Source organism: Telmatherina bonti (genome assembly GCF_933228915.1).
Source record: "Telmatherina bonti genome assembly, chromosome: 16".
Classification (NCBI taxonomy): domain Eukaryota; kingdom Metazoa; phylum Chordata; class Actinopteri; order Atheriniformes; family Telmatherinidae; genus Telmatherina; species Telmatherina bonti.
Genome location: NC_136614.1, coordinates 26,530,575 through 26,818,932, shown reverse-complemented (window position 1 = coordinate 26,818,932; position 288,358 = coordinate 26,530,575). Strand labels below are relative to the sequence as shown.

The window sequence follows — 288,358 nt, the reverse complement described above, 5'->3', positions numbered from 1 at the left end:
CTCACACAGGCTTATAAACAAGGACATATTTATTAGCAAACGGGCACACACCCATGTACTCAAACTTCTAACAGAAATAAAATCACTTAAAATAATGGCAACGAGTTATCATTTAATATCTCTTCCTGCATGTGTGTGTACAAATGACAAAAAAACAGGCTACTCTGTAGATGTGCGGCAAAATAATTACAACAGTCCCAGCTTGAAACCAAATAATTTCCATTCAAAAACCATGTTTTTTTCTGCTTTCATGCCCTGCAGCATCATTGCAGTCTGTTAGCTGACAAGGCTCACCAAGCGCTAGAAGTGGTGCCCTGCTCTTCGCCTGCAGTGCTCCTCTGCAGAGCTGCTCCAATGTTAAGACAAGCTCATCCAAACGCTGACATTTATGATGGATTTCCAGCAACTCACTGGGTGACTTTACCCTAAAAAGCTCTTACAGTCAGTAACACCATCATCCCAGATCCCACCCTTCCTCAAACCCTTGATTTCCATTAAATCTTTCGGTAATTTGCCTCATGAAATGATGAGAAATTCAATTTGATTGAACAGTTTGTCTGTTAGTTGTAATAGTTGAGGAGATGATGCTAACATCTGACTTTCATTTGAGTTTTTCAAATGTCAGATTCACTTTATTACCATTACACAGCAATTATTGTAACAGACAGAAAAAAAACTATATAGCATTTACAGACTAATGCACAAAAGATGGTTATCCTGAATAATAGTGCAGATAAAAGTTACTGGGTGGTGAGTGACTCTCCAGGTTTGATGAATAAGCTAGATAAGGAGATGTCAATGCTAGTTTTCAAGTATTTTTCCTACAAAAATTAACACAAAAACCTTTTGGGGTTTCTTTCTAGATGTTTTTTTTTTAATCTCGTACAATCTGGAAAAATACCTCAAATTTCAGAGCCTTGAATATCATTTAGATCAGAATGATCAGAATAACTATTTAGAATTGATACATTATTGGTTTAAAATACAGGTGTCAAATGTGTCCTTTAACAGACAGCACATGGTTTTCATCAAAGATCTGCTTGATGTTTTCTGGTTGGCAAAGGTGTAGCTTCAGTTCCTATCATTTCGTCTTGGGTTAATTTGTCCCTTTCCACACATTTCTCTACATTCTTGAGATAAACGGCAATGACCGTGATGAGATAAGCAGAAATGCACATTTCCGCTTTAACCAGGCTCTTCAGATCATCGACCTAGCTCTTCTGGAGTGGCATATGTGTTGGTAGTTAGGTCATCATTTATCATTTATGTTGACATTTCCTTTGATCTGATGTCCCCGCATGTACGTTCAGTAGCACAAACAACTGTATTCAGTATGTGTGTGTCTCGATCTGAGCTTGAATGGATGGGGTTTTACACTTGTGGATGTGCAACTGCTTGTCAAAGCTGGCACACGTGTGGTTGCAGACAGGTACTGCGCGGAAGGTTTAATGACCTGAGGTGGGGCTGACTTCATTTTGCCAATCTGAATACCTTCCTTGTGCCACCGAGTGCATGGCTGGTGACAGGTGGAGCACTGTGACAAACTAATGCAGGCAGAGAAAGCCTGTGTATTTCCTCAGGCTGCAGCTTCACCTGAATGTTAAGTGTCTAAGAGGAGTTCACATGTTGACACACTGCAGCTGCTAACATGCACCATGAAAGCCTGACTAATCACATTTTCACAGGCATGAATACTCAGATACACACTAAGGTTTTTACAGTACTCTGGAAATACAAGACATTGAATGGTTCTTTCGTATGTTTTCAAAAACTCTTAAAGGGAAGCTTGTTGTGATACAGAACTATCCTTTACTCTCATCCACACCATTACCCCAGATCGTACCCTTCCTCCTAACCTTGGCCTGGTTTGCCTCTAAATCCCCCATCTTTGTGGTGGGACCTCAGGCATGCCTCTAATGGCTCCCATAATGCACCAGTACAAATTACATTTCACTCGCATGGCTAAGCCCAATTTTTCTTTTTTACTTTATTTCTATTTATGGCTTTATTTCTACTTCTTTATTTCTCCCACCATCCTCCTTTTTCATCTGCTCCTGTCCAGTAGGGACTCTCCAAATCTTCCCATCACAGCTGCTGATGTCTCTCCAGCCGGTGTGCCGCCGTAAGTGCTCGCAGCTCCCATCCTGATCAGAGCTATGCTGAATGTATACAAGGAGATAAGCTGCATGTTTAGCTAATGGCTACATGTAGCATCAAAACTGTATCAAATTGTATTGACTTTCAAGCGCTGCAATAAATGAAATATGCATCTTACTGTCATCTTGTTGGTTCTCAAAAGCCTTTCATCTTTGACTGTCAGCCAGGGCATTTCTCAAAGGGTGTTTGGTATTGTATGCTTTTGCAAATTGCAAGTGGCTTTTATACTCTGACATGCAGCCTGCGGCTTTCAGCATACATAAGTGGACATTGATGGATTCCCATTCCCGTCAGCACGTGTGTAAGTTGACTGGTTGAACCAAGTAGTTTCAACCATGTGAAGGAAACACAGCACCAAAATCTTTTATTTTTATATTTTTCCAGTATGTTAAGGTTATTTTAGGATTCTCACTTGACCATGTAAAACTGGAAATGCTCATACGGCATGAGGGCAGACTGTGGAAAGAAAGATATTCTTCAACATGGAAATTTTCTGGCCTTAAATGGTCCACATGATAATAACAATGAGCGCCACTAAGCCTCACAATTTGATTTGGGGGCGTGAGGGACGTGTAGAGGACATTTATCAGCATGACACAGGACACAATGCTCTTTTTTTGATTGGTTAAATTAGTGGAAGCTCATTTGCTTTCACTGCAAAATCCTTTACAGGGCTTTTTGTTGTGTTAATTAAGCTAGAGCAACCATTTTGTATGCTACTTGCATACAAAGCTGCAAAGGAGAGAGGGATGCTCTTTTGCACCACTAAGGCGTTATAGTTTGTTTTTTGTGATTTGCACCGAAGATGAGCTGCTTAAATGAATATTTGCTAAAGAAAAATGGGTTTGTATTAGTCTTCCCTGGATGATTGCCTCAAAAGAGTACAAATGCTTGAAAAGACTTTTCTGCTTTGACTGGAACACTGCCAGCATCTCTTCTCTTCACCGCTGGAAGTGACTTAATACATACAACTCGTTGAATTTGTCTGTTGATAAGGTGCCAATGAAAAAAAGTCTGGAAATTGCTTTTCTTAAAGTGGAGGCAGTCTATGCTCAGGAATTTTTTTGTCTTTGTCAGCATTTTAAACTGTAATGTATGGGGTGAAAAACTGCATCCAATGAACGAACAAACGAATCCATTTATGATTTTTTTAATGACCTGTGTGATATGGCTAGTAAAAAAGAATTGCCAGGGCTGCTCTTTTAAGCACCATCCATCACAGTGAAACTAAAAATCTGACGAGACACGAAGATGTTTTCCAAACTATAAAGAAGCCAGAAATTAAGGTTTTAAAACCACCAAGCTTCAAGATTTTAGCTGTCTGACGGTCTTTAGTATGTAATAAATGACACCACAAATCCCCTGCACACATTTTGTGTACTTTAGCCCTTTGAAGCATTTAAAGGTTACATATGGTTCCCATAAGTACACCCATCATTCTCTTGATATCCATTCAACACTTCCAGCGCCATTAATTAGTCTACAAATAAAACACCTTGTGTAATAGTGTATCTTAACCCACTTCATTTGCTGCTTTTATGGCCTGTAATGTAGTCAGACTAAAATTTACTGGGGGTGTAGCTTCCCACCTCCCTCCTCACACTGTCCCTGACCTCTCATTAATCAGCTAAATCAGCTGTCGGACACTCTGAAATGCTAACTTGCTTCAGTTCAGTGCATTTAGACAGCAGCTTTTGTTCCAAAAGCCAAAATCTCATGACACAGAGCAGCACTGCCTCTCACTTCCTCAGAAAAACATTCCTTGTCTTTTTCCATGGTCTGTTTTACGTCATCCATTTTCCCCTGCAGGTTTGTTTAGCCTTCAGCGTTTAGTTTTCGGATGCAGGTCTGGCTGATTTACATGCATGATGCTGGTGATAGAAGCTATGACTATGAAAACCCACCAGCGTAGCTTCTTCAATTTGTTATGCCTAACAACTCCTTTTTTGTCTTTTCTGCATTGCATTTGTGTTTCGTTTTTTAAGGATGCAAAGCTGCGTGAGCTGCTGGATGTCAGCACGCTGGCTGGAAAGATGGAAAACAGGATGCTGACAGTGGTGAGCGGCACAGACATGGTCAACATCACGTACCTGAACTTCATGGCCTTTCAAGAAGAAATAGCAAAGGTGAAAACTCTGCAAATACAATACAACCATATACAAATTCATATTTATTGTTTGTTCACTTAATCTGACAGCAATCACTGCAACAGTCTTTGTTCTAGACAGGGCACAGCAGTGCTAAACCACAATGAGACTAAACACATGATTCTCACATGGCCCCGTGTATGTGTTTATTTATTACAGGAATGGGCAGAAGAGCTGTTCAACCTATCATCTAATCTCTTGGTACAAAACATGTCCAGAGAGGCCTGCCTTGAAAAAGCGTAAGTTATCCTCACTCACAAGCACAAACACACATGCAGGAAGCTTTGCACAAAATGTAAATCAACAATCTCAGAGAAAAACATCAAAATCAGGTCTTCCAGTGCCAGAAGCATGCCACTGATCGCACAGGTCACAGCAGGTATGTGCTGGATATTGCATAAGCAGGGACAGCAGGAAAAACAAACAACACATCTCATATAGAAGACACTGTTTTCTGTTTAGTCTAGATGCAAGCTGGGATTCCTCACCAGTACATGAAGCATCTTATGAAACTAATTTATTTTGGCTACATGTTCAAGCTCACAGCTCCTTTTGGTCCCATCTAAAACTTCAAACAGCTAACGGCATCACATTTTTCTGACTGGGAGGAACAAACTCATCAAAAATCTACAACTGATTTGTTTGGGTAGCAAGTGACAGAGTAAAGTGCATGTGGCTCAAATATGAATCAGAGATATTGCTTTTAAAGAATACCCAAGGCTGTGCGCACTGACAACTCCCAGCTGCCTGATGTTTATCAGCAAAGAGCAGCCATTAACTCGCACCCCTGAGGAGACTAATTGACTTATGAGACAATAAAAGTGTCCATCGACCACATAGCACGGGGAGAGTTGAATAAAATTGAAGAGAGCAGCTTTCGCAGTCACGTCGGTTGCTCACAGCAGTAGCTGCTGTGCACTGCTTGCTTACAAATAAGGCAGTGCTCCTCCCTACAACCACTGCAGCATGAGGAGGCTTGATCCCAGAGGTGATGTTGATGTTTCTCCGGATTTGGTTGATTTTCTCTAACTCTTAAGGCGGTGACATGTTTTGGGGTGAGGGGGGATGTTCCGAGCAACAGGAAGCTAATTCCAACCCAGCATGTTTTCAAATAGTACCCGGCTATGAGATGTTCTTTTTACCTCAGTGCAGAAGCACACACAACATGCCTTTGTTTTACATCACTCAATAATCAAACTGCTAATCAGAGTAAAATGTTTGCCAATGGATCGGATGTAAAAATTATAAATAATTTAACCTCAACCCTTTAACTTGTGCCTCTGCACACATTTTTGAGAAAAAAAAAGTGCTTGAGACAAAAGCCTGTGTGCCCCTGTTAACTATTAAAGTTATCTGTGACTTCGCCTGTGGCAGTCAGCCTGCCCTATGAAGTGGACACTGTAATGGATATTAATTATTAGCCAGCAGCCACTTAAAGCCCAGCCTGTAATGATAGCTCCTGTTGCAGCTAAGCTATTTATAGCCCAGGTTTCTGCATGGCTCCGCACTGCCAACGCCTGAGACTTCCAGGGATTAACAACCACTCTAACCTGTTGTGTAAACACAGATGGGCATTCATGGTATGTATGCGAAGGCGTGTGTATATCATCCAGAGATCAATAGTTTTAAGTCACACATGTAAACTTAAGCAAGCACCCCTATAAAATGCTAAATTTCAGCAAGAGTGTTACACAGAAAAACTGCTAATACATTTTGTTTAAGGCATTTTTCCATTCAATCCAGATACACTCGACTGAAGCTGCAGCTCAACCCTGAGGGACGAATCCCTGTCAAGAAGTAAGTCTTTCTGACTCATCTTTCGCTTCCTCTCCACCCCATCCACTCTTTTGATCAATGCATAAAGTGGCATGCTCTGCTGTTTCTCTTTACTTTCAGCATTTGTGAGCTTCGGCAAACACACTCTTTGTGTATTACAGTAAAATAAAGTATCCCTACATTTATCATCACAATATTTCTCATCATTATTATTTTTCTCCAATGTGTAAAATTCCATCAGCTTTTTTACGTTAAGTCTTCTTCCTCAATATTGTTTTGGTGTGTGTTTGTCATTACCCCATTGAAAATCCAACTCTCTCCTTCTCCATTACTCAAGTTGAGCTTTCAGGCAGGCAACAGTGAACTTCTGTGATAACCTCCCTCAGAGGACGCAAGCAGTGGGTGTCAAAACAGCGAGGCAGAGATACGCTCCTCACCGTTTAGGGAATCAACCTCCTAGCTGGGAGGACATGTCAGTTTGACTAATGTCAGCTTGACACTACTCTCCCACTGCGCATACAGTATGCGCTCATAGACTAGCACACACATACCTCAGCAAATAATTAAAGTAGGCTATAGAAGATTAAAACAGACCTAAACAATCCTGCAGTAGCTGTAATGAACCAGAGTTCATTGCAGTAAATCATGTTTAATGTCTATATAAACAAGAATAAAACTGAAGGCAAGGGTCCATCCACACAGATAAAGCTACCTCATACTGTATCAGGGCTTTTCAAAATGCAACTCCAGAGCCAAATAAACAGGGACACAACCTACACAATAGAATTATTTGGAATTATTTACATGCTTGCACGCTTTATGAAAAAATACTATTTATTTGATTTGTGTATGCAAGATGAAAGATTAATCTGCCACTGCTGAAACAGGATATGTCGTCTTACAAGCTCATCACTGTCATTTGATAGGAGTAATGATGATGGCATTGATAAAAGAAGTAGCATTACAGATGTAGCTTTATGTGTTCATATGTTTTGGGTTTGTATGATCTATTTAAACAGTTGACAGCATCATTATTCTGCACATTTTGTTCTAACAATTCATTAGATATTTATGATAAATCCTGATGCTTATGTAGCAGAAAAATGCTCACATTCGGTTCAGCTTTTCTGTTCATTCAGTCATTGAACACACAGTTTGATACATTAGCATCAGAAACTCAAGTTTTCCAATACTTAAAAGAGGTGGATTGATAATAGCAGAGAGTTAATTATTAATTGTGACATTCTTAGAGTGCTTTAGTTTAAGCTGGTTGTGCTTTCCTCTCCTCTAACTCGGCATATTTCAATGTCCTCACAAGACAAGAAGACACTGTGATAGGATATCCTTAATAAGTGTCAATTTTTCAAGCTTTGGTGAATTCATGAGTTAGACACATGGAGATTCAGAGGGAAGACTTTTTTCTGTGCATTTTCTGTTCTTACTGATGAGGGTGTGTTTTTGTCCTCCTCCAGTATCTTCAGGATGTTCTCAGCAGACAGGAAGCGAGTGGAGACAGCGTTGGAAAACTGTAACCTCCCTTCTGGCAGAGTAAGCCAACATAATACTGAAGCCACCTCCTTTTATTCTTTGATATTACATCTCTTCTTATTTCCTCTGAGCCTGAACTTGTTTCCATGTGGGTATAAAATTCTCTATCTCATTCTGTCTTCCTTATCTTAGTCTACTAGCTCTTTCATCTTCTACCCTATCCATCAGTCTGTCCGTTTGCCATTTAGCTCATCATCTATTCTCCTGAAACAGCAACTGGTTGCTTTTTTGCTCATTTATTTGGAGTCATACTCTCTGAGCATCTGCATGACTTCCCACTCAGAACTGATTTAGTCTTGGTTGTGATGAAACAAGCAGACCCAATGGGAGCAATAAAGATGACAAAAGCTGTTTTATCTTTACCTCTTTTAGATATCACCTAAGAGACGCTGCCTCCTGATGCATACAAGTGCAAACAGTCTCTCAGCCCCCTCTCTGTATCCTAACAGTACAATTCCAAGCAATTTGCATCCCCAGAAGTTGCAAAATGCTGTTTAATTAAGTTCTGAACACATGCTGAAACATATGGACACTGAGGTGGGCAGACACTATGAGTGGCTTCCAAATACAAACAGAATAAACATGAACGCACAATACAAATGCACATAGAAAAAGCTATACATAATTAGCACCTGAAAGACTGTGAGAGGAAAAAACATGTTGTTCTACGAAGGTCTGGTGGGATTTGCTGTTATTTCATTGCACGAGTAATTAGAGCTAAATGGTATCGCTGCTAATCCCTCAACACACACATGCACACACACGTAAAAGTACATTCACAACATGGTTCACACCAAGGTCTTTTAAATGACTCAGTGAGTTTCAGCAGGGCTTGACCTGCATCCCCCTCCCTCACTGCATCTGTCTTTACCTCCCATTCTCTCACTGCTTTCTAATAGTTTTTGGTTCCGCTCTGTTTCTTACTGGCACATTGCTGTTGCAGTGTCTTTATCACAGCAGTTTGGCTCTAATGGCTCACTCTGCAAGTACAAACTGCAACAACTTTTTTTTATTTGCATTTTAAATTATGTAATCATGTGTACAAGGTCTGCAGTAAAATATCTCTTTAATGAAGACCTCAGTAAGTTTGCTACATATGTTTTCTAGATACACAGTTTGTAATGTTATGACCCCTGTGGTGTGTAGGGGTAAAAAGAGTGTGGTAACTAAATAAAACAGGAACTAAAGTAAAAGTTCCACAATGAATTTATTTAGAAGATAATTCACTTCAAAAGGAAACAATTCAGGTTTGATCTCAACTAATTCTGTGAAAGGAGATCAAAAAATGTCTACTAAGATAAGCAAGCAATATTCAACCAAAACCAGTATGCACTGGATAAGTACAACTTAAAGGCAAAACATAAAAGAAAACAAAACTAAAATCTGTAAATCGACTTAAAAAACACCACAAAGACAAACATAATCTGTAATTCTACAGTCAGACAGAAAAAGGCTCTGTAAGTCTACAGCCAGTCCTTACACAAGCAGGGTAAGGTGGCAAACCGTGTCACCACAGACACAGCTGTCCTGGATGATAGCGCTGATTGTCGTTTAATAGGAGAATGGCAGGGAAGGTAGCCAATGATTGAGACTCCAGGAAGACTGTCCACCAATCCGGAGGCGTGATAGTAGAGGCGGAGACCAGGAAGGGTGGCCAATCATCCAAGTGCGCTGGAAGCATCCTTATTTACATTCCAGCTGACAGTCCTGTTGAGATTTGATTTTAGAGAAAGATGTACTTGGCTCTGATCCTGATCCTCAGGGTAGTGACAAACCCTGGAAGGGACTTGGGCCTCTTCTAGGATCTCAAGGTGTGGAATCTGGGCTACAACTAGCTCTTGTGCTTTCACACAGTGTTACAACCAAGGACATGGCTGTAAAATAAAATAAAGATGCCCAAAAGAAAATGTGGAGTAATATAGGAAATATATTGTTCCAAGTGGCGCATGGACAGAGACAAAATTAACAGAAGGGATTGCCTATTTCAATCAATGAAAAAATAAATAAATAAAAGAGAATACATGAATATAAAGTAACAACCGGTTCAACTAACTAACATTTCAACAACAACAAAAAAACTTAACTGACTGCACTACCAACAAAACAAAACACAAGCAGAACCGCTAAATAATAAAATAACAGAAAACTACTGAGGAGGTAGAGAACTCTTTGGCACAATCTCCTCTGTATTTCTGAATAAAGTGGTCTTACAAAATACAAAAATTACCAAAAAGCCTTAGGAGCTCCACACAAAAACCCAGAATCTCTAAAGTACGTGGCAAAGTTGACAACTTGTGCACAGAACACAGCTGGCACTGAATGAAGGACTGCCATCCTCTTTTTCCTGGGGAGGAGACATCTGCAGCAGCCATTGGTCCAGAGGGCAGTGAATCAGGGAGCACGTGAAGCAGGTGTGTTGAAGTGGAGCCAACCCCAGCTAGGTGATGAAACAGAGGGGTAATCCGAAGATTTTTTTTTTTTTTTACAGCCATAACACACAGGCTTAGGCAAAGACTTGGCAGTGGGCTTTGGTTGGGCTTTTGTCTAGGAGTGAGACTTGGACAGGTGCTGGGGAATCGGCTGGAGCTTGGGCATTGTATCATCATACATAAGTACGCTGACATCAAGAAAATATTCATTAATATTCACAATTGTTCAAACTGGGTGATGAGGGGTTCAGCTTGAAGCTGCCTTACTTGTATTTTGTCCCATGAATTTGCAGACTGAGATGCATTCGGTGGTCACACAAAACAAATTAGCTGATGTTATACAACACAGATGCAAGGCATCCAAGCATTTTCAAAAATATTGACACAACTTTATACACTAAATACATTTAATAAAAAGCTAAGGTATGTGAAAGCATAGATCCTTATATCTTATCCAGAAAAAAATATTAGTTAATTTGTTTTCCCAACATCTCTAATTATCTGTTGCTTCACAAGCGCCTATATGGACAAATAGATAAAAGTATGGAAAAGCTTGGAAGCTTGGAACTAGTTAATGAAATCCTGCATTGTCTCTGTTTCTCTAAAAATTCTATTTGGTGTTTTTATACTGTTGTTGCTTTGTATGTTCGGTGTAAACAGACTGTGCTATGGCCTAGATTATGAATGAGACTCCAGTTCATCTTGTTCTCATCATAAAGCAGCTCTAACTAACTCATCCCATTAACTTTAATTTACCCACAAAACAGCAAAAACTGGCAGAGAATCCTTAATGAGGTGAAGCGGTTTATAAACCTTTAATTAGGCATGTTACTTAGATGAAAAGTAGAGATATAACAGACACTCAAAAGTCAAACATTACAAAATGTTGTGTGTCATGAAGGTTCGACAGGTGGTCCAAAATGTCATTAAGGAGAAAAGGCACAAATGCTCTTCAGAAGACTAGAGACAAATTAAATGTCAACTACTGGGAACTCATTACCCTCCAGTGCCATCATGTTGCAGCACAAAGTGTCAGTAGGACTGAAATTCAGCTGAGAACTCATGCGTCTTTCTCAACCGCAAACTTTCTTTAAAAGTTAATAAATCAAGAGAGTAGTAAAAACATAATTAAGTTTTTAAAAAAAGTAATAATGTCATGAAGCTTCCTTCACATTCTGCAAACATAAATATATCTTAAAAAAAAAAAAAAGAAAAAAAAAAGAAAATAACTGACTCATCTTTGTTAAATATTCATGTCTGGGGTTAAATAACATTTTGGATTGAATAAGGACACTGCTTATTTATTGTGAACATTGTGCACAGTGTAGGATCTGTGTGTCACACATCTAAAGGCAAAGTCATATATTTTTAAGGTCATTTGATGACTCGCCTGGAAATTTATACATTGCCGTTCCTGCACAGTGTGGTAATCCTTCCTGCAGCCCCGTATCTTCTATCCATGTATTTGCATGCATGTATGATTCATGTGATCATATTGATGTTGTCGTCTGCAGAATGACTCCATCCCCCAGGAGGACTTCACTCCAGAGGTTTACAGCATGTTCCTGAGCAACATCTGCCCCAGATCTGAGCTGGACCACATCTTCTCTGACATGTGAGAGCCTTATAAATGACTATTTCTGGTTTAGTAGAATAAATGTTTTTAAAAATTTGTGTGCTGGAGTGATAAGTTATCAATCATCTGGCACTTATTTCAGTCTAACAGCCACATAGAGGACGCTAGCCTTGCTGGTATAAGTTTGTAGGTGCAAAACCAGCTTTTAATCCATTAAAGGCATCATAAAAAGTTAATTAATACATGAAAGTGTGTTGTAATGGCCCAGGTTGGGACTCTTTTTGCCCTGTTGTTTTGCCCCTTGTGCTGCAGAAGTAGAGTTGCCCTTTGGCCCTTACCGACTGAGACCATCAGCTCAGGCAGTGCGCCAACATGACTGATGTCAGTCTAGGCCATAAATCTAGATTTTAATCACAGTTAAGTGAGATGGCATGAGAGCCAGGAGGATAAGCAGAAGATATATTACTGACACAGTCTTAGATATGAAAGGCATTTTAATCAAATCTTTTAATTTACTGAACGCAGCATTCAATCATCTGGTCTTTTTCATGTCTGTTCCTCTCTCTTTGAAGATTTTTTTTTCCTTTTTCGCTTTAATTAGAGCTCATCCCCTACATAATCTTCTGCTTGTTTTATTTTCTTTTTGATTTTTGATCTTAGGTCCGCATCTTTTTTATTACACGTTTTCTCTGATCTTCCTTTGTTATTTTGTCTTTTTCTCGCCTCATCTCAGCGGGGCGAAGAGTCGACCATACCTGACCGTGGAGCAGATGACAGAATTCATTAACAGCAAGCAGCGAGACCCTCGTCTGAATGAGATACTCTACCCTCCACTTAAACCAGAACAGGTTCAACTGCTGGTGGACAAATATGAACCTAATGCTTCACTGGCACAGAAAGGTCAGCAGCTCAAATGTCTTTCACAGACATGCTCATATGTACACAGAAACACCCATAATACCTTTTAAGCATTTCAGGTAATTAAGTTCTGTGAGAAAAAAAAATAAAATAAATCTGTGCTTGGCATTTTCATATCTTTATCTGCTTCTAACCAAACTACAACTATTGACCTGCAATTTTCCATTGCTTCGCAAATACATTTGGCAGGGATGTTCCCATAGCGACTGCTGCGGGGTGTCCAGAGCTTTGGAAGTGATGGGACACAGAGAACTGCCAAGAAAAACATTAGTAGCATCTGAATGCAGCACAGTCACAGGCAAATACTCACATTTATTACCACAGCCAAAATGGTTTATCCTAAAAGTGCTAAATTTAACATACTGGATATTTCCTGGCAAAGCATTGAATGCATGAGTGTAAATCGACAACCCCTTCTATAGTGCTTTAAGTCAAACGCCAAGGTTTGGTTTGATATTGTTCTTAAATCTCTATTTTTTTTTTCTTGAAAAAAATAAATACAACTGAGCTAAGCCCCAGTTGGATGGAGTGTAGCAGACTATCCTGATGTAAATGCACCCTGAAGCTATCCCAAATTTTGCCAAGCAACAAGATAATTATTCCAAGCACAGCAGTGGAAAAAGAAAGAAATCAAGGTTTGCAACAGCCCAGACCTTGGGCAAATAGAAATGTTGCATGGGACCTTAAAAAGGCCTTGCATAAACAAGTATTTGACACCCTTAATGAACTAAAACAATGTTATGAAGATTGACAGACCAAAAGAAACTGATTAACTTAGAGAGGGAGTACTTCATTTGTTACATACGTTTTTCTTCAATTTGACATAGTTCTTGTCAAAGAGATGATGAAACTGCTTATGTCGTGTGTTTTTCAACACATTTATATAATGTAAAGATATGTTCAAGCTCACATGATTCCAGACTATGCCTTGATATGTCAAATCTAAAAGATGCAATACTTTCATCTGTTTTTTGATTGTAAAGACATAAAGAAGTACCACCAAAACCAAAAAAAAGAACTAGTACGGAAATCTAACCATCCTCAATGTCAGATCTGGGAAGCCATTCCCCCTAATCCCTCCCTGCCCTTCCAGCTTACTCCATCTCGTCCCAGTGCCTTGAACTCCCCCAGGAAAACAATAGAATCCACAGGTGGTACCCCCTCCGGAAAACCATCTTGAGATGCAAACAATGAAAATTGCACAATATTCCCTGCAGGCCACCCTTTGATTCACTGGGGAGAACTCCAATACAGAGGCACTCAGCCAAGGCTTGTCAGTGTCACCACATCTGCCCCAGTGCTTATAGGCCCAAAGCAACTCCAGAGTATGATGGAGTCTAACCTCTCTCTAGGAGTTGGATTCCAGAGCCCAAGTACAATTTTGTTCGATTCAAAACACAGTTTATTTCTAAAGGGTTATTTAAAGGGACAGAAAGAGTGCTATATTGGACACAAACATTAGACAGTCATATATACATTTTAAAAAATATTATGAAAACAAGTAAAACTCGAGTGAATAAATAAATGACTAACTGTTGAATGTGTTCCACCCCTGTAAAGGAGAATAATGCAGAATAAACACAAGACATGATGTTACTGCTGGTACTGTAAGCGCTGTACTGGAGCAACATGTTTCCTCTACACTAACGCATCATGTATTTAGACACGATCAGCGGGTTAAACTCTCAAAATAAACTTTGAAGAGAACACTCCATGAAGACAATGTACAGTCAAAAATGAGTAAAATAACACCCAGCTATTGGCCTTTTTAACATATTATTGTTCTAATAATGCACAGTGGTGCACTGTGGCCTCACAGCAAGAAGGTCGAAGTTCGAGCCTCAGCTGGAGGGTAGGTTTGAACGGCGGCCTTTCTGTGTGGAGTTTGCATGTTCTTCCCATGTGCGCTTGAATTGCCCTGGACAGGCGACTTGTTCAGGGTGTACCCTGCCTTTTGCCTGATGATTGCTGGGATGGGCTTCAGCTTCCCTGCGACCCTTAATAGGACTAAGCAGTATAGAAAATAAGTTAATGTTTATGTCATGATTTGGGTTTTTCGGTGCTTTGTTTTTGGGCTTCCTGTTTTATTTTGTAGTTTTTCCTGTTTAGTTCCTCGGTTCTTGTTTAGCTTCATTGATTTCCCGTTATTGAGTTCACCTGGGTTCATTTAGTTAATTTGTTTCACCTGTGTCTCGTTTTGTTCTGTGTATTTATACTCCTCAGTTTTCATTCCTTGTTGCTGGATCATTGGTTGTAGTTAGTCCCTTGAGTGTCCTTTGTTGCGTGCCTTTGTAAAATAAAGCCACTAGCATCTACATCCCTGTTCCCCTCATCTCTGCGTTTGGGTCCACACCTCCGCTGCCACCTTAACAGAATGATCCAGCCAAACGAGGACCCAGCGGAGATGATCACGCTGTTCGAAAAAATTCGAACAGCGTGAGGCCTCGGGACCTACGAGCCTCTGGACCTGGACCCTTACCGGACCTCATCCAGGAGAAACAGGCGCAGACGGCATAAACGACTGGCTTGCCCGGTGGAGAGCCCGGGCCAGTCCCCTTTTCTGGGAACTAGGCTCGCGCTCCGCCCATCCGGACCACTACCACCGCCAGCGCCCAGGTCCACGTCTCCGGCGCTGCAGGCTCCCACGCCAGCGCCCAGGTCCACGTCTCCGGCGCTGCAGGCTCCCACGCCAGCGCCCAGGTCCACGTCTCCGGCGCTGCAGGCTCCCACGCCAAAATCAATGAAGCTAAACAAGAACCGAGGAACTAAACAGGAAAAACTACAAAATAAAACAGGAAGCCCAAAAACAAAGCACCGAAAAACCCAAATCATGACAGTACCCCCCCCCACAAGGGCCGGCCACCGGACGGCCCAAAAAGATCAGAGTCCAGACACGGGTGGGAGGAGGGGGCCCGGAGGAGGGACCAAGGGAAAAAAAAACAAAGTGCAGGGGCACAGGGCCGGGGGAAGAATCCAAACGGCCCAGCTCAGGAAACAGTCTGGGGGCAGCCTCGGCTCTGGAGGACGGCCGGGAGGCCCAGACGACGGGGGCAGGCCTGGCTTAGGATCCCTCACGTTGGACACTGGAGGCGGAGGAGAAGGGGCGACCTCCTCGCCGGACACTGGAGACGGAGGAGAAGGGGCGACCTCCTCGCCGGACACTGGAGACGGAGGAGAAGGGGCGACCTCCTCGCCGGACACTGGAGACGGAGGAGAAGGGGCGACCTCCTCGCCGGACACCGGGGCTGGCGCTGGGGCCAGTGGGGGAGAATCCCAACCTGGGACCCCCTCGGGAACTGGGGACAGAGGGGGAGCGTCCCGACCTGGGACCCCCTCGGGAACTGGGGACAGAGGGGGAGCGTCCCGACCTGGGACCCCCTCGGGAACTGGGGACAGAGGGGGAGCGTCCCGACCTGGGACCCCCTCGGGAACTGGGGACAGAGGGGGAGCGTCCCGACCTGGGACCCCCTCGGGAACTGGGGACAGAGGGGGAGCGTCCCGACCTGGGACCCCCTCGGGAACTGGGGACAGAGGGGGAGCGTCCCGACCTGGGACCCCCTCGGGAACTGGGGACAGAGGGGGAGCGTCCCGACCTGGGACCCCCTCGGGAACTGGGGACAGAGGAGGAGCGTCCCGACCTGGGACCCCCTCGGGAACTGGGGACAGAGGAGGAGCGTCCCGACCTGGGACCCCCTCGGGAACATGGAGCAAGGGAGGAGCGTCCCGTCCCGGGACCCCCTCGGGAACATGGAGCAAGGGAGGAGCGTCCCGTCCCGGGACCCCCTCGGGAACATGGAGCAAGGGAGGAGCGTCCCGTCCCGGGACCCCCTCGGGAACATGGAGCAAGGGAGGAGCGTCCCGTCCCGGGACCCCCTCGGGAATATGGAGCAAGGAATGTGGACGAGCTCTGGGCGCTGGCGTGGGAGCCTGCAGCGCCGGAGACGTGGACCTGGGCGCTGGCGTGGGAGCCTGCAGCGCCGGAGACGTGGACCTTAACAGTTTAAGCAAATTCTTCCATTGCTTTTTAACTTCAAGACCAGAGTAGTCAATCAGAGATCACTCGATCAGTAATTCTCTGTGCAATTACTCGAACAAACTTCTGTTACAAAGGAATTACTAACCGTAGGTATTCTTTTTCCGTTTTACCTACTATTATGGATGCAAGCAAGTTACTTTTTTACCATATAGAATGACAATATTATATTCTTTGGTGTGTTTTAATAATAATAAGCATTTTTAACCATTTAATGTGCAGGTCAGTTAATGTAAACATCCACCTCATGTACCAACTCAGGCTCCTCTCAGTTACATTCCCAGATCCAGTAGGCAGTTTGGGAATTGTCATGCTCATGCCTCCATCTTTACCTGTCACCCAGCTCAAACTGTACCCACGGTTAATTTTCCTTGCTGCAGGTGGTAAGCCCACATGGGGCTTGTGTCTTGTCACTTTTCTGGACTGAACCTGGTTGAGTCCCAGGAGCCTTGATTCTACAACCAGGCGATTGCCGCTGATCTCCGTCCTCAGAGTGTGGCGAGGGAGATACCTTGATTTCCCTCTTCCAGGAAAAGTGCTCCTTGCACTCTGGAACTATTCCATTGAGGCCTATGAGTCACTTTCAGTGTGAACCCTCTCTGAACTTACCCTTGGAAGATCCAGCCAGGCACTAATGCCCCTGACATCACATCCTCAGGATCATAAGGGAGCTGACTGACAGTCTGCCATCAAGATAAGATGGCTTTTCTGTTGAAGTTCATGCTGCTGTCGTGACGTGTATTTTCCAAAAGGAATGATGCAAAGAAAAGAAATGAATGGAGCATACATGCCTGTTTTAGTTGTTTTTGTTTTTTTTTGTTTTTTGTTTTTACAGGAATCAACCACAGTTTTATCCACTACACAGCCTTCACAAAGGAGGGGAACATTAGTCATCTTTACTAGATTATAAACCTGCCCTTGCCAAGAAAATCAGTAGAGACACAACACAGAAGAAAACTAATTAAGGCTAAACCAACTTTTAGTTGTTCCTTACCCACAGAAATCATTAAAAACAAAGTGATCATCGGTCTTGAATTTCATTTGTGTCTCTCATGAGCAGAAGAGGCCAATCTGATGTTTATTCTAGTTTTCTGTCTTGGTTGCATACCTTTCATTTTCCATCATTTCTCCTGATAGTGTTGTCCTGCGTCTTTGTTTTATGTCTCACAGTGTAGGGTTTTTGTGTTTTTTTGTGTTTTTTTTTCAGCATTTCTATGGCACAACTAACTTTTGTTGTTTTTTTAAAGGGAAAAACTTTATTCCTTATGGTGAAAGTATGTTATTGTAGCTGTCGGTGCGGGATGTTGTTCAGTAAAATGATTCAGAATGGTCAAGAGTTTAAGACCAAAGTTATGATCTGTGGTTTTTACAACCCCTTGGGTGCTCCAGGGCAGTTTCAGTCCCTGGAGTGTGAATAATTAATGGACGTCAGTATATTTCAAAACTAGTCAGAAGCACATACTTGCAAGGTTCACACACTTCTCCAGAATTGCTTTAAAACAAGCTGCAAGCACTTCCCAGAGTTTGTGATGTCAATACTATACAGTCACCACTCTCAACCATCTCCACGACTAATGCCACCCATTTCTTCTTTTTTTTCCCTCATGTTTACTGGGGGTTTCTTGGCACTGGCAACAAAACACAGCAGCTGTCTGGCAACAACTCATTTTATTTAAAGCTACATCACTGAAACAGGCTGTTTGGAACAAGGCTAAACACCCAGAGCTGCACACGAAGGATCGCACTCAAAAGACATGGGAGCAGTGTTATATAATAACTCAACAAAATTTGTGAAATCAGTCACCAACTTCACAAAACTTAATACACAAAAAGGAATTTGAGGTGTATAATCCAAGCATCAACAGTCACAGAGAATGATTCATAAAGAACTGAGATGGATGACTGGACATGCAATGCTTTAATGTGTTGATGTGTCAGTAGACCAAAAGCTGCCTGGACTGGAGAACATCCCAACCTAGATACCAGGCAGCTAAGTTGGGAATATGCCAGGACAAATGATATCTGTGCTGGAAGGCATTTTATACAAGTGTGCCAAATAGAGCCAACATATTTTGTACAACGCCTCGTTTATTGCTTAGTACATCAGCAAACCACTGTACTGCTTCTGAAAAGAACATTTAACACGATAAATGAGAATAATTCATCTTAATTTTATCCAGCTATATGAGGAAACAATGTGGATTTCAGGTTACATTTATTTTTATTAAAAGTTTAAAATGTTAAAAAATGTTGATGACCTCCAGCTCTAAAAACAGTTTAGTTCACTGTATCATCATATTTTTCACATCAACATGTTCAATCGCAAATATAAATAAGCATTTACTGAATAAATCAGTTAAAACTTTACTTTTTTGCTCCATGTGCAACAAAATAAACCATGTGTACTAAATTGAGCTGAATCCACATTTTGAAGCACCAGTTTGACAATCCAGTTTGACTGCCCAGTATCCAACACAGATCACAGCGATGCACTCCCACTGTGATGTTGTGTGTTCATCCTGTTCCAGGCGCTCTGGAAGCTTGCCCTTCCCTGTCCCAGAGACACATTTTCGCCATGTGAAGTATTTATCTAGCCTGGAGGAAGTGTTGCCATCTGCTCTCCAGAGGGGTCTGCAGCACCACGTGCTACCTCCACACACACATTTATACACTCATACACAGCTTCACCACTGTCAAGGACACTTGTATAAATAAAAATGGTTCCAGACTTTGATAAGAGGAAATATTTGGGTGTGCATACCAAACATTTAGATGGCACCAGAACGCATCCAATAGATACATGTGGAATATGGCGTCAATGCAAAGAGCTGTGAGCTTCAAAATCACCCGTAAAGTGTGGGAAATAGATCATTTACTCTTGTCTGTTCATTCTTTATTTTACATTTTCTCAGTTCTCTTTCTTGGAACTTTTGAATATTATACATTTGATTCATCTCTGTGCTCTCATTGTCTGTGACTTCTTTCATCTGTGCTTGCTCAAATGTAGCAACACTGTTTAAAGGCAGGTGAATAAAATGCTGGATGAAAGAAGACACTTAACTTCTTTTGTTCGATTTTACCCACTTTTGTGTTAGAATTTTTATATTTTTTGCACAATGTAGCCTTTCATAGAACTTCATCTTCCAAGTCTCACCTGTGTGAATCATACCTGTAGGCTTTCTCTCTGGTGCATCTGTAATCCCGACCATGTTAACATCATCTTCTTGCCGTGACCTACTGATGTCTTGAGAACTGGGAAAACTCTGTGTCTTTGTGAGTGTGTGGTGTGTTCAGGTTAGACCTCGGCCTAAGAAAGAGAGATCCTGGAAGTCAGCTGGGAGGAAGACATTGAGTGTGACTGAGCTCAGATGTCACACAGCAGCTAGCATTAATTAGTCCAGCAACTCTGCAGAGGGCGGCCCCGCATTAATTAGCATAAAGTGGCAAGAGGGACCTGCTGCACCCGTCAAGCTTGCATCACTTAGCATATTTAGCATAATGTCAAATAAGCATGTGTAGGTGGGTGGAGGAGTTGCTTTGCCTAAACTGTAGTGTCCACTATGAATTCCAGATCTGATCTATGCAGGTGTATGTGATGTGTTTGGTAAGCTTTTTGTGCCTGGATGGCTCAGTCTTTTCATCGACGGCTTTATTACTTATTTATTCTTCAATATTCTCTTCCTGAGAGAATTCATTGAAGATATGAACTCACAAAACGGCATGACTTGACACGAGTGACCATGACAAAGAACCAGAACATGGAACAAATAGCTTCAAGGGCATCTAAGCTTTGTCACACCACTAAAATACTTATAATGAACACCAGCAGGGCTTGTTGATACAAGTGTAGCCTGAATAGTAAAGAAGTACATTTATATTGTGACATGAAGGAGTCTTTCATACATGTAAGCTAAGCATTTTACAATAACGCAATGATAACTGTCAGATAGATTAAAAATAACACAACTTGGACCTAATGTAGCATAATGAACATTTCTTGGTATTTCCAACGTTAAAAAATCCTTGAACTCCATCAATAGTGCCTGAACAATCAGATTTTTTTGTTACACATCTCTTCATTGCAATATAATTGCAAAGAAGAAAAATAGATAAATCTAAGATAAATAGTCCATCATATAGCATACATCTTATTCTGTTTCGAATAATTAAAAAGACTAGGCGGATCACAAAAGGCTTAAATGATGCTGTGATTGTAAATAGACACAGATGTTCTCAGCAAATCCTACTATCCAGACTAAATACAACATTCATTAAGAACGTTTCACTAAAATAGTTTTATAGTACACTATTTAATATTTAATATTTGTGACATATAACTTAAAAATAATTGCAATGCCCAAATTCACCCCAGAAAAAAAAATTGTTTCATGCCTTTTTTTCCAATGATTTTTTTTTTTTTTTTTTTTGGAAAAGAATTATAATGATTCTGAAAAGAATTATATGATTCTGGCGTTTTAAAGACATTGTGTTATCTAAAAAAATAAATGAAAGTATAACTAGGAGCTTAGGTTTGTAGATAGATGTCACATATTTGCTCTTTTTTAAGGTAAAATTATGAATGCTATACTATATTTATTTAAAGTGGTAAACTGCTCAGAGGAAAGGAACTTTACTAATGGGATCATCATGGGAAATATGTCATTAGAGATTTTGAAGCTCTGGTGTTTAGGCTTCTGTCTGGAACAAAAACATAATGAGTTCTGAAACGTGTGGTCCATGATGTTGTGTTCATGCAGGTCAGATATCGGTGGAAGGCTTTGCCAGGTATCTAAATGGGGACGAGAACACCATTATTCCCCCTGAGAAGCTGGACCAGAGTGAAGACATGACCCTTCCCCTTTCCCACTATTTCATCAACTCCTCACACAACACATACCTCACAGGTACGCACACACAGCACATCTGTGATAAGTCAAAAGTCTGTTTTGTTCGCAGGGAGCTCTGTCTGTTTTCCTCTAGTTAATTTTGATCTTGACTGATCACAGAGATTCATCTATTATTCTTCTACAAATGAGCAGATCAGCCATTGATTAGAAATACACTGATGGTTCCACAATTGAAAACACTCAACTTTATACACCACGGGTCAGTCAAATGCATCATTCCATATCAGGCTTCTTTTCATGTGTGACCTCTCAGGAGGTTATCTAATCTCTTCATGCCATGAGACACATTTAACTGATATTCATGAGTTAAATATTTCTTTGACTGGTAGTCACAGTAACTGGTTCCCAGCAGTGTGCAAGCAAGGCAGTCACAATACAGAGGCAATTTTCTCTTCAATGGATATTAGAATTCATCTATTCAAATCTATTCTGGGTGGAAACTGGAGAGCATTGAATCTTTCAAGTGGATCAGATTTCTCCTGTGATGGAAAAAATGGGATTTCTGTAATATCCCAGCCTCATAGCCTGCAATATAGAGAAATGAGAAAAACAAACAAGAAGTCATTGGTTTTCGACTCACTAATACATAGTCTTCTTTAGATATTTCAAAGTGACACACATTTTTTTATTCTACTAATTCTAATAGAGACAGAGACATGCAGCCAAGTAGGATACATTCTTGCATTGTTGTTTTCCACAACTTTATAAAATCTTTCTTAAAGGTCTTTTTGAAATAATAATACGAAGAACAGCTTGTGCAGTTGGTTCATCCACTTAGATTTTTTATTTTTGTTTACTGACAACTTCATGATGTATAAAAGACATTTCTGGCAGAAATAATGTCATAGAAAAATTGAGTTCAAAAGTGACAATGTAGATTAACTTTTCACTTTGACATAGTTTACATATTGCAAAAAAGCACTATGGAGTATGTTTGTTTCTGCACGTTCACAACTAAAAGACTTAATAAGCTTTTGTGAAATGAAACATTTTTCTGTGGGTGCTTTCAGCATCATTGTAGCAGCTTCCTGAGCTGCTGTCCATGTGTCTCCTTGCATGTGGTGTACAGCGGGTCAGCTCGCGGGCAACTCTTCAGTTGAGATGTACAAACAGGTCCTCCTTTCCGGATGCCGCTGCATTGAGCTGGACTGCTGGAAGGGTCGCACCACAGAAGAAGAGCCTGTGATCACTCATGGCTTCACCATGACAAGTGAAATCTCTTTTAAGGTAACATTGAAATACAATTCCCTCAAGTTCCATTGCAACATAAATTTAATTCATATTTGGATTAACTAATTACTTGGCTTTAGCTATGGTGGCTTTTTAGACACAATCGATTCTGGGTAAAAAGAAAAATCTGAACTGAAGAGAAACACTAAAACCTTGAGTGTGTAGACTCTCATTCATTTAGGTACTTGTCATCTTAAGTATTTGAAGAAAAAAAAGCAACCTTTTCTTTAAGTTCTTAAGATTTTAAACAGCTGTACTTCCTGTTTCAGTAAGTGACCAGTTTGAGTTTGGAGCAGGCCATCGACTTTAAGACTGCATTCGCATCTGAAACTTTCTTTGGTTTTGGCATTGTTCAGATGAAATCATACTTTTCTGTTAAAAAAATGGGGGTCAGTATATGTAGTCACTAAACCCAGTTAAGCAATACTGTAGTGTTCATTATTAATGGTCCCCTAACATATGAGCAAATGCACCCTTGATTTTTAACTGTTCAGTGATAAAAAGCTATATGGTTTATAGTTTTCAGAAGTGTTTCTGAGCCCCTGCAGGCATTCTCACTATAGAATCATGTATGTTTTAAGTGTTGCCTGAAGGCATGACGATCACAGCCATTCAGTGTTGCTTTCCAGTCATGTATAGAGAGCTTTCTTCTTTCTTTTTATGTCTTTGCATGATCTTTCATACTGGAGATGATAAAATGGTCCAATTCTTTGCATGTGAAATCTGCTTTTCAAATAAACTCTTAAAAATCTGAGTGGGAGACAGTAAAGAGTAATAAAAACTTATCTGTTTTTTCGCTGTTTAAGTAAAATCTCTATGGCTGCTTATGGAGGCTCTTCTTCTATTAGCAGTTACTCATTGCATCGTTGACAATTATAACCGTGAACACTGAGGCTTTTATCAGTAAAGCAATGTTTTGCTTGATGAAGTTTGTGTAATGTGTTCTAAAATACTTACACATTAAGATTTGAAATGCAGAGTAGACGTGGTTGAAAGCAGCACTAGCAATTTAATTACTGTGGTAATGGAAACATAAATTATTTATGACATAATGTTTATTAAATGCATAAACTTCCATCGCTTTGAAAATATATTCATTGTTAATTACTGTCTTTATGATTATGTACATGTAGCAAAAAGCAAACTTTGACAGAAAAGCAGACAGATATGGAGTAAGATAAGAAGATGCAAGATAAAAAGAAAGACGTTTTTTTGAAAAAGAGGAAAAACAAAAAGTGGGGCATGCATGCAGCAGATGGCAAATTGTAAGAGACAAGCCTGCACTTCATAGCCCTGAAGAGGAGTGCTGTGGGGCGATCAATCGAAGTCTCAGAGGAGGAGAACACAAAAAGAAAAATATATTTTACTGAAAAAGGAGGACATGAAAGTCTAGGGCGCACCGTAGGTGTGTTTAATAGATGAATGAAGGAAATTTGTATCTAATGATAGTAAGTACCAGCAAAATGAGCTTGATTAAATTAATACAAGAGCAAAACACAAAAACAGAAGTGGTGCCAAAGAAGGAGCACCATAGACAGAAAAGGTTGTATTACGGACAAAGATTTTTATTGAAGGAGATGGTTCAAATGGAAAAAAAAAGGCCTTAAAAGGAGTGAGACTGTTAGTTATGATGGTATAATTGACTCAGACAATTGTTGGATTTAAAATCTGATCATAGTTGTTAAACTGTCTTTGCTGGCATTGATCTGTGACACCATTGTTTGGATTAATTCATAGCTGTAAACATATCTATGCTGTAATTAGCTAGTAATAAATGAATGATAAAACATGCTATAAAAGGTTTATGTTTATATTATTGTCTTATAAACCTCAGCAATTTTTACTATCATCATTTTGAAGTTATCTTCTGCAGCAAATGATAATAATTCTGTGTACAAATAAACAACAAAATACAATGTTTTTAAGTTTTTTCAGATGTTTACCTCTTTTTAGCTTCTGCCCATTTATTCAGCTTATTGAATCATTTGTTGCTTGGTTTGCTGTTTAGGAAGTGATCGAGGCTATTGCAGAGTGTGCCTTCAAGACTTCACCTTTTCCTATCATCCTTTCTTTTGAGAACCATGTGGACTCGTAAGTCAGCAATTTGTTTTGAATCAGAAGCTATAAATGTTGAACCTTTTTGATGGTACAGTACTGTCTGTCACTATGCAGCTGTCAGCTGTCAGTTTTCATTGTTTTTTTTTTTTTTATATCTTTAATAGCTCTGAGGAATTTGAAAAGGGAACATACATATTCATTATATTGACATTTAGTACTAAAATCTCTCTGTGTGTGTGTGTGTGTGTGTGTGTGTGTGTGTGTGTGTGTGTGTGTGTGTGTGTGTGTGTGTGTGTGTGTGTGTGTGTGTGATTATTCCCAGGCCAAAGCAGCAGGCGAAGATGGCAGAGTACTGCCGGTCAATATTTGGAGACGCATTACTGACAGAACCTCTGGAGAAATATCCCGTGAGTACATAAGTTGCCTAAACACACACTACATATGCATGCACTCACATTAACATTCACACTTTTCTGTACTCTGCCTCCTTTTTAACACACACATACATAAAACATGGCTTTGCACGGAGGGATTCAGAAGGAATTAACACACAGATGAGTGCACTAAAGGCCCATCCTTGAATCCTTCTGCAACGCTTCTGCTCAACATGCTGCACTCTTAAATGGTCTTTGAGAATATTTAAGTGATGCATGAATGTTTTTTAACCTTTTCAGAGGATCTGTTTTCATTCAGAAGTATGGATAAAGAGAACCTATTTAAAAGACTAAAATGTTGTGGTTGCCCTGTTAATTGTTGAGGAAAATGATCCATTAGCAAATCCATTAGTTGACCACAGAACTAAATGTGTTTGGTATAGGGAAATTACTGCATTATGGGATATAAACCTCATCCCATTTGTGTAGCATGGTAGTGGTAACATTATGATACTTTGCTGCACTGTATTCCGGATGGTTTTTATTTAAATGTAACAATAAATGCTGAATTATTCCAGTGAAGTTGTAGATAAGTCTGTCGATCAAGTCAGTCCCAAGCGGGGGTCACTTATTGCAAAAAAAAAAAAAAAGTTTCTACTGGTTTATTCATGAAAATTGCATGGAGAAAGCCAGGAACAGCCCTAATTTTCATCAGTTTTGTATGAAGGAATGAGCTAAAAAAAAAACTGATGTGTAGGATTTTTAAACATTTACCAGAAACATTGCAGCACCAAGATATAACCTTAGAGACTGCTCTTTGATATTTTACATTACTAAACAAAAACTGTCTCATTCATGACTATGAATATCTGTTTTAAAGGTCATATTAATATTGAAACATAAAAAAAGAAAATCTCATACTTTACAACGCCATTGTTTCTTCTCTTGTGTACATATTCCTATGATTATATCAACGCAACACTGCAGGACTTTACAATATTTGACCTCCCAAAAGGCTTCTGTCTGATTTTGTTGGGACATTGACATTCACTATATTCATTCTTGGAGTTTGGGATGCTCAACTTTTTTTTTCTTTTCTTGTCCCAAAGCATTACTTTTGCATTATTATTCTACTTTACGGCACCATGTTATCACCAGAGAAAGCAAAGTAAAGCAAAGAAACTGGCAGAGTAAGAGATAAGGCAATAGTCAACACCACTGACTTCTACTGGCTGGAGAGGGCTCAGAAGGGAGACATGAATTAGCTCTTATTATGGCTGTTCAGTAGTGAGGCTTTAAAGCCACTGAAGCAAACGTTTGATGATTCATCCCACAGTCTTTCTTATTCCTCTGCATCACCTCTCTATCATCATGGCAAAGACTGGAAATGACAAGCGTTTAAGATAAAATGGAAGTTTTTTCATGCTGTAATCTAAACATGACTTTCCTTGCAAGCCCTTTATCTGGCATTTCTCTGTTTCCATGGCTACTAGTCAAAAGCTTGCATTGTTCCTTTGTGACCAAACTCTTATTCCCACACCCACCAAAGGCATCTTTGTGTGTAATGACGCAGCCACTTGTGGGAGGAAAATATAAATACCTGTCCTATAAACTCTCACATGCAGGCTTGGATCCCTGTCTTTTGCAATCATGAAAATGCCACCTAAACTATTCCACATGTACAAAATATAATCTTTTACTTTGTCCTTACTGCTTTTGCTTTTTTCACCAGGGATTTTTCTTATCCCTGTGTTGGTATAACATTGTAGAACAGTCGAAGTTCCCACCAGCCTGATGCAGCATTATCTCGCACTCGCAGGGAGCTCCTCCAGCTCCGCCTGCCAAAACCCACTGAGAGTAACAGTCCTCTGACTGAATTTGACATTGAAGTATTATCGGGGAAAAGCCTTTTGAATGGAGTGGCAGAGGGAAAGAGGAGGGGAGGGACATTAGGAGACAAACACCAAGGGAGAAGTTGGAGCGACAGAGAGAGAAAGTGCCATTGAGGAATTAAATTTATACCACAGAGCTTGGAATGAGTGAGAAAGGTGAGAGCAATGACAACCACTCCCCTCTAGCTGTGAGACAGCCGTGTGTACAGCCTATCGAATGAAACATCAGCTCCATAAGTCCATGGAAGTTGGGGCAGGTAATGCAGCTTCGTTAGTTCCAGCTCAGCCAAGGGTTATAATAAAGGGGATTATGGTTGTTTTTTGGGGTTTTTTTTTTTTTTTTTTTTTTTGGTTGAGAAACTTGAATTCCTCTTTCATCTTCACTTCACAAAAACTTTTTTGACTGCAGACATCTTGTGTTTGTTTTGTTTTATCTGTAATAACTCTGCAATATATGAAATATAATCTAAAATATATTTTGCCATTAGGGAAGTCTCTAAAGCTGCATACAAACCAGTCAGAAATCAGGTGGGATTGAAATTAAAATGTACATTTATTCATTTTCTGAACTGCTTAGTCCAATTAAGGGTCACAGGACAGCTGGAGCCTATCCCAACAATCATCAGGTGAGAGGCAGGGTTAGGGTTGGACCCTGGACAGGTCGGCAGTCCATTGCTGTCAAATTGTACAAATATGAGCTATTCACTAAAGGAAATACTCTAAACTGTCTTTTCCAGATATTACAGTTAATCCAACTTAAAGTACAAACAGCAACACCCCATCCATGTCATTTCCCCTCCACACATGTTTACAAATAAACAAAGGAATTGACAGAAATCTTCTAGAAATGTCTGTTCCTTTCTTTTCCAAAGTAATCTAAAAGGCACCTTTCACAATTTCAAACTTTAGGCCTGAATGAATGTGAGAAAATGTTTGTAAAATTTATTAAAACTACACCTTTTGAAGCAAAGGTTTTATTGACAATAAGCACATAATTCAAGCAAAAGTGAGATTAAAAAATGTTGCAAAAAATAGGTGTGTGTTTTACATATGTGCACAATGGTATGGCGACCTACCACTACGTCACGATACCATGTAGTGTTTTAACTCACTACCAGTGAGTTAAAACAGGCACCTGACATGATAAACAAGACACTCATCATAACTGCTTTGTTTGCACTTTGTTGAATAATAACATTGTAAAGCATATATAATGTAACATAATATTATTTATAATACAGGGGTTGGGATATTGTCCATTTTTTTACTCAAATAATGTCAATGACAAAGCAGGTATTAACCAATATATTCCTACATTATCTTTTACTATTTTTAAGTAAAAAGCTAATGGAATGTTTGAAGTTGCAAAAATTTCCCCCTTTTTTCCTTTTTTTTTTTTTTTTTTTTTAACAATCTTTATGGTTTAATTGTGCACAAAAAAAAATCACATTTAAAAAGTCACAGAAAAATCAATAAATGATCTTATTGACAACAACCGTTAACATCTTTGCTTTTAGGAAAATGTGTATTATTTGCTGAATGTTCGTTTTGAGTTTTTGTTGTTTTTCTACATCACGCATCACAGCCAGTTTCTTTTGACAACATGTACATATTAGAACTAGTCACTGATTGTTACTAATTAAGTTTATAAGACTAAATGTTGTACAGTAGACGGGCGACTTTTTACAAATCTAAAACAAAGTCAATTTAAAAACTACAATTACTTTCCACAACTGGCTAGAAATTAATGAGGAGAAATAGTAAAAACAGCTTTTTAGGAACATTTTCAGAGTATTTCTGCCACTACTAGATCTTTTAAACTGCATTTTACCCTTTTTTTTTATAAGCAGCTAACCAAAATGTTTGAGACATTTGGGGTGCAAAGCCTAATTGAATTCATCCAGTTAACTTGTAGTTTAATTCAGCAGGTTTGCAGTACATTTGAGTACAGCCAGGATTACATGTCACATCTAATCATGCATTTAATTGGGAGTGTTGGGAGCCAATTTAAACAGGACGTCTAATCTTTATTGCATCACTTTCTAAAAACAGCAGTCAAGCAGGGTAGAGTCTTTATCTCCTTGGAAAACAGGTTATAAGATGAAAAACAGTCGTGATGTCTGGATGAACCTCTCTTTCCTTCTTCTTGAGAAAGACCATGTAAAAGTAAAAAATGCTGAGGAAAATGGAGGTTATGTTTGCTGCTGATAACTTGTAAACACCAAAACTGTGCATGCATGTGTGTTTATACAACATCACAGGAAACTTTTTTTTAAAATAATAAATTATTGATACTCCTAAACACAGTGATCTCTAAGCAGTGTACCCAATAAATAAATCAGAGATCTTCCTACTTCTGGGCCGCTCTCAGGACAGGATGATGTTGATATTTATTTCTCAGTTTCCTCCCAAGGGTGCAAATGTAGTTGTTGAAAGTGTAAACCTTTCTTGATAAATCAACAAAGGGTTTTTTTTGTTTTTTTTTTTTAAATTTCAGTTCTGTTTTTTTTTTATTACTTCTAACCAGATCTGCTTAGCAGAATCCCTCAAAGTTCATTTTGAAACCAGTTATGGCTTTAATTTACATTTTAGGTGAAATTCCAGTAAAATTAATTAAAATGTTCTAATTTTCCAAAAGGTTGTTTAGCTATCCAAACAACCTTTATGTTTATGTTATTCAGTTATTAACAGAAAAGCAATTATATGGTGTTTTTCAGTATGTTTCCATGCCTGATTCCTCCCATCTGTTTATTTTTCGTTCCATGCAGCTGGAGTCTGGTGTGCCACTGCCCAGCCCAATGGAACTGATGGGGAAGATCTTAGTGAAGAATAAAAAGAAACACACAAAAGCAGATGGAAGCACTAAGAAAAAACTCTCTGAGCAGGTCTCCAACACCTACAGCGATTCCTCCAGTGTGTGTGAGCCCTCCTCCCCTAGTGCAGGTATGGCACCTCATGAACCTATATCCCACAGACGGTGCTATCAGTAGGCATCAGATCTTATTCATTACTATGTAAATGTAGCTAAACAATCAGGGTCCATCTGTGCCGTTGACCAAAACTTTCCAGGAGTTGCTGGAACAAACCCATGGTATTGTTTAGGTATTCATAATTTCCATAGCACTCAACCAGAAGTGGATATTATTAGCTGTTGCTTTTTTACCTGTTTTTACTTTTTTCGTAACATTACTTGTAATCCATCACACTGATTACTGATTCAAGCTTCATTTTAGCACACACTGCCACCTAGTGTAAGAAAATAGGCAGCACCACCAGAAATCCCTTTCAACCAATACACACATCTGGGGTGCAAGGGAGAATATATATGCATATGAGATGCATAAATTCAAGTTAAGAAAAAAATAAAGAAATTGCTTCCATTGCAGGTTCAACTAAAGAGGAGATGGCGGATTCCTTACAGCCCTCGGAGGGTGCGGAGCTCAGCCTGAGGCCACAGGGCAGAAAGTCTATTGGTGAGTCATGACCACAAACTTTAATCCTTAGCAGAAAGCTCATTAGACTCCAGTTACAGGTCAGTCTGATCATTATTTAAAATTAATTTCCTGCATCAGTGTGATTTTAGGTCCGTCCCTTAATCTGCAGGTGGAGAAGCTGGCTCAGCGCCACCAAACTTATGTCAAATCCTCATAAGCTCCGCAAGTTTCAACCTGTCAACATAAACCTAGAGTGTCTTTAAGCTTTAAATGCGACAAGATTAAGAGGCTATCAGCCTCTAAACGTTTGTCATTTTCATTGATTTTGTGGAAATGTTGATTAAACTTACACAGTAATTTATGTTTGGTTATATTTTATGCCTCAGGTGAGGTGGAGGCTGAAAGCGAGGATGAGGACGACGATGATGATGATTGTAAAAAGGGCTCAATGGATGAGGTGTGTATTTTCTAAGTCAATTAATTATCTTTCGGTCAGTTTAAATGTAATGAACATTGACTGTAGCGATGTGGCCATCTTCCCTCACATATGTGACATCTTCCAGTAATGCTTCTGTATTTTCAGTACCCGGAATAATGAGGCCTTTGAGAGTATTTTGGACCTGTAACATTCATTGTCCCTTTGTGAGACATTATGCTGCTTTATGTTGTAATAATTTCTTTTTAATGTTTGTCTTTGGACAGGGCACAGCAGGAAGTGAGGCCTTTGCCACAGAGGAAATGTCCAACTTGGTCATCTATATCCAGCCTGTCAAGTTTAACAGCTTCGAGGGCTCCAAAAGTATGTAATGTCACCACTCTTTGGATATGTATGACAAATAAATTCATATATTTTGCTTTTTTCTTTAAGATAGAAGTAGTTGACTGAAAAACAACCCACATTACAGTGCATCTGTTTCCAGGATGCTTTAGTCTGCAATACTTACAAGCACACTATGTTCCCTGATAGTGCCTACAGGAAGTCTGTTCACTATATTAAACTGTTGTACAAGCATTTGTTTATAGACAAAGAATAATAGACCCTGATTGGGTTTGTCTCTTACCATTTGATTGCTTTGATCAATATCCCCATTTTTACCCACAGAGATCAATCGCAGCTACCAGATGTCATCTTTTGTAGAGACCAAAGCTTTGGAGCAACTGACCAAATCTCCTGTAGAGTTTGTGGAGTATCCTTGTGCATCTCCCTGATGCTTCTGCTTTTTAACACACAGTAGCTCGCAGTGTTTACATCCAATTTATTCCCGTCTTTGTGTACTATTGCTCTATCAGCCTCATTTCCTACTTTATGGTAATTACGGTACACTGAGGCTATTTGTGATTGCTTTTCTGCATTTTCGTCGCTTTGCCTCAGTGGATAAACACGTTTGATGATAATAATAAGATAACATGCAGATTATTGTGTGAGATTTAAATGCAGTCATTATGAAGCAGTAATACGAGATGTTTTTGCAGAGTGAGTTGTAGTTTTCTCCTGCAGATCCCTTTGGCCCTGTCCTTAACCAGCTCTGTTCAGATACAACAAGCTGCAGCTGAGCAGGATCTACCCTAAAGGCACTCGAGTAGATTCATCCAACTATAACCCTCAGCTCTTCTGGAACGCCGGCTGTCAGCTGGTTGCGCTCAACTTCCAGACCATCGGTAAGGAAGGATCAAAAGAAGCATTTCTATTAAAAAGAAAATCATTTCCAAGAAATCTGCTTTACATTTATGTTTAATCTCGCTCAAATTTGGAAAAACTTGGCTCTATTATGCAGGTTAGTTTTTAGGTTTGGGTTAAAAGAAAAACAAAACACCATTGTCATTTACAGATTTATCAATGCAGCTGAACCTGGGCATGTATGAGTATAATGGGAAATGTGGCTACAGACTGAAGCCAGAGTTTATGAGACGGCCAGACAAGCACTTTGATCCTTTTACTGAGAGCACAGTCGATGGGATAGTTGCCAACACTCTGTCGGTTAAGGTGGGTGTACGTTTGTTTATCCGTTTGTGCTGTGTGCGTGTTTGATTACCTTGACGTTATCTGATTGACATGGTTTACTTGGAAAAAGAAGTGAAAGGATTTGCATGGACACTTTTTTCAGAATTGGATGGCCAAACTTAAAAAATAAAAAACCGTTGATGCCAATCTGGATATATTTTTTCCTTCAGCTTTGTCATTACAATGTGATGTTGGTCTTTTTTTAATGTTTTATTTCTCTCTTCATCTCTAACTTTCTGTAATAATTGTCCTTCCAGATCATCTCAGGCCAGTTCCTGACAGATAAGAAAGTTGGCACATATGTTGAGATTGACATGTTTGGCCTACCAGTAGACACCAAGAGGAAAGCATTCAAGACCAAGACATCACAGGGAAATGCCATCAACCCGGTTTGGGAAGAGGAGGCCATTGTTTTCAAGAAGGTGAAAAGGATGGTGTTGCATTAATCCAGTTTAACAAATTTCATGAATGTGCATACTACTGAATTAATAATAGAAACTGAGTCCAGCTCTCATATGCCTGCAAATACTATAACTGATATTCATGTGTTAGAAAATCTCAAACCTTCTTCTTTTTATGTTTTTTTCTTTTTACATTGTTCACACTTCAGTGTAACAGGTAACTGGGGTTGTTTCAGGGGGCATGTTTGTTAATTTACTGGCTGCCAGGCATTGTTGTAACAGAAAGCCTGGTGTGATTTAGAGCATTTTGGCTAATTTGAGGGGACTGTGGAATATGGAGGGCAGATTTGGCCAGGTGTATGCATTGGGGAGTCTTCAGGATGCGCATTCAGGCTTGGGGAGGCGCATTTTGGAAACATTTTGATGCACGCCTGGCTAAATTGGCTTTCCATAAACAGAAACCGAAAAACAAGTCAAAAGACATATTTTACAGCCAGTGACTTAATTAAAAAATCCTTACAGATGTCTCTCCTTTACAACTTCATAAAAATCTTTGTAATTTGTTTTAATATAAAGAAAAAAAACTGCCTCTTTTGTTATGAAACATCTGAGATAGCTGCAGGATTTAGATTCATCACCTTGAAAGACAATGAACACAATAAAATGGTTGTTAATTGTGGTGAGCTGACATACTTATAAGTGCACTTTATACCTGTTATCTATAGGTTGTCTTACCTACACTTGCCTCGATAAGGATAGCAGTGTTTGAAGAGGGAGGGAAGTTTATCGGCCACCGCATCATACCTGTGTCAGCCATTCGCCCAGGTGACAAACCTTTATTTTTATCCACTAAATTATTACACCACAGTATACTTTTAACTCAAAACAGATTAAATATCTGTTGATGGATATACAGTCTATTATTGTCTTAAAATGTGCCATAGAAAGCATCAAAGTATTAAATGGCACAAACAAAGACCAAGCAGTCATGTAAGAATTTGTAGATTACTGCAGCCATGTTTGTTGGCTAAATAAGCTGTACAGTTTGTTTACCATTGTTTTATAACTAACAGACCTCAAATATGACTCAACCCTGCAGGTTATCACTATATCAATCTTAGGAATGAGAAAAACCAGTCGCTGACGTTACCCGCCCTGTTCGTTTACGTTGAGGTAAAGGATTACGTCCCTGACACGTTTGCAGGTGAGACAGAAAAACTAAATGTTTCACAATGATGCCTGACTTGTGATCAGTGGTACAGATACTTTTTTTTCACTTCTCCTTAGATGTCATCGAAGCCTTGTCAAATCCCATCCGCTACGTAAACCTGATGGAGCAGAGAGCCAATCAACTGGCTGCTCTCACTTTAGAGGAGGGAGGAGAGGAGGAAGGGGACAAAGAGGTGTGTGAATGTTTTGTTTATACCACTCTTTCTATTTTGCATGCAGGTCAGCCCACATGGGTGTCTGCTCAGTCTTTGTGTTTATGTGTCATGGATTGGTTGCCAATGAAACCGATCCGTGACACAAGAGGTGAAAGTGGAAGCTGTTCCAGAAAACAGATTTCACTAACTGGATCGAATCCTGAAATCAGAGTCTTGTTTCTGAGATGTCAGGTTAACAGAAAGCAGGCTGGAGAAGGTAAAGATGTGAATACGGCTAAAAGTGTGCAGTTTCAACCCTGGAAATGTTTACATAACGTCCAGCATGATATATGAGCTAGCTTAAAAATGTTTAACCAGGTCGGTGATTGTTTGATGACCTGTGCCTCATTTGACTGAAACGTAATACAGATTTGTCATATTTTAAGAGCGATTACTGAAGTAGTCTGTTCTTTGCATAGAAGCTGTTTTGGACACATCTGCTTAAAAGCCAAACAGGAAAATTTTGTACAAGCGAGCTGTCTGACAACCTGGCAGCTGACCACACTCAGAGCTAAAGTAACTTATCTTGCGAAAATGAGTAACAGGTTTTCCAAAGGGGGATACCCTGGAGGTGGGCACAGTCCCATGATATGTACTGTTTGAGTCCATTAACATAACATCCTCTGGCCTCCAAGGTACAATACAATTCATTTTTATTCATCTTTAGTTGGAAGAGGATTTCATGATGGAATTGACAATTCAACATGATATTTTGTTCATTTATTAAGAAAAGGTGGAGAAAAATTTGAGTATCCTAAACTGTATAAAGCATTTACCGACATTTACTGAGACACGAGTTTGACATGAGAACCGATGAGCCAATCAGCATCATAAGTGGTACTGAAGGTGCTATCATCCTGTTGGAAAGTGTTGGAAAGCTGCTATGTATTTCATGTTTTTTCCCCTACAAGTCACAAAGAAGTATGCTAAAATGTCTTATTAAAACAGACCCCCCCTTATTGTAAAACACAATCTGGCCTAATGATCAAAATACATTATTAAAGAGAATAATAGGAAGTATATATAATGTTACTTTTAAAAAAATGGATTTGGGGACAGGCATAGAAATTATTTATTAACAAAAGAAGGGTTTAAAAGGCCCAGAGAGGCAACAGCATGAAATAACTTGTTTTCATCACAGATCCCAAATGTTAGATACTTAAACCATCTCATTCTCTTCAGATCTGGTTATTTAGGACTTCAGGTGTTTTTATGAGTGGCTTTTTGGATTTTGAACACAAACTCTATGCATAAGTATATCCATGTGTTTTAAGGTGAAACCCAGAATTTTAGTTGTGGTTTTATACCGAACAGCTCAATCCTAACCCAGACCGATAACATAACTACATGCCTCAGTTGTAACAGAACATTTTAGCAACGGAGACGGAGAAGAGTTTAAACAAAAAATATGATTTTCTGCCCTGATTTCCTTCCCTCTGACATGATATGTACTACTCTTATCAATTTTTAAAGTATTTTAAAAAATCCTATATTACAAACATACAGGACAGAAACACTTTGAATTATGTATGTTTGTGTTTCATGTGTGCATATAGATACATGTACATGCATGTATGTGTGTATGTATGTCATGTGTATACATTTATGTACATGTAAATGTGAGCATGTTTATAATTATATGTATGTACAGTTTAATTTGTGGAAATCATTACAAACTGTGTTAAAATGTGGAAAATAGTCCATCTATAAAGTGAATGACTTATGAATGTATGGCGGCTACTATGTAGATTGATAATACCTTTTTTTGCCATTATGTATTGTAAAGAAAATTGACAGACCTTTGCTGGTGTGTTGTTTTTTATAAAAGAAGAAGTCATTATAAGATCTTATCTTCTTCCTACTCCTTTTCAAGCATGGTGATGCATTGTGCTTTGTTTTGTTTTGTACTGTACCATTTTGGTTTCCTTCTGCATGACCATGTGAGAAATAAACTATCAAACTTCAAACAAAAGGTACAACTCCATCAGAGCACACACCACAAGATTAATGAAGAGTTGTATTCCTTTGCCATTAAACACTGCACTGAAGATACACTTTATGCAAATTTAACTGTGCAATGTTTATTCATACTATTTATTATTCTTTAGTGCCTGTGCGATGATACTTGACTAATTTCTGCATTTTTTTCTCAAATGTATCAGACAGTATTATGGGGTGTGAAGTTAAGGGACTGTTGAGTGTGTGTTTTGTAATTTTATCCTTTTTTAAAATGAAGCTTTGGTTTCAGTTTGCACACTAGAATTTTGTTGTTTGCAGTGTTCAAGACAAATAATTGTACTTTGTTTCAATGCAGTAGGTAAAATATTTCTTTGGAAACAGCTCCCACCAATGGCCATCCACAGTATAGCAATAGCAGTCAGTAAAAATGAAGATGATGGGATAGAGTATGACATTTAGTATAAAATATACAGGTATTTTAAATGATTTAATACTGTCAAAATTTCTTCAGATGTTGGCGCAATGCAACAGTGAAAAGAAAAAAAGGGTTGCTGTCTGAGCTGTGATGTGAGCCGAGGCAGGATAGGGCTGTGTTGGGTTTTTAGTAAAGGAGAAAGGAGGTTTGTCCCTCAGGGTCCTCTTTTATCTGCTTTGCCGGTTGATATGATTACCCACAAGGACTGCTGACAGAGAGATGTTTCATGTTGTGACCATGGCAACAGTAACCAAAAGAGGTAAAGAAAAGGCAGGGCTTCGTGCGGGGAGATAAAAGTAGAGACTGCAGACAGAAAGAAAAGGAACAATCTGGCTAGCATGATGAGAACAGAGATTGTTTGAAATTGTATTAACCTTTACAAAATGATAGTGTGATGTATGTGAGCTAACGGGAAATTAGGATCTGCTGAACCTCAGCACATGAAGCCATGCTGAGAGTGGGTTACCATAGCTATGTCTACAAGCTGTCTTGCAGGACGCGAGTTCAAGTGAGTTTGAGAGGAGATACAGCAGCTAAAATTTCCAATTCAAATCAAAGATAAAAAACTTCTCATATATAGGAAATGTCGGTAAAACAGAAACAGCTTCTCCGCTGTCTTTACATCTAATGGACTGATATGTTTGTGGGTACAGGTGGAGGCAGGAAGTGATGTGCCCTCGGAATCTAAAGTGGATCAGAGGACGGCGTTGCCGGCAGAGAATGGACTGAGCCACACACCCATTATCGCCCCAAAACCCCCTTCACTGGTTGGGCACCAGCCTCAGTCTGCAGGTACTATATTGTAAACAGAAACAAAATGCGTACTTGTCAATATGAACTAGAGCCATATCAGTATATTTTGAAGGTGTTTCATCATTTACACACACAATATTATTCAATCTGTGAACTTTTGGGGGGAACAGGCTCATTGAAACCGTCAGTGAAGACTGAAGACATCATACAGAGTGTTCTCACTGGTAATAAACTTTTCTAAACACTTACACTGGTCTTTCATCTTTGGTTAACAATTTTATTAGTTTTTTTATGTTTTTAATTTGAAGTCACTTGAGCTTTTGACGCCCAGACTGATTCATTTTAGATGTCGGGTACAGAGTTTTCTTGGGAACATCTTGAATCTTTGTATCTGCAATGTTCAGTAAATTATCCATGCAGCCATTAATCTTTTGTTCTAAATCTTTCTATTTTATTAAAACTTACTTAGACTGAAGAATCTCACTAAGTAAATACACTGAAATTGATGTTTTGCAAAATATTTTTATAGCACACATTTTTTATGCAGACTTTTTCTGTGGTCTTCCATCCTTTCTCTTAAGAACTAGAGGCTCAGACACTGGAGGAGTTGAAACAACAGAAGGGCTTTGTTCGAGAACAGAGAAAACAGTACAAGGAAATGAAGGAGCTGGTTCGCAAGCACCACCGCAAGACCAGCGAGATGATTAAAGAGCACACAGCTCGTGTATCTGAACTACAGAGCCAGCATCAGCGTCGGCGCTCATCCTTGCAAAAGAGCCACAAGCGAGATGGTAAGAAAAGGTAGGTACACCCTCCACTTCTGCTCTTCAGTCCAATTTTTGTTTGTCCTTTTCCATCATCTGTTTTTTAAAAAGAATCAACATGAAAACAAGCCAAGACAGCTGAGAAAAAGTTGTTTTTTGACTGTTTTACAAGAGGTTTTTTGGAAATGTAGACAGTGTCCATGATGATGTATCCTCAAGAGGTTACGGTTGCCACAGTTAGCATTTTCAAAGAAAGGAGGTTTAGGGCATCGGAGACGGAAGAGAACATCTCATGTACGAGCACTTATGAGAATAATAACCACTATTTTCTACACACATCAAAGAGAAAGGCATGCAACACTCTAAAGTTAGAGGCATGCCACTCACTCTTCCTTCACACAAAGAAAGACCACTTCTATGTGGACATTTTTTCCAGTTCAATAGTCTGTTCTTCCACTGCAATCTCTATTTGCACCATCTGAGGCAGAAATCCAGCTGTGGGAATGCTGTAATAAGAAAACAACAGTGTCACACCAAAAGGGATTCATACTCAATCTTGATACTTACACAGTATACTGCGATTTATTCAGATTACTGCATAATCCACTCCACAAGCAAATATTCCTGTCTTCAGGAAGAAATAAAGAATTATGTATAGACTTTGCAGCAGACTTGTTCCAAGCCTCTGTGGCTTGTTTAGTGTTAACTTATAAATCTGTTTTCAGATCGCAATGAGCTAGCTAGTGTCATCCTCAGAGGGGTACCACACAATTCAAAGATGTTACTTTTAGAATAGGGTTCCTTCCTTTGCTAACATGCACATGCATTTAAAGAAAGTTGTCAGCAGACATAAAATATGCAGGAATACATTTTGAAATCTTAAGTTATTAAAGCTCTGATGATACCTGTTTCATTTATAGACACATATAGATTGCCTTTATTTATTGACATATATTGTGTGTGTGTGCGTGTGTGTGTGTGTGTGTGCATGTGCATGTGTTTCGGACACATATTTATATGTGTGTCTCCAGTCGTTCTGAACACTCCTTGTCAAAACTGGACCAAGAACTGTTTGAGCTGGACCAAGAGTGCAACCAGAGACTGGCGGAGCTAAAGGAGCAGCAGCAGGAGCAGCTCCTCACACTTCGCCAGGAGCAATATTACAGTGAAAAATACCAGAAGCGAGAACACATAAAGCAGGTACTCACTCAGAAATACATGCATATATAGATGTTAGAGCAGCTGCGCTGGCTTGTGGTTTGGTAAATAGTAGGAACAAAAATGCTCTTGTGCTGTCTATTGCTTATTTTCAAGACTACTTTTTTTTTTAAACTTCTTTTATAACTATGTTAGAAGGTCTTTTCTTTAATATATGCATACAGGACTTCAGGACACTACACTTGTTGTGTCAACATGCTCTCTCACATGATAAAGGCATACATATTGCTGTTTATTAGCTAATAGTTTGCTGTAATGTCTTTTAAATTAATCAGTAGGTAAACTTATTGTTTGATGTCATTACCCTCTCATGAACTGAGGGATTTATTATGATAGGACGATATAATTTCCTTAATGTCATGCTGGAGCTCCAAATTTATGTGTTTTGTTTTTTTTTAGTTGCTAACACTCCTTTTGGAAATCAGTGTACCCACATGAGCATTACATGTGAACATACATAATATAGAGTATAGAGTTAAACAGACACCACACACTGACAGTAGCTTCCCCTGACTTGTTTTGGATGTGCAATATACTGATAGTTTCCTACAGTTCTAAAGATCCCAGAAGCCAGCACAAATATGTCAAATGAATCTTGCAAAAACTCCAGGTCATCCCCCTGTAGAATATTACAGACATAATTTTGCTGCCTGTGCTAATGTTCTGTTGTATGGGGTGGAAAATAAACGTGTTCTGCTCTAGTGCATCTGCACAGTGAACACAGCTGAGGTATCAGACAGGCTTAGCCAAGCGAAAGGCAACAAGCACAGTGGACTGAGTTGCTTACCAATCTGAATGTATAATTATAAGCAGAATCACAACAAGCCTTGCTTCAGCTGAAAGAAGTGTTAACTGAAGTAAACCCTGAATAAAAGTGGATGTTTTCTGTCTTTCTTTACTCTGTTTTGGTTTTACTCTCCCTTATTTTCTCTGTTTGATGCTCTCCAGCTGGTTGAGAAGCTAACAAGCATAGCGGAGGAGTGCCAGAGTGCTCAACTCAAAAAGCTCAGAGACATATGTGAAAAGTAAGGTTGCACGTTGCAAACGATTTGCACAAACACATTCATACAATCATAGCAAACTCCCTTTGCTGACATTTCTCCCACCATCGGTAGAGAAAAGAAGGATCTGAAGAAGAAAATGGACAAGAAAAGGCAAGAGAAGATAAACGAAGCCAAGTCTAAAGACAAGAATGTGACAGAGGAGTAAGTGTGTATGTGCCACACAAGTAATCAGTGTTTACCTTGTGTGGAGTTGGATTGTTTTAATCACCACTAGATGTCGCCACAGACTGATGATGTTGCTTATTTGTGATTGGTTGCACCACACAGAGAGAAGTTGGAAATCAACAGATCATTTGTCAACGAGGTGGTGCAGTATATCAAACGGGTAAGCATTGTTATGGTTGCTGTGTGCTTTTATACAGAACTCATATTAAATTAGTTAATTGCATTTAAAATTGTGCACTTGCTTCATATTCACATTTTGACTAATTTTCCACTTAGAGGCATCTCCTTATATGAGAGTATAGTTACATCATAGATTACATGCAAGCATTGTGTTTATGTGTGTGCAGTTGGAGGATGCGCAGAGTAAACGACAGGAGAGACTACTGGAGAAGCACAAGGTCATCCGGCAGCAGATTTTGGATGAAAAGCCAAAGGTGAGATTGGATTTAAAAAAAAAAAAAAACAGATATGTTTGTCATTTGTTTGCAGACATGCACAAGTGGGATCATGATGAATCAAATCTTTCCATTTGGTGGGGCATGAAACATAATCTGGATGCTCGGTGTGAAGGCTGGTTCTTGCACACAATGCAGTTCTTGCTCATGTAAATACAGCTGACACAATTTCCTGAGGTCTGATTGAAATACTTGTCAGATAATTTGTCCAGAACACAACAGAGAGATGCTCGTCTTTTTTTTTTTCTTTATATCAGTTGTTCTCAATAATCCTTAAAACACTTTATTACCATATATCTAAACACAGTGTCATAGTTAGGTGGAAGTGTGGACCCAAATGCAGGGATGGGAGCCAGGATGCTGAAACAAGATGCTTTAATCAAAAAAAAAAAAAAAGTTCAAATCCAAAGAACAGGGAAAACAGGTTTGAACAGACAACTAACAAACACATGAAGCAAAAACCAACGATAAAACAACAATGAAAAGAAACCAAGTAGTATATATACACAGAACAAGACATATCTAAAGATAATTTCTACATAAATCAGCAAATCATATATAGGCTGTATATATATATATATATATATATATATATATATATATATATATATATATATATATATATATATATATATATATATATATATATATATATAACATATATATAACACCAAACAATATCAATGCAAGCTGTGGCAAGAAGGCTTGCTGTGTCTGTCAGCGTAGTGTGTGGAGGCAGGAGACAGGCCAGTACATCAGGAGACGTGGAGGAGGCCGTGGGAGGGCAACAGGATCGTTACCTCCTTTTTTGTACGGAGGAACAGGAGAAGCACTGCCAGAACCCTGCAAAATGAGCTCCAGCAGACTACAAATATGCATGTGTCTGCTCAAACAGTCAGAAACAGACTCCATGAGGCTGGTATGAGGGCCTGACATTCACAGGTGGAGACACCGTGGAGAACGTTCTGCTGTTTAGCAGTGGGTCAGTAATGGTGTGGGGTGGCATTTCTTTGGAGGGCCACACAGCCCTCCATGTGCTCGCCAGAGGTAGCCTGACTGCCATTAGGTACCGAGATGAGATCCTCAGACCCCTTGTAGGACCATATGCCGGTGCGGTTGGCCCTGGGTTCGTCCTAATGCAAGACAATGCTAGACCTCATGTGGCTGGAGTGTGTCAGCAGTTCCTGCAACACGAAGGCATTGATGTTATGGACTGACCCGCCCGTTCCCAAGACCTGAATCTAATTGAGCACATCTGGGACATCATGTCTCGCTCCATCCACCAACGCCAAGTTGCACCACAGACTGTCCAGGAGTTGGCGGATGCTTTAGTCCAGGTCTGGGAGGAATTCCTCAGAAGAATATCCACCGCCTCATCAGGAGCATGCCCAGGCTTTGTAGGGAGGTCATACAGGCACATGGAGGCCACACACACTACTGAGCCTCATTTTGACTAGTTTAAAGGAGTGTATCCTGTAGTGTGTTTTTTCACTTTAATTTTGATTAAACCTCCAAATCCAGAACTCCATGGGTTGACACATTTGATTTTCATTGATAATTTTTGTGCGATTTTATTGTCAGCACATTCAACTATGGAAAGAAGAAAGTATTTCATAAAAATTTTTCATTCATTCAGACCCACAACGTCTAACTTTAGTGACTTTAGTGTTCCCTTTATTTTTTGTGAGCATACATATATATATATATATATATATATATATATATATATATATACATATATATATATATATATATATATATATATATATATATATATATATATATATATATATATATATATATATATATATATATATATATATATATATATATATATATATATATATAAGACTCTACAATATGTTTTAATTTTAAGTTAATTTTAGCTGAACTTTAAGTTTAATTTGAACTTTATAAATGTTTTCATCCACACTCTTCACTAACAGACATTAATATCTGACAGTAAACCAGGACAAATTAAGCAGCGTCTACTGCAGTCTGATCATGCAGAAAAGAGGTGATCCCGTCCTGCTCTGACAGCAGCGTGGAGCTGCATGAAAACCGATCTATGTGTGTTCTTTAGGACGGCGGGGGGGGGGGGGGGGGGGGGGGGGGGGGGGGAGTGAGAGAGGAGGGTTTGTTGCTGATGGAGAAGGGAAAACTACACTTTCTTTTATTGTTACTCACCAGGGATATTTCATATCACCAGAAAAAGACACTAGACTTGTTGATGCTTGTTTTGTCTTTAAATAAACTCACTGAAGGGTCACATTTTTATGTTGTCCTTTAACAGTTTATGTGTAACTCAGGGGCTTCTTACACTAATTAACCACAAGGTGGCGACCTGCACCAGGCTTATTGGGATGCCGCATCACCTGTAACTTGGTTTATACAGACATCAGGGAACAAACAGATTAGATTGGCCTCTGACCCCAGAATAAGTTCTGGCTGATGTAGATTGTTATGCTAATATCACATTTGAAATGCAGCATTTAGCTGTTAACTGCTGCTGTGCTGTGTATGTTTGGTTCAGGATAAAGTGTATGAATATGTCAAAGAATAGTTTAAATTTGAATTATTGTTTTATATCATAGATTTATCTTGTGGTTGCTGCATCAGTCCTTCGCCTATGTCAAAAATACACCTTGGAATCCACTTGTGTTGACAACAAAATATGCTTTAAAGTATATTAAATATTTTTTTGTTGTTAACTGGATACTTAAGTGATACTTAAGCTGGTACAGGGTTTAGCATATCTGCTCTTTCCTTTTCGTTCCCAACCATCTCACTGTCATTGTAGGATGATATTGCTGCCACGGACCTGGGTAAGAAAATGATTGCATCCCAGTGTTAAGCACTAACGCAAAGGTATAGTCTATGAGCATGCAAGCTAACACAGTTGTGTAGCTAAGTGAACAGTTAGGTTGACTGACCCCGGTCAAACCTTGCCGTAATGCAAGATATTCGATTACTTACTGCAGATATGTTAATATTGTAACATTGAGGTGTGAGCTGTACAGCATGTGGCATTATTACATCAGAAGGGGGAGCAGATTGGCCTGCGTATTGTGCGATCACACCCCAGCTGTGTGCTTGGCTTCAGTACCGCCTGTTGATGTTTCCTTTGGCAAGATCCTCCATACTAACAGCGATTTGGCACATAGAATCATTTTTGCAGACCAGTCTATTTATATTATCTTTAAACTAGACTTGTCCCAGTTAGTTATAAGACTTGAATCCTTTCTGAACCCTGTTAGGATGTATTGTTTTTTGTTGTAGGACACCATTTTGCTGACATGACTGATGTTGTCACATAAAGGGCAAAGTGTGCATTTACAGTATGAACCTGATGGGTTTAGATGATTTTTTTTTCTTTATGTTTTTTTTTTTGTTTTATTTTTTATTTTAAAGACACACACAGATCGTATGTCTTCTGTTAGAGACTGCTCCATATCCACCCACACTAAAAGTGACAGATCTTTGTACCTTTGAAATAACTTGGAGTTGAGTGTGGGTGGTGCAGCACAGGCATCCAGCCCAACAACTCACATCCATTAGGTCTTCCACATTTTTCCTCAAGCTGCAGTAGGTAGAAGTATTGCGACAAGGAGCTGGCCAGCAGCTTCTTTAAAGAGAAGAAAACTGCAAGGTGAAATCACTGATGGATGTTTTTCCTATTGTTGTTTAAATTAATGAAGGTATAAAACTGCAGTATTTTTCATTTGTCCAGCTTCTTATCAGCAATATAATGTTTCTAATTCAAATAGTAAACACTGACTTGGTGCATAAACTCAGTGGATAAGTGCACATCAGAGTCAAATCAACAAACAACAGCAGTAGGTTTCCTTAGAAGGAGGAATTTCATTGTTTTAGTAATTATTCACAGGCATCATTTAGCAAACTGTCACGGACACTTTCTAAATGAAAATCTGGACAATAGAAAATTTAATTAGCTTGAACAAGGCTATTACATGCTAATCAACCATCTCTGCAATATCTGTTCTCATGGAATGACTATCATCTGTATGCATAATAAGCTGATGTCAAAGGACACAACTCTGGACACAGTTAGTAGTAGATACCCCAAGGTTATGTGTATTAACAAAAAAATACAACTAAAGATGCTGCTCGCAATACTAGAATCATAACAGTAAATGATGCACCTCTGTTACAAAAAAAATATACAAAGCATATCATGTCTCAAATGCCCTTATGAATTAATTTAAAGACTTGAATCACTGAGAGCCTGACTGTTTTTCAGTCAAAACAGTTTTCACACAGCTGCTCCCAGACTTTCACTGGCAGCCCCTGGTAGCATGTTTTCATTCTGTTACTTCTTAGCTACTCTTATTCCATGCTTCACTTTCTCACGTTGTTTAGATGAATGCCGGTTGCATTCAGCTGCATTCAATCTATTTCCAGTGTTGCTTAATAGCATGTGAATGTGTCCTTTAGCCAGTTGCTGAACCCAAAACTGCTCCCACTGAGCAGGTCATTGGCCTTTCATTGGAGCTCCATCAGTGTATATGGAGAATTGTCAAAAGATTTTATTATTGACTAAATAGTTACAGTCACATCACTGTGGTTAAACCTTACCCAAGTACGAGATGTAATCAAACCCTACAGTTAATTCAGTAAGTTTACATTTTGTCATTAGATTAACATAAACATCAGCAGAGACAGATAACCAGAAAACACACACAAAAAATTAACGAAACAGGATGCTATGTGCTCCAGTATGGGTTAATGGATAAGAGCATTTCACTACAATATATGAAAATATTGTGGAGTATATTATTCTTTTTTAATCTAAAAGAGAAAGATCATACAGACTCTTGCATGCAGTTCTGACCCAGTTTCTTCTCTAGGCTCAAAGCAGCCGCTAATGGACATCTATAACCATCCCTGGTGAAAACCGGAGTGCTGCATGGCCCATTACAATGGTGTTTGTGTGTGCACATGTATGTACTCACACACACGTGATATATCAACCTAAAAAAAAACCTGCTGCACTCCAATTAACTCATGCTTATTCCTCAATAGGCACAACTTCTAAACAATGTAAAGCCGAGTAGATGTGTCAAGTCAGAAAGTTGTCACCCACGCTCCGACTTGGTCGGAGGATTGTGTACTGGACTGAACCAGAGAGATGGGAGCAAAAGAGACATGACATGGTGTGTTGTCACTCCCAGGATGTGCACTCAGGTGTCGCTGTCCTGTTAATGAGCCAATCAAAATGCACTCTAGGAATCTGCAGCTCAGGGATGAAAGCAGTTTTCACACACCTCCTGACCCTTTATCTTGGCATGGGGCTTCTTCTTTTAAAGGTCACACTGCCATATGTCAAAATAAACACAAACATCATGAATACAAAAATATGATGTGCCAAAAATTTTTCTTGTATTGAACCTTTATTGAAAGGACCTGTAGAATTTGTGCATGCAGCGTCATAGATAATTCTCTGATCAATGATAGATTTCAGGGTATTTAAGATTCTAACCATGCTGGTATTACTGAGTTGTAGCTATTCTTTCTACACAAATTTCGGCTGAGAAAGAGTATTCATTACCGCGGTGACATGGCATTATGCTTCACATTACAGTGTGTAGGTATCAATGTGTGTTGTGTGTACACACGCTGTCATGTAGAAAACACACCAGTAGTTTCTTGCGTAAATGAAAAGGGGGGGGGGGGGGGAGAGTCATGGTGTCTCCCTACTGTGAAATCCTCAAATAAACATACTGTCACACATATAGGTGTGCACATACGCCTTCGTTCGTCAAGCAGGAGTCCTGTGCAGTCGTCATGGAAACTCGGATCCCCCACTCTCCTCCCCACCTCTCATATCCTCGTCTATCCTTCATGACTCTCTGCAATCTGTTAATTTGGAACTGAGTCTTCATGTCGCCATCCTGGAGATGATTACTGGAGGAGGAGAAAACTAGCAACAACGGGAAGAAGAGGAAGAGGAGAAAGGATGGAGAAAGAGGGAGCTAACATGTCAGAAGACACGTGGAGATCTTGAACTGAATAGGAACCAAACAAGCCTTTTTTAATGTCCCCCTTTCTGTGGCTGGTGTAGGGGTGGCCACCATGTTCCCTCATCACCGACTTTGATCTGCATCATCACTCCCTGGCGTGATTGCATCAATAATGCACTTGTGTGCGCAGGCATGTGCGCACACACACACACACACACACACACACAGACACACAATACCCAGAGGGAACACTGAGTACAAACCAGAGGCAGTGAAGTAAAATCTATTGTCCATGTGTGAGTGTATGTACACGTTACACGCTTGGTTACTCTTCTGCTCTGTTGTGCTAGCTGCTATTTTAGATCAGTGCACAAGTGTTCATTATGAATTCCCACATGTGCTAATGAAGCTCTAAGGGGTTGTGCTCTCGCTAAGGAACATTCACTGCTGAACTCTGAAAAAATGTTCCTGGTTCAGTTCAGTTTGGAGGATTGCGGCATCAACTTTATGACATTTCTTTATTTGTTCATTTAATGCATAATGCAAATACGCACTAGCAAGAAATTAAGCAAGAAAAGAATTTAGCAAGAAAAGGTAAACAGAAGAAAGACTCTGGTGCTTTGTAAGTAGAAGGAATAAGCAGTGAATGGAGATGAATAAGTGATCTAAATGGTAGATGTTGTGCTACACACTGCAATACAACGGCGTATGGTTTGTTAAAAAACCTTACGCACAAAAGTAAGGAAATTGAGTTTGATTATTTCTCCCCTTATTTAAACCAAGTAGTGTTTTATTACATGTTACTAGAAAGCCCAATATTGTTTTGTTTGTTTCTCCTGTTGTTGTTGACTCTTAGTTTAAGATTCAAGTGCTGCCAGTGTGTCTGTCTGTCACTGATAAATGACTGACACCTGACTGGCACCTGACTTGTAGACAGACATATCAGAATACCAGAGATGATTCCAGAAAGTGAGACTTAACTTTATCCTCCAGGATGACAACACTCTTCCCAGCAGTGCCAGTATCAACACAAAGTATCCTCAGAATATGGGAATGGAGAGGAAGGAATGGTCTGGAACACCAGCGAGCTGCAGGATTTCAGTTCTTGTCAATTATTTTAAATTTACAATTACTCTGTTGACTGTGCTTGAATTTAGTTATTGCTTTATAAAAATGCCTCAGAGAATAACTCCATTTTCCTCATGTATAATTGAGGAAAAGCTAACTGTCCATTTAATGTTGGGCGTACTAATGGACATAGTATGATATAGATATGACATCGATATATGTATCAAACCATTTTCAGTCCACACTGTTCATCACATCTCTTCTAGCAGCAGCATCTAGCCACAAACAGTTTTATATATAAAAAAAGAAAAACGTTGCACATGGCTGGTTCCCATGGACACTGACCAAGGAGGCCTCCTGAACAGACACAATACCTCGCTTTGCCTTTTTAAAAACATAGCCTTGACAAAAGTTTTGTTGATGTTGTTCATTTTTGTGTGAAAACGGCTTCGAATAACCTCATCCACATACACTAGTATGTTGGTGGAACTGCGATACTTCTGGGTTTTTACGTTAGCCTGCATGGGAGCCAGATGTTTTCCACAGGAATCAGGAACAACTAAAAACACTTAAATAGAGTGTGAACATTGGATGTGCTGTTAGTTATGAGATTCATCAGAAAATATCATCTTAGTATTTAGTCTTATCAGTTGCAATACGTGATGTTTTACAGATAGATTTCACATCTGAATTTAAAGGATTGAAATACTGTTTGGAACCAATCCTTTCAGGGAAATCACTTGTTATTACACAAACATAGAAAGGCTACGCGGGACGTTTCCTTTCTTTTTCTTCTTTTTTTTTTTTTTTTACTGTTGGACCTGAAAAGAGAAGTAAAAGAAAAATTCCTGCAAAGCACTTGATAAATAGTCTGAATAGAGTCAGGGAAGGCTACTGTACACACACACACACACACACACATATTTAGATCGCAATGTTCACCTAAATACTTCATCTTCAAAAGCTTATGAAATGAGACGTCTTTGTCAGCATTATATATAATGCTGACAAGGTTGTGATGAGGTCTCATTTCTTGGACATGAGTTTAACCTGATTAGACTCCGTATGGATATGTGCTACTCAATACATCACTCAGAGAACAGTAAGTCTGTACTTTACAACGTTTTAATGTGTTTACATCGATCTTCACTGAAACAGCCTGAACATAAACTAATTGAAGTTTGCATTCAAAAGAGAGAAAAGAAAATATTTACCCCAGACAAGGCATAACAAAGCTGCGCACTGTACATGTACTGCAGCACTTCGCTGGCTGGAGAATAATTTTGCGACGCTGCAGCAGGCGTTATGTCACAGCTCAAAGCAAAGAATTAATTTGGCTCTTTGGAGGCCTTTTCAGCTTCCCTCGATAGCTTCTCAAAATGAGGACAGCTGGTGAAGAAGGTCACTCAGTGCTGTATTTTAAGAAGTGCAGAAATGTGTGTGTGCACGTGTATGTGTGTGTATATATGGTTTGTTGACAGATGACGAGTCTCCAGAGTTGAGAAACACATTTGAAAGTTGGCTGGAGAATTGCTGGTGGTGGTCGGTATCCAAACAGAAACTGGATTGAAAACACTCGCAGTGAAATACAGTCAGCAGATGTTTCTGCACACTTGGTTGGAATTTCTTATTATGAACGGTTAATTCAGTTAAAGATTATATTATTCCTCAAACAATAAAGTTTAAATTATTTAATTAATATTTCAGGCAAGATTATAGTCTAAGAACCCCCCCTGCCCCCACAGTCCCCTGTTTTTTGTTTTCTTTTTTTCCAAAAAAAAGAAAACAAAAAAAAAAAGGGAAAAAGTCTAAAGGGAAGATTTATGGCACGGTACACTGTCAGTAATATTCACCTGGGGAATTATCACAGCTTGCAAACTCTTTTTAACTGAGCATCTCAGGGGATCTTTGCTCAATCTGTCTGCAAAAGGTTTTCAAGACACACTACAGAACTTTTCCCATTTTCCCATCATGCTACCCATATTGACGACTAATTCGGCATCCATCTTGCATCCTACCTGACCTGTTAGTTGCCCTCTCTGTGGCAGCAGGCACTGAGGTTTCAGTTTTCACAGTAAAGTGCACACCTCACCCTGGAGGTATCTATATCCGAAATACAAGAAATATACCACTACTGACTCAAAAGCACAAAAACATTTGTCTCCAATTAGCTCAGCACTACAAAAATTAGGTTTTGGGATGCTGTTCTGTGGAGCGATGAAACAGAACTGGCACTTTTTGAGCTTATTGATCAGCAGTATGTACAAAGGAGGAAGAGTGAATCATTTGCTGAAAAAAAAAACCCTTACCTCCAGTGAATCATGGTGGTGGATCAGTGATGCCCCAATGCTGCCATGCTTCCTTTGGCACTGGAAACCTGCAGCATGTGGAGAGTAACATGGATTCAATCAAGTGTCAGGAAATCCTGAGAGAAAATGTGATGTTGTCTGAGAGAAAACTGAAGCTTTTAACCGGACAATAATCCCAAGCAGAACTCAAAGTCCATCAAAAGTCTGGTCTCAAAAGAAGTCCTGGAAGATGTTAGAGTGGCCATCACAGTTGCCTGGCTTGAACCCTTTTGAAAATCTTTGGTGGGATTTGCAAAATGCAGTCGCAGCACATAAACACAAAAAAAATAGGTGAACTGGAAACCTTGCCCATGAAGAATGGACTAAGATTCCACGGGAATCCTTGTGTTCTCAGGCTGTGAATACAGACCCCACTTGTGGATGTTGAACTCTACTCTAATCTATCACCCTCACAGAGTCTGTTTGGGTAGAAACATACACATTGGGGTTCTGCTGGAGGTCATTTTTTTAGTGGTCTGGCAGTGCTACTAATGTTAACAAAGGAGCACATAACAGTCCTGCCGCTGGGTTGTCGTCCTCCTAGGGCTGCCTCCCTATAAATTTACCATCCTGAATCTGCTGAACTACCTGAGCAACTTCTGTAGGGCACAAACACCGCCTCATGTCACATCTAGTGATGTCAAAATGCAAATGTGACCAGAAATGATGAAGACAGGGAAACGGTCTATGGCCATCACCTAAAGAACCATTCCTTTGTCTTGCTGATTGCCTCCGATATCCAGTTGTGGTCTGTTCCACTTGTACAACAGCAGGTACCTTTATTTTAACTTGCTGGTCACTGAGGTTTCCCTCATTTACAGGACCAGCGAGTTCACAGCAACACAGTCAAAAACATACAACAATAAAATCAGAGCAAATTTAGTATAATAAAACATTCATAGGATATAACATTAGTGGAATACAATTAACAATTAAATGTTTAAAATGAACAAAAACAATTGCATGATGAATTAAAAGAATCACATTAGACATGAAAGATTCATAGGTGAAATTGATAACTGGATAGACTTTGATTACTTAATGATTATGTTTTTGAGCCGTGTACAATACCAGTAAAAAGTTTAGACACACTTTCCCATTGGATTTAATGGAAAAGTGTGTCCAAACTTTGACTGGTGTACATATAAGGAGGTATTTTCAATGTAGCAACAGCTTTCAACTGTTGTAGCAAGGATCCACGTCACTCAGGCTTCAAGGATTAAATGCTTAGAGGTCAGGACTTTGGAAAGGTTTACCTTTAAAAACTCTTCCTTGAGGGTTTTTTTTTTTTTTTTTTTTACAGTCAAACAGAAAGGATATTTGTGGGCGCACAAAAGAACATTCCAGAGCATGATGAATTCTCCTGAAAATCTTTTGCCGTCAGACATTTTGATTTAGCTCTCTAGCGATGCTATAAGTTGCTCTGAAAGCGTTCCAGGTACTCCAGACCTTAACTTGAACTTTACCATTCCTTTTTGCTTTTTAATCATTCTTTTCAGAAGCAAACACTACATGAAAAATACCATTTCCAGTCAAGTTTCTCCAGTATGATATCCGTCAGATATTCTTAAATGTCCATGTTGTGGCTGATTAGAGGAGCTCATGGCTGCTGATTGCAGGGACAAGGTTGGAGCATTTGAGGAGTCATTTGTCTTATAAAGTCTTGAGTTCATATCAAACAGCCTTTTTTTTTTTTTTTTAAAAGATTAATTTATTCCATAGACCTGACAAGTTGGTCAAGGCCAGAACAGAAAATTCCATTTGTTTTGTGTGTCTGGTTTATCCACTTTTTTTGTGTCTTTAAAAGCAAACTTAAAATGAAATCGCTTTAAATGAAAGAACAAAGAAAAAAAAAAAATCTTTAATTTGATCTCTTTTGGGGATCAGGTCAGCTGTAGCCATTTGACATATTTGAAACTTTTCTGCTACAAGTTGTTTATTTCGACGAACTGACTGCATGTTACTGCAAAACCCTCTCCCAACTCTGTGGACGTCATCCTTTCAACTTCACAAGAACGATACATTTCTGTATCTTTCAACCAGACCTTGAGCTGAATTTTTAATGTTTTTTGGGTTTTTTATTTGCTTGCTTGTTTCTTTCTTTCTTTCAAGTTGTCCAAAAAAAGTAACTCTTTCTGTCCCAAGTTGAAATTGGATTCAAACCATTTTATCACAACAAAAACTAGACACAAATGTCAGAAGTATGGTTCCTTAATGCCTTCCCTGTATTCCTTCTGCTCCTGTGATGTCTTAACTGTCAGACTTCTGATATGACAAATAGAAGCCATTGATGGGGGGGTGGGTCTCAAAATATTGCAGCTCTAGCTGACTGTTTCTTAATACAGCCGTCTCTGTCATTCACTGAGACTGTTTATAACCCAAGTTGTCCCTCTGGTGAAAAGAAAGTGCTGTCTTCATCACTCAGCACCCCAGCACTAACAGAAGGCTGTCTCTGTTTGCTACCAAGCTGTTGATTGCATGGAGAGCACACACCATCACACACACACACACACACACACACACACACACACACACACACACACACACACACACACACACACATGATTTGAAAGGTGCCTGCCACCCCTCAGTCTTTTCTGCCCTCCGCTCCCACCACCCTCTCCTGAGCCAGGGTGGCATCAGATGGGAGAAAGATGACAGCTTTAATCAGAGGGTGTTTGTTCCTCAGCAGGCCAGGGGAAGGCAGGCTGCACATGCACAAACACACAACCGTGCACACAGAAGGTGTATGCAGAATGTCCCACCCTCAAATAGGTCATGCGCAATGCAGAGCAAGGAGGCGAGGTAGAGCTGCGGTGCACCTTTAGCCTTCTGGTTTTGACGTGCTGGATGTCCATTCTGTTAGATGCAGAGAGAGAGTGTGAAAGAAAGACAGACAGACGGAATAATGAAAAGGGCAAAGGAGAGAAATGTGAAAGGAGAAAGGTGTGTTTCACGAAGGTGACCTTGAAATGCAAAGCTTGGTGGGGGTTTGAGCGGGCGCTGCTATAGGCTGCTGCTCCAAAACAACCGGGAGACACAAGTCAAGAGCTGCTTCCTTTCATACAGAAACAAGCTGTATCACATGCTGTAGCTGCAGGAGCCGTCTGTCTGATAGAATCTGCAGTTTCACTTCTCAGAATATGAAAGCTTCGCATGTAGTATTGACAACATGTCATGTTTGATACACAGATAGCAACAGTGTTAAATAGAGTGCAAAACGGAGATACGAGCTGCGGGTTCCTGTGCAGTTGCATGAACTTTAAGATATCATGACAAGTGAAAATGCTTCTCTGAAATTGGATCATTTTAAATGTCTATAATGCATGAAACAACAAAACTGAGCTTTACTATCAACAGCTCAGGTCACATCAGCAGAAGTTTATGAACCTGTTGCTCTATTTGACCTCTCTTCTCACTAACTAGAGATATCCTTTTGGATTTGGTTTGTTTTGACTGCTCATTCTTACTCTGTTCCAAATTCAATTACACTGTCTTTAGATGCAGTTTAGCTGGACAGGGTTTCTCCTAAAACCTTTAAGAGTTCCACGATAAGTTTAAACTATAAGCACAATTTTCAGTGATTATCTTATAATTCAACCTTCTTCTTCTTTTTCTTCTTCTTTATTATTATTAATAATAATAATAATAATAATAATAATAATAATAATAATAATAATAATAATCCCTGTGATGGACTGGCGAGCTGTCCAGGGTGTACCCTGCCTTTTGTCCAAAGATGGCTGGGATAGGTTCCAGCTTCTCCGCGACCCTGAATTGCATTAAGCGGTTTGGAAAATGAATGAATGAATAATAATAATGATTTAACCTTTTTGAAACACAGTAAAAGTAAGGGCTCAATTCAATTCAACTTTATTTATATAGCGTCAAATCATGGCAATGCCATCTCTAGACGCTTTACAGATGGGCTCACATATACATGTAGATTAGATGGTCAGACAACAATTTAATAGTAATTTTCTAGTTACTATCGAAGCAATGCATCAAATCGCTGTGAAAGCAAGTGCTTCAAAACAGTTGTTTACATATATGCAATGCTTTCAAATTAAATGGATGTGCCATCTTAGAAACTAAAGTGTGTGGGGCTTCAAAGTTGAGTTTAGAATTCCAGTCATTGACACCTTCTGTCAGTCTTGTCAATTCTTATAATTCATTCACTCATTCATTCACTTTCTTAGCTGCTTAGTCCAAATAAGGGTTGTGAGATAATTCTTATTAGTTTGTTAATATTTTATTCTTTTCTTAAAGATTCAGGTTTTCCCCTTGCATGCTGTAAAGTCAGTCCTCACCATATTAACAGTCCTAGTCCAAACATCCTGCAGCGGTATAATTTGTGAAGTTAAAGCATACGTTTTTGCTTTGACTTTGTCCATCAAGCAGTTCAGACTGTGTTCATTGTTTAGATTGTGGATCTGAGTCATTTCAGTGGCTTCTCAGAGAAGACGTGGATCACTTAGAAATACTGTAAAACTCACAGGTATTTTTGATCCCTAATAATGCTGACGTGAGCTGTGAAACGCTGACACCATTCATCTTAGCAGCTTTTCTTTTTAATTACTGCCCTCCCCTGGGAGCTAGTCGAGTAGTTAAACAGAAATCAGCATTACAGCAATTATTGGCTCACAATGAAATGAATACAATCTTGTCATCTGTAATCATTGGGGGCGTCTTTGCCTCGGAGAAAACAGCTTCTCCTTCCCATTTCTCAGTTATGGGAGGGACTATGTACTCCATGAGTAGAAAAGAAATCCTAGTCTTCTTAAATACACCAAACTTAAGCACTTAAGTCTGTGAAGATCACCATATTAGAATGCCGCTCTCTCCTAACATTGATCTCATCTTTATGGTCCCTCCAATGTCATTTTAGGGAATAATAAAAATACTTTGAAATCTAATGTTTCGATAAGAGGACAAAAGCAGCAATAACTACCTTATCTTGCATTCAGAAGAGTGTTAGCATTGACATTTAATGTTGCTGCAAATGTGGATGTCTTTAAAGCAGCTCTAATGGGGTCGTTCCTACTGATAAGCCCACTGAGAGTTATTATGCAACTCCAGAGTTTCCATCAGCGCTTTCAGCTCACTGTTTGAGTTGGAAGACCCTCAGTGTTACTCTGTGGTTCATACTCACAGCTGCAGTATCATAATACATACCCAACTGTCCAAATCTTCATCTATCTAATTGTCTATGTACAACTTCTCTCCATATATAGTATGTCTCCGCCGATATTGGTTAAATTACGGCTTCCATTCACAAGAGTAATGTAGTTATATTGTAAATAGATTGGCTCAGAAATGAAAACAGAGTTGCTTATACAAGCTTTGCTGTCTTGAAAGAAAAATCATTAGAAAATATTCACCTCTTTCTAAGAAAAAGACCAATACATATGTGTATATATATATATATATATATATATATATATATATATATATATATATATATATATATATATATATATATATATATATATATATATATATATATATATATATATATATACACATATATATATGTGGTTGTTATACATGCTGGTTCCTGTATGTGTCAAACTGAGGTTTTTTTTCCCTTTCCGAGCTGTCAAAGCAGAAGAGGAATTTTTAAAAAAAAGGCTAACCTTTATGTGTATGAAATAGTAAAGACATTGCGTTTCATGCACAGGCCATTGCTTCAGTTCTGATGTTGTAAAAAAAGACTGCAGGACTATTGAGGCAGAGTATCAAATACATTACATACTAAGCAATGCATTTGGGAGAGATTAAATCTTTTGGTCGTTTTATTTTTCCTTGCATAGGAAACTTATACATGTTTTATTGTCTCCACAGCTGCAGAGCGATCTGGACCAGGAGTACCAGGACAAGTTTCGACGGTTACCTGTGGAAATCCAGGAGTTTGTTCAGGACAGCAGCAAGACCAAGCTTAGCGATGACTCCACCCAGGGACACCTTGTTGCATCCTCAACAGCCGAGAATCTCAACCACAGGGCATCACAGTCTGAGGATGACATGGAGGAGGGCTCATCGGAACGAGTCTACAACACGGCCCTTTAGGGATTTAACCTTTGCTTCACACTGGGACACTATTTGGTCAACGTGGTTGTAACCAGAGATCTAAGATGAAACTACCCCAACTTTGGTCCATGTTTAAACCAATGGGAGGATTAGATCAAATCTGAGCCTGAATTGGTGAGTAGAGGTCCTCTCTACGTAGAGTGGATTCTTGTTCAGAGAACTGTTTCATGTAAAAAGTACTTTTTGTGTGTTTGTATGTTACCTGTATGTTGTCGTCTCTTTCGGTACAGCCACAGGATGTGTTTCATAACACTAACCGTTTGCAGGAAATAACTTACTTGAACTATTGCACAGAGAGAATAGTTTGTTTTTATTATTTTTTATCATGAAGTCGCAGTGGTTAGAGAGATGTGCTGTGCCAAGGTCTGAATTGTATCACATTGGCTTGTCAGTAGAGTCAACTTGCACTGTAAAGAAACATTTATATTCAGCCTTTAAAGCTTCCAATTTAACAAGTTTTACTTCACTCTTACATGTTTGCACTGAAGACTCACTCTATACATGACTGTGTAACTCTTTTAACCGAGAGGCACTGGTGGCTTCCTGGTTCTCCATTTTGTTCTCACAGAACTAAACCTATGTCTTGCTGCTATATTTTGTAAACCCATCATGTTGTTTATTGTCATATTTAGCATGGTGATGTGATGCAGTGCTCTTTTTTTTCTTTCTTTTGGCCAGTTTTTAACACATTTGCAACCCTGTCCTGAGAGGAAGAGAAGGGAAAGTTTGTTGTACAGTGTCTGCATGTATTTTAACAACTGTAAATGTTACTGTAACTCTGGAGCAGAGATGTTTATTAATGTAAATCTATTTTCGCTGGTACATTTTGACTGAACCTGCTAAACAGCTGACCTATTGTGGCTTGATACATCACTGTGGAATAAGTGGAATGGAACTGCTAAACAACACCCTCTGTGTGTTTAGATCTACTGGTAGCTTCTTCAAGTGAACAGGTTGTTCATTGTATTGTTTTACCTTTGCCCCTTTAAACTCAAACAGTCAAACCAGGAAATTGAAAAAAAAAAAAGAGGATCCTGCAGTAGTTTTATAAAAGTGACCTTCCTCTTTGCTGATTCCTTTTGTGCACCTGCTGGAGAGCAGGTTCCCCAGATCACAAAAAAGTCTCCACCTGACTTTGTCTGGAATATTCCCCCACCACTAGAAGCTTTGTTGAAGTGGGGAAATTATGGGGAAATAGTTCATTTATGATGCAACAGACCCCAGACATTCAGTTTACAGCTACCTGACACCAGCAATGACTGGATTTCTTCCCCTTAAACATGTGAAATGTGCCCATTCAGTTATTATAAGGAAGTGTTTTTGACTTCCTAACTGTTCAGTGCCATTTGATTCACGAGAAATTGTGCTTCAATTAAACAAGCTGAAAGTGAAACATGACCTGACATATTAGTACAGACTACATTTCAAAAAGATGACATTGATGTGAGAGTCCCGTGCCTTTGACTGGGTTTGCCATGTTTGATGTTGAATGTGTGAAACGCACCTCTGTTTAAATGGACTTTTTTATTATATGATATTATATTATATTATATGAAGCTGTCTGGTATAGAGTAGACCGTGTGCACTTTTTAGTACAGTACCACTACTGAGTAATACTGAGCTTGTGGCGAGCAGTATTGGACAAGTGTCTCATGAGAAAAGGGAGGCATTTTATTTTATGTCTTGAACCACTTTATTTAACAGACTGCCCCTCATCAATTTAAGTGTATGCACTCTGGAAATGTAAATGTATGTATGACATAAAGGAAAAATCATGAAGTCAAGTAAAAAAATATAGTGTAAAGGGAACATGCTTGCAATTACAATAAATGTGGCTATTATTGTACTTTGCTGGAGTGCCGTTGTTTGTCTTCTGTTATATCATTTGTTAATTTAATATTTTCTTCTATGTATGTGATATATTTCTATAATAACATACATAAGTTAATAGTTTTTAAGTTCCTCTTGGTATCAAATATGAAACAGTTCTCAAATTTGCACTGTGTTAAAATGTGTTGTTGCTGTCTTGTGCCTTCTTATGTGTCTTGTGTAAACTGAGTTTACAATGTTAACCCACAGTCTTTGTAATCCTACAAAGGCTGGTTGAAAGCGGTTCTGTAAAATGTGTTGGAAATAATAAAACAGTGTAACTACATTTCAAGAAAGCAGGTCGCTCATGAAGCAGTGAGTAACCCAGTTACTGAGTGTTTGGTAGCATCCATGTGGGGCAAGTGGACATTTAGATGCAGCATGTAAGTAGGTTGGGTGATATATGTGCCACATTCAAGGGCAAGGGGAAGCAGGGGAAAGCCTTAATGGCCCACTTTCATATCATCACCAAGGTTAAAATATGTTTTTTGTAAAAAAAACAAACAATAACTCATAAGCAGCATCTCTATTTTTTAAGAACTGACCACTGCTACAGGGACTTAAAAACCAGCATGTGCACATGAAACCTGTTTGGCTTCTCGCTGCCTAAAACGTTAGCATTCAACATTAAAAAGGATTAGACTGAGGAAATAGCTATTACTGTTTGCACTTGGCAGACTGCCACTTTAGCACATTTCTCATCTACGGGATATAAAAAACTTGTTACACATTGTGTGAGTGATGGCGGCATGTGCCTGGAGTCTGCCATGTTGCAGCTGGCCTGCAGCATGTGTCCATGAACTTGTGAGGGTGATTTTTTTTTTTTTTTTTTAACAATGTTGGAGCGTGTCCTGCAGCTGTGTGGGTTTCCCTGACTTCATAAACACTGTATCCCTCTCAGCCACAGCTCCTCAGCAGAATCCCAACAGGCAGGAGGAGATAAGGCAAACCTAGTTGGCCATAACAACCATTGTGACCATTCGGAGGCCTCTGTGCAACTAGGAAGTGAGCTAATTAACCCTGGGTTCAGGACAGAAGGCGAGTGGCTTTTTAATAAGATTCTCTGGGTTATATGAACAGCGCTGCCCCTCCAAACTCCCTGGAATATTATTGCCCTGTGTCCATCTGCTGTGGAGATGGAGAGGAGGAGGTATCCTGTAACTGGGCTTTAATGAGGCACACCAGGACGGCAGAAAAGAAGAGGACCGCCGGATGCTACTTGGCAGGTACATTGTGCTTACACACATACTTAGAGACACTAACAGAAATGCTGTGTACTTTTAGTCTTTGGTCCCTGAATCTAATCCCAACCCCTCCTCTATGCTCCAACTAATGTAAACCTAATCCAACCTTAATCCTAAACCCAAGAATGTAACATTAACGCCGGACCAAACCTTAATCTGGGTTGGATGACATTCTGATTGTAATTCTAATATTATTCCTGCTCATGTTTGACCATTTGATCACATCCTAAAAGCTGAAAAGGTCCCCTCAGAGAGATTGACTGCACAGTGCCCTTGCTTTGTAGTGTTGTCCTTCAAAGTTTTTAATCAGATTGTTTCCTTTTGTTTCTATTACAATTTTGCAGATTTTCTTTTCCTGTATTTCATTACATTCGCCCTTGATAAGAAACAGCTTCTTCATGGAATTCCTTAAAGAAGATCGAACAACTCCCTGGGTTTACAACTCATCTTAAAATAGTTTCTTTGCGTGAAGAAAACCCCAGTGAAGACGTTATTGTTGTGCATGTATGTGTCACTCTGCATCATAAACAATGAGAATGGAGCCTGAAGTAGGCAGATGTTGGAATCATCCTGTCAGACTTGTAAATGACCCACTATTTTGCAAGCTTTTGCAGCTTATGCAATATTTTAAATGTACTTCTTGTACGTGAAAGAAACATAGTATTAAATTTCAACCAGAAAGTATCACAAAGAACCAACTGGAAACATTTAGAAATATTGTCAAACCATCTGAGGTTGTAAAAGCTGGAAAGAAAATGAAAAACCCTCTTGTTCAACAAATAGTGACGGTAGTGGTGGAATAAAAATAAATAAAAAAGGGAAATAAAAGTGTAAAAATGTGCTGGCGTGTGCTGCAGTCAGTCAAACTGAGGAGCATAATACTGTGACTTTACAAAGGGGGGAGAGGGGGGAGGGGGGTGGGCATGCACTGTTTGTCTTTATCAACGCATGGCGGCTACAGTAGTCAGCTGTTAGGAAAAGGGGGGAGGAGCTGGATGTGGTTCTGGTGGATGACTCACTCCTCTGTCAAACCAAGGCGCACTCATTCACTCGTTTGTGCGCACGCTCATACAAACACACAGAACCGCGCGCGCACGAACACGACCAATTCACGCGCAGGCACGCCGGGCGCTGGTGGTAGAGGTTGTGGGGAGAGGGAGGAGAAGAAAGGGGAGGAGGAGGAGGGGGCCGCGCTGCCTATCTGAAGAGGGGCTCCTAATCAAACCGCATCAGGGCCGCTCATTCTCCACTGGAGGGCGAGTGGTACAAGAGCACCGGGACACTCCGGCAGGCGGGAGACGGGACGGAGCAGCAGCTGGAAGACACGCAGGCAGGGAGAACTCCCGACCGGGACTCTGCTCGGCATCATCTCCCTCTCTCTCTCTCTCTCCTCCGTCGGATTAAACCTCGTCCTCACAAACAGCCAAAATCACGTAAGAAACCAGCGTGAATCTTTGTGAAATTTCTCTCATAGCTGCTAGTGGGATATTTCTGGAGTTGGAAGGGGAGTCGCTTGCTTTGTTTTTACTGTGCTGAATTTTAACATGTCCCTTTAACATTCACCTCCATTTAAACTCCATCACTCTGGCTTTGAGAGGCTCACTCCAAATCCTCCTCGCATCATTCAGACATCACACAACCTCCGTCTGCCTCACTCCGTCTCTCTCTGTCACTCACTCACTCACACACACACACACACACACACACACACACACATACACAGCTGGAGACAGTAGCATTTGCTAGCTAGCTAACCAGACGCATTAAAATGGACATTTAACAAATTGATATCGAATTTACTATGGCATTGCTCGGCGCTTTGGCTTCTCTTCCAGGTAAATACCACATGTCAGAGAGCCGCTGGGGCTTAAAAACAAGATGAAATGCCGGGTTTATTGATGTTTCCACCGGCTGGGAGGCTGACTAGCCAGGGAAGCTAGCTGTAGCGGGACAGCAGAAGCCGATGACAGGCACGGCGCTCTCTGCACGGTGGCTTTAATGGTCAAATGACTAACAGGCTTTCCCGCCTGCTTCTCCCCATCCTTCATTTACACAAATATACAAGTTCCCTTTTACCACCATATTTGCCATGCAATGACCTGCAACTGTGTAATTAAATGTCAATATGTTGTGTAGAATAGGGGGAATCCAGGGACTGCTTCTTTTAGTCGGGTAGCTGCAGCTGGTTTGCATGCATCCCTCTCTGCAAAATGTTTAGTTGCTGCAAGCAGGGAGCACAAGTTTCTTACTGTATTCTGAGTATATTTTAGTGTTTAAATGTCAAATCAGGGAAGTGTTTCTGAAATTATATGGTCAAATTAGCAGGGAAGGAATTATTAAAACATAGTTTCTTAATGTTAATTTTCTTTAAAAACACTAAATAGTGCCAGGACTTGAGATTTGTTTATTTTCTTATAATAACTTGCAGTCTTATTTATAGAATAATATGTGATTGAGACTGCAGTGGAGGGCATGAACACAAAGGTATGGGTTGCAAACATCAATACACTGCTGGAAACTACTGTTTGCAGGTCAAATCATTAACAGATAAAGCACCATGAACCTCTTACAGCTATTTACATTAAGATTATTATTTTTTATTAGATTTTTTAAATTATTTGCTACATATGTAAATTAAGGAAAATCTAATAAACTATGCTGTGATGTTTATATTTTCGTATTTGGCAGTGGGAAGCAAAATAAGCTCCTTTATTTATTTTTTCCACTGTCCTGTTAAGTTTGTAATTTTCTGATCAGTCTGTACATTCAGGCACTGCCATCAGTTTTCATGGCTGTACCCTAATAAATATAAGTTTATTATTGGGGAATTTCTGTCCCATTTTTAACCATATTAAGGTGAGCAGGTGACACTGCTGTTGGATTTGCATAGTATCTGCTGCAGGTTTCTATTTTCAAAACCTGTTTTTTTATCGCACGCACACAGGCGGTGGTGTGATATTTGTTCAGGGATAACTCGCAGGTAACTCCATAAGCCTATTTGCGCTGCAGATAGGCCATAATCCATCTTCTTTTTTTTTTTTTTACCTTGCTTGGCAGCCTCTAAAATTAATTGATGAACGGGTGCAGACGGTGCCTTAACGCCTGCTCCCCGTTGTTCTGTCCAATTTGCTCTGTCCACTTATATATTATGAGGCATGAGCCGTATTTGTACAGGGAACCCATTTTCCTCTCGTATAAATTGCAGCACAGGTCGTAAATGCTGTTATCTCAACATGCTTTTAGTCAAGGACCACAGAGTGTCTCTGTGCATGTAACGGTGAAATTGCAGAAAGCTGTCTCCCACTCCTCCTAACAAACTGTGTCCTTTGCAGCCAGTGAAAGATCATCACCATTATGCAAAAGAAAACAAATCCTGCTTATTGACATTGCCACATAAACGTTCCACCCGTGATAATAGAGACAAACATTACACTCTCACATGCAATAACAATCCCTTACCTGTGGCTTAAACTCAGACTGGGAGGCATTTTGATGAATAGATGTGGAATAAGAAGCTTAAAGGCTAACTGGATGGGCAGGTGTTTTATTATTTGTTTTGTTTTATTTGGACCAGATGAGATCATAATTGTTTGTATTCTCCGTGTTTATTGCCTTAGATTTTTTTATTTTTAACGTCCTGCTGTCGGTTTGTTTGTTGTATGATCAGGGATCAGGGCTTTAATCCCTGTTATTATGACAAACAATGTATTGCAATGGAGATTATTCACTGCTGTTATTATTCATTTGCATAACTCGAAGAACTGGAAGAAGATTCCTTTTTTTTCCCACCTTGTAGTAATTTCCAACCATGCCTTTTGTCATTTGATCAGTTAACTTCCAAGTTTCTGGTCTAGCCCGATATACCGTCGGTGTAGATATTCCTGATACTCGCCTGTTCTCATCTGGCCCCATATATACAATTTTCAAATTTACACTAAACAGAGAGAAATTGCCCATGTGTGTCGTGCTTTCAGGTGGACCCGGATGTGGTGCAGTGCAGGAGGAACTCAGATTTGAGAAGATTGAACGTTTTATTGAAGTGTGTTGTTTGATATTGCTGTTCATTTAGCCAGACACAATATATCTGCTTTGACTGAAAGGCAAACAGTAAGACTGAATATCACACTGTAGTTTACTTTTAGGTTGTTTATTGTCTTTACTGGTGAAAATTTTAAAATCGTCTGCATGAGTTCTCAGAGTGGTAAACTTGCCAACATTGTATTGATTTGCTTGAAGGTTGGACGTTTCTTCTAATGGGAAGTAAATTGGAATCCACTTCATGCCAGTTTAACTGTGTGAGATGCTGATGTCCTTCATCGCTCATTTCTTCTTACATTTGTGTTGCATTGTAACCTGTGAGTTGAAAAGTCCAAATTAGCTTACCTCTCTTAAACTTTGTTTAATGTTGCTGGCAGTTTTTTTTTATAGTGTTTTTTTTGTTAGTGAATCTAACAATATAAGTATTACAGTACAGGAGGGGCTTAATGATCTCTAATTATTTAGGCTCAAACTGATGTCCCTGTACAGTGCCCTGAAATAACATTGTTGTGAAGTGGCGCGATAAAAATAAAGTTGAAAGCTGAATTTCTGCAGTATAACAGGAAAAAAAAAACGTGTTCATCGATCAGCGGGTGGCCACAATAAGTTGGAAAATAAAAGCAAAAAGCCCAACTTGTGCATCCTTGGTATTGTTTCTTTTCAGAGCTGTCTCGACAAACTTGCCAGTCGCCCCGATGGATAGTTTAACACCTCGCCAAAAGATCTGTGAATGTGGAAGCTTCAGCAGGCAGATGGAGTAAAAGGCCAACAGACGAGCAGCCTGGCTAACCAACTGACAAGCCCAGTGTTGTTGTAGTATGTCAAAAACATGTTGGATCACAGCCCTTGATGCGTCTGCCCTTTGTGTTTTCTTTGGCAAGGGGAACAGCGGGATGTGGTATGCAGACATCTCTCTTAGGTTCAGTCCCAGCTCAGGATCTTCCACTGTATAACAAGGTTTTAGGCCTCAGCCAAATAAGTCCAGATTCTGGCGTTTGTGATTTATGAAATTCTCTTCCCTTCTCACCGTCTGTCCTTTTTTGTCTCTGCAGGCCGAGATATGAGCCTCTCCAGCTGAATGTTATTGATGCTGAACTGGTGAGTTCTTGTGTTGTTTTCTTTCAGTCCTGGTCAGGGTCTGCCTAACAGCAATACTGGCGAATAACCATCTGGTAGCAATTGATGATAAGGCTCTTTTCCCAGAATGTAGTATAACACAAGCTACCTCTTCAATATTAGTTTCTTCTTTCCGGACCATCTGGCTCATGATTGCATATTAATAACCCAGGCTCCATGAAATAAGTTGATTAAGATGAATACATAATGTATATGAAGCATTAGCGCTCATCCTGCCTTTAGGCCTAACCTGATAAGTTATGTAATATTTTGTCTCATTGTTTTAAGTGTTTCTGGATGTTAAAAACAATTAGGAAACAGAACGAGGAATCAGTCTTGCTCTTCTCAACAGATCACCTGCCTTTAGTTTGAACTTTCTTTGTGTTTGATCTGGGCTTACTAAAGAATGCAGATGCCTTTTGCTCATGGGCATTTAACATTGCAAGCAAGTTTCACCCAGATCGGTACCCAACACACATTTTATTAGATTTGTGCTGACTGATGAAAGCGACAGAACAAATTTTTCACAGCATCATTCATATGAGTGTGATGTGATGCGGAGGTCGATCCAGTGCCAGACATCACTCACTGATAAGTACATTTAGCGACTGTTTGCTGCTGTTTGCTCTCTCGTGCCAAGCCTGACAGAGTAATGAAGTTGAGATGTGATTGCTCCCTGTAATGTGTTCTGTATTAATGATGCAATATGCATTAACATTGAATGCTATGTCTGATTAATTTTCATGCGCTGCAAGCTTTTTACATTCTCATCATCAAATTATATCTGTTCAATGCCAAACAGAGTGTTATTATAATGCAACAATAAATAATATCAAAACAATCCTATATTATTGCAGGGCTGTTGCTGAAGTACAGTAGTTGATCTTTTGTTTGAAAATAAAGGCTATTATTGGAAAATTACTGTGTAATAGTTTTAAAGTGCTCAGTTCAAAATTCAGGACTTGAAATTAGTCATTCGTGCATTGAGCTAAACATCAGCGATGGTAAAGCAGCACACACAGTGGGAGACCTGAACCCTGTATGATAGATGAAGTTTTGGGACATTTTTTAAATATAAATTTTTTTTTCTTTTCACAATGTTTTTTACATATTGTAAAATAAATGGAAATTGCACTTAAATGTCATACTTGTGTCTCCATAGAAAAAAAAAAGAGATTCGTTCCCTTCAAACTTTATGACTCCATTACAGAAATGTTAGAACTGGATTAAACTAGATCCTGTGATGGACTGGTGATCTGGTCCGGCCAGGGGCGCCCAAACCCAGTCCTCCAGACCTGCTACTGTGCATCTTTTAGGTGCATCCCTATTCCAACCCACCAGAATGATATGAATAGCTCTTTACCAGGCGTCTGCAGAGCTGAGTGACTTGTGAATGAGGAAATTCAGCCATTTTTTTCCCCGGTGTGTTAAAGAAGGGATGCATCTAAAAGTTGCAGGACAGTTGCCTGATTTACCGGTTTACATGTTTTTGTCATTTAGAGTTCTTGTTTTAATCCAAATCTCCCGTCTCTGCTGACAGGAGACTCAGATGCAGAGACTCTTGTGATTAATGGCTTGTCTGTAGCTTGTTAGAAGGCATTTGTGGGTTCCTCAGTTTGCACTTTATGATGTCACATCGTTACTTAAAATCCCTCTGTGATTTGGAAGCTTGATGGAAATTTTGAAGTTGATGTCACATGTCTGCTCGGTGGTGCCAAATTGTTTTCCTGCTCGCTCAGAAGTTATCCTTTATGTGCACAGTCTGACTTTATCATCATGTTTTTAAACATAGGTCGGCCTATAAAATAATTTCTCAGTCAATTCCTGATCCTCATAATAAGATGTTATAAATATTGTTCTACTTCATGATGAAAAAGCCACATTTTATTTAGTTTTTAGTGTTAAAACACATATTATCACTATAGTGAGCCAGAAAATCAACAATATGACTCCATAAAGTAAACAAACTGCTGAATAACACAATAGCAGCTTGTTAATTAACAGATATATTTAATGGGGTAATTTAATTACTCCCTCTGAGGTACATCCCCTATCTTCTTTTTTTTCTTGCCCATCTCTTTCCTTCTGAGCCAAACAAAACAAAATCTAATCAGGCAACAGTGGTTGTAAATGGATGTAATGGGGAGCAATCCTCACAAGATGCAGCTTCATTCCCTGCTTGCAATAAACCTTTCTACTTCGTAGTGGAAGCATTAGACTATGGTTGGTAGTTACAATATGGTGGCATATGTTGAGTTTTTGTGGATATTCTCTGATATGTCTGAATTTATTCTTATAATCAGTGACACCTCTGTCCATCATTTGTAATGGAAAAAGCTCAACAGTGGTCAGTCTTTTGTTTATAAAGAATAAGTGATAAAATAAACATCATCCTTGCAGTGAAGATGCCAGTGCTATCAGTAGCAGCACTCAAGCCTCCGCATGGGCTGGAGTAGAGGAAAGGTCAACACACCAAAATTCTTATTTGAAATATTTGCACAGATCTCTGACACACTGCTGTATTTTCACATGTCACACAAAATATGGATGCAACAGTCACTTGAGACTGAACTTAGGTGGTGGAGATGTCACTTTCACAGGATTACAGGTTCATCTCAGAAACTTAGAATATCATGAAAAAGTTCAATATTTTTTTCACTCATTTCCAAACGTGAAACCCATATATTATCTAGATTCATTACACATAGAGTGAAACAATTCATACATTTTTTTCTTGAAATTTTGATTATTGTGGCTTATAGATAATGAAAACCCAAAATGCAGTGTCTCAGAAAATTAGAATATCACTTGAGATTAATGAAAAAAAAAAAAAAGATATTTTAAACAGTAAAGTCAGACTTCTGAAAAGTGTTCATTTCCATTCACTCAATACTTGGTTGGGTCTCCTTTTGCATGAACTACAGCATCAATGCAGCGTGGCAATGGAAGCGATCAGCGTGTGGCACTGCTCAGGTGTAATGGAAGCCCAGGTCGCTTTGATAGCAGCCTTCAGGTCATCTACATAGTTGGGTCTGGTGTCTCGCATCTTCCTCTTGACAACACCCCACAGATTCTCTATGGGGTTCAGATCAGGTGAGTTTGTTGGCCAATTAAGTACAGTAACATCATGGTCATTGAAGCAGCTTTTGGTACCTTTGGCAGTGTAGGCAGGTGCCAAATCCTGCTGGAAAATGAAATCGGCATCTCCATAAAGCTTGTCAGCAGAAGGAAGCATGAAGTGCTCTAAATTTTCCTGATAGATGGCTGTGTTGACTGTGGACTTCAGAAAACACAGTGGTCCAACACCAGCAGATGACATGGCTCCCCAAATCATCACTGAAACTTCACACTGGACTTCCAGCAACATGGATTCTGTGCCTCTCCACTCTTCCTCCAGACTCTGGGACCTTGATTTCCAAATGAAATGCTAAATTTGTTTTCATCTGAAAAACAGTCCAGTCATTTTTCTCCTTAGCCCAGCTGAGACTCTTCTGACGTTGTCTCTGGTTCAGGAGTGGCTCGACACAAGAAATGTGACACTTGTAGCCCAGGATGCGTCTGAGTAGTGGCTCTTGATGCGCTGAGTCCGGCTTCAGTCCACTCCTTCTGATGCTCCCCAAATTCTTGAATGGATTTTGCTTGACAATCCTCTCAAGGCTGCGGTTCTGCCTTTTGCTGGTGCACCTTTTCCTACCTCTCAACTTTCCATTAATATGCTTGGATTCACAGCACTCTGTGAACCACCAGCTTCTTTAGAAATTACCTTTTGTGGCTTTCCCTCCTTGTGGAGGGTCAATGATCCTCTTCTGGACATCAGTCAAGTCAGTATTCTTCCCCATGATTGTGTAGCCATCTGACCCACAATGAGAGACCATTTAAAGGCTCAGGATACCTTTGCAGGTGTTTTGAGTTAACTAGTTGATTAGGGTGTGACACCATGACTTTCTAAGATTGAAGTTTTTCTCAATTTTCTAATTTTCTGAGACACTGCATTTTGGGTTTTCATTATCTATAAGCCACAGTTATCACAATTTTAAGAAATGAATGTTTGAATCTGTTTAATAAATGGGTTTCACATTCAAAAATAAGTGGAAAAAAAAGAAATTTTTCACAATAATGTAATTTTTTGAGATGTACCTGTATATTTTCATATTCAATCCACTTGTAATCAGACAATGGTCTGACATGTTTACGCCACGATCATTTTAAACATAATCAAGCAGCTTATTTTCTTCCCTATGCAAAGAAACATCAGGCGTTACTAACAGGGTCATTCAGCTTGTGAACTTGCGCTGACAAGTTTTTAAGATGCAAACACTGTCTCATCATGCATGTTTAGTTTCACTGGCCTGTGACACTGCTAAAAGCCTCAGTATTACTCTCTGCTCTTTGCACTGACACGTCTCTTGACTCAGCTCTACTTAGCAGTCACAGCTCCAAACATGGCCGCTCCAAACTTTTGCCTCAGCCGTCTCCAGTTCAGATTCTGTAGATTGTAACGATATTCAGTGGCACCAGTCGCTGCTCAAAGATGGAGAGATCAATGATGAGAGCGTGTGTCTTCACTACAAGGGTAAGTGTGGCTGGAGGCTGGATACAATGACGAAGGGGGTTGGGTGGGTAGTGTGTGTGTGTCGGGGTATTCTCTACAGACTCGCAACCCTGCCAGCAGCAGAGACAGAGAGAACAGGCGATAGATGGGGAGGGAAAAAGACAGTAGACAGAAAAAGAGGGAAATACTTGCTGCTAAATCACAGATGGGGGCTGGGGGGCTACAGTCGTCAAGTCAGTGTTTACTATTTCTTTTAAAAAAAAAAAAAAAAAAAGGAAAAAAAGGTGACAGCATCAGCTGATTCAGTAGCAGACAGCAGGAGTATCCCAGCTTGTGTGAAAAAGGCTTGGAGGAGTAAAAACAACACTTTAGTGGTGAAGATTGGAGCTTGGCTACACGTGTGGGTCTAAAAATACTCCAGAATCCCCCCCCTCTCTCTCTCTCACTCATTTTGTTAAATGCACACACTCTTGCAATGTGCACATTCACTTTACCCATGGCTCAATCCACTTTGGGATTACATGTGAACGTAATTTGCACTTCCAATTAAACTGTTGACCTTTGCTCCAGAATGCAAAACTTGATTTTGTACCATTCTCTCCTGGATAGCTATTATTACACAGCCAGGCCAACAATGGAGAGAAATATGCTTCAATACACACAAGTTTATCATAGAAGTCAGCAAAATTATTAGTTGTTGAACTGTCAATATTTGAGGGAGGAAATTAAGAGAACGACTCGTGGATAATGGCTGTTTTCTGAACTGGTTTATTTGTTTTGTGTGATAATTAACCAATCAAGTCAGACTTTATCAGGACATACCGTCTGTTAAATAGACAAGAAAAGTCCCGGTTATGTAAATTTAAAAGGAAAAAGAAACTGCAGTGGTACTGGTGCTGCACTAAAAACCCAGAGTGCCCTTTAAGTGCCAATGAAAGTGGTCTAAGTCATTGTTCTCAGTGTTTCTAAGAAAAGAACGCAGCAGCTGTGTGTATCTAAGTGGACAAGACTCATTCACAATTAAAAAAAAAAAAAAAGAAGAGCACAGTTAAAGATAAAGTTAAGATGCTGAAAACAAAACGTAATATATTAGGTTAGGGTTAGCCTAAAGCATCCTGCCAAGACTCTTACATAGCTCCAACACATGACTTGCTGGTCAGATCAGATGACTAGATAAACAGCAGGAATGTTGCTTCTTCCTATTTCTGCAGCATTGCTCTTGTGTGTTTGGGAAAAGACAGAGAGTGATGTTGTGTGATTGTATTGACTATATTGTGTGGGATATAGGTTACGATTAGTGCAAGGGTTAAGGAAAGGCTACCTCTAGGTATAGTTCTGGTAATTTTTAGAAAAAATAGTCATTGTAATTTCCTGGCAAGGGGTGGAAATATGAATATGTGTGTCAATTGAGCATCTTTAATCATCACACTACTGTACAAGATAATAATTATGTAACATTTAACAGCTGAGCTTATCACTGAAATGCAAAGCATCAAGTATGGCACAGTTGTCTTTATTTTATTATTGGCTTCCATAATCTAATGGCCACAAGGACAGAATAACTGCTTCATGTTCTTAAGTGGAATGTTATCAAATGTCTAATGTGGACAATTTATGTTTTTATTTGTTTTGTCTTAGAAAAATTGTAACAGTTTTGTTAGACATTCTTTATAGCGTATAATTCATGCAATTGTTAGGGGAGCATAAATACACAGCATTAGAGTAAAAGATTTCCACTCACTGCCAGAACCTTGTCATAGGACCCCATCCATATTTCATAAGCCACTTCTTGCATGTCATTAAAGAAACCTCTGGGCTGCAGACAGAAATCCATTAAATGGCTATTATAACAAACTTTGGAAGTATCTTTAACTTAAAAAAGTGTCACAATCAAAGTAAATCATGAATGAAGTGCTGTTAATCTTTTGGCAAATGCTGGAAGATATTTTTTTTACAGTGACTTGAAATGATGCTGATATACTGCTATGTTTACAGTATTTCCCTGCTATGTTTATGTGATTCTGAGGGCAGTCATGTGCTTTGTTTCCAAGTCCCACTACTGACACCTTTTCATTTTCATCTTCTACATGAAAATGTTGTGCTTGGGAAAGGAAAGCCATAAATAAAACCAAAGAAATGAATGAAATGTATCTATTATACAATGAAAATGTTCCAATAGCAGCTACTTTGCCCCATATACCAGAGCATAACAGTTGGTGTGACAATCCACATGTCATTGTAATCAAACAATGATTCAAAAATAATTGCAATCACAATCTGATTTCATGCTGAATGTAGCATGAAGATTTTCTGCACAATACCAGAATACAGACTGGTTACCTTGTGGAATAGTTGGAATTACAAAAAAGCAAATCTTTATCTAATACAATGGTTCCCACATCTTTTGAACCACTATCTCCAACATAACATATCTCTTTGTACGTGTCATCCTGCAGCCATCCTCTAAATGTAACGCTTATAAGCAGTCAGATTCTTCATAAATAAGGACAAGAAATTGCTTTTTTGTGGATTACATGAACAGTCTTTAAACTACATGTCCAATATCCGCCTCTCCCGCCGAGATAAGGGCAATTTGAGTTTTTAATGTGGCAGGACTAATATGCTTTCTTTTTTAAGTATTAATGTTTAAAAATTGAATGCATTCATTTCACAAATTAATCTCTTTGAATTAATGTGTTGTTTTTTTTTGCTTTTTACAAAAATCCCAAATTTATCTGATAAATGTAGGCTCTATTTTTTTTTTTTTCATCTGACGGCTCTCTGAAACTATTTTAGGACCCCCTAGTTTGGGTGACACTGATATAATGCATGATTATATATCCTCCTTAATGCTGTCTTGTCATGTAGATATGTTTTTATTGTGTTACTGCAGTCTGGTTAAATGTTCATCTTTCCAAAAAGTTTGGATGCTTTTTAGCTGTAAAAAAAAAAAAAAAAAAAAAAAAAAAAAGAGAAATAATGATTTGCATGTCATAAACCAGCAGTTAAATATCTACTGAAATATGCAAACTATAAAATACAATGATTCTTCATTTGACTAAATTGGAAGACTCAATCTGTCCCCAGTCCCTTAAAGGTCGGAGCTCTTTCTCATCTTTTCACCTCAACACCACTCTGCAGCAGTGCAGTGCCGTCTGTCACGCACCACTTGCTATATGGAGAGTAAATTACAGCTCTATCTGCTAAGGTCATGTCATGTTTGGAGCTGCATTATAATGGAATTTTTATGTAACAAACAGCCAAAATAAAATTTACTTAGATAGATGAATCCAGTGTTACAGATTAAAGGCCTGAAATGGGCTTAAGAACCACTAAAGTGGTGTGCGTTTGCAGCTTTGTGCGCAGATTTCATCCCTGCAGTATTCCATGTCATACCAGCACAAATTATGCTGTATAATGGCTGCAAGTATTAGCTGGGGTTGAATGGTTTCCTGTTATTGGTCCCCGCTAATGTAATCCACTAATTAGCCAGCATAATGGTGGAAAGGGAGAATTTCTCTCCCTGTGTGTATGTGTCTAATTGTGTCCTTGTTAAAGACAGTCGTCCATCGCTCTCTAAGGCAAAAAGAATGATGTTCTTTCTGTGTTGTTTCTATATGACTCACTAAGCAGAAAAAAAAATCTCCCTCTCACCTTTTCTCTCTGCCTGCCTGCTTGTCTCTCTCTTTGGCCCACGGGGAGCTGGCTCCTGACAGCATCACACAGAAAAGATAAAATTGAAAAGTCAAAGTGTATGTGAAATGTTTTATTGCCTGTGCATCTCTCTCTCTTTGTCTGACTGCCTTCCTCTCTTCCTCCCTTGTTCTCTGCCAGTCTCAGGATACCTCTGCTTTTGTCTCTACCTTCTATTTCAATTTCACCCACGTTCCGCTGTCTCAAGCTTTTCCCTCCATTCAAGCCAGCGAGGTAGCTCCATGCTCGCAAGATTTATAAGATCCTGATCACAAATCCACATTTGCTAGGATTCACATGTGGCACGTGTGGCCAAGGCACTGCAAATAGGAACAATCAGAGTTTCTGTGCTGATCACTATGATAGAGTTTGTGGTCCAATGAGGTTAACCCACTGAGAATAAAAAAAATTATGTGTGATTATTTGCAAGAATTCAGCTCAGAGCATGATGTGACTCACTTTGTTTATACCAGTGTGTTGGCATGTACAATGTGAGAATTAATGGCTCTTTTTCATTTCATACTTCAAAATTAATCTCATACTTTAATGGTAAAGAAAATATATTGACCAAATTGTACCTCAGACTGAAGTTTAGATGGGCACCATGTATAATCATTTGCTACAGGAAGCCAGTGAAATAATGCACTTTACACCTAAATCTTCTGTCAGTATTTTGCATTGTATGCACAGTTTTATTAAATGTAACAGGAATGTGTGTCAGACTGGTACTGCACATAAATAAAAAAATGTCCATCAGCTACAGTCAGATTTAGATTGAGATATATTTTATTACTACAATGAGTCATAACAGAGAAATTTTACTTCACAGCAAATGTCAGAAATAATTACCTTTGAATGTTAGATTTATTATGTTTTACAGTGATGATTGTGTCTTGGATTTTTTATTTTTTTGCCTTTTATAAGGGTTAAGAATAAATAAATAATAATAATTATAATTGTTCTTTTATATGGCAAAATTGCAGTATTAGCCAAATAATACAATTTTATTGAACCGTTATAAAGAAAAATACCCATTTAAGGACAATAAATACTAGCCTGGCACGCCAGACTGGAGTGCTCTATATGTTCAATACAAAGCGACTCAGTCTGGAAACCCTCCCCTTCATGAAGATTTGCATCGGTCTTAAACAAACCGGCCACTCTGATTGGTTGATCTGAGGAGACTCTTGCCACCATGTATTCTTCAAAACATTTAAGATGGTGCACGAACGTAGCGGGAGTTAGTTTCTTCTATGATTTCTATGATTAGGTTAAAAAAGCAACACCAAGTTGCCAATAATGTCATGTAGCTTCAGGTTTTTACAACAAAAATGACACAGGTAATTTATGTCATTCTGTACTGCACCCCATGTTTATTTTCTTCTGAGATAATCATGATTACACAATTATAAACAGCTATGTTCACAAATAGCTGCGAGTGTCCCAATCCCAACAGGGCACGTAACCAACCAACATGTAACCAACAGTGAAATATATTAATATGAATAAAAAGTGGTTGCTTGTATGCTTTGATTGTATCCAGATTATCCAGGGGTGGAAATGTTTGAATGTGTTGGCTAATGAGATGCTCATAGAAATAATTCTGACTGGTGAACTGGTGTCGTTCGCCAGTCTCAGTCGGACTGCCAGCTCCAGGAAGCTGCAGCACAGACACAAGAGTTGGAACAGTTTACATGCTTGTCGAATCATGTTGTAGTCCACTACTTAGTACACATCATATTTCATTCATGTATTTTATCCTTTTAGTACTCCTGCTTGTTTCCATTTCCATCCCTCAGTTTTCGGTCTGGTTACCTTATGAGCCCTTTGGGACACAGCTGCATGATGAAGAGGGAGGAGGGGTTTTCTCATAGCTTTCCTCCAGTCACACAGTTGATGTTCGATGTCCCTTTGCAGAGACTCTCAAAAGAGCAATATTGAAGATGAACACAGCTGACATTGGGGATAAAATGAGCGTGTCCTTTTGGTGCCCTGACAGGTGCTGTTTGTGGCAGCAACGCAGCCAACAGAGTCCCACAGAGAGCTGCATGTCAGGCTTTGGGTTGGGTCGATTTCCTGAGGAGGGAACATATGCTGTTAGCACTTGAAGTGTCATTCTTTTCACTTCTGAAGCAACTTAAAAAGAGACATTTTGCTTGTCTGTCACCAACCCATGAAATATATGCAGGTTTGTTTTGGATTGTAGCTACTTAAGTGTCACTACAGCTACTTTTTAAAAATAGATATTTTTGTTTCTCTTATATTTGTGGTATATGCTATTTTCAAATTAGGCTGTTTTGGGGAAACATGTCTAATATTATTTCCCCTGGCATATATCTTGTGATACCTGTGGAACTGTGTGGTTGGCTGAACGAACAGTGCTTTCCTTTTAATCAGCACCCCTGTCTGTTTCCCCAGCTGAGCTGTCATTTGTTGAGTGATGATGGCAGACCTGCCACTGTTTTCAGCATTTAAATCCTGTGACAAGCAGGAGGGAGATTACCAGCCTCTTACCTGTTGCCCTAATCAAAGGAATTATTGCAGCACGGCTGGATGTTACTTGGAATAACAACTTCTAAAAATACAGTCATACTTTAGCATGCGCACACATTCACATAGAGGGGAGGAAATATTCAGGTGGATAATTACATTAATAGTTTTATGATATGGTGCAATTGTCACTAAACTGGTAGCAATTCTGATTGGCAGCCATACATTATAATAAAGAAAGATGTAGACTGTGATATCAACTTTTGGTTTTGTTGGACTGATTTTTAGAAATATGTCATTTTGTCACTGACGTCTTTTTGATTTTGAAGCCGTGATGTGACCTGTGAGGGCTGATGCTTAATTTCACAGCACTCACACAGTGACGCCCTTCAACATTTCCGTCCAATTCTAAAAGGTGATATGTCTGAAGATTCATGTCCTGCGCTGTTTATATTTGGATTTTTTTTCATGGTATAGTATTTCAAGGTAATTTAACATCCATGATAGTGGGGGTTGACTTGCTTTTGGAGTCAATGTCCATTTGAGGAGCCATAAAGACCATTTTATACCTTCATATGCAGCTCATACTGGTGTAGTCACTCATACTGTAAAAAAGAAAAAGTTGGGTGAACTTAAAATTTCAAGGCAACAAACTTCGATAAAATTTTAAGTTGAACAGCTAAACTAAATATTTTAAGTTTTGCTTTTGAGGTTGCTCAACTCTAAATTAGGATTTTTTACAACTCAATTGTAAGTTCCGCTAAATTATAATTTTATATTGTAATAACTTTTCCTCTTTACTTCTGGTAACTGTTCCACAAGTTGTACTAATTTAAAATACTACATGGTTATAATTTTTAATCCTTACTTGCTCTAACTCTTTCATAAGTTGTAATAATGTATCATTTTACACTGTAATAACTCAAAATCTTTCATAAAATCCACTTGAATTTTATTAAATTAGTATAGCAGAATAATTTAAGAGTAATTTTAAATTGCACACTGCTAATATAACTCAACTTCATAATTTAATTTCAATCACTTCTAATCAAATGCATAAATAATTACAGATGCAACATACATCCTCAAAACCTTAGTTTTGATTTAAACTAGCAGCATTGAATCAAATAAAAAGGCAAATAAAAAAAAAACCAGCTTGTGCTTTTATCAGTTTAAGAAAAATGAAAGACAACTTGTGCTCATAAAAAAAGAACAGTTGGACAGTCCTATGCAATCGTGAAAGATGTGATTTCAAAGCACTGATGGTTCTGAAAGGTCAGCAGTCCCTGTGTTTGCAAAGCCGTGTTGAACCTCTGTGATGTGGCCGATAATGTTTCAGCTGAACACCTTCCATGGCGTTGGTAAACTTGCAGAACTTGAACTGCATTCATTCAATCTGAAAAACAAAGATGACAATTTGCAGGGAATTAGTAAGGCTGTCAGCTGAAATGTTATACATTACACATAACATTTTATAAATTTAGTGACAATGCAAAGACTAAACTAGACCCTTGAGGTGAAAAGAGTACACATTCAATGTTTTTATTTTTAATAAATTTTGCTGCAGTAAATATTAATTACAAATAACATATATTTAAGGTTATCAACCTATCTGTATACCTAAACCCAACGCCTACATCAGTTTAGGTTAAGAAAGTCAGCAGTCAGTATAAAACAGGTCAGTCAATTAAAAGTATTTCAATGTTGTCAAACAGAAGGACAATATATCCAAGCCTGGGAGCCCACAGTGGGTCATAGTATAAATATTTAAACCTTTTTTAATCAAAAGCAATGTAGTAAATTCAGGGCAGGCCTATATTATAACCAACACAATATTTTAAATAGGTAGATTGGCCTTTCCTACCATTACACGATAATAATTTTATCAACTCTGACATGCCTTACATCTTATCATTTTAATATGTAAATGGTAGCAGCATGAAGTGTTTTATTTAACTCGGCATTATGTAAATGTTACTACAAAAAAGTGTTACACAAACTGCTCCATGTTGTCCTGATACTTAGTACATCAAATATCAGCTAATGTGTTAGCATTAAAACCCTAATGGCTACTCCTTTAGCTGCAGCAAGTAGGCGAGCATGAATTAACTGAATACTAACCAGTAGAAGCTAATATGTCTTGTCCTGTTTGAACGGTACTAACCAGTAGAAGCTAACATGTCTTGTCCTGTTTGAATGGTATCAGTCCAGTTAAGCTAGCTGCTAACTCATGCAGCAGCTCTGCTAACAGCTGCTGAGTGAAAAGTTGTTTGTGTTTAAATGTGTCGGTTTGTGAAAATGTGTAGGTTGCCTCCTCCATAAATCTACAACATAATACACAACACTAGTCAACAATTCCCATACCATTTAAACTTAATTTAGATAAAAACTTACCTGCGTGGAGTCCAGTTCGAGGCAGCACAGCCAGGTGAGACTTCAAGTAAAAATTGCAAACTCAAAAAGTTGGTTTTCCCGCATTTTACAACAAAGAAATTAAAGTTAGCAGAACTGTTGTCCCTTGTATTTAACTCCAACTTAAAAATATAATTTTTAACGACTCACCTAATTGTTTTAGGGCAAACAACTTGCTTGTTTTGTTGTGATTACTAACATTATTGCTTTAAATGCTATTAATACATATTTTCAAGTTTTACCTACTTAAATGACTGTTTCAGGCCAACCAATACAAGTTGGACTTTTTTGCAGTGCAGTAGCATCTCAAAAAATATTTTATCACTTTAAAAACAAATCTTTGCTTTATTTTCTAATTTTCATTGTATAAGTTAACTTTTTTTTTTTTTTTTTTTTTTTAAATATTTAACAAAGCAAAACATTAGCCTTTTTTTGTTTCTGGCTTCCCTTTTTTGGTCCAGAGTGCACCCATCCATCCTGTGCTGTGGCTGAAGAGGCATGTGAACAGCTCTCGTCCAGTGGGGCCACTTGACATGTAGCTTATTTATTCCACATAAGCTGCCACTGTGGAAGAGGCCCATCCACATGAGAGGAAATGGAGAGAGATATCAGGCAGAGGACACTAAACACAGAACAGATGGAACATTATAGAACATACTTAAATATTCCTTTCTAAAATCACTTCTTGACCATCAGCTTGTTGTTTTTATTTACTCTTTCATGAAGTATTGGCTTCAAAGAATATCTGTAATCCCAAAAGGATGTATCGTTTCATTTTCCAGAACAAGTCCTAGTTGTCTTGTTTGTGGATGTTGTGTTTGCGTGGGTTACTCACAGAGAGCCTTTCATTCATATTGCTTCTTATTATGAGATTATTTGTAACCTGATTAAAAGCAAGGATCTCTCCTATGTATTACATAACAGTTTCAGAGTTTCCTCTCATCACTTAGCCTCAATTATAGGCTTTATATTAAAGTTGCAGGCCTGTCTGATTATGGCAAAAGTCATAAACATGATTATGTTGGTTGTTACTAAGGTAATGTTTTGTTTGTTTTTTTCTCTCTAACATAACTATTCGCCGATTTTAGAAACATTGTGCTAAACTTCCTCTGTGCAGAAACTTTCTTTCCATTACGTTATCATCTTGGTTGGAGATTAATTCAACGTGCCACACCCTGGCAGGAATTTAGTGTCTTTTTAAGAGGGGCCAAATGTGTATACTTGATATACAGATAATTAAATAGTGTATTTGATTATGCCTCCCTTAAAACAAAAGCAGCACAAGTCACTAAAAGTCCCTAGAAGAGAGCCTGTTCAAATGACCAAATGACAGAGGCAATTTATTCAAAAGGGCGTTTTGATAAAGGCATTTGTTGTAGCTTGGAGTGTAATCCCAGACAACTTTAAATATATAATAATTAAAGCATGCTCTGTACTCAGTCATTGAGCATATACAGCAGCTTTGTTCTGCTCAATGGATCAGTGTGGAGTATTTTTGTAAAATAACTGATGAATCATATTCACTTTTATTCATTTAAAAAAAAGCTCTGTATAATAAGTCCTCTTCCAAACAGAACAAAGGACAGGGCAGTCGAAAGGTCCATGTTTTATTGGGCTGTCTAAAAAATTCTGCTGTTATAAACAATCATAATCCCAGACATAAAGGCAGTCAGCACTTACGGCAGCTTTTCCTCACTGAGTTGTTGAAATCTTCCTGTGCTGTCTGTGCTGTTCTGATAAAGTTTATCTTGCAAAGTGTGTGTATACAGAAACCATTACTGCCCTGTTCCTGTCTGCCTCTGGGCAAATCCAGACCAAGCTGTGATGAAGAGTTGAGGAGAGACACAATGTAGAATAACAGTCTCTGAAAACTGCAGGAAACGTTCAGGAATTTGTCTCGTCTTCAGACCTTAGGGGTAAAAGATGTCTCTCCAAGAGGATTCATGGATGATATCCTCCTTCTTATACTTTTCCTCCTATTTTGCCTCCTCTCACTATTTGTCTGGAATTTTCTTTGACCCAGTCTGTCCTTTATGTGTAAATGTGAGGCTCTTAGCAGACTCTTCAATACTCACTCGCATACCTGCCACTCAAAGTCTACAGCAGCGAACATGCGGAGGTGTGTGCAGTTTGTCTAATTTGCCAGCTCATTTCCACTGCTCTGTTTGATGAGGGCTGCCTTTCTTAAGGGGAGCAGCTTCCTATTAAAAGTTTGTTTAGCAGAAGCCAGAGGAATGATTAAAATACTGCGCTCGCCAAATAGGATGAGGAATATGACTAGAAGCGAGTGATTACACCCCAGCAAGTGTTTATCCTGTGTGCTTGTGTAGGGACGTGTTTGTGTGTCAAGAGTTTTCCCTGAGGGCATCACAAGCATTTGTAATAATGCTAAAACTGTAAGAGATGGGCATTGATTACAAAGTTAGCAGATCAGATGCCTGCAAATTATACTTAAATGTTCTTTCTCTATTTCTTTTTGTTTTCTCCTCTCACTAGAGTGGACCTGTGCTATCTTCCAGTGTTTCCCCTCCCCTCAGTATTCTGTCGCTCTGTCTGTTACCTGGTAAGTACACTCAGATTCACCTCCCACATCCAGCACAGGGGCTTTCAGTGTGTTTTAGTCCTTTATATAATCACCAGCTCAGTGCCTGGCTTGAGCTGCAAATTGCCGTCATCTTTACAAAATACAGCAGAATGTCTAGTTAATGTATACAGAAGGACATTGTGTCATATACTAGCCATATATACATGTCTGTGTAGAGTGTGTTAGCCTTTTTCCCATCTGGAACGGATCCAATAGACAAATCTAATAACAAACACCTGGTCTTTACCAGATCTTAAATTTGGTTACTGAAACCTCAAGAACAACACATGACATGTTACACTGTGTCATTATTTAGTCAACACAAAACAAAACCAAAATAGACAAGGTGCGTCTTAAAAACTAGGTACATTGTTACTGCTTCCACATGAACAGGAAGTTCCAGACAGGAGCTGATTTAGTAATCAAATGTGCTTGATGAATTGACATTGTTAGTGTGACCACTTCTATAAAAGTAACGTTTTTGGCAGTATACTGGTTTGCAGCATTCAGGTAGGTGCTAACACAATGCCAAGGAAGCGATTCATTAGCTATTAAACCCTGGGAAGAGTTTTAATGTAAGTTTTTAATGTAATGTTTAAAGCATTTTTAGTCAGTTATTCTACATTTAGAAAGACTTGCTGCTAATCTCTTCCCCAGCATCAAAGTCAAACCACTGAAAAAAAAAAAAGAAAGTCAACTCAAAAGCTACTTCTCAAACTCTACAGACCTCATTTAGCATGTTGAATGTTGAAGTCATTGATGGTACAATTATAACAAGCCTAAAGAGGTTTGACTTTTTTGGAAGAGTTTTTAGAAGAAAGTCTATTTATTCTAAAATAAGCATGGCAGCACAGATACGGTTTGTTTCAATGCTGTTTTTGCAAACCTAAAGGTTTCTGTAAAAATGTCTTTTAAATGGATATGGCCAAAGCAAAGATATTTTTTATAGTATAGTGTTGGGTGGATGATGCTTTTTTTTGCAGCCACAAAACCTCAACACATGCAATCATTGAATCAACTAATGACCACCTTTGTATCCTAAACTATTCTAGAGTCATATATGAGGCCATCTGTCTGACAGTTATAGCTTGGCTTAAACTGGGTCATACAGCAGAACAATGATCCCAAACACAGCAGCAAATCTACAGCAGAATAGATGAAAAGAAAAGAATCAAGGTGTTGCCCTGATCCAATCAAAGTCCGGAACCGAACCTGATGGGACCTTTAGAGAGCTGTGAATAAATGAATGCCAGCAAAACCCACTAAACTGAGGCAATTCTGTGTAGAAGAGTGGGCCATGTGAGAGACTGATAATTGTTCAAAAGAAAACGATTACTTCAAGTTATGGCTGCTGAAGGTGATCTGACAAGCTGTTAAGCCCTGGGTTTAATAAGTTGTGCTCACTCTGCTTCTCTATGTTGGCTTAACTTTTGAAAAAAAGACCTAGTATGATGCATCATTTGTTATAAGTAATCTGAGATGCATTTAAGACCGGTAAGGAAAACTTTGTCTTTTTTATGACTGTGATTCCTTTCGATTATACACATTCTTTTTAAATTCTAGATTGAATTAGATACTTCCAGATGATAATAATGGAGCTTCACAGGTTACATTAAAGTCACAGTAAAGTATAAAGTCAATTTAAAGTATATGTGAACTCATGATTAATTGAGTAAATAGGAGATAACGTTCCTAAAACAGCAGCTGGCTTTTAAGCAGGATCTTATCTCTAGACGTTTGGCTCAAAACTATTAGATTATTACATGTAATTATTCAAAAATACAGTTGCTAAGTTCTTTAGGTGATGAAATATCAAGTTGGGAGTACTCCTGAGCAACACATGATTAATAGAATAAGACCAAAAAAAAGGCTTTTGTCACCCACCAGGTGCTTATAATGCTAATAGTACACTTTCTTTTGTATTAGTTGCCTAGATTAATTGAGAAAAATATTAAAATTGATTTATATCACAGTTCTAATCAGACTCTTCAGTCAGTGAAAGAAACAGCACAAGCCAGCTTAATGTACAATTGCCACTATCTGTCATCACCAATTACAGGACTTGCTTACTGGAATTGAGGGACTTGGTGGATCTGTTTTGAAGGATGTTTGTGTGTGTTTGCATGTGTGTGTGTGGGAGTATCTGTGTGTTTGTGGCTTTTAATGACGGGGGTCGATGGTCTGTGTTTATAGATGTGTGCTATTTGGTAATGCCTGGGGTGGGTCCGCGTTAGTCTATGTGTCACTATAAATACATGCTGGGATCCCATTCAGAAGGCTTAATTTTGTGTGTGCGTCTTTTGTGACGCCGCTGCAGCCAGGCGAGCTAGAGGCTATTACTAGCCAGCAGGGTTGCTATAGAAACCAGTGGTGTCAGAGAGGAGCACAACATCTGTGGGGCGTTTTGTTTGTCAAGACAGGTTTTCCTCTTCTGTCTCTTTGTCTTGGTACTCTGCCAATCCACTGCTCTAAAACTTACAGGCTCCTAATGACTGGGTTATAATTTGATGTGATTTGTGTTTTAAATGTTTATAAACACAGAACTGTAGTCAAATCTACATTTTTGGGAGCAATATTTCCCTTGCTTTTACTCAGTCATTCTCAGAGTAGACCCTCAGGGTGTCAGTCAGCAGGGATTCGGGGACTCTTGACTGGGTTTACGCCAATGGAAAGCTCACATTCTGGGGAAGCATTTAACCCCTGGCCCTTCCTGCTCCCTCTCTACACAGCTCCCCTCTCTATATGGACATGTTCTATTTTCCGCAGCTCCTTTTCTGCTGGCTGCCTTATCCACAGCTCAGCAGGGCACAGATTCTCTTTTAAAAGGTACTTATTTGGGCAATGGGAGAACTCTCAGAATTTCAAGCAAATCCCACTCCCCTCTTATGTCCTTCTACTGTCCAGTTTTCTTGTCTCAAACCCCTCTTTATTACACATTTTCACTTGGAAGGTTATCTCCCTGAGGAGTCCTTTCAGATAGAGTGTAGCAAGGAGAGTGGTTGTAGAGGTATATCCATTGCAAGCATTTTAGATGTGGCACAGCTGAATTGAAGCCTGTCTTCTGTGTATCCATTAATTTGGAGCATTTTAATCCCCTTAAGATATTGGCTGTGACTCCATATGGGGCTGTTTTGCAGTAGCCAGCACAAACTGGTTTTCATGTTTACTAAGAAGTTGAAAAGCCTTGAGTTTATCTGTGAAAAATGATCCTCTCCTTCGCGTATGTAGATTGATTTCTGTAGAAGTTTAAATACAGGTCGGCAAGCATACTTTCTGCATATGTGTAGCTTCAGTATTTAATACCATATTTGGCGACACCTGGCCTTGAAGAGCCCTCTGCAGTGCATGTGTAACTGGGCAAAGCAGACCTTTGACCTCCTAATCCGGTCTAAATGAGAATGTCATAGCACAGTGGTTGCACAGTGCAGCGCAGCTGAGTCTGTGATGTAACATAGTCATTTTGGAATAATTTGGTATTTTCACTCTGCAGGCATCCCTTTACAAATGCCAGTTACCTAACTTCATCCAGAAATTACCAGGCTTCCTCAGCTTACCCTGCACCTACCTTCATCACCTCAAGCAAAACATCAATCCATTTATGCCAAGCTTAGACTAAGCCCATGCCTCCAGCAGTGTTACATTATAGTTTTAATACCCCCCCACCCCCCCAAAAAAAACAAAAAAAACACAAAAAAACTTCTCCAGTAATAACTGTTTATGTTAGAGCCTGTCACAGCTCAGTAGAGCCCCAGCAACATATTATGCTACATGTGACATTTTTTATGCTACCTGTGACTTTTTTCTGCATGATTGTCTTTTAACATCAGTTGCATGGACCTCTCTGTCTGGTGTTCCGGTGGAGTATCTATTATTAACCAGACACGGATACCATCCCTCACCATCCTCTTGTGAAAAATGGTCCCTTTTCATATTCTGTTTGATGACTTCAGATACATGCATTCATCAAGGAAGGATTTTTTTGCTCTATTTTTAGGCTCTATTTCCACCACAGCGTGTTTTCTGAACAAATCCTCTTAAAATATAAGTAAAAAAAAAAGATTAGCAAAGTAAAGTATAGTCTTCTCTGTGTTGCTGATTATTTCTTTTCTGCCTCAGCTGTTCGCCTGTTATTGTTTCTTGGCTCTTGCAATTAGTTTTCCCCAATTGTTCTTGCTTGTGAGTTTTATATGTACCTGTTACAGTTGCAAGAAAAGTATATAAGTAAAAACAAGTTTGAAGCTAGAGAGCTGTGTTTCAATCTCAGGCTTAGTTTACACTTGGCGACTCTATCTTAATATACATTTTGGGAACTCCCTGACTGAGAACTTTTTCAACATACTCAAATATTGCAGGTTTTTTTTTTTAAACCTAGGATCAATCTGTGAATATTCAAGGATCTGGTGACAGAAAAGTTATTGAAATGTTACAATAAATCAGTCTGCTGATCTGCCCTGCTGTTGTGAATTTATGCACAAAACACAGTTGAGAAAGCATGAGAACATCTTAAGAATAATCTGAGGGGTCCAAGATGATCTGGTTTTGCAACACAGTACACTCATCGTTCACTTGATCATTTCCACCATGCTAGTACCAGGTTGGAAGCTTTTTGCCTTTGGAACTGCATTGATTCTTTGTAATATACATTCAAAAAGGTTTCAGCTTTGAAATTTTGTGCCATACTATGACAGTTGCTTCTGTCATGCTGATTTGTTGGCTACATTCATGAGGAGAATCTCCTTTTCCACCACATCTCAAAGGTGCTCTATTGGATTAAGATCTGTTGATGTGGAGGCCATTTGAGTTTAATTAGCTCTTTATTATATCCAGGAAGCCAATTTGAGATGATTTGAGCTTTGTGACATGTTGCATTATCCTCCTGAAAGCGGCCATCAGAAGATGGTACACTGTGGCCATATGGACATGATTAGCAACAATTCTCAGGTTGGCTGTGGTGTCAAAATGGTGCTCAGTTGGTTCTTCAGGATTGAAAGTCTGCCAAGAAATATCCCCGTAACCATTACATCACCAGCAGCCTGAAGTGTTGATAGATGGCAGGATGTCTTCATGCTTTGATGTTGTTTCCCCTAAATCTGTCCTTGCATCTGAATGTTGCAGCTTAAATAAGACTCACCCGGCAATGTTGTCTATCCTCGATTGTTCAATTTTGGCAAATCTGTGTGAATTATAGCCTCTGTTTCTTGTTCTTAGCTAAGTAGGACCCAGTGTGGTCTTCTGTTGCTGTAGCCCATCTGCTTCAAGGTTGAACATCTTTTTCAGAGATGGTATTCTGCATACCTTGGTTGTAAGTAATGGTAATCTGACTCACTGTGTTTCTATCATCTCCAAACAGTCTTTCCATTCTTCACGGATCTCTGATCTCTGACATCAGTGAGACATTTTGGTTCAGACGACTGCTGCTCAATGGACATTGTCTTTTTTCCAAACCATTCTCTGTAAAAATCTAGAGAAGGTTGTGTGTTAACATCCCAGTAGATCTTCAGTTTCTAAAATACTCAAATGAGCTTGAATTACACCAAATCCATGTCATGGTTACAGAAATTTAAGCCGTCTTTCCTCTTCATTCACATGCTCAGTTTAAACTTCCTCAAGTCATCTTGATCATGTCTACATGACTTCATGTATTGCGTTCCTGACATGTGACTGATTATCTGTTTGTGTTAACAAGCAGTTGAACAGATGTACAAATCATTGCCCCACTGAGTGACCGTACTCGCTCTCAGCATTTTCTATTTGCATTACCATCATTTCAGCAGCATGTGACCATTCCCACTAGAGGGGAAAACATATTAGACATGCGTTACAGAAACTTCACTGATGCATTCCGTTCCCGTTTATATCCACACTTAGACTTGCAGATTTTAATATTTTGTCCCTACGTTGGCTCTACAAACAGGAACTAAAACAGCACAAACCACAATGTTATAGCACCCATAATGGTAGGAAGATGCTATTACCCACCTTCAAGGCTCTCTAGCTTGCACTGATAGGGACATTTTCGAGGGAGATCTGAATGGCAGAGGTAATTACGGATTGCATAAACATTTGCATTAGCACCCCCATCCTTGTCAAAACAATAAATAAGTACTTAATCTCCAAACCCTGGATCACTTCCTATATTAACCCATTGGTTGTTAAAGATGCAAAATGAATCAAAATTCAAATCTAAAATCAGGACAATGACTAATCCAGAATCTTTCTTGAAAGAATTTAGTGCTTTTTTTATGCTAGTTTCTGTTCATGATTTCTCGTCCGAGTGTAAGGATCTACTGAAAGCTCTCCCTCGTCTGTACTCAAAGGCATTGGCCCCCTTTTACTGAGGGGGAAGTAAGGCGTCATCTCAGCTGATGTAAGTTGGCCAAGGCACCAGGGCCTGACATCTTTCCAGCAGGCATGCTAAAGAACTGTCCACAGGAGCTATTCATCTCTTACTCAATTTTTACCCAAATTTACATAACTACAACAACACAAATTATCTGCAAAGCTGCAACTATAATCCAATTTACCAAAAAACCCCGGCCCACAGAGCTCAAACACTTCTGTCTTTTTGCTTTGTTATTCAGCTTCTGCTGAATAACATTGTACCTATAGTCACCTCACAACTGGACACCCTAGAATTACCTATTGGGCAGAGATGGGCATGGAGGATGGCGTAGCCTGCCTGCTACACATCCTTCTTCAGTGTCTGGACTCCCCGGGCCACTTTGTTAGAATACTTGTAAAGGACTTGAGTTCTACTTTCAGTTCAACCCAAAGAAACCTCATGATCCAGAAATTAAACCATCTTAATGTCCCTGCTCAGTGGCTCTATCCCATTCAAAATTTGTTCAGTATTACACTGCAAGTGTACAGGTAGACCCAACCACATCACCAGTTCTCAACATAGGAGGTACACAAGGCTGTGTGTTGAGTCCTTTCCTGCACATGCTCTCAGGGGTGCAAACTCCAGTCCTTGAGGGCCGGTATCCTGCAGCTTTTCATTGTTTCTCCTTATCAACACACCTGATTCAAATCAAATGGATCCAGCAGCTTCTTGTCTACCTAATTATTAATTTTGGTCAGACGTGTTAGAGCATGGAGACAACAAAAACCTGCAGGAGACCGGCCCTCGAGGACTGGAGTTTGACACCTGTGCTCTACACCAATGACTGTTATCAGTCCCTCCCCCAGCTATGTTGGGGTTTTGCTAAAACTATTTTTTGCAATTACAACAGCACTCATCCACATCCACAACAATAATACCTCAACCAATTACCCTCAGGATGTAGATGTATGATATTGTGGTATAGGAATGCTTATTTTGGAAAAAATAACGATGCCTGCAGTCATAGCTTTGCTAAACCACAAACCCCACAGAAGATTTTATTGATTGGTTTTGTTGTGTTGTGGTTTGTGCCGTATTTCTTATGTTGCACAGTATTGGTATGTCGTATTCTGTGCATTATTGCCCACCTGGTCGTAGGAATCCAGGGACTTGGTCTGTGGAGAAGAATTTCCCCTTGGGGACACTGCAGTCTAAAGTCTGAAAGTATGATTATCCCTTTGAGGTACGTTCGTGTTCACTCGGTGGTAAACATCTCTCCCTCTCTCTCTTTCTCTCTCTCTCTCTCTCTCTCTCTCTCTCTCTTTCTCTGTCACACATGCAAACGCACATATGTATCCACAACTTATCATAAGCCTCATGTTGTCATTCATTGGTTATATGCTTTCTCCTTTTGGAGATGTGTCAGAGTTAATAGTCAGTAATGAGTAAATATCAAGTTCTTTGGGTAGATTTGTATATCCCGGTATGAGTTGGACTCTCCATTTATTTATATAAAAAGAAATCATATACATTAATAAACATAAAAACATAATGTATCCAAGTTTTCCCAATATTTCCATGCATCCTGAATAACAATAAGATGAATGTTGGTTATAGGATATATATGAATTTATTTATATGCATGTTTCCATAATTTGTGGAAATTCTTAAGATGCAAATAAAAACATAACACAGTAATAACTTATGGTGTCAAACGTTTAATTTGCATTGTGGAAATGCAAATTAAATAGCAAAACACATAGAAAAAAAAGCTAAACTGCGAAACCAACCTTTTGGGAAATGGCAAAAATTATATTACTACTAACACTCATGTATCTTATTTATATTGCATTATATTCACTCAAAAGAGCTTGTTTGTGAACACGTTTTTATCAGACCACCGATGAGTGCTGTGCCTTGTGTGTGACTGAAAAAACAGCCAGTTTCCATCCAAGGCTCAATCTAATTATGTAACCCAGTGCTGAGGAGTGTGAGTGAGCATGGCCATCCTCAACTATAAAAGGCAAAAAGGATGGTAGAAGAGGGTCATTTGGCCTGGAAAATCACATTCTTTCTTTCAACAGCATAATACATGTCTAACTATAGTCCCAGTGAAATTATTTGCAGTACACGTAGCCCAATAAAACCATATACCAGCCAGATCCCTTCAGAATTTGATTATATGTCTTGTAACTTAACAGTTGCTTTATATATATAGTATGTCACTGGAAAAACCATATTGTACCATTCATTGGCTGTCTCAAAGCTGTCTCATCGAAACAATACAGGCATGATGAGCATTTACCAATGGATAGCTTCAACCAAGTGCAGTAATGTGATTGATTGCAGTTAAAAACAATAACAAATAATCGTTATTTACAATCCACGTGTTAGACAAAAACCTCCTATAAAACACACACCAGATCATAAATCATTGTCAAGGAAACGGACCGATTCTGAATGAGGATACTGGAAACGACGCTGCAGCATTTTTCTGTCATACAGCTTGAAATGACCTGCAACACAGTTGTATTTTTGCCATTTACCAATCATTCAATCTAATTTCAGATGACGCAAATCATGTTAAAAAAAAGATAAAATTTGTTAAACAATTTCAATGAGTCATAAGAAGCAGCTGTGATAGGCCCTTTCTGAGTTATACGCAGAGTAGGATAACAATAAAGATGTAAATGAAATAAAGATGACAAGAGGATACGTGGACTCTTTAGATTCCCATAATTGTACTCAAGTGATTCACAAGGTTTGTTATTTTACAGTCATTTTCACGCAGGTTTATTGTGTAGATAATAGAATTTAAAACCAATACAGGGCTAGTTAATTCATTCAATTAAAATCATGTTCCCTATTTGAAGTAACCTTATTTTCGAGGAAAAAGAGTGCATTTGTGCTTTTGGTAAGGCTCAGTTGCTCACTCTCAATTTCCCATTAGCTCATTATGATATCACGGTATTTATGGGCATGGAGACTACTGTACGCAACTGCTGACGCAATCTGCGTGTCACAGATTTCTGAGTGTGCACATGTGTGGTTGCTTCGCGAGGTCACATACAAGTCACAAAATTCTTTGCCATTATGATGAGTCATTTTAGGTAGGCGTGCTTGATTAAATCTGTGAGGAATTAAAAAGAAGACTGTTGTTCATGTTCTTCTAATGTTCAAAGGGAGGGGAAAAAAGCTTCCACCTCAACCTATCTAACCTGTAAGCTACCACTATCCTCTGAAGGCTGAACATCATTTGTTTTTCTTTGCTTCTCAAGTCGTAAATCATATTGACACAGACAAATCAAACAGGTGTGGACACGGGCAAACATGGAAAGACATCCGCAGACATGTATTATACACACAGTCTATACATAAAAGTCACACACTGATGGAAGGGTCTCATTTGACTGGCCTTCATAAGCCAAACTTGCTGAAGAAAAGAGAATATGTCATTACTCAACAGCTGTGGGTTTCACCGTTTAGGTTTTGGGTTGTGTACATGTAGATCACAAGTTGGCAAGCTGTGTATGAGCTGCCGTTGGGCATTAGCAAATGTGACAGTCCGTGAAATCCGAAATCTTAAACAGTGTATACACAAGCATACACACACAGGATCTCTATCCTTGTTGAGTGTTTACTCAGTGAGCCCTGCCCCTCTACAGCAACCTTGAATGAATTGAATGTAAAAACAGATACAGGCAATATTACCATTGATTTTACCTTCATATGCGCTGTTACCTAAGAGAACTGAGGTCAGGCTGTCATAAAAACACTAGGTCTGTCATTGAATTAAATACAACACTTCAATTTTATATTACTCTCAGAGCTTGAGTGCTGTGTGACCGTTTGGAGGAAAACCACAGGAAAACAAGTACTTTTAAGTAGATTCTATCTTAGGGTAGCGTTAAATCTAATTCATGCTAATTTAATTGAGCAAACTTGCCACCACCAGGATGCTGTAATGTGCTTGAATGAACGTCAAAGACGTTTCCACGCAGGTCTCAGAGCAGCAGCCTGTTTTGCAGTTTGCGCTTAGGATATGGTGCATGGTGTGCTTTTTCTGTGTATCCTGGTTGGTAATTGTCGACCTGCAACCAGTATATAGACTACCTAATTAATTCTGGAAACCTCTGCATCTGTGTGTAAGTACCATGCCAAATTTCTTGCTGAAATAAGTACTGTTGTTGTTAAGCTTTTACCTATTTATTGTTAAACCTTTTCTAAAAGCAGCATTTAAGTTTGCTGCATTAGATTATTATGTTTTTGTCCACAGGATCTCTTATATGTGAAACATATTGAAACGCAACACCGAACAAACCTGTTTGTTATGCCTACAGCAGTTGTCTTTTGCTCTGGCCTTTGAATTATTTCCTATTTTCACTACAGTTTTGCAATGACATGTTGTCATTTCATCTTGTGTATTTGGTATTCATCTGTAATCCTCCATTTGTTGAGCCAGAATAAAATGTATTTTTCATGCTGCAAGCCAAGCTGCTTGCACCTCAGAGGAAACTGTTTCTGACCAGCAGTTATGTGCTGTGTTGCTCTCTGACGACACAGATTATCTGTGTTACCACATGCTTTTTGATCTATGTGCCATAATTTCATTGTATCCTAATTTATGCACAACATATATGGACACATTATAGTACAACAGAAAAATCATGACACAGCTTATAGTGCCCTCCATTTATTTTCTAATTAATATGCTCTTTCATAGCCCAGTCTGTCTCCCCTTCTTTTCTCACTCAGTCAGTGGGAGTTGGGAGCAGCTTTATGTGTTGGATCTTTGCTTCAGATTTCTTGCCCAAATTATATTTCATTCTGCAATCTGAAAATAGAAATTTAATTTAATGTGATGTAAAAAATCATATATGTTTAGATTATACCATGAAGAAGTCGTGTAGAAGAATCGACTATTTAAGGAGGAATCTCTAAAACTGATGTTTGCAAAATTATTATTATTATCATATGTAAACAAAAAAACAATCTGAAGCAGAAATAATGTTTCCTTTTTGTTTGTTTTTTGCAGTGCTATTTTTATATTAGGGATGCACCAATACCACATTCTTTCAAACCATGTACAAGTACAAGTCACGCACATTTGAGTACTTGCTGATGCTGAGTACGAACAAATCCCATTACAGTTTACTGGTAAGGAGAAAGGACCAGAATGTCAAATGCGATGACTGAGTTGCGTGATATGTCAAATTGATCATCCTGCGGCCATCCTCCTCGCTGAGATAATGCCCAATTCATATTTTTAATTTGGCACAAGTAACTTTGTTGCTTGTGGGTTAGAAACATGAATTAATTAAATTCTATTGATTGATCCATTCCCTACGAAAGCGTAGAGCTATCATCCTAATGAAAAAAAAGTTGGAGCCTTATCACATTATGACTTGATATGTTTGAGAATGTGAATTTGGGCATTTTTGACTTTAGATGAGGAAATTGTTTGCGGGGTGGATAGGAGATCACAAATGGCTCATTTACAGGACTTTATAAAGTTTGATTTCATGCTTGGGTTGAGACATGGTGAAATTTTGCTGCTTTTGAAAACTTTGGATGACTTTGTAATAAGTGTGTACTTTAAGGACCATTTTAAGAGGTATGGGTCTGGACAGAGGAAGAATGAGTCCGGTTCTCTTGACGTGGCATAATTTCTGATTGATCAACTTGAGCAGCACAGGAATCACTATGAATACAAACTGGATCATCGGAGCTGCATTCAAGTCGTTATACGTTTTTACAATGAAAATTATCACGTTATAATGTGGCATAGTGGTTAGCACTGTAGCCTCACAGCAAGAACGTCGCTGGTTCGATCCTTGGCTGGGGCAAGGTTGTGTGGAGTTTGCATGTTCTCCCCTGGTTTTCTCCAGGTACTCCAGCTTCCTCCCAACCGTCCAAAGACATGCATGTTAGGTTAATGGGTTACTCTAAATTGCCTTCAGTAATGAGTGTGAGTGTGAGTGGTTGTTTGTCTCTGTGTGGCCCTGCGATGGACTGGCGAGCTGTCCAGGATGTACCCCGCCTTTTGCCAAAAGACTGCTGGGATAGGCTCCAGCTGCCCCGCAACCCTTCATCGGATTAAGCGGTTAGGATAATGAATGAATGATGTTATAACGTGATATATTTCAAGATTTTACAATAAAACTTATCACATTACAACGTGATATTTTCATGTTTTTACAATAAATTATCAAGTTATAACATGATAGGGCCCCCCACTTATTTTTTCATTAGGATGACAGCTGTACGCTTAAGTAATCAGAACACATATAAATACAGAGTGCACACATAGTATCGTTATTTTATATTAAATGATATTATAAAGCATAAATATGTCTTCCTGAAGAGCAGTCCCATAAATGAAGTGCATGCTGGCACTGCTCACTGTCAGCTTTGTCAGAAGATGTGTAACGCTACATTAGAATTCATACACAATTTGGTGAAGATTTTAAATACCACAAAAAAAGACGTATCTTCTGCATTTTCCATGATTACACATACATGCTGCACTCACTGGACCAATTTGACCACAATAGATGAGACTGATTTGAAAATGTCCTGATGAGCTAAAGCAACAACTCTTTTGGAAAGAAATGTCCAAACCCAATGCTAACAAGGGAAATTTCTGTTTGTGGGAATTGCGAGCCAGTGTGGGAGAGTCTGTAAATGTGCATGTGTCTTTTGATGGGATGACATGCAGAAGAAGCCTGATGGTTTGGTTGAAAAAAGCAGCATAAGGAGGCTTCAAGTAAACATACATATGTTCGGGTGACGTGTGGGAGGGAAAATCATGGGATTTAGGCGTGTATGTCTGCATTGTACCACACTAATTAGCGGACATGTAGCTTTGTACAATAATCTATCAGACTTTATCAGTTGTGTAATTCTTTAAACCCTGGCCTCTCTGCAGTAGGTTGAAGGCATGTTTCATTTGTACAGGCTCTGAAACTAAGCCTTGTGGGTGGAAACAGCTAAAAGAAATGACAATATACAGTATGCCACATCACTATGTGTGCTGACTCACTTTATTTATGAAGCTTAACTAGTCTTCAAATAGACTATTTTTTTCCATGACATTTCTAGTTTGGTGCAATCAGATTCAACAACAGAAAAAAAAACTGAAATGAGAAAGTGTGCTCATCTTTTCTTGATGAAATGATGCTTTTTCCTGTTTTTAGTGCCAAATCCTTTCATTTGCAAGCATTAACAGTTAGATGGGATTAATGTTGGTAATTAGTTGGAGTTACTGTTGTTGTTGTTGTTATGTGTTAGTCCTACTGTAGTGTTTGAATATTGATTCAGGATTGCATTAGATTTCCAGATGGTTGTGCGTAACAGACCAGCTGGCATGTCAGGTTAGTCTGTGTATTTTTTTATTTCTATGTATTATCCAGCTTTTTGTGCTCTCACTCAATCCAGCGAGTGGGAAGCTTCAGTTATGTGATGCTGAGAGAGCGATGTCTTATTACTTTAACATTAATATTTTGAATAACTACGGTTTTACACGGACAGAGCTGGACGTGTTAGCAGCCAGCTGTGTCCAGCATCACTGAAATAGTTGAAATTCAAATTTTCAACAACAACCCTGTTATGAAGCAAACCTTAGTTGTCTGAAATATTTTAAGTTTGACGTAGTTGAAAGTAATATCAGATGCTCCAAATCATGTTTTAAAAATAAAACAACTAATTGTATTTTATTCAGTAATAAGGGGCTTGATAAGGCTGTTTTTGAGCTGAACTTCTGTGATGACAGTAAAAATGAAACAAAAATGAAGCGGTTGAGTTGATTCAGTAGATTCATATAACTTGAATCACAGGTTTATTATGAACATAATTTAATTTAAAACCACTTGTGGTTATATAAGACTTCATTAAAATCACGCTTCCTGTGTAAAAGATGTCAACTGGGAGGTACTTTTCCTCAGTTGCTCTGACAAAACAATAAATCTGCAACTAATTGAGTTATAATAGGTTAAACATGCAATATCAGAATGTGGGCTTGAATAGTTTATGATTTTGGAATAATACTGCAAGTGTAAATGCACATGCAACATGTAATTGCGTCATACATACTAAACAAAACAAAAAAAAAATCAAGTGAAGGGAAAGTAAAATTATACATTTAGTTAGACTTGATGCAATAACAGTAAAAGTTGCATTATGAAGTCCAACAAATTGACAAATTTTTTCTACTGCTTTAACTGACGGCAGCTCTTTGATATGACATGCTTTGTATCTGCCATCAGTTCTGTAAAAACTTAAATCAATGGATTAAATCATGTACTGTAAAATCAAATGAAGCATCAAACATGCTGATGAAAAACACCTGTTACCCCCTCAGTTTCCTGATGTCTCACTTGGTTATTTTTAACATCCATTGTTAATACCTGTAGTGGATTACACATTACAAAAGAGCTTTGCTCATTGTGACAGCGCCGTCTCATGTGGCGCTCTCTTACTGTTGTCGCTTGTGTCCATATGAGTGTGTCCCCAGTCAACCCCTCCACCACTGGCTGACTGATGTAGCTACAGGATAATTTTAGTTTATGAGGTGTGGGACCGCTGGGTGTTACCCTAGCTGCAATTTTAGACAAGGAAGCTGGGAACAGCGTTCCTCACGGGGCTTCTATCTGTCGCAATTATCTCATTGTCAGGGTTGGACAGGGGGCTCGGACCTCACTGACTTCCTGTAGCTTCCCTCGGCTCCTCACGTGCACACTCACACATCCAGGAGCTCAGAGACCCGGCGTGCGGGCTAACATGGCCTCACGGAACCTCGTTGCTGCACTGCTATTGGACGGATTTCCTGCCACTGAGGAAAATGTTATCTAATGCATACTGTGGTGAGATCTAGGTTAACATCAGACAGGACAGCACAACCCAATTACTTCAAATCAGAGATGTGAATCCTCCTTTTCTGAATCATTTTCAGTATAAAAGCTTTCATTTGAGATCATGTTTGATGTTATTAAATAACACTGTATTTTGGGACGTTTACACTGTTTCTACTGTTTAAATTGCTCTGAAAAGTGCTGCGTTTTTGTGCCTCTTTTTTTTTTTTTTTAAATCACTGGGGGTATATTAACTGGGCCTGAAGCCACATCTCCTGCAACAGGAAAAACAGTAGCAGGGATGCAATATAAATATTGACCTTGCATGTAGGTGTGAGTTTAACTCTGAATTGAATCTATTTGGTTATTCCACCTTTCCGAATCGCTCTGTATTTTCAGCATGACAGCTTTTAGATATGTTAGCACCCAGGCTTCATCTGTGCTTGTCATGCCAGTGGTGGACCATGGCCCACCCAGCAGGTAGCTCTCTGTAACCTCTGTTGATGTTGTCTCTAATCTGTGTTCCCCACATCAAAAGCAGACGCCCTCCCGCTGCACTCACCTCGCTGCTCCCCTCCATCACTCTCCAGCCAACCTGCCACACACAGCTGTTTCACTCCTCCATCTCCCTGCCCACCACTATTCAGTTTTATTAAGATGCTTATCATTTCAGTCTTCCACCTGTCTGTCAAATCTGTTTCCCACCTTTCCCTGAATTTATATCTGGCTCTTACTTTTAGTTCTCTGATTACATTTTTCTTTCCTTATCTTGTCTGTTTACTCATTCATTTCCCCCCGTTCTCCTTCTTGGTCTTTCACTGTCGTCCTCCTTTGATTCACTCTCGCCACCTCACCCATCAACATCTCTCTCCTTTCGTCTATTTCTAGGAGGAAATGAGCCCTTTCTGTATGAAACGTAGTTTTTCAGTCTTCACCCTGTGCCACTCTGATAGGCACATGATCCACACTCATGTAACACCAATAAAACCTGCTGTAGAGGCTCTGAAGTGCATTTTAAACACGCAAAGCAAACTTTATATTATATATATATATATAAATAAATATATGTGTGTGTGTGTGTGTGTGTATATATATATATATATATATATATATATATATATATATATATATATATATATATATACTCTATAATTTAAATGTGTAATGGCTCTTCTGCAGGTTCAACATCATATCCTCAGTAGCTCCGCAGCCTAAAAGACCTGCTAATCAAAATCAAATCACACCTCAGAGTATTCCCTAAATGACTTAATACAGCTGAGCTCTCAGACTATACATAGTATGTCACGTTCTCAAGTGCGCTTCTCCCTCACAGTTTAGCCTGACACATTTGAGCCTGACGTAGGGAGAGCCTATATTTGGGCGGTGTCATCAACAATATAACAGTTTCCTATCAGGACCCCTCCCATCCCTCAGCTGGGTGTCTTACAAGATGATACACGTGCAGTGTCACATGAATCAAACCTGACTCGCTTTTTTATGTGTTTTTAAGAGGAATACTGTCTACCTCCAGACGATTTCAGGGCAAATGCAAGATGAAAGGATGCTTAATGGGAAGATCTTCTCACAGATACTTTTCAACTGTCAGACAGTGTTTTGTTAAGTGACATCCAGGAGCTGGCCTGTGAAGATGCTACTTATTGTGTATATAAAGTATTACATCCCAGCTGCAGTCTCTTGTGATGCAATTACTTTTAGCTGCTCAACAACTGTTTTTACAAATAAAAATAAGATTTTATAACTCAAATGACTGATTTTGTTTTTCACATTTATGTCTAAATTTACAGGTCTCACAAAAAAAAAAGCATAATTTTATTTAACACATGTCAAATAAATTTAATGATAAAAATAAATAAATAAATTTAATGTATTACTATTTAAAAATAATCTTAAATTTCAGCTGATCAGATCTCATTTATCAGTGTTGTTCTATTCTGTTTCTCAAGTCAGGGTATTTTTGGTAAGCAACCGGAGCTGTACAATCCTGATAGCCTTTTGTTTTTTTTTTGTTTTTTTTAATTTTCTAATCTCCGGCTGTTTTTAACTCAACTTTCTCTCCTTTTTTTTTGTTTTTGTTTTCCAGGGTTGTGAGCAGCCATGACAAAATCCTACGAATTCAACTGGCAGAAACACCTGCCTGAGTTCATGCAGGAAGGTGCTGCCTTTGACAGGTTTGATGAGGTAAATATGATGCATTTCTACATCGGACACTTAATTAATCAATACACGTAAAACCTCTTTAGTTTAATAACGTAAAACAGGTGATGAAGGTTTAGCCTGAGCATTGTTAGAACTGACTCTATTATCATCCTTCAACATAATGACTGTCCTTGTCCTACGCATAAGGTTGCAAGTGCACCCACTCAGGTCGCTCTCTTTTCACACCACCTAGCCTTAAAACAGGTCTGCACTGTAAAATGTGATAATTTACATGATAGGGATTTGGGTTTTGGCCCCAAAAGCGAGGCGGGTCCCAATATGACCACGTAAACAGATTTATTTCTTTGCAACATGACTCATGCAAGCACACATAATCGTACAGAGCAGTCGTCTCATTTATTACCTGATGCATCATTGTTGTAGTCAGAGTTCTAGCAATAGGCAGGACAAATAGATCAGGCTCATAAAGAAGCTTCAGCATGGTGACTGCCTGTCTACAACACATCCTGCACACTGAGAAGAATATCTGTGTAGTATAAATAGATAGAATGCTTCAGATTATACCTGGTTTGTGTTAAATTGGTTCTATTTGTGGCTGTAGCTGAATAGAAATGTAAACAGAAGAAACAATTATATAAATTAAAGTTGTGTTTATATTTTATTAAAAGAAATCAGTTCATTAAAATAGCTTTGAAGAATAAAGCAAATTGAGAGTTTTGCATATGATGCGCATATGACCCATGCATGTCACTCTTTTTGCCCACGTTTCCTCTGATGAACTTAATCAGGACACTTAGGTAGGACATTTGACGTGCAATGGCAAAGTGTGTCACCCAAACGCGCACACATACCCATGCACACATTAGGAAATCCCCTCAGTCCTCTCCCTTTATGCAGCCGTCAGAAGGGGGAGGAGGAGCTCTCATCGGCAGAAAGGAAAACTTGAAAGAGTGCACAAAAAGCCATCGTCAAATCCGCAGCCATGCCAAAGACAGCTATGAAACTGGGCCACCACGCTTCTGAAAAAAGGCCTCAGTGTGTTGTTGCTGTGCATTTTGAGCCAAACTGAGGCAGGCCAGGGTCAGGATTTGGCCTGAATGAGAATAAGGTCAGCCTCCTTCACCCCCCTAAAAGGTTAATATTAACGATGTCACATGCAGCACAACGCCACCACCTTAGCTCTGTTTTTGTTTTGATTGGTAACTATATTCAGCACATTTTCGAGCTTCTACAAATTTGGTTTACATGAACTTTCTCCTTGAGGTTATGACTATCCTGACTGCATTTAAAGCACAATAAGACATAATATAGTTCCTGTGCTTTAATAAAAGCTGAATCTGCCTGTTTTTCTGGTCACTTCTTTCCTTTTCAGTTTCTCTTAACCTCTGTGTTGGTAGACAGATAGAAAGACTTCTAAAAGGCTGTTGTTATGCAGTAAACACAATGTGTTTGTCTCAAAGTGATTTCAACTGACTTTTCCATCTCTGGCAGTCCAGAAACATGGAAGTCAAAGGTTAAAGAGATCTTATGTAATCTATCTTGCTAATAGCCAAAGGGCTTCCTCTGTTTGTGTGTGTCATTCATTATCTCACTGATTGGAGGTCGATAACTTAAGATCTGGCTTGTGTTTGGTTTCCATGGGGACTAAGCAGCCTCGTATTGACAGCTGCTGAAAGCAGAGAATAACAGTCCAGATCTTTGAGACACTGAAAACACAAGCACTTATTTCTGCTGCCTGCCTGCTTACTGCGCCATCTAACAATTCATTATTAGTATTTGATATAATAAGGTAGATGTTGCTGTAGCTGATAGGCTGGCTCAATTATCAGTTCATATGATGAATATGATGATGTCAAGAGAAAAAGGAGGTGCGGGGGTTAGAATAGTATCTACATATTATTGAGCTTCTATTCAATTTTCAAGTCTCAAATATCATTTATGTATTGATTTTATTATCTACAGACATACTTGCATGTAGGAGAGAAAATACAAATATTCAGGTGGAGCTGCACTGCCATAAATAGTGACTCTCATCCAACCAGTAGAGACAGCCGGACCCTTGGTTTATTGTTTCTTTGCTTTGTTTAATGGTGTAACAGTAGCCTGCTGAAAGCTCTTAATAGCCAGGGCTAATTTTAGAGCATCTCCTTCATAGAGCTGGCTACTCCATAAAATGAAGCTCCTGTCAGTCTTAATTCAGATGAAAGACAATCAAGCTTTTAGCTGCACTTAGAGCAGGCTTGCTCTTTCTAAATGGAAATGGGATTGTTCTCTGGGTTTTTATGGTGGTTTTACATGTAAGGACTCTCCCAATTACAATCCAGCCTTCTCCTATCTGCAGCCATGCATCTCATGGTAGCAGCATCTTGAAATAATAGATTACACATTTATGCTTATATGTGACTTGATCAGAGTAGATCAAGCTATTAGAGTAGAAGTGACCCAGCAGACATGGCCTAGGCTCTCTTAGGTTTTGTTCTTTTTAGATGCGATATGAATGAGATTAAAAGACAAGATAAAAGTCCTCTGATACAGCTATTTAACATAATCAGAGTGGAAAATGCTAAGAAAGGCTAACAAAATGTCATTCATGCGTAACTGGCAGATGGAGAGCTGCACTAAATGTGTGCAGTTCAGATAGGAATCTTTGTAGACACATGTGCATCCAGAAATACACTCATGTGTCTCATCCAGCATTGCTGGCTGTATATATATATATATATATATATATATATATATATATATATATATATATATATATATATATATATATATACTCATGTATATCTCTGTTTGACTAAGCGCTAGATTTTACAGCCACTGCACACAATATGTGTGTAGATACTGAGCATATTTGTACTTTATGTGTGTAGTTTCCACCTCTGTGTGTGTGTGTTTATATATAAGTGCATTGTAGGGCTGGTGTATACCTTATAAAATATTTCAGAGCTTCATCTCGTTGTCGATTGCATAATCATTGCAGACTGTGTAAGATGTGGCTGTGTCAAATGAAACTATGATCGATGAAGCCTCCTCGCTGACAAAAAAAATGATTTTCCCCCCTGCAGGACCCATATATCTTTGAGCCAAACTGTCAGATGAAGGTGGATGAGTATGGCTTTTTCATCACCTGGAAAAGTGAGGGAAAGGTACAGTCTCCACTTGTTCTTTTCTGGATTATATTACTTTCCAAAACGACCTACAAAGAAACAAGTCTTCTCATTTATTAGTGAAATGGAAAAACGTTTTTCTGAAAGTGCATTCATCCCAGAAACCTCGCTTTGTTTCTGGGAAAGCAAATCTTACTGAAAGCTGCTGTAATTTGTACTGACACTTAGATTGTATTGAACTTACTCCTGATCATTTCCTACACAATAGATACAACACATATTTAAATTTATTTCTAACATTTATGACAGCCACATTTAGTTGAGGTGTGATGCCTGGTATTAAAACCAGCAGGCAGGCAAGTTACATTTTCCGACACAGTTAACATTTAGTGTTAGACTGCTTCGTTTTCTCACAAATTTATTTCGCTTCTATAAGTTTCCTAGATGCAAAATCTACTTTTTTTTTGTTTGTTTTTTTGAAGTAACTGGTGAACAAACTTGCAGAAAAAAACTCCATCCATCCATCCATCCATCCATCCATCCATCATTACACACTTACATACCAGTCAGAAGCAGACTCAGTTGGTTTTAAACTGGAAATCTACTGGCAGTGATCGCAGAATTCACCATAAGCCATCTTCCTTGTTCTTGTCATTTTTCATTCTTGCTGTCTTCTCTTTCCATCTTCCTCTGCTTATTTTTTTTGTCTTTCCACCTGTTCCTGTCTCCCACAGGAAGGCCAGGTTCTTGAGTGTTCCCTCATCAATAGTATTCGTGTCGGTGGTGTCCCGAAGGTAAGACCTTTTGAAAAGACTAGTTCTTCACTTCTGCTCTCATAAAATTCATGCATACAGTCCACGACACAACCAACACTGTGGTTTTGTGCTCTCAGCCTGACTGTCCTGGTAAAAATCTGGGGAGGCTGTCATGTCAGACACATAATTCATGCTTAAATTAGGGACGGCTGCAGTGGTATATTTTAGTAATATAATGTCTGCTCTGGGACTCCCTCTTGACTTCTCACTGCTGAGCTTTTCTCTCAAATACCAGTTTCATGAGCGGGCACTAGCAGAACATAAACATGAAATATTTAACTCATTAAAATTTATGCTGCTCTGGTCGGGTTCAGCCGCAGGTTGTATTTGAAACTGTTTTTGCAGTCGCGGCTTGTGCTTTTGACCTACAGAGAATAATGAAAAGTTGCGTTTCTGTGGTGATACGCTGTCAGGGAACCACCGGGTTAAAGAGTTCATATGACTGGATCAACAGCTCACAGGTATAGGACGCTCTGTCTCTGTCAGAAAGACTTGTCTTTGTTGCATAAAAGGAAAATGATTGTGAAAGAAGTAGGACGTATTGATCAGAAGCATCATTCTGCATTTGCTCTGCATCTGGAAAGTCCGTTGTTTATTTCCTAGATATGGAGCCTGATACACACACACGCTCGTAAACCTCCAGGGTTTCTTTGTATATTAAATATTGATTCATGCAGCGTACCATTGACAGTGACACATAATATCGTAGTATTGGCTCCATGCCGGCTTGTATGAATTTTGAAAACTGCTATTAGACACCCATGTGTGTACCTGCTTTTAATTAGAATACAAGCCTATCAAGCCACTAAAAGTCACTTCCTGACATGAAGCACTATTATAGCGGTGTATACACAATCATTCCCAGGTTCTGTGTGTGCTGTTGACAGCAGAAACAAGCCTTTTTGTTTTGTCCTCTCTGTGTTTATGTGCATGTGTGAGGGCACGTATACAGATACTGAGGCCTGATAGGAGCTCCTCTTGTTCTTCAGATGCTGCTTGCTGTTCTGTTAGTTGCAGAAAAGTGATAACAGAGCTTGTCCTCAGAGGAGGACATTGTTACACAAGCCCTAAAAGCCATCTCACATAATCTAATGAGCAGGAATAGATGAATGGGATTGGATAATTGCTGACTGGGATTTTAAAGCTGCATAGCTGATTGCCTGTTGCTGTTAATTCAGTCACATAACCAAAACACATGACTATCTCCTGGGGTGACGATGGTTGCAGGCTGAAATCTAGTTAAAACCAGGAGAGCGAAGAGTGTTGTTGATTCCAAAGTTAGAGAACATCCGCTCAGTTTACTGATGTACTGGTTTATACAAAACATTTCAATCAGATGGAGGTTTAAACTTGGACTGCGATTGGGTCTGGGACTATTACAACACCTTGAATCTTTTTCAGCCAATTGTTTTAGGTCTTTTGCTGTGATTTGGATTGTTGATATACTTTGTATGCAAGAGTTTGTGGTTGGATCAATGCTTGCAAATTTATCTTTTTTGAAAAACCCTCCACCACTATACAATTTGTATGATGTGTTTGTGTTTAGTTACTGTTCTTACAATAACATGATCAAACATCTCCACTTTTGGTTTTGTTTGTCTGAAGGATATTGGTCCAGACTTCCGTTTTGTAAGCCCAAGTTTAGTCAAGAGAAGAAGATTTCTCTTCAACCATATTTATCTTAATGATACTCAATGAACTGCATGAACTTTTATATGCAATGTGCTCGGGTAGAGTTGGAAATGCAGCTCCTAATTTTTGTGTGTTTGTTTTGTTTCACTGAGCAGTGCATGATCTTACCTTTCGGTAACCTTTTACTAAATATCCACTCTGATTGTAGATGAATGGAGTCTAAATTATCTAGAAATGTCTTGTAATCCTTTAGATTGATGAAAAGTAACAATCTAATTTCAAAATCAGCATTAATATCTTTCCCATGAATGCTAGAGAGCAGCAAACTGTAAAAACTCCTGCCCTTTCGGAGGGGCTGAGACTCTCTGATGAACATTGAATCATATGTATTTGACTTGGCTGCTACTTGCCCTCCTAACTAACTGAAGCAGTAAGACTGTTCTTGTTTTTTCTTTTTAAACACTGCTTCTCCGTTTGTGTTTAATAATGGTCTAATATATAATGTGTTTATGTTAATCTTGGCTTTGAGCATGTAGCTGTGAGATGCTATAAGGACCACCTTCTTTTGTAATGTCCTGATACATGAAACCTTCTCATTGAAAGAGGGCAATTTGTCTTTTACATATATTCAATGCTTGAGACATTTTTAAGGATTGTATTAAATTTCTTTTTAAGAGTGTTGCTTTTACTTGTTTTTTCTTTCCTGTGTTTGTTTCAGCTAAGAGTTGACAACCTTTTGTCCAATATATTCTTTTCTCACTCTTTCTTCATAGGACCCAAAAATCTTATCATCATTTGAGTCCATTGGAAAAACAGAGGCAGACCTGGAAGGATGCATCATCTGCATCTGCAGTGGCACAGACTTGGTCAACCTCAGCTTCATGTTTATGGTGGCAGAGAGCCCTGACACAGCCAGGGTAAATACACACATGAACAACATTTTCACACCTCATACAAACTGTCAAAGCAATGTACTGCGGTGATTATGAGGCGATGCCTCTGATTTAATATCTGATGCAAATATAGCAGTAAACTTATGGTGTAAACATTTTTAGTTGTTTTTTTTTTTTTTTTTAAACAGCAATCAGTGGTTAAATACATTTGGAGGCACTTGGAGCTGCTGTACTTCTAGTATCTATCTAGTGTATACTCTCTTCTAGTACAATAAATACTGGTACTGTTTAACAGTGTGTCTTAAATAGCAGCTAAAATACTGTCATGAATCAACATCACACAAACACACACATACGCACTTTTCTTAGCATCTACAAATATATAAATGTGTGTGTGTACTGTATATACATAATAAAAGGCACAATGAAAAATAAATTGAAAAGGTTTATATGCCACCTCCTACATAATAGGTACAATTCTAATAAATTCAGACACGTGAATGAATAATTTCTTTCCTCTTCTAAATCTTATCATGTCCTCAAAAACTTCTACTTTTTCTGTTATTTATCCTCTTTTTTTAACCTGTGCTCAGATTATTTGCACAAAAAAATACAGATAAAATAGTGGATCCATAAAATGAACATTAGGTAGCAAGACACACTTCCAGTCTACTATTAATTACCATTCGTTTTTATTACAGAACGAGATATTGTCAGCCTCTTCATTACGTTTAATTCTACAGGTTATTAATCATATATTTACACTTCATGACAGTGTCAAGATGCTGTATATGAATGTGTATTTTTATACATGCATACAGTGAGTTAAAAGGTTGTATCCTACTTGATAAAAACGCAAAAAAATGTTATGAAGTGTTGTGACAGATATTAGGCAGATAAACAGAACACTACCAGCAGCAACTTGATTTCATTTTAGCTTTTATAAAGCTCTCCAGTTTACATACATCCGCATAGAAAACACACACTTAACAGTTATGTCTAAAAAGTATACAATTATTAATTGTCAAACTCATTTCAAGTTTATATATCTTATATGTATTTAAACAAATGATTTCTTTCTACACATCAGAGACTTGAGACAGTAAAGATCCAAATGCAACCAGGGTGACTAGAAGCAGATTTCTGTAATTTGAGTCAAGTGATTCACATGGTTTGTTATTTTCGCACAAGTCTATGACATAGATAATTTCATTTAAAGCCAAAACAAGTAGATAATAAATTAATTAAAATCATGTTCCCTACTTTAGATAACCTTATTCATTTTACATGGAATAGGAACACATTGTTTGTTATTAATAACACATTTACATCATTTACTGTTGTTTTTTGGTAAAAAATTACAATGAAAGTTTCAATTATTAACTACAGAAAAAACTTTGATTATTTTAAATTGTTAGAAATAAATTTGGTTTTATATCAAACCTATTTGCTGACTTTGGATACAAGAATGAAGTATTTAGTATGTTGGATTTTATTTTCCATGTTTTGTTGTTTGTAAGAAAAACAAAGTAATATCAATACGACTGGCGCAGATTGCATGCAGCTACAAAGCTTTGTAGAAATTAAGAGCTAAAGCAGCTTGAGGGATGTCTGTCAGTGAGCTAAACTAACCCAAAATATTTGACATCCAAAGTTTTTAATAACTGGATTTGTTGCTGTGAAAACGATTCAGTGCTGGGGAAAAACTGGAGCGCCCACTAGCAGTGACATAACGCAGTTAGCATGATTAAACTGATGACAACGTTCTTATGAAGGTGTCAATTCAGAAGAAGAGTTCAGACCCTGGATCAGTTGTAAAACCAGCTGATCCAGGGTCTTGGGCACAGATTCATTATTTATTTTTTATTATTTAGATGAGTGACCCCTCCCTCCCTCATACAGACAAAACAGGACACCATTAGCACCTCTCAGCATGCAGGTGGCCCTAAGTAGCAGACCTCGGCAGATGACAGGCTTATTTAGCAGACACTCGCACACACAAACACACCCTGCTTTGGGGACAACTCACCTCAACAGACCACCCCCACTGCACCCATCATCCAAATTAATGTTTTTGTAATGATGTCAGCAATCATTTGCTGTGCAAGTGGAAGAGATGAAGCACAGAATAAAAGACAAAAGGCAAGAAAATGTGCTGATAATCATCCTCAGTTATGTTGATTTATTACAGCATTTTAGCTGCAAGGTCTTCGCTCGCTATTTGTTTATTACCGCCGCTTGTAGCCTTGCAGCATCTTATTTAGTTTATCGCTGTGTCATGTGTTTATGTGCGAGTGTTTCTGTTTGTTGTCATGGAACTGGTCCAGGTAGCAGGAAGATATTTACTTGCTCTTATTTCCTCAGATATATTTATCTACACAGTGCAAACTAGATGCTTTTTATTGGACGAGTGTGTGTGTGTGTGTGTCCTAAAATACTGGTTCTTGTTTCTTTGCAGAAGTGGATCGAGGGTTTGAGGTCAGTGATTCACAACTTTAAGGCCAACAACGTGTGCCCGATGACATGCCTGAAGAAACAGTGAGTGTAACTTCCAGCATGTTCCCAGTTGGAGAACTTGGTTTTGCTTAACCAGTCAGATCAGCCATCTTTAACCTTTCTTTTGTCATTTTTCTTGTTTAGTTGGATGAGAATGTGTTTCCTGACCAACGTTAATGGAAAGATTCCTGTGAGAGGGTAGGAGGGAAATGTATCCTACATGAACCCATTTCATATTAATTATTCACTCCTCTTTGATCTCAATCTTATTCTTTGTTTTTCTCTCCTCGTTTTTGCAGCATTACACGAACGTTTGCATCAGGGAAGACAGAGAAGGGCATCTTCCAGGCTTTGAAGGATCTGGGCCTTCCAAGTGGAAAGGTCAGACAATGATGAGCATCAGAGGTCGGTTATTGGTTATTGTTGAGGAAAACTATGAATATATGACCCTCTTTACCTCCACAGAATGATGAGATTGAGCCATCAGATTTCACCTTTGACATTTTCTACGCTCTTACACAGAAGATCTGTCCTCGCACAGATATAGAGGAACTCTTTAAGAAAATGTGAGTGACTTTTCAACCTGCTTACCTTCTTTTATAATTTCCAGGGTTACTGATTTTCTACATGACAAATAATAACAGAAAGTAAGAAACTTCTAAACGACGGCACCCTTGAGTGATGCCTAGTATCTGACCAGAATGGTGATATTGGTAATGTAGTCCCCAAATGAGCGCTACAACATGAAGTTGGAAATAATCAGGACAAATGTTTCTCCGCCTGCTGCACTAACTACGCCTGGACAGCCTAACCTGCTTCCACAGTTCAGCCTTTAATTATGTTCAACCTAATGAAAACCTGCAAAAGAAGAAGAGGTGATAACACGTCATTTCCAAAAGCATAACATTTTAGTATTATCTCTTTGTAAAGACACTTTCTAATTTTAACTGCCTGACTGTGTGGATGACTATGAGCGGAGCCTTTTTTTTTTTCTCAAAAGCATAACATTTTGTTTGTTTTTTTCTTCTAATCAATTTCTTTGCAGCAATGGGAACAAAACTGATTATTTAACTGTAGACCAGTTAGTCAGCTTTCTGAATGAAGTAAGCTCTTTATCATTCATTAACTTCTGTGTGTACCTTGTTTGTGCGTGCCCCCTCTCTGCAACCCCCTCGTCTTACTCCCAGGGTAGAAGTTGCCCTGCAGTCCAGCAGTTATCAATAAAACTGTCAATAACAAAGACGGACTATTTAACTTTCAGACAGCCTGCAAGGGCAACTTCCACCAGCGCTCGTGTTCTGCATGCCCAGCCTCACCCCATTCCCCCATGTTCTCCCTAGCGTGGTTAGCCTCCCAGTGTCTGATTGGTGTTGCCATGACAACAGGAGGGTTGAGGTTTCCATCCTGTTGCGTCCTGCTTGGTTCATCTCGTTTCCTGCTGTGTGTCTGTGTTCTGTGGCTGTCCTCCTCTGTGCGGCTGAATACCTGCTTAGTCCCGCTGCCGTGCAGTCACGTGTGCACCGCTTCATGCTCTGGACTCAATCCGATTAATTCCCACCTGGCTTTGAGAGTGGGCAGTGACACTATAATGATGTTGTGATGCTGTTGTTTTGTTAGAGCTGCTTTAAGCCCCTGCAACACATACGGCTGCCTTGTTTTCAAGCAACATTTTAGTGCTGCATTTATTTATTGTGCCTCACAGTTTGATGACAGTTTGTACATGTTAAAACCAGAAGATGCTCTCTTTGAGGCAACAATAACTAAGCTAACATTTACAACTAAATTAATCTTACGTATTGAAAAGAAATTATCTTTTTAAACTATCTGCCTACATATGAAATTATGGCTCATTAAATTGTAATTGTAAATACTCATTGCTATAAAGTTACATAGAAAGAAAATGTTGACACACATGGCAGCTTGTTGGCTCCCATCCTGTTTGTCAGTGCTAGAAGTGTTTGTGCTACTGTAAACCTGCTTGTGACACTTAAGATAATGTAAATAGATGAGAGTTTGTGTGTTGCTTCACAGAATCAACGTGACCCAAGGTTGAATGAGATTCTCTTTCCATTCTACGACCCCAAGAGGGCCATGCAGATCATCGAGAAATATGAAAGAGATGAAGAGTTGAAAAAGAAAGGTAAACGAAAAGGAAGCAAAGGAAACCAGAGGTAGAGAGAGGATCTTTTTCAAAGCTCTGCTGCCCTCTGCTTGTGCAGCCAAGAAGCTGCAATAAATAGATCACATCCTATGTTTTCATAGTTGTGCTCCTGTATAATCTCTGGTCCCATCATCAGCAATCTTTAAACTGACAAAAGGCTGAAATGCATCTCGATGATGACAGCAACTGATTTATTCACACAGAAATCAGAAGTTTATTCAACTCCTCAGTTAATCATAATTCATATATTACTATTATTGCATAGCCCTTTCAGAGAATATAAACATCATGCTCATTATTTATTGGCATTGCTCTCATTCCTATAAATACTTCGTTATTACTGCTACTAGTATAGTTATTATAATGCATTACTCCTAAACAAATATGTAAAGGAATAAAGCATGTAAGGGGATATTGGTAAATAGACTGAGCTATAAGTGCTTTTCCAGTCATGTTGACCACTCCAGAGTGCTTTACATGGCACTGACAGGGCATACAAACACACACACACGCACACACACACACACACACACACACACACCATGAAAGGCACATCAGGGGCAGTAGTGGTTTTCCATAAGAGACTTGAACATGTCAAGGGACACCCGAAATTGATGTTTGTTTGTTTTGTTTTTTTTTTCGCTTTAATGAGGACAATGCACAGTAATGGACACTTTGTACAAATTCAATACAGTGTGCAAATATGCCAGATTTAGCTAGAAGTTACTTTCCATCCATAGTCCTTGAACATCTACAGACAAGACGTATAATATCTATATATCTATATATCTATATCTATATATATATATATCTATATATATATATCTATATATATACATATGTATATATATATATGTATATATGTATATATATATATATGTGTATATATATATATATATATATATATATGTGTATATATATATATATATATATATATATGTATATATATATATATATATATAAAATTCAAACCAGCCTTCCAGTCAGTAGCTACAGTGACTACATTGATATACATGTATTTCATTACATTTTCTGTCTTATTGCATACTTTATTACTACCAATGTGATAGTATAGTATGCATAATGACTGATTATGTTATTTGTTATAATTCATTGGGGTACGGAGAAGAGATGGGATAAAATAAGTGTTGCTTCTTCACACTTCTTTAGAATATTGCTTGTCTTTGGTTAGATTTTTTTTGTTGGTCGATTAAGGAGATTCACATACTGTATGCCTATCACTGTTATTGATCTACTTTAAGCCTTATAAACAAATACCATGTCTTAAATAGCACACAGTTCATCATCTGGCTTATAATTCTGTCCCCACTAAGTTCCCCCTCCCTCTGGACTTTTGCCCAGGTCACATGTCCAATGACGGCTTTTGTCGGTACTTAATGTCTGACGAGAACGCTCCAGTCTTCCTGGACCGACTGGAGCTGTACCAAGAAATGGACCAACCGCTGGCCCACTACTTCATCGCTTCCTCCCACAACACTTATCTGACAGGTAGACAGTTTGGAGGAAAGTCATCAGTAGAGATGTACCGCCAGGTCCTGCTGTCTGGATGCAGGTATGCATGGGTTTCATTATAAACACACATTTAAAGAAACTGTCACACATGTATGAATCCAGTGGATAACTCAAAGCTAAGTGCACTCTCACACAGTGGGGTTTTCCTGTGCTTTCCATCAGATGTGTGGAGCTGGACTGCTGGGATGGCAAAGGAGAGGACCAGGAGCCCATCATTACTCATGGCAAGGCCATGTGCACAGATATCCTGTTCAAGGTAAACACGCACAGCAGTACAGTACATATGGTTCAGGATTCAGGCCCCTCTTCTCTTTTCATAGTTTATATGTCTCAGAGTCCTCTGTTTTCTATCGCCTTAGCTGCAAGTCAAGGTGAAGAATAAATACACATAATAAAAGGAGTCAGGGCAGCATGTACTGCAAGAAAATTATTGCTTTGGGACCATTTTAAAGCAGCGGTCTCAAACTCCAATCCACAAAGGCCGTAATCCGGCTGGTTTTCGTTGTTTCCCTGGTCTAACACGCCTGACTGAAATTAATGGGTTGTTGTGAAGAAGTTGACAAGAAGCTGTTTGATCCGTTTGATTTGATTCAGTTCGATTCAAGTGTGTTGGACCAGGGAAACAACAAAGACCTGCTGGATTGCAGCCTTCAAGAACTGGAATTTAAGATCTTTACTTTAAAGTAATCCCAGGTAAATATAATGTATGAAAAAGTTATATTGACACTGATTTCAGGCTCTCATTCAGATGAACGCCAGATGTTCATAAAGATATGTTTATATACATTTAGCTGAATTTAAATTGTTAAAGAGATAACACATAATTATCTCTTATAAACATCATGACTTCAAGACCAGCAATGTGTCCAGATATGTTGTAAGAATTGAGACGTCCTTTAAATGTAGCACTTCAGTGGTTTTTCAGTAAGGACAGAGAAGAGGAAGATAAAATAAAGAAATGAAAACCTTGCGTTTGTCTTGATCAGTTATTTAATAGTACATGCCTGCCCCCTTGTGTTGTTACTGTGTTATTACATCAATTAGCATTATTATTCTTTATTACCAATCATTCTCATGTGTAATATTTCCCCATTTTGTTTTTCTACCTCAGGATGTCATCCAAGCCATAAAGGAAACCGCATTTGTCACATCAGAGTATCCTGTCATTTTGTCTTTTGAAAATCATTGCAGGTACAAGTCCAATCAATAAGAAGCCACAGAGTTAACGAAAAGTTTTACTCGAGACATATTTTTATTTGTATCGTACACTTTCAGTATGTTTTCTGTGTGTATATTTGCAGTAAACCACAGCAGTACAAGATGGCAAAATACTGTGATGAGATTTTTGGTGACTTACTCCTCAAACAGCCTCTGGAGAACTACCCAGTGAGTCCTCTTTTTCAGATACACAGTGCCTCTGAGTTCATTCCATAAAGTTGATAGTCGTACGTACTTTAAATGCATTATGTTTTCTCCTAAGATGGAACCTGGGCGTCCTTTACCTTCTCCTAACGAACTCAAAAGGAAAATCCTCATAAAAAACAAGCGCTTGAAACCTGAAGTTGAGCAGAGTATGAATGCAGCTCATTATTTCTTTAAATGCAGATTTGTGGTTGTGCATGGAAACAACTGTGTTAAATGTTGGTTTGTATGTGCAACACAGAGCAGCTTGAGGCCTTTAAGAAGCACATGGAAGCAGGAGAGACCAACACGCCTGCCATCATTATGGGAGAAGAGAATGAAGACGACACAGAGAACGGTAATGGAGAAAACATTCATGTTTAGGTGACGTGTGTGTGTTCCAGCCATAATCGTATTATTCTATGTTTGTGAGTGCAGGAGAAAAAGAGGTTGAGGAGAAGGATTTAAATTCAGAGGCTCCCAGCTTGTCAGAGGCAACCAGTGACAGAGAGCCCAACAGTGTTTCCCAGAGTAACGCAGTCAGCTTGAGGAAAGAGGATGATCGAAACAACAGCCTTAAGAAGGTGAGTTGGCACATTGAGGACCGAGTACCTAAGTCTTTCAAATTCAAGATTGTAATGAGTCAAATTATTTATTTTTCCCCTAACACATTTTTTCCAATATAATACATTATAATATAATATAATCTCAAGTCAAACTTTGGACAAATGACTGGACATTAGAGGGAAAACAAGAGATCAATAGGATACAGAATCAGATTTATTGTCATTGAACCAGCGTCCCGGCACAATGAGATTATTTCCAGTAAAACCAGTCCAAGAGAAGACAAAACAACAGACATATAACATAAACAGGACCAGGCAGACTGTGGCAGCAGCCACAGAACGGCGTACCTTTTTACACAGAATGGGATAAACATTACATGAGGAAGGATGGGTCAGGGGTAATAATAGAGGCATCTCTACACTTCGCCTGAAGGCAACAAAAAACACACCTAAGTCCAAAAAAAAACAAAAACACATTCTGATAGTCAAAACATGAGGAAAATACATGAGACAAGGGGGGTCTTCTAGCACAGCATAGTGGGGACAGAGTCCATGGGTGCATCCAATCCACTCGCAGCAGGGAATGGAGGGAGGGGGGAGAGGTCCAACGAAGGCAGTGAAATCACTGGGAGGTGTGTCTGTAATATGGCAATAAGGTTTAATGAAAGTTCAAGGGCAAAATGTAATGTGGTGTAGGTACTGGATTAGCCCCTCTTACTGACACATTTCCTGTAACAAAGTTTTACATCAGTTTTTCTTAAACATAAAAGAAATTACTCTACAGCAGATCTGCAGCACTTGGCTTCACAATTAGATACAAATGCAACTTAAAGTAACAAAGATGCAGTCATTGGGACATTGTAAGTTAATTCAATCAATTCAATTCAATAAACTTTATTGTCATTGCACAAGTGCAATGAAAGTGACACAGACTGCTCTCGTGTTATAATGACTTAAATAAATAATTAAACACATAAATAAAACACAAACAATAATATAAAAAACAAGACTATTGATAATATAATGCTAAAAAAGAATGAAAAAGTGACATTTGTCTCACAGGCACTAAAAACTGCAGCTAAGATGTTGCTATGTAAAAACAGTAACACTAAATGAACACTAGGTGGTGCTAATTCTCCAATCAGCTGCTATTAATTCATCACAAATGGACAGAAGTCCTTCACGTGCCGCTTTTTCAAATGAAACCTACAGTCATAATGGACTAGAGCAAAGCACAAGGGACAAAAACATCAAAAGAACAGCAATTAGTTCTCAAACAGCTGAAAATTAAATCCGTCATTTAAAAACCATCCTTCTACATAAAAGGTGACAAGGAAGTGATTCTTATTGTTATGCTAAATGATAATTATCATGTTAAATAATTAAAACCAGACAATAATGTCATAACAGTTACTGGTCAAGCCGTGCTTGGACCTTTTTTTTTTTGCTGTTTCCAGGTACCTGATGATGAAGTGACAGAGATTTCTGAAGCAACAGATGCTACAGACATCTCCGAAGCTTCAGATCAAGACAACAACAAAAAGGCAAGTCACTGCAAACTATTCCGTAATAATTCATACATATATGTACAATATTTCTGGGCTGTTGCAGGAGACTGATTCTCAGGTGTGACCCTTGCAGGGTGGAGATGTTGCAGAAGACTCCGAAGAGGCACTGATAGCGCAATACACCTACGAGGGAGCCACCACTAACATCCACCCATATCTCTCAGCTATGGTCAACTATGCACAGCCAGTCAAGTTCCAGAGTTTTGATGTAGCAGAAGGCGAGTTTTGAGTTCCTCTTCATGTAATCATGTCATCTCACAGACCAACTAACATCTTAATGTACTTCTTAAATCTAAATCCCCTTTTTAGAAAGGAATATCCACTACAACATGTCGTCTTTTAACGAGTCGGTAGGTCTGGGTTATCTGAAGACTAACGCCATCGAATTTGTAAAGTATCCTTTAAACTGATGTGAAACAAATGTTTTATTACATTTATCTGAAAAACCTTGTTCCTTAATGTTGTGGCTGTTTAGTTAAGACTGTCACTATTGTTTGTTCTACAGTTGCACATGTGACTGAATCAGTTCAGGTCACCAAAGTTGGAGCTTTCTGGTGCATCAACGCTGATGTTTTTCAACTACATTTGCCTCATACTGCTGAAAAACAGCCACAGAACTTTAAGTCTCTCGAGCTTAGTGTGTTTTTTGGACTGCACTGCTTGGCCTGACACACATACACCTCTCTCACTCTGTCCACTGGGATTGCTTGACCCAAGCTGCTCATACTAAAAATAACCCCCTAGTCAGATTGATGCAAATATGCACAAACACTCAAACTCATCCCCCCCCCCCACACACACACACACACACACACACACACACACACATGCTGAAACACACATGCACTTCCTCTCTTTTCTGATATTTTCCTGAGCTTGAGTGCAGCTACAACAAGCGTCAGATGAGCCGTATCTACCCCAAAGGAGGCCGGGTGGACTCCAGTAATTACATGCCTCAGATCTTCTGGAACGCAGGCTGCCAGATGGTCTCGCTCAACTACCAGACCCCAGGTACCACAGCACGCAACATGGGACTTCTGATCCCACGCACACCCATATTAATACAGTATATACATATTACGCCAAACAAGTCATTTGATTGTTAAACTGAAAATCCAAGAATTGCTGAAGTTCTTGGTTCATTTCTTGCTTTTTTTTTTCTTCTGGGAACGTTCAGACAAAAACGTTCCCTTGTATGAATGGCTCCATCCTGCATCCTCCCCTCAATAGAGTCAACGTAAAATTCCTCACAGCAAATGAGAAATGTGATCTAGCTGTTATGAATTATCAGTGTTGATGACAAACTGTAGTAAAATGACCCACTGTCTGTGAAAAGCCCACTTAATTATCAGAAATTAAAACACATCAGTCAGGTTCAACAAATCTGTTGATAATTTAGCTTCTGCACACCAGCGAACACACATTTCATCACTTTTATTAATAATTTATAAAAAGACTTATGAATTTGGTTATTGCATATGCATTTTTTTTTTAATCACCTTTATTTTTATTATTTATTAACTTCTACATTATGTTACAGAGGTGATGCTACTGTTAAAAGCAAGTTAGCCTGATGACACTTTATACCAATCAGTTGTCTCTACCATCATGTTATCAAGCTGGAAGCACCACATATACACATCAATACTGTGAGTTCTGCCTGTTGAAAAACAGCTGCTGCCCCATGTCCAAAGGCAAGAAAGGTTGGACCATATGGCCCGCCGTGTGCAGCATGTGTTAGGCCGGGGGTGTTTCGCACAAGAGGCAGAGCTTCTGGGGTATAAATGGTTTACAGAGATGTCAGGAAAGAAGTTAAAGGCCCCTTTCATCTTTCACTGAAAAAATGCAAAACACTCGCGAAGCGATTTATGAGTCCTGTTGGTCTTCACCTCTGTCATGGCAGAGGTTATGTTTTTGCTGCTGTCTAGTGGAAATATAACTTAAAACGTTGGACAAATTTGAATTACATTTTCAGGAAACGCCAGAAATTGAATAAGGAAAGAGTGATTATATTTTGGGGGTGATCCTGATCACAATCTAGATCCAGGATTTTTTTTTAATTTTTTATTTTATTTATTTATTTATTTTTTTTAAAAAAGATTCTTTACTAGAGGGACATGGAGTTCATTTTGCCATTATAGCTTCTAATTTACACGGTTGTTCCCAGAATCAGGGTAAAAAAAAAAAAAAAAAAGCTACAAGATAACTTAATATTGTCATTTTGAATACACTATAAGCTAACCCTGATAGCTGCCATTTGAGAAAATGTACATTACTTCAATAACTTCATGACTATTATAGCCATTTGCTTCATCTTGGTGTCTAATGATTCCAAATAAGATGTGGCATCTATCCCAATGATGGAAATAGACTGCGATATTTGCTTGAAGTTTACATAAGAGTGTTGGCATGGGGTTGTAACTGGGTGTGCTACTGAGCTTTTTGAGAGATTACTTAGGTGATTTACTGTATGGCTTGGTGGAGGTTTATGCTCTGAGTGCTTCCAGTTTTTATGTTTTTAATTGTTTAAAATTTAATTTGATGTTTTTGTAACCTTTCACTTTTGCCGTTTCAGATCTGGCCATGCAGTTGAACCAGGGAAAGTTTGAGTACAACGGCTCATGCGGGTAAGAACAATTTTTATTCATCTATCCATTCGTCTGTCCGTCCATCCAGAGGAAGTTGACATTCATCCACTCATCCCTCCTTTTGAGTCTTTTGTATTACATCAGATCACAGCTCAGCTATTGCCAGTAGCCACTTTAAGCCCCAATAAGGTCAATAATATTCCTTTTCCTAAGCCAATAAGGGCTTAGGAAAAGGAAGGTCCTCTTCACTCGTTTCTCTGCATTCATCTGTCTCTTCCCCTCAAATCATTGTTCCTTTCCCTTGGCTCTGATCCTGTCCCTGAGGGCAGACATTTTACTGCTAATGCTGGAAATCTCATATGTGAAGAGATCAGGACATTTGCAGTGAACAGTCATTAATGTTTCTCTCATGGTTAGCACACACACACACACGCATGCAGAGTACCCTGCTACTCTGGAGCTCCTCACCCATGATATATCAACAAAGGATGAAAAAATATTTGCAAAAATCATTAAAAACCATCCATGTTCATTTTATTTTAATGGCAGATTAATTTTCTGTGTGTATTTTTTTTATGATCATCCTTTGTGATTGTGCGTGTCAGGTACCTGCTGAAGCCCGACTTCATGCGGCGGTCTGACAGGATGTTCGATCCTTTCTCAGAGACACCGGTGGATGGCGTTATTGCGGCACATTGCAGCGTACAGGTAAGTTCATGCTATCACAGATTCATGCTTCCAAATCCAATACAAGCAGTACAAGAGCATATTAGTATGAAACTGATTAATGTGGAAATAATATACATTATATATGTTTTTATAAAATATAAAAAATATATAAAAAGTACTAATAATGTTATTGTTCTTATTTCAGGTGTTCTCAGGACAGTTTTTGTCTGACAAAAAAATTGGCACGTACGTTGAAGTGGACATGTACGGGCTGCCGACTGACACCATCAGGAAAGAGTTTCGCACACGCATGGTGATGAACAATGGTCTGAACCCTGCCTACAACGAGGAACCCTTTGTTTTCAGAAAGGTGACTAAATAAAGAGACACAGATATACAGGGTTTGTGAAACATGAGCTGCATACATCTTCCTCTGCTTTGCAGTGAAAGCGCTGATATCTGGACAACAGGAACTGGAGGAAGAATTCAAATGAGGCTGTTTGGGGTTAAAAAAAAAACAACAAAAAGTCTCAGCCAACAAAGATGAGAGTCTAAAATAAAAGGATCAAAACTTTATTTAAAGGTTGTTGTACGAGAAGTAATTCAGTAAAAGCAAAAGCAGAAGAAATGATAAATACAAAAGTTTGTTGCAATCTGAACTTGAGAGGAGAGGGGATAATCTACATTAGGTGTGTTGTAGCACAAAGAAGAAAAAGAGATGGCAAAGAAAAGAACAAACAAGGAAAAAAAGAAATTATTAGAGGTGAAGGAAAGACATGAAGGGAGACTGGAGGAGATAGGAGATAAGAAGCCAAAGAGGAACGTGCGGATAATAGTGCCGCTCTCAGCACAATAAGAAGTCTCTCAGCCATGACTGTGACTCCGGCTTCCTAACACACACCATCCATCACAGCCTGCCGCAGTGCTGCTCTCCTTTCACACACACACAAACTTACACAGCGCTATCAAAGAGGGGCATCGTAACCAGAGCTGCTGGCAAGACTCACACACACATCTTTCACATCTCCATAACCACAGTCCTCATATACTACCTCACATTCACTGTCCATACACACTGCTGAACAATACACCTCAGCAGCACACACACAGTGAATGTGGAAGCATACACACAGATGGTGCTTCCACCCATTCATCTCCAGCGAGTATTCTTCAGCCTTATCGCTTACCTTCCCCTTCGTCTTTGGATTAATCATCCTCTCCTCTGTGTTTAGTTATCTTGACACACAGGACCAGTTAACACTCTCACTCCTTCCCTCTCTTCATTCTCTCGCTCTTTTTTTTTTTTTTTATATATATAAAAGCTGTGCACACATAAGATGATCTACAGACAAGTTATACAAGAAACACACCATCTTAGGATGCACACTGCATGTGGAGATGGCCTTGTCAGTAGGAAGATGTATTGTGTGTTTTGCTATCATGTCTACTTCCTGTATCACACAGAAACTGTCCCTCGTGATCTGCAGCTTCATCCTTGACTGTACCCCTTAATGATGCCTCTCTGCTGCAGCTTTCGGCTTCGTCTGCCAAATAATTTTCCAGTTTTCAAACCAGAATAAACTTAACAGACTTCTAATACTTCTCCAATACTGACAACTAATGCCTTTTACTTTTCCTCACTGCTCTTGCATCCTCTGTTTCTCCACCCAGGATTTTTTTTTTTTTTTTTTTTTTTTTTTTAAATTAAACTCTGGTTCCTTCTCCCTCCCGCTCATGTTCATCCCTCCCTTCTAGGTGATCTTACCAGATCTGGCAGTGCTGCGTATCGCAGTCTATGACGACAACAACAAGCTGATTGGGCAGCGCATCCTCCCTCTGGACGGCCTGCAGGCTGGCTACCGTCACATCTCCCTGAGGAACGAAGGCAACAAGCCCCTTTCATTGCCCACAATTTTCTGCCAAATCATCCTCAAGACCTACGTGCCCGACGGCTTTGGAGGTGAGGGGGAACGGACACACACATGCAGCATTTTATAAACATACGAGGATATTCTTCAATGTATTAATACAGAATTTCAGTTATAATTCATCTTACTGCTTTTAGATTATCTGTGGATGATAATAAAGTGGTTCTTGTAGCCTGTAAGGAGAGAAGAGTAAAAAAAAAGGAAAGCATAGCAACTTTCTCCTTATTTTCTGCCCTGGGTGGGATAGTTTTAACATTCTCAGTAATGGCACAGTGCAAATGATGATGACAGTGAATCTGCAGACAGTTTGCCGCAGACACATGCATACAAATGAGCAGGACAATTGGAGATGCCATTAAATAAAGCCAACGGGCTTTCACTGAGGAACCATTACTGCAACTATTAGCTTTTATCTGCATGATACCATTTTTTTTCTTTCCCGAGTAACAAAAGATTTTTGAAGAGATGAAGATCTTTCTTTTTGTTAAGCCACATACTCTGAATGTATGTTTTGCTCCACTTTCCTTTTATTTACCTTCCAAACTTCTTAGTAATATCCTACTCATTAATCTCATTCTGTTGCAGCTATTGTGGACGCTCTATCAGACCCAAAGAAGTTTCTGACCATAGCAGAGAAGAGAGCTGACCAGATGAAGGCCCTGGGGATTGACACGGTAAATACAACAACATATAACACTGATTTACAGCAACCAACTACATACGATTAAAAAAAATCATCCTAAATTTCTCTTGTAGAACGACATAGCAGATGTTCCCAGTGGAAGCTCAAAGAATGACAAGAAGGGAAAGGGGAAAGGAGATACCGTGAAAACCAGTGTGACACCACAAGCCAGTTCAGACATGGCGCAGACCTCCAACTCCGCCCAAAATAACACTGCTGAGAACAAGAAAGGTAAATGCTCCCCTCAGAGACGAGCATATTAGACATGTGCACGCTTTATGTATGCAATGTGAACACAAACTTCTTTTTCCTGCTGTTTCAGACACTGCACTTGTGCCTAACGTGAGCATTGACGACTTGAAGCAAATGAAGGTTGGTATAAAAATTCCTGACTTTGAACTTAGTGAAGTTGGTAAATTTGCAGGTGTACAGTGCTGTTATACTGCCATAGTCTGCATAACCTCCTCATCATGTTCATGCCCTGCATGAAGAAAACTAAAAATGTATTCCCTCCTCTGCAGACCTACCTTAAGCTGATTAAAAAGCAGCAGAAGGAGCTCAACACTTTAAAGAAGAAACACTCAAAGGTAGGTGGTTGTTTAAAAGCAGACCTTTCTGTCCATAATGCAAAGCAGCTGTTGCTGATCCTCCACAGTCGTAGATACTCAAGACTAGAAACAGAACCAGGGGGGACTGAGCCTTTCATCTTCCACTGACCGCTACTTCACTTTTGTGTATGCCTGTGTGCATAAACACAATCAGGCCATTGCAGGCACACAATGTTTTGTAAGAAATTAGACTTGCTAAAGTTCTCCTTTGACCACAGTCACTATAGAGACTACGGTGGTTTCTGTCTCATTCATTCCTCCTCATTTATTATCAAGTATTAGGCCTGATTGTGCAACCTTATGTATATTAGTACCATCCAGATGCATCTGCTGACTGAATGAAAATAGCTCTTGGCTTCTTCATCGGCGTGGACAGCGATGTGTGAATGCATTTGAATTAATAAATGCAGCTGTGGATTATTCCTGCCTTATTTGCTCATTTCAAAGTCAGTCTAGATGCAAGACAGAAGCACTTATGCAGAGGAAATAAAGTACTAAACAGATGTTTTCTTTTCCTCCTAATAGGATCAGAATATAATGCAGAAAGCGCATTGCACCCAGGTGGACAAGATGGTGTCACTGCATGATAAGGAGAAGATGACTCTGGAGAAACTACTAGAGAAAGCCATCAAGAAAAGAGGGTAAGTGGAGATAAAATCCAAAATAATAAGAATGAAAAAGCACTGCAACGCCCACATTTGCTGCACCCTGCTAATGTACAGACTGCAGTGCAGAACATGGAGACATGTTGTATTTGAGCTGCATGACAAAATTACTTAACATTGCAACCAAATAGTCAGATTTTCTAAGACAAAATGAGCCCAAACTCTAAATCAGGCCCTTTTAAAATGTATGTCTTTGTTTTATTTATCTGGTTTATTGTCAGTGAGAACAACTGCCAAGAGCTGAAGAAGGAGACAGAAGATAAGATCCAAACTCTGGTCACAGATCATAAAGCAAAGGTTTGAAAATCTCATCCTTTCTACAAAGTTGCATTCACAGGCCTGCACTGTGAATAATTAGCTAATGTATACATTGTGTGTGTGTGTTTGTGTGTGTGTGCGCAGGTAAAGGACATTACAGCACAGCACACTAAAGAGTGGTCAGAACTGATCAGCAGTCACAGCAGTGAGGAGCAGGAGATGAAGGACAGTCATGTCACCCAGCAGTGTGAGCACCTCAAGAAGCTCCTGGCTACCGTCCAGGAGCAGCAGACCATGCAGCTCAAACTCATTCATGAAAGGTGAGAAGCACATTTGGACACATACACACACTATACCCATAGTCAGACACACAAATGCAATCATACACCCAAAGTATGTGACTGATATGTGTAATCAAACACAAGTTTGGCGTCTTGCTGTAAATTTTAGGCAGAGCAAAGAAATGCGTGCTAACCAGGCCAAGATGTCCATGGAGAACAGTAAAGCCATCAGCCAGGACAAGACCATCAAAAACAAGGCAGAGAGAGAGAGGTGGGCCACATGCGGTCTCATTGATCAGCGTTGGACTCTGCTGTTTCCATGTTAAACCGTTTTCTTATGTGATGTTTGTCATTCAGGAGAGTGCGGGAGCTAAACAGCAGCAACACAAAGAAGTTCTTGGATGAGAGGAAAAGGGTAAGTTCTTGGAAACTTATTACTTAGCTAAAAAACGAGAGCTTTGCACTCATCAGAGTTGCAACCCCTCAATAAAATGGTTCACAACTGAGATGTATTTTTATAATCTGGAGACATTCAGAAGAATCAAATCTGATGATTAGCTTGGTCTTTGTTAGCTGTACAGAGTAATTCTCTATGCTAGGTTATGTGCCACGGTTATCAAGACAGTACGTTATGAATAGTCGCAGCAATTATGCCCAGAAAACGCCGTCTACTATCCAGGTTTTGGGAAACTTGTGTTTTAATGTTTTGCTGTAAAACTTCAGCCAGATTCATAAATGATGCAACACACACAAACACACACAAACCTTTTTCTCCACACAAACTGGTTTTTATAGAAAAATTTGTCATGTAAGGGAAAAAAAAAACATTGTCAGACAATATTACACATTTTTCCATTATGTGTTTATGTATCTCAGATGCATCTAAGCCCAGTAAAACCAAACTGGACACAGTTAACAGGAGTTTATGAATGTTGTGCTTGACAAAATGTTCTTTGCCCGTGTGACTACAGCTAGTGATAAATCCCAGTTCTTGATGCAGTGTGTCAAACTGACCTGAGATCATTGTCAATCTTCAACAGTAAAATTCTTCCAGCTTTGCTTAAAATCATCGAATGATATTTTGTCCTAGAGAGGAAGTAACATGTTAAAGCCTTTTAATTTGTCTTTGAAGAACGCTACTTGAAAAAAAAAAAAAAAAGTGTCATTTTTCATTACTTCGACTTTTTCTGATTTGTGGTTTTAAATTTTGTTTTGATTTCTTAAAAGTTTTCTGTCTTCAGTTTATTTTGATGTTGAGTGAAACCTGTGAGACTGCTAAACCGCTGGCGCCCAGTGACAGAAAAAGTTCACGTCTCAAAAACAGGGAACAATCTGAAACTGGTGACAAACAGAAATTTTAAGAAGAAAATTCATGTGATGTCAGACAACTGAATGATGTCATCTGCTGTGTCTGCAGCTGGCTATGAAGCATCAGAAGGAGATGGAGCAGCTGGAGAAAAACCAGAGAGAGCAGGTGGAAAAACTGGAGAAATTCAACGAGCAGGTACAACGCTAAACAGAAGAAAATGACCTTCAGAGTTTCTGTTGGTTTACTGAGGATCATACATGTAGCCACAAACGCTGTCTTCTGTTTAATGTAAACAAAAACATCATTAGGCTGTCATTTATTAGACACATTTCCAGCTCTTTTCATTTATTTTTTTTTACGCACAAAAATGTTTTCAATTAATGCAGTTTGTAGCTCGGAAAATATGAACTTGAATTCATTTTTTTAAATTTAACACTTTGTCTTTTAAATGCATTTAATCTTCATATTATGTTGAGGATAACAGAAGCAAACTATTTGTAAAAGTTCTCTCCAGGAGACATTCGCTTTGTCTACGATGGTCTCGTCTTCCCATTTTTTGCCATTTATTTTGCCATCTGTCACAGTACTTGTACATGTCTTACATGTATGCACATTTCTTTTTGTTTTTAATATGATTCGCTTCTTCCGCCACAGCTTTTGAAATCACACCATGCAAACAAACAGGTTCAAGGTAGGCATCTCCATCAGCTCTACCTCTGATACCAGCTTTCCATCTCTTCACAACTTAGTTTTCATTTTTCCTTCCATTCCTCTCTTTTCCCACTCTGTCATGTTGCTCTGTTCTTTATCACCTCCGTTTCCTCTCCAGCTTATAAAATGTACCTTTGTCGTTACTTGATTTGCTGCTACAATGAGCATTTGAAGTGATCAGTTACTGAGTAAAGCCCAGAAACGGCACACAGTGAGGCTGTCTTTCAAAAGAGAAAGTGAATCTTTGTTTTCTCCATATTGTGAATTCCACTCCCGTATTTTCAGCGTGCAGCTCTTAGAGGTGTCAGGTGTGCCAGCCGGCAGCTTGACTCATTTATCACCATGACTCACCAGCCATTACTAAGCAAAAACAGCCTGCTCACACAACCTGATGTTCTGTGTTTTCACTCCAGCTTTCATAGCATGCAACAACATCCCACTACTGGCATTTCGTGACAGTTATCACAACAGAGCATGACATAAACTCAGAGGTTTTTCCCCCTAATTACTTGATATTAACAATGTGAACTAAAACTAACTTTAAAATACCGAGTTGTAACCTTCTAAATAGTAAAACAGAGAATTGGTAACAAATAAAAACGGATCTTATGCAAAAAGTTTCACTTGAATATTTCCGTCACATTTTTGGGGGGGGATCTGACTGTTTTCAATCTCCTTAAAGGCCAAGGACATACAGCAGATGGTGAAGCTGGAGGAGGAGATGGACCGCAGACCTGCCACGGTGGTGTGAGCGACTAGACCGAGACCAAGCGCACTCACCCATACTTGTATACACACACGCAGGGGCTGAAACACTCCTCCACAAGAAGTCCTCTACTGTCCAGAAAGGAAAATCCTGCCTCCATCACTGACTTATATTCTCGTAATGTTACTTGTCAAAAACACACTGTAGCCCTCTCCTCTGCACCCCCGCCTACTAACTTTGTACCACTGAGCCATTTCTGCTAATCACTGCTTGACAATAACCACTAAGGAGACGAGAGAGAGCAACACAGAAAGAGAAACATCCCCTCCTCCACTGTACGCTGATCTGAATCGCCACCTTCAATGATGTCGGCATTTTACAGACAGCAAAAGCTTCAGCTGTTTGTGGATACAAGCACACACCTACATTCATGGCAGTTCACGTAAATCCTTTTTTTCTACTATTTTTTTCCCCTCTAATTGGTACCCAGTTAATCCACAGAAATGGCACAGAAAAGGGGAAAAGAGGTTTAAGACTTCGTTATTTCAGCACAAATGAATATACTTGTGAAATACACTCTTCACTACACACCAGTCATGTCCTGAGCACTTTGTATGTGATAGGCAGTCAAAAAAATAAAAAAGTAAATGTGGAAAATGTAGCGGTGCACTACTGTAGGTTCTCTGTTTTTCAGTAAGAATGTATTTTAAGAAAGAACAAAAGTTACTGTACGACAGAGTGGCAGCCCGTCCCCCAACATTTCTGTTCAACAATGTTTTCTTGTTGAGTCAAACTGCTGTAAAGGGACAAAGGGGAGCTGATTCACTCAGATTATTATGGCAAATTTTCCAGTTAGATTTTGTTTTCATATCAGAAAAAAACAAGCAAAGAGATGGGGAAATAGATCTGATTCTTTTGACCTTGAAAATTAAATATAATTAACTTTAACTTCCAACTGCAAAGTTGATTACAACTTTCTGTGTACCCAGTTTTGGCTTTAAAACATGTCCTATGCAAAAAAAAAAAAAAAAGATTAAAAATTACCAGCTTCCTCGATCAAGAATAACCAAAACAACAGGTTTTGTTTGCAACCAAACTGTTGTCACTTTAACAGAATATTGCTAAAACAAGAGGCAATAATATTAATTTATCTGCAATTACAAGAAGAAAAGTTGATTCCCTCCTTTTTTTTTTTTTGCCATTTAGGGGTTGTGCACTTAAAACTCTGGTTAGAGCTGAGCCTCATCCCAATCTGTGCTGCTCAGATAACAAAATGAATTCACACTTCTTGTGGTAACAGTGTTTTATCTGATGGGGTGACAGAAGTCTAACCTATCTCGTGAAGCCAGCTAAACACTAACAAGGTATTGTTGAAGTAAACTTCTCCATTGTTAGGCTCTTGACTGCACTTTAGCCACTTCAGCTTGTAATCCTCATTGTGTTCCTGTCCGGCTTTGGACGGCCCAGTAATTACAGCAGATTTGTAATGAAGTCTGCTGCATGGCTGCCACACACTAAACCACAGCAGGGATTTTTATTTGGTCTGCATCACTGTTTCCAGCAGGTTTCTGCTAAATCCTTGCTGGGACTGATTGCAGAAGCATTATTGTGTCATTATTGTTGGACAAGAAGCCACTGCAGAGAAAGAAATATGTGAAGTACTATAGTGATGCATGGCTTAACACTGAAAAAATTACCAAAAATGACACCAAGTCATGGTGATGTTATTTAAACTATAAAAACAAAACAAACACAAGGACTGAAGCACTTGTAGGTATTCTGGCCTTTTAAAGATTTGTTTTTCCTGTTTTGATCTGCTGTAATTCATGTGAAGGGGTAGACAGGAGGTTCTTGTATATACTCTACTGGAATGTATGTAGTTTAACTCCCTTGTTTACCAGCTGTGTTCCGTCATTCAAGGGCTCGGGGATAGAGTGGGTCTGTTGGATGTTGGGTGGGAGGGAGATATTTATCAAGCACTGGGTTTTCTTGTTTGGTCATTTGTTTTGTGTTTCCCAGATTTGCCCTTCCTGCACCCCACAACACAATCTACAGCTCTCACCACATATCTAGTGCAGAGATAAATGATTAAAAGTGCTTTTAAAGTTTATTCCATCGCTTTCAGATGTGCCACTCAGTGTCTGTTAGGATTTTTAAATTATTTTATGAATGATAAAAATGCCAAAATTAAGGGGTTATTTGTATGAAGGTATATATAAATAATTGAATATATATTATATATATTAGATAACGTGTAGTTTAAGATTATGTTAGAGGCTTTTTTGCACTAGTTGAATGTTTCTGTTGTGTGATTACATGTAACCTTTGGCTCTAGAGTTTGTTGGAAAAAAGCAGATTATTTTTGCAGAGCAACATCACTGATTTCATTTCCTCTGTTTCTACTGTATCTCCTCTTTGATTTCTATTTTATTGTAGCTCGTCAACAGACATTCTGTGCGTGTTTTTGTATTTATATATTGTACCGTTGGACTTATAGCAATCAAGATACTGTTGTTATCCAGCTCCTTTAATACTGTTTTATAGTATGTGTATCAATAAATCCAGGTGTAAAATGGGACATAAACATGTGGCTTATTTGTGTTTTGTTATTTAACATGAACACCATGTTTAACTTCTGTTGAATGAGAAAGAAGTGAAACACTTACTTATTATGGGACAAAAGTAATCATTTGGGGAGGGCAGCAGCTTTCAACATAAATTCTATCTGGAAATGTGCTTTTAGTAAAATGTTGCAGTTTCTTCTCATGTAAGCAACAGGTGTCCCTCAGCCTCATCTCCCCAGTGGGGGCAAAATGTAAACTAGATTTATTGTGGCTGGCAAGGTCTCGGTGCTTACACACATTCACCGCACACTCATTTATTTCTCCAAACAAAGACCCCTGCCGTCTCATAATATTCAGCCAGTGAAGGCTGGGTTCATGTGCCAGATCCCCCCTTAAGCACCGGCGGCTCCACGCTTTATTGTTATTATAAGCAAAGTATTTCCATAAGAAAGAAGAACAAAGCCTTATAATTATGTTTAGTTGCTTGGCAACCTCATAGCGTCCCTTTTACTAGCCTACATATAATAAGGAGGATGGGTTTGTACCCAGCACTTGTTGTCAAACCCAGATTAGTTTTCTTGGAGAAATCCTTGATCCGCGTTGGAACCATGTTAAAAACTAAAGATAGTGGACAAACAGGGACCAGAATCCTCCTGGACGCGATGTCCAAGGACAAAGTCCACCTGGCCAAGTTTGTCTTGGACGCGTTGGACGGAGAAATTGTGGACTCCAAAACGGATGGTGCAAAGACTCTCCTCATCTCCTCTGTCCTCCTCCCTGATGGCCGGACTCGATGCAAGTTCATTGAGCTTCTTCTGCAGAAAGGAGCGAGTGTGAACCGTCAGGACGCGGACGGGCGCACTGCGCTCAGCTACGCCAGTGAGAGGGGTCACCTGGATGCTGTGAAGGTCCTGGTCCAGCACAACGCAGATCCAGAGATCCAGGACTCCTGGGGGAACACGGCCTTGATGTATGCCGCAGTGGCGGACCACTCTCAGGTTGTGGAGTTTTTGGTGAGAGCTTTCAAGAGGCTGGGTCTTCAGATAGACAAGCAGAACAAAGCTGGCAACTCTGCGGTCGAGGTGGCGAAGTTCCTCGGTCACACAGAGTGTATTTTTGCGCTCACCAACTTTTCAAAGAGTCGTCGTGGGGCGGACGGGGGCGCTGGGGGGAACGTGGAGCCTCGGCCTCGTTTAGGGGATGAGTTTGAGAGGAAAGTTGGAAATTTAGCGAACAAACTTGAGGTCCTCCAAACGTGTGACCACGCACAGATTGCTCCCAATTCAACCAGGCAACAAAGACTCCGGATGAAACAGAATCGGTTTCCATCGATGGACTCCATAGAAGAGTTTGAGAGAGAGCATGAAGGTTCCTACTCGCACGCGCACGATCCGGGCTTCACCCCTGTACCTCCTCCACGCACTCACAACCAGTCTCTCCACGCCAAGCAACCAGAAATCAGTGAAAGACTGTCAACCTCTGATCACTACCTTCCTCCTCTTAAACACAACAGTGAGATTCAAAACTTTCTCTCCCCACGACCTCACAGAAACACCCGCCATCCCAGCGCACCCGCCCTGGGCGTCTTACTGACTCCTTTCGGCTACAACAAATGTGGAAGTGAGATGGGAACACACAGACCTAAAGTCTCAGACTTCGGAGTGCGTAGATTTAACGACAGCTATTATAAGAAAAGATGCAGTTTGCCGACGACCATGCTCTGCCCCACACCTCCGGAGCGCCCTCTGGTTCCTGTGCGTAAATCCAAAACTGTGAGTAGGCGCGTAGGCTCGATCATCATCGCAGACCCTGCAGAGTTCACCTCACCAGCCGCTGCCTCGACAGCAACGACTTTGTCGGTGCTGAGTAACAAACTATTTCGCAGATTCACCTCCCCGGAGTTTAAAAACAACGCTAGAGATCCGGAGCTTGATCCGACGTTGAGTTCAGGCCGGATTCCTCGATCAGAAACATTCCCCCAGGCCACAAGACATCCGCAGGTGGACAGCACGCCCAGCATCGACAGCATCAGCTCCGTCAAGTGCGAATTTGACTTTCAATTTAGAAAACCAAACTCTTAAAAGTTACGGTGGACCATGCGCAAAACGCGTTGCGGACACTTAAACAGCAGGATGGCACTAATTTCACATCGGCTCCTAACACACCAAAAAAAAAAAAGAAAAAGAAAAAAAATCACCATCATGCCACGTCTTGTTATTTTTTGCTGACTTTTACACTCAAATCTTGCCTCAAAGTAGCAAAATAATCCACAATACATCAATTTTACGCTTCCTTCTCTGTGTGAAGTTCCTAACAACTGTGTCCACATAGTGAAAGTAAAAGACTTTAATAGAATAGATACTATAAAATTACTTTGATAAAAGTGTCCGAGAGGATGCAACCCCTGCTGATTGGATGCTGCTGCTGCTACAAGATCGGACGCATTGTGCACCTTCTACTTTCATGGGTTAGCACATTTGCTCAGAGACATTTGCCACTCCTTTTGAAGTGGGAGGGGTGTTCAAGGTGGTGAAGTGTTTAAAGTCATTTAACATTCATGGCACCTTCCAACTGTACACATTTTGGGTTATATGCTTCTTAACTATTTCCATAAGTGAGTATCTAAAATAAGAGGGTATGAAGCAACCATTCAAAAACCTGCAATAGAGTTAAGGAAAAGATGTGATTCTGACATTATTCTTCTGGTCGTGCCTTTTTGTTTCTGCTGTTTAAGTTGAAATGTTTTGTTGCCAGCGCTCACTTTTCCACGCACTGGGCTGCAACCTTGCAAGAGTTTGTGAGGAAGAGAGGGAGGAGGAGTTGTTGGCGTTTCCCACCAGACATACATCATTTCAGTTCTACCTGCAGCTGCTACCACAGAGATGGAGGCTACAGCATTGCGGGAATAACCGGCTGCTCCCTCGCAGGAGAGAAAATCCAGTTTGCTGACTTTTTCTCTCCACTGCGGACGTTATGGTGGCTTTAGAGATGTGCAGAAGGACCGCAGACTTGCAGCTGTCACTGGGTTGAAAGCTGTCAACCTTGAAGGAGGAAGGTGAGGAGGGTGTGGGGGGGGGGGGGGGGACGGAGGGACTTAGGGAGGTAGTCTGTTTGGACAGCCGGAGCTTGGTTTGTGCAGGGGGGGACCGGGATCTCACGTCCGACCTGGAGACATGTTTTTTTGCTGCATTCACGATGATCTGAGCGTGACTTCTTAGTGCTAAGTAGAGGCAATCCTCCTTCTCCTCCTCCTCCTCCTCCTCTCTCTCCCCCCTCTTTCTTTCCTCTCCGCCTCCCCTCCGTGCTTGTCCTTCATTTCTTTTCGCGGGTTCAGCACAGGCTGCCCAGCCAGTCAGTCAGCCCCCCCTTTTTGTTCCGGCGCCGGGGAAGCTGGTCGAGATGGGACGACTCGGTTTCAGCACCACGGAGAGCGCCAGATTCCTGCTGCTCGCTGCTTTTGGTAAGAAAGTGTGAGAGAGAGAGTCTGTGTGTGTGTGTGTGTGTGTGTGTGTGTGTGTGTGTGTGTGTGTGTGTGTGTGTGTGTGTGTGTGTGTGTGTGCGCGCGCGCGCGCGCGCGCGCGCGTTTTTGGTCGTGACTTCTCACTGCGGTGTCTATACGTGCACACGCGCACTTATTGAGTGCATTCAAGCATTATTAAAAAGGTATATGAACATTATTTAACTCGTGAATTCACCCTTCAGAGTTTAACCTGATTTTGACTTTGCCACGCGGAATAAAAAGGCAAAGTGGCGTGGATTTACCTCAGTAAAACTCGGATCGTTCTTCATCCATTTGTGCTGATTCTGCATGTTGATGGTGATGCGTGCGAGTCATTTATCACTCAGCTGACAGTGCCTCACCCCTGGACTTTCTCTCTCTCTCTTCGGTGTGGTGTGTGTGTGTGTGTGTACGTGTGTTTGTCCCATCACGTTGGCAGGTGCGCTGGCGCTGTCCGTGGTGCTGGCGGAGCAGGAAGGGGAGAACCTGTCCGGACTCTCAGACAACCCCGACAAAGCCATCTTCGCAGTCCGGGAGAACAGCACGACGTGTCTGATGGTGGAGTTCGCAGTAAAATTCCTTGTGCCATATGACGTGCTGGCGCTCAACGGAATAGACGTAAGGAATCCCCAGTGATTTCTAACGCTTGTGGAGAAAAGAAACAAGGCGCGGGAAACTGCTTTTCACCGACTGGATCACGCAGCGCGTGAAACGCATCTGGAAACTGGCTCTTTTACATGCATAACATAAATATTTCCCTCTTTTGAAAAATATTTTTACACTGTATCTAAAAATAAATAATTCATAATTGACAGACTATTTTAAAAGCGTTTTCTTATCAAACTTAAACAACTGATTACAATTGTCTGACTTTGTTGCAGCATTTGAATAATTTAATCTCGCATGCACCATGAACGTTACACTGCCGGACCAGTATGGCGAGTGAAAGCAATGGGATTCACTATCACCCCCCTTTCACAAACCAGTGCGGAATCTGTCAACTTTCTGATTCCCTCTTTGCTTCTGTGTTTTGCAGCTGATCACAGAACAGGCGTCTTTCACTTTGCCCCGCGGAGCAGAAATCGAGGGGAAATGTGGGAGCACGGAATCAGAGATCCACATCTCCTGGAAGAACAACGCCTACACACTCCGCATTTATTTCTCTAAGGTGGGCGACACGGCCTCAGCATCACAAAATCTGACCCGGAATATTTATTTTGGGTTCAAGATATAAGAAAACAAATTCGTTTCAAATTCAAATAATCATTTCAGATGTCCAAACTAAAAGTTAAATATTTCACATTAACGACTTGCCAAGCTGACAGTTCAGTGTACAGGCCTAACTTTAACGCGCGCTCGCGTGTGTGTGTGTGTGTTGCAGGAGTTCCGTGACAAGGGCATTGAGGTGTGGAAGATTAGCAGAGTCCAGTTCGTGTACGACACCTCGGAGGCATCGCATTTCATCAACGCATACAACCGTGAGTCTCCCTGCGCGTCCGCGTTCAGGAGCCACACAGCACATTTCCAGTCCCTCTGCTGGGATCATAACATCCCTGCGTTCAGCTCACAGCATCACTCAGTTATCAGAGCACAGACTCATGCAGGGATTTGAGGCTCCATTTGTATTTATTTATTTATTTATCTTTAGGAATTCTGAGTTTTAAGCAAATTGAGTCATTTTATTCTATATCTGTTTCCCTTCAGATTTTATGCTGATAATTTTAACCAGTTAGTATTATTGACTTCTTTTATACACTTACTGCCTTATTATCATCAGTAGTAGTAGTAGTAGTAGTAGTAGTAATAAACACTTAATTTTAGTTCCAACTCAGATTTTTTATTATTTTGGCAAGCTTTTTTCTTCTTTTGTCATTTTATTTAATCTTATGCTAAATATAGGCTACTCACATTTTACACAAAAAATTACATTTTTATTTCTTCATTTTTGTAACACCTTGAAACATGAAAATGAGGTCCTTTAGCCTAATCTCCCACCCCCACCATATCCCTCCATTCTCTCCAGCTGGGAAGCACACAGCCAGCACCCACAGGCTGTCGGCCTTGGTGACCCCTGCCGGGCGCTCTTTTGTGTGCACGGCTCAGCAGACCCTCACCCTCATCTCAAGTGACCACCAGAAGGGCGTCACCGTTTCCATGTACGATATCCAGATCCAGCCATTCGACATTGCCTCGGACTTCATGTTCAGTGAACGTAAGGATGACAGAACACACAAGATGAACCTGCCCAACCTTTACCACACACTGCCTCTTTTTATGTATACTCATGTTACAGAAAACAGCAGATGATGGTAATGAATAATGAAAAATCCTGAGGGTGAGCTGTAGGTCTCTTTTTGTCTCACACATCCAGCTCCTGGAAGAGGGGGGGTTATTGCTGCAGTATGAGGCGGCTGCAGGGCCGCAGAGGGTGAAATGAGAAAAAGAAGAGGTGGAAATGCATAAGAGACACAGAGGGAGGGAGACAGCAAGAAGAGAAGAGTTTCGGGGTCATTAGGACTTTATGAGTGCAGTCATTTCCTGCCCTCAATGCAGCTTTCACAGACATTCCTTGTACTTCGCAGACCAATCACCTTGGAAGTGTGAGCTGCTGTAAACTAGGCTGTGCTTCACTGCCTTCCTCCTTGTGTGTATTACTGCTGTCCGAAGGGAGAAGCACTTCAACTTTAAACCACACACTATACTATATTACAGCCGACTGGAATGTAGATGTCCTCCTTCCCCATAACCTCACAGTACTATATGAAAATGCAGAAGTTGCGTAAGAAAAAGAAAAAGTGCCAGTGAAAAACATACATTATAAAATGAAACACTTCTTAGCTCTGCAATTCTCCCAGCAAACAGCAACGCAGACTCTGTCCTTCATCCATAACTTGCCACGATGCACACAAAATTATCTGTTCAGTGCAGATCCATGTTTTTCTCTCAAATATACAAAATTTCAAACTCATTAAAAAAAAAAAAAACAAGAAATTTTAAAACCTAAAAACTGAAACCACTAAAACTGTTATAGCAGCATTTTACAATGAAAAATTAGCTTATTTAGCTCTTCAAAAGACAAAGTTATCTACTTTCTGCTGGTATTTTGGACTATTTGAGTTTTAAACCCCTCGTTCGGCGAAACTGAAGACATGTTACATTTTTACTGTTATCTAAATATTTTCTATTAAATCTCCAAGTTATATTAAACTGCTGATCATATTACAGCTAAATTAAAAAACGATCGAAACAGATTTAGAAATGAATGCTGAATTTGGTGAACATAAATTCTTAATGGATGCCATGTTATGCTTCGTCACCTTTGCAAGCTGACAGTTCGTAACGCCTGTCTTTACAGCCTACAAGTGCATCACTGACGAGCGGGAGCGCCTGGAAGAGACCCTCCCCCTCGTCCTGGGCCTCATTTTAGGCCTGATAATCGTCATCACGCTGACCGTCTACCACTTCCACCTCAAGCTGACAGCAAATCAGCCACAGCTCCCCAGAGATCGCTCCATGTACAAGAACATGTAGGCAGCAGTGTCTCCCTCGGCTCTCTCCGAAGCTTCCCTGATAACAGACTCTCCTCTTTGTCCCAGGCCTCCATTTCCACAAAGGATCACGACCTTATACTGGACTGAATTCCTGATTGACAAATGTGAGTGGCCTTCACTGCACTGCCCACTGGAGCTTTTGAACAGCTAAAACACAGGTTAAAGGGACAACTTGGTGCCCAACATGGGCAGAGCTGGAGGGTAAACCCACCCAAATCTTACAATAGTGTGACTGCTGAAATAAATCTTGATGCTAAATGTAGTTTGCATTAAAGTACTAAAAATGTTCATGAAAACAAGGTGACTAGATTTTCCTCTTCATCACTCAGAACTAGTGTATCACTTCAGTCACATTGATCCAACTTGTCTTTGAAAGAAATTCCTGAGCTTCTGCTGTCATGTCCGTTTCTCTGAAACTGCTGCTAATTGACTTCATGGCCGTTTGTTGGATCTGTATTTGCTAACTTTGATCCCCCCCCCCACATCAACTCCTTTACTGTTACATTTTGAATGCAGCCATAGTGTTGACAGTGGACAGTCTTGTAGTGTACAGTGCAGTTTTTGCTTTGACTCCAAACCTTTTCTCCACAACAAATGTATGGAACATATCGTTTAAAGAAAGAAAATATAAAGCATTTGACACAAAAGACATCCTTCATAGTGAAGAATTTATCTGAATAAAGAGTGTTTATCAAAGTGCAGAGAGGTTATTAAACAACAAATGTGTGTAAAATATCTTCAGAGTGAAAGTCTATGCATAAGCCTCTCCTGATGCAGTCATCTGTTATGTCTGAAATAAATTGCTGGATACACCCTTCCAAAATTATTTCCATTATTACAGTATCTACTGCATTATTCTTTTTGCATTAGTGAAAAACGGTGATTACAAAAAGGAAGAAAAAGAAAATCACATAAGTGCTGTGATGAATGACAGGGTGACTGGATAGGTGATGGATACACCCATCAGTAGAGACACATCCACAATGAAATATCGATTTTTTTCTTTGGCTCTGAGCCTTTAAAAGGAAACACAATATAAACCAGTCTAATTGAAAATAAATATTTCATATCTGCTACGCCTGTTTGCTTCAGCAACATGATCAAGCTTTATTCTCTTCCGTAAGTCCTACAACCCAGTTATTTACTCATTTGTCACTTCATCATTAGAAAAAGGTCTTCAAGATAAAAAAGAAAAATAGTTCAAAACAATAGTTGTTAAAAATTAAATCAACCACTAAAGACTATTAACTGTATCACGTAAACTTATCAGGCACCTCATTTGATGCAGCTGTTCGACTGCTTTTTATCACACATATCTCAGCCAATCACAAGGCAGCAACTCAGTGCATTTACTCATATCAACATGGTCAAGATGACTTGCTATTTAAACTGAGCATCAGAATAAGGAATAACTTATGTGGACTGGAACATGGCATGTTTGTTGGTGCCAGATGAACTGGTGTAAGTATGTAATAAACTACCAATCAACTGGGATTGTTTTAAAACACAAAACCATGTCTAAGATTTATAAGGAATGGTGGGAAACTAGAAAATAATCCAGTGATCAGCGATTGTCTGGACCAAAATACCTTGTTGATGTCAGAGGACAATGGGCAGAATAGCTGGAGGTGAAGGAAATATAACTGCTACAGACAATGTATGAATAATAATAATAATAATAATGATAATAATAAATTGTATTTATACAGTAATTTTGAAGGCACTCAAAGGGCTTTAGTGAATTCTTTATTCATTCACACCACATTTATGCCTGGTAATATTACACGTGTAGCCTCAGCTGACCTAAAGCAGACTGACAGAAAAGGGGCAGCCAATCCACGCCAACAGCCTCTCTGACCATCACCGAACATTCACTCATATTCATACGCCAGCGATGCTGACACTGGACGCCAGTAAAGGTGAGGTGTCTTAACCAAGGACACAATAACAGATTGACTGGGGGAGCAAGAATTGAACTACCAGCGTTCCAGTTATTGGACAACCTGCTTTACCACTGTAGAGGAGATAACAGTGTTATAAGTGTGAAGCAGATGGGCAACAGTAGCAGAAAACCACGCATAGAGAGGGGGCAACAATTCACACACTCACCAAAAATGCAGTTCATATGCTGTATGTCACACTGTAAAGTTTTACCGTTTCTTCTAAATGATCATTTCTGTCAGAGAAGGTAAAATGGAAGATGTTCCATTTTACCCCAGGAGATACTAGGAGAATCTTCTAGTATCTCCTTGCATACCAGCATATTCTGGGCGAGATTGCTATGGCAACACAGGGTAGCTTGGCCAAACTCAGCAGTATTACAGGAAGCCTTACATCCTCAAAATAACAGGGGTGTCATACAGCTGACAGTTTTTTTGCTCAACTTTAAACTTCACCAACCTATAATACAAGCCAGATTATTTGTGTGTGTGCTGGACACGAAGAAGACTTATGGCAAAGGTTATTTAGAATTTTGCCATACTTATGTACACAACCTAAAGTCTAAAAAGTTGGGGCATATATATATATATATATATATATATATATATATATATATATATATATATATATATACATAAGATAAAGGGCGGGAAATCGCAACTTTATCAGTAAATTTAATTCAATTAAAAAAATAAAATCATTAAAATATTTAAGGGAATATCTATATCTTTCCTGATTCAACCAAAAACCAATGAACTGAGACGAAACGAACTGTTCTGCGTTCATATTCAGCAATGAAATAAAACTCCCCGCTTTAAGGTAAAAAAATAAAATAAAATAAATAAATAAATCACTATTTAGATCCCACAATTGTTTTGGAGTTTAGTTAAACTCACCTGTTCCCGAGTATTATTACTGCAGTTTATCCATTTGCGACTTCGTCCATTTCTCAGCTTGTGGTCCCAACACAAGGCTGCTGTCCTCATTAGCAAGTTGACATTTTATATCGAGATGTCTTGCCGGCTGACCAAGTAAAAAAATACTGCTAAAGCTCTTTTAGCGTAAGCAGAATCTGTAATTTGACGTTTTACTGGTATCCAGTTTGGTGTCTGTGTTTAGTCCCGTCAGACAAACAAAGTAAAACACAGGTGTAACAAACGTCATTAATGAGGGCGCTGTTCCATTTCTGTCCCGGTGTTCACCAGATACATGCAGGAACATACAGATAAACCGAATGCAGCCAGGCCACATAAACCACGACCACCACAAACAAACTCCTGAATCCATCCTAGGCAAAAAAAAATAATAATAAAAAGTTCATTTCAGGGGAACAGAAGTTGTAATTATATGAAATGTATTGGTTTGGCTCTTGTTGACCTAAAGACAAAACAAAAAGAAAACAAAAAGAAACGGTATTTCTGACTTCTACAGCAAACAAACTTGTTATAAGTGATCCCTTCATCCTCTGATGAAACAGTGTTCAGCCATGATAACTTTAACCAGACAGAATGATTGTGAAAATTATTAGGATTCTACACAGTGGCCAGAATAGACCCTGGATGTGTACTTAATAAACACCTAAGATAAATTCAGGACTGACATATTAGATAACCTAACGTCACCATTAAAGCAACGCATTTAATGAAAGTGGGTTTCCCATCCCTGCTTTAAATTTTGCATTCCTGTTTCTCTTTCAGAATTTAAGATTAAGGGATTACACTGTAAGAAAGGCAATTAAAATAAAAATGAAAAAAGAAACAAACATAGATCTCATTTTTTGACATCACCGAGGCCTTGTTCATCCCAGTACAGTACTTGAGCTTTTATTTACTGGGCTCAGTCACCTCTCTCTCTGAGAAAGAAGCTTCATTCTCTGGCTGAGCTAAATCAATATCCCATTATAGTCTCAGAGGGAAATGGCCTAGAGGAAAAGAAAGAGCAATAACATATTATGGTAACACCGATCCATGGATGTGTATTTTTCCTCTGTGCTAGGAGGTGAAGTTGGGGGTGAAATTGTTGGAGATGAAAACTGTTGAATTTCGAGAATATGGAAGACCCAAAAACACAAATAGAAAATAAACACATGATGATTAAAACAAAGCTCCCCGCAGAAATCTGACAGTGTGCTGTTGAGAAAAAAAAAAAAAAGAAAGAAATAATAAATCTCTGCTTGATATGAGACACTGAGAGAAGAAAAGGAGACTGCAGAGGGTGATAAAGGAAAAATCCATGCAACACATCTCAATGTTTTTATGTGCGTTTTTTTTTTTTAATTGAAACCAGCTTTACTGATAACAAACATGCAATATAACTGTACAAGCCAAAACCACAGATAAGTGTAACTCACTCAAATCTTGACACATTGTCAAGGATTAGCTGGCGGCGCACGCACACAAGCACGCAAGCGCACGTTCAGATGCTGTACAGGGATAAGCACGCTCCGCCTCTTTTACTCTTTGACAAACACAGGCTCACACACTCACACACTCACAGTCATATTTACATATCACAGTGACTGATGGGTAAAAACGATGCAGGGAGGAGGGTTACGTTGTTCTCCTGGTCCAACTGGAGATGAGGATGGCGGCACAGTTCCAGTGATAGCGCGAGTGTGTTTGGCTGAGGTGGGATAAGGAGTGAGATGATGACAGTGAGGATGTGAGTGGAAAATGAGACCTTTTTATCAGCATCCTGAACTCTGCTTGGAGGGTAGGCGCCTATTAGCATTTAAAGGAACACAGCGAGAATGCTAATACAAAAGAAAATAAGCCTGTGAGGATTTTTTGTTTGTTTTTTTGTTTTGTTTTGTTTCTTTTTGGTCAAATCCATTCAGTCTGTGCTACATTTAAATGCAAAGTGTATTACAGTGTAAGAAAAGCAGGGCTTTGCGGTTTTATAAATAGGTTTGGGATATTGCTTGGATGATATAACAACTGATATCACTGTCTGCCAATGTGCCTCTTAGAAATGTTCATCAAAACCCAACAAAAACAAAAACAAACAAAAAGAAAAAATCAAACAAAAAAAGGCCACACTACAAATAAAAATATACCTTCAGTTTCAATAAATAAATAAATATTCTAAAATGTCATACAAAATTCTGACATTACCCTTTTTTTCCCCCAACATTTAATGGAAGTTCCGTCTACAAATGTGAGATAATAAATATATTAAGCTTTTTTTTTGTAACAGTTAAATTTTAGATGGATTTATTTGGGATATCTCTTATATCTTTAAGCAAAAACTGGATTATAAACAGTAGGAAAGATCTCTGCAGAAACTCTATTTAATACTGCTCATATCACAATGGTTACGACACGATAAAATACTGCAAATTATCAAAACTGTACAGAAAATCTTACAAGTTTCTCTAAAATACATTTTCACTTTAAGTGTGTGAGAAGAGAGAGACAGAGAGATGCATGAGAGCTCGTTTCTGTCTGAGCAGCTGAGCAGCAAAGTGTCCGAAGCCTTTCTCCGCGGAGCTGATTGTTGGCTGGGGCAGAGCCTGAGTTCCTCCGCCTCGCCAGCCACTCGGGCACCTTCTGAAGCTCTGGAAGGCTGATGGCTACTGAGAGTCTACGTGGAGCTGAAGACTCAAAGTCTGGGAAGAAAGAAGACTGCTGCAGGGCGAGTCGGCCCACGTAGGACAACTGGCGAGTTCCTCTGGCACTGTACGCTCTTCTACAGCTTTACACTTAATAGGTTTCCATTTTTTTTCCTTTTTTGTCTCTGGTGTGTGTTTTGAAATGTGTTTCTTAGATATTCCTCTAGTTAATCTACGTCATGGTTACAAGTGCAGCTATTAAGTGGCACGCCACCGAACGGTGGGCGTTTTGGCTGGGTGAGGGCAGTGTCACCCTAGAGGGGTGGGTGTATGTGTGTGTAGTTTTAGTGTAGAAGAGGGCAGGTTTGGGCTGGTGGGTCAGCGATGGCGGTAGTGTCTCATCAGGGGGACGATGCAGGATGGGGGTCCAGACAGCTTGAGGAAGGGGTGCTGGAGGAGTTCCTGGGCAGTTGCTCTCTGTGACGGCTCCCTGACCAGCATCAGGTCCAGGAAAGACCGCAACACAGACGAAACCTGGAAGATATAGAGAGATTGATTGCTTAGAGCAATTTTATTCAACTCATCAGTGTTACAGAAATCATACAAGATGGAGCACATAATATTCTGCAAAAGAAATGCAGTTATGTATGACAAGAATGGGCAATGGCAGCCTGAGTTGCTCATTCTTTCCTCGACTCCTAATTTAGTCAAATAAAAGATTCAGATATCAGGTGGATGACGTTTGAGATAGTTTCTATTGGAAAATGATCGCTAACCTTGTGCGACTCTTTTAGCCGCGGGGGCAGGTTGTCTCGTATCCTCCTCATGGCCTGCAGAGGCGGCTCATTGAAGTACGGGGGCTCGCCATCCACCATCTCGATCACCATGATGCCTAAAGACCAGATATCCACCTGGACACGCAAAGAACCATGGGAGTCAACATGGAAAACACCTTTTAATCCCGGCTTTGAAAAAAAAGGGGGTTCTCACCTCTGTCCCATAAGGTAGTCTTGAGATGACCTCTGGTGCCATCCAGTAAGGTGTGCCCACCAGAGACTTCCTCTTGGGCACTTCTTTGGAAACTTGGGCACAAAAGCCAAAATCTGAAAGCTTAATCTGCAAACACACACACACACACACACACACACACACACACACACACACACAATACTGCATTCAGGTGTTTGGACATACAGGTACATTTCAGAAAATTAGAATATTATGGAAAAAGTTCAATATTTTTTGCCACATTTTTATTCGTAATGTATTATATAGATTCCTTACACATAGAGTGAAACATTTTAACCATTTACAATTTTGATGATTGTGGCTTATAGATGATGAAAACCCAAAATGCAGTGTTTCAGAAGCACACTGACCCTATGTGGTGAAGGATTTCACAGAACCTGCTAATATAATTTATTAGGAGTTCATTAAGTTTCAATTAATCATGTCTTATGAACTCATTATGAGGCATTACGCGGGATTTAATTAGAGGGCATGAGGGGTAATTGATGATGATGATTATGAGCTGCTTTTGTTGACAAGTGACAAAAAAGCCACCCAATGTAGAAGGCCAGAGAGTGAGTGAGAATGGCCAGATAGATGATAACAATTTAAAAGTATAAATATGAGTGATAGGCGGTGAAAGACTTCAATATATGTACACTCATCACCAGCACGTACCCTCCCATCACTGGTCAGGAGTATGGAGTCACTCTTGATATCACGGTGGATAACGCCCTGTGTGTGCAGATAGGACAGGGCCCTCAGCACCGACAAACACACAGTGGCAATCTGCTCCTCATTCATCCTGGAAGGACACACACAAACACACACAAAGTGCGTCAGCACTAACAGTAAATTCACAAATACTATGCACCATTCTCATTTACTCTTCTTTGTATGCATGTGGTCTGTTAAAGAAAGTTCAAATGTAAAAGGGATTATCCTTTAAGCACCACACACACAGGTCTAAAGAACCTACCAACAAACCACCAACTCATCACTATTTAACACAGTGATGAGTTTTGTTTTGGGTTTTTTTTTTTTCCCCCAGATTTCTTCTCTTTCTTTGTTGCTGAACTGAAAGTAAAAGTGCTAGAAGGTGATTTTGGGTATATTCAGAAAAAAAAGTCTTCAACATAAAAGAGATTTGATGTTAGACACATGCAGTGGAAAATATCCCCCCGTAGCCTGCAGCAGCTGCAGTCGTGATGTGCGGAGCAGAAAAGAGGGTCCCATATGGAGAGATGGGGCGATGTAGTGCGTCTGACTGAGCTCACACAGAAACTCCCCAGCTCCACTGAACATTAACATCCAGACCCAGCTGGTCAGGCCATACTGTGTTTATAAGAGTGTGTATGTGCTGATTTTCCCTCATATATACAGAGATGCGCTCTTTTTAAGGGAACATACATATTTGTTGTAATTATATGTTTCAATAAATCATGACAGATATTCCTATACACCTTCCACTGTAGGAGTGACTTAGAAATATGCATTATGAGGAACAACTCCCAGTTCACACACATGCACATATATTTATCAGATGCACACACTTCAGACTGCAGATTGCAGCAGATTTTATTGTCACACATGTATGCTTTCACAAGAGCTAAATGAGCTTTATGCAAATGGAAAAGACAATTGCTAAGTCAAAGTGAACCACAAAGACAATTCCTTTCTTACTCTCCCCTTCCCGACACACACAAATACACACATCAAAAAAAAAAAAAAAAAAAATCAGGATTACTGAAACAGAAAATTGTTTCACAATGTGAATAACTACTTTAATGAGCCTGTGGAGGTTGTTAAGAGGAGGAGAATTACACATGCACTTGTGCACACGCAGAAAATTGGTCATTTATGCACAAGACGACACACTAGTACACACATATACAATTATGCTTTTGCAGGTTCAGAGGATGGAAATAAATTCTTGTTAATTGCAACTCATTAACCAACTTTTAATCTGAAAGTGAATGTAATCCATCTGAAGATGCTCGTTTTGCCTCTGCTGACTCACTTGTGTGTGCAGGATTTGTGAGTGTGTGATGGCTGCCAACAGCCTAACAAGCTGATGAGGGTTGCACGATGAGCTGCAGTTATTTTCACAACTATCGGCTCAACAGAAACAGAACAAAAATTGCACCTGGACAAATGTTGCTGAAATAATCCAGAAAGGAAAACGGCTGCTTCAGTTTTATTTTACAACATCTCACATTTTCTTTCACTATTTTTTATCCGCTGGTGATACCGTACATGTTATTAGAAAACTAAATACATAAAAGCATCCAAATTCACCTCTGCTTAATAATATAACAAACTTGTGTGACGGAGATAATGTGTGCCCAATTATACATCCCGTTTTCCTGAGATTTCCATTAGTACTTGTAAAAGCATTTGTGTGAGCTGAAACTTCCTCTCTCACACACACACATTAAACACCACAAACAGGCAAACATCTGCGTGGGAGACTGTTCAAAGTCCTTCACGGCAGCAGCAACGCTCAGCCTCACCAAAGCGTGTTATTAGCAGCCGACACCGCGCCGTGCTAATGCTGACACTCAACGCAAATGACTGTAATTATACACCAAGTACAAACTAAGCTTATAACAATGAGGCGGCAGCTCAGAAACACGACTCAACAACATAGAGACAATGTAGAGAAGTTGCAGACCAAAAAAAACCCAAAAGAAATCTTGAAACTATTAACACTGACACTGGATTAAAGCCACCCGGCTTCAGATATCTTTGTGACGTATTATTCTATTCTATTCTATTCTATTCTATTCTATTCTATTCTATTCTATTCTATTCTCATTTGGAAGACACTTTAATCAAAATTGACATACATGTGATAAGTGATCAGTTCACCTAACATGCATGTCTTGTGGTTATAGATATAGAAGAAATAATCTTGTTCCTGAGGTGTTAAGATTTTGTAAATTTGTACGTCTAGCATAGATTGGCAAGGTAAGTAATTTAGTCCTAATGGGCACTGTACGCAAGAGAAACAGAAACAGAGTAATAAAATTACCATTACTATTACTCATACAGCACTACTTAAAATAGAGTTACAAAGTGTTTCTATAACAGCACTGAACTGGCAAACTGACTGTAGATGCATATGTTTGTATAAATACAACATTCAAGCACACATCTGAACATAAATCTAAGGTTCCATATTTGGACTGGTTCAATTTTTCATGTAGATGGACACATGCAGTAACATTGCTCAGTCCAAAGATTATGATTATGTTGCAATCATTGCGCCTGCAAAAAGGAAAAAAATCCTCAGACGACAGCTAAAATTTTAGACCTTTGATGTCTGCAATGATGTGCATATTGTGAAGAATCCTTTTGAAAGTTCCTGTATCGACAAGTACTAGTGTACGACCTTGATCTGAAGAATAAGTAATCCATTCACACTTCAGACTCACACTAATATGACTCAACAATCCTACTAATATATGTCGGTGTGAAATCTAAATTTTTAAGGTTAAGAAAGGCAGCAAGAATTGGCGTAATGTAGGACCGTCAGCTAGTTTTTGTTTGCAGCCTGGCCGCTGCAGTCAGGACACAGAGGACTCAGAGACACGTGTAAAGAAAAAGTTACAGAAGTATAAATGAGAAAAACCAAGGTGTGTACCAGTTTCTGCATGGAAGTCTGAAGAAGGGTTTCAGACAGAAGGGTCTCTTGCAATATTCTTTAGATGAATGGAACAGAACTTTATGACCTTTATAATGGCAAATCTGAAAAAAGCTTCCTGGAAGTGGTCCAATGGGGGTGGGGGGGGGTTGACTGACAGAGTTACTGACCCAAAACATTCAAGGCCAATCATAAGGACATCATTATAGAGGAAATTCTGAGACATCCAATTTGTAATAAAGCAATAAAGCATTATGAAATGAAATAAAGATTCATGAAGGAAAGAAAAAGGTTACTGAGAAAGCAGGACTGGTGTCTTAACTCCAGGTCCAGTTCTGGTTTTTAGTTTTATTAAACAGATTCACTTCATGATGAGCTGTATCGCCACAGCATCTTCTGGTGAAAACTTAACCTGTAGCGCAAACTGGTTCCAGTCGATCAATCAAATCTCTTTGAAAATAAAAAAAATGAACAAGTCACTGATGTGTGAAGAACGAGAGGCTTCTTCTGTATCTCTTACAGTCAAAGATCTTCACCTCTTCAGTAAAAAGAGGTCGTGATTCCTGTTCCCTGGTGGGCGTGGTCAGCTGGGAACTGGAGGCACAGCTGATCCACATTTCAGCAATCAATGAACCACCTACTTAAGACCAGCTCTGCCTGCTATCCAGCGCCAGATTGTTGATTGCCCTGCGGTAAAACAGCTCTCGGCCTCAGCTTACGTTGCTTGTGCTTGTGCTTGTGCTTGTGCTTGTGCTTGTGCTTGTGCTTGTGCTTGTGCTTGTGCTTGTGCTTGTGCTTGTGCTTGTGCTTGTGCTTGTGCTTGTGCTTGTGCTTGTGCTTGTGCTTGTGCTTGTGCTTGATTTGTAACCTGTCCTGTCTTCCTCCTGCCAGAGAAAGCCTGCCTGCCTGCTCGTTCGTTTGCTCCCCTGCCTGCCTGCCTCCTGATGCTCGCCAGTCTGCCAGTCTCTGAAAGTTCCGCTGGAAGAATTCACAGGAATCTGTGGGAAATCAATAAACCTCTCTCTGTACTCAGAAAGTGTCCGCTCTTTGGATCCTACTAGCCCCTCACCTACAACAGTTTCACACTTTTGGTGTAATTGAGCTGACGATTGTCTAACTGTATTGGAAAAAAAGTGACTGGTTACCTGGTGTGAGTCACAATGTCTGTAAGTGCGCCTCCCTCAAGAAACTCCATGACAACCCACAGCTCATCTCCCACCAGGTAACTGTTGTACATGTCCACCACATTTTCATGATGGTAGTCCCTCATGATCACCACCTAAACCAGAGAGAAAAAGATAGACATAAATTAGACATTATGGAAAACAATAGGAGTTTCCTGGCAATTCTAAATTTTTTCCTGCCCCAACATATCTAACTCAAAATAATGAGTCGTTGTGCAGATATTGATAAGTAGTTGGATCCATTTGATTTAAATCAGGGGTATTGAAACAGGAAGACATCTTAAATCTGCATAAATGTGGCCAAGAACAGAGTTTCTCCAACCCAGGTATTATAAGTAAGAGTTAGAACCAATAAGAAAGGAGAAAGTTTGGCATTTTGCTGGTTTCAAGAGGAGGAAGAAGAAGAAAACCAAAAACACTGAATACACAGTCAAGCAGAGTGGTGGAGAGCTGATGTTTTGCAGCTACAGGACTCAGACACTCTCATTCACTCAGTCGACTCTGATCAGATTGGTAAAGAGGGTGTTGTAGTGATCCAGTCAAAGTCCTGACCTCAACCTGAAATATTAGGCATAAATGTAAATGTGAAAACCACACAACCAAAGCTTTACCTCATGTAATTGCTGCTTTAGGTGGTTAATCATCCAGTACACCATGTTTCTGCATTTTGACTTTACTGAATGTCTGATGTTAGGGATATGTCATGTGCTGTCATTTATTCAAGGTTGTATTCATTCATTTTCCAAACAGCTTAATCCAATTCAGGGTTGCGGAGAAGTTGGAGCCTATCCCAGCTGGCTTTGGGCAAAAGGCAAGGTACACCCTGGACAACTCGCCAGTCCATTGCAGGGCTACACAGAGACAAATAACCACTCACACTCTCTCCTCGGGGCAATTTAGAGTAATTTACATGCATGTCTTTGGACGGTGGGAAGAAGCCGGAGTACCCAGAGAGAACCCACGCATACATGGGGAGAACATGCACACTCCACACAGAAAGGCCACTGACCAAACCCTGCCCCAGCCAAGGATTGAACCAGCGACCTTCTTGCTGTGAAGCCACATTGCTAACCACTATTCCACCGTGCAGCCCAAACTTATTCAAGGTTGTACTTGAATTTTAACACCCAACATAGACCAGATAATTTACTCATATGTCCTGATATGAAAAATCTCTCAACTTAAAAAGGGTGTACTACCTTGTTTACTATGACTATATACTAACCTACATTTTTAAAGGTAGTTTTCTGGGGAAAGATGCTTAAATAGGTTGAGACTGAATGAAATCATGTAGAACTCCAACTAATAAATAAGGTTAAGAACGACTGTTTAATAAAAAATATCATAATTGACCAATAGAAAATTAACTGCAGTATTTGAAATAAAACTAGTTCAGTAATTGATCAAATTTATTTGTGTAATTCAATTTATTTTTGAATCATTTCAATTTCCTTTGTCTTAGGTGAACATGTTCTAGGGGCTTAACTATAAAAGGATTACATTCAGGAATTAATAGGATTACATGAAGCAAATTAGCTCCCTACTGAACACCCACTGCTTCACATCTGTGCTCACTGCACACATGTGCAGACATAAAAGCATGCACCTTCTGTTTATCCGTCCTGAACACACAAAATAATGAATGCACAAGTACACCCCAAGCACCACCCTTTACTCAATTTACACTTTTTGTGCTTTACAAGGTCTCGGTTTGCAAATATGATATTTTCAGTAACATGCAGCTCATTTTTCCATAGCCGACACACTGAGTGCCTACACAGAAATAAATACATTTCTTGCCTTCAGGCTTTGGAGTGAACACTTGTTAAATTTAGTAAATAAAGGCAATTACAGATGCCGAAATGTGTTAGTGGTTTATTTGCCATGGATATATGTCAAGGCAAACTGAACTCATGTTTTTTTCATTAATTGGGAGGCATTTTTATGAACTCTGCATAAAGTGACATGTTTAATGACGCTATTTAAACCAAAGCCAACTCTGCTGCTGCTTGTTTAAGCTGTCAACAATCTGTGACAAATGTTAGCTACTAATTTACATCTGCCAAATGAATCCACTGAATCTCACATGAAAAACACAAAAGGACAAAACAACTTGATTAATGTGGTAAGAGCTCAAGCTATAATGTTGTGGTTTAGGTGTGACGATACTTGAGATCATCGTACTGCAGTTCTTTTCTCACCTCATTGAAAAGCAGCTCTCTCCTCTGCTGCTTCCTCAGGTCCATCTTCTTCACTGCCACCTGCTTGCCGCTGTGCTTCTCGCTGGCGATGCACACAATGCCCGTGGAGCCCTCGCCAATTTTGATAAAGTTGTCCAGGTATTCCCGAGGGTCGCCTGAGGGGAAAACGCAGACGTTTCTTCATTTTGATGAAAAGCAAGAGCATCACCGTACCGCTTATGTGGTTGTCCGATGCTTCCCACCTGGGTTGACCACCAGCTGGAGTGCAGCTCTGAACTGCTCATGGGAGACTCTGGAGGGTTGAGTGTCAGAGCTCGACCCCCATGAAGGAGGCGGATAAGCCCCCGGGGGGATATAGGGTGACGAAGGCTGTGAGTAAGCCCCCTGAATGAAATACAGTTACATAGGGATACAGAATGAAATGCAAAAGCAAAGATAAAATTTCCTACAATTTATACATTTTTAAAAAATTTACCCCGTTTTTCATGTGGGGGTGAGTTGAGCTCTTTAAAGCTCAGATCTTAAATAGTTTGTGAGACACATATGAAGTGAGAGAACACAGAAAAAACACATCCTCATTCTAAACTGTATGATAACGCCGGGATAGCAGATAAACAGTACCTGAGGGGTGTATGGTGGGCTGGGCTGAGACGGAGGATGATGGTAGGGTGAAGGTTTGTAATGGTGAAAGATGGGAGGGTATGGTAGGTGTATTGGGGGGTAGCCAGGCGGTTTGGCATGGCTCTGATGTAGCTTGAGAGGCCCTCTGGGACAGGTGCCACCACCTGCAACCTGGGGATTTTCATCCCGAGATGGACGATCATAGTCACCCTAAGAGAGAGAGAGAGAGAGAGAGAGAAAACAATTTTGATCTTTAAAAAGGCTGTAAAACCTCATAATATCAAATAAAAGGAACAGTTCAACTGAAGTGATAGCTGAATTAGTTAAATATCACTCTAATTCACGCTGACATGCCAATATCATGATAAAAAATATTGTTATATCTGATGTAGACCTTATTAATCTGTGAAAACTGTTGGAAAATTCATCTGTCCATCCGTTTATTCAACATTCAGCCAGCTTCGCTATAAAGTGACTATAATTGCATTTAAGCATATTGGGAGTCCTCTAGAGGCACCAGATGTGCTTTTCATTATTCTAACTTATATTTCTAAGTCTTGAAAATCTGTCTTGACAGTCATGGAAATTCCCCCTCCATCATCCGTGAAAGGTTTACCAAGAAAGGAACCAGAGATAACGTTTACGCTACACAGCTCTACCAGAAATATCATATAAATGCTGACTTTCCACATTCACCAGACATTTGAACTTCCTTTAAACCCAATGCTAGAGCTGGGGATCAATAAGTTACTGATATCAATGTCATGATCAGTTTTGCATATCAACCCGGTTCTTCATAACTGTTTCGGCACGTCATGCTCAGTATGGATTTTATTAACAATGTTCCTGACTGTAACCTACTAAAGCCTCCATGAAGCGGGTAACCACAATAATCTCCATCAGGAAAAACTTATAGTTCAGCAGTGATGAATTCAGCATCTAAAGAAAGCAGAAGTTTCTCCATTCATTTGACTACTATGATGAATAAATTCATACTCTAAAGGAGAAGAAAAAGCTAGTTAAATCCATGCATCAGACTGAACTGCCTCTCTCACATCACAAAGTATCACTTTGGAAGTATCACTTTGCCCGAGTTATACAGTTACAGAGTCAAAACATTCACACGTTCGATTCCTCTTTTAGCTCATAATGTAAACCAAATACAACTATATCAGACACATTCAGCAATGCGTTAATCAGTTGATACTATCCTAAAATAGTTTTCCTAGTTTACATATGGGCTTATTTTTCTAATGATGAGCAGTAATGAACTTATGTAGGAAGTTAGTTGTTATGTTAGATCTCTCCATACAAACAGCCTTGGTAGGAATCTTCAATCAGCACATAAACAGACCCAACTTTACATCCTCTACATGAAGACTAGTGAAGGATGTTATTGGGATGAACATGGGAAGCTACATGGATGGCCTTACATTATTCCTCCCAGTGCACCAGCCTTGGATAGACTTAACAGAGGACATTTAGCCCACAGGACAGGAACTATACTTTATCTTTACCACCCTCCTCATAGCTCCATTCATCAACCAAGAGCCCAGGGAACATTCAGATCTGGGACACACCTTCCCCTTAAGAAACATGTGGTCCCTCTTTAAGTTTTGACTCTGAAAGAGAGTTTAGATCAGAGAAACCTATTAAAATCTGAGGTGTGAGAGGACTCATCTTACGTGACATGATTCAGGATGGTTCTAGTGACGACAGCTGCAGTGACTGTTTCACTCACCAACTTTACACTCAGCAACATTTTGTGTCTTTTCGTAAAAGTGGAACTTGGGCTGCTTTGTAAAAGGGCCATTATAGGCAGTCTAGACAACAAGGGAAGATAAAACTTCAATCATCCTGCTGGGACTAAATCACCTTTGCTACAGACAATGATCAATCTCAGTACAGTAAAAAGACTTCCTCCTCCCCCTTTTCCCATTTCTTTATGAGCGTCTATCGCTATTCGTCTTCACACCGACACACATATACACTCACAAATGTGTACAGACGGTGTAGGAGGAGGAGTCCTGATGTGTTGGGATGGTGTATAATTACATGGTTTGGACTCTTTTAATCAATCACTTGGAGGCAGGTGTGTGTGGGAGGGGGTTTGCAGGAAGCCCCAGTCCCGTACCCCCACACTTGCTGCTGGCCGGCACTGCTAGCTGGCTGTCAGCCAAGGGTCTCCTGATCTATGTTGGTTAAACGCACATTAATCTGAGTTTGGCAGGGTAATCAACAACCTAACTCAACTGTGAAATTGAATTCCGTGGTGGAACATCGTTCGGACAGTTTTATGCTAAGGCTGCAGAAAGGGAAAGTGCCGCAACATCAATTTGTCACCGAGAGCTGCAGCACTGAGCTCGCATCGCCACCAAACACAGAAGGGGAGAGTAAGTGAGAAGAAGGCAGATAGAAAGAGAGGAAGCCTGTGCGTGTGTGTGTGTGTGTGTGTGTGTGTCTTTATGTGTGGCCAAGACTCCATGCTGTCTACGTTTACATCCCCAGCAGCTCCCAACAACAGCAGGGGGAAGAGACAGATTTACTTCAGTAGCGTGAGTGGGCTGAACGGGGGGAAAGAGAAGAAAAGGCGAGGGTGGAGAGGGGTGGATTTGTTACAAGGTCCATGAACCAAATAGAATAGTGATATTTAAGCTGCTGGATTCCCCTCCATTTTTATTCAACCACTGCTAAACAATCCAGGATATTAGTAGTGTAATAATTATTATTGGCTAAAAAAAAGTTCAAACTTTTTGGGATCTGGCAGTAATTTCAACCAGTATAAGGGAAGTCATCCTATTTACTCTTGACTCTTCACATTCCCAACACATGCTGTGCACTGTGTGAAAAAAAACAAACAAAACAAATAAACACGCCTATTCAAGTGCAATAACTCGCAAAGCAATACAGTAATAAACAATATGAAAGAAAAATTACCTTCTCCTGCATCACTTTCTTGCTACTCTTGCATTCTCCATGGCTGTTTGTCTCTGAGTGGCTATTTACTGAGGCGTGTAGGTTAAATGGTTTTTTTCATGGAGGCACCCTGGGATCTACATCAGCAAACCCAGTTTTCCTCCCAGCTGGTGGATTTAAGGAGTAGTGGAGAGCTCTGATAAAGGTACTCGCTGTGTAGTGGGCTTAATGAGGCTCTCATAGCTTTGCAGAGCAACGTCAAGACAATGCTTTATATAAACTTACAGAATGACCACTCTGTTCATGTCGCTGCACTGGCAAAGAACATTTCACCCGCCACTGCATCCCGCTGTCTTCTATTTGACAAAATTTTCCACATTATAATAATATTTAAAGCCACAAGCAGCATCCATTGGGTCCGAGCCTAATGCTGAAGACCACCCCTCCCCTCCACACACAAACACACACATACACTGTGGACTATGTTAAAGACCAAACAATAACAAATGCTCTTAACTTTGGTGAAAATCCAATGTATTTGTAAGGAGACATACAATGCGAATAAAGGGGTAGATTCCAAGATGTCGGACACGCTGTTGCCATGGCAACAGGTGTTTGATGGACTTTTTTGCTCGTCTCGGGGTGTTACACATGTGTGCCGAGTTTTGTAGTCCGAGGTCAAAGTTAACTTTTTTGGCCCAATTCTATTTTTCCGTTTCTAGGGGGCGCTGTAGAGACATTTTTTAATTGAAGTGTATGCAGACCAAGGAATAAAGCTATTTTTGCCGAGCTTGTGGTGTATGCCAAGTTTCACAACTTTTCACTGAGGCTAAGGGGCGATTTGTGCTGACAATATTAACAAACATCTGGATAACAGTAGGTCCGATCTATACTTTGTATAGCTCGGACCCGAATAATAATGACATAAAATATTTCAAAAAAGTATTAAAGTTGTGGTGGGAACATGTGGTTAATAGGTGACTGCTAAGGCATGGGTGTTTTGTTTGTAGTTGTAAGTGGAGTGTCTGTATGGAAGAGAAATCTGTTTTCCTACTACTTCACTGGAGCGCATCCAAAGATTGCACCACCGCAACACACTTACAGAGCAGCTCTCAGATATAAAAGAAAGCTAAAAGATAAGGAAACATGACACTGACAATTTAATTTATGTTACTGGAAATTTAGAATATTATTATGTTTTTCTCCTTAAAATCTAAATGTTCTGCAAGATCAGCAGGATGTGTATGGCACAGTTTAAAATGAACGTATTGGTCTAGTTTAGTTGTATTTACAGAAAAAGTCATAAAACTTCTGGGCTTCACATTCATCATACCGTAAAGTTGAAATAGAAATGTAGGTCATATAGAAGAAGCTCCTCTAAGCCACCTTTATACATCTGTATGAATCCATAATATAATGTCATGATGTTAATATTAAAGTTTAAAAAAAGGTGATTACCTCATAAAAGAAAACCTCCCAATAGACAAATAGTGCAGTGATTGCTGTTTTAGCCAGAAACAAGTACTTAAAATCAGCTGATACACATGTTTTCTTTTGGAAAAGACGTTTTTCTTTGATAAATGGACCGCTGATATTTCTGCATCAAGCAACAGAAGACCTGGAGAAGTGGCGAGAACTAAACTTAGCTCAAAAAGTAGCTAAATTTGTGTTTGGTTGATTATTTCAGCCCATTAAATATACCAAGTAGTGTTTTACATTAATATATTATTGTTAAACATTGTTGGAAAGTCAGTACAACAAGTGAGAATTTGTAAAGATTGTGATTGTGTTGATTGAGTTAAACATGTAGTAGCACCTTTAAAGATGTTCTAATAGTCACCTGCTTGGTTTCCCTCTTCTGTTGAGTTTCAAGTGTTGCCGGGTGTATGTCAGTCACAGAACTATAACTGACCCCTGACTGACACACAGACATGGAAAAAAATTGGAGTCTGTGGTGATCCCATCAGTCCAGTCAGGATCATGACAGAGTTGTCCCGGTTTGTGGAGATGTAGGGACAAAAACGCAGGACGGAGAGGCAGAAAGAATACAAGTAATAATGGTTTAATGCGACTGATTGAATAAAAAACTGGACGGAGGTAACATGACAGTGATCAGACAAAGGAAACTGAGAACTAAGGAGTATAAATACACTGAGGGACTAAGAAGGAACAGGTGAAGTAAATGAGGAAATGAAACCAGGTGAGCTAACGGACAGGAAACAAGACTAGACAGAAAAGACTAGTGCTGTGTCCAGACGTCCACCCTCTTCCCTACATAGTACCCTACATAGTGCTCACGCCATTTTCTAGGAGTGTCCGAAAAAATTACCTCAAAATTACCTACAATGCATCTTGAAAAGTAGTGAGTCTCGATTGTCACTAGATAAGTCAATATAGACCACAATGCATTGCGGGCTGGAGCTTAAAGGGGTGCTATTATGGTATTTGGAAATTTCTGAGCTTTCTACAGTGTTACAGTGTTGAATCCTCATCAGACATGTGAACAGCACTGTTTTTTATCACCTAAACGCATGTTTGAGTTTGAGTTCCAGCACTCTCTCTGTTCGGTTTCCATAGCGACAAAAAACGCGTCGTTTTAGAGAGTTTTTTCTACTTGGAAATCCTTGTGACGTCCCAGGGGATAAGGTTCAGTGATTGGTTGCCTTCTACTGGTTAACAAGGGCATGTACAAATACATCAGGTGGGTGGAAAACGGGGCTTAATGCGGAAGAGTCTCAATCCACTCGTTTTGCCCACAGGCTGATCTGACAGCCTACGGAGAGGGTCGGTCTGAAGTAAATAAAGTGATTTGTGACAATAACTCAATCAATCCCAGCCCTCCTGGGCTCAGAAATAAAAATAAATTAGCCTGAAATGCACATAATAGTTCCACTTTAAAGTAGCTCAAGTGACACGAACATCAAAGCAGGTTAAAAAAAACACTATTTCATTTTATATCTTTGTTTGTTGAATAAATGTGAAACAAAGAAAGGATAAAATACAATATTAGAAAATACTTTTTTTTTTTCACACGAGTTTGGATTGGATTTGGAACAATGCGTGGTGGTTGCTGTGGTGACAGTTGGTCGTCACGTGTTCTGTGATGAGGAGAAAATGGCCAGCTTCGTGTCTGAATTGCCAACAAAATAAGCGCACCATGTAGTGTGTTATACAGTGTAGCCCTGTGTAGTAGATGAGGGGTTAGGGAATAGGGTAGACATTCAGACACAGCCATGAAATCTACTAAGCAAAACAGGAAAGATAAACTAAAGACAACACACAAAAAAACCCACATCATGACTAGAGTACCTTCATAATTTGGAAATGGAAAGAAAGGATAGAATGGCCTGCCATGAGTCCAGACCACACAAACTGGCATTTTTAAAAAGGCATCAATAAATAACCAAACACAAATGTCCTTAGTTTTTGTACTAATTTTACTTAATTGAATTAAGAACTGGAGATAATTTAAATACATAGTGAAATCAAATCAAAGAAAATCAAGAAATGTTCACGTTTAATAGTGATGGTATGTGTGTTTCCACCTGGTTAATAATGTGTCTCATTAAGAATCCCACTTAAAAACACACTAATGAAAAATTTGCCAAGGAGCATAAGCATCAGTCTCAGGCAATAGGACAGTAAGGCCAGATTAGTCTAGATTTATCCTGTTCAGAGAAATGGGAGCATCAAGTAGTGAGCTCTGCACCTATCAGCCCTTGTCCCTACTGAACAAACCTATGGGGGCAGTGTTGTAGTTGGTGGTTGCTTAGTAGTTGGTGGTAGTTTGAGCCTTGTATTACCTTTATACAGATGATAACCTTGTATAAATATAATAAAAGTAGTTTCACATATCTTTTAATATATCTGACAGTAGAAATCTGTTCTTTTTACTCTCTTTGATGTCTGTATTTTGCATTAAAAATCCAGTATTTTATGAATGCAGTTTATGTTGCATAAACCTGTTTTATATATAAAATCAAATGGCCCTTCCTCACCTCAGTAATTCCCTCCACTGTGGGAGTCAGAAATGCTTATTTCTATATGTATACTAAAAAGCTGATGCAAGGCATCTGCATAAATAGAAACAAGATTAGTCCTATTGTTTAATCCTATTTAAGCCTCTCTTTGTTTGGCCTTTTCTACATTCATGTTTATTTTGATTTTATCATTACTGGTATTTTCTTTCCCACCTCCTTTTCCTTTCAGATTGCTCCTACAATACCAACTCCTCTCAGTCCTTTCTTTAATGTTTACATTTCTTTGCAGCTCTCTTTGTCTAGTCTTTGTAAGTCTTTCTATCATTCCGACCATTGATCTGAGTCGTCGATCAATGGTCAGCAAGAGCATTAATTGATCTGTGTGCAGAGACAGTGGCCACTGCAGAGGGGTAATTCTTCATGTGGTAGCACATGCCTCCTTCAGGGGGGAGTAGATTAAAATTGACACCATCTATCCTGGCAGGAAGGCAACAGATAAATAAATATATGGTCAAAGATCTGTAAGCGCTACAGAGTGAAAAGAGGACAAGTAGTGAATCTGCAGGTGGATGAGAGGGTATTCTGGATGTCAAATGGTCATTTTTTTAAAATGCTTATGGTGGCTTGTGCAGGGTCTCCTAAAACATGATTCCTGTAACTGGGGAGCACTTAGGTTTCAAACAATGTTGAGGTCTTTGCTGCAGATTAATACACTTTTGATTAAAACAAATGATTGCACAGAAGTTGTGTTTTTCGGCTGCTTACCTTGGCCAGGGTCTGGGAGTTTGCAAGACTCTCCGAAAGGCGGGGGTAGGTGTAGGAGCTGTAGGGATGGGCCTGCGGTGGGTTCCTGAAAGCCCCGCTGGCAGCATAAGGGACATTTTGCTCCTGCAGCCCAGATCCCGACCGGGATCGCTGCCTAATAGCTGGCGTGGGGCTAGTCTGGGTCACATAAGAGCTCTTGGGTCTCCTGTCATATTCGTCCCGCAGGCCACCGTAGCTCCACTCGCTGTCTGGGTAGTTGATCTGCTCACTGTGAAGCGAGGCACGAGACGGGGTTCCAACTGAAGTGTCCCGGTAATCCTGGCTGGATGAACCTCCCACTGATGCCCGGTAGTAGCCACTGGAGCCCACTCCACTCCCCACCATAGAGGCCGCCTCATCAGCTGAGCGCACTTTGCTCTCCAAGTAGGTGTGATAGTCTGGGGGGAGCTTTCCATAGTCTGATTTTTGAGGCATGGCATCTGGGTAGAAGGGGCTGCGTATAGGATGGTGGCCATTTTGCTTAGTGAATCGATAGTGCCTCCCAACAGCCCAGTCTCCATCTATAGAGAAGCTTGGCTTGCTGGGATCCAGTGAAAAGTCTCTGCTGGAAGTGTCCAGGTCACATGAGTAGCGGGAGTAGTAGTGGTTGAAGCCATTCTCCTCTGGAGCAGTGGGATGCCCACTGCCTAAAGGTTTGGAGCTGATTCCAGCCTGATGGGGGCCTGGTGGGCTCTCTTTCCGCAGGGAGTTGGAGCGAGTTACTGAAATGTTGTCAAACTCCTCCAGCAGGCCGTTAATGGATGCATCTTTGGGTGGCCGGTTCCCTCGAACAATAGTCTACAATAAAAACAAACAAGTTTACACTTAACACACAAAAGAGCTTGTTTTGTCGGCCCAGATACTTTGAGTTTGCATTTTCAGTTTCAGTTTTGACCATTCCTGGCTGAAAACTGAATGAAATGAATTGAAATTCATATTTAATCAGTTTAATGCAACTATATCCAGGCAGGAATTTCAATTCATATGTATCAGGGCTTTGTAACAAGGATGGCATCAATCATCATCTGAAGGATCAGCAGGCATCAGTCTGCACAACTTGTAGTCATTGTGAGACAGGTTGCATCTAGAAAATGCACAAAGATAAATGGTGGTATACCTCGTATGCTGCATGGAAACCAGTAGTGGATTGACTGAGCTAATTCCTGCCCTATTTCCCTCGCAACAGATTAGCTTCATTTTCAGTGGGCTGATCAGGTTACATTAATAGTCGTGAAGTTAGGCTTCATGCTTGTGAGACGGATGAGCGAACCAGCATGCACTTACAAAAAGAATGAGGAAGAAAATGAACACACATGCCCGTGCGCTTCAAAGCAAAGACAGCTTAAACATCAGGGGTACCGCTTATCCCCTCCCACCTTGTTAAGCCCTTTTTATGGCTGTGTCGTGAGTCATGGGGGTACTGGTGCATGTGCATATGTTTTATTTGTGCAAAGTGGACTCTGAGGCTCAACATGTCCAAATTATTGCAAAAGCACGACAGATACCTTTTTATCTGCTGTCTCTCTAGCACTTAAACATTAGAGGAAAGGCTGTTAGAACAATGGATACATGCTGCGTGACTGCTGAATGCGGAGAGGAAGCTGAGCTGTAGTGATCATTTGAATTTCAAACTTACATAATCTATTTGAGAGCTATTTGGGCTTTTCAAACACATGTACATCAAACTGTTTATCCCTGCATTAGCACCTATAGATTACCACCTTTCCTCTTCTTACTTCTTTGGATTAACATCTTTGATGTCCATGAACACGCCTATCTTTCTTTTGACATTTTGACAATATGCATTTGGAGGTTTTATAATCCCAGTTTTTCGTTAAAATGACTTAAAACTGATCAAAACTCCTACAAAGTACCCATTTGCAAACATCTCAAACCCATAAACTGTCAGAACTTTTGGGGTAAAGGATTTCTGCAGGTACTGTATGTCTAAAAACCAAAACAGAAAGCACTGAGAGGTGGGTGTATCCCAAAACTCTTGAATACGATCAAATGAGCTATTCTGATTTAATAAAATGAATTAGTGATGCTAAATTTACTTTCTGGATCAGAGTCAACAAGAGATGTAAAATTGTAGTCATTTTTCACATTCACAGTAAATTTTCTAAATAAACTAAATTACTGCTGAGAATAACTTTAATTACTCAGTTTGACTTAAATTTATTCCAATTTATTTATTTTGCAAATAAGTTTATCATGTCTGTATGTTCTTTCCCGCAAAGTATGACTTTATTGTTACTTTTACTACTGGAGGTGTTTGTCAAGTACTACTCTCAGACCAACACTGTCACATAAGCAATTTCTTACTCTTTGACAGTGTTGTCATGTAAGTGCCATACTTGTCGCCACCATTGTTTGTCCATGTCACATGTGCTGAGGTAGAGTCTTAGAAAACCTGGGATAATCAACTCTCTAAAACGTTTTGCTGGCACAGGGATACTGTCACTGCAAGCACACTCCCCTGCCTTCATCTCATTTATGAGACTGTGGGTGAATGAACCTACCACAGCTGATAACAGCTGAACGCTGAGGCAGAAAAGACAATATTTAGCTAAACAATACGTTTGCCCCACTAACTACTGAATCTTTTAGTTCCTTCCACATGTGGATCATCTATGTGGGAACTATGCAGTATCACAAAAAAGCAAAAAACCTATACATTTTCATGAGCCCCTGCATAGGAATGGAGTGTTCTATCAATGTTGTCATCTGCAAGTCTGCTTGTCTGATATGCATTTGTCATCCTAGTGACCTTGCTTGTGTTGGCAAAACTTCCAGAAAGTTAAAACAAATAATAAGTCAAAATAAACCTATTCTAATATCACAAATCCAGTATCTTCAGAAGCTTTTCCTTTTAATGAAATGAAACAGGATGTATGATGTGGCCTCTCTGTGCATTTCTAGAGTACAATGGGTTTTGATTAATATTAGAAACTGTCCTTAGATTTAGTAAATTCTTATTAAATGTGATTTAATAACCATATTCCTTGTTATTTTTTTTCTTTTTGTGATTTTATGCAAATGGGAGGTTGTGTTGATAAGCTTAACAATGGCCACTTTGTATATTGGGGTGTACATGGATAGACATTTTCATGGTCTGATTTTTACCTGTTCTGACACCTTTTTAAAAAGTCTAATCATTGTCTAATGTTGAGATTAGGGCCCAGTATGTTGGACGTATAGGACCTTTGGCTTATGACTAGTGCTTCTTCAGTGTTTTTCTGTTACTATATTTTCATCTTCTTTGGATTTTCTATTTTTTTTTCTTCAATTTTGTTGTGCTTTGGACACAACACCAACACCAACAACAAAAATACAAAAATATATAATGTTAATAATAAGCCGCTAAAGGGTATTTTAGTTAGCAAAAAAAAAAACATCTTGAGAAAAAATGTGCAATTGCTACTATACATGGTTTAAAATATTATATCACAAAAAAGTAAATAAAATTTTACAATTAACGCATTTTCGTTATTATCTAGCTTATGTTTTCATTTGTTATCACATCCACTTTTACACTTCATAACTGTCATCATCAACTACATTTTCCACATCCTGCTACATGTCTGACATTGATGATTTGGACACAAACTGCACTGAAGGAAGAAGGATGGGACGAGGGTGGCTCTTTCCGCACATCTCCATGCAAAATATCCTGCGCACCAAATTTCATCCAGTATTCACACTTTTCTGACTTTCCAACTTATGTATGGTTGTGTTGTATTTTACCTACATGGAATATCATTATATGGCACTTTTCATTGATGCTGCCCTATAAAAACAAGATGTTTTATTGTTTGAAAAAAACCCCACATTAAAACTATATTTGTAAGCCTGCATCATTTCTATGGGTGGTTCCTTCACGCATCAGCCCTGCTTTCTACTTTGGAAACCTCCCTTTCCCACTTTAACACTCCAGTCGTTCTCCTGTGTTTGAAAGCTATAGGCTACTTGAGGCTGTGAACTGGAACCCAAGGTGAAATAGCCTATAAAAGCAGAGAGTAAAATCTAGCTGAAAAGCTGCTGCTCCAGGATAGATGGTCTTTTAAACAGGTCACTGAATGGAAATCTAACCTGCTTTTGACAGATGCTGCAGCACAAACAGAAGGCTAAGGCTGACATAAAAAGCAGTCACATGATTCTGCTTTTTATGTTGGTTTATCCATGATTTTCTTTAAAAAACAGATTAAACTGTTTCTTAATAATTGCTGTTGTTCAACTCATCAGACTGATTTTTAGTCTTCCTCTGTGTGCTATGTGGAAAGCCTAAGATCAGGCAAGTCACATCAAGTTATCCTGGTGATTGAGAACTAATTCAATAGGAAAACAAGAGTAAGGATGCCAGTAACCTCATAAGATATAATCATCTTTGTTGGGTTCATAATCAATAAGTGTGTCAAGGAGCGTGACAGGGAACAGAAAGAGTCAGAAAGAGCAAGGCAGCAAATGAAACCGAGAAGGTGACAAGGTTTTAAAGGTGAGAGGGAGACAAGGTTAATTGTGTGCCAAATCACTGTCAAACGGTCAGCATCAAGCCTGGAAATCTTCCCATTAATTTGAATTAGGAGGTCCTATATTGGCTTCCATACCCCCTCTCCCTGTCTCCTCTCCCCTCGTCCTTATAGCTGAGCAAGCCTTGTGCATGGGTCGTGTTCAGCGGTGACTGTGACAGCAGCCATATTTCACCAGCGTGCGCCGTTGGCCTGTCCTTTAGTGATAAGCTGTAATAGATCTACTCTCTCAACTCACCATGGCCTCTTCAAGGTAAGCACAGGAAAGGAAAGGAAAAGGAAAAGAAAGGAAAGGAAAGGAGGAATACAGGCTTCTGACCTAAAATGGACTATGCAGGATGCAGGAAAACTTAACAGAAAACCAGAAGAAGAAGAAACCGGGAAGCAGCTGTAATGAAAGAAGAAGATAGGATGGGGGTGAGGGAGGGTGTGACGTAGACAGAGTCATGAAAAATGAGGTTCATTGAGAGATAAGGGGGGATTAACCTTGTTGGTAATGAAGGGAGGGTGTGATGGGAGGGATGGCAAGAGGGAGAGAGGGAGAGATAATTAATGAGCTTGCCCTTCTTGTGACTCCTTGCTAGAACCCTGGTTTGGGGGGGATGCGCTTCGCTGGTCAGCAGGGTCCCGGGACAACTGAGAGGCTGTAGAAGAAGGCGGAGGGAAGCAGCTCTGCACCTCTACTCCTCTGCACTGCAGCTTTTATGCTTGGCTTAATAATACGAGCGGTACTTTTAAACTACAGCAATAATCAGAAGAAGATTATTGCACTTGACAAAAGTCTTCAGTTAGTATATAAAAAGCCTGATAAGTCCTATGTTAAGAAAAAAAAATTAAAGTGCTGACTTTAATGAAAAAAATTTTTTTTGACAGTGAGTAGCTTCATTATATCATTCTTGATTCAAAAAGAACTCAGCTTAACATAAAGTAGTGCACCTAATTTATTATGAATTTGGATTCAAAAGTGCTCAATTTAATTTTTTTAATGTTTTTTTCTGGGCTGAAGAGCTCTATTTCCATGGGCAAAAATTGGGACAGAAGCCAGAATATCTAACCAAACTAATCCTATGTTTTTGGGAGCCTTCTGTTGTTTGGTACAAGACAGTGGAACTTGACACAATGCAATTCCTTGAATGTTTAAAAGAATTAGCACTTCCTATGTGACCAGGCACCATGAACAAAGCAGGACGCGCATTATGTATAAATGCCCCATGTTTTTATTTTTGTTGTTGTTGTCTAAAATCATGTCAAAAAACGAAACTCAAACTACTGGATGTCCTCCATTTCCCTGTTTCTGTGCCTCGTTTTAAGTCAAAGGAAGGCATCACTCTGCAATGACAGTATGCTACTACATAGCTAATGGATCTATTACCATCTGTTTGGTATGCTCCCTACCAGGTGAGAGTACGATTGGCTGTGGAAACCCAAAAGAGATAATATTGTATCTCACCAAACCATATCAAGGACCACCCTGGATGTGTTGGTGGAAATGAGGCTTAAAATGCTGGTTCGATGTGAATGAAACATACAAACAACAAAAACTTTAACACAGCTGAGCTTTTTTTTATGTGGACATTACCTGAAAAAGTCTCGTCTAAGAAGATTCAGATTACTGAAGATGTCAAACCAAATACTGACATTTGAGAACCGTACAAACATTTTTTTTTTTTTTTTTTTTTTTTTACTTACATCAACCCATTTCAACAGTCACATTACATTTTTCAAATTACTGGCAATTTATTTCCTTATATAGGCTGTTATGAATTGGCTTTCATTATGGGTTTTTTTTTTTTTCCTGTCTGTAAAGCGTCTTGAGATGGCATTGCCGTGATTTGACGCTATATAAATAAAGTTGTATTGAATTGAGTTGAATTATGAATAAATGATCGGCGTGTAAAGGCTTTGTGACTGCGACTTTTCAATGGCCAACTCTTCAGTCTTATTACAGACTGTATTATTGGACATCAAAGTTTGTGTAACAACTTCAAGTGCAAACAGTCAACTTCTACAGAAAATATAAGAATGATTATAAATACATAGTTTCAACACTGCAGAATGGGGGTGGGAGAGTTTTATTTTGGGGTGATTATTTGCTCTCCAGACACACTTTAGACTAAGATGTAATGTTGTCTGTTTCAGTCCATTAAAGTTTAAGAGCTTTATTGCAGTGTGTAAGATGAAAGTTCATCACCCACCACACCCCCACCTTTTCTTCTTAACAAAAACACACCCATACTGCAGAGTATCACCTACTCAGTGCACCCACTCCCAACTCTCAGCTCTGCTGGAGCAGAACCACACAGAAATGTTTTTTTTTATTTGTTTGCTGACATGAACTGATACTCCAGCAGAATAAGTGAACATCAGAACAGCAGAAATATTCATACTCAATCTGCATGTCAACACACTCCCTCCCTCACAGTCTTTGTGCATTAAATCCGAAGCAGGCAAAATCCAAACTCTACAAATCTCTGTCACGACTCACACTGCAGAGCACGCGTGGGTATTCTCACACACATACACACACAATTACATCTCTGCTGTCACTGCTGCTGCTGCTGCTGCTCTTCAGTATATGCAGTATCCCTCTGCATCAGTGACCAATTTGTGAACAGAAGCTTATTCACCGCTGTCTGAGGAAGAGGATATCAGAGGGCCCTTGAGACAGCAGATAAAGAAAACACTCACGACTCTCCTTTAAGTGTCTCGAGAACCGAACGACCTAGAACACTGATTAATGAACGATCAAACAAAGCAGCAACAACTGCTGATGCATCACCACAGGCAAGATATTGTTTCCATACAATCAAGCATCAATCATTCAGAGAGATCAAAACTCAGGGTTTCTGTTCAGCTGTGGAACAATGCAAAGGCTCAATGTATAAACTGACAGCAGGAAACAAGATGAAATTGTACTGATAAACTCACTAGTTTGATGCGAGTACAGAGAATCAGACGTGCTTATCCTCTAGTTCCCTCTGCTGGATTGATACTGTAAGAGCAGCATCTCGTCTAAAACAAATAGCATCACTTAGAAAAATGCTGAGGTCCTGAAAGTCTTTCTCCTGTAGCGTGTGTATCACTGCAGTTTTCAGCACAATGTCATGGAAAATATTTTACCACGATTTGTCAGAGACTCCAGATCAGAGTTTAGCTGAACTGCTTGAGCGGCTCATACACAGAAGCTTTAGCCTGTACATGTAGCCCAGGCCTCCTTACTGTCTGTCTGCCATCTCTCTCTTCTCCTGCATACCTACAGTACAATAAATGTCATTTGAGCCAACAGAATCTAAAAAAAGGTACTGGTGTGATTTGCTTTCGGGTTAAAAATCTCAAAGCCAGCCATCATGTTAGCTGTGTGTTGCCTGCATGCTGCTGTGAAGGTTAGCCTTGTCCCTCACAAGAAGAAGGTTCCTTAGTCGAACCTCAGTTGGGGTTTGTGGCATAGATTTTGCATATTCTCCCCATGCATGTGTGGGTTCTCTTTGGATCCTCCAGTTATTGCCAACAGTACAAAAAGATGCATGCTAGGTTAATTTGTGTCTTTTAAAACTCTCCTTAAGTGTGAGTGTGAACATGAGTGGTTGTTTTGTGTTCTCTCTGTATTAGCCCTGTAATGGACCGGCGGCCTGTCCAGGGTACCCATCCCCCTTACGTTGAAGTCAGTGGGATACACTCCATCACCAAAGCAGTTGCATCAGAAAACAGTTATGGAAACTTTTAGAAATGTTTAGTTTATTTCATTTGTGTTTCTCCTGTATTTAACCAGGTAACTGCCTCTGGGATAAAAAAACAAAAAAAAAACAAAAAAAAACTTTCAGAGACTTCATCAAGATAGCAGCTGCACAAACTGACAAATGCAAATGCAGCAAAAATGTAAAGAAAATCTAACGTGGTGCATGTTTTGTATGTAAAAACACAGTTAAGTCACAAAGTCCAGACATGGAAATGACAAGGATGTTAATTTTACTGATAGAGGGACAAAGCCCAGTGAGGCTTTGAGTAATAAGACTCCCAGAGGCACGTATCTCATGTCTCGGTTATTAATTACAACGACTAATCCTGACCTCGAAACCAATTGAAACATGACCTCAGATTAGTATTCAGGCTGACAGTTTGACCCACCTGTAATATTTTATGAGAGATTTGTCTGAATAGTTTCACTGAGTTCTTGACATGTTATTAATACACCACGGAAGAGATCTTAGCAAATATGAGCAGGATTATTCAAGGAGCGGATTTAGGAGCATTTCAATGATTAACAGGCTGTGAGCTGACCTGTTTCCCCAGGCTATCCTGCTGCCTTTTAGTTACAGAAGCTAATAACCATCATCTCATCCTAAGGATGAAAGGAGCTTGTACAATGAAAGTTTCATTAAATGATTGGACACCATCACGCAACATTTCATAATGAAGTCAGATTGAAATATGATTCTGCTAAAGCTGAAAACAGTGTAAAAAAAAAAAACTCAGCAGAGAATGGAAAAGAAATATTTCTTTTATAAAATGAAATAATATGAGTTATACTTTTAGTGTAACACGTAAGAAAATCTCTTAAAAAAGACAAACAAAAAGTTACTCTGTGGCTGTCAAACTGGTGGACACAACCATTAGGATTACTTGGCCCTAAAATGATATAAACTTTTTTCCACTAATGGACCCAAACTTCTACCCAAATTCTTAAAAAGTATTTGATACGTTTTAAATAAAGAAAAACTGACCTCTTGCAAATTCTTAATGTGAAGACAACGATGACCTCTTGTGTTATAAAGTAAGGACTACAAATCTGTCTGCTCATGCTATACCACTGCACATACACAGCAGGTTCTAGAGCAGGGGTGGCCAAGCCCTTGTACAACACACATGAATCAAATGAATGGCTCATTTCCAGGCCTCTGCAGAACTGAATAGCATGCAGAAGAGAGAATTTAGCTCTTTGATTGAGGTGTGTCAGACAGGTGCATCTAAAAGTTGCAGGATTTGTCTCAAAGACCGGACTTGGGCATCATCTGCAACACCATCATATAAAAAAGCCATTATTCCTTGTATCCAGCAACATACATGCTTCAATACACGAAGGCATGAAACAGGAAGAGTGATCAGTGCGATAGACCTGTTTTGTCAATTGACCGGTATACACACAGATTGGGGGGGGCTACGAGGAGTTCCCTTAAAACTTTAAATTAAATTAAATTTAGCCCAGGTTTAGATTTTATTATATCTTATATTATTTCATCTTATATTCCATAATGTTCTTGTTCCACAAGTCATTTAATTTACTGCTTTTGTTGGTTGTTGATAGAACTTTCCATGTGTGTATATGAGGTGTTTCTGGTTGTATCCACCACATACTGTGGTATTAGAATTTTTTTTTTTTTTTTTTTTGCTTTAACCCTGTTTTTGACCACGGTGCTTAACATGAGCATATTTGCTTATATCTTCAGAAAAAAGTGTGTAATCTTACTCTGGAGAGCCTCTGATAGATTTAAGTGCTGAGATACTTTTTTCCCTCTTTTCATAGAGGGAAACCTACTTTTTAACCCCACATGGTTAAAAGTAGCTTAACACACTCGCAAGTAAAATAAGATTAGGGACAAAAGTCATTGATGAGCAGCAGTAGTAGCTTTTTAGCCCTTTAACTGCAGAGAAAATCCTTTTAATGTTGTTTTATCACTTGATTTTTTTTCTTAAAGTGACCCCAACTTTAGAAAAAGGGAAACTTCTTTCTCAGTGGGAGCTGGACACTACACGGGTACAAATAGTGTTATCAGTCATTTTTGACCCAGCGATTCAAATCAGTGAATCAGTCACAGTTGGCAGAAAACATATAAACACAAATAGTCATGTATATACACATGTGCACACACGTGAACATACTGCTTTCCATAGACCATACACAACTTTTAGAGATCAAAGTTTAAACAACCATCAGGATATTGTTTAGTAACTCTTCTGCATTCAGTCAGCCATGTAGTTGTCAGTTATACTTGCTTTATTTATGCATCACTGTTTGTCTGTTCATTAATGTATGATTACTGTTTGCCTTTACATGATCGAAATAAATTCATTTAAAAAAGTCTCTGTGCTGCAACTGGAACTGCCTTTCTTCAACATATGAGTGGTCTGTGACGCCAACTGACAGGATAGGAAACCCAAACAGTTGCAGCCCAGAGAAAAACAACAAGGGATACAGGTTGTGCTTGTGCAATGTCACATGGCAATTTTGTCATCTGTCCTGAGCTCAGGCTGCGGTACTTGAAGGAGAAGATCACCTTGGTTGGCACATTTAGCAAGAACAAGCCCGAGCTCTCACTGGTACTTACACCCAAGGGGAAGAGGGCTCTTTCACCAAGTTTCCCTTCACCCCCACCACAACCAAAGTTTATTAGAATCCAAAAGATACCACAGCTTCATAGATTGAGGAGAAAGAAAGCATCTCAGGCACCATTAAAAAAAGTGTCACTAAAATTAATTCAAAATAACTTTCTGAGCATCGATGCAGGAATCACCAAGCCTGGTCTCCAAGATGCACTCATTCAGGTTTCAGATTTTTTTCCTGCTGCTACACACCTGACTCGAATCAAATGGATCTCCACATGTTTGTTGCCAAATTCTGAACACCACTGTTAATGACCCATTAAGATCAGTCCAGAGTGCTGAAACGGGGAGGCATCTAAAACCTGCAGGACACCAGACCTTTAGGATCAGGCTTAATGATCTACACAAACTGTATCTCTTTTACTAATACTGTTTACTAAAGGGAAAATTTTGATATTCAAACAGTTTCTGGTGAACGAAAAGTTGTTTCTTCATGCAAAATTGATTTTACACTTGAAATGAGATTGTTTCCTGTAGATATTTAGTGGTAGGTCAGTTTTGACCGAGAGGGTAAAAGGTGTACAGAATTCAAAGACAAAACGAGGATTAAAGGAAGACCTTCCTTTAAGACAACACCTGGACCTCCTGTAGTTATTATAGCATCATGGCTCGAAAAAATATCTAGATGCTAAACTGACCTACCCGTTGACCAGTCCTTGCTCCAAATGAAAGACACTGGCATATTATCAAACCAACAATATGACGAGGAAGTACTGAACTACTGAACAGCTGACATTTTCTAGAAGGCAATTTGTTGGTATATTCTATGGTATATGAAATATTTTTCTAAAATAATTTTATTCCCCTGCGATGGACTGGCGAGCTGTCCACGGTGTACCCTGCCTGTCGCCCAAAGCCAGCTGGGATAGGCTCCAGCTTCCCCGCGACCCTGAATTGGATTAAACGGTTTAGAAAATGAATGAATGAATTTTATTCCCAACATATAACATATGTTGCTGTACTTTCTATAACCTGACACAAGGCCAAAATCCTGTTTCATATGCATACATTCAGCCAGCTTGTTGTAAAAACTGAGGTTGTATTTAAATCCCAGCATGCCCTGCATTATTTATGGATCAGTAGGAAAACACGCTTTTTTGCACAATATGCCAACGCTGATCTAGAAGACACCTGAGGTTCCTGTGTTAATCAAAGAATTTGAGTAAGCTCATTTATTTTTGATGGAAAAGAGTGCTTGTTTGTGTATCAGTCAACTGGAAGCTGACTGTACAGTCTCCTTATACAGGCTATACTTCTCTTCTGCTGTGCCTCTGAACCCTATATCTCCATAGCTAGCAGCACTAATGAGTATGACCCACTCACTTTTGACCTCAGCTAAGTCGAAAGTCAGCTTCAAGCTCAAGGATCCATTATTCACACAAAGTTCAATGGACAGTCTAGCACTATATAGTAGCAAAAGCATAATAAAATGTAAATATAGTCAAACCAAATCCACTGATCTTTGTTTTATTGTATCAGTAAAGCTAAGAGAACCCTCACTTAATCTGATTATCTGAACAGTGGAACAGTTTGGTGAATTGAAATGATTTTTTTTAAATAATGATAACAAGAAACCAATAAAAAAGGTGAACATTCATGTGATGTCAGTGAATTTTGCTGTGTTTATCCTTCTTAAAGAGTTTCCAAGTGAGTGTGACAGCGCCTGAGAAACTTTCTGATCTAAAAAGGAGAAGAAAGAGGAGGCAGAGAGCAGGAAGAGGAGGAGATCAGTCTGATGTTCTGCTGTTATCCCTCCTGTCAGCTTTGAGACAGATAAACAGACAACTGCCCACCAAAGATTAATTACACACGAGAGCTCATTAATCTGAGGCCCTGTCAGGCAGTTATAGGTCCCACAAGAACCCTAGTGCTCAGTAACTGCTCCTCTTTCCTGTCAAAGTTTATACTTTTCTCTTAAGTTACTTTTCATTTTTACATGCAGGCAAATGTAAACAATGTCATACTAATAACACTTCTACTGTAATATGTACTGATAAATGTCAGCATACAAAGTCCATGAAAGGAAACCACAATATAGTTCATAATATAAGCTGAGAGGATTTGAAAGAGCTCTGCTTTTATTATCTTTCTTTTTATCTTCATGATGTTTTCTAATGAGCTCATCTCTGTGAAAAACCTTATTTTAAAACACTCTCTATGCTGTTTTGGATGCTACACTATGAGAATGATTTATATCGGTACTTCTAGCACTTTATACAGCCTGCTGACATGATGAGTAGACAAACAGAGGAACGTTTTCTATGTAGTAGCAGCTGGTTGGCATCTTTGTTGTCATGCTTTTTTCCCACGTTTGTTTTTTTTTTTTTATTCAGAAACCTTTTAGAAATGTTGTCTTGAAAGATGCTATGTAAATAAAGGTTTACTTACTTACCAACAAAACTCCTAATAATTCCTAGAATGAGGCTCCAAATTCAGATAAATACCAAGTTGTAGGGCAGGAAAGATAGTGAGAAGAAAGTTTAAACATATTCTTTCTTTGATTATAGTAAGAATCTAAGATTGTGGGTAAAGAAAATAAAAAGCTTGGAGCATTGACAAGGACACAGCAGAAATATATAATATAATGTGTTTCACAAACACACAACTGCAGGAGCTACGTTTTACATGTGTCACACTTCGACAGAACGAGACTGTAGACAAAGCAGCAAGAGTAAAGGAGGAGGCACTGCAGTGTTGTTAACAACAGATGGTGCAATCCTGGACATGTCTCTGAAAATAGGCACCTTTGCAACCCACTGAACTTCCAGTTATGAGCCTCCATTAATGTTACTTCCTATGCAAGTTCACCTGAGTTACCTGCCAATCCTGCATATGACATCTTCAACTCAGTTGTTGCCAGGCTACAAATGCAACATCCCACTGACTTCATGTAATATATGGATATTTCATTCATCCCTTTCTCATTGCTCCAATTCAATCTTCCAACAGTTTGTCAAGTGATTTATTTATTAACTTATTTATTCTTATATAATTAATTCGACCAAATTATCATTGCATTCATTTAAATCTTGCAAATCCTAAAAAACTACAACAAAAAGTTAAATCTAGACCAGCTTAGTAGTTAACACCTTAAAAGGTACTGCACAGCCTAAACACAACAATTTATTAAAGTAAACTGTTACATATTTAAGATAAAAACATGCTGTTAAAATGTCTGCCTCTTTGGCAGAGGGTAAGCTTCGAGTGAATCTCAGCAGGTCAGCTTCTGCTCCTTTAAACGTGGGATAAAGTTATTTCCAACGATGGCTGGTGAGTTTACCAAAGAGAGACATCCTGCTGCATTCGTTGCTGTGGGTTGCTGTTTTCCACTTTGTTTTCAGGCTCTGATTCAGGTTCCAACATGTAGGGCTGTATGCTATGTGTTGACATTGTATTTTTTTTTTTTTTTTATTGAGTTCATATTAGCCTAATCCTTCTGTTTATGCGAGGTTACAATGACAGCGAAAGCAGGTGCGGTGCGCACTCCCGATGTAGCGCGGTGGCGGGAGGCGGGGCTTAATGCGGAAGAGTCTCAATCCACTCGTTTTGCCCACAGGCTGATCTGACAGCCTACGGAGAGGGTCGGTCTGAAGTAAATAAAGCAATTTGTGACAATAACTCGATCAATCCCAGCCCTTCTGGTCTCAGAAATAAAAATAAATTAGCCTGAAATGCACATAATAGTTCCACTTTAACCAGCATTCAACTGCTTCACCTGAAGCAACTAATCCCAATCCAACATCTGTCCTCACAGCTACAAATGTAAATAAAATAAAACATTTCCAGCCGAACAGCAAACATAAAAGAGATAAGTCAGCATGCCGTATCATAATTTAAAGTTGAGTAGTGTGCAAAAGTCTTATTAGGCTATATTTTTCCAAACTGTTGCATCGTGGCCGAAATAAAGGTGCAACACCTCTCAAGTTTCTTCTCTCCTTTATTCGTCTCGTGCACATCTTACAAGCACGGTTCTTTTCTCCATGCGGCATCTCTTATTCTGCCGTTCTCCGCATAACACCGCCTACACAACGTAACATTAAGGCGAGTTCGCCCTCTACTGGTGTAGCGTATAAAATACATAAACATAACTAAATGTTCCCAATAACATTCAATATACCACATCTCCCCCACCTTTAAGCAAAAACTTGTCTGGGGTAACTAACACATTTTTTTTCTAAGTAAAGCATACACATAATAATACAAACTGAAAATGACTTAGCTCAAGACTAAGCAATATAAATGAACTATTAGCATTCTAGTAAACAAAATCTTTAAGGTGCACAGGTGCACGTCTCTCTCTATGAGAATGTCTCATTTCTGGCTCTGTGGGCAAAACTTTCTCTGCCTGAATACCTGCAGCAGGGGGTATCCCTGGCTCTACCTCTGAACTAGAACTCGGTTGTTCTAACATTAGCGGTTTGTTCATTTCAGGTAAAGTAACATTAGATGTAGTGTCTGGAAACAACACCCTCTCCTTCTCAATCTTTAGCTCGGGATCAGGTAATCTAGCTCTGACCTGATCAACATGCCTTTTCACAACTTGACCAGTACCAACATTAACAGTGTAAGAAAGAGGTCCTGAACAGTCTTGGATAACGCCAGGAATCCACTTTGGTCCATAAGAATAGTTCCTGATGAGTACATCATCTCCAGATGTAAATCCTCTTTCTTTGCTGTGTGTGTCATGATTCACTTTCTGTTTCAGTTGTTTTTGTTGCACTTTGGTTTTTACGTCCGGAACAACCAAATCCAGCGCTGACCTCAGTCTGCGTGACATCATGAGTTCTGCAGGTGACAAGCCTGTCGTTGCATGAGGTGTGATCCTGTAGCTAAATAAGAATCTTGACAATCTTGTTTGGATTGTCTCATCTTTCATCTTTTTCATCCCCTCTTTAAAGGTTTGAACAGCTCTCTCCGCTAGTCCATTTGATGATGGGTGAAACGGGGCGGATCTCACATGGTTAATGCCATTTTGCTTCATGAACACTTCAAACTCTGCACTTGAGAAGCAAGTCCCATTATCGGACACAAGCATTTTTGGTATTCCAAAAATACTGAAGCTTTGTCTGAGTTTTTCAATAGTGACTTGGGAGGTGCAAGAGTTTGTTGGATACACGTCCAGCCACTTTGAATGAGCATCCACAATCACGAGAAACATTTCTCCAAGGAATGGTCCAGCGTAGTCCACATGAATTCTCGACCATGGTGACTCAGGCCATTCCCACGGGTGCAGTGGTGCAGGGGCAGGTGCTTTTTGATGCGCCTGACACTCATGACATGCCTGAACAGTTCTTTCTACATCTTGATCCATTCCTGGCCACCACATGTACGATCTGGCCAGTCCTTTCATTTTAGTCATTCCTGTGTGAGTTTGATGCAATAGTTTGAGCATCCTTTCTCTTCCTTTTGTAGGGATTACAACTCGAGCTCCCCAGAGAACACAGCCATCTCTTACACTTAGCTCCATTTTTCTCTGGTGGAAAGCTTTGAGGTTTGGATCATTAACTACAGGCCACCCTTTTAGGATGTATTCATGTACCTGTGATAAAACAGTGTCTTTAGCGGTCCACTGCTTTATTTGACTCGCTTGTATCAATGTCTCATCCAAAATGTCCATCATTAGAACTTGCTCAGTCCTCTCCTCCTTTCTTAGTTTGACCGGGACTGGCAATCTGCTCAATGCGTCTGCATTTGCGTGATGTTTGCCTGGTTTGTAGACTATGTTGTACTTGTATGCGCTGAGTTTCACAGCCCACCTTTGCACTCTTGGCGATCCCATTTGGGGAATTGGCTTCTTTTCGTTAAACAGATAAATCAGCGGCTTGTGATCTGTATAAATCACAAAGTTTCGTCCGTACAAATATTTGTGGAATTTTTCAATCCCAAATATGATTGCGAGCCCTTCTTTATCCAACTGTGAGTATCTTGTCTCTGCAGGTTGTAAAGTACGGGAAACAAACCCAATTGGTCTCTCACTTCCATCTTCCATGACGTGTGATAATACTGCACCTACTCCATAAGGCGAAGCATCACATGACAAAACCAGCTCTCTGTCCGCTGAGTAGTGCACCAAAACATCGGATGTGTTGAGCATGTCTTTTGCGTTTTGAAAGGCTTCTTCTCGCTCTTTATTCCATTTCCATCGAACATCATGTCTCAAGAGCTCATGTAATGGCGCCAACCTAGTTGCAAGGTTCGGAAGGAACTTGTTGTAATAGTTTAACAGTCCCAAAAATGACTTGAGCTCTGTAACATTTGTTGGGGCGGGAGCATCCTGGATTGCTTTGACCTTTTTCTCCACTGGGTGTAATCCTTGTGCATCTACTCTGTACCCTAAGTACTCCACTTCATCCTGAAGAAAGGTACACTTGTTTCTTCTGAGACGTAGTCCAGCCTCTTTCAGTCTTTTAAGCACAATGTCCAAGTTTCTGATGTGATCAGCTTTGTTCACTCCGCTGACCAAAATGTCATCCAAATACACTGCGACCAGAGGAATTCCACTTAAAAGACTCTCCATCGTCCTTTGAAATATGGCCGGAGCGGAGGCCACACCGAACGGTAGTCTGTTGTAGGTGAATAATCCTCTGTGCGTGTTCACTGTGAGGTATTTCTTGGACTCTTCATCCATGAGTATTTGTTGATAAGCATGACTCATGTCTAACTTGGAAAACTGCTTTCCTTTAGCAAGTGCATTGAACAAGTCATCTACTCTGGGTATTGGATATTGCTCGAGTGAGGACACTGTATTTACTGTTAGTTTGTAATCTCCACACAATCTGACCGTGCCCACTGGTTTCAGGATGGGTACTACCGGAGCTGCCCATTCTGAATATTTCACAGGGGTGATAATGTCCTCTTCTAAAAGTCTGTCAATTTCCTCATCCACTTTAGCTCTCATAGCATAAGGAATTGATCTGGAGCGGAAGAAGCGTGGAACTGCGTTTTCTTTCACGTGGATGGTAGCTTTGGTGCCTTTCAACGTGCCCAGCTCCTCCTTGAAAACTTCTTCATGTTTGCATAGCACTTCTTGTAAAGTCACATTTGCCTCTTTAGTATCTCTCTCAGAGTGAATACTATGTACTTGACGAGCTTTGTCTCTGGCTTTTATTTCTGTCCAGTCCAGTTGAATGTCCTCCAGCCAGCCCCGGCCTAGCAAAGTAGGTCCATCGCCTTTTACGACCACTAGGGGCAGTTTGGCTCTTTGCTTATGGTACTTGACCTGGACTTGAGCTGCTCCCACAACTGTCACTGGATGCCCTGTATAAGTCTCCAACTTGATTCTCACTGGTTTAATGTTGGGGGTTTTGCTTGATTTCCACATTGTTTTAAATGTCTTTTCACTCATCACGGTGAGACTGCAGCCGGTATCAATCTCAAAAGTCACTCTTTTGCCATTTAGTTTCATACTCTCAGTGTATGGCTCAACTTTTCTTAGGGGCATTTCACTCATGCGCCCTAGCTGGAACTTCATTCTTTGTAATGTGAAAGGATCTTCATCAGAACTATCCGAGTTGCTTTCCTCTTGCCTTTCTTTAACATTATGTGAACGATAGCCTGAACGAGCTTGCTCCTTTTTAACACCAGGTTTAGCATTTCCTTTTTGCTTGGTTTTGTTTCGACAAGCTTTGGCAATATGGCCCACTTTTCCGCATGCATGACATTTCTCTTGTTTGAACTTACATTCTGATGCCTTGTGTTGTCCTTTGCACCGGTAACACTCTGGAACACTGCCGCTCTTGAACGCGCCTCCCTGATGCGTGCCTTTGTTTATCTTGAAGCACTTCACAGTTGCTCTTGGATTTTGGAGGTCATGTGCATTTTTATTGGCGGTTTCAGCAGCTACTGCAATGGACAAGGCTTTTTCACATGTTAAATCTGCTTCTGCTAGGAGTCGTCTTTGGATACGGTCGTCATTAATTCCACATACGATCCTATCTCTCAACTTTTGCTCCAACGTGTTGGCATAATTACAGTCCTGTGCAAGCCTGCGCAGTTCTGCTACATAATCCACGACTGATTCATTTGGCTTACGACTGCGGGAATCAAACTTGTACCTCTGGACGATTTCACTTGGCTTTGGGTCGAAGTGGTTTTTCAGCAACGATACCAGCTCTGTGTAAGTCTTCTCTTTTGGTTTACTCGGGCTGAGGAGATTCCGTATTAAACTGTATGTAGATGCGCCGACTACACTGAGGAGTATAGCTCTCTGCTTATCCCCGTTATCAATCTCATTGGCCTCAAAAAACTGATCCATTATTTCACAGTATTCTTCCCAGCTTTGATTTTTAGCATCAAACGCTGCTAGAGTGCCGATGGTCGCCATCTTTTCTGTAACTTACGGCGCTCTCCCCTCTTATAAAGTCTTTAGCCCGACAGCCACGTCCTTACTGTGCCATCCTGTTAGTCCTCGTCGCCAAAAAGATGTTGCATCGTGGCCGAAATAAAGGTGCAACACCTCTCAAGTTTCTTCTCTCCTTTATTCGTCTCGTGCACATCTTACAAGCACGGTTCTTTTCTCCATGCGGCATCTCTTATTCTGCCGTTCTCCGCATAACACCGCCTACACAACGTAACATTAAGGCGAGTTCGCCCTCTACTGGTGTAGCGTATAAAATACATAAACATAACTAAATGTTCCCAATAACATTCAATATACCACACAAACATATCCACAAATATAGATGACAAAGCTCCTTTCTTATGAATGAATGGTGCGTTTGTGTGCAGGGGAATTTGCTAAAGATAAAATGTACTTTTGTACTGATAAGTTGACATAAACATAAACTGCAATGAATTGACAGCGATACTGTTATATTGAGTGATGAAGTCATGGACACATAGGATGTAGCTAAAAAAAACTTCATGTTAGTTTAAGTGACAATTCTGCAGTAGTCGATATAGCAGAAACAATTGGTCTTTTCCAGTCATTTCGGTATTAAAAAAATAAATGTATCATTTAAACTACAACGAAAACAATAATAAATCTGCCCTACGATGACACAGATGGAATAAAGAGTACATTTATGGAATCAGAGAAATGATGCTCTCGCTAAGCTGACACATGGATCAAAAATTATTTTTATTTAATAATCTTCTATATCAGGAAGTGTAGGATTTGAAGCGGGAGTTGCAGTTTATGATCTGGCCACATGAGGATACTACAGCTCAAGCCATTAAACTCTCACACCAAGCTGATTGAACAGCAGTGTTTCTGCTGGGATGTGTTCAGAAGGATTAGCATTTACTCTACAGCTTCCCATCAAGAAATTGGGAAGCACTATAAATCCACTTGGAAAATGACAGTATTTTAAGCCAAACACAGCATCTCAAGTCTTTTTTTTTTTTCCTTTCTTTGCCTGTTTAAAATTCACAGCCCAAATGTCCTTCCAAAAAGCCCACATTCAGACAGAGTGATAGTTGTTAGCCAGGACAGTTTGAGCCGCCCTGGCAGAATACAGCGGGCGTTGCTGAAAGCCAAAAATTACCCTGCCGACTTTGGCTCTGAAGTCTCCGCGAGAGGTGATTTGCAGACTACAACTGTGAATGGCAGCCGCACGAAGAAGACAAAGTGAGAAAGCAGTGGAGGAGGAGGAGCACGGCAGAGGAAGGAGTGAGAGAGGTCTAAATCAATGCCATCCACTTCAGCTCGGTGCCAAGAAAGACAGATGCTCTCTCTATCTCCGTGAGGGTGCACGCCTGCACAGGCACACATCAGTCGGGAGTTATTTTCCTTTGAGTCTATTTCTGCTTTGACCAATTTAATCCTAAATCAATGTAAGTCAGAGTTTAATGCACAGCAGGTCAAAATCTAATTCAACTTTAAATCAAATTGTATTGATCATAATATCTAACTTTGTTCTATGAACATTAATAAAATCAGTGATCACCACAGCTGAGTATGACATGTTAGACCACATAGGCAGTTTTGTCAGATGTGGAACAAAAAAAAACTTGTTTTAATGGGAATATATAGCAAAAGAAGATATTTGTGCACTCATTTTTTATTTTTTTTTAACTGTTTTTTTTATACTCAAAAAAGCAGACTTTTAACAAAGATGTTTTTTAGACATTCTGGACTTGCTCATTATCTTCATTCATTCTCACCCTGAACAGTCTAGCATCTCAGAGCTTGCCCAATAAAATTGCCATGGCAATAAAATGTTTCCCTAAATTAGTAGCTCCCTGCGTGCATGTCAGCAACATAACATCCCTCTTCCTTATTCAATAAAGACAGTTTTGCATTTTCTCCCCTGAAGCAAGGACTGAGTGACCCTGTGAAATCAGAAACACTATCTGTAAAAGCTCTGTTTCTAAATGTATATGCACAGCAAAGCTACAAAAATATCTTCTAGGCTATGCTTAGAGCACAAACCTGCACTCTCTCATGAAACATGAGAAAACAAGCTGCACTATGTACAGCCATAATTCACTGAATGTCAAACTTAGGTGGTAGAAATGCAACAAAAATAGACGGAGATATCAAACTCAATCAAATCTGTGACCTTTACATGTGCACTTTTTACTACATCAGAAAAAAAAAAAAAAAGTAGCTGACTGTTTTGTTTTCACTAAGTGCCTTGAACTGCTGGCAGTGAGTAGGGAGACTTGTTGCACAGACAAATATACATAGCCAGCATACCAGCATGCAGTCTTGGCTCACCACACGCAGAAAGTGCTGAACGTCCCACCTGTAGCTGCTTATGAACCTTCTGTGCCTGGGGTTTGAACACCACTGCCTCCTCAGTCTTCATCGCTCCTTCCACTGGCTTTGACCATCTAAGCTTCACCTTCTCAATCCCTCTGCAAGTTTAGGTCCCAGGATCTGCCACCCCCACTATAAGTCATTCTGCCCAGCTGTGACTGCATGAATCTACTCCAAGTCTGACTCTGCATACACCAGAAGCAGCCTGGGAGACCCTAATGATCGAGTTTCCCCTTCTCTGCACCTGCCAGTAAGCTGGTGTGTGTGTGTGTGGATGAGTGGGGGGGGGGGGCTCGCGGCTGCCATCACTGACCCACTGACATTTACAGTAATACCACATATCACCCTTTGTGTCATGCTAATTGCCACGTGGTGTGGATGATGCTCAGCAGTACTCTGTTACAACTTCACATGCACTATGGCAGCCTTGTTTCCGTCTGACCCAGACTAAATGATCATCATCAGTTAAATGGATTTAGTGTTACTGAAGCTTCAAAACAAGACTTCAAAACAAGACTTCAAAACAAAACTGACAATCTTCAACCGCATGTGATGGAAATTTATCTTACCATTCTTTATGCATTCTGTTGGATATTTCCAGTGTGATTCTAAGTCAAGATATTTTCAGTGTAGCTATAATGGGTTTTACAGCAGCGAGCTGTTCTGCTACTGAAAATATCACCACCTCTCCACCTACACTACATGAAAACCTACAGCTGAAGAGGACGAAGCTTACACATATAGAAGCTGTCAGTAGCCAGTTTGATAAATATTCTATATATCTGTATACATATATACATTTATATATATGAAGGAAATGACAATAAAGGTTGGTAACTCCTTGATTAAACAGGAAGATATTTGTAAACGTCTTAATCCAAGGGGTCAGTGTTGCCAGCAACTCATCACTGTAAAAATGTAGCCAACCCCAGATCTTATCCCTTCATCAATGCAAAGTGACCGTGTGTTTTCTACCTGCCCCACCAGCAGTGATTACAGTCATCAGCATCATCTTTCACTACCCAGTTCATTCACCCAGTTCACTTTCAGCTAAATTACTATATCATGGAAAATGTGTATGCCAAATTCAATAATCTTTCACATGATCATTTTAACAGAAAAATTGACTATAAACCCGTTTTAATGATTCATTGTGCTCAACAACGGGATTAACTTGATTCATCAAAGAGAAATGTCCTCTATAACATAACCAATCGGTACATTGGAAATTCAATCACTCCCGCTTCCTTTATTGGTGAATGTGAACTATTGTGAAATTGAGAGGGATAACTTCAAAGATGATGATTTGTTTGTGTCTGTCTTCTTTCGATTGCTGATGCTGGGTCTATGTGCAAAACAAAGATTTACATATTATTTACTTAGAAGCTGCTCTGAGTAAAATGAGGATTGTTAGCTGTTTTTACAGCACAATGTTAGCATGGTATGCCTGCCCAGGTGATATTTGGCTTACTGTGCTTTGGCTCGACTCACATGTCCTCAGCGAGATTACATATGTGTTTCAGTCCAAGTTGGCAAAGCTTGGAGTCTGAGGGTCCATCCTGTCCCGTGTCATTGGATGAGCCTTGTTTTGGGGAAAGGATTTTTAAAATTAAATAGCTAGTCTGCTTGCTTTGAAATTAGGTTGTATGAGGTACTTGTCTCGAGTCAGTGTACTAACAACTGTATTTGTTTGACCCCAAACTTTGACCCCAAACTGGCACAAAAACTCAGCAATGCGCTGCATTAAACTGGGTCATCAGAAAAACAGAATTCAGACACATAATACTACACACCACTGAAACGATTCAGAAAAGATCCGATGCATAACTAAAAATAGTTAGAAATGCAAATCTGACTGCTACTTGATTCAGTAAACATTTAGAAGAAAAGTGATGATGAAGTTGGTAAAGTATTAAAGTGTAAACCTCTTTTCAGGTTAAATTTGGGAGGGAAAAAAAGCAGAACACCAGATTTCATCCACTTTTTTGCTTTCTTTTGTTAAGTTCCTGGATGCTTGAAAAACTGTTTGAGAAGAAAATCTGAAGAACAAAAAGAGCCTCAACAAGACAAATCAACATCATTTCAAGTCTTTGCAAAATAAAGAATATGTTCGCTGCTTTACCTGTCCCCTCAGTCTGACTGCAACCCAAGCCCACAGGTCCATCTAAGGTCTTTCTCATAAAGCATTCAAATCTTTTTGACAAAAGCACCTTCACATGATGATCCTAATGCAAACTAACCCAAACCACTTAGGAAATGGCAGCATATTACCAGTAACTTCTGTGTTCTGGTTCTGAAAACGATGGCTTTTATGAATGGAGTCAGGTGGCTTTGGAATCAGTACTATAATGGCATTGATTCCCTGTCAGAAAGGGCTGATTAATGGCAAGTAAGCTTGTGAAATTATTCTAAATACAGCACACATTTACACAGATATTGACTACTTTCAGGTGAATGGGCTCCCCTGAACTTCTCTGATTTTACATGTGTCATTCAGTTTTCTCATTTACACAGATGGAGAAATCTAATACATGCCCATGGCTCCGGAAGCATAAGCAACCAGAAACAAGTAGATAGCATTAACAAGCTAATGGCCATAAATACCACCGCTAACACATTCATCTACAAGCACGCACGCACATACTCAGACATCATCGCGGTAAATTACACCCTCAGCTCCACTGGAGTTGGCAATTTGAGGATGTCAAAGTCAAGGTGCAACTTGAGCCTCTCTGGCATTAATAATAGCCGCTGCGCTGCCCTTGTTAGTGCTAATGAACGCAACACGTTAGCACACATGTACACTTCCATCATATCTAAGCATATTGAGAGAGGATAACAGTGAGGAAGTTTAATTGTCACAGTACTCACAGGTACTGTCACAGGCCATCTAAATACTTGAACTTTTCAGAGTTTAGAGGCTTTTAGAGGTTGACATTTAAAAACTTTGATGTGCTGTTAGCGCATGGAATTAGCATTGCTAGCTCAGATTCATAGATCAGCACATGTGCTAAGGGCAGGTGGGGCTTGGAGGTAAGGCTGAATAGATCTGAGAGTCAAAGCTTTAAGCAATACTGATGCTCGGCTGAGATGAGCAGTCTGACAACATGTACGCAAACCTTGTGAATAAACAATGAGTGCGCAGGCCAGAGGGCAGGTGTAGTGGTTATTTCTGTATGATGACCGTGCTGTTGACCTCTCAAACTCAAACTGCTGGACCCATACAGACAATCACACAAAAGAAATACATACACGCACACACAAACAAAGGCAGGTTAACACGCAATATGTCAACCTTTTATTGCACTCTGTCCCTGTGTGTTGTTTGGTGAGGACGGCTCTGGAGGTCTGCCAGCCGAGACACCACTTCATCCCTGCCAACCTGGTGTGTGCATAAAACACACATATACACACTCAGCAAACAGAGCTGGGGGAGCCTGCCAAGCAGAGGAAGCCTAATGTCAATCAAGTGTCAGGACAACCAGAGGGAGAAGGATATCAGGCCATGGGTGAGACACTATAAATAACACAGCCCACCTTGGGAGCCAGGGTCACACTCACAAACACACACCCACCCACCCACACACGCGCAAACTCACACACATACACATGCACACCCATCCACACACAGTTCAAAGGACCCTGATTTATATGTGTTTCATAGAAACTTTAGTAAACCACCACTTTGTTCATCTCAGATAGTTTAAACGATGGAGCCAATGGCCAACTTGTAAAAACTCTACTGGACTACAACATTCAGGAGATTTGAAAATGCCTTGTTAAGTAAAGCAAAGTTTGTGACTTAAAGTGATTAAAGACAGTGAGAAGAGGATTAAACTGAATTCACTGTAAGGTAAACCAACTTCTATTAATAAAGAACTCTGCAGCTAAAAATTGTGTTACTGAGAGTAGCAAAGTGAGAAAATGACTCAACCCCTCCCCCTAAAAAAAGCACAAAACGGAGAAAACACATGTCTCTATATACTTAAAAGGTGTTAATTTTAAGTTTTTTTTATTCAAAGCTTCACACCAAGGAAAAAAGGAAGGAAAAGTCTCAAAGCAAAAATCAGAGACACAGATTTGGAGTTTTTTTTTCAATCAGTTTTAAAGGTTTTTAGGTCAAGTTTGAAGTTCTGGGAGATTTTTTTTTTTTACCTGCTGTCCTCTTTTGAGCTGTGTTCATGTTGCATTCAGGGGACAAAACTTTTAGTATCCACCTCTGGAGGTAACTTGCTGTGGATATTAAGATGTGTTTATGAACTTCTTCAACTTCTTTATTTCTAGCTATTCAGTTATCTTCATTCCTTCCTACTATCAGTGGCATGTTCCCTATGCTACAGGCAAAAACAAATCAATGCGCTCCGTGCTAAACCTTTTTCTGTCATAACAGCTCCTTTTTTTTTTTTTTTTTTTTTTTGAATCAAACTCTTTCATAAAAATCTCTTATTTTGACTTGATGAATTTACAACACTTGATTATAAAATCTAAAAGCATCGTTTAAATGTTCAGGCCCTTAAGTGGGGGTGTCCAAGGTCCGTCCTAGAGGGCCCCTGTTTGTATTCCTGTTTCAACACACACTACAACACATCTGACAGTCTATAAACTTCAGCACAATGACTCATCCATTTCAGTCAGTTATGTTTGAGCAGAGATACGTTGAAAACCTGCAGGAACGTGGCCCTTGAGGACCAGAGCTGGACACCCCTGCCTTTAAGCAATCCCACAAATAATTCTCCCTTTATATAGCTTTAAATTTTAAAATGGAACTTGACCTCCGTCCATCTTCTACTCATTTATCCAAGCAAGTCTAAAACATCACAGATTTTAACACGTTATATTACATAGAATAAGCACTTTGTCCAGGAGAGGAGAGGAGAGGAGAGGAGAGGAGAGGAGAAGAGAAGAGAAGAGAAGAGAAGAGAGGAGAGGCAGTTCTTCATCAGGTCAGATGAAGATGTGGAACAAAGGGTTTTTCTAAAACATGCAAACCCTTTATGACCTATTTTCTACAGAGTGGAGCCCCCCAGCAGAGCAGAATCAACTGCCATGGCAACATGCACTTCACATCTCAGCCATCATCATCATCATTATAATTATCGTCATCATTATCGATGGTGCTCTGTAGCAAGCAGAGAAACAAAGGGAACATGCCATTGCAGTTAGTCGCGTATTTTCTACAAAGGCTTCATGCGAAGGAAACAGAAGAAGAGTGGTTATGAGGTCTAAGAGAAGACTTGGCATGTATCGATGTTATGTCATGTGTGCAATCATTCTCCATGTTTCTCCCTGTTCCTGCAGACATGCCACCTCCACCTGAGTGCATGGCAGCAGGCCACAGAGGAAAGATGGAAGAAAACAGCTGAGTTGTGAAAGTGTGTAAGCGACTATTTTTAAAAAAAAGAAGAGGAAAAGAAAAGGAGAGGGGACTGAAGGGAAAAGGAAGTCATACTTTGGACAACGGCGTTTCAGATGACCGGACTTTCTTGGGAGATATCTGTGAAGAGAGCAAGAGAATTATTTTCTTGTTTCCCCCTCTTCAGAGATATCTCCTGTGGCATATTGCTGTTCTTTTATAACGAAATTTGACTGACTTTTTGGGGTTTTTCCTGTCAGCAGAACCTGGAAATGGTTCCTCAGAGAGTGGATTTTGTCTCACTGCCTAATGCAACTAAGAGCTACAGGGTTGCATTGGAGCTCTAAGTCACAAAGACTTTAATTTAAAATTGCATGTTCTTATTATAATGGTTAACAGAAGGGGTGTACACAAGTGCTGTATTGCAACACGTACAACAAACAGTGGCTGGCCTTCTGTAGGGTCAGCTTGGGTCACACATGCAGTGTGATGGAGCTACACACAGTGCAGTAAAAATGAATGATGCATCTTAGGCAGTGACCCTGCAAACACCCTTTGGCTCAATTTAGTCCCCAGTAAGTAAGAAAAGGTGGTCAGTTTGCATAAATAATTATATGTTCTGCTGCAACCCAGAGATAGGTGAACAGATATATTGGAAATGTTGAAAAGTGCATATGTGGCTATAAAAGAACTGACCATTTTCAGTGGATCAAATGTGTCAAAGTGATAAGAACCATTGATAAACAACAACACATCAGAGGAGACACTCAGAGAGAAGAGGAGACACACATCACAGGGGAGTTACAGAGAAGTCATGCAGCTAGCTGAAAGGGAAAACAGATAGAAAACATGTTTTTTTTTTTCATCCTGATTAATAAATGAAAAAAGTAAACGATTTAAACCACAGTCAACAAATTTGGACATATCGATGTAAAACAGACTCCAGTAACAAACACATGTAGTGCATGCGCCATTACTTGTAGGATGTGTGACTCAAGTAATGCCTCATATGTCATGTGCCATGAGTAACCAAGGGTTATTTTTTAGTTTTCTGTGACTGTACATGAGTTTGGAACAAGGGAGTCCTCTAGTGTTACACATCACAAAATTGCTATAAGCAGTTTTAAAGCATTAGAACAGACTCTACACAACATGGCTTTAATTTCAGAAATGATGGGGACATTTGAATGGTGTGAAGTGGCCCAGATGGCATGGAGATTTTTCCTCTGTGGAAAAAAAGTGGAGCAGGTGTGGAGTGTAGCTGTGAGAAACAAAAGCACAGAGGAGACAGACACCTACACAGAGTGAGAATGCAAAGACACAAAAGTAAAACAAGTGCAGAGAAGAATATAAGTTGATACGATCACAGAGAGAAGATGAGAGAAGACCAATAGGTGTTAATGATTTGTTATCTGTGACCAGATGCCCTCTGCTCATTCACTCTACCTTCATTGGTGCCAGCTGGATGGGGGTGATGTAGGAAGGGTCCACCATGGGCTTGGGGCGGTTGGCAGTGTCTGCCAACAGGCTCTGCCATTGTTGCGGCAGCCCGGTGAACTTTTGCTCCCGAGGGTCGAAGCCCGTGTGGACCCGGTGCTCAAAGTTAGACGGAGCGGAGATCTCCAGCCGTTTCTTCTTCTTTCCAAACATGCTGGAAAACCCTGGCAAACCTGGCAACGCGAAGGAGATTTAGATTAGGACTGAAGCTGAAGCACTAACTGGTTGACTTTAAAGAAATAAGCACTGATAATTAAAATACATCACAGCATAGTGTCGGGAATGTGGCTGATTTCTATTACATTAATTGCCAAAGCTAATTTTTCCTTTCAGTGACTGATTTCAGTGTCATCAACATCGTCAATATATTTATTCATATTTAACTTCATATGAGATGTGAAATTAAATTAAATTAAATTAAATTAAATTAAATTAAATTAAATTAAATTAAATTAAATTAAATTAAATTAAATTAAATAGATGTGCATTTTTATTCTATTTTGGACTGAGAGTTCATCTGTACATGTTCATCTCATGTCAAAGTAAGGATTTATTTCTGGAAATATTGTGTGCACAGACAAAAGGTTGTTTTAAAAAGCCCAAGGACATGTTACACTGAACATTCAACATTCAAGTTTATATTGCGCTGGTCGATTATCCATCCTGCTGCCCGGTAAGCTCGGGCTTATAGTGCTGCAGGATGAAAAACAAGGAAAGCACAAGCAAAAACATAAAAAAAGTGTCTTTGATTATGTAACATACAAAAAAAATAGCTAACGTACAAAAGAAAGAGGACAAGGATTTGGATTTTTTCACTCCATTTTTATTCCGACACACTGATATACACTGCTCAAAAAATAAAGGGAACACTAAAGTAACATGTTGTAGATCTGAATGAATGAAATATTTTTGTTAAATACTTTGTTCTAAGCTGTCCAGGGTGTACCCTGCCTTCTGCCCAAAGACTGCTGATATAGGCTCCAGCCTCCTCGCGATCCTGAATTGGATTAAGTGGTTAGTAAAATGAATGAATGAATGAAATACTTTGTTCTTTCCATAGTTGAATGTGCTGACAACAAAATCACACAAAAATTATCAATGAAAATCAACTGTATGAACTCATGGAGGTCTGGATTTGGAGTAATACTCAAAATTAAAGTGGAAAAACACACTATAGGTTGATCCAACTTTGATGTAATGTCCTTTAAACAAGTCAAAATGAGGCTCAGTCGTGTGTGTGGCCTCTGTGTGCCTGTATGACCTCTCTACAAAGCCTGGGCATGCTCCTGATGAGGCGGTGGATATTCTTCTGAGAGATCTCCTCCCAGACCTGGACTAAAGCATCTGCCAACTCCTGGACAGTCTGTGGTGCAACTTGGCGTTGGTGGATGGAGCGAGACATGATGTCCCAGATGTGCTCATGTAGATTCAGGTCTGGGGAACGGGCGGGTCAGTCCATAACATCAATGCCATCATATTGCAGGAACTGCTGACACACTCCAGCCACATGAGGTCTAGCATTGTCTTGCATTAGGAGGAACCCAGGGCCAAGCGCACCAGCATATGGTCCCAGAAGGGGTCTGAGGATCTCATCTTGGTACTTAATGGCAGTCAGGCTACCTCTGGCGAGCACATGGAGGGCTGTGTGGCCCTCCAAAGAAATGCCACCCCACACCATTACTGACCCACTGCCAAACCGGTCATGCTAGAGGATGTTGCAGGCAGCAGGACGTTCTCCACGGTGTCTCCAGACTCTGTCACGTCCGTCACACGTGCTCAGTGTGAACCTGCTTTCATCTGTGAAGAGCACAGGGCGCTAGTGGTGAATTTGCCAATCTTGGTGTTTTCTGGCAAATGCCAAACGTCCTGCACGGTGTTGGACTGTAAGTACAACCCCCACCAGTGGACGTTGGGCCCTCATACCACCCCCATGGAGTCTGTTTCTGACTGTTTGAGCAGACACATGCACATTTGTGGCCTGCTGGAGTTCATTTTGCAGGGCTCTGGCAGTGCTCCTCTTGTTCCTCCTTGCACAAAGAAGGAGGTAACGGTCCTGCTGCTGAGTTGTTGCCCTCCCACGGCCTCCTCCACATCTCCTGATGTACTGGCCTGTCTCCTGGTAGTGCCTCCATGCTTTGAAAACTACACTGACAGACACAGCAAGCCTTCTTGCCACAGCTCGCATTGATGTGCCATCCTGGATGAGCTGCACTACCCGAGCCACTTGTGTGGGTTGTAGACTCCGTCTCATGCTACCACGAGAGTGAAAGCACCCCCAGCATTCAAAAGTGACCAAAAAAATCAGCCAGAAAGCATCAGAACTGAGAAGTGGTCTGTGATCACCACCTGCAGAACCACTCCTTTATTGGGTGTGTCTTGCCAATTGCCTATAATTTCCACCTGTTGTCTGTTCCATTTGCACAACAGCATGTGAAATTGATTGTAAATCAGTGTTGCTTCCTAAGTGGACAGTTCGATTTCACAGAAGTGTTGTTGACTTGGAGTTATGTTGTGTTTTTTAAGTGTTCCCTTTATTTTTTTGAGCAGTGTATTTGGACAAAAATGTGTATTTCCTTTTTCCAGCTGCTATCTGAATAAAACGGGAAGAGTTTAGGAACTATAATAGTTTATCTAAAGAAAATGCTTTTAAAATGTTTTATGGACAGGTGTGTATGTGTGTGTGTGTGTGTGTGTGTGTGTGTGTGTGTGTGTGTGTGTGTGTGTGTGTGTGTGTGTGTGTGTGTGTGTGTGTGTGTGTGTGTGTGTGTGTATTGTTTTCTCTCCATCAGTTTAGCAGCATCAAAGTCTACAGTTATTTCTAAATATGGAGTATGCATTTGGAAGCTGTTGCTGTGGCCCACAGGCTGCAAAGACAAATAGATAGCAGGAACATTATGAGGACCCGCATAAACAGTTTGGTCCAATCAGAGTTGAAAATCAGCAGTAAAAACCTTTAAAATAGCTTGAATATAGAGGGGTTGTTAGTTTTTAGTAAGTAATTGGCAAAAACTTAAACAGCTGGATTATCTCTAAAGAGAGAGATCATTCAGGCAAGCAATAACAAGCAAGGCTAAATTCATGTCAAAACCCAAATACTAAAAGTGCTGCTTTCAATATTTTCAGACATTACTGTATAATTTAACAATATACATACAATACTCTGCTATAGACAGATGCATGAAGCTCCTGTTTGTGCTTTGAGGAGCTGTGGAAGTCTTGCCGTGTTATTGGTGGTTTGAGCATTTGCACAATGTCCAGTGTCAGGAACAAAATGTCATAATGCCGTTGCTGCAGCTGTGAATGGAGTCTATTGTGCCAGTTCTCTCTAGGAGACATTGTCTTCTGAGAACAACAGCCTATCCCACTTTCTTATTTTCCATCTCCCTCTATGTTATGGCTTTGGGTTGGAGTTTGCTGTGCCAGTACATTCCATTCATTAAAGCAATTAATGTATTTAGAAAAACGTGGTCTAAAAAGTAGCAAACTCATTTAGGTTGGGTGGAGGTAATAAACCAGCATTATTGTGGAGTTAAAGGTAATATATCATAAAAGAAACATGCTTTGGAGTATATGCTTAGGTAACTGAAGTTACTACCCCCCAAAACAAACTAACTAACAAACAAAAAAAAAACATAATCCCAGCACTTTCTTCGTGTCCAATTTTCAAGTTTGGATCACATCATCACTCCTTTCTTTTGCCTTTTTCTTTCTGCTATTCATTCATTATATATGCAGTCACCATCCTGACCTCTACTACAGTAAAAGTATTATAAGACTACAATTCTCAAAGGCTAAAGTAAAATATAGTTTAAAAAAAATTACTCTTGATCAATTTATAAGTCTTAAGTATATGCAAATAGCATTTTTGTGTATTTAGTTCCCCTTAGTGTTATGTCACAGTTATGATTTTAAAAAATATATATCTGAGGTGTTTGTTTAGGAGGCAATGCTAAAAATCGCAATCTTTTACATTTCAGAAATACTATGATTATGTTTTTCAGTATGGTAAAAAGTAGAACAAATGAGAAAATGTAAAAAAAACAAAAGCGCAAAGTTTTCAAGCTAGCTGGAAAAGTGTATTGATTTCTCTGTATGACACTTCTGAAAGTGTCATAACAAACCAATAAATAAATAAATAAATAATATTAATATGTCTTTATTTAAACAAAAACAAATATAGTTCACATTTGTCTAGGTCTTTTAATGTGAAATTTCAAAAGATGCTGATCCACTGCTCCTATTAATGATGAAAAATGTGGGGGGAGCACTATTATTGATTTGTTTAATACAAAAGAAAAACAACTAGTGGTATAAATCCAAAAAAAAAAGATCTCCCCTTGGATTAAGGGTTGTAGCCAGTAGAAGAAGTCACAGGGTGAAAGTCACATCTAAAAATGTCACTTGTCCATAACAAGGCTAACTCTAGGTCTGATGAGACACACTCATCCATAGTCAGTACAGAATCACCAAGTAGCCATCCATCTTCCTTTGCTTATCTGAAGTCAGGTCACAGGGGCAGCAGCTTCGGCAGAAAAACTCAGATTTGCCGCTGCCCAGCCACTTCTTCCAGATCATTCGGGGGGATTCTAGGTGTTCAGGTCAACACAGAGACATAGCCCCTCCACCCAGCCCTGGGTCTCCCTGGGTCAGGACCTCCTCCCAGAGGGACATACCCCAAACTCCTCATCAGAGAATTATCCAGGAAGTGTCTTAACCAGATGACAGAGCCACCTTATCTAGTGTCTCTTGATATGGAGGAGCAATGGCTCCACTCTGAGAGACATCAACCAGTAAATGTAGAGCTTTGAGAGCTGGATAATAGTTTATAAATTTGTTTCCTGGTCAAACCAAAGCATCTGCCTGTTGTTTTAACAACTGTTTAGGAACATAAATTTACTGACAAAAGCAGCCATATTTACCCTTTACAAAAAAAAAAGCTATTTGCATGGCAGCCTGTTTTCCAATGAGTTATTGCAGCTCCTTAACTGGCAATAAAAATATTTTGCATTATTGTGTCATAATCATCATATTAACACATCATTCCTTTTGAATTAATGCTGAGTTATTCAAGCAGCCTGGAATAGCAATATGTTGATTGTATCAGATAAACACAAATAAGTGCAACTTATTATTTTCACTTTCTGCTGCTGTATTTTTGTTTGCATTAAGCTAAAACATCTACTCTTCTGCCAAATATCTGGGACATTATTAGTTCCCTATAAACACTGCTACAGGATAAAAAGCCAGCAAAAACATTTTTCAAATATACACCGACTTACTAAAAGGTGTTAATTAAATCTGCTTTGCAGCATTTTGAATCAGTTGTAGTAAGTTGTGAGAATGACTCTTTGAACTTAGTCAAGTGTTTCCAACAACGGCAATGACGGGAGCAACCGAGGAGTCTCTTTGTTGAAATGCAGCTTTAAGCAGGCCAGGCAAAAATGTAATCATGGAAATCTTTCACAGTCATTTCCTTTGTTGCCCAGCAGGAGAGCCAGCCAGACCAAATTAGCGACCTTAAACAGGAAAGATGGAGAGATAGATTGATGGTACAGCAAGGCGGGTGATGAAAGCAGAACACAACAAGAGGAGCAGAGACGAAAGCTTAGAGAGCTTACATAGAAAAGAGACAAAAATGTAAAAAAGCTTTAAGGTCGCTGTGATGGAAGAAGTGAAACACAATTTTTTATGTCTTTGAAAACTCAAGACTGGATCCAAAAGGTGTTACGGTACAGATGGCAGCTCACAGAAAGATTCACACAACTCTTCCAACTACACTGTAAGTCTCGGTTTAAGCATCCATTGACTCATTTGTGAGTAAATATTATTTTAGCCAAACTAAAAAGCGGCGCTAGGTTTATGTAAACTCTAAACAACATTTAAGAGTAAAATAGTGAGGCATGTTTGAGTCAGAGAAAAAACTGCATCAAAGTGAATCATCCATCTGTCAAGTGTTTCCACAGTGGTAAGATCCCATTATAATCCTATAAATGTAGTTTAAAGGAACAGATTTGAGAAGCTCTAAGGCATCCAGTGAAGAAGACAACTTAAATACTATCTACAGGTATGCCTTGACAAATCCTTGTCTTTTCCATTTTATGCTGAGCCATGAAACTCTTATGTGATGCAGACATGTCAGCAACCCTTTTCACTTTTGGCTGATGTCCATTTAAACATCCAGAAATCGATCCAAGGTTACAGACCATGTAGCTATTTTTAGAGCATGTACACAAAGTGGCTTCTTCTAAATGAAATATAGACTCGTAGACATTATGCTGATTAAAAATGACGCGAGCAAAACTAAAGCCAATAAACACAAGATCAAGCATGATGCTGGGGAAAAAAAAGCTCCAGGGAGGGGATGAGCCATCCACAAAGATTCCCCCCTGCAGCTGCCACAGTAAATTGCATAGTAAACAGGGCTTGGAAGCCGTCTTGAACTGAATCATCATCTGAAACATGTAGTAGCTGAAGTCCCTTCCTGCCTTAAAACAACAAGCAAAGAAAAATGCAGTTTGCTAAAAACTGGATCATAAATGTGCAGGATGACCAGACTGAATCCAAATACATTGTATCTGTGAAAGATACTAAGCCTAAAAATAAAATGATGAAAGCTGAAATATTATGCATTAACTTTTATTTCATTCCTTAGGAGGGCAACAGTTGGATGGTGATAGGGTGGCTTCTTCCTCACTAGAAAAACAAGGCTTGTCATCATGTGAGCCAATCTAAAAGCAGAATATAGATGAAATTCTGCAGTAACTAACAATCCCATTTCTTCACACTCTGAGATCAAATCCTTCAGATTGGCCCAAATAAGGCCAAAATGTGCATATATGTTTGGTTCAAAATTGGCTTTGACTCAGGGTGATGACTAAATGTGAACGTACCAGCCAAAATTCAGCCACATGACCACCACATGTGGCACACAAGGAAGATACCATAAGGAAAGATTCCCCATATTAGGACCACTTTTGGCTCACTAAATACTTGCCATAATCCACATCCGAGCCAGGAACTGTCTACAGAACCACATGTGGCCCACAAGAAACTTGCCAGTCAAAGCCAGGCTAACTGACATTTGGTCAACAACTGGCCCACTAACTTGCCAGTGCTGCAACTGAGTCAAAAGTGTCAACAGTAGCCCTACAGAATAAGAAAGGGGATTTGAGTAACTATGAACATGGCATGGTTGGTGGTGTCAGATAGGCTGGTCTCAGGATTTCAAAAACTGCTGATCTAGTAGAATTTTCACCAAGCGGTAACCTCCGGCGGTTAAAAGTAAAGCCTATGCAGAAGTGCATACAACTGCAGTTCCCCCTTCATCCACTAGGGGCTGGCTGCAAAACAGAGCAAATCCCCATAGACTCCCATGTTTAAAAGGCCAACTTCATGGCAGAAATAAACATGTTTACAGCCTGGTTCAAAAATCCATTTTTGGTTTATAGGTCAGGTTTACCTTCATGACAACTGTGGGGGGAGTGAATTTTTTTCTAACTTGCCCGTTTTAAAGTAATTTAATCTCGAAGTTCGGCAAATTTAGGGGCATGTCCTTTTGATTGACAGGTACCAATCTCTGCCTTCAAGTAAGAAGAACGTAGAACAACCGCGGTTTTTAGCCGGTTAACAACGTGACTTAGCTTTAGCCCGCTTACCTCCATTAGGTGGGTAGCTCCCGTTATCTCCGGGTTAGCTCGGTTAGCTTTTAGCTACAGAAACCTTGGAGTTCGCTCGATGTCAATCATCCGCCATGACGCTCACAGCCCCCCTCTCAGCTCCACCTCTTTGCCCATATTTGTATTTTCTGGGCGAGACGACGTGCATGACGCTGCCAACATGGTGACGGTAGGAACTGCCCACCGAGCTTCAATTCAGCTCTTCAGAAACCTACGTCACGGAGACTCCGTCCATATCTTTATATACAGTCTATGATTTTCACTCACAAGTCACAACCACCAATAGGATTTACAAAGAATTGTGTGAACAAGAGAACATATCTAGTCAACTATAGTTGTCTGGACACAAATAAACTGTAGATTTCAGGAGTTAGAGGAAAATGAGCAGACGGCTTAGAGAGGACATGACAGCAACAAGAACCCAGACAACCACTTGTTATAACCAAAGTATGCAGAATACAATCTCTGTACACAGGTGTCACACCTTCAGTCAGATGGGCTTGAGCAGCAGAAGACTACATCAGCAGTCCTTGTTCAGACATATAGACTCAACTAAATCTGACAACACAGCAAATGATGATGTGTCTCAATATCAGCTGCAATATTTAGATGGAAGGGTCAGATTAGGTGAATCCAATACGGAAACATGGAGCTATTAGGTCAGACTGCTGGTGGTGTAATGGTGTGGGGGCACACTCTGGCCCCCTTAATATCAATTAAAAACCATTTTACCCCACAGCCACAGTATTGATGCTGACCAAGTCCATCCCTTTATGACCACAGTGTACCTTCCTCTGATGGATACTTCCAGCAGGGTAATGCATCCTGTCACAAAGAGCAACTCATCTCCAACTAGGGCTGGGTGAATAATCAGATTTTAATCTCAATTACAATCTGGGTTTTCAACATTCTTAATAAAGAGGTGCAATTTTTTTTCTCTTTCCAGGTTACTCTTGTGCTGTCTTCAGTTGCCAATTGAGCATCACTAGCATTGCAGCGCTGTGTTGTAAACTACTCCCACAGCCGCTTTGGTTTTATTCAGCCACTGTTGCCAAATTGGTGACTTTCTCGCTAAATCTGACAACTTTCCAAATCCCCATGGCAACTTTTTTTTTTTTTTTTTTTGTTAAAAGCTGCCAGCAACAGATCAAGCAACTTTTACTGGAGTTATTAGAGACTTTTGTGGTGTTTTAGCAACTGACTTGAAGGCAAATATTATTCTGCCGTTACTGTCACAAACAAGCAGTGGGAGCCTCTCTTCATCCTAAAGCACTCCCAGGCAGCCAGTCTCACAGTCGGCTCCAACTGCAGGTACAATGTAGAATAATTGCAGTAGGTTGTGGAAGTTCACTACAAAATAGTTTATATTTATCTATTCAGTTTACATCAGTATTTTCATCTTGTCAAACCAAAGCTTCATGTTATTTATTTGTTTTCTAAGATATTGGTTAAAAGCCACTGTTTAATGTTAAATAAATTCATGTTGTTAAAGATAAATGGACATTTGTGTTAAATAATCGAGATCTCAATTTCAGTCAAAACAATTGTGATGATTGATTTTTACCATAATCGAGCAGCCCTATCTCCAACTGGTTTGTAGATCATGAAAATGAGCTCACCGTACTCCAGTTGCAGCTCTAAAACCAGCTCAGCACTATTGGGATGCGGAACGGGACAAAATCTCTGAGGAATGTTTCCAACACTCTGTTGAATCTTTGATACCAAGACTTAAAGTAGTTCTGAAGGTAAAAGAGGGTCCGACCCAGTACCAACAAGACAGACTGAACAGTATGGCCAATCAGTGTATGCTGAACATTTATAATTACTGAAATATCTGCATCCAAAATATCGATACTGTCAACGCATTTTGACTCAAAGTAGGACAACTGATGGTTTAATGGCTCAGCAACCTTCTGATTCATGAATGCTCTGTAACCAAGTAGCATGTACAGGTGTAGAGGTTGAACGCAGTCCTCAACTAACAAAGACATATCACACTGGTAAAGAAACACAACTCAGTTTTATGAACAAAAGAAACAACAACCAAAAACAAAACCTGAGATTATCTAGCTACTGATTTATGGATACAATTAATCAGATGTGTGGGTTAGATTCTCTCTAGACTGCTCTGCAGTTTGAGCTACAATAAAAAAAAAAAAAAAAAATAGTTCTTGATGCATGGAGGCGGACGTTGGAAGTGGGAGAACATATATGCAGGATTAACGACCTTACTGTTTGTGCTTTAATCAAGCGTTGCCTTCTGAAATTATTTAAAAGAAGGCGCCAACTGGAAGCAAATTGCTGTGTGGCATGTAAGTGGGCGTGCATGGAGATGTTCCTGATGGTTTTGGCTAAACTGTTTTTTGGTTTTTTTTCACAAAATGTATTGTATATAATTAATTCATATGTCATCATTTCAAGATGATAAATTATGAGCAGCTCCTATGGGCTGACGAAACTCCGTTCATCTATACAGGATAAGTTGATATAGCTATCATTAACCCTTTGATGTATCACGTCCACTACAGTTTGAGTACCTGCTTCAAGGCTGTTTTCTGGTTTATTCATAAGAGAGGGTGGTATGTTTGTAATTTTACAACTTCAGTGGACATTCAGAGAGTCACCCAATAAACTGCAACTCACCGAAGAATAAACAAATATAGTTTCACATTTCAAATATATAGGAAACACACTTTTCCAAGTTTACCTCAGTAATAAACAGGACAAGAAAATGATACTAGTCAATTTTTATAGAATATTTCTTTTATTTTATAAATATAACATGTTCTTTTATAAATATTTCTATAGAATAGATCAAATATTTTAACTAAATAAAAAGCCTGAATATATTACACACAAAGGAAAGTGTATATGTACATGTCTATGGAAGCAAAATATTCTATGTGAAAAAAATGTGGCTTTAATTTTTTATAATTCATGCATTGAAGGGTTAATTTATTGTCACTTAGTGACATAATTTTTTTGTAATTTTCACAACTTCATTTCTTCACAAAATAATAAGATTTTCTTAACATCCTTATAATATAGCTTGCTGATGCATTCAACTAAACGTAGGTTGGTTTTTGGTTTTATTTTAGTTTAAAACTGAGGTCAATCTGCCTCAGTCTTTACCGTTAAAACAATTTATTTCAGCTCAAGCTGAACAACATCTCTGTTTAACTTGTATCTTTTTAGTAACTAAAGGTTGTCAAAGCACCATCTTGCACCTGGGATCTATAAGCAGCCATAGTGAAGGCTGTGACCCCTAACCTAGAAGGGATTATTAAAAGCTAGTAGGGCTTAAGTCACGTAGGCTAAGCTCAACTGAGACACAACAACAAAAGCACACCCACATACAAACCACTGAGTGCATGTAAGACAGCAAACAGAAACATGTTTATGCACTTGCAGTGTTCAAACTCACTCCTACAAAGGTTGGAGCAGCTCTTCTTCCACACCATTCCAAGCAGGTTTGGACTGCACTTCTAAAATGTTGAGGCCTCTGGGAATCACCTCCACACAAGCAGGAACTACTTAGAGCACAACTTCTCCTGGCTGCCATATAAGCACCTCTTAATTTATGGGCAGATTGTAAAGCACTTTGTGAAGTTCATACTAATGCCTGCAAGGTTATCCTACTGCAGAGTTAGAATGTCACTCTGATGAGAGAGTGCGCCTGGTAATATATGTCAGAGATTAGAGATTTGCAACCCCATCATTCTGACTATGGAGCTGGAGTGAGGCATCATTGTTTGTAAGAAACATATAGTTCCTGTCATTCATCATCAATAAAAATGTTTAAATAGGCATTCAGCTACAAAGCAACTGAGAGCTCAGTAAACAGAGACATTATGGACACAGATACAGCATATTTTAGGTCGTAGGGCTGCCGTGGTAATGCATGTCATCACAGTTTGGTACGGTATAGCTGAAGCAGGCCAACCTGCACTGAACAAACCAGCATTTCCGTGAGCACCACGTATTAAGTCACAAATGAAAGCTCTAAGGGCTCTGGCACTGAAAGCATTTTGAGGAATCCATTCTGTGAAGCTAAACGAATATATACAGTTTTAAATATGTAAAAGAGGTATAATGCATTTATCTTTCTTGCACACAAAACAGAGATGTATCCCCCCTGCATTGATTTTCAGTATCTATACCAACACATTGAGACTAACATATTTAAAGGGGCTACTGGTCCCAGGGCAGAGATCCTGACTCCCAGGCTGATTTGTCTCCAAACCATCTGTCACCATCTGAGCCTCCACAGGCATTTCCCCTTCTGCATAACAACGCCTCAACATGCTATGCTGCAGTGAAAGAGGGACTCTGCACATGTGTGTGCACTGGTATCTGTGTTGACTGTTTCTATTTTTGGTTCCTAAATGCATGTTAACGCACTGTGGCAGAGCTGCGTATTAATTTTGGATCCCTTACAATTGTAAAGCAGACAAATAATCTTGTATGGAGATGCGCACCATTTATTCATGCAAATACATTTTATACATAATTTAGGACACAAGATGAAAAGGACAAAATTTCTTGTGATAAACAAGTGGAGGGCGGGGCGATGTTCTCGCTTTTTGTTTGCTGCTTCAAGAAGGAGGAATTGCTAATTTAATGAAAAGGTCAAATGTTTTAAACATGACTAAAGTCTGGTAAGCCATTTTTCTTCAAAGTATTAATCCTCTTTCAGTGCAGTGTAGCCTGCTGTTGCTTCAATGACAGAAAATGTGTCTCCGTATCATCATCATCATCATCAACAATCTTCATCACTCTTGTTGCACCTTCTCTCTCTTTTTCATAATTTTTCTCCCGTTTGAATTGAATTGATCACTGTAGATCCTTTTCTTTCTGATGATTTTATTGGCTCAAAAAGTGTTTACACAGGTACGTGTTTCACTCTCCGTTGCTTGTAGATCTATCTGAAGAGCTGGACACAACTTCAGATCACAAGGAGGCATTTTATAAATCATTTACACACTACTCACTACATGTTAAAAAGGTTGTAGCAACACTCATTCAAATGAATATAAGAATTTAAGCCCTGATGATGAATGCATCTTACCTGGAAACAAACTGGTGGTCTCTTTTAACCAATCAAAGTGCTCTGGATTAGCCATGGTAACGGATAATTAGAGCCGCCTCAGATGTTGTGCTTTAATGTCAAACGCCTGTTCTGAGAAATCCATTATGCATCTTCATTTTCTTCCAATGAATTGGGGAAACAGGGAGTCCCTAGGTTGAATTGGAATACAATAAATCCCTGGAAGGAGCGACAGTTCAGTGAAGTCATCAAACTGACAAATCAGGTCAAGTCCAGGACTCACTGCAGTCCCCTGCGAACTGCTACTACTACTGCTATCCTGCCTGCATGCTCTGATAATTCTCAATGTGAGATGCACAGGACACGAAAAATGCCTACGCCAGCAGCCATGCCGAGGCACGGCCAGACAGCTTAAGCCTGGACCCACCCCATTTCACTTTTATTGTTTGTCTAACTGGGTTTGACCGGCTGCATCCTAAACTGAGCCCTCCTCAGACCTTCTCTGTCCTCCACTCACCCATGTGTCAACAGAGCCACAAAAGCACCAGCATAAGTATCCTCTATGCTCCTAAAACCCACAGGACTAAGTCGGTGGCAAAAACACACAAAACTGAGTTCCTCTGATGCCAGCTTGTGTGGAAATCTAGAGTGGTGTCAAGAGCTGAACCACCAGGCGCCCTATCACTACTGCTTTCACACGACACAAAGAGAAAGACAGATAGTGTGACAGCGGAGATAAGATGGAGGAATAAAGAATGAAACAGCTGGTCCAGTCTCCGGCCGTGACAGAGTCTGGCCATTTGCCGATGCTTAGGGGACATTCATCGGTGGCAGCCAGGGACAGGTCCTGTGCTGAGGACAAACACAGCAGTGCAACGCTGTCAAGATCATGTTGTACAGTTTTTTTCCTTGACAAAGATAGAGGGCGAGTTAAGAGAAAAAGCAGAGGATGAAAGGGTAAAGTAGGCACATGGCCAAATAAAAATATATAATGATTCAATATGACATTTAATATCCTTATTTATACTTTTTGGGGCCGTATCTGGCAATCTAAATCAAAGGAAAATGTAGAATGCTTCTTCCAGTGAAACAATGCAACTGGTCACGTGTTGTAAATACCAATGCTTTATAAATACTCCTCAAAACTCCGCCCAACAAACCATGTGGCCCTCTGATCAGCTTTCTTGCACTCTGCAAATGAAAGAGTTTGGTGCCTCAAAGAAAAGAAAAAGTCTATCAGCAGATTGCAGAAGGGTTTCAGGTCAGTTAAAGGGAAAACTAAAGCTCAAGTTGAGGATTAAATGAGCAAGAAAGCCTAAGAGGACAACCCAAAATATTACATGGAAATATAGTAAAAACTAATGTTTGCCTGCAAATCATTTCAAGAAGATTTCAATCTAAAAGAAAGCTTTTTGGATGCATCTCAGTGGTCGGACCTCCAACCACGAACAGATGCAACAACTGTTCGATGCAAAAATCTCAAAATCTTGACCAAACACTCTTATATTTAGCTGTAAAAAGTATTTACAACGTATAATTCTTCACAAAAGGAGTTCTATTAAGTACTGACCATAAAGGCTGTCATATCTCAAGGCCTCTCTCGTTTTTATTAGGTTAACTGAGGAAAAAAAATGAAAATAAAAAGCAATTAAGCTTAAAATATTGAAGAAATGCATCATCTTTAACGTCATTCCTTCTAGAAATGAGGGCATCTTTTACTTATTCAAACATTCACAGTAACAGATGAGCCGAAAACTTCTGCTAACCCCTGCATTACTGCTAAACTCAATCATGCCTTCAAGTAATCGTCAACAATTTGCACTGAAGCATCTCATGGACTTTAAATAGACATCCATGTTTTTCCACAAAGCTACTTTAACATTATGCGAAGACATAATGTTTTTTAATGTCAAAAATTAAAGACACATCCTTACACAAGTAGTACTGGATATAAATATATGTACCACCTTCAAGGGTCTCTCACTGTCCCTCTCTCTAACTCTCTCCAAACACAAACACACATGTGGAGGAGTAACATAAGCACTGTGGAGGTGGGGAGCTGCAGACTAAATACAGAAAGAGGCATCTAGAATTATGACAGTTGAGGCCGACTTGGTTACTGCAAACTGAATGCCCCACACTTAAAGAGCATTAATAAAGTGGCTAATTGGTGGCAGCATCATAACAGTCACAAAGCTTGTTTGGGAGACAAATGATTATTGCTCTAAAGTGTTTCAGCACACAGTGCAGGCTGTTACTCATTGTCAGTGTCAGGCAAGGCACCAGCAAAAATCATTCTAAAAGATAGACAGTTGTGATGGACTGGTGACCTGTCCAGGGTGTACCCTGCCTCTCGCCTGCTAATAGCTGGGATAGATCCCAGCATCCCTGCAAACCTGAAAAGGAATGAATGATATAGACAGTTTGCAAAATGTTCGCTTAATTAGGGAGAAACTTGTAGACAAAACCCAGCTTTGTAGTCTCTCAATGATTCTTTACTAATGTAGAAAATCATTCTAAGTCTGGTGTGGACCAAAGAACAACACTGGTTTGCTTGAAAATCAGGCGTTTTGGTTACTTGCAGGTGAACCTGGTGCAGTTTGCTTGTGGTGTGAATGTAACCGTACCATCCAGTGAACTAAGGAGAGGAGATGACACATTTTGGTGCCACATGTTGCATTAGGTTTGAACACCAAAGTAAAAACATAAACCCCAAGTCTCCATAAACGTGGTTTTGCTCCACAGTTTCATTGCAGAGAACGTGCTATTTTTTGACAATGACTGAGCAGGGTTTTCTTGTCCTTGGTCATCATCAATTTAAGGAAATATTGCCCTGAATGAACATTGTTAAGGTGGTTTCGTCTGCTGAAGTAAAGTGCAGAGTGGAAGAAAATCAAACCAAATGCAGGTACCAATTTTTTGGGGTTTCCCAGCCCAACCAAACCTAGTCCCACATACTATCTACTCTAAACACACAGCTTAGTGAAGCATATTTACATTGGGCTACACAGGGCTTCACAGTGGTTAGCATTACAGACCTCAGACCTCAATTTGACCTCAAGAAGGTCACTGGTTCAAGCCTTGGCTAAGGGGAGGTTTAAACAGTGGCCTTTCTGTGTGTAGTTTGAATGTGGGTTCTCTCTGGGTACTTTGGCTTCCTCCCACCCGCAAGACTTGCATGTTAGGTTTATTGATCAGATTTTGATAAAAGTGTCCGCCAAATGACTAAAGAATAGAATTTAACCCTTTAATGTTTATCTATTGAGAGGGATCTGGATCTACCCCTGGCCCTGTAACTCAGTCATACAAACCTGTGCTCATTTGTATAACTGGATCCATGATGGAAGAATGAGCTACCGCTGGAACAAGCTTCTTATGACATACTTTTATTAGAAAGTCTTTCCCTATCTTTCCTGATTTGATTTAAAATGTGCCTACTATTAAGTAAAGAATTGTGTGACTTGTTTATGAAATATCTATGCAATATAATGCAATATTATGCAATATAAATACAATAGTTTATGACTAATATTTGCTTTCTAGAGCAGAGCAGTGTGTCACTACCTTCAGCGATCTCTGAAGACTTAATATCTCTATCAACAACCAAAGGCCAAGAATATAGCTGCTTTCAACCAACTTTGCCATGTTTGTAATTACTCACATGCTTTGTTTACCGTTAACAAAACAATAAACATTGTAGCATTACAGGGTGTTATTATTTGTTTCATTGTTAGATCAGAAGAAACAATAGCAGAAGTATTATCTAAAGCATGTAAGGTCCTTAAACAAAACATAGTATGTCGTATCTTCAAAATGACCATCATTTTTATCGCTGTGTCTCTGTGACCTCACAGCCAATCAATCTGGATCCTGTACTGCCCCTACTGGTTACACATATATTGCTTCCTAATTTAAAAGCAATAATATTTAAGGCCTAACACACACCATCTTACATCATACTTGCAGACTTAACTGCACGTCTGCATTGACTTTCAAAAAGTGCACCTGCCCTACTTGAACTGTCTTAAATCTGATTCAAACAGATTTAAATAGATTCACTGATTTTTTTCAGACCAGGGCATTTTGACTGCAGTGAAGCCATATCTTTAGAGCTGACCAGAAAACGACAAACGATACTATGCTATCGGTATTTATGAATGGAAGTTGTCATATTTTTTTAGCATTTCTTTTTATTCCCTTGACATTTCAATGTTAAGTCTAATGACTGGGATACAGCAATGAGCAGGTGCAAACAGACAAAGAATGCAGGGCTACCCCACTGAGGTTAAAAATCTTATTTGGCTAATATGCAAGCTCAGCAGTTGTCACTAATAAATACATCAATGCCACTGTCATTTTGTTGTCATATGTAGCAGTATCACTGGCTCCTTTTATGTATTATGAATAAAATATGTATAATAAAAAAAAATACCTGCAGTAACCATGTTTAAACAGAGAGAATCTGTGCATTGTTTCAGTAACTGGAACAAACACTGAATGTCTAATTCTGCATAATTTTCATACAATACAGATTTAGAAAAAAGCTTTTGACAGAACTAAAATTTTAGGAGGTTTTCATTTGCTGTTGTTTGATTTTTTTTTTTTTTTTTTGGGTTGTTTTTGTAATAGTATATATGCTAGACGAATTTGAATGTGTTTGCTACCATTAATGTTTTCTACACTCCATAATTTACTGAAACCCCCCCAGGCATCTTTTTGGATGTGATTAAGTTATTTTCCATCTTTGAGTGATGCATCATCTCCCTGAACTCCAGTTTCTGGTCTTAGAAAAATACAGCTTGCCTTCACTTCATTCAGCATTTTCTAATTATATTGCAACTTTAAAAGTGAACACAAGAAGCTTCATACTGAATTAAAAAAAAGTCAGAAAAGAAATAAAGTTTATCTTAATGATCACAATAAAATGAAATACAAGTATAACCATTTTAACATCTTGCAATAAACAGAACCAAGCACATGAAAAGAAGCCTCTGCCATATGGCATAAGTTTTTATTGCCCAGGGTCTAACATCTGTATGCAGACAACATCCAGACCGAAGAGACAAAACTCTGTTTTTTTAAACAGAGAGCAGTCTTTTCATAGACTTGCCATTTCAATGAGAAGTAGTCAGACATAAAGAGAGTGACAAGCAACCCTGCAGGGGAAACTGTGACTATTTGTTTATGTCCGCGTGTGCACATGTGTGTGTGTGTCGTAGACTTGAGTAATGAGTAACAGACAGCTATTAATGCAACCACTGCCACAGTGGCTAAATAAGGTTAGAATGATTAAGACGCTGTATGGCAGATGACATGATTGTTGAGTTGAAAATGACTTGATGGAACATTACAACTATCGTTTTTTTCAGTAAGCAAAGAAAGACAAGCTTGTTGGGTACCGTTTGCTCATGCATATTCAAGTGTTTCCCATTATAACAGAACTTAGGGAAACTGACTCTGTACTCTGCTCTCCTTGGTCAGTTCTGGTGGCCTGATCAGACACTACAATTAAATATAGAAATACATCAAATAGATAAAACACACATACTGCTGAACATAATGTTTTGAATGCAATCCTTGGAACAGATGTAGTGGATCGAGTTAACTTCTGTCATGCCCATAGACTGTATATAAAAAGATGAACAGAGCCTTTGTGACACCACCCGTAGGTTTCTGAAGAGCTTAGACTGGCTGTAAACATGTTTATTTCTGTCGTTAAGTTGACTTTTTTAACAAATCAATGGGGATTTGCTTTGTTTTGGAGCCCCTAGTGGATGAAGGGGGAACTGTAGTTTTTGGCACCTCCACATATGCTTCACTTTTAGTTTGCCGCTTGGTTGTACCTCAGCCACAGGAAACAGGTTCAGCAGTCTTTCTGATATGCTCATATTTTTTCCTTTTCACTTCCAGCTGGTTCTGGGGAAAAAACGATTAACCGTTAGGCACACCAGCATAAGAGAGGATAAAAAAGTTAGTTACACTCCACAGATTTTGTTTGCATGCAAGACCAAATCTGTCACACTCGAGAGCGCTGGTACAGTGAAAGAAACACCATAAAAAAAAAACTAAATCTTGAAGGGAATTTTATGTGGACTTTAATATGCTTAGATTTTGCAAACTTAGTAAGACTTGATGCTGAAAATGTCAAATAAACTCAGTGAACAACCAGCAGCCCCCTGTTATATGCTCTGAAGGAGCATCTGAACCATGTCTGGAGCTCATGCTTCTAACAAATCACCTAAACAGGAGTTTATGGATGGACTGTCTGACCTCCACTATGTCTCTGCCACTGCAACAAACTCCGTTCCCCATTTTTATACTTTCAACTTTATCCAAAGCTTTAAAACCACAAACGCATAGAAAAATTACCCCCACTTCTTGATATCAAATTGTTTTGAGGAAAAACAACCATGTAAAAATGTTGCTTGTTAGAAAGTTTGTCAAAATGTATTCAGTTCTAGTAAAAGAGTTCTGTCCATTAATATGAAAAAGTAATTAACCAACAGTGATGGACGACGCTTTGACAGTACACAGAGCAAACAGCCCTTAACCATTAACAGCCATGTTCTTCCCATTGGTGGTTTTCTGGACTAAAAGCACTCAGTTGTTCGAAAATCTATTCTTTTCCAGCCCATTATCTACACAAGCATGTTAAACCTTCAACTTAATCGTCTGCCTCTATGCCGAGTGTTATTGGGGAATGGCTAGGGCTGAGATGTAAAAGATAGGATTAAGGATTTGTAAAAGTCAGCCACTGCATGGCATGACTGAATTTAACTGGACAGGGCTCCACTAGATGTGTTTGTGCCATGTGCATGAATGCCGTTAGTTCTGCTGAGTGAAAATTCATTAATTAATTTTTATAATTTATAAAGGCAGGGGACACCAAAGGAGTGTAACAACGCATTGACAAATCTTTCTTTAAAAAAAAAAAAAGAAAAAAAAAAAAAGAAAACGGCTCCATATGTATTTTTGTTTATTGATCTGCATTTTAGCTTTACAGTTTCCTTCAACATCAGTGCAAGTAAAACAAAGACACTTGTTTGCTATAGCACATCCTCATCACACATCGGATGGCGGTTACATAATCTCTCTCCAGCACCAGGGTGAAGACAACAACAGCTTTTGTTTAATAATACAAGGCAGCAAATGAGCTGTTAAACTGAAAATAAGTTGATAAAACAAAAACAAAGCAAACAAAAAAAAAAAAAAAAAACCAAGTGTGGCATTCCTCCAAAATTCAAAAGGGGGGTGAAATCTCAATATACAAGGTAAAATTATAGGACTATGCAGTCATCTGGCATGTTTGCTTTTTTTTTTTTCTTTTTCTTTTTTTTTTTTTTTTTTTTTTCTAATAAAGAATCATTTTGAAATAATCAGACCTTAAAAAAAAGTAATCAGACCATGGCATGTCATCATAATCCTGGAAACTTCAGGAAACTGACTGATTTCATGATTTTTGCACATTCAGAGTAGAGGCAGACGATTGTTGTCATGCTGTTACTCATGTTGCTACACCTCTCAAGTTTCTCATTTTGCAAGACGAGACAGTTTTAAGCTGCATTTTAACAGTTTGGTGAATGAAAAGCTATCAGATTATTAGTTTGGCTGAGGCTGCTAATAACCATACAGAACACAATCTAAAAATATTGCACAGTGAAATAAAGGTTTCCAAACTGCTCTTTTTTAAACAGCCTATGTAATTTTTCCAACCATGGAATCTAGTGGGTTAATTAGTTCATTTGACTTAAAGTTTAACGTTGGAGTTGCTACTCACACTTCATAGTGCTGAAATGTATTCATATATTCCCATATGAGAGAAAACCAAAAGCTTCACAGGCAACTTTTTACCTCTCTGCTAATTGACGATGGGGTTGACAGATCCATTGATGCACAATCCAGTCACTTGACAGGCATCTGACAGCTTTTCTAAGACCCATACGGCATGGGACAAGGTCTATGTGTGAAATTGCTAAATTGAGGTCACGCCTTGGTAGAAGTTGTGGTGAGGCTCCCTGTTAAAGAGCTGGATGACATGACTGACAGCATATCAGTCAGTAACACCAAGGAAAACGTCAGCTCTGACAGATGATGCTGCTTGGGATTTTTTTTTACCATACTTCTGGAGTGACTTCTAATCCACAGAAACTATACGCATGCAGCAGGCAGGCAGAATAAAGTGTGGCCTCATTTCAAAGAGCGAAAGGTCATGGGACCCTGCTCTAGTGGACAGAATAGAAGAGAGAAAGCACATCATGTCAGATATCTCAATGTTGCTTTTGCAAGCAATGACCATTTTGTCCATCCGCTCTGGGGAATTGTTTCACTGCTTGCAAAGATATGAACAACCTGATAAATGAAATTATCTATCTTTGTAAGCTTCTGTCATTTGGAAGTCTTTGTTAGAAATATTTATCTAAATACTTGAGCAGGGAGGCATTTGTAAATGCATCTGTGTCTGCTCTACATCACAGTAGAATTGCAACCATAGCAACATACACATATCCGCCAGCAAAGATCACTGATCTGTGTCAAATACGATTAATTAAATGCTTTCATGATGTAAATTAAAAGTCTTGTTCAATGATTTTGCTAAATAATTGTACTGGAAATAAACACTGATGCTCACGCACAATGCACGGGGCGTTATCGCAGCAGCACAGCCCACTGTGACTCATGGCTTCACCGTTAGTCTACACGTGGGAACTAAGAGATAAGTCTGACCCACAAACCGAGCAGTGCTACTTATAAAACATTGATCAGACCACCACTACAGTCTGTCGACCAATCATTTGCCATCATGTAATCTCTCCTCCCCCACTACAATCCATTCACTCATTGCAAGCACCCCCACTACCTTCTCTTTCACTCCATTTGTCTTAACCTGCAGACAGTCTGATAACCTATACCTGATGACCTACATTACTACCATCTTACCACAACTGAAAAGAGGACAATATATATACTATAATTCACTTATATAAATAAATAAATAAAACATCTGAGAACAGCATGATTTCAGATGCCAGTAAGAGCAATGAGCTAACAATGGAGGAACCACTGGGGGAAAAGCCTCCCCAGTGCATTCACTGCTTTACAGTGCCTTTTGTTTTTTCCCATCATCCCTTTTTACCAAAGGGATGTTTCAGTCGTTTTGAAGTGGGAATGTGTGTATTACTTCTAAGTCAGTGTCTTACCTGCAGTACAGAAGTCAGAGCACTCTCAGTTGGGGAATCTGAGACAAATCCTGACGGGCCAAGCCGAGTTAAAAGCAAATCAGAAGGAAGTCATGAAAAGCGCATCTAAAGCCGTTTAAAGCAACTCAAAATTCAAAAGTTTCAGAGCAGACTGAACCAGGGCTACACTGGGGATTTTTACTCCATGTCATAAGAGGCTCATTTTACCAACATGCTAAAAAAATTATGAGTATTTTACATCCAAAATAATTATTTATGACTGAACATTGGATTTATGACTAAAATGTTTTACAACTAGCTATGGCAGGATTGAAAAAATTATTCAAAATATATAATGAACACGCATGTGCAGGGACAAACTCTTCATATTCAGCAGCAAACACGTTATACACAGACTGTGTGCCGGCACTTCATGCATATTCTTGTGGTTTTGGCTTTTTTTCACACTTGTACTTTATGCCACAGTTTGCCCTCTTTCCCTGCCTCAGCATTTATGACATGCTGAACCCACATAGCAGTGGTGATGGGTCTGGGATGGGCTCAATGCACAGCTGCATGCAGAACTCAACCATAACTAATACACAAAGGGTCATTCTGATGTCGATTTGATGTATAGAACACCGAAACAAGCCGTCTTGCAGCTCGGGATGAATACTACCTCAGGATCTTGTCAAGATTGTCTACTCATAACTTGGTCCTGTTGTAGTAAGAAGTGATCAATTCTCCCCCATCTAAGTCTTTCTCATTCATTCATTTGTTGAAGCATAGCCAAAGCTTATTCTGCATTCATTCTTCTGCTTCTGTTGATTACCTCTATTACCAGTTATGATTAGTACTACAGGATGAAGTATTTCACACTATGAGTAAAGGTTGACACAGTTATTCAGACTAGCTATCCACATGCTCTCAGTAGTTTTTTATGTCTGGTAGAGCAGTGTATGTTGCTCAGCCCCCTAAAAAACCTAAATCTCATCGACTATTACCAGGGAAGAACTTAGTAAAACTTGAACTTGAACAGTGAAAACAAGGTCTAGTGCCATTTATGAGCAGAAAATTTCTGCTCATAAGTATCAATTTATACAACCAACATTCCTACAGCAGAGGTGCCCAAAGCTGAGTCCTCGGGGCGCACCTGTCTGGCAGGTTTTCGATGTAATATATCGATGTATATACAGATTCCTGTTCCAATACACAAACACTAGTCTCACATTAAATAGATTCAACAGCCTATGAACTTCTGCACAATGACATATTTATTTGATTCAGGTACGTTTGAACATGGATACATGGAAAAAAGCCAAGATTTTGGCCCTTGAGGAATGGAGCTGGAAACCCCTGCCCTACAGGCTCTTTCTCCAATATGCCAAAAGCACACTTTATCAACATAGCATTGAATTCTGCAAAATTCTCTTTCGGCACAGTACATACCAGACTTGGAGATTCAGAAAGTAAGTCTGGCTATGTCTGATGGTCTACAGAGAAAGCAAAATCTGTACTGCTGTGTGTCAGACTTACACATAATATAATTCAATGCAGAAACTTTTAAACAGAAAAAGCCAAAGAAGCAACTGTGAGTAGTTAAGAGCATAAGCTGTATTGATTTGACAAGTGGCACTTCGATTAAGGGACCAGTTCTAAAACAATGTATGGTAACTGATCAGTATTGGCTAATGACATCCAAACTCAACCAGTCCACAAACAAGCACTTGATTCAGCAGCACTCAATAAATCACATCTATACCACTGCTTTCATCTTAGAAAGCCAAGACTTGACGTTCACTTTGGTCTTTGAAATATTTCCTTTCATTTCAACTTTGTTTTATTCCAGAAGAACTCTTTTGTCTCTTGGCTTTGCTGTTATTGCATTTTCACTTTATCAGCAACGATGTACTAGCAAAGTTTGACAGCTGAGTTGCATAATAGAAACATCAAGGAAAAACCAAACCTGAACTGTAATTGCATGAACATAGTGACAAATAAGTGCTTCAAAAAGGTAAACCTGTCTGAGATAAACACTACAAGCTTATTATCAAACCCAAATGTTGCAGAGAACCAACAAATATACCAGAGACAATGAAGTTAGTTTGATCTACTGTCTCCCGTGCTGAATAATTTAACACTGAGCAAACAGAAAAAACAGAAGGGATACAGATGGATACTGTAACAGTACGGAGCAAATCCTCTACCACATCATAGATATCAAAATGATAAATCAGTAGACACACAGCCCTATTTTGTGGTTTACTTCAACAAAAAGCATTTTCAATAAAAGCTGAAATAAACATTTAAGGATTAGCTAACTCTTTCCTGCAATGCCCTACAGCACAAAACAAAAAGCCGTTTTGTATACCGTAGAGTATATCAGGTGTAAATTTTGTTTGGGGTTTTTTTTTTTTTTTTTGGGGGGGGGGGGGGGGGGGGGGGGGGTAAAACACTGAGCTGATATAACAACAAACTGACAGTGTGAACAATCGTTGAACATTTTGACACACTTGAGTACATGTTCTACTAAATATAGCCTGTCTCCACTCTCCACCAAGCAGCTTCTGAGCTAATGTGGGCCGCCAGGCAGTGGTGGGCCATGGTGTGAAAGGATGACATGCGTCCAGTAGAGATGTTCTCATCAGCGGATCTCAGCTGCACAGCGTTTGAGGCTCAGCCACAGACTCATACCAGTCCGCATGACTTCCCACACTGATGCTTACTGATAACGTACCGAGATTAGGACCACAGTGCGTTCATATGCAAGTGTGTGCGGAAATGTGTGTCTCTGTTCCCAGGCTTAAGACCCATGGAAAAGCCACAGATATCCATACCCTGTGCAGCAAATTATTTCTCCTGTGAGCAGATTGTAGCAAGTGACTGTGGCAATAGTTTCCAAACTGAGGACTGGAGCCCACCTGAAGAGTAACAAGCTTAAACAAAAAAATACTCACATATGGCTGGATATTTTTTTCCCTGCCCTTGCTGCATGATTTCAACAAAAATAACGCTATCATCCTCACAGAAGAGATAATAGATCATAAACTGTCAATGGCTGTCACATTTAGTTGTACTTAACTTATCTCAAGCTGCCTCACTTCCTTTCTTATATTAATTTATATATATTCCTTTGTACATTGTAAATAAAAAGCCATTCTATATTACAATAAATATGCTAATCACCTGGTTCCATATAAAGGCTATAAATACACTTCAGCAGCCACAAACGCTCCACAAAAACGTAAGAGTCATGACTGACATGAGCAAAATGAGATGTAGCAGCTATCATACATGTGTGCTTTTTCAAGGACAGTCCGTCAAAAAAGATAGCTAATAGCACCACAGTGATTTTCCATGTCAAAATCAAGCCATCAAACAGTATCACAAAGGACTAAAACTATATGCGGAATGACGCTTTTCTTGTATGACTCAGGTCACATCCTATTTAATGTCACTTCTTGAGAGAAAAAAAAAATCCTCAAAGTCAGTGGAGTCAAGAAGTCTTTTGCAGAGCTTTTCTGAGACCAAAAGAGGAGAGTGCAAATGTACCAAATGGACTTTATACACAGGATATTAAAGTGTAGTATCCTAAACTCTTGGTGGACTATGCAACTTCCTTGGTTCAAGTGCATAATCAGCTGCAAATCAGATGGAAGGATTAGCTATAAAAGTCAACAAGTGGTGTGTCACATTCATAAGGCTACTTTCTTTGTGGTATTCTAGTATAATGATGTCCTTATCCCTCTGCTTTAATGGGGTCATTTAGCAAAAAAAAATTTAAAAAAAAAAAAAAAAAAAAGGTTTATTAGTTTCCTATTACTCGGCGTGGGGTTTTGCCTCCAGCTATAGACTCCAGGCTTCATGACAAGAACTTACAAACACAAACACGTATGCATGTGCGACCATCAGTTTAGTCAGCAAAACAAATGGCTGCAGATTGCGGAGAAACTACTAAATGGGTCTTGTGATTCATTATCATATAACACAATGTTGCTCATGAAAATGTGAAGTGATACCCCCAAGCTTTTAGATCTATTTTGTGCTACTCAGCATTCAAATACACACACACACACACCGACTCACATAAAGAAGGCTGAGTGAAGATAGCAACGAAAGAAGCAGCCATCAATGCCTCATCTGCCTATAAACCACAAGGGCAGGAGTAATCATCACCCTAGAACGCAACATTTCCGATCACTCAGTGCACACACACATACACACACACACACACACACACACACACACACACACACACACACACACACACACACACACACACAGACACACACACGTATGTATGATCCATTTCTGCAGATGGATATATTACAGGGAGGGAAATGCACTGTAGCAAAGTTGTCCGAGGCAGAGGAAATGAAGAGGCATAGCTAGAAGGGTAATAAGACTGCAGGGGGAAAAACAAAACCATATTATTCATAATGCATTGTAGCATGCCGCATAACTGCACAATCAGGAGAACTGGCTTTTTTTCTGGAGCATTGTAAAAGAAAGGAGATGGCTGCTTACAGGGCTAACTGAGGTGAAGGGCCTAATTTCAGACGTTGGCATTTTTGGTAAGGAATGGCATCTACTGGTTATGAAACATACTTTGAACTCAACTCAGACTGACTCAATGGTAATACATGATGAGGTAATCATGTTTGGTTTGTTGCCATAGGAATGAAAACAGAGAATAACCGAATGAATGAATTTAACATCTAATAGCAACTGTTACCTAGTTGGAAATTATTTGAGGTTATCCAGCATTTTATTGCTCTGAAACTTTAATACAAAAACAAACGGTCCATTTATATTTTAGCAGCATGCATCTTCCGCTTCCTTCCCATCTTTATTATTTCCTCTATCTCACAACAAACTTCAGAAACTGTGTCCTTTAAACACATGAGGGCTTTAACAGAAGCTCGTGCAAGGCTTAATTAGAGCTGCACCAGCCTGGATGTAGGTGTTCTGCAACCAAAGCCATGCACCGGTGCAACAGTTTCTCCTGAAACAAAGTCCATTAAGCAGGCACATAACAAACCCCCAATGGAATACATCTAGCTTTCTGTTGCATGCTTTGCCTCTCCTTCCACTAACATAACAGAAAACTGCTTTTACAAATTAGAAAGTCAGGCTAAGCACATGGGAGTGTCAAATCTGTTCGGCTGCATATACAGACACAGATTCAGCTGCACAGTCTTGCTCTAAAATGGCAGCAAACATCTGGCTAATATGTGAATACTCAAAAAGGCACACTAGACTGACGTTAACCTGCAGCTGCTCTGATAACTTGCACTAAATTAACGCGCCATACACGTCTGAGTGGATCTCTGTTTTTAAATTCAGCTATGCCTCTGCTTCCCTGTTTTGGAATCATTTCCTGCTGTTTCATGCACAAGCATCAAAGAAAGCACAGCTGCGTCATTGGACGATTGCTTTAATGTATTCAGCTAGTGCATCTGTGCACTCTGTCTTACACTACGTCATTAGTCACACGCCTTTAAGAGTCTACTGTACATGAGTGCATTTGAGTGTGTGTGTGTGGTTGGTTATTATTTGTGTGTATGCATGTACTTAGTCAAGCAAACACACAAACTGTGCCCTCATGATCCTTTGCATGTCTTCTTGTGGTAATCATGCAACATGCGCACAGAGAGAAATTGTCAACACAAAAATGAACACGAGGGACTTTTAAACAGCCAATGTTGGGTTGGTTTCTAGGCTGAAGTCTGTCTTAAGACATCAAATTAGAGTTTACGTTGGCAAGTAGTACTAAATTTAGGCCCTGATTGTTCTTTTTTGACTGCAAAGGGATAAAAATATATATATTTTCTAGTCAAAAGAGGAGGCCGATATGTGCAAGGTCTACACAAGTTTTACCACCCTCCATTCAGTGCGCCAATAATAATCCTTTTTCAGTAAAAATGTTGGTGTATGTTCAGAACGGCACACAAAGCTGAATGTGAACAAATCCACTGTGTTGACCAAAGCATGGCAGGAATCTTGATTGCAAAAATGACTTTGAGAATTGAATGGAGTCCATTTTTACAGAGCCACAAACCAAATGTTAGGATAGATTAGATTGTGCTGCCTCAAATAAATCACTGTCAACTGACTCTGTCCAGTCAGAAAGTAATCTATTCTGTATAATTAGCTTAACAACAGGATGCACCCTCTCTCACACGCACTCATCTGTAATGCTGATTGAATGGATTTCACTCATTTGTCCAGGACAAATGGGAATCCAAACACTTTTTTGTCAATGTGTGAGCAATGTTACAGTATGTCTGTCCAGTATGTCCAGTCTTAGTAACAGATCTGTCTAACTACATTGCAAGGTTAATTTAAACAACACGTCTGAAACATTTGCAGAACATAAGCCTTTTGGTTAATTCCTAAACTCCTTCCTGCAATTGTATTTATCGCACATCTAATAAATCCACTGCGGAGTGTTTATTTACCTCCACTGCTATGGATGCTATCAGGGTTAAAGCTAACTGTTAGCATGCATTCCAGCTGTGCTCATTATTACCACCCAGCTAAACTTATTAATTTTCAACAAAGTCTTTTATCCTTATATTTTAGGAGAGAGATAAAGTAATTTAATTATGAAGCTAAACAGAATACATCCACTCAAAGCTAAATGTGCTGCTTCTTTGTGTTGCGTTGAACAAACAAAAGGAAACAGCAAATGAGGTTAAAAATAACATTCCCAAAAGCATTTTTCCAGTATCTAATTGGATATGTTTAGAAATGCTTTTCTATTTTAGCATTTTTACGGTACATAACAGGGCTAACAGGGCAAGGCTAATTCTTATCACAGTTCAGTGTTTGCCTCATCAACAACATCACCAGTTAAACCAGATATAAACAGACGATGTTGCAAATACTTTTTGCAACATGCTGAATGACATTTAATAACAATGCCGATAACAGCTTTCACACAAACTGTTTCCCACAAATTCTACGAATGCCAGATGGTAATATTAAATGTTTAACTGCTGCTTAAGTCATTATTAAAGTTGTAAATTACAACTGTGAAAGCCACTCTATGTAGACACTGGGCAACACCCATTAACTTGACTCATATTTTCAATTCCACCTTGCTGTCCCTGATATAAGCAGTTCTTTGCTTTGTCCCAGAAACTGTGCTGCTGTAACATCAGGATTTCAAGGCTTTCAGTGCTTTACAGATCAAAACAGAAAGAAGTGGATCTCAGTCTAACTTAGGCTGAGAACGCACTGGAGCTTACTGCAGCTGTAGTACCACCATCCAGTCAAGTTAGGCTATCTATTTTCATGCTAGAATTGATATCATGACTATAATTTGAATGTGACTGACATGTGGTTGTCACTGAGAACCATTATTTTAGTTGCCCAACCAGCTTATTTTGGCTGTAACACCCACAGATTTGTTTGAAAATGAGACACACCAGTTCTCTGTTGTCTGAAACTTTTAAATTAAGATAGATCATTATTACACCTTTTTGACTTCACACCTTTTGTTTTTCATTCTAGTGGAGTGGGGGTTCTTTTTCTTTCAGAGATTGAGGTATAGCAGTCATATCAACATCCAAATGGCCCATAACACCCCCTTATGAAGGGCTGGATGACCACACCTAGCTGTCCAAATAAAAACGGGCACCTTACCTACACAAATGATGAAATAGGAACAAGTGTAAGTGTTAATTTTGGTAAGCAAATTTAGCCAAAGTTAATATTTAAAAAAAAAAAAAAAAAAAAAAAAAAAAAATATATATATATATATATATATATATATATATATGTATTCAACGTAAAATGGAAAGTGATCAATGTGAAAAGCTTGTTGGGAGCCTCAACAGTAACAAATGGATGGGAGGTCAAAGGTCAGGCGGGTTCAAAACACAACAATATTAAACTTCTCTTGCATGTTTTTGTTTTTACCTCCCAGATGGTTGATACAGTGTGGATGCGAGGAGGATACCATGATGTAAGCTTTAGTGCGACAGCAACGTGCATCACAACCTCAGTTCTCTTTGAAGTATCCCCATGGGGGTGTGAGATCTGGGCGTTGGTAATGAACCAAGCTGGGCCATAATGAATGCCCCTATTCAAGTCTGCTTTGATGAAATTCCACCTGGCTGATCTCAAATCACAGAACGACACACCAGGAGCTTGCTGGGTATAAAAGCTATACTGACGGGAGAATATTAAGCAACTTCATGGATCCCTTCAGGATATTTACTGTTTCCCTTTGCTTCATCTTCTCATCCTTCCTTCTTCCTTTGTGATCACTGAGTAGGAAGAAATCTAACAAATGCCTACAAAAAAACTCCACTCTTATATGCATGTCCTGCCTCTTCAAAATACCCCATATTGGGTTCTTTAAGTTCAATAAAATACACCCAAAGCAGGGTTTAAGCAAACAATACATAATCAGTTGCTGAATTATCAAAGTGTGGCTTCATCTTAGAAATATGGTCACTCAGTTGCGAGCCTATACCACTTATTGAAGGGTTAAACATGGCTAGAACAACAACTTTGTTGACAAAGAAAAAATACATAACAATTTGCAATCAATGATTGTTAACAAATACAACAGATGGCAAATCACTGTTAAAGTGCTGAACTTGGCAAAGGAAAGACTTTAAACAAGATATTACACGTTACAGCAATGTCAACATCAAGCTTTCTAGAAGTACAGAGTCAAATCTGTTTCAGAGGTTGGTATAAAAAACAGATGGACACAAAAGTATTAAAGAAAACGTCACAAATGACACCTAGTAAGACAGCATACAGCATCCGACTGCTCCCACCTCACATTCTGAGTTGCACTTGGGACGACTTGCTAAACAATTCTTGATCTTAAACTGGAAGAGTAAGAATTCAGCAAATCTGTAGTGAAGAAAAATACACAAATAAATATACAGAACAGAGATGCACGAGGATTAAACCATAAAGACTTAAAGAGTAGATTGAGTTGTGTAATAAAGATAAAGTACTAGATCCCCCCCCCCCCCCCCCCCCCCCCAACCCCCTCCTTGTTTTAGCAACTATATTTTTAACATTACCTTAAAGTTTAATTCCAGAACAATTTAATTTTCTGTGATTTCCTCAACAAAATCCTCAAAGGAGGTCTTTTGGCATCATGAGAAATGTGATTATTCACTTTGAAGCTTAGAGTTAGATGATAAGATCAATACCACTCTCAGTCTCTGCTGGTTGCCTGGCAACCTCACGGTGATGACAAGATTTCAGGGAGTCACAGGAAGTCCCTGTGTGGCTAATAAACCGTCCTACACATGAGGAAAAACACAACTTGTGTTCTGAATCGTGGTACTCCAAATTTGCCACTTCATCCTTCGATGTAAGGTCAATCGCCCCTTTTGTAAAATAAAGTATGAGACAAATGAAGAAACAGTGATGTTGTCTTTTGACAAAGTTTTGGAAAACTGCCGATTTAGTGTCCTTAAGTATATTCTGGGAAGAATCCAGACAGTGCAATCAGCTTTCCCAGGCTGCCCCTCCTAGACAGGTATCACTTTAACAGCGATTAAACAGGAATTAGGCTCCAATTGGTCTTTACTGCAGTTTACTAGCACGCACGCACACACACACACACACACACACACACACACACACACACACACACACACACACACACACACACACACACACACACACACACACACACACACACACACACACAGACATAGAAAATCGCTGTAAACGCAAATACGACAGGTTTAGGCCTTGATTGCACACCTAGAAGCAGAATTGCAATTGATGATTTTTAAGTTAAAATGTGGCATCAAATGGTTATGAAAACAAACCACTGAGGTAAAAAGATTCAGTATTCCTCCTACAACTGTACCAGCCTGGCAGGCCGCCTGGCCATAAAACAGTCTATTAAATGCCCAAATCAAAGCCAAACTGAGATCAGTGGGCTAATCGGTTACATCAGTACAATGTCTGCTGTGTCTGTTTGTGTGACGGAGAAGAGCCCAGCAGAAATGAGATATGGTTTAGAGCTGATGAAAGCCATGTGATTTTATGTGCAAATAAGCTTCCACAAACATTTATGCATAATAAAGAGAGACAGTTGTTGCACACTATGAGGGCAAAGCTGTCAGTCTAAGGGAAACACTGCCATAAGTGTACGCAATCCAGTTTCAAGATGAAGCCTGTGCTTTTGCTGCTTTTCTTTCCAGTGGTGTGCCTTTCCTTCTTCTTTATGAGACCAAGTTCACCCCTTCCACGATGAGGGCATGTTTAGTTCAGCCTCACCAAGTACATGGGAAAAGAGCCTTTAGTCAAACACGGGTCCAACCACCAACAATAAATCCAAATCTTATCTCTTTCGCCCCACCTCCCAGGTGAAAAAAAATGTTTTACGTTCTTAAAATTAAACATAATCATGTAATAGTTAAAAAAACAACATCATCTCAACACTGAAATTCACCGTACACACACTCATTTTAACCAAAGTAGCGTAACTCCTCAGCCTTGAGGGTGTGTGACGGAGCTGTGAGGACCACAGTGCTGCAGCCCCCACAGCAGAAGAGCCAGATGTAGCACTCATATGCCTGAGGGCATCGCTGGGTATTCAAGCTTAACTAGGCCTCTTCATCAGTGGCCCCTGATGCTTTAACCCCATGACCAGCACGCACACACACTTCCAGCACAGTGCCAGTGAAGATTTTCCCGCTTTAGACAAAGAGACACATTGGGGAAAGGAAGTAAAACAGCCTCACTGAATGCAGATAGAAAAAATGGGGAGGATGTAGGTTATGATGGACTGTGGAAGTGAATTATTTGTTTGACTTTGTTTGCAGGAGTTAGAGTCAGACGCAGAAATTGCAAGAAGCATTTGAACCAGACCTTTGTGTTTAAAGTGGAACTATTCTGTGCATTTCAGGCTAATTTATTTTTATTTCTGAGACCAGAAGGGCTGGGATTGATCGAGTTATTGTCACAAATTGCTTTATTTACTTTAGAACGACCCTCTTCGTAGGCTGTCAGATCAGCCTGTGGGCAAAACGAGTGGATTGAGACTCTTCCGCATTAAGCCCCGCCTCCCGCCACTGCACTTTGGTAAACTCACCAGCCATCGTTGGAAATAACTTTATCCGACATTTTCCACCCGCCTGATGTACTTGTACATGCCCTTGTTAACCAGTAGAAGGTAACCAATCACCGAACCTTATCCCTCGGGACGTCACAATGATTTCGAAGTAGAAAAAACTCTCTAAAACGACGCATTTTTCGTCGCCATGGAAACCGAACCGAGAGAGTGCTGGAACTCAAACTCAAACTCAAACATGTGTTTAGGTGATAAAAAACAGCGCCGTTCACATGTCTGATGAGGATTCAACACTGTAACGCTGTAGAAAGTTCAGAAAACTTAAAATACCATAATAGCACCCCTTTAATTTTACACTAACTAGAGTATTTGTTTTGCCTTCTCACATTTGCCCATCTTACATCCACTCCTCCTTTTCCCCTCCCATCATTCAAACCTTTTTTTTTCTATTTTTTGCATGACTCCAGACTTATTCAGTACAACTCATCTTGCTGTGCTGAAAAGGTTTTCAACAGGTTCACGCAGAAATACAGGCTAAATCAAACCCTTTAATGGGTATCATGCATTTATTTTTGCATTTCAAACACTCTTTAGCCACACAGGGAGAAAAACAGAGATCCAAGCAGATGGCACACGAGGTGAGTCTTGAAGGTTGAGGGGAAGGCATCAGCAGAGAGTACGTACTTCAGTATGCATGGCAAAGGAGCATTAGCTCATCATCTTCTGACTACATTATTCAACGTATAACTCCCTATGAGTCTTATGCAACTGCGAATTTGTGCGGGCAACAAACGCTGCCTCCTCACAGACAGAAAAAGCAGCCTAACGCAGAGCTATGGGGGACTAAAATAGTTTGTCATGTGTTCATTATCGCTATCCTCTTTAAAGTGCTCACCCCACATCCAGAAACATTCAACAGAAGAGGGCCGTTGAGAAGGTCCGTGCAAGTACACGTGGGTGAATGTGGGAAAGAAAGAATGAGAGAAAATAAGCGAGTACGAGGGGAAAGAGGTTGTAGGATTGTGATAACTTCAAAAGGTTATTATTATTATTACTGCAGGCTGAAGCCATTCTCTGGCATCCATCAAGCTTTGATCATTATGTAAAGCTGTTATGCTTGATGCCTGCATCGAATACATTACAGAGTGGTTAAACAGGAAGGGCGCAAGCCAGCAACATACTCCAACACATTGACTCAGCTTTTAAGTGTCTTCAGACTTTTTAATAACACACCATCATCTCCAAAGGACATAAAAAGAGCAGAGTTAATCTCTGCTTGGCGAGTCAGCAGGACAGGAGGAATGGAAAGGTTTAGATTTAAATGGGGTACTACAACTGTCATCTGTCAGCGTACGTGTCTAATTTGAGTTGGTAGGAAGTTAATATAATAAAAAACATAAACAACACCACAACTTGGCTTTGGAGATACACTAGTGACAAAAGATCTGCAACATAAAAGAATTTGTGGCATTAAAATATGCAGATGTCCCCAATAAGATGCACTATGGGAACTGCTGGAGCTTGATGCAAAGAGTATTTTGGCATTTGCTGCATATTTTCCTGCCATTAGATTGCTTTAAAGTGATGATATCAAAGCAGTTGACTTTGACTGACAAGGTATATACCAAATAAATCACAAAATCATCACTTACTCATAATCAGCTTATGCATTACAGAGTGTAGCAACATTTTAAGATTCATTCCCTGCACATAAATATATATTTAATGTTATGATCGTACATTTACACATGCATGAATTGCTGTTTGTTTCCAAAGACTAAATATACACTGCAGTCATTGTACCCTTCTGCCTGTTCGCAGGGCTGACATAATGATCGCTTTCATTATTCAGCCATAATCTGGAGATAAAATTCCACATACATTTTGGGAGAGCCAACCGTAACACTTAATCTGCTGCCTTTAAATGATTCAGTGGTGAGTAAAACCCAAATGCTGAAACACAATCCAAGATGCAATTATCCAGCATGTAATCAATCATTCTAAAGGCAAGAAAGGAAACACAAAAATATCCCTCACGGTGTCCTAAATCAACAGATGAAGTCTTTTAAATGTATTGTTTTGTCCAATCAACAGCCAGAAACCCCAACAAATAATTCTCTTCCATCCCATATAGTAAAACAAGGCAGCAAATGTGCACACTGGATTGCAGAGAGAAATATGTAGTAGCATGTTTTTCCACTGTAAAGCAGCCTAAAATAATCATTAGAACAGCTGCATGTTAATTTTCTGCTAATTAGATAATCAATAATGTGTATATAAGAATGACGATTCCCTGCTGGTGGTAATTGGTATCTTTTATGCAGCATGGACATAACTGTCAGTGGTCTATAAGTCATGCTGTAGCTCAAAACATTGGCTCTCCTTACATCATTAGAGCTTTCATACAACATGCCATTATTACCTCTATTAATAGAGTGCTGCTGTTAGGTCGATTAGGAGCTTAAGAGGGGAACCCCAGTTTAGAGGGCCAAGCCACCACTTTTAATTTTCCTCTACTCATTCTAATCCACAGTGAACTTGAAAACAAGCCATCTGTTCCTGCCCCTACCTGGCCTACATTAGCTGAGCACTGTCAAACTCTGGCTGGCTGCAAGGAAGAAGAAAAAAAAACGCCTGGGCAGAGAAATAAATGTCTTGCACTGTCATCATCACTGTCATGCAGCAGCAGAGTGAATAAAAGCAATGCTACAGTATAAAAGGGATCAAATAAAGAAGTCAGCTGAGCCTATCAACCATACACTATTTGCCCCAGAAGGGCTGTAGATGCATTGATGATTTTTTTTTTTTTTTTTTTTTTTTTTTTTTTTTTTTGTTACTATTATCATTCGACCTTCTGAACAACAATAAATCCTGGTTTAAGTATTAGGGGGCCATAATTTAATAATAAAAAGCCAGGTATTGCTACTGTTTGCAACATGCATATGCGTGATGCCCACCCAGTTCAATACCAAGGACAGCGGTCGACGCTAGGAGAGCCTGACAGCCATGACAACACATGCTCCACAATATGACAGATTCGTGCACGGATGCATCGTAAGCAGCGACGCGAACCTGCCCAGAATGACACTGCTGTTTCAATGTAAAGCTCTCCAACCGTGGACAGAGGAACAGTGGCGCAAACTAAACCCGTAGACAAGCATTTCGTCTTACCAGATAAGGGTTTTTAGCCCCCCTGCAAGAAGAAACGGCAGCCACATTTTCCACCAAATTACACAGTCAAAGCGCGTATTCCGAATAAAAAGGCTTCGCACGTACCTGCTTGTGTTGCGGTCGAGGAGCTCACATGTCCCTTGGCTTATTTTTGGTCTGTTATTGTTGATATTACTACAGTGATGGTCACCGTTATGTGTCTGCCAGCGCCATGTTATTATCGCTAAGTGGAGGACTGTGCGGTCCTGTGCGCTACATCCGGGCTGCTGGGAAGAGCGAATGAGCAGTCTGTGGCGGCGGAGAGGGCGGAGAACACCCGGGATATGTAGAGCGCCTGTGCAGCAGAGCAGGGAAAACTTCCAGCCCACTGTACCTGAAAAAAGACCCACACACATACACCGGATTTGTCCTTACACATTCTTTGTTAATTTGAGGATGTGTTGAAAACAAACAAACCAAAACAAGCAGACTAGAGAGTCTGACTAATGGTTAAAACAGATAAGTAGTACATATAGCTATTTACACTTGTTTAAGCTTAATGTTTATTTTAGTTTAAAATAGGGCATTGATTTAAAAAAAAAAAAAAAAAAAGAAAAAAGAAGACTACTAGGTGTTCTAATATCTTAGAGTAATGAAAAAATGGTTGAAATTGTATCTGACTCACTGGAATATTAGGATACACTAATGGTTCAATGGTGGAAATATGAGCCTAAACAAAATAGAAAATAAGTTATTTTTAATCATTCTAAACACAGTATTTTTCTAATTAGCTTAGTAATTAAATGGTTGAAATGGACATTATATATATATATATATATATATATATATATATATATATATATATATATATATATATATATATATATATATATATATATATACACATATATGTATATATATACACATATATGTATATATATATATATATAATTACTTATTTAAATAATATTTCAAGACAACAAACTTGTATTTGTAGTAATTAATGGGTAAATTATTTAAATGGGTAGCTACCTAACTGACTTAAGGTAATACGTAAATGACTGAAATATTAGCCTAAAGTAGTAATTAGTTTTAACAGATTAATGTAAAGATGGTCTTGTTAAATTGAAGTTACAGTTATGAATAAATAATAAGTTTGTATAAACTATATTCCAGGATATTATGCATATAGGATTTCACTTCATTATACAATTGATTTTGTTTTGTTGTTGAAGATTTTGCCTGTGCTGTTCCTCCTGTCCATTTATTTCACTAATTATCTCTAATAGTTTTCATAATTATTTCCCCTGGTGAAGTTACTTAAAGGGAAGCTATATTTTGAAAGGTTTTTCTGCATTACTAAGCAAGGGACAGTTTTTAAATGGTATGGGGAAAAAGAAATCTTTCTGCAAATGAAAAGTGTGAAATAATACAACATCTATATAATGACATGAAAACAGTGGCAGATTAGATGAAGTTATATCATGGAAAGTGTCCACCTGGCAAATGTATCAAGCCCATATGAATTTAATACCATGCTACACTGGATGATCCAGATGGGTGGTATTCTGGATGGTTAGTGGATGGCCACCATCTCCAAACAAGGCTGTGACATCAGCATGTGGTGCTAGAGTGAAGTTTTGCGCTGAAATGATGGTGAGTGAGATGGGCCCTTGTCAGGGTGCTTCTGGATGTCAAAATGAACTCTTCAAAGTACATGCTGTTTTGAATTTCCATTTCCTGGCAAAGAACTATACCTTCTACCATAAAACTATTTTCCTGCAAGAAATTCCATGTTGCAAAAACAGCTTTGAATCTTTGGCCCCTATCAGGAGAAAAACATCCTCTGACCTCAGCCTTATTAGGAACATGTGGCGCATCGTTAAAAGGAGGTTTTATGCTAATAGGTGGCAGTATATCTCCAAACTGCAACTTTTGAGGCAACACTGGTCTCCAACGAGACTCTAAAGAGTCTCTAAAGTCCTTGGACAGAAACTGTCCAAGGACTTAATTACAATCAATAAGAGACTGACTCCTGTGTTAACATGTAACTTAAATGTTACAGATGTAGACCTGTGTCCTTACAGCTCTTACAACAGAGCTAATGAAAATATTTAAGGCTTGTGTCTCTGGGTCTCTTCAGTAAAATGAGACAGGCTGTAGCCCCAGAGCATAGAAGGTACACACAATGTGACAGTGTCTGCCAGCTCCAACAGTGTCACAGCCCTCACTGATCTCCCAATTCTGTTTCTGACATGCTGTTTGTAGCACAGAGCTTTTCCCCAGACTACAGTAAGTGAATGTAGAGAACCATGAGTGAATTCACTCCTCTTTGACAGCAAGGTCCTTTCTCATGACTTATAACTGAGGAAGACAATGACAGAGGACAAAGAAAGCATCCATTGCCATGTGTTTACATATGTCAGTGAAATATATTGAGATTTCCCCTTGTTGTAGATTAAATGCCACTTTTTCCCAGTTGATCAACTTGTACCTCACTGCCAACCTCTGTAGATACTAGCACAGGTTGGCACACACATAAAAAAAATCTTTTTTATTGGCTCTTTGTATGCTATAATACTGCTTCTGCCTTGTTAATTAGCCCTGTCACTCTTGCACCCTCCTGACACACCCATACGATCCTCCAGGGAAATGTGAGCCTCAACTATAAGCAGTGGGAACACCACTTCAGCTCAGAACTATTCCAGACTAAGCAACACTTATTATGGGTTTACTGGGCGTCCACATGCTTCACACATGGGGAATGGGGGAAGGGCTATAAATTTTCACTCTACTACATATGAATTATAGATATTCTGTAGTTTAGGTGAAACAGCTGATTTTTGTCCAAAAACTGATTAGAAAACAAAGTTTTCTGTTTTGTCTTGGGGCAGTAGTGACATTAAAGAAGTGATGTTTGCCATACTTTCAGAATTAACAAGAGTTGGACTAACACCAAGAATAATTTGGCCATGGAAACCCATTAAATCATAACAGACTTGAGGAAACCACTGCTTTTCTGATACCCATGCATATGAGACGGTTCTGTTTCATGTAAAAAATGTTGGCTAATCATATTTACTCGTTATAGTGCCTCACTCTTTTTCCACTAAGCTGCTTTCTGGAAAGGCACTGTGGTTTGTTGTGATCACTGTGAAGATGTGTCAGCTGACTAGAGAGAACAGACAATCCACATACCACATGACCATCATCCCCTATGTGAGAAATTACCATCTCCATCTAGTGGTGGATTGTGGGAATGCAGTCGTTATGATATACTTGGTTATGACTGAAACATCAGTCACAATGTCACCCAGTGAATCATTTTATCCTTGGTGATACGAAACTTATCTTGTAGTCATCTTGAAATAATTTTGATTTGAATGAGAAATGTATGCACAGACACACTCGGATCCCCAGAAAACCATGCTGCTGTCCCCATGGCAACTGCAGCAAAATTATATTGGCAACCTCCTTCCTAACTCTTACTCCCTCTTACACACAAATCTTCCACTCAAGGAAAAGAGAGCATCTTTAGACTTTAGTAAGAGCTGCCACACAGCTACATGTCGGTAAAACATTTTTATTTTTTAAAAAAAGAGTGCACTCATAGAGAGGATTACTAAAGCTGTCTTGTTACACTGTAATCACTGATTTCTTGTATATTTAATGAGAAAAAAGTGTTAAAGAGAAAAGAAAATGTAGTGGAAAAGAAGGAGGTTCCAGCTTACGATTACTGGAACAGGGCCCAGGGCTTATCAGAGGCTAATGCCTCCGTGGTCACTTTAGAAAACCCTGCTCCTGCCAGAACACTCTCTTCTGCCTAACAGCAGCATGCCTCACAGTTCCCTCCTTTTTGCACAGCTTCCTCATTGGCTGAAATGACAAAAGGAGATCTTCTGTGAGTGACATCATCACTCCGTCTCCCATCGACCAGCATATGTCATGACCACATGGTGAACAACCAGTTAAGAGAAGCCTTGTTGAAACTGAACAGTATTTGTTGTGTATGTACTGTTTTAATTGTAACTTTTTTTAAGATATGTTTCTAAGACTGACTTGAACACTTAAAAAGGTTGAGGAAGCAAGTATTGTCATCTTAGGCTTACAGGCCAAGCAGGAAACCACCAAACAGGAGTCTAAATGCTCTGAATGGTTTTCTGGTAAGGAATATCCTCTGACAATATGCAGCTTTAGGCTTTCAATTCCCAAGGATCTTTAGAGACATTTTTTGTGGTTGCCAAATGGCTGGGGAATAAAACAGCGTGGCATAATTTACTCAAAATACCTACACTGTCAACACAAAAAAATGGATTAAAGAAATCAGTGGTAAAAAAGTAGTAAAGCACAGCTGTCTTACAAGAAGTGGTGCTTTAATTTAGAGTTTCTATAAGGTGGTGGACTGCAGATATTATATGGCATTAGGTAATAAGTAATAAGTAAGAGTAAGGAACATTTCTTTATCTGCAGTATCTGCTCTACCTGACAAATAACACTGCTCAATTATCATTGAAACACTTTTTCACTAAACTCAACACTGCTGGGCTTATCTAACTTTTTTCTTTTTTCTTTTCCAGTAAAACGGAGGTAAAACATCTTCCAGTAAAACATCCAGAATAAAGTATATAACATGTAGCTCATGAAAAGTGTTGCCAACTGAGCAGTCTTGCTATTAACCAGAAGATCTATGGTAACCAGAAGATCTATGGTTATCAAATTAAAGTTTATTTGTATAGCACCTTTCATACAAGAAGCAGCTCAAAGTGCTTTACATATATTAAAACAACAAGTAAAACAAATAGACACATCATCATTCACACACACACACTGACACACACACAATCTCATGTTGTCTGATAAAGCTTCTAAAATAGTCTTTTGTCTCTTTAACCTACAATAATAATAATAGTAAAAGAATAAACATACAAGAGATAAGATCTGGCTTGGCAAACTGTGAGGAAACAATATCCTGGGGAACCTTCCACACCAGGGGCCAGCCCACCCATAACCATAGGGTGCATCACCACTGGAACAGCCACGCCATTGTTATGGCTATGTTGGCTGGTTGTTTTTAAGGGGTTTGTTGTTGTTTGTCTTTGTTTAAAAGGAAATAAATAAATAGATTGATTCAAAACTCAGCGTTTCATTCTGTTCCCAGTGAGAAATCACAGATTTTATGGTGTTGTTCCACAGCCTGTTTATTTTTAAACTCATGTACACGAGAGGTTGGTGAAGGTACCAGAAGTGTGAATCAAAATTAGCAGAAAGATGTTTTCCACAAATTTGGACAGTATATCAGAATTTTACCAATTATCTGATGTCTCATGATGGCAATAGAATTTGTTATGATATTCATCTGCATGTTGAATTTGTTGGGCTTTAAAACTTTATGGCATAAATAATCAAAACAGTTGGTTACTGCTGGTCTGTTGATTGCATTGTTAGCTGTTAGCTGGAACATAAACACTCCTGTTGTGCATGGACAAATAATCTAATTCTGGAAACTATTAAAAATCTATTTGAAAAATAGAGTCAGACAATTTCCCATGTGATGGCTCGTAGGAGATGATGACTCGTTAGGACTTAATCAGTTCAGAAGCTCGACTCGACAGATTCCAGTGCCATCACACACAATGCCTGAGGCTGCAGAGTCACTAAATTGTCCAGCATGGCCATAACCTTTGGCCTAATGAGCGCCACGGGAGTCGTAGCTGGGGTTCCTAATGTCAGGCCAAAAACAAAAGTTAATGAGAGTTAATTTGGCATGTGTTTTTGTACTGTATGAAAGGGTACAAATATATAACAAGACAAGATTTTGCTTCAATGGCAGACTGTTTTGACTGTTTTTTTTTTCATTTACCTATGATACATCACATCTTTTATGGAGAAAATGCACCACATACTTCACAATACTGTATTCCACAGCCTGTTTATTTTTAAACTCATGTACACGAGAGGTTGGTGAAGGTACCAGAAGTGTGAATCAAAATTAGCAAAAAGATGTTTTCCACAAATTTGGACAGTATATCAGAATTTTACCAATTATCTGATGTCTCATGATGGCAATAGAATTTGTTATGATATTCATCTGCATGTTGAATTTGTTGGGCTTTAAAACTTTATGGCATAAATAATCAAAACAGTTGGTTACTGCTGATCTGTTGATTGCAAGTAGGGGTGGGAAAATCTAATTGAAAAATCGAAAATCGTGATTTTATTTTGCTTCGCAATTTTAAAATTAATTTTTTTGTGAAAAAAATCTCAAAAAATGTTCATATAAATAAGAGAAATCCATAATTAAATTTCTACCATTATTATTGTTTTTATTGGTCTTTTTACTTGTCTTCTTTGGCATTATAGCAGCAGAATGATGATCTGGATACTGTGTTGTTGTTTAATAAGTGAAATCAAGAAAAATGACACGCAAAAAAAGTTTTGTACTTTTTTTTTGGTTTATTCTTTAAAAACCAAGAATATCAAAGAATCATGAGAATCACAATTTAAATCGAATCAGCACCCAAAAAATCGGAATCAAATCAAATCAGGACAAAAGCATATCGTCACAGCCCCATATTCAATATGCCTCTTTAACAGCATGCAAAGACCTTTGTATTATTGCCAGAAATGCCCTAAATCTTGGTGTCATAGATTGAATGAGGTTTTAGAAACATGCTTTGTGTGTTTTGCTCCACAGTGACATGATAGCATCTCATAGCTGCTTTGGATTTGTCAGCTGCACACCCATGATGACAATCCCCTGTTCCACCACGTCCCTAAGCTGCTCTATTGGATTGAGATCTGGTGACTGTGGAGGCCACTGAAGTATAGTGAACTCATTGTTGTATTTTTTAAACTAGTTGGAGATGATTTGAACTTTGTGACAGTGCATAAACCTGCTGGAAGTAGCAATCAGAGGATGTGTACTGTAGTCATAAAGGGATGGACATGGTCAGCTCCTGGCTGTGGCATTTAAGTCATGCTTGATTGTTATTAAGGGATTTAAAGTGGCATGGTAGGATGGACTCACTATCATGTTGTTTATACCAACTTCTGAGCCTACCAGCTGAATATTGTGGCTGAGCTTGAGACTCTCCAGATCAGGCAAAATTTTAACATCTTCTGTTGACCAATTTAGGTGAGACTGTGTGGATTGTTGCCCAGTTTCCTGTTCTTAGCTGACATGAGTGGCACCCAGTGTATCTTCGACTGCTGAGACCCATGTGCTTCAGGGTTGGATGTGTCATGTGTTCAGAAGGTATTCTCCATATACCTTCACTATAATAAGTAGTTGTTTGGGTTCCCGTTCATTTCTATGACCTCCAACTGCATGTTTTCCTCTGACTGCTGACATCAACAAGGCATCAAGGTCAAGACAACTGCAGCTGACGAGATATTTTTTTTCTTTTTTGGACCATTCTATTTTAACCTGTTAACACTAAAGAGGTGTGTATGCCTGAAACATGCTGGACAAAATTTAAAATAAACTCACTTATAGGGAAGCTGATTTTTTACCATGACAGGTAACACCATGTGACCCTCCTTTGCTGCACTGCTGCACTGCTGCTGTTGCAATAAGGTTGCACTTGTAGGTAAAATACCCCCAGGACACTACTTAACTGAAAGAATAGGGTCAGCCTCAACATCAAAGGACTTAAGCGTATTGTAAATGCTGATTTTCACTCTATTTCACCCAATAGTATTTAAAACTTTAGACTATTTGGTGCTAAATTCTTGCATGTCATTCTAAAAGCTGACATTTTTCAGCTCAGATGATAGGTAATCCAATAAAACGGTGGGAACAACCACAGCAACTGTGTCAAGCCACATATGTTGCTGCTTTTTGTTATGATGCTGTTGCCCTGGAGATTTAGTGGATAATCATGTTGCAATTCGTTTGTCTGAGTGAGACTCTAAAATTTCTCTTGTTTTGCTGAAATAACATCTAATATTCACACGCTGAAAGAAAGAAGTTATAAACACATTCTGCAAGAAAAACATAAAAGCGAGAACATGAATGCCCCCAGAATCAAGCCAAAGAATTAAGGCTGTCGGTGAAACAGGAAGTAAACGTCTGACTTTTCAGCCCTCAGTGCCTGAGTCATTTCACCAAACAGAGAACAGCACATAGTCCTGACTTACTTGTCAGTAATTGTGTTACTCTGCATGATGAATGGCGTGAGTGTTGCACAGTCTCATGACAGCTTAACAGCAAAATGAACCACATGAGCACTAAAACTAGTCATTGTTCTGTCATTGGACCTAGTTTATGTAAATAAAGGTAAGACCACATGGAACACAACACTATCAGCTGTATTTTTCCCAGATTATGAAAAGCGTGTGTGTGTGTGTGTGTGTGTGTGTGTGTGGGTGGGTGTGTGGGTGTGTGTGTGTGTGTCTGTGTGTGTGTGTGTGTGTGTGTGTATTCACTTTTATACACTCACTTTATATATATAGATATATGTTCATACACACGTGTATAGATAGATAGGTAGATAGACAGATAGATAGATAGATAGATAGATAGATAGATAGATAGATAGATAGATAGATAGATAGATAGATAGATAGATAGATAGATAGATAGATGTAGATGTTGATGTTGATGTAGATATAGGTAGATATAGATAGATATCGATATATATAGATATATATAAAATCATATCATCCTAATAATAGAATAGAGAGACATAAAGCTTCTAGTACATCTAAATCAGTGTCAATAATGTACAGCTCACAGTATGTTTTACGTGGGTTTTTATTTAGAAAAACAGGGAGTGGCATTGGTGGAGTGATGAAGTGAGGAGGGGCTGAGTGATTTGTGGATTTGGAGGTATAAAAGCCTGTTTCTTTTTGCTTGACAGCAATCAGACGTATCGACTTTAACCACACCTCAACCTCAAGCCTGCTCCACCTGAGGACTGAATACAAGTAAAAAGGTAACTGTTTCTCTTATTTGTAAATTATGCAGGTCACCTGTGATGCTTGAAGTATCCTGATTGTTTACTTAAATAATGTCGCTTACTGAGACTCAACTATTGCTGGTATCATTACATTTTCAAATACTTTGACATCAGCTTTTTATCATTGTTGATGCATTTGGAGTTACTAAAAGTACTTCATAGGTAGTTTTTCAGCTTGATTAAATCAGTTTGAGGAGATATAAGAGGATTGATGGAGGAGGAAAAAACAAACTTGATATTTGGTAAGGACTGAAAACAAAATAATTATGCACAGGTAAATCCAATAAAATGTTCGCAAAATCTCAGAAGCACAAACAAAAAGACAACACACTGCTTCATGCATACAAAAGGACTGGAAGTAACTAGTTTACTCTGAAGTTACAGTAACCAGTACATAAAATTTTCTATATAAAAGCCACAAATATACAAAAGTGTAAAACAGATGTAACAATGTGGTTCATCTGAAGAGGCATAAAATACTCAAGTAAATTTCATGTATTGTAGTTAAGATACTCAAAGAAATATGGCTTGTTTTAAACCTCTGATTACTCTGATTCATTTATATTCCAAGGGACCATCCTTAAAACAAAGAATTCTGAACTAACTTCTCAAAAATTGCTCAAACTCTCCTGTTAGAAGGTGAGAAGACTGATGCACAAGACAAACCTGAATCTAGATGTAAGAATAAATTGACTTATTTTTGCATATAGATTACCACTTGGAATGATTCTGTTTGATCCTTACGGCCATTTTTATCATGGTGAACGAAGTTTTTCTCTTTTCTTTTAGCTTAAATGCATACTTGGTAACGTATGAGAAATATTACTGATAAAAACTCTAAGATTTTAAATCTATGGAAACGGTCTGTTTGTTGTATTTGGAACTGATGACTAACATTAAGAAGATTGAAAAAAAGATTTTTAAAAAAGCTGTGTGTTAGTTGTGCAGCTTGGCCTTTAAACATTAAATATTATATAATAAATATCATAAATATGAACCAGAAGCAGGAGATGGCATAGTATTTCTACATGAGTCGCTCTGCTTTCTGGGGATCATATAGACTTATAGATTCATTTAGTTGGTTTAATTAACAAAATAGATCAAGTTTACACATTATTCAAGAGTAGATGTTTGCTAGAGTCCTCTGGTGGTTTGCCTGGGAACTATTTCCTCTCTTTGTGGGCTGTCAAAGCTTGGTATTCTGTGTTTGTTATAAAAGTTTTGAAGAGGTTTAAATGATGACATCAGCTCACCCTTGTTTGTGATAAAATGATTTAACATGTTTTTTTGACAGGCAGTATGGATGTAAGTACCTCATCAAATCCTCAGTTCTCCACACTGGTAAGAATGATAAAAATTGCTGCAACAAATCTCCCTCTAAATATAAATGCTTTATTATTTGCTTATGTTTGCAACTGCTAGTTGGTGTCTTCCATACTGTCCACCCTCTCTCTTCCACGTATTTCTGTTCTGGCTCCTGACCCACCACTCTCTCCACCCTCCCCTTCTCCCCCCCTGTCTCAGCATGCTGACGCTCTGTGTGGCAGCTGCCCGTCCTCTGGTTCTGCCCCACAGGCCAGCAGCCTTTGGCCCAGCCTGCCCCCATCTGGAACTGGATTCCCTGCATGGCCAGGACAGCCCACCCAGCCTGCACCATGCTGGACCAGCCAGCCAAGCACAGCCTGCTGGCCAGCTACACAATCAGCTCCAGTCTCTGTCCCTGCTCCAATATCAGTTACAGCCCCTGCTCAAGTTATAACACCAGCAGCAACCACAACCATGGTTCCAGCTCAAGTTCCAACTCCTACAGTGCAGCCGACCTGCCAGCCTTGCTGGCCAGGTATCCAGTACCAGCCTCCCCAGCCAGCAGCTCCAATGCAAGCCCCAGCTCAAGTCCCAGCTCAAGCTCCTGTTCTTGCACCTGCGGCCAGCATCCATCCAGGTGTATCTGTCTGGCCTGCCCACCCTGGATGGCCTTATAACCCAGGACAATCAGGCTGGCCTGGACAGAATCCTCCTCTCATGCCTCAACACTGGCTTCCACCAACATCTGGACCTCTAGTGAGTCAAATGAAGGAACCTAACATGTATAAACATTGTAATGTTGTTGGCTGGTTGTCAGATAGCTTAAAAGTACTTCTGCCCTTACTGTTTAGAGTGTTCCATACAATTTAAACCTGGCGCGGGGCGTGTATGACAAAATGATGATGACAATCCTGGGCAATGTGAAACCTAATGCAAAAATGTAAGCTACACCCACAGTATCAGTATGATGTTCTTTTTCCTTACATCCATATCACAGATTTCTTTTTTATTTATTCAATTATGTACCTGTCTGCCTTATCCTCCTAAAAAATGCTGTCTTTCATGCAGCATAGAAAAGGATCAAGTGTAATCAGCTCTATCTCTCTCAGGTTCACAGTGAACTTCCTGAGAGGAAACGACATAGCCCTTCACATCAACCCTCGCTTCAATGAAGGGGGGAAACAGGTGGTGGTCCGTAACCACAAAGTGGGTGAGCGCTGGGGCTCGGAGGAGAGGGACCTTAAGGGACCCTTTCCGTTTGCTCTTGGGAGCCCTTTTGAGGTGAGGAAATGGGATTCAGATTGGGAGCAATAAATTATTCCAGCTTCATTTCTATTATAGGGGGAGACTAGTTTTCAGTGCAGGGATCACTATTGGTTGTGTTAAGCCAAACTAAGAAAACAAGATTCCTCTTCCAACATACAACCTCAGCTCCAAAAAATATTGTCATGCTGTCAGTAAAAACAGAATGCAATGATCCACAAATCTCATAAATCAATTTTTTTTATCCCCAATACACACATCAGATGTCAAAAACAGACATTTTACTGTTTTATGGAAAATATTACCTCATTTTGAATTTGATAGCACCAAAGCATCTCTACTAAGCTGTAAGGTTTTTAAATCAGGGGTGGGGAATCTTGGCCCTCGTTCTGAAAGTTTTTGATGTCTTCCTGTTCCAACACACCAAATTAAATAAATGCAAAGCTATAGTAATATATCTGCCTCAGTGCTTACAGCATTGGAACCCATGATGAATGAATCACTGTGCACAACTTGATGAGCTGCTGGATCCATTTGATTTGAATCAAGTGAGCCGGACCAGGGATACAGGGAAAACCTACAGGATTTTGGCCCTCAAGAACCAGGATTCCCCACCCCTGATTTAAATGAATGTTTGCCATTGCGTAGCATCCCCCTCTTCTTTCAACAATGAGCGGCAAACATTTGGAAAGTGAGAAGACCAGTTACTTAGTTTAAACTTAGTAAACTTAGTTATTTAGTTTTAAGTAAACTTAGTTTTAAGTAAACTTAGTTACATAGTTTCAGAAAGGTAGTGTTCCATTCTGGTCTGACACAGGATTCTTGCTGCTCAGCAGTCCTGCACCTTCGTTGCCAGATTTTTCCATTTAATTTCAGGATGCACTATGCTTTACATTGGTGAAATCTCTGAACTGCAAGGAGAACAGGTCTCTTCTACTGGGAAGTCATGCTGATCTGATGGATGCAGTATGTGGTTTAGTAATGTCTTGCTGAAATATGCAAGACCTTCTCTGAAAATGATGGTGTGTGGCTGAGAGCAGTTGTCACTACAAAACCTCAGCATTGATGTCGCCTCCACAGTAGGCTGCCCATGCTACGAGTACTAATCTAACCGTATACCAGAGCAGAGTCTATGTCACCTACATCAGAGATGTAGGTTTTTGAGCTGTCCACTGATAACAAGCTTGGTGGTCCCTCTCCTCTTCAGTCTGCAAGACAACCCGTCCACGGTTTCTAAAGAGAATTTCACATTTTGATTAATCTGACCACAGAAAGTTTTCGAGTTTGCCCCAAACCATTTTAAATTATATTTTAAACGAGAGAATGGCAGCATTTTTGGGTTGTGTTCACTTACAGTTTCACCTTTGTATTAAAAACCTTTAATGTGCATTTTAAGGTGGATTTTTGAGTGTCAGTGATTTCTGGAAGTGTTCCTGAACTAATGCAGTGATTTGCAGAATCATGTCTGATTTCATTGCAGTGCCCCCTGGAGGCAAGAAGCATGTATTTTTTTTTAACCTTTTGTCCTGTGCACTAAGACAGTCCTCTTGACTCTCTGAATCTTTTGGAATTAAACTCTCAAGCTGGTGGGATTTCCAAAACGTTTGAAACTCTAAAATAAGGAAAATTTTTCATAAGCTTTAGCTTTAGATGCAGTTTATCACAAAATACTGAAATACTCTGTGAAATGCTGTTTTTATACCCAGTCATGCAACTGATATGTTGCTAGTTAACCTAAATAATTTTTAAATGCTCCTCTGGTTGTTTTTGATTTGTGCCAGTGACTTTACCAGCCTTTTGTGGCCCCTGTTTCAGCACTTTTGTGGTGTGTTGCAGCTATCAAATTCAAAACATAATTTGCTCACTATTCAGCTCTATTAATAGCTAAAAAACAAAAAAAACAAAAAAAGAAAAGAAAAATCATTGCATTGTTTTGTTTTCATACACAGTGTCCTAACTTTTGTAAAAGTGAAGTTATAAAATGCTAACTTGTGATCACGAGGGAAGAACTATTCATGCCTTTTTAGTACCTGCTTATAGAAAGTGCAGGGATGCATGAAGGGAAAAACTAACTAAAACTAATAATAAGCGGTCATGTTAGTGTTTCAAAATGCTAAATGTAAGTGTATTTGACTGACTTTAGGTCGCTTTCTCGTGGTTAACATTAGGCTAACGTTTGGAAAAGATGGAAAGGTTTGGAAAGTCGTTTGTGCAGGCGGGTCCTAGATAAGGGAGCTGCAATACTGCAGAGAGGCTCTTGGAGGTCAGTGGGGGTCTCATGTTGCTCAGTAACATCAATAACAATAAATGCAACAAAGAGATGACAGATCTGTAAGATTGTGTTCAAAAGTCTTTCTGTCCATGTTTACTGACATCCCTAGCATACCAGCAACTGATCTGATAAAATAACTCAGGATTTCCTGGCTGTTGTTTGTCCTTCCACTTTCCTTTTTTTTCATAATTGCTTACAAGGTCAGGTTAAGATGACATAAGGTGCACTGAAATTGCCTTTATGCTGTAAAATCAATGGAAGCACTTCAAAGTTGATGTGTACTTTTTCCCAGATGAAGGTCCTGTGTACTCCTGAGGCGTTCAGGGTGGCGGTGAACAACATCCCACTGTTCGAGTTCCGTCATCGCATCAGAGAGCTCAACCAGATTGACCGAATCAACATTTTGAATGATGTTGTCCTGACTTACATCAATGTGGAGACACTTCCTTAAGGAATACACTAATCTTTGCATGCATTTGCAGCAGATTTTACACCAGTGTGGTGTAACATCGGCACCTTTTCAACACCTTATATAAACTCATTTTGCAGGAACTAAAACCTGTCAAACTATCTTTCATGATGCTTTGACATAGCAAAAGTAAAAGTGTTACTATGTTATATATTAATAGGTACCTGAGCTCAGTCTATAATATGCTCCAATACTGTCATTAGAATTAACAGTTCAATAGAAAATGTGTATTTTTCAGTTTGACCATACAACCATATTTATTGTGTACAAGATTTGAAAATCACTAAACTGCTACTTTAACTTTGTGACTTTAACATGGCCATGATGGTTAAATAAAATGATCAGATCAGGACAAGTGTGGTCTCCGTTTATTTTTAAGAGAACTGTGCGAGAGTAACAAAGAAGAAAAGCTCTTTTTAGAGAAATAGAAAATTCCTATAATAATCTCAAACATACAAAAAATATTAGATTAACAATATTCAAATAAACATATTATAGGAAATTAAGCTGTGATAATTGAAAAGTTAGTTATTTTTTAAACAAGGGAGACACTATCAGCATTCATGTGAATAACATGACTATATACCTACACGACTTACTTCTAAACTTCATGGATCAATAAAACCATTTCTGTCTTCACACCTGAACTTCACATCCTCCAGCCTCCTACTTCAACTTGCTTTTTCCTCCTTTTCAACCTCCAGAGTCACAAAAACAGCTGATGACTCAGACATTGCCTCTTCTCTTACAGATTACCCATACTGCAAACTGGTATAACACATCTTAATTATTCCACATTTTATTCACCAGAGAATAAAACCCTGTACATTTTTAGATGAATCAGCCTCATTGTAAATAATAAACTGGCCAAATTATGAGTGTTTAACATAATAATAGTAAAATTCATAAAAACCTGGGAACATTGAGGAGAACAATAACTGCATCAAGTTTGATTAAAACTGAAAAGCTTTTGTTTCACTACTGAAACAGCGTTGACAGCAGAAAATTGATCAAGACACTTGTTTACTTACCATGCAGCATACCGCTGGACGCTTAATTTGCCTTTGCCCTTCATACCATTTCAATGCCTCTAATGTCTCCCTTTCACATTTTATAATTCACAATGCTAATGAAAGTTTACCTTTAAAAAAAGGGGAGGACAGACAAAGAAGCGCTATGGCAACAAGAAAATAAGGCACCATTGCTTTGAAAAGCTATTTTTCAGTGCATAATACTTCATATTCATTCTTCCATCTTCTCCAAATATAAAGACATCTCATCTGCTTTTAGTCAATAAAATTCTTCAGGTCATTGTGCAAATAACAAGTGTACAGCTCACAGTGCTATTACTTATACATCTATCATTGTCTCAGTAGCGTTTGTGGCTTATAAGCACCAGTCCATCTCAGTTTATCATCATCATCATCAGTTCTTGGTGTCTAGTCTCCTCTCCACAGACTTCAGCAGCAACTCGGCGTACTGTTCCAGCAGAGCCAGGGCTTTGTCTCCCTCACCTTTTACCCCTTGGTCCTCTCGGGGTCCTTGCCACTGGGAGGTAGGATGTGGCAGAGAGTCTAATTCAGACTTAACTGTGAACAGAGCTTCAGACAGGATGTTCCTCATCTCCTGCTGATCTCCACTGGGATGTTGGTCGTCTTGCAGCAGCTGTTGGTAATGAGCACAGACAGTAAGCCAGGTATCCAGGAATTTATAAATGATCAGAATTAAAAACAGGATGAACTGATCTTCAGTTCAACATTCATGTTAGTTTGAGCAATGGTTTTTTTTTCCCTTTGTACAGTTATACATAAGAAAAAAGTGTTTAACTCAAACTCAGTTTAAACTCATTGAACATCCTTGTTAAGACTAAAGCCTGTTCAATCATTGTACATAAAAGTGTTTGAAACTCAAATCTCTATAAATATTTTTACTCATTATTACTCGTCCTATCCACATTCACTGTCTTAAGTATGAATATAAGCCGGCAATGATTTTATCTTGCATTCTATTCACAGAAAAAGAACCCAATTTCAACACGATTTCAGATCCATCACTTCCATGTATTACACTATTTCAAAGCTGCAAGATGAGAACAGCCAAACTGCAAAAATCAAGACTTTAAAAAACATCAATAAACCATTGGAGGATATTATAGAAATATCATCCATCTTCTTTATGCTGTGGCCAAAAGTTAACCGCAATAGCCTCCTCTGAGCAGCTACTTAACACTGTGAAAATTAAATCAATAAACAGCTTCCAGCCCATTTATCAGACTCTGCAGTGAATTATTGAAAACTTAAAGTAAAACCTTCTCTGGATTCTTAAAGAAAAGTTTTAACATAAAAAAATTAAAAACCAACATTTAAAACTAAATACTTTCTGAAAACAAGCTCAGTAAAATGGTGAAATAAAAATATATCATTATGGAATGTCTTTTTGTCAGCTGTTCAGCATGGAGGTGGCTTTATCATGCTTTGGGCCAATGGCATAAGGAAGAGAGAGCAGGTTGAACTTAAAACCAGCAATATTTAAAAACCTAAAAAGCTTCAACACTGCTTCGGAGTGGGGAAAAAAGGATGATGACCTTACATAACTGTGATGCTGCTTTAATAGGGACATTACCCTCAGCTAAAAAATTATACCATTAATCAGTATAAAAAATTTAAAAAAAAACTCAACACAGTGAGCCACAAGCAATAATATGGGAATATAACTAAACCATAAGAACAGCACTGTCCACTTCAGAACTTGTGGTCATTTCTCCACTTCAAGCAAACCACACAAGCAAAGCGCTAAATGAGAGCAGAGCTTCTTCTGATTAGAAAGATGTCTGTCTCATCACCGTGGGACAAAAACTCAGCGAGTTAGCAGCCTAAGAGTAGCAAAGAAAAAAATCCATAAGGCATAAATCATGGTTTACTTTTGCTGTCTGTGGTCAAAAGTTTTATACCACTTTTTAAGAAACTCTGATAATGTTTTCTCTTGTGACTGTGTGAAATAAATCATGAAGCTCATTGTAGTTTCTATGAAGTTGAAGGAGGTTTAGGAGTAAAGTGTTCACTCTTCTTATGATATTCTTTGTGGTTTTCTCCTCTTTGGTACTTGTAATGATTCTAAAGTGAATTTGAGTGCAATCCCAATTTTGTCTGGAATCTGACAATTGATAGAGTTGTCCATTATCAACAACCCCTGATTGTGGATATTTAATTTTGCAGCACCTCAATGAAAACCTTTGTAAAACGCCTCAGGTTCACTTTTTTGGCTTGTATTTTGCATAGTTCCTCATCAGACATGAATGTAAGATAATAAATGCAGCCCTGTCATTGGGAGAATACCCCATTCTGTTTGGGAATGTCATTTATGATAGGAAGCAGAGAAAATAGACCTCATCATGTATGGGATAATGTGGCTATTTCCCCTTTCACCTAACTACACAAACCCAGTCACTGACCTTGGTGTACAGAACAATGGTTTTCCTCAGACTGCAGTGAAGATCAGTAACAGTCTGTCTACAAATTTCCACAGTGGCCATGTGATCTGCAGCAGGAGACAGGAAGAAAATAACTTTCAACAACACCACAGCGTGTGGCAAATCATACACAAAACACATAGCAATATCGAGCAAAGTAGGCGCACACCAAATGGTGGGGAAAGAAGAAGAAGTAGTTATATAAAATGGGATGAAGAGGTGGCTGTGGAGAGCCAAAGAGAAGTAAATATGTGAGATGTGAAACTTTCACAGCTCAAGTCCTCGAGCAAAACACAGTTGTGGGGAAAAAAAATGTGTGCAGAGCATAAAACTCTTATAATCTCAGGGTTGTGGGCTTGAGATCAGTGTTGTTTAACAGAGAATGGAGTTCATACTGAGTGTAAGACCGAAAGCAAACCGACAAGATGAGGAGTGCAAAGCAGGTGCAAAGATGAACAACAGTTAGACTCTAACTGTTAGAGGCATGCAAACTGAGGAGCACAGAAACCAAACCTGTGTGTGGGCTGGATGCTTCTTCAACCACCAGAGGGCGCTCTTTTGTCAGCTGTCCTCCCTCCTTGGCACTGGAAATAAATGTCAGAAATGTATGTCATTTAAGAGGTTGTACTAATCCTAATGTGTAACGATTTTGACAGACTGGAACAGAAACTATGAACTCATCACACTGCAACCCTCTAATGCACTGAATAAATCATGTAAATAATGAGCGTCTGTCTCTATTCTGATCATGAAAAGACATGTTTATAGCTGCTCGTGTCAATTAAAAGTCTTGTTAAATGCTCACAAGCCTTATAATGTACCTTTCTGAAAACGAGCCCTTCGTCTGCCTCACAGGAAGGGAACTTGGCAACGCTGGATCTAAACATAAAGACAGCTGCCTGCATCGTGCTGAAAACAAGATAAAAGCATAAAAGCATGGCTTGTTTGCCATTTAGAGTAAAATAAAGGCATTCAGGGTGTGCAAGTGGCTGCCTAACCTTGCATTTTTCCAGCAGAAGGTGAAACATCACAATCAGGGTCTGCTGTAGGAGAGGAAGCCCTGGCTGCACCTCCACACCAACTCTGGCTTGGTTTCACCTCCAGGCACAAGCTACGACGAGGACTGAGAGGCTGCTTTGGAAGGGGGATGCGGGACGGCAGGGAATTCTGGGTAACTCGAGCTGAAGGAGGGACTGGGGAGGGGCTGTTTGACGGAGAGCTCGATATGAGGGATGAGACGGATGAGACAGACGATGGGAAAGTGGTGACAGGAGATGAGGAGAGCAGGGGAGGCTCCACCTCCAGCTCCTCATATGACCTCCTGCCCTTGGAGAAGCATGGGGAGCGTGGTGGAGATCCCGACTGGAGATCGTCTCCCAGTGAGGAGGATCGGCTGCTTTTGGCCATGGAGCTGGCAGTGGGGTTCATGTAGGAGTGCTGAGGCTTTAGTTTGGGGCTGTCCCATGGCAGAGACGACTGAGGGGACTGTGGGGACCCAGACGAAGGTGAAGAAAAGTGAAAGGAAGGTTTGGGTGTTTCGTGAGCCAGAGAAAGCTGCTGAGGTCTCTTGCATAACTCTCTCTGGGCACCAGTAGGAACAGGGGAATGAGGAACTGGAAGAGATATGATGAGCAAAAGATCAAATAACTTCTTGTACAGACATAAGTACTGTTTTATATTCTGTATGTCAGATTTTTAGGAAATAGAATTATAGCAATGAGACTTAAACACATTCTGCAGCATAGCTTCAGCTAATGGGCCTAATATTGTCCAATACAAGGTTAAACCCAAATATTACATAGAAGGAAAAAAAGGAAAAAGAATTGGTTATTTAAAACGTACAGTCTGTGGCCAAGTTCTGTGCAGAGTGTGACTTCTGTAAACAAGTCGTTCTGTCCAACATAGGGGAAGCTTTAGGTGGGTTGGACATCCTCCAAAGGTGGGATCCTGAGGTCTTCTTCTTCAGAGGTCTAAGTTTGGGAGGAGAGCCTCTCACTGGAGTCCTGCTGAAACAGAAAAAAAGTTGTTTTTAATATTATTTATTATTTGGCTGTGAGTTCACTTTTCAATTTTAAGCAAAAACAAAAAAAAAAAACAACTTCACATACATAACTCAAATCTAATTTGCTCCTCTAAAAAAATCTTTCCAATACACAAGGGAATGAGAAAAATACATTAAGTGTAAGTCAGAGTAAAGATCTAGAACAGGAAGTGGTTGTCATAAAGCAATGTAGAATGATGTTAGAGGCAGACATTGCAAATAAGGTTATTTAACGAAAATATTAGAGCAGCAAAGTCAAGATAAATAAAACCAAAATTGAAAAAAAAAAAAAAACAACTAAACGAAGTGATAATGTAAGAATAGAAGACTCAAGGACTCATTAGCATATACTTAAGTAATCCAAACAGATGAACTCATCTTCCTCTTCTCATTTCAGTCTGTGCAGCACAGACTCATGGGATGCATTCCCCACCACTGCATCAAACATATCCTCGTTTCCCTTAAAAGGTTTAGAATAATTCTAGAGGTAGTAATAAAACTGAACATAAGAATGTTAGTTTAGTACTTCTGAGACCTTTTGGTATTTGAGATTTATTAGCCAGAATAAATCATTTTGGGATCAGAGAAATGATTGAGTTAAACAATTATTATCATGCAAATATCACCATGCAAAAAGTCTGCTGTGTAAAAAAGTCCAAGTCTACAAAAAAGGGCCAGAAAACACTTGAACAGTCTGAAATGCTTCAGAAAGAGACATTTCCTCTTTACTTCTGGATGTAACCTTATCACACTTTGCAAACACTCTGCTGTGCGGTTTATTTAAGACAGCTCAAACTAAGACTGATTAGCTGTCTAAAACCATTTGTACCAATTAGCTGACCTCTCAAGGTTGGATTAGGCCTCAGACATGGAAAAGGAATGTATCAGAAAAACTACGCTTTGCCAATTTGTTAAAAATTATATTATTATCCAATTAATGAACATGAAAAGGGCTCTTTAACTTTGCATCCCATGTAATTGTCAGGGTTAAAAAAAAAAAACTCAGATTAAAATGACTTTTCTGTTCCTCTGCTCCTTATATAATTAAACATATAAGTAAAATCAAAATCATGTTTTTACATGAGCATTATAAGTTGGAATTTAACATTTGAATGTTTTAAATGAAATTACTTCTCTTGGCTTTTGTTTACCTGCATCAATAAGTAAAAACACTATTTTCAGAAATGGGCTTGTTGTAAACAAATGGGATTAAAAACCTTTCTACCCCATATTTGGTGACCTGCATTATATCCATGTAAGCAAATTAATTTTTAATAATTGCTTATTTATTTATGGAGGGAACATTTTGAAACTTTTGCAGAACTTTAGGGAAAAAATACTTTCAGCCACCAATCTGTTTTCTTCTTACCCCTCTGAGGTGCTGGGGGACTCTGGGATTTTATCTGACTTTTGGACATCTCCGTCTTCCATCAGGGGCCGCACTTTTGACACCAGTGGTTTAGCAGAGGGGCCAGTTTGCTCCTTTCCAGTCATTTTGGCAAATGGAGATAATGCTCTGCACACACAAAAAAAAAAAAATCATCAAAGAGTTTTAAAAACGCAAATGTTGGGATCTATACTCCAAATACTACTCTCAGGTAAATATAAAGCCTTATCCAGATAGTACTTAGCAAGAAACATTGTTTTAATCATTGAGCTTTAAATCTTTAGAGAGATGATGGTGTTTTGCACACACCGGCTTGATCTACAGTCTGGTTAACATACAGCTGAATGCTCCAGAGAAACAAACTGCTTGCCTTCCTAAAGAAGCAGTAAGGTGGTACTTATATATACAGATGCGAGCTCATGCTGCTCTGAAGCGGTCAGCAGTACCTGTTATTATGTCCTCTAGCCAGGAAGCGTGAAGACATACTGAGCCTGGGGACTCCACTTTGCTCCACTGCAGACAGAAAGAAAAACAAAGAGGAAAATGGAGACGGAGGCCGAAAGTGGAAGTGAAACCGAGAATTGAATCAATAACGTCTGTGGCTCTGTGTCTGTGGGGTGACTAAAAGAAATGGAGAGATATTTTGGGAAGTAAACCCTCCATGCCAGAACTCCAGCCTCGTCTGGATCTTTCCAGGTGGATCCAATCTTCTCACCAAGATTAAAGATATTTCTCCAAATGTCAGACTGCTTTGTCCAGTCCTACCTGTGCTGCAGCTCTCTGCCAGCGCCTCAAAGTTCTGCTTGAGGAAGTCTTCCTGACTGTGATCAGCAGCAGCATTCACCGCCCTCAGAGCTTCATCCATGCTTGTCACTGCCGCCCTTTTTTTCTCTCCCTCCCTGTCCTCACTCTCCTCATCAGAGCTGCCCTGGCTCGGAGATTCCTCGCCTGCGCAGCCTAAACAAGGAAGACAAAAGAGTGAAGCTGATTCACAAAGAAATTCAAAAACATACGTGACTTTGGTGCATTAAACAAAGACATAAGATCATCCTTGACCAGTCAGACCACCAGTCTGAATGCTGAGGCTTCTCTGGTTCTGTTAAGTGACATATTCTGATCTATTATTAGCTATTATTAGTTATAAGCTTTACTGTATCCTCAGGAGACGACTTTCATGAGTAACTTTTTATTTGCAATCCTGCATTTGCCACAGAAGAATAGTGTAACTTCAAATCAGAAAAACAGAAACACTACAAATATTGACTTGGATATCTTCTAAAAAAAATGTCACCTTACGATCCATGTTTAAGCTCAATCTGTAAATCTTGTAACATTCTTAAATGAAGCTGCTTCCACATGTCCATCAAGTATTTCTATCTAAAGGTAGAAGCAGAGTAGGATGGATGACCAGAGGGGCACCGGCTATCTTTGCAATCTGGTTGAGCACCTCAGGCACCACCTCAGGTAATGCAAAAGATCACTGAAGAAGGACAGAAATGTCTTCCCAGACACAGCTGTGTCACTGGTGTCACTTTACCAGTTGAAAGTAAATTTTCAAGCAGTCCTTTAAAAATACTAACATTTGGCTGCACATTTCTAGAAGAGATTTGGTCCCGAAGCGTCAACTACTATTGTTATGTAAGGTTATTAACCTGATGTTGGCTTGAAGCTGAATAGCGGGGCTAATCTAGTTCTATGGAAGCCCACGATTAGATTAGAGAAAATGCTGGGAAACATGATCAAATTTAGTTTACAGTGAATGTGTTTAGGGACTACACATCAACTCAGTTAATCAAGATTTTTCACAATAGAGTTCAAAATAAACTATAGAGATGCTCACAGAGTACCTCAGAAGCATGGTTACATCATGCTGACCAAGCTACCTGCAGTTTAATTGATTTTAAAGTCAGCTACAGCATGAAAATGTAGCCTATAATCAGTCTTATGTTGTATCGGTAGATTTAAGAATAAAGAGAAAGGGAGAAATTTTGTGTCTTTTATGTAACAAAGAATGATACAGATCAGGTGCAGACAGACCCCAGCCACGGCGTCAGAAGCCCCACCAGCTCCAAACACAGAGCTTGCCACACATGTCATTACAATTAGATGCAAAGTTCCAGAAAACCTGAAGTGGGAGGCCATTGATCCCCAATTTACTGCATTATGTGCCCCCATACTGCACCCCAAAACAACCAACTTACCTGTGTATGGACCTGTTTGAACTTAAATATTTCTATTTGCTGATTCTGATAATCACTGTAAAAAATATTCTATTTCAAAAGTTTTTTTTTAATATTTATAGGAGTGTATGACAGTGTGAGTAAAGAACGATAAAATGAGACTTTAATAATCCCACAACAGGGAAAATCTATAGGCTGAAGCAACAAGATGCCTACCGTAGCATCATCTTGGAAAAAAAAAAAAAGGAAAAATGAAGGACAATAACAATTTCCTTTCTTAGTACATGATCCCCTGAAAAATGCTTACTCACTCCCCCACTGTCGACATACTATCAGTGTTTCTGGCCTTACCATCCAGGATGCGATCTGGGCTCGACTCCCTGCTGTCGTAGCCCAACGAGCAAGCGCTGTCTGGACTGTGGCTGTCCTGGCTCTCACTGCGGACCCCTCGGAACGGTGTGTTGCAATGCTGCTCCTTCACCATGTAATCTCTGAAGTTTGACAGCAAGTATGTGGAAGAAATGAACAAAATGTAAAAAAGTGTGAAAAACTGTGCTGTTGTTACTGAAACTGCATGTAGTGGATGTAAAGTTACCCATCCAGGGGACTTGTGTCATCCTCAGTTTCCTCAGGGAACAGCACAGCTCCATCTGCCCCCTTATTGCACCTGGAAGTGGGTGAGGTAAGAAAGGGCCAGTGCCTCCTGGGTCTCTCCTCAAAATGCTGGTGCAGAAAGCAAAAACCATGAGAAACATGCAGTTCCATAAATATAGCCACATCCGAATAATTTTCAGACAGAAATGCTTACCACAGGGTCATGGAGGCTGTCTGTGCTCCGCCTCTCTTTGTCAAAAGGTGGACAGTTGGAGTTTTTCTTGTGACCAAAAGTCTCAAGCTGCCTCAGGTCCAACATGGATTTAACCATCAGCTCCAGCGAGCCTATACGGTGAGACCAACGCCTCCGTGGACGCTTTGCGGGGTCAGGAACAACCAGGCCGACAGCTCCACGCTGGAGAGGAAATGTAATAAAAAATATTCCATCTTATTTTAAAAGCGAGCACTCTGACGCAACATTTTCCAACACACAGCAGAAAAGTTAACACTGGATTTGCATTAAATTTTTAAAATAAAAATATTCATAATAGTGACAATAAATTGGGAAATTAGACTCTGGATTTTACCCATCTCTATATTTAGGAAAGTGGTGGTCTGCTATGTTTGGGCATGTGGAGAGCAATTGAAGAGTTAAGGGCCTTGCTCAGGGACCCAAAGTCACACAATATAATATAATATTGTATTGTATTGTGTTGGATTGTACTGTTCTGTACTGCACTGCACTGTATTGTACTGCATTGTATTGTATTGTATTGTATTGTATTGTATTGTATTGGATTGGATTGGATTGGATTGTACTGTTCTGTACTGCACTGCACTGTACTGTATTGTACTCAATTGTATTGTATTGTATTGTATTGTATTATATTTGTTTGTATTATTGTATTATTGTATTTGTTTTGCTATTGTACTGTTCTGACCTGTAATGTACTGTACTCAATTGTATTGTATTGTATTGTATTGTATTGTACTGGGCTAAACTGTAATGTACTGTACTGTACTCAATTGCATTGTAATGTACTGTATTGTATTGTAATATTCTCAGAGTCCTACCTCTGTCAGCTCCCAATCTTGTCCTTCATCTGAGCATCCTGTGAGACAAAGGTGCACAATAACAATAAAGTTTCTTCACAAAGCACAAAGGAATTGCTATTATTATGTCGCTCTTTACTATATATATATATATATATTTTTTTTTTTTTTTTTGTATGTTTGTTTTGCTTTTCCAGATATGATCATACTCCATAAGAGCAGATGCTCGTACTACCTTTTACATCTCTTTGGTTCACTTTATTTATGTTTTTCTTGTTTCTGATCAAATGGTACCTGTGTCTTCCTCTGCATGGCTGCTGTCAGAGGAAGTGATGCTGGTGTTGTCATCTTGATCATTGGAATCATTGTTCTCCACTTGATCCTCTTCCTCCTCCTCTTCTGGCTCACGGTCACTCTCAGAAGACAGACCACTCAGAATTGGAGCACTATACACCTCCCGCCTACAGTAAAATAGTGAGAAAGTCAAATTATTCTGTGAGCATTAGCATGTAAATGAGTTCTTAATCGTCAGCTCGGAGTTTCTTGGTGAATGTTGTGAATTTGCAGTTGTGGGTCATCACCTGATTCTTGGGGCTTTGCAGGGTGGCGTGTTTGGGCTTTGCTGGAGTTGGTACAACCTCTCTCTCATGGTGATTGTCAGCTCTGGAGCAAGTCGCCACACAAAGATACAACTGAAATAGAAAAGCACACAAGAAATACATTTTTAAGATTTAATCTCAAAGAATACATACATGCATACAAGAAAGAAGGAAAGAAAGAAAGAAAGAAAACCTTTTTAAGAGCAGGGCAGCCTGAGAGAACTTCGAGGTATTAGGTGGTACTAATCATGCAAATCCAACTTTGGGGGCATTACAATTGTTTTTTTTCCTTTTGTTTGTTTTGAATTTTACAGTAAAATCCAAAATACGATCTAAAATCAGATGATTTTAGTAAATGGCTGCAAGTTATCAGCTGTCTCAAGTTGTTAGACTGCTGCTACAAGCCATTTTTAATAGCCATAAGGCTGTTGGGCAGGTGCATGACCAATAATAATCCATGTTAATTCCAGTTCCAATACAGGACAGCCTCTTACCTGTCTCCTGATACAGAGATCAAGTGCTTGCAGTCATTGGTAAACTTCATGCCAGTGACAATTTCTGCAAAAAAAAAATATATATTTGGCTTGTGGCATGCAGTTGTTTTCCTTCTGTTATGCAAGTGTACTCAAACCATGCTCAGTTTGATTACATGAAAACATGTTATTTTTATTTTTTATATTTTTACCAGAATGACCAAACATTGTGGCGACACACTCGCCGGTGTAGAAGTCAAAGATGCTGATGTTTTTATCAGAGCAGCTGGTAGCCACATATTGACCCGAAGGATCGATCTGAACCTGTCGGAATAAATACAGTGGTGTTCTTTAGTTGCTGAAGTGTATATTTAGATATGAAAAGGTCTCAGGAGTGTTGATTGTGGAGGCACATGTTACCCTGAGCAGACTGCCATCTTCACTCAGAGAGCCTTTGTAGAGCTTTTTCTGTTTCCCACTACTGATGTTAAAAACCCTGCATTGAGAAAAGAAACATCAAGAAAATTGCTTCAAACTGCTATCTTGCTGAACTTTCAGAAAAACACACACACACGCCTACACACTCACCTGATGCAGCGGTCCTGACAGCCTACAGCTGCGTACTTGCAGGTGGCGTCAACCCCCATGTCATAAAGTGTGGTTTTCCTCACCATGTGGTGAGTACGCCTGAACTCAGTTCCTCTGTCAGTCTGCAAAACAGAACGTTACACTGCAGGCGTTATACAGAGGGGCGCTAATTAAAATACAGATTGCTTTTACAGTAGCTTACAATTATGTTTTACATATAATAAATATTAGAGAGATTTAATTTATTTGATAAATTTATCATCAACTATCTTAGTATCCCTTTAAATGCCAAAGTTTGACAGTTTGCTTGCTTAAATAATTCTCAATGTTAAAACAATGGTAATAGAAAAAATAATTTGGCATTAATCATGCCATCAGGAGCACGTTTGAAAATTTAGTTCAGTTTAGTTATCAGTAATCTTTCCAGGGTTGTTGAGTACATAACAAAGTCACAACATACAGCTCATAAATACTGCAGAAAAGTGCGACATGTCAGATTCTAGCATGTTTAATGTTCAGGTTATTGACAGTATAATTAAGAAAAGATCGAAGATTTGCTTGTTTGTGCTGCCAGGAGAAAACTTCTTCCATCTGAAAAGAGTATGACAGCATAGTTTGGGTTTGCAAAGTTGCATCCAAACAGAGTGCAAGGCATCTTGAACAATATCTTTCAGTGAAATGAGAAGAAAGTTGTTTGATTATAATCTATTACATCTCATTTGTAAAAAAAAAAAAACAAAAGAAAGAAAAAGAAAAAAAGAAAAATCACATCATATCAGCACACACACTGCATCAATTGTCAAGCAGGGTGACGGAGGGGTGATAATGTGGGTTTGTTTTGCAGTCAGAGGTCTAGTATCTCTAGAAAAGTAAAAATTTAGCATTAAAAATGTGTTTGTCCTTTTTTCCATGTCTGTATAAATATAACCTACTGTACATAAAATATAACCAAAAGTAGAATATGTTCCGACACTGTTACATGTTTGTTACTGTCGATTTCATTTGAAAAATGAATTTCCTTCATTTTACACAACTAGTTTATATAAGTCAACTGTACACTCACATTGTATACTAACATCTTACCTTGTAACAGCACCAGATGATCAGCAACGTTATTAAACATGGCTTCTTTTCCAACTTTTGAATCCAATTTTGGCTCAAGTCACGTCAATTAAACATAATTACTAGTTACTGATTCGAGGAAACAGACTATGTTGAGGTTGCATGCTGCAACCCGAACAACACTTTACATTTTCAATTCCTCATCTAGAATCTGTGCATAGGCACGCTTAAAGGTGTGCTCACATTTACACACATTCCTGAGCACAAGTTGGTAAATTCCTCACATTTTGTGAAAACATTCTTGGATGCTCATTGTGCACATTGTGCATGGTTGATAAATAGATTCCAAATTCCTTACATACATAAATATCCATATGACTGCATTTACTGATATGGTTCTCAAGAGCAACGTTGACATAAATAAGAGTTGCAGACAGTTGAATAAATTCACTAAGAAAGGTTTTTCCCTCTGTTCATGTTTTCTAAAGTGTGGCGGAATGCATAGACCTTGGTAGGTCTGAATCATAGTTTTTATGTTAAGACCATAGAAACTCGCCATCTATGTGGCATCATCATCAAATATCATCCTCATTTAGTAGACATGGTTGGACAACTACAGTTCATTTATGGTCCTTGAAAAGCAACCCAGAAGATGCTCATTTATGCTCCAAGTTCAAACCAATCAGAATAACCTTTGAGCACGAGTGCAGCTGCTGTGGTGAAGTTTTACAAACAAGGCTAACAAGCCATTGTTTATTGTGCTCGACAAAACTCCAAATCCAAGCAGGAGCCTGATTTAGGACTCAAGTTTGAGAGGAATTCTGCAACTTATGCAACTCAGCCTGAGCACAAATAAGCCCCTGTAACCACAAGCAATCTCGTAGGAAAGAACGGAGCATGATGCCTTGTAAAATGTTCCTTCTCATGTACAAAACCTACTTTTAAAGTTGCACTGAGCAGTGAGTCTTAAATTGGACGAAGCTATAAAGATTTTTAAAGTGGCAAGGAATGCTACAAGATTAGATCCAGTTTTTTGGATCTAAGGAATTTTTAGTGTCCCCAGAAGGCTTTTATAGACTTTATAAAAGGAAAAACAAATTTTTCTAAACCCCTTTTTATTTTTATTTTTTTTACTTTGGTTTTGATTTACTCAACAGTTTGGACATAATTTCACTGTAAGCAGGCCTCAGCTTCAATTTCGTCACTTTTTGTGCATTTATGGCATATGAAACACATGTAATGGACATTTCTCAGATGTTACCTTATGCGCTGTGTGGAAGTAGATGCTTTTGTCTGCTCCACAGCTGATCATCCTCAACTTATTGTCATTGGCTAAAAAAAAAAGCAAACAAAAAAACCCCAAAAATTAATAATCAATTTTTTTTTTTTAATACTGACGAATTCCAAAAACTAAGGGCAAAGGGAAACAGACAGCCAGCTATATCTTATCAAATCACTACTACTTGTGTTTAATGGTAATTTACAGAACCACGCAAAAGTCCAAAAATAGTATAATACAGGGACTTTCAAATCATAGACTAAATTAGAAATCAGCAACAGCAACTTAACTGATTAAAAGAGAGTAAACAAAGTGTAACATAAAAAGCTTTGCTCAATTAATACTAGCTGAAATTACAATGACAAGCATCTAGTTATTAATTATCTAAGCAAGCAAATAAAAAGAGGGGCTTTGCATGGGACTGAGTGGAGATGATAGCAGGGATTAGAAAAAGATTAGCTGTCAGATGTCTGCAGCATCTCAAGTGACTAACCAGCAAAGCGGACGGCTGTTATGGATGAAGAGTGCTGGTCGAGCGTCTGCACCAGACTGTAGTCATTATCTGCATCCAGGACGTGGATCAGACGGTCCCTGCTGGCAGTGGCCAACAGCTTCAGACCTGACAGTGATAAAGAAGACCATGTGAATTCACAGCTAACACACAGATTTTCTTGAAGCACAATAGATATATAGTCATTACACACATGCTAACCTGTTTCTGGTTTGCTGTATTCGAGACAGAGGATCTCAGCATCATGGGCGTCCACTTTCAGAATCTCCTCCGTGCTGCTGAGGTCATGAACCCTGTGCAACACAAGCTCACATTTTGTAAAGAGGGTCACCTGACTCAGTCATCTGTCTCTGTTTCAGGCTTCTTCCATTACCTCAGCATCCCGTTGCGATCCCCAGATGCCAGGTGTTTGCCGTCTGGACTGACACAGATGGTCCTGATGCCTGTCCTGATTTCTGCTGTCTGTGCATCCCCTGATTTGTCTGCGTTCACATTTGTTGTAGATTCAGGATCCAGCAGGGTGCTGGTGATGTTCCCATCTATGTAGATTATATTCAAGAGATCCTGCAAAGCAGCAGAAGAAAGAATGTGTACTTGAATTGTCAATAGTTTGTCTTTTTTTGCTAAAGAAAAAATAAAAATATGATGCTTTAGCTCCATCTCACATTGCTGAGGATATTCTGAGAATGAACATGAGTTTGTGTCCAGTCATCTGTGCTCCACAGTCTTATGGTGTTGTCAGCTGAACAAGTCAGGAATGTGCCTGATGACAGGCCAGCGACAAATTCTCCGGGAACATCTGGAAACATCTGAGGAAGGAGGATCAGTTCAGGGAAAAGTTATCACATTTGGCAAAGCATTATGGATTTACAACATGAAAGCCAGCCAGCAGTCAGTTAACTTAGCACCAAGCAGACTCCTGAGTGTGTTAACATCTTCTGAAAATCAGGCCATTGGAAGTCAGCTCATCCTCTACTTATCTCAGTAAGAAAAACATTTCACAAAACACCCTCTCTGGTTCCTGAAGCTTAAAAATCTTCATTCTTCGCTGCACCTTTCCCACTGAACTATTTGTACAATTCAATTTTATTATACTTTATTTACATTCTTTCATTTTTTTCAAATAAGAAATCAAACATTTTAACAAATCCATCAAAGCAAAATTATAAACTCAGTACACATCTTTAACCATCACAAATTACAATTATAATGTTAAGCCAGCCTCTTTCCAACTCTAATCTTCTGTAGTTAATGGTTTGCCTAAAGAATCCCAGCTCTGAAAATGGTCTGGGACGGATTAATTCCCATGGTGTTGCAGAGATCTTTCACTTAATCATTCAATCTTCTACAGTATATTGTTGCTGAGTCCTTACTGAGGCGGTGTGATTTGAAGTGCACTGCATGTGTTCTGCCTCTTAACAAGGTTTTACACAATCGCTTCCTGCTGTGGGGGCTTACCTCCAGGTCCCAGACACAGGCAGCGTGGAAGAGGGCAGAGTTCACCTTCCCTACCCTGTGCACATCTCTTGCATCCCACACATACAAGCTGTGATCATTGTACACACAGCTGAGCCAGCGGCTGACAGGGTCGAATGTAATGGCAATTGCATCTGGGTAACGGGCGTCTGCCTTGGTGTTAAAAAGGTGGCTGAATGGGGAAAAGATTTGTTAATATGGAGCAACAAAGACGGGAACGTGTTTAAACTCAATCCTTCTTAAAGAAAAAGAAAAATTAAGGGAGATTTAGTCTGCACTGAAACCACTTCAGACAGGTAGCTCTATTAATAGCCGTAGATCTGATCCTGCAATGGATCACTGCCAAGAAAAAAGCCACGTTCCTCTCCAGCTCCTCCTCACCTGGCCTCTGTGACGGCAGAGACGTCAGAGCCGAGCGGGTGTGGCTGTGGAAGCGTGCAGACGAAGTGCAGGTCAGCAGCACTGAAAGCTCGCACCATCCCATCAGCACAGCCACAGAAGATCATATCTTCAGACAGACACAAAGTCTGGGCCATTTCAGTCTGCAAGGCGAGGCGTGACAAGAACATCAACCCATTTCACAGCTCTTAATAAAACATTCATAATACCGCGATGGTTAAAGAAAAAAAGATTAAATTAATTTCAGATTCTGCAAATATTACAGAGTAGTTTGGGTAAGTTTAAGTGACAGAGGAATATAAAAGCCTCCTTGCTGGAATTCTTCCAGATAAATCCTGTACTCGTCCCTTCTGCCAATTCGTCGTTGATCTTCTGGCAGCAGGGCCAGCACACAAGCAAGTAAGCATCACAGATGGATACTAATCTATAGCATTACTGGCTGTAAAGCAGAACCACAATAAGGAAAAGATGAATGACGAAGAAGCTTAAATCAGACGTGTAACCTAAAAACATTTTATGACTGATAATAAGTCCAAACTCATCTCCACTGATGTTGGAAACATCTCTGTCACTCACCCGTAGATCCACCCACTTGTCCAGCATCCTTTTGCTGTTAAACTCGCACAGCAGCCCAGAGGAGGTTATGCAGAAGGTGCTGTCAGATTTACTACCATGCCCACAAGCCACATCGCAGAAGAAGTTGTTCCTCAGCTCTCCCAGTAGCCCAGAACGGCCCAGCAGAGGAACAGGAGCGCTGGCCTGCGTACCAGAAAGAGGTGAGGGTTAGCTGGTAAATCTCAAGCGGTTACAGCAGGACCTTTGTTTTTAATGGTTCTAAACGCCACCGAAGCAAAAAGACTTGCTGTTTACATGAGCGGCACAAACTTTATGAAGCCACATCTGCAGCATCCCTCCATACCTTGCTGGCCTTGCAGTGGTCCAGATACCAGAACCGGACGTGCCGGTTCCCAACAGTGACAAAGTAGGAGCTGTCCTCAGAGAAAGAGACACCTGTCACTTTACTAGACACTTTGTTAGCGGCCACAATAACATCTTTCTGCAAGAGAACAACACAAACAACAGCCTGATCAATCAACCAACCAATCAATCGTACTTTCTTTAGCTAGCACGTTTTCAAGTTAAACTATCTATGAATCAAACTAAGTGGAAGGGATTGCTAAATCTAGATGTGGATAATTAGTTATTCATATGTGTTAGCAACCAGTTAGCTTAGCATTTTAGCTCATAGACACTGAGACCAGAGGTCTCCGGCCTAAAACTGTAGTTCCCTCAAACTCTTGAAGACCTAACACAGATTTTTAAATTCTGCAGTCTTTTGCCACATCAGCCTTACAGAGCAAGTAAATATTTGCTCATAACTTAGCATAAGCATTGCTTAATTATTTCTCTCTATGATAATACCAGTTAGTGTTGCATCATACATAATTAGAATGTCTAATCAGTCACCATAACAACGAGGCATAACTTTCATGATCATACATTTGTGCAATGAGCAACACAGTTAAACGCTCCTCCCAAAAAATGTGGCAAAATCCTCTGCAACTTTCTCCTGTTGGTATTCACTCTTGTTTTGAGATTCAAGTGCTGCACGGTGTCACAGACTGACACAGACTGATGATAGATAAACTGACATATCAGAAAGAGATTCAATAGTGAGCCAATAGTGAACCCATATCTCTAGAGTCTAGAAGCTAACCCATCATCCAGGATGACAACTCTGTCGTCCACAGAGCAAGGAGTACCTTCAGAAGTTAGGATTGAAAAGGATCTGCCATGAATTCAGGCTTCAACCCAAATGAATGCTTGTGAGATCAGCAGGGGAGTGCTGTACTTGGCCAACAAAACCATGCTGGTTGCCCTTCAACAACTCCTGACTGAGAACTGGGATTTCGTCCCCAGGTAAAATGTCATCAGGCTGATGACCAGTATGAGGAAGAGGTGCCAGGATGTTGTGGCTGTGTACTGAGCTTCCACACATCATGTAAAAATGGTCAAATATGTTTTTTCTCTCCTTTTTTTGCCTTTTCAAAGTGGGATAATGTATTTTTCCAGTCCTGCAGGAAACTCAAAGCAAGTATGAAAAACAAAAAAAGAATATTGCAAGAATTTTGGAAGAAACCTCAAATGTTTAGTTGTGCTGCTCATTCCACAGACATATGAGCCTTATAAGTCATCCGGTCATATAAATGTGACTAATCAAGCTTTCAAGACATGTATTATACACCCCCAACTGTTATTAATAAAGGGGAGAAATCCTCAACCAAACACACTTTTCCTTATCTTTTTGTTTTGTGCTTATATTTCTATATTTGTTTATAATATTTTACAACCTCTAAATTTGCTCAATAACAGATTAAAAAGTAAAAATCAGATTTTTCTGCAAAAGTCCTAAAAAAAAAACAAGTTGAACAAACAGTTTTCAATCTGTATCTGCTTTTCACATGACAAAGGAAAAACATCAGCAAGTAGACCTTTTAAAAAAAACTTGGCATAGAGACAAACCTTCCATGCCCAGACGTTCACCATCATGTCATACTGGTTTCCCACGCTGACTATGTATTTTCCATTGGGAGAAAAAGCAACACAGGAGATGCCATATTTGTGCTTCTGCAGCTCTGCCACCTGCCTTCGCTCTGCAACATCCCACAGCCTCACTGCTGGCAGGTGACCGCTCTGATGATGAGGAAAAAGAGATTAAAGGTGAAAAAGTGAACTGGGAAGAGATTGTGTGCCCTCCTACATGTTTGATCTATGATGTGCATCGTATTTTGTGTCCAGAATAGATATCTACTGGAACAGGCAACAGAAAGGACAGTAATCACTTGTCCTTCTAGTCTACTGTAAACAGTTATCCTCAGGCTTGCGCTCATTATACCTTCCTCATGATCAAAAGGTCAGCCGGCTATTTGTGTAGCTTCTTATTATAATTTGCATAGGGGGATATTTCATAGCCTTCAGTCACTGAGGAAGAGGATGGGCAGTCTGAAGGACAGCAAATATGAATGTCTAGGAAGCAAAAGCTGAGTTTAAAAGTTAGAAGCCAAGACAAATTTAACATGAGTCCAAAGAGATAGCAGACATGCTATCAGCCTGTCCCTGTATGCAAATCAGACAGCATTTTTAATGAATGAGTGTGTTTGAGGGGGATCAGATAATTCACTCAGGAATATCTTCAACCATTTAAAGGCTTAAATGAAATCCTCTAACAGAGCTGCGATGTTCTTAGCTTTGATCACAGAGCACAGCAGGTACACAGAGAACTTTGATATTCCTGGTAGCCAATCCATCTGAAAAACTGCCATGTGTATCTGTAGATTTCCCAATAAAAGTTTGAACCAGTTTCATCCCTTCAAGCATATCTGAATGGAGGCCACAAACTTTGGCATTCAGCTAGTGTGTTTAGTTTTTTAAACTTTCCTCCCCACAGTCACGGCAACCACTGTGCACCCAGAGAAGTCTTTAATCGGCTTTGATTGGCTGGGTCGGATTATGGTAGAGTGTTGTGTCGAGGTCCGTGGTGTAACTACAACAAAACTGAGTAAAGGCGCTTCACTGACAAGACATGTGAGGCTGTGACACAACAAAATTTGGACGCATTAAAGGGTGAGGGTGCAACATGCTGAGAACACAAGGAGACTCCTTAAGTCTCTTAAAAATCAGCGTTCCACAAGAAGCACAACATGCTAAGTCCTCCTGATCCTGCAGATACCTGCAGCCTTAGAGTATATTTTAATCTAATTGGCTAAATGCTTCTGCAAAACAGGTAAATATTTATCAATGTGATCACAAATCTACTATCATATTTACCTTATAAAAAAGAAAATCCTCAGAAGAGGTACAAAGAATAGAAAGAATAGGAGTTTGGACTCTCACCTCTCCTGTCACCAAGTACTTTCCATCAGGCGAGAAGGAGAGAGCTGTGATAGTTTTTCTGTTAGTGACACAGACAGAGAATAGGGTCTCAGTATTAACTCTGAATTTCATTGTGCTCTGTTTTAACGTAGATGTGTAAATCACTTGCCTTGATGTGTTGATGATGTGGAACTGTCTGTTCTTTTTGGGGTTTAGCAAGACCACCACACATCTATAGAAAGAAAAGGAAACCTTATGATAACAAAGAAAGGAAAACATGTCTAGAAACTAAAAAGAAAATGTACTTCAGTAAAATGTACTGCAGTAACAATTGAATGTAGGAGGAAATGTTCCATTTTGTGATTATGGCTTTTAAGGTTTTGAATTTTTATTGAACAGAGGGGCTGGGGTCTGTCAGTTGAGTAGTTTTATTACTAGTATTGACTATTGGTGATCATATAGATTTTTAACCAATATTTGGAGTTCATACACATTTGCATTAAAAAAATTATAGAAATCATAGTCACAGTATAAACAAGGCTAGCAAAATTAGTTATGAGATGATTAATGTGAATAAAGACACAAAGTTCTAATACAGAAATCTGTTTTCAGATTTCACATTCACTTTTATTGAAAATGAAACTCAAAGAGATGTTCTAGTGAAAATAGATACAATATTTGAAGCAGAGATGCTTACATACTGCTCATTTGATCCTTAAAAATAAATCCTCATGTAAAAGGAGCAAATTGATAAAAAGTTTCAAATGAGTAGAGCGTAATTAAAAGTACAATATGTCGACTGAAAAGCTGTGGGATGGAAGCATAAATCAGCAAAAAAATGGAAACACAGTGCTCAAGTGAAGTAGTATAGTTCAAAGCTGAACTTGGAATCACTGACCTCTAAAACATTTTTGCTGATATGCTGGCTTTTTTGACCAGAGGTATAAGATTTTATATAGGTAGATTAAAAGCAAACATGTGATTTAAAAAGTTCAGGAACCTCCCTGGACTTTTTAACTATAAAAATCACAAATAATGGATGAGAGAATCAACTGATACGGTCTAAATGCTGAGCTCTCACTGATATTTCAACTTTATTTAGCATTAAGTACATTAAGTACAGCTGCTGGTGTAAAAATACTGCACTTTTTGACACTTGAGTGGCAGCTTTTAATAATTCATAATTTGCATACAATATTACATGGGAATAAAGAGATTTACTCGTTTCAATATAGTTACAATTATCTTCAAATTCAAAACTATTAAAATGATTAATAAAGGAAGATTGTAATAAAAATGTCTTTAGAGAGTGTAAACTTCTTTTATAAAAACTGGTCAAGACAATATTGAGATTGTGTGAAATTTTAGGAAATATAGTGAATAATTTGGAAACAAGCTTTATATTTTCCAAGTCTAAACAACACCTTGTGAGGCACTTGCATTAAAATGACTGTTACGGGGTTGCACAATGACAAGTTTACAATTTGAGTGCTTTACAATGAAAATTCCCAAATTTCAGGGGGCATAAATATATAATAAATCAACATTTTTAAGTTAAAATTTTTTTAAACATAATAGGCGATAGCAATTTCCATTCTGAGAGCCAATGAAGCTACAAATGTTTCAAAATTGTGATTTTTTTTTTTTTTTACAGGAAAAGGCATGCTATTGTGCAATTAAATAACACACATGTATTCATTTCTAACCATTGCTTTAGAAGGGCGGGTGGAAGGTTTTGTTACCTTTAAAGTTAGCTAGGCTAACCAAAGCAGGATTTATTATTTAAAAAGAAAATAGTAAAAATTCGTAATTAAGGCTAAAATTAGCTATTTAAGCCATTAAAATGCTAATATACAATTTTTGCATTTTAAAGACTTACAGTCCTCAAGATGCTTTAGTCTTTAGTATCAAAAAGAGTTTTATTTTTAAAGAAATAGAAACTAATGTGCAATGCTTTGGGTAACTTTAGTGCAGGGGTCACCAACTCCAGTCCTTGAGGGCTACCATCTTGCAGGTTTTAGTGTTTCCCTTGTACAACACATTTGATCCAAGTGAAAAGGTTCTCCAATAACTTGTTGTCATCTTCTGCACCTGCCTGTTAATGAGCCATTGGTTTGGGTCAGGTGTGTTGTACCTGGAAAACAATAAAACCTGCAGGATGGTAGCCCTTCAGGACCGGAGTTGGTGACCCCTGCTTTAGTGCATCTATACAGGGTGGTGTTGATTTATTAGAAAAATTAAAAGCTGAATTCCAACATCTGGAAAGGATTTACATTCATTCATTCATTCATTCATTTTCCGAACCGCTTATTCCAATTCAGGGTCGCGGGGAAGCTGGAGCCTGTCCCAGCTGGCTTTGGGCGACAGGCAGGGTACACCCTGGACAGCTCGCCAGTCCATCGCAGGGCGGATTTACAAAACAAAAATTAAAATGTGCAAAACCAATATGTTGGACGGATTAATACGGAACATTTGGTCAAAATGTTTGTAATAATACATGAGGGTGAAACCACTTCTTTTTCTAAAAAAGAAAACAAACCCCAAAAGAGACTGAATGATTTTTAACTTTTGCCTTTCAAACACTCTCGATGTAAATGTTCTCATTTTGCATATTCAAATCACGTAACAGTTTCCTGTCAAGAAAACTTCCTCCTTGCACTTTGTCAACTTAAAGCTCACAGATTTGTGGTCCACCTGTTGCTGAACTGTTTGTTCTTGAGTTCTGTGCCAGGAAAAAACATTCCTTCTACCAAAGCTTGTAAAGATTTAAACTAGGACAGCAGGTGGATTGCCAGCCAGACGTAATGCACAACTAAGGAAGTATAAAGCTTGCTAAACGATGACACACGCAATGATATTTACCAAATGTACGTAATGCCTGAAAATACTGTACACACTTCTCATTCAAACATGAGTTAGGAAAATTATAAACAGCCCTCAGTCTTGTGTTTTTCGACTATTGATCCTCTTAATATTAATACAGCTTTGTTAGAAGATTTGAAAGCACAAAAGCAGCTCAAGCATCGGGATTGTATTACAGCCTAGCAGGACCCACTGTGCTTGTTATTAAATTATGCCAGCACCCCAGTGGTGCTGCTGCAGGTCTTGAGCACCATTGCTGTAGATATATTCTACAGTAAGTTAGCACAGTTAGTGTTGCTGTTTGCACAGATTAATAATATTACACAATGCTCTGCAGCTCACTACATCACAGAGAGAAGCAAAAAAAAAAAAAAAAGCTTCCCTGAGGACAGGATGAAAGAAAAAAGATTTGCAGTTTCTCTGATGAGGAAGCCCACAGAGCTCCCCTCCTTAGTTCCTCTGAGATAGTGCACAGATAAGTCTCACACAGAGAAATTCGCTCACTAAACTGTCAGCAGGAGGTAGCTATGATAAGGGGCCAGGAGTGTGTGAAGTGCTGATAAAGTCACAGGACAGATGATGTGATAATGATGCATAAATGGTCTCATTCATCTTACCCTGCAGGATAGGCCACAAGTCCAGATCGGGGATCGCAGGCCAGTCCGCAGTTTCCAGACGCGGTGATGCCCAGCACCTTTTCCAATGTCACCTGTAGGAACACAACCCGGGGATTTACTCAGGATTTTATCACAGAAAAAAGGGGGAAAAATAAGTTGGTCAACAGACAGAAAAACAATCAGAAGTGGCAGAACACTTATCAGTGAATTAAACACTAGTTATTCTGTTGACACACACTGGCACAAAATACTCTCTGGAGTTCATATAACATGCAGTGTAACACTTCCCAGACATCTCAGCTAAAAGAAAAACTTAAATGTGACAGCTGGTTTGCCAAGTCTGTCTGTCTGAGGAATTATAAAACAGCTGCTGGGGTTATATTAGAAAAGGATGAATGTAGTTGAGTCTGTGGTGTCCTACTAACACACATGCATCATAATGGCTAACAATGACAGCTCGAATAAGATTAGAAAGATGTCCTAATAAGATTCAGAGTCTCTGAATCTGATTTTTTTTTTCCCCTTTTTTTTTTATTTCTACGTGTTCATAGGGAAGTTATAAATCGAGGAAGTAAACTGAATTGGAGTTTGTAGCAACTGAATTTTTTTATGTTTATCACTTTGTTTTATGATTTATTATACACTAAGTATCAGTAAAATATTTGGACTACATTATCAGTCATAAAATGCAAGATCACGGGATTTGTTTGTTTGTTTAAAGTTATTTTACGAAGATAAAATGTTCTTCGTGATGGTGGACGTCTGGGCATGGAAGGTTTGTCTATGCAAAGTTTTTTTTTTTTTTTTTAAAAGGTCTATGTTCTTCATTTTTCATGTGAAAACTGTTTGGTCAAATTGTTCTTTTGTTTTTGTTTTTGTTTTTTTTAGCGTTTTTGCAGAAGAAATCAGATGTTTACTTTTTAATCTATTATTGAGCTAATATTAAAGGAGTTCCTACCTTGCTGGAGAGCTTTTCTTTGCTGTTCTTCTTGTTCTTGACTGATGGCGAGCGCAACAAATTCCTAATGCGACTTTTAATGGTGAATCCATCGCCCGGCATTTTGAATTCAGACTTTAGGCACCAACAGGAGGACTGCTGTCCGTCCACTGAGACAGATACCCCCCCCCAAAGCAGCCGCGCGTGGCACGCTGGCTGACCAACTGATCCTCCTCCCTTCACCAAAACCTCCTACAGAGACTAACTACACATGCTTTTACAAAGTCGGACAGCTCTTCTGCTGCTGGGACATGTGGACACTAATCTCTTGAGTGGGTTTAGTGCTGTCCTCCTCTGCAGTGGCCGCCCTGTCGCCTCGCATCAAGCAGCGCACTCCGCACGCGCTCCTGCTGCGCCGCTGCAACTTCTGCGCCAACAAGGAAAGAAAACATGGACCTGGCATGTCACCCAGTGCTTAAATCTGAACGTGCGCGGGTCTCATGATTGCATCAATGATTGCTTTTGTTTGTGTTGTGGCATCTGATTTAATTGGAGGGGGGGGGGGTTGGGTCTCCTGGTGCCATATCTGTGATTTTGTGACAGAGGTGCTGTTTCCTCGGAGGTTTCGATTTGTTTTTAATGGGCAAATTTGCCTTTGTAAAAACAATTTGGAGATTATTCACGCGAGTTTGCACATGGACTGTTCCAGTGCGCGTGATCGTCGCCCTTCATCTATTACAGGAAATAAAGAGGCAGCGACACCGTTTAAAAGCCAGCATCGGAGACTGTGTGTGTGTGTGTGTGTGTTTGTGTCAATTAGTGCGCATGGTGTGAGTAATTCACAAATCTGTGAAAGCATCATACATGCACAATGGCGTAGGCCTTGTGTTTGACACTCACAGGAGCCTGGGTCTGGTCAACTGTCTGATAACACAAACAGCTCAAGACACAGAAGCAGTTCAATACATTTAGTCTTTTAGACATTAAATTGAAATCAAACATCAGAATAGGAGAGAATGAAAGGGGATCAGGGGGCTTTGAACAGCCCCAGACAGGTTGGTTTCAGAAACTACAGATCTGCTAGGATGTTCATACACAGCCATCTCAATGGTGTGGTGTCATTCCAGTCTGCTAACAGAAAACTGAATGTATAATTCCCACAGGTTCACTAAAACTGGACGGTCAAAGACAGGAAGAAAGTGTAGATCCATCCTGCCTTGTAACAGGTCAGGCTCCTGTTGGTGGTGTATATTTTCTTGGTACACATTGGGACCTTTAATTCCAACTGAGCTTATTTAAATACCTGAGTTTTGTTGCTGACCATGTCCATCCCCCTTGGGACCACCGTGTCCCATCTTCTGATGGCTATTATCCTACTTCCAGCAGGGTAACACATTACGCCACAAAGCTCAGATCATTGCCAGCTGGTTCCCTGCACATGAAAATGAGTTTACTGCTCTCCAATGGCTTCCAGTCACCAGATGTCAATTCAATAGAGCAGCATTGGGATGTAGTGGATGAGATTCTCTTCATGGATGTTCAGCAGAAAAATGTGCAGCAACTGTGTGATTCTATCAGGGATGAAATTTGGAACCAGAGAGTTGTACCTAATAAATTGGAAGATTAATCACAAACAATAAGAGCCCAGATAATGAAATGGCCTGCCTTTATTCAGATCTTTCATCCACTGGAAAACATCCAGAGCAGAGAGCAAAGAAAACTGCTCAAATTCATTAGCAGCTGAAATTCTGTAAAAGATTAGAACACTTTCAAACTATCCTCGCCTTACCTGTATGAAAACATGCCCATGAGATCAATAAATGAGCCATTTATTTTAAATTTATTCCACAAGCAAGATTTTTTTTGCACTTTGCTAATGCATCATTTGTACCATCAGTGCTGCACTACTTGTAGTCTACAGAATCATAAAAGATCAAAATGCTAAATTTAATTTTAGTGGTCCATTATTACAAATTATGCATGCTGTGTTGGCTTTATGACGCAACTAGAATTGAATAAATCGATAGATAACAAAGAAAGACAAAATAAACTAAGTGTTATTGTTGCACAGGAAAATCACATGAGCTTAAAATAGATTCCTTCATTTTTAACCCCTATTTTTTTTTTTAGATAAAACGTACCCAAAAAACAGAAAAGATGGGGAAAAAAATAGCTTTATTTCTGAGCAATAAATGGGCATCATCATTTCATTGTATCGTTTTTAAACATGTAATCCAAATCAAAATTTATCTGACTGAAGTTGACAACCAGTGTTTGAAAATCGTTCACAAAGGATAATGTATTGCATATAAAAGAACAAGACACAGCAAATTTAAAGTGCAACTAAAGATGATTTTAAATGAATTACTACAAAAAAAGAGATCAGTTTAGTTCTTAAAAAAACTAATTGAAGCACTCGATGATTAAGTCTATTCAGGACAGACATTTAACAAACTAGGTTTATGGATCTGAACACATTAATTCTCTTTTTGCATAAGAATGATCACAAACTGAGTTCAAGTGTGACATAATTTCAGTAAATGTCAGAAACACATTTAAAAAAAACAAAAAGCAAACATGAAAGTTGGCATTCAGAGGCGATATTTCATCTTAGAGAGCGGCCGTATCAAGCCTTAGAGCTGCAGACACCAGTCTTCACCCATACATTCAGCAGGTCACTTAATGCTACGTCATCACCTGCCTTTGTCCACAGCAGGAAAGACGTTCATTGATTTTCAGAAAAAAAAAAAAGCAGCACTTATGTATTTGACTGCAGCCTGGTCCTTTGGCTAATGAGACAGGCACATTTGGTTAAGCGGTCCATCATGGTTGAGTTAACACCAACAAACTGCGAACAAAAATGGCTACAAGATCCCACTGTGGGGATGATATCTCATGTTTTCGTCGTCTCAGGGAGGTGTAAGATGACTGAGATCAAACAAATCTGTTCATCACTCAGACTCCAAATCAGGTTCCAGTTCCTTTTCAACATCTATCCAGGAGCGTTTCTTTGCGCTGGGGAAGTCCTTTCCGAGAGAACCGCGTGTTAACGGTCGCGATGCGGCGGCTTCTGCAGGCGAGTTTCTTGAATCAGGGTTTTTTAAACTGTTAACAGAAAATCTGACCAAGCTGTCCTTGTCTGACGAAGATGAACTTCTAGCTGCTCGCTTTACTGGAGGACTTTGCAGTGTTGCCGATTTAGATTTTGGAGGTCTTCCTCGGCGCCGTTTGACCACCACAGGGTTAGAAACTACTTCGCTGGCCATTTTGGGGATGTTATCTGCTGGCATCTTGGTCGTGTCTGCAGAGTTTTCATCACTTTGTCTCTTGTTGATGAGCGAGGACATTTTAAGGCCAATAAAGCTCTTTTTATTTTCTACCTTGGCTGGCTTTTTAACAGCAGAAGGAACTCCTAACTTTGAAATCCAGGTCCTGGAGGAGCGGTTAACATGGGAACTAGAATCACGACTGGACTCGGAGGAGGGATACAGCTTCACAGGGTTAAAGCACAAATGTGCAGAGGATGGGACAGAGTTCATACCAACTGTGTCTTTGTTGTTGTCTATAGCTTTGAGATCCAATGAAGGCAAGATGATTGACTGTTTGAGGAAGGCAAGCTGGGGAAGGGGGGCGATGGTACTTGAAGCTTTGGGAGAATCCGTAGACGTGTTTTCCGAAGCATGGCTGGGTTCTGAATTGGGAGGCTGGTCAGACGCAGAGATATTCAACTCTGCACATTTAGCGTCCACGTCGGAAGGCTGCGTTATAGCCGGAGAGCTAAGCTCATCTTCTCCTTTCTCTTGGGGTTGCATGACCATGAGCGCATAGAAGCCACAGCTAACTGTGAGATGAAAAGAAATATGTAATTAACAATGCTGAAAAAACAAGCTGAGCATTAAGACAATACAAGTAGATTTCTGTTAGCTTACTTGGTTTTAGAGATGAAGGAAGTATGATCCTGCCTGTTTTGGAACGAATCAAAGGATAAGGAGGGAGGGGCAGAATAGACCTGGGTTTGGGTGCTGATGGGGCTTCACTTTCCAGCGCAGTGACCTGAGGCTCAACTTTATCTGAATGGCTTTGAAGCTGCTCCCCTGTTTGTGAATTAGGCGCAGTGTTCTGACCTGGATCTCCAATGGCTTCCTGGTTCTTTTCTAGCACTGAAGTATGACCAACTTGGGATGAAGAGGCAGGTTCGCATTGCTGTGTCGCCATCTGTGATGCGGATGTACTGGCCACAACCTGGTCTGGGAGTGGCACAGCTTGAGGTAAAGATTTGTGTTCGAGGGATTGCGGGTCTGGAGTATTTTCCAGATTTTTAGTAGGATGAAGCAAAGGTAGCAAATGTTCCAAACTGCTTTGGATAACCGAAGGCTGTAAAGTTGAAGATGGGAGCCTGTCGCTGGGCTGTGGCGTCGGAGGCTGGATATTGGATTGGGAAGCAGTGGCTTGAACAACAGCAGCTTTGGTCTGTAGAAGCTGGGAGAAGATAGGCTTCCATTTCATCGATTTCTCTCGTTGCCGCTGTCGCTCACTGATCTCTTTCAGCTTGTTTTGAATCAGGATCTCAGACTTTCCTAAAACGAGGACATTTCAGATAGCAGCTTCCATTAGGGTGGACACATGCAACACAAATTCTACTCCTGATCAGATGCAGCTCTACATTTCTAATACAATCTGAGGCAGTAGTTTCTTATGAAAGCATATCTCAAATCAAACTGGTACCATGAAGTTTTTTTTAGTCTGCTCTGTGATCTTATGACAATCTGCCTCATCTACGTGGATACATTTAGACAGTAAACAGCAATTAGAAATTTCTGCATCATCGTGTAGGAAGACAAACTTTACATACCTGACAAATGGGACAGATTCTTCACATACAACGACTGCTTTCGAGTCAGTTTCTCTTTCTTCTCCTCCAGATCCACAGAGGTCTTATTCAGATCTTCAATTTCTTTTTTAGCCTTAAAACAAAGCAAAATATTTAAAATACAGACCAAATAAAAAGAGCAACTTTGAGAGGCAAAGCCTTTCAGTAATAAAGATGGGAAGAGGCTCAAGAATCATTTACAGCACAATGTTATCAAAAGATTCAAGAAAATGTATGATTGACTCCTTGAAGTCTCGGCATGGGTTAGAAACACTTCCCGAATTTGGTCTGTGACCACAGATCCCTGTGTGAAGTATTTAGTTTACCAAACATTGACAATGTACAGCAGCATTAATCACGAGGAAAATATGCTTTGCACCAGTATAGCTCTCTGAGCCAATTTCCATCTGCAGGAAAGTAAAGAGGAAACCATGGAGACATGGTGAAACGCTGCTGTCATCATGAAATCCCGCTGTCATCTCTGGTACATTAGCCAAAGATGGAACTGGCAACTGTCACATCTGGACAGGTGCCGCTATTCCTGAAGGGTTTTGGCTACGATAGGTTACCCTTCTATACAGCATCAAGTCAGCACATTTTTTTTTATTTTCTGACTCCATTGTAGAGATACTCTCCTATACCTTAGTACAGTGATGCTGAAACACTAGGATCTTGCTGAGTCAGAGTCGTCACTTGTGTGCATTAAAAAGAAAAACTTGGGTTGTGAACACAGACAAACTTTTGTGCTTTATGAAAGACTGTGGAAAACTGTAAACAAGACTAAGTAGAAAAGCACTTGGGGAGCGCAAACCTCCACCAAGAGCCACAGTTCTCCCCATATTGTAATTTTTTGTTCTTTCCCGATGATGAAAATTCCAAAAGCCCCCTATTTTTTTTTTTCATATTCTGGATAATAGTATCTGGAATAATTCCTTTACCTGGATCAGTCTTATATATTACTATATTATATATATTTTACATTATATATATTTTACATCCTGCTGGAAGCTTGTGCTGTATACTCTTTCCAGAAGTGATCCAACCATTTTCATTGGAGTTAGGTGCACAAATGTTGAAAATGGCTCCATCTCACAATGTTAAAGAATCCTTTAAAAAAGTTTTTCCTTTTCACATTTCCAACAACTCCTGAAAATTTAATTGAAATCCATCCATAATTTTTTGAACACAAAACAGACAAACAAAAGGATAAATGCCGCTAAAAACATAACCTCCTTGGCGGAGGTAATGAAAACATAAGACTTATTTAAACACAACCTGTGCAAATAGGATGAGAAACTGACCAGAGAGAGGAGACGGAGCCTTGGTGTTTTTGGATGACACTTCAGGGCAGCGTGAAGTCGTTCGAACAGGACTCGCTGTTCACAGCGTCTCTGCCTTTCGAGTGTTGTATGATTCTTGCGTGTGCTTTTCCTCGAGCCATTTTGCTCCTTCGTTATTTGACACTGGCATGGAGAGAAAAGCTGGATTAGAAATGTAAAGAATACCAACAGCATAAGCAAAACACCTTTCTTCACTTGGATAATCCACGTAAGAGAAGTAAATTTGAGGTTTGTAGTGGAAGTTTTCTATGACACTGTGTTAATCTGTGGTAAGAACAGGCTGTACCTGCACACTGAGCTCATTTGAAGATCCAAAACCATCAGCAGAGCCCCTGCATGTACAGAAAAAATCATAATGTGAAGTTAGACATAAATATCTAAGACAATTAAATGACATTTCTAGTCATCCATGAGTACGACTTTATTCGTGTACACAACTGGAAGCATACCTTGATTCCAGTGAAGTCTTTAAAACAGATTCCTTCATTTTAGCGATGGCTTCTTCTTGTTCTTCTTCTTTGACAGTTTCAATGTCCACCATCTCATCCTGAAAAGATATTTATTGTGATTTAAGAACAGTGATAATACATGTATTTTTCCATTAATTGTTTGAATCAATTTAGATTTGACATTTAAAATCCAATCTGTGGCACAAACAAATATATGGAAACAAACTTACATCTTCATCGTAGCCTCCATAGTCAGAGAAATCTGAGCTTAAGTCTTCTGAAGTCACATCAAGGTTCGAGTCCAGCTGCTCACTGCTGACTTCATCATTGTCCTCAGATGGCTTCCTTTCCTCACTAACCGGTCCAGAGGAGGGGGCAGGCACAGCTGGTTTGATACTCAACAGGCTCTTCATATTATTAAGGGCGTTCAAACTAAGCCATCCTGATCCTAAATGGCCAAGATCAGTTGCTTTGCTTTTTTGTGCCGAGGTGTCTTCATTGCTGGCCGTGTTTTTAGTGCTTAATGTTTGGGGCTTTGATGATGATCCATCAGCTCCAGGCATTGGGAGTTGAATGAGGGTGAAGCCACCAGGTAGGATGACGCCGGGAAGCTGCTGGTCTACGGTGGCCAGGTTGGATGGAGGGCAGATTCTGAATGAATAGGTTCCGCTCTGTGCTAGAAAGCTAGGGCTTTTTAGTGATGGCGAGACGGTGAGGGAGACAGGTGACGTTGTAGAACTTTTCTGGACCGGGACGAATAACTGAGCAGAGTTGAGGGTGGATGAGTTTTGAGAATGCTGTTGTGATCCCTTATTCCAAGAGTCTGGTTGGCTTAACTGAACTGAGGAAACACAGAATGAAGTGCAGGTGATGAAACAAAGAAATAACCACTTCATTTCAACTTCATATATAAATGTGATGATGACCATGTTATATTATGATCTTACCTGTTGGTTGAATTATCGTCTTAAGATCTGTCATTTTCCTTTCGGGGAGAATACGAGGAGCAGCTGTGCCTTCAGCATTCACATGACGAGAAGCCGAAGTGCTACTTTTCACCTTTGATTGTGGTTTCTGTGAGGTTTTATTATTACCCAGGGAATGAAACCGGCCTGTGATGTAGGCTGCAAGGCAGTTTGCTGGATGCAGAGATCCCATGTGTCCAAGCAACAATCTGGCCTGATTGTAGCACTTGCCATTCACCTGAAAAAAAAAAGTACTGCAAGTTATTTTTGACAAATACAATATGTGCATTTTATAGATGTAGCTAAATCATTGCATAGTTAGTTTAATGCAATGGCAGTGATATAAGAAAACTTTGTGTTACTGGTTTGAAATGGCCGTTAGCTATACCTGTATAAGCCCGGATGCTTTGCTGCCAGCAGGTTTTTTTCTGGCTCTTAGTCTGCCTGCAGGTATGACTCCACTCAGGAAAGGTGTGACCCCAAAACAATTTTCTGAGTCTTTGAGTTGCTCTTCTTCCACTTCCTCGTCAGTGCTATCTTCACAGCTTTGTGTAAAATGCTTCCCTTTGTCACAATCGTCAGATTCCGCCTCATCAACGTCGCTGACTTTTGCTCGTCTGCTAATTTGTATCTATGAGGATACAGCAGAATTATCATAAAGACAACCGGGGCAAAAAAAAATTACATACCAGCATAAAATGATTACTTCTGGACTTGAAATCACAGTAAACTACAGTGACCTACCTTGTACGAGACGATGGAGCCGCTGGGTTTTCGCATCAAGATTTTGGCGATCGGGAGTATGCAGTAAGGCCCGACGCTAAAACGCCGGAATAACTGATTCTGACTCATGCGTTCGCATAAAGCTCCCACGACCATGTTGCAGTCCTTCTTCCACTGACACAATGACTGGATGTGGATTTGCTTCTTCGCTTCTGATTCATTGAATGTAGAAGTCTGGGGCGGCTTTTCTTCTGAGGAAATATAGTCATGTACAGTGATGACTCCAACATTTTAATCTCCAGTAGAAGGTGAACTATTTCCAGTAAAACAACATGAAGTTTCACCTGTTTTTTGAGCAGTCTCTGCAGTGTTGTGATGGTTGTTGTTGTGAGCGGTGTTCTCTGGGTTTGATGTGTTGTCTGGTGTTGGAGCAGCAGCAGCAGGAATGTCAATATCCAAAGTGATTTTTGGTGGAGGCGTGCTGTTTAACGCTCTCACACGAGCACATGTCATCATGCTCTCCAGATATCTGTACACCGGATCTTTATCCTCCTCTCGCATCTGCACAAATGATTTTTATTTCATTTTGAATAGAAAATATCAGACAGTCAACTTATCAGAAGTTGTCTTAACTTCACATCACTCAAGCTGATTTTTTTTTTTCCACCTTAGTCACGTTCAAGAGGCACAGTCCAACTTTATGACCTCCAAACTCTGCATTTTTCAAACAAACAAGTAAAGTTTGATGGTAGTGTTACATTTATAGCAGCTGGACATTAACACGGTTGTTTTGAATGCATGCTGTGCCTAATTCAGCATAGAAACACGAGAAGTCATTACAGGAGGAAGCAAAACAGATGGACAAAGCAAGACATAAGTAATAGACTTAATATAGGATGGACTTTTACGGCCAAGAAAGACTTAACTGTGCATTGTTAGGAGGCAAGTCACTGAGAAAATCAGCCAAAGTTTTTTTTTTTAAAGCTACTGATAGTGGTAATTATCAACCCTATATTTCTGTTATTCATGTGCAGATAATGTTTATCTTGTAATTACCTATAATGTTCAGAAAATGTGAGTCCTGTACAAGCCCGGATGCCAGCCGGTTTTCTTCATGAAGCTTATAGTTTCATTCTGCACATGTGATGTGCAACATCAAGGTGATCACAGAGATGTCCATCAGTTTTACAGCAGACTGATTAAAACTCGATTACCTTGTACTCGACAAAAACGCAGACAGCATATTTTTACTGATAACTACTTGCGCGCTCTGAGAACTATCCATTCATCCATTCTCCGCTGCATATCCGAGGGTCAGGTTGCAGGGGGAGCAGCCAAAGCAGGGAAGCCCAGACTTCCCTCTCCCCAGCCATATCTGCCAATTCTGCTGTGGGGGGATCCCAAGAGGTTTCCAGGCCAGCTGAGAGATATAATCCCTTCAGCGTGTCCTGGGTCTTCTCCGGGACGTGCCTGGAACATCCCACCAGGGAGACGTCCAGGAGGCATCCTGACCAGATGCCCGAGCCACCTCAACTGGTTCCTCTCGATGCGGAGGAGCAGCGGCTCTACTCTGGGCCCCTCCTGGATGACCGAGCTCCTCATCCTATCTCTAAGGGAGAGCCTGGCCCCCCTGCGGAGGAAACTCTTTTCAGCTGACTGCATATGAGATCTCGTTCTTTTGATCACGACCCACAGCTCATGACCATAGGTGAGGGCAGGAGCATAGATCCATAGCCGCCCAGCTCACATTGCACCCGACCCCCATGGCTCCTCCTGCAGGTGGTGAGCCCACGAGAGGTGGGGCCCATGTAACCCTTTCAGGCTAAACCCAACCGGGCCCCACGGGCAAAGGCCCGGCCAATAGGCACTCATTCTCGTGCCCCACCTCTGGACCTGGCTCCGGAGGGGGGCCCCAGTGACCCGCGTCTGGGCAAGGGAACACTTCTGCCAGTGGTGTTCATCATCATGGGGGTCGCTGAGCCGCACTTAGTCTGGTCCCTCCCCTAGACACCTGTTTGCCATGGGGGACCCTACCAGGGACATAAAGCTGCTAGGATCTTCGGGACACACAAACCCCTCCACCACATAAGGTGGCGGTTCAAGGAGTTCTCACTGAGATCTACGTGAGATAATATTCCTCAGTGCTATACTGTTAAAGCTGCAACAGAGAGAAAATTCTTGGAACGAGTCTTTACAGATGACGATGAGAAAGCTCTCTATGAAGCTTGCTCCATGATCCAACCGTTTAATGAAACACAGAAACACATTTTGTTTAGTTTGAGACTCATTTGTCCAATCTTTATATTTAGTAATAAACTATTTTCTCCACAACACTTAAATGTTGATATTAGTGTAGATATATAGTCCTCCTGCAATAAATCCAATTACAAAGAGAATTTAGCTTACCGGGGGTGTTGGATTAAAAACAGCTTGTTTTATGTACTTTGGTGGAACTGAGGACTGAGAGGTAGAGGTACTTTTTGGAGCAAACACTGGCTCTGGATCCTCATCACAGCTGTCGCCGTTCCACAGTTTATTGACGAGGGAGCCTGGGTAAACCTGGATTGCATTAGTAAAAGCTGGAAAGAGGGGGAAAACAGAGAAATATCATAGTGCTAATAAGTAAGCCTTGTCCTCTATTTCTGTTAGATTACACAATGCGATTCCCATAATTCCTGAGGTAGAATCACAATACACAGATGGATCTAAGCATTTGGTCAACATCATTTGGTCTTACAGTAAACACGACTGGTTTGTTCTGCACTTTCTCCTGCATTCATCGACTTAGTGATCTTACATTTAAAGCAAGCACAGCCAAACATGCACTCCGGCCGTCTGCAGTGGGGGGTGACCCTGTTCAGATGCTTTAAACTTGAACACACACAACCCAGTCTGCAGAACTCTTTGCCGCATTCAGGTCCCACAGCTGTGATGTTTGGAAGCTTGGAAGCTTTCAAGATCTGACATGGCAGCATCTGAGTACACAAGGAAAAACGCAAAAAGATTTATTTTTTTTTTTTTGAAGTAAAATAAAAAAGGACAGCCTCGACAAAGCTCATCAAAGTGCACACATACATACACACACACATACACACCTCTTTAGTCAGTAATGCAGACAGAGCCATTTTTAGCCTTTCTGGAGTCAGCTGTGTTTTGCTTAGGCCCTTGTTCAGGATTTCCTTCTCCATCTGAAAGAGTTTTAGCTGGATCTTGGTGAGACCCAAAGGTCTGTGTGCCATCGCTGGGCCTTGACCAGAGTTCACTGCCGGTCTCTCACAGACTCCTGGGAAGCATGATGATGCACTGAAATAGCAAAAAAAAGAGCAGCGTTTTATATATATATATATATATATATACATATATATATATATATAGTATATATATATATATACACACACATATATATATACACACATATATATATATATACATATACATACATACAGTATATTATATATATATATATATATATATATATATATATTATATATATATATATATATATATATACATATACATACATACATACATATATATATATATATATATATATATATATATATATATATATATATATATATATATATATACATATACATACATACATACATATATATATATATATATATATATATATATATATATATATATATATATATATATACATATACATACATACATACATATATATATATATATATATATATATATATATATATATATATATATATATATATACATATACATACATACATACATATATATATATATATATATATATATATATATATATATATATATATATATATATACATATACATACATACATATATATATATATATATATATATATATATATATATATATATATATATATATATATATATATATATATATATATATATACATATACATACATACATATATATATATATATATATATATATACATATACATACATACATATATATATATATATATATATATATACATATACATACATACATATATATATATATATATACATATACATACATACATATATATATATATATATATACATATACATGTGTGTGTGTGTATGTATATATATATATATATATATATATGTATATGTGTGTGTGTATGTATGTGTATATATATATATATATATATATATATATATATATATACACACATACACTCACACACACTATATATATATATATATATATATATATATATATATATATATATATATATATATATATATATATATATATATATATATATATATACACACATACACACACACACACACTATATATATATATATATATATATATATATATATATATATATATATATATATATATATATATATACACATACACACACACACACTATATATATATATATATATATATATATATATATATATATATATATATATATATATATATACACATACACACACACACACTATATATATATATATATATATATATATATATATATATATATATATATATATATATATATATATATATATATACACATATACATACATACACACACATATATATGAATGATTTTCTTCAACAGCTCTAGACCTAATAAAGGTCTAGAGCTGTTGAGGCATTCATCTTTCTTCAATCCACCTGCTGCTGAAGAAGAAACAGATGCGCAAATACCTCCATTTGTTCCTCACCTTTGTGAAACATCTTTCGACACAGAAACTGTGTCTGTGTGTGAGGAAGCAGCCTGGTATCCAGATTGAGCCCACGCCTGACTGGGAGCAGATGACATCATAGCCAAGTAGAGAGGGGGTTTGTAAGAAAGCGGGCAAGGCTTATTGGTCCATACTGGCACATTAGAAGCAGTGTTTCTTTGTTTGAGCACACTATCCAAGGTCTTTACATAGCTGGAACTTCTAGCAGGCAGCTGATAGGCCACTGAGCCCTCTGGGTTCATGGAGAAAGTGGCAGCACGCTCACTAATTTGCTGAGCTTCGCTTTCCAAGTACTCATCCAGCATGTTGCTGCAGAAGGCTGATAGGTTCTTTTGTAATCCTTTTGGAGGAAAAAGAATAAAGAGCCTTCAAATAAAATAACTGAATAATAATAATTTGAATAATAAATTGGACACAAGGACATTCAGCTGGTTTCCCTTTCGTTAAATTTGTAGTAATTACAATGACTACACTAATCCAACACGTTTTATAAAAGGGACCCTGAAGCGGCAATACGAAACCTTACCTTCATCATTAGGAAAGGCTTCTTTGCTTCTTATGAACTTGTTTCTCCATCCTTTTATTTTTGTCATGTCACTTGTCTTTCCTGTTCGGGAAATAAATGGAATGCCCTTATCTGTGAAGGACAAATAGAAGTGTTAGTCTTCAGTTACATTATACAGCCTTCATTGATGCCTCATGTTGCATGGAAATCCACATTAATATTTGTAAACAATTTGTTCTCAGCTTTTCTTCAGCAGACATGATAACACATCTAACTTCAAACAGTTACTCAAACACAAAATGTTTCTAATATCTAACATTTTTATTTACTTTAATAACAGCATCAACACTGTCTTAAGGTGTTATATCCCTTGCTTTTTTGAATGAGGGTAGCTTGGCGTTTCCAGTGGCTGAATGTCTGCCTCTAGTGCCGACGCAGAATTCCAGGTCTCACAATCAGATCAAATCTGATCAACACCCACTCTCATGTGTAAAACAAGCCAGACATTACACCTCACCTGCCCTCATTGTGACGCAAAACCACTCAGAAGGTTAAGGCAACTGTCACTTTATGGAGGGTGTGTAGGATGAACTTAGCTACATCTTCAAGCTGACCCCAAAGATTGGTATTTAGGGAGGATAAAACGCATAAGCCGCCTGCAACTGGCTTTCTTTAACAATTCAGCAATCCATTAGACCTGCACTATATATATCAAACTTGCAGAGTTCAACCATGTTCAAATGGAGATATTTTACCTCTAAATTGCTTTGGCATACTTATTTGTAGAACCATACATTAGGATACAGTGCTAAACTTTGATTGGTTCAGCAGTCCCAGCATCTTGTTTCTGCCTTTCTGTCTTACTCCCAACATTCAATTTCTACAAATGTTCAAATAAATAAATATTTAAATGTAAAAATTTGTCAAATTTGTAGATTTTTAGTTTCACATTGAATATACTGCTACGATTGGTTCAGTGACTCAGCCAGTTTCTAGCCTGCACTTTACATCTCAGTGGAAATACAGAATACTGAGGGCTGTAATAGCTCCAAGAATAAAAAAAAAAGCCCTGTGCTGTTTTATTCAGTGTGCTTTTGTTCCATATATGTTTTTTTTTTAAAAGATGGTTTTTAATCACAAATAACTAATTAAAGACAACAGAAAGCTGTTGTGCAAAGATGAGCTGAAAATGCCATTAGATTAAAAACCCCGTCAGGTGCCTTGAAAATTCAAACTACACTTCAGTGGTACATAAACAGTCATAAATAAGCTCAACTTACCAGCAGGAGCCAAAGCTGCATCGCTGCTTTTTTCTGGTGGGTTTGGCGGAGGCAGCGGCAGACAAACCCCCAGGTAATGCAGGTCAATGGGCATACTGGAGTCTAAGGAGCTCAGCCTCAAGCCCACTGCATATGGGATCACCAGAGAACACATTGACAATATTTTTTACTTTTGCGCAGCTGATTTAATGACTGGGATTTTCATGTGTTTGCCTGAACGCACCCTCTTGCAGCACAGGATGGATGATCTGTTTGTGTTTGAGATCGCTTAGGTCATTCAGCAGGGTGGACTCCAAGCGAGCTATCTTCTCCTCCACTGTTTCTGGATTCACCTCCACTGCAACACCAACAAATGAAAAATAAATATTTGTAACATGGTTCAACCGATTATAAAGAAGAAAAAAATAAACACCACTCCATTGCTTACTTATTTGCTCTGAGTGTGTTGGTGTCGTTAAGCAAACACGAGATTCTGATGCAGAGGTGATGGCTGACTTCTCCCCAACATGAATGTCAAGAGCTTCCTGTAACATGAAGACACACATTTAACATCACTATTAATGGATCATCCTGGAAGCCACTGCATCCTTGACTGATCATCTTCAATACCAGTTACACTTTTATTTTCCTGTGTTTTACCTTTGAAGTAAACGACACAAACAGCAGGCCTTCTATATGATCCAGTTCCGGTTGCATAGCGGCAGTCAGCGATGGGCTGTGGACGACTTTGGAGGCGGTAGAAGCAGTTTTCCAAAGTCTTCTCTGGGAATTACCCCATCGTCTGCAGATCTTCTTTCTCTTCTTCCGATAACGAGGCAACGATCTCGAAGTGGGTTTTGAGGAAGAAGTCATCCTGGAGCTTGCTATGTGGGGCTTCCACACTTCTGAGCCGGGTTGCCCCTCAAGTGTTACGCAGGTATTATTTTCTTCTTTGGGTTCAAGACACTGGCGTTTTGGGACCAGCACAAGTTCCCCCAGGGCATGTTTACCCCTCATACAGGGGACATATTGTTCACCTGTACCAGCAGGGTTTGACATTATGGGCTTCAACACTGGTCGGGTTTCTTGCACCGACGCAGCTTCTGACAAAGAAGCAGCTTCACTGGGATCCTTTGTGCTGCAAAACAAACCAAAAGGAAGCTTATTAACACAAAACAAATAAAAATGTCATTAGTGTCATTAGAATAAATAAAATAGGAAAAAGATGTCATTGCATTTAGTAAAATTACACTAATGAGCAAATTCCACCTGTTTAATGTGCAAAATACCTCTTGTGTCTCTTCTTCATGCTGTTTCTGTTGTGCAACTTGTTTACTTAGAATATGTGGCTTTAGTTATAAAGGCAAGAGATCACTTAATTTGGATCCTAACACGGTGTTAATATGACTGTGGCAGAGCTGGGAAAATGCTATACATCTGCAGGAAGCATATAGGATTAAACTACATAAATGCTGTTCATAACTTTTCACAACTTTTTAAAGTTGTTTTCATAGAAAATGAGGATTCAATTACGCATATTCCAGTTTAGTGAGGAATCTGGGAAAAGGAACAAGCTATGCATATGAATATCTTTTTTTTTCTCTCTTAGAAACGGGGAATAAAAAGTAACCTTGTGAACAAACAATGACAAAATTGATGTGTACAGAACACAGACCAACTGAAATAAGCAAATAAACAAACAATAGTGAGTTAAACATGGAGAATTTGTAAGAAACTGCAGAGATCCATGATGGTCTGTGTATAATGAGCGCAAACATTATGGAAGCATGCATATGAACAACATCGTCACAGACATGAAAATGGCAGTAAAGAGCCTCTTTTTGGTCTTGAATAAATTACCAGACTTGATTTAAAATTAATAATCCTACTAAACTTTCAAAATTTATTCAGCCCATTTTATTGTACATTTTTTTCTGGACTGTAAGAACGTCAACTAGTAAACATCAGCGTTAGCATTAGTCAAAGTAAAAACGATCAACTTAAAACAAAAATTATTTGAGAAATATAAAAAAATACAGTTTCAGTCTGAACCAAATGGGGACAGCCCCCCACAAGATCAAGCAATGAAAAGCGTAACAAAAGGAGTATGTTCAAATATTTCTCAGTAATAATAATAAAACAAATGTACATAACAGCATTCATGGCTGATGGAGAAGTCATAAGCGTATCATACACAGAGGCTGCGCCTCCTAAGTGCAAGGAGGCCAAGTTTGAATCCAGGCTGAGGTCAATTTGGCTGCATGTCATCCCTTCATTCTCTGTTCCCCTTTTAAGAAATTGTTCAATAAAGGCCTCTAGGCCTTGTTTGGTGTTTATATGCAGACTCAACTAAAGTTATCAGTCATGTAACCCAGTCCCAACAATGGATAGCATAGCGTTATGGTCTGTCGATGCCAGTGACAGTGACACAACTGAAGCCATGTTTATGAAATCCTTGAGACATTTGAAAGTCAGTGCAATTGACTTAAAGGTTAAACTGATATTTAACTGTGCAAACAAGTGTTTTACTATGTTAGAAAGTTGTTATTTAAGCTTTTCCCTGTCAAGTCTGACCAGATGAGATGTGTTAATGGAAAAAAAAGGCCTCTTACAAATATGCTACATCCTTCTGAAGATGAAATAATATGACCATGCATCCATCTCTGATTCCCTGCAGTTTTCTTTCCTAATTCAGTGTTGTATCAGAGTATGAAATATTGTGTAACTCCATTTTACATGCAGATTTAGCCTTTAAACTTTAGCAATACATGAAGTCTGGTGTAAACATTTGGTCCCAAAGTGTGAAACAAAACTGGGTAAGACTTCAAGAATCTAAGCTAGCCAGTAAAATCACAAATTAGACAACAAAATCAGCTAATAATTTTTTCACACTGCTAATAGAATATTAGCAAACACTGAAATAATAACCAAGCACTTTAAAAGTGTCAATTAAAATGCAAATAAATTCAAGTCAGACTCTGTATTTCTTAAACGCAACAAATGTTTGGAGGGTATCCAAACAGCTTTAGCTTGTATTCTTCAGATTTAATAAATATTTAACATATAGACAACTTTTTGCAACTTCCCTCTGGGATAAAGACTTTGTTTTATTATTTCATTTTGACTCGTTTCTATCTGATGCCAGCATTTTAAACCAACTCCTCCTAACTTGGCATATTAACATGTATTAGCATGATGATAAAACATGTTATCTTCAGCAGAATGTGACTTTAAGCATAGAAGCTTTACACTTCAACTGATTCCATGTCCAGTCCTGTACACCAAAGCTCTCTATCACTTTCCAAGGCCTTTCTAGATGAAGCAATGAGAAACATCAGGATAAGTAACTAATGCCCCAATGACTGAAAGTTTTAACAGATACATAAAGATATTAATGTTGTGTAACTAATGTCTAAAAAAAAAAGCTCTATTTAAATTTGCCAGTAAGTTTTCCCATAACGATCACATGAATTGCTAATCAAGCATAACTCCCTGCTGCTGGAATAAGAAACAAGTCATCTGTGTGTCAGTTGTACTGATGAACCATGGAGATGAAAGTTGTGATCTGACAGCAAAGTGGTTCACAAAGTAAGAGGGTTGAATTACAGCTAAAGTGTGATATTTAAATGAAAACACAAAGCTGCAACTAAGGGTGCGTTCACATCTGGATAGTTCACCAGACTCAAACCAGTTGGGTACTGGCTTCAGTTGTAAGGGGATGTATCAATGCAGACTGAGAGCACGGTCATGCTGCACTTTGGTCAAATGAGCCAAACCATTAGAATAATATATCCCCAATACTTAAAGGTGGCGCTGCACTAGTATTTACCAAAAGAGAAAACAAGACCCTCGTGAAGAAGTAAACTCTCTTTGCTCCGCTTGTGAGGTAAACATGGTGCCTGAAACTATTGCTGTTTTGTTTTTTAATTTAATCTCATGCAAGTATACTGCAGAAATACACTGTAACAGATGAGACAGAGGACCCTTAACGCAATCGCTATGTATTTACCCACAATGCAATACTATATTAAATGCAAGACGTGACTTGTTTTTGTGACTCTGTAGTCCACTTCTTGTATTTGGTCAACTTAAAACTGTCCTTAGTAAGCATTACACAGTTTTAATAAAATAAGAAGCCAATATTGTTCGACCAATTACATTAATAACTCACATAATGAGATAAATAAAGCCCAGTTGTGTGCAATCTAGGCCTGTCGCGGTAACAAATTTTGCCATGCGATTAATTGTCTTAGAAATTATTGCGATAGACGATAATATTGCGCTCAGCGATTAGTGTTGTCATTTTGAGACCATTTTCAACTAAAATAACAATAAGGCCCCAATAATGTAAGCACACCCTTTCAAAGATCAACATACTTCAATTTCTAAAGAACATTTAGCTCGATGTGCAGACTAGCTTATGCTCATCCAGTCCTCAGTCTGCTGAAACAGATCAGGATTTCTCCTGGGGTTTTGGCATTGTGGTTATCTGGAACATATGGTCTCTAAACATTTGGAGTTCAGGGTCCAGGCAGCAGTTACATATTCTATGTCCAGCTCATATAAAGGGACATGTTTGGACTTGACCACGTGTAGAAGAGCCAAATTGAATGCCTTTGATCGCCTTCAGTATGTCATTTTTCATGCCTTTGTACAGTTGTGGAATTGCTGTTTCTGACATGTGTGTTCATCCAGGCAATTCATACTGGCTGTGAAATGTTTGCGACATTTTTCCAAATGTCGACTTTTTAACAATATTAAAAGGGCAGCATGGCTTTACCAACCATGCTGTTCGAATGCACGTCATGTTGCAATGTCCTGTTGGTATTTAATCCATCCATCCATCCATCTTCTGCCGCTTATCCGGAGTCGGGTCGCGGGGGCAGCAGCCTAAGCAGGGAAGCCCAGACTTCCCTCTCCCCAGCCACATTTGCCAACTCTGCGGGGGGGATCCCGAGGCGTTCCCAGGCCAGCCGAGAGATATAATCCCTCCAGCGTGTCCTGGGTCTTCCCTGGGGTCTCCTCCCAGAGGGACGTGCCTGGAACGCCTCACCAGGGAGGCGTCCAGGAGGCATCCTGACCAGATGCCCGAGCCACCTCAACTGGTTCCTCTTGATGCGGAGGAGCAGCGGCTCTACTCTGAGCCCCTCCCGGATGACCGAGCTCCTCACCCTATCTCTAAGGGTCAGCCCGGCCACCCTGCGGAGGAAACCCATTTCAGCCGCCTGTATACGAGATCTCGTTCTTTGTTGGTATTTAATCTGTCTGTTAAACACCACAGTGGTCGTGGACTGTCGGGAAGATGGAGCTAGCCTGCTTGTTAAGGTTTTTTTTCCCCCAGCTGGGAAAACTGAAGTTGATGATTGTGTTTTAAGTGTAGATGGAAGCTTGTTGTATTGCAGTGTTTGGTTAATATTGTCTTAAAACAAATGCAGCCCTTGCTCACTCTCTCATACAAAATGAGAGTGTGAGCGAGAGAGAAAAGACAGACAAATGAAAATTATTGCGTCCGGCAAACTTATTGCGCGCATTTCTTCTTATCGTGCGATTAATTGACTTATTGCGACAGGCCTAGTGCAGTTTTAAGTGTTGTGTGATCTCAGTATCACATGACACCTAGGGCTGGGCGATTAATTGGATTTTAATCTCAATTATGATCTGGGTTTTCAACAATCATAAAAATGAAAGTTTGCAATTATTTTTCTCTTTGCAGTTTCCTCTCCTGCTGTCTTCAGCTGCTAATCGAGCGTCACTGGCATTGCAGCGCTATGCTGTAAACTCCTCCCACAGCCACTTTGGTTTTCCTCAGCCTCTGTTGCCAACTTGAGTTCTCGTTAAATCTGGTGGCTTTTTTGTTAAAAGCGACTAGCGACAAATCTAGCAACTTTTACTGGAATTTTTAGAGACTTTTCTGGTGGTTTGGCAACTGATTTGAAGGCACATATTGTTCTGCAGTTACTGTAACGAACGCGCAGCAGGAGCTTCACCTCCTCCTAAAGCACTCCCAGGCGGCCAGTCTCAGTCGGCTCCGGCTGCAGGTCAATGTAGAATAATTGCAGTAGGTTGTGGAAGTTCACAACAACATAGTTTATACCATTGTCAGTGAGAACTGACTGCATTATTTTCGTATACATAGTTCGGCGAGTTAAACACTGTAATATACCTCCGTTACGGGGCATTGCCATAGCAACACATTAATAAGCTGGTTCAAATCAGCCGTCTTTTGACAGGTGAATGAGAAAAACAAGCTGTAGCCTGACAGCGGTTGTTTGGCATAAAACGTTCATCGAGGCCAACATAAAATAGTTCCTTTATACGCAATAAAAGCGGATTTAACAACTCAGAACTGTGCATTAGACGGTTATAATGCACGACACGGAGTCGAGAAAACCATGACGCACAGCGTTGTTTAAAAATACTGGATATCTTTGGTAAATAACACATCTCAATTTCAGTCTAAATAATCGTGATTATAATTTTAGTCATAATCGAGCAGCCCTAATAACACCTGTTTTAAAAGGCCCAAGACCAAAGAGCTCTCCAAGCAGGTCCAGGATAGAGTTGTGTAAAAGTACAAATCAGGTTTGAGTTTTAAAATCAAACATTAAAAAAAAAAAAAAAAAAAACCACAGAAAATCCTACTGACCAAATCATAACAAAATGGAAAGAATACAGCAGCACTGCACGACAAACCTGCCTAAAGAGCGCGGCTCATCATAACTCAGACTCTCGAAGGAGCTGGAAAGCGCCACAGGAGAGACTTGTGTATTTAGCCATAGAAACACTATAAACTTTATACTCTGCACAGCTGGACCTTCAATGAAAGTGACTGAAAAATCTATTACTTGCAGAAAATTTTGTCAAAAAGTATGTAGGAGACCCAAATATATGTGAGGTTGTCTCGTCAAGCGAGACAATAATTTCATAACTTTTTAGCCCTCACACAAAATATTTCTGCCCTAAAACCAAACTCATTCCCCCATAAAACCACCATTCCTACAGTGAAGTATGGTTTATATTAACAAGGACCGGGAAACTGGTCAGAACTGACAGAAAATTTTATGGTCAAAGCACACACATCAATTTAATCAGTCTGTGGCATGACATCAAGATTGCTGTACAGCAACTAACAGAAGCTTGAGCAGTTTGATGAATGTCGGAAATCCAAGTTGCTAGACATACCAAGCTCACATAGGCAGGAGTCTTGGAGCTGTGATTGATGGAAAAGGTGGCTGTGCTAAGTATTGACACTGGAAGAGTAAATATATAGATACCCACTAGTTTAAAGTTTTCTTTTTTCTTTTTTTTTTTAAATCAATTTTAAAAATGCAAAATCTCCCAAAAGTCAATTTAAATGCATTATAACGCAAAAAGAAAAGAAAAACTGAGTACTTTAGCACACCACTGTACACAAGTTGCCCTCGTTTTGTCCATCCTCTGACTGTACCCTTCACACATGAATAATTCGCCCAAATCATGTTACACTGAAATGCATGATTAAATTATGTTAAATAAAATATTGATTCATTTCCTTCTCAACCATGTGTAGATTGCTTGGATTAGAAGTATATCTAAGTTTTGTTTTTATTAAATAATCACTGTAAATACGATCCTCTGGCAGCCAAATTTTCAACATCAACAGCTATATGAGGATATTTATGGTGATATTGTCCAATTAAAAAATGAATCCATGATTTCACACCAATTTAAACAATGTAAAATATGTCAGTATGAGCAGACCATAAGTGAAACCGCACCAACTTACCTAAGATCCACCAGTTCTTCTCTGTCTTCACTGGGTTCAGCAGCTTTTATAGTAACAGGCTGGGTGTCCATCTTCACCACAGCTCGAACTTCTGTATTAATCCTGTTCAGACGGGGGTTGTTCCCATCTTCTCTGAAGCCCTTCGCAAAAGGGTTATGGTTAATTTTCAGCTGAGTGATCCGAAAGTTTTGATAAGTGGTCACTGCCATAAATTCTGTCTGTGGAAAAGTAAAGGTCATGCTTTCAGGTCCCATGACCACAGGTTTATCAGCGCTGGGCAGATCCCCATCTGGAATGGGAATAACATGTAGCCTAGGAATGTAGCGATGCATGGAGTGTAGGATGATATGATCCTCCTGGTCTTGGAGATTATTGGTTAGTTTGAGTTTATAGAAAGACACCAAGCAATTCATCCAATCCGCGCCGTGGCAGGGAGAGTAATGATGGGGAAAGGCTCGGATAAGACCCTGCACCTGGTGCTCTGCTGGCCCCATGACTTCCCATTTGGAAGCGCTCCAGCGGTACCTGAACTGCCCAGACGGAACTATGGACAAGACAAGACTGTACTTCTGCTTAGGATCTAGACCAGACAGGCGATATCGGCAATAGGGGAACATGCGGCGCCCCTGTTTGGTGAGAATCATCTCAGTTCCACAGCTGTAAAACTGCTTCCACACACTGTTATTTTCCAAGGATACACTGACACCTTTGAAGGTCAGCACAGAAGGAAAGTCGCTTTCCAGATCTGGGTTGCCAAACGTAGTCAATGGCAACGCAGAAGACCAAGATGGCGTGTCTGATATGTCGATAAGACTCGCCCCTTTGCATGTTAGGGAGTCTGATGCAGACGCTATATGTGAGGTAGCTGGGCTTGTTTCAAAAGTCCCTTCAAAGGGAGACGTGGAGGTAACAGCAGGCTTGGCTGGACTTGCTTCAGCAGGTGAAGATAGAGCGGAGCTGCCATCATTACTTGCCATGGAAACGACTTTATTCTCGATTACCCTCTCACTGGAGAAAGTAGGTCTTGCAGTGGTTGGAAGAAGGGGAGAGGAAGACGGGACGGAAGGGGGAGCCGCTAGAGAGCCATTAGGCGAGCTCCCCTTTTCATCTTCCACTGCATGGTTATCTTCCATGGATGCGAGCTCAGAAGCTGAGGTGGACATCACCAGTGGCTCTGATCATCACACTGCATCTAGCTCCTAAGAGAGAAAAAAAACATCAAATAATGAGATTATGCAAATAATAAAGCACAGTTCAAAGGTTCCACACAAATTACACAGATATAATCTTAAAACTGGACAAAATCATGAGACATAAAATGAAACTAAACAAAAATAAACAAAAAGATGACTATCAGAACTTATAAATGCAGAAAAACACTATTAGAAAGGAAACAAGGTAGAACTAGAGCAAGTTAGAGGAAGCAAGATACAGCAAGAAATGTAAACACACCAGGCTCCAAAAAAGAAAAAAAAAAGTCGTAGAGGTGCAGCACTTTATGTTGCAAACAACAGTTCCAAAACACACCTGGATACTGATTTTTGCAAAAAGAAAAAAAAAAAAAACAAAGGCCAAAGTCTAAAAAGAACTTAAATTTTGTTGTACAAAAAAAACATAAACTATTGTCTTCCTGGATTAGTACATGTGCAATATGCTTTTCTTAAAACTGCTCCTTGTGTGCAACTGAAACCTCAAATAATAAATCAATCTAGCAGCAATTTTAGGACAAACCACGAAAAATATAAATAAATCAACTACAAGTAGACTCATTATAACACATTTACGACAGTAGACAAGACTCAGTCCATTACGGAGCTGCTGCTGCCTTTAACCATGTTAAGTAAATGCAGAATTTGCAGACCCAACAATATCTGACACGATAATACAGTGTCGGGTTTATCCAAGCTCTTAGGCTACATTTCTCACATTTTATTTATTTATTTATTTTTCTTTTGGGCACACCGAGAACAGTGAACTCTGAAGTGGACCGAGGTACCAAGATCACTTCTTCATTTTCTAACTGACCAATAGGGCGCCTGGTGTCACACTATGGCTGAAACACGAGCCTATTAGCCACGAAAACACTCAAAATTGTCCCTGGGAATAAAAATTTTCTTCTTGCACGACATGCTACAAACCAGAAAGGTAACCTGTTTTGTAGTCCTGGCCCCCAACCCCCCACCCTGGTGTAATCCACGCACTCACACCACCACACAGATGATGCGGTCTAAAGGTGTTAATATATCCAACGACGGGATGAAATAGGAAACTACCGGCATGTTTGCAACATATTCTCCCAGCTGTTCTCCGCGTTTATATCTCCATCTACGAAATATAAAAGTCAGCTGATGATCTCTTGTTAAACAACGTCTCATTCTTCCTCAAACACCGCGCGGAGGAAGGCCGCCCGCTCCGCCGCTCACCAAGTTGGAAAAGTTGCACGTTTCACTAAAGCCTCACCTCTCACCGTCGGTTCAAAGCCTCGTGGCCACCGGCAGCGACGTAGTAGTGACGTTCAGCGTGAAACTCCAAACTGTTGCACGTCGTCTTTACTCAGAAAGCCGTCGATGGATCCTTCGAACATAAACACAAACTGGGAAATGGAGGCCGAGAGCCACGCCGCTGTGCTCGCATCGACCGACCTGTGTGTGCACGCAGCTGAGCCAAAAGCGCATGCACGGCATCAACCCCCCCCCCCCCCCTTTTCAATGGCGCGTGATTCCCGACCCGCCAGCGCCGGAGAAGCGGGAGTCCACCACCACCATCCCCAAGATTTTTTCTCTTTTATTCCCACCTCGAGCCCTGCTCGCGAGCCGGAGAAGAGAACTCTGCAAGTTGCGCAAAATGTTTCAGATAATTCCAGGGCTGACAGGAAAAGCGCGAAGCTTCTCTTCCTGACTCTTTCCTTTACTTCTTGAGTCTATTCGACCACATCTCCACTCTCACCCTCTGTGAACCACAAACACTCTCCTTACTGGGTCGCTCACATACACACATCTATATCACACACACACACACAGACACACACACACATCTCTGCTCTCTGGTTGTGACGTCATACGCTGGCTAAGGCAGTAGACACCCAAACAGCCAATGGCGAGCCCGTCTTGGACAACTCGACCGGTCAGTTAATTCACCATTTGTGTCAGTGGATTGTGTCTAAAACAGAAAAATCGTGGTTAGTTTTTAGAAAATGAAAATCAATGCGCATCGGTTGTCATGACACGCTGCGAGAGTTTATTTATTGAACAGATAAACCAATTACAACTTAATGTTTTGCGCACAAGACAAGCTAAAGCTGATTGGCTTCTTCCTTGAGTAAAATGGTGGCGCGTTGCAAATAAAAAGCACATTGCTGTGTAGCCAAAGTGTTTTTAATGTCAGTTTTCATGAAACTACACAGGAGGAACTGTATTGGGAGTAGCCTAGTGGGAATGTAGTCATCCAGTCCTGTTTAGCCCACAGAGCCTTCCATTGGTATTTGAGTGACACAATACTGCAAATAGTAATTATTATAATGAATAAATAATAATAAACGATGCCCAATTATATGTGTAATTAACCAGAGGCTATACAAAGCACTTGCTCATGGCGTGTTGGAGTCAATTGGTGAAAAATAATGATCTGTTGGATACATTTTCCTTTCCTATAGCCTTTAACTCTTTCCTTTCTGCGTGTACCGCTGCCTGATAACGCACAACCTACAGAAACAAATGGATGTCTGTGACCGAATTAAGCTCAAGTGAAATAAAGGCTTTGAACGTCTCTCGTGGTTCATGACAAACGAATTTGGCTTATAAAGTAATTAACAACCTTAAAAAAAAACTATAAATATGTCGAGTAATGATCACATCCGTTTGCAAAAAGACCACATTCTATATGATGAAGGAGTTAACAACAAATGGCATTTTCAGTTGTTCTCTGTATCTTGATTGCGTCTTGAACAAAACATAAAAACAGCTTTAAGTCCTGTAAATATCTAATCCTATAGAATTTAAAAACTGCATATAAACTTAAATTAAATCATTGTAGATATATAACAAAACGTGTTGCTGCACGAGCAGGGCGGGGTCTACAACTAGGAAGTGGGGTAAACAGCCCAGCGGTAGCTTACCCGCTATCCCACGTGGAAATCTCGTGGTGACGCTGCAGACTTCTGCTTAGGATCCTCCACGTTCAGTGACTGTAAAACCCGTGCAGTTTGGAGGCATTGGCAGATTAGAAACGACATGCAGACAAATTTAGCCGCGTTGTTTGGACTTTGGAACGCATTTCAGTGAAGCTGTCTGTTTTCACAACAGTGCATTTATCAATCTTCAGCACGAAGCAAACACCTGATTACTGATGAGAACTACAACTCAGCTTCTGTTTCCATAGTTGTAGGCATATGTATATATATATATATATATATATATATATATATATATATATATATATATATATATATATATATATATATATATATATATATTATAATAATAATAAAAGCCAGCCTTTGTTATTATTGGCTGTTTAATTTTCCACAATAGTCACATCTGGTGATTTTATGGCTTTCACATCCTCTTTATAAAATGTCAACAGTTCAGATAGACAAATATTATCACTCACATTGGCAGTTAACAAGATGATGTTGCTGCATTATGATGAAGAACATGTTGCTGTAGAACAACATATATAAGTAGGTCACATGCTGCCTTCTTTTACATCTACTTGGCCATCTGAGGTATATCTGGGTATTTCTTACCTATTAATTCATATATTTATTTAAGAATGGGGACTAGGCATATTAATGGACATTTTCACATAAATCTACAATTGGCTAATTTCCCTCTGCTCCTTAGACAAGTAAGTGGACTTTATAGTAAAATACAATAACAAAATACATGAATAACATAATGACATAGTACAGGGACAAAAACACAAGAGTTGGGCAACAGCATATACACATCATGTGTGCAAATTAAAGAGGCATTAAACATGTATTTTCTAATATTAACACACAACTTACTAGAATTACTAGAATAATCACAAACATGAAATGAAACAACAAGCAGGTGTTATACGTAGTGACAGGTATTGTTTGTTTTTAGCCATTGCTTAAGAACATTTTGAAATGATGGATAATTGTTGACGTACCTGATGGTTACAGGTTGTTTATTCCAGGATTATGTGCCTCCGGATGACATAATGATTTCACAGAATTTTCCTTTCATTCTTTTAGGGATATTACTATCTCCTCTTGTTAATTCCCTTATTATTAGGCTTTTTTATGAGTAAAAATGTAAAAGTCAGTTTTTGCACTACATATTTATTAGAATTTGATTGTTCCTTGGGGTAGCACATGATTTAGAGGTGACTAGTGACAAAAAATTGACACATTTAATACAATTCATGTGTAATCATATGTTTGATGACATCTTTAAAATCCCACTTTTATCACATCAGTAAAACAGATATTAATATCACCTTGATTTAAAAAAACTATCCAAGT

The 288,358-nt window shown here is 39.4% G+C and overlaps 6 protein-coding genes across 6 annotated transcripts in view; 4 read left to right on the top strand and 2 right to left on the bottom strand.

Annotated features, from left to right (window-relative positions):
- plcb1l (phospholipase C beta 1-like) overlaps positions 1-56,645 on the top strand; it is a 119,626-nt gene extending 62,981 nt beyond the window's left edge. Inside the window, exons 4-34 of the mRNA XM_079255624.1 lie at positions 4,143-4,283; positions 4,464-4,543; positions 6,048-6,101; positions 7,553-7,628; positions 11,572-11,672; positions 12,367-12,533; positions 21,342-21,488; positions 22,561-22,718; positions 24,730-24,812; positions 25,102-25,186; positions 29,814-29,988; positions 30,432-30,518; positions 30,866-30,936; positions 31,182-31,278; positions 31,582-31,666; positions 32,014-32,138; positions 32,309-32,463; positions 32,739-32,903; positions 33,608-33,707; positions 33,982-34,086; positions 34,170-34,285; positions 37,394-37,532; positions 37,664-37,717; positions 38,075-38,294; positions 39,289-39,457; positions 40,424-40,500; positions 40,591-40,680; positions 40,807-40,864; positions 41,052-41,138; positions 43,960-43,984; positions 56,401-56,645. Of these exons, the coding sequence (XP_079111750.1) occupies positions 4,143-4,283; positions 4,464-4,543; positions 6,048-6,101; positions 7,553-7,628; positions 11,572-11,672; positions 12,367-12,533; positions 21,342-21,488; positions 22,561-22,718; positions 24,730-24,812; positions 25,102-25,186; positions 29,814-29,988; positions 30,432-30,518; positions 30,866-30,936; positions 31,182-31,278; positions 31,582-31,666; positions 32,014-32,138; positions 32,309-32,463; positions 32,739-32,903; positions 33,608-33,707; positions 33,982-34,086; positions 34,170-34,285; positions 37,394-37,532; positions 37,664-37,717; positions 38,075-38,294; positions 39,289-39,457; positions 40,424-40,500; positions 40,591-40,680; positions 40,807-40,864; positions 41,052-41,138; positions 43,960-43,984; positions 56,401-56,498 (3,390 nt within the window). The 3' untranslated portion in view covers positions 56,499-56,645. The remainder of the gene's footprint in view (positions 1-4,142; positions 4,284-4,463; positions 4,544-6,047; positions 6,102-7,552; positions 7,629-11,571; positions 11,673-12,366; positions 12,534-21,341; positions 21,489-22,560; positions 22,719-24,729; positions 24,813-25,101; positions 25,187-29,813; positions 29,989-30,431; positions 30,519-30,865; positions 30,937-31,181; positions 31,279-31,581; positions 31,667-32,013; positions 32,139-32,308; positions 32,464-32,738; positions 32,904-33,607; positions 33,708-33,981; positions 34,087-34,169; positions 34,286-37,393; positions 37,533-37,663; positions 37,718-38,074; positions 38,295-39,288; positions 39,458-40,423; positions 40,501-40,590; positions 40,681-40,806; positions 40,865-41,051; positions 41,139-43,959; positions 43,985-56,400) is intronic.
- Positions 56,646-61,060: 4,415 nt separating this feature from the next.
- Positions 61,061-127,090, top strand: plcb4b (phospholipase C, beta 4b). The gene is made up of 40 exons (XM_079255238.1): positions 61,061-61,192; positions 64,850-64,895; positions 80,557-80,623; positions 97,917-98,014; positions 101,062-101,142; positions 101,838-101,897; positions 104,324-104,467; positions 106,902-106,981; positions 107,084-107,137; positions 107,239-107,320; positions 107,405-107,505; positions 107,985-108,042; positions 108,971-109,079; positions 110,463-110,673; positions 110,796-110,889; positions 111,745-111,824; positions 111,935-112,019; positions 112,114-112,204; positions 112,297-112,392; positions 112,473-112,618; positions 114,058-114,144; positions 114,242-114,386; positions 114,478-114,562; positions 115,055-115,179; positions 116,744-116,795; positions 117,362-117,464; positions 117,631-117,795; positions 119,181-119,385; positions 119,939-120,027; positions 120,110-120,266; positions 120,358-120,407; positions 120,557-120,622; positions 121,169-121,284; positions 121,530-121,605; positions 121,711-121,886; positions 122,017-122,118; positions 122,205-122,262; positions 123,265-123,351; positions 123,811-123,847; positions 124,550-127,090. Exons 4-40 carry the CDS (start codon positions 97,931-97,933, stop codon positions 124,624-124,626), a joined length of 3,714 nt encoding a protein of 1,237 aa, XP_079111364.1. The 5' UTR covers positions 61,061-61,192; positions 64,850-64,895; positions 80,557-80,623; positions 97,917-97,930; the 3' UTR covers positions 124,627-127,090.
- Positions 127,091-130,536: 3,446 nt separating this feature from the next.
- On the top strand, positions 130,537-134,167 carry lamp5 (lysosomal associated membrane protein family member 5; the record flags this gene model as incomplete). Its single annotated transcript, XM_079255056.1, has 6 exons — positions 130,537-130,597; positions 131,076-131,254; positions 131,673-131,804; positions 132,018-132,114; positions 132,660-132,848; positions 133,992-134,167. The coding sequence occupies 6 exons, from the start codon at positions 130,537-130,539 to the stop codon at positions 134,165-134,167; spliced, it is 834 nt and encodes a 277-aa protein (XP_079111182.1).
- A 4,345-nt stretch (positions 134,168-138,512) lies between these two features.
- On the bottom strand, positions 138,513-184,665 carry pak5 (p21 protein (Cdc42/Rac)-activated kinase 5). Its single transcript, XM_079255781.1, has 11 exons — positions 184,447-184,665; positions 183,097-183,141; positions 156,000-156,836; positions 148,339-148,548; positions 147,960-148,101; positions 147,718-147,872; positions 145,478-145,611; positions 141,365-141,491; positions 140,669-140,794; positions 140,455-140,589; positions 138,513-140,212 (listed from the first exon to the last, which is right to left on the bottom strand). The coding sequence occupies exons 1-11, from the start codon at positions 184,648-184,650 to the stop codon at positions 140,057-140,059; spliced, it is 2,271 nt and encodes a 756-aa protein (XP_079111907.1). The 5' UTR covers positions 184,651-184,665; the 3' UTR covers positions 138,513-140,056.
- Positions 184,666-230,869: 46,204 nt separating this feature from the next.
- LOC306767338 (uncharacterized protein) lies at positions 230,870-234,862 on the top strand (the record flags this gene model as incomplete). Its single annotated transcript, XM_079255276.1, has 5 exons — positions 230,870-230,912; positions 231,096-231,632; positions 231,728-231,816; positions 231,986-232,157; positions 234,704-234,862. Exons 1-5 carry the CDS (start codon positions 230,871-230,873, stop codon positions 234,860-234,862), a joined length of 999 nt encoding a protein of 332 aa, XP_079111402.1. The 5' UTR covers position 230,870.
- Positions 234,863-236,305: 1,443 nt separating this feature from the next.
- Positions 236,306-260,403, bottom strand: LOC306767215 (mitogen-activated protein kinase-binding protein 1-like; the record flags this gene model as incomplete). Its single annotated transcript, XM_079255139.1, has 32 exons — positions 236,306-236,545; positions 238,332-238,417; positions 238,863-238,933; positions 239,171-239,258; positions 239,348-239,962; positions 240,192-240,355; positions 241,760-241,864; positions 242,224-242,290; positions 242,543-242,734; positions 244,309-244,448; positions 244,553-244,680; positions 244,769-244,966; positions 245,626-245,663; positions 245,899-246,065; positions 246,186-246,296; positions 246,698-246,761; positions 246,889-247,000; positions 247,097-247,172; positions 247,265-247,386; positions 249,588-249,658; positions 250,099-250,224; positions 250,318-250,409; positions 250,490-250,680; positions 250,782-250,925; positions 251,575-251,764; positions 251,974-252,134; positions 252,568-252,750; positions 252,911-253,048; positions 254,515-254,685; positions 255,886-256,096; positions 259,344-259,435; positions 260,302-260,403. 32 exons carry the CDS (start codon positions 260,401-260,403, stop codon positions 236,306-236,308), a joined length of 4,656 nt encoding a protein of 1,551 aa, XP_079111265.1.
- Positions 260,404-288,358: the final 27,955 nt, after the last annotated feature.

Excerpts from the sequence above, each read along its gene's own strand:
- plcb4b (XM_079255238.1), top strand. The coding sequence starts at position 97,931 with ATGACAAAATCCTACGAATTCAACTGGCAGAAACACCTGCCTGAGTTC. Across the intron at positions 114,387-114,477 it reads GAGTTTTGATGTAGCAGAAG|AAAGGAATATCCACTACAAC; the intron begins GCGAGTTTTGAG and ends TCCCCTTTTTAG. Across the intron at positions 122,119-122,204 it reads AACAAGGCAGAGAGAGAGAG|GAGAGTGCGGGAGCTAAACA; the intron begins GTGGGCCACATG and ends TTTGTCATTCAG.
- pak5 (XM_079255781.1), bottom strand. The coding sequence starts at position 184,650 with ATGTTTGGAAAGAAGAAGAAACGGCTGGAGATCTCCGCTCCGTCTAAC. Across the intron at positions 148,102-148,338 it reads GCCCACCATACACCCCTCAG|GGGGCTTACTCACAGCCTTC; the intron begins GTACTGTTTATC and ends TATTTCATTCAG. Across the intron at positions 140,795-141,364 it reads TCCTGACCAGTGATGGGAGG|ATTAAGCTTTCAGATTTTGG; the intron begins GTACGTGCTGGT and ends GTGTGTTTGCAG.